Below are 288,358 nucleotides of genomic sequence, written 5' to 3'. Positions count from 1 at the left end.
TCTATAATAATCAGCCTCCAAGACAACCCCCATTGGTCCCATGGGGCAGGCTGTCATAGCAGAAATGACAATGTGTGGTTCTCCAGTGGAATAAAGATCCTAAAAAGTCAGTTTTCACCCATTCTGAGAGAAACCAGCTTCACGTAGTGAGGAGCTTTGAGGAGCCCCATGGAGAGCTCCACATGGCAAGGAAGGAAGGCTACATGCCAGGATCCACCACCAGTTTCCCCCCATGGGAGTGGGCATGCAGAAAGTGAGTCTATGTGTCCCGGACAGGTATTCCCATCACTTGTAAGTGCAGCTTTCAGCTGATCCCCTAAACTTCCGGTTCATGAGACACCCCAAATGCAGGAAGGACTACACAGCCAAGGTCTCCAAGTCCTGACTGATAGAGAATGGGTAAGATAATGGCTGTTCTAATGTTAAGCAATTAAATTTTAGGTGCTTTTGCCATAAATTTTAGAAATAGGGCACTGCTACGGCAAAAATCTGAAATGTGTGTTATTATTTGGACCTTAGGTCCCCAAAAAGGTGCCTCTGCTATCTTTCCTGGCTGTTCTTGTTCAATGGAATGGGGCAAAGATAAGCTGAAAGGACTATTAATATTAAGCAGGAAGAAGCTTTAAAATTCTGCTTCTACACCAGATTTGCAAAGAAGGCTAAAATTATGACATGGCTTCTGTGCAAAAAATCACTCCCAGACCCCTTTCTAGAAAGCCTACTCTAAAGATGAAATTCAGGATGTGTCTGCCAAACTCCTTCACCGAGAACTGCGCCAAGAATAAGCCAACATCTGTGGATTTCAAAGGTGCTGCCTTCCAACTGCCTTTGCTAGCAGCCAGAGGTTGTCCTGGGACAGAACACTCAACCAAAAGCAGCTTATGGGAAGAAAGGGTTCATTTCTAGCTCACCGTCTTGAGGAGAAATTTCATCATGGCATAGAAAAACCTAGCAGAAGCAGACAGCTGGGTGTCACATCTCCAAGCCAGCAGGAAGGAAGAAGAAAGAGTGAGCTAAGTGCAACAAACAGGTCTGGGCTCTTACACCCTAAGGCCCACTTCCAGCAATACACCTCCTCCAGCAAGATTCCACTCTACCTCCCAAAGGCTCCATCAGTTGGTAATTAAATATGAGGCTTAATCACAAACATATGAGAGTATGGGGGGGGGCATTTTACATACAATCCGCTACAGCTCGTGTCTCCCACTTATAAATCCTCAGGTCAGAGAAACTGGACCTTATAAAGAGATGAACTCCTAGCTTCCTAAGATACAGATGATGTGGCTCCAGCAAAATGCCTGCATCATTTCCCATCATCATGTGAAGTAAGGAACTTTTCATTTAGACCTGAAATCCAGAAATTGAGATAATGACTTATCTCTGCTTTCTGTTTCCTTGAGGAATTGACATTCTTAAGTAAATAGTATATTTGCTGACAAAGGTTTACAGATTAGCCATAAAAAAATGTTTTAGGGCTGGAGACATAGCTTACCAGTTAAGGCACTTGCCTGCAGAACCTAACAAATAGGGTTCAATTTCCCAGTGCCCACATAAGCCAGACACACAAGGAGGCACTTGCATCTGGAGTTTGTTTAGAGCAACTGGAGGTCCTGGCACACCTATTTTGTCTCTCTTCTGTCTGTGCTTGCAAATAAATAAGCTTTTTAAAAATGTTTTAAAACAGAAATTCCAAGATGTTATCTTGTTTTGGTTGCCTTTGATAACGGTTTTCTTTTATCAAAGTAATACTGACAAGGAAAAAGAAACACCCTCTTATCCAGAGAACTGGTCTTAGAGATATAAAGAAAATGTTAAGTAAAATGTCAAAATCAAAGTCATTAAGTTCCTGAATAAGATATGCTTAAAGAAATAATGATTATTAAATGTTACAATCCAAAATTCAAATTTTGCTGAAATGATTTTGCTGTTAGTAATGTTTTCAAAATGTCCAATTCTGTTTCCAACAATAAATTTCTTAGGTATTACCATGCTTTTACTAATGCATACCAAATGCCTTACAAAGAACTTTTAACTTTATATGTTTTCTATTAAGTAAGCCTTTATTTTCTTTGCTAAATAACATCTACTTGTACATTTACAAGGTTTCTTAAGTATTCCGTTTTTACCAGTGTTTCTAAAAGTAGCTTACACGGATTTGATGTTTCATCCTTTTACTAACTGAAGCCTCCTAATAACCTATGGTTAAATTACTACTAAATGCTAAGTCCATATGCTTTCCCATTTAGATAATCCTTCATTTATTAGATTAAAAACTTATTTTAATAAATAGAAGTTTAAATTTGTTTATAAAAGTTGAACTATTATTACATTTATTATGCTTTTGTATTTTAATCCTCAAGAATACTGGTTAAGGAGAGAGTTGTTTAACTGTCTCCTGGGAGTGTTTCTCTTGTCACACACTCACACACTCCCAGTTGCCTGGGTGCCTTCGGGGGTACCACAGCTGGCCCCCAGATCAAGAACACAGGAACCCACAGCTGGCTCCTCAACAGGGACATTATGATATGGAAAGGCTGGACTCAGACTCTGGCAGTCATCTCGGCCAGTCTCAGCCATTACCTCCACATGTACTCGACCGGACCCTGGGTGAGTGTCCGAGGAGCTGGGAAGGGCTGATCTAAGGTGTATGCAAGCCCCACCAGCCGCTGCAGTGCACCAAAAAGCAGCAAGAGAGAAGAAAAAAGGGCTGGGGAGATGGCTTTGCAGTTAAGCGCTTGACTGTGAAGCCTAAGGACCTCGGTTCGAGGCTCAATTCCCCAGGACCCACATTAGCCAGATGCACAAGGGGGCACATGCGTCTGGAGTTCGTTTGCAGTGGCTGAAGGCCCTGGCGTGCACATTCTCTCTCTATCTGCCTCTCTCTCTCTCTCTCTCTCTCTCTCTCTCTCTCTGTTGCTCTGAAATAAATAAGCATTAAAAAAAAAGAAAGAAGAAAGAAGGTCACATTTAACTAAAGCCTGTAGTAAACTGAAGTTTTACATAAATAATGCCATACTTTGTTACATGATATCATAAATATAATTACTGGGTTTATTTTCTAGGTCAACTTCAACTTACATAGAGGATTATTGAAAACAACAGCATTCTCTCTGAAATGGTAACTTATAATTTGTCAGGTATTTTAAAATTAAAAGGATGGTAATGTCCTGTTACTTAAAAGGAGGATGCAACTGACCTGACTTCTAAGCCAGCCTGCTTCAAGATAGCAACAAAATTTTCTTTGGTTACTCCTAATAAAATAATTTCCAAGTGTGTTATTTGTATTAATGACATAAAATTGTCTTTAGACTACTTGCTTGTCAATGAGTAATAGGATTAATCAATTTGGTATAGTTTTTCTTAATAGCCTTATGAGAAAGATATTTAATAATGGGGCGAGATGAATTGATTGAAGGAACCAGGAAGGAATTTTTCAATGTTGGGACATAGAATGCTCATTAAAAATGCTTTTTGAGCCAGGCGTGGTGGCGCACGCCTTTAATCCCACCACTTGGGAGGCAGAGGTAGGAGGATCGCTGTGAGTTCAAGGCCACCCTGAGACTCCATAGTGAGTCCCAGGTCAGTCTGGGCTAGAGTGAGACCCTACCTCGAAAAAAAAAAAAAAAAAAAGTCTATGGTGCATAAAATCAATAGCTATCAAGATTAACCAAAATCATTGGTTGTCAAATGGTGTCTTTTCTTTCAAAAAAGATTTATCACGGGCTATATTACAATTTAGCTAGCTGTTTGTGGCTCAAAAATACCAGATTCTGCTCTATTGTATATTAAATAACTGTTTCGATTAATTCCAGTGCTTATAACAAAATTAACTCTTAAGACATATTCTCTACCTTAGGATACAGCCTCATGCTCAAACAATGGTCCTCACCTGAGAAAAATAATATTCAATCTCTGTGGTTGTTTCCAATGTTCTCTGGGTAACTGGTACCCACACAGGTATCTGAACCAAGCAAAGATGCTTTCAAACACAGGTGCTAAGACTTTATACTGTTTTACTTGTCCTTTTCTTACAATTTCTTGGTTTCTGACAATTTCTAAATTAGTTAGTTTGTAAATCAATTGGTACTGTTTTCAAGTCTGATAACAGGTTCTGCCTATATTTATAAATGTTAGATATTTAAAGTATGAGATGTGCCTACTTCCTATACCTCAGATATATGGCTTATGCTGCCACAGTACAACAAAAATTTAAAAGATTGGACAAAATGATTTTAGAAGCTCTTGTGCTATTCTTTAACTAAATGTATTTCAGTAATCAAATGTGCTCAATATGTACATACATCCTGGTTGGTGTAACTTCCTTTCTAAGTGTGTTAATCACCTATGTAGAAGCCAAAGCCAGTTGGAATCATTGGAGCAAAAAGGCCAATATTTTGTCTTGTGCTCACAGGTCATGAGGCCACTAGAGCTGATGAGACACTTCTACACTGGACCCCTGGTAAGATACCTGTCTTCCTGAGCAGGGAGGATATTGAGGCCCAAACATAATTGGTGTACAGTTTGAAACAGGAGAGTCACAATTGAGGAGCAATAAGTCCTCCTGACTTCCCAAAGAAGGGAAAACTACTTGGCCAGCGTGGCCCTGACTCATCCTAATAGACAAAAGCACCAGTAAGCTATGGGGCTACTCCTGGGTCCCTAAAGTCTCTTTGCAGAGCCATTAGTGACCTCCAAAATTAATCCTTAATTAAATTTTGGCTATCTGCATGGTCTTAAACACTCAGAGAGAAATGTATAACCAAAGATTAAAAATACCTTAAATATATGAATGGCCTATTAAGTAATACAACAAGAGCTTTCCAAGAGGGAAAACAAATAAACATTAAGACATCTTTTTGCCATAGTTCTAATTCTATAATAATAAAAAAAGCTATAGATGTCAAAAGGGTTATTTTCAAATCCAGAATATATAAATAAGTTCTGAGACCAAAATATACATTTATACAGCCTTCAATGGCACGCAATAGCTCTCCATTATCAAGGTTAAATGCTGTGTATATGTTCCTGATAACTCTGCTAATATCTCATCTGCTTCACAAGCCATGTTGAATACTACTGTGCCATTTAATGAACAGTTCTGGAAGAAAATCTCAGTCAGCTCATCCTCAGATGGTCCTGAGACAATACAAGCCTGTCTACCTGAATTCACTTGACCTCAAAATGGACCAGTTAGCTGTGTGCTCATGTCTCATTAACTCCTTTTTTTATTCTTTCTCCCCAATGTTCTCTTCCAAGACTATCTTCCTCTACTCTGGGGTCCACTGGAATAGTTCCCCTCTCTTGGAGAGACTCTCTAACTGCCACAAGTCCCCCACTTCTTGTGCCATTCAGCAGGGAATAGTAAATGACTTGATGTCTTCGTCCAAGTCCCCTAAAAGCAGTTACAATGTCTTCTCATGAGAGGGAGAAATAAAGGGGGATAGAATTAGGCTGACTGGACCCCTGCAGGTAAATAGGACAAGAAAAACTTTCTTATCTCTTGCCCATTTCCAAAGAACTGTTTTTCCGTGTGTGCTCTGAGTCCCTGGCTCTGCAAAGGACAGGCCTCGCCCTCTTTGATGCAGGTCAACTTATGTCTCTCTGCCAGTCCAGCTCTCAGCTGAATGCCTGCTCAATATTTCCATAATCATAATCAGGACCAGTTGTGTCAAGACACCTGCTCTCCTTTGCTACAAAAGGAGCAATCACCCCATACATAAATATTTCCTCTCCCACTTATTGTTCCCCAGTCTTGATTGCTTCACAGGTGTATCTCTACAAAAAAATCTACAAACTCCACCTGCGCCAACTGCCTTCACCAACTGAAAGATCTTCACCCCTCTGCTGGTGGGCCTCCGCGTGAAGCTGTCTCTGGGTGCCTCTGGTGACCAACAGCCTCGAATCTCTCCAGAGACAATTGAACTTTCTCATGGGTGTGGTACCTCAAAACCATCTAACCTTAGACTTCACTACTGCTGAACTTGGAGTCATGTATGGTCTTGGGACAAAAAATATTTTGTTAATGAATCAAATGTTATTTAGCTGCTTGACTTCTACAAGCCTAAAGACCCCACCACCTGGTCCTCTAACCCTTTAGTTACTTGGCTTCTCCTTAGCCCACTCCTTACTATAGAAACCCTATTGTTTGTAGCCCCCTGTCTCATCAAATTTCCCAGATAACAAATAACTAATATTGCTAAGGTTGCTATTAACCAGGTTCTCATACACCACCTAACTGTATCTGGAACTATGGTAAATTATAAAGAACTCAGTTGGGATGACACTGCCCCATTATAAAAACAAAGGGGGAGTTGTTGGGCACTTCCATGCACAGGCTGGAGCCTTTAGGAGCGGGGCCTGGACTTCCAGGCATGGCTAAGGACCCCCAGGCTACAGGAGGCCACTCCCTCTCCAAGCCCATCACATCTGAACTTAGTCCTGCTTTGGCCAATTGCCTAGGAAACTCCTCTCAGCCTTCACACAGCCATCTCCCTGAGACCCTAGATCACCTGCCTCTCCACCCTCGCCATTGCCTACATGCTGGAATGTTCCCATATGCTAATTAGGCATCAGAAATGAACTTGGAATGTCCAATCCTCTTGGGACCCTTCCCCCATCCTCAGATGCTTATAAACCCATTTCACTGACAAACTGAGAGAGCTGTTCAACTATCAAAAAAAATAATAATAATAATACTGGTTAAAAAAAATGATGTTGATAGCTTGCTTTACTTACCAAATTAGGGGCTGGAGCGATGGCTTAGCAGTTAAGGTGTTTGCCTGCAAAGCTAAAGGATTCTGGTTCAACTCTCCAGGACCCACACGAGCCAGATGCACAAGGGGCACATGCATCTGGAGTTTGTTTGCAGTGGCTGGAGGCCCTGGTACACCCATTCTCTCTCCCTCCCTCCCTCCCGCTTTCTCAAATAAATAAATAAAATATATTTTTTAAAATAACCAAAATATTTGGCTTCCTTACGACACTACTATTTAGTTCTTCTAAATTGATCTTCTTATAAATTATGTCCTCTCTAATAAGAGATTTTTAAAGCAATTTTAAATTAATAACTAAAATTCTAAATTATACATTTTCCACAATGAGCTACTAGGAGGTGAAGATGAAATCAAAGACTTCTGCCTATAGAGTACTTCCATCAAGTACTTCTAACCAACCCTGTAGTATAGAATTTTAAGGAATGGACCCTCAGATTCTTATTTTCTCTCTTCAAACATATGAGTACACATCCATATGGAATATAGAAATGCGGGGTGACACTGAGCTTCAATTTCATCAACAATTCAGTACTCCAAGTAACTAAACATCGCTAATTCTTATTTCTTTTCTTTTATAAGTCCTTTTACATTTAAATATTTTTAAATTGTCTAAGATATTTAAATTTTCCATTGGTTTATTTTAGGTGGTGAAGATAAAGCTAATGTTGGTTTTAGTTCAGCTACAAATAAGGATGATATCATGTTCCTTCATTAACTGTTTTTGTTATGACTGTTTGCTTATCCAGACTGCTACCACTACCTTACTTGAATCAAGATTTTATATTTAAAAGGATTCGGGCTGGAGAGATGGCTTAGCGGTTAAGCACTTGCCTGTGAAGCCTAAGGACCCCGGTTCGAGGCTCGGTTCCCCAGGTCCCACGTTAGCCAGATGCACAAGGGGGCGCACGCGTCTGGAGTTCGTTTGCAGAGGCTGGAAGCCCTGGCGCGCCCATTCTCTCTCTCCCCCTCTATCTGTCTTTCTCTCTGTGTCTGTCGCTCTCAAATAATAAATAAATAAAAAATGGACAAAAAAAATTTTTTAAAGGATTCAAGTTTCTCTTATTATCCAGTATAATTTGTATAAAAAAATAAGCTCCTACCTTTAAATGTACAAGGGTTTACTTTAAACATCTAAAAGAGCCCCATTCTGGGGTACCACTGTTTTAAAATCCAAATTCTTTGAACAAAAAAATAAATGGACATTTTTTTCTATAAATATTCCAAATATATATTGTTGGCATCTAGCCAGGTAGATTAACGCTGCTTACAAATGTTAAGAGAAAATTAAAGGCTGCCAGAAGCCCTATGGTGCATTCAAACTCTGGCGACTTTAATGTTATTTTATTTATTTTATTTTTTATTTTATTTCTTTATTTTTTATATTTTATTTTATTTTGGTTTTTCAAGGTAGGGGCTCACTCTAGCCCAGGATAGACCAATAGCTCATTGTGAGGAATAACCCAATTATAGCATTGGGATTTATCAGCAAAGCTTATGGCTTTAAGGCAAAGCAGTCTCCACCTCTACAGGGTGCTTCTATGCAACCTATCCCCACATCTTCTCCCTTCCTTATTGTTGCAGTCAGGTTCACATTGCTGGCAGAAATCACATGACAAACAGCAGATTTGGTGGAGGGGGGGGGTATTTTGCCTTACAGACTTGAGGAGATGCTTCACAATGGCAAGGAAAGTTATGGCATGAGCAGAGGGTGGACACCAGCCTCTGGCCAACATAAGGTGGACAATAGTAACACAAGAGTGTGTTAAATACTATCAAGGGGGATCTGGCTTTAATACCCATAAGCCCTCCACCAACGGGAGGCTTTAATTTCCAGTTGCCATAAGCTGGGAACCTAGCATTCAGGACACCTAAGTTTATGGAGGACACCTGAATCAAACCGCCATATTCCACCCCGGATCCCCATAAACTGATAACCATACATGATGTAAAATGCAATTCATTCATCCAACTGTATAAGTCCCCATAGTTTTAAATCAATTTCAATGATGTTCATACATCTCCATAGTCCAAGGTCTTTTAACTGAGCTATAATACCAAACCCCTCCCCAAAGACATAATGACACAGAATAAACACACTGCAAAAGATGGCATTGAGGATAGAAAAAAATATTCAACCAATACAAGGTTTAAATAGGGAAAACATCAAACTCTAGCTCCAAGTCCAACAACTCTAGTCAAAGTGTCAAATCTCCAAGTCCAATAATTCCTATCAGCAACAAGTCTCTGGAGTTCCAGTTCTGCCCCTCCAGCTAGGCTATTCACGGTCCCAGAAAACTTATTGGGGCTAGGGTACTCACAGTCCTAGAAAACTTCATCCTGGGATGGCAGCTTTCCTTAGCAGCCATCTCGTGCTCCTGGCATTGCCACAGGGTCTCCACTGCAATCCACAGTTCATCCTCATGGTTCCATCGGGTCTCCATGCAGGCAAACCTGCTTCACATTGCTCATGGCCATTTCCAAAACACAAGACCACATCACAAAGTCAATGACCCTCTCTTTCCTGAATTTCTTATACTCTACAATACCAGGTAGGGTGTGGATTTGTTAATCCTGGGTGGGGGGATAAAGCAGTCTTTGAAGAACAGAACACTCCTTGAGCATTCAGTCCCCTTCCAAAGAATCTACATCCTTCCTGTTGTCCCAGTGCAGGCCAGCTGACCCAATCTCAAAGGTTGTAATCTCTCAATTTCAGCTGAACAGACAGAAGTTTTGGCCCAAACATTTCTTTCTATGCCATATCCCTCTGCACACATGGGTCTGTTCCTATGCAAAGCAACCCTGCACAAGTTTTTAGAACACAGGCTTAACAGCAAGCCTCTCACACAAACTGCTTCAAGCCCAGTCCGGGCAATGTTCTTTCTCACCCTCATAAGCCAAACCTCACAGTCTGTAGTTCTTATTGCATTCAGGTCTTTCAGCTTTGACCAGAATAGTCCATCAAGCTGTGCTTACAGCACTGCAAGTCATCTCTGAGGCCAAGGTTTCACATCCTTCCACATTCCTCTTCAAAATCAGCTCCAAAAGGCCAAAGCCACTCAGTCAGGTGTCTATCAGCAAATGACACCACTCCTCAGTACCAACATTACTGTTGTAGTCAGGTTCGCATTGCTGGCAGAAATCACACAACCAAGAGCAGCTTTTGGGACAAAGGGATTTCTTTTGGCTTACAGACTCAAGGGGATGCCCCATGATAGCAGGGGAAATGATGGCATGAGCAGAGGGTGGACATCACCCCTGGCCAATATAAGGTCAACAATAGCAACATGAGAGTGTGCCAAACACTACCAAGGGGGAGCTGGCTTTATACCCATAAGCCCACCCCCAGCAATACACTGACTCCAGGAGGCATTAATTCCCAAATCTCCATCAGCTGGGAACCTAGCATTCAGAACAGCTAAATTTATGGGGGACACCTAAATCTAACCACCACACTTATGAAGAGAGTTCTATCTTTTAAGTAGCTAACCAAGAGAAAGGTTTGTATGGTACTGATTTGTGCATGCCATCTTTAGTTTTGTGTATCTTCCCCTCCCCCCTTCCTGACCCTTCCAGCCCTTGTAATCTGTCCTTGTACTTTCCTGTCAAATATTCCCTCTTCTCAGCCCTCCCTAATTCACCTCTCTCCAAGCCTCACTCTAGCTTCCTTGCCAATACTACTGGCTTCCTACAACTTATAGGCAAATCACACTATTCCGTGTTAGGATCCACAGATGACAGAAAACATGCAGCATTTGTCTGAGCATTATGGAACCTAATTTAGTTAATGATTTTTTTCCAAAATAATCTATTTTCTTGAATATGCATTTCATTTTTCCTTACTGCTCAGTAGAATTCCATTGCATATTAACATCGTCATTAGCCATTCATCAGTTGATGGGCATCTGAGCTGATTCCAAATTCTAGCTATTGCGAATAGAGCAACAACAGACATGGCTGAGAAAGCACATCTGTAGTAAAGAGTAGTCGTTGGGGTGTTATGTCCAGGTGTGGTATAGTTGGATCAAACAATAGATCTGGGCTGGAGAGATGGCTTAGTGGTTAAGCGCTTGCCTGTGAAGCCTAAGGACCCCGGTTCGAGGCTCGGTTCCCCAGGTCCCACGTTAGTCAGATGCACAAGGGGGCGCACACGTGTGGAGTTCGTTTGCAGAGGCTGGACGCCCTGGCGCACCCATTCTCTCTCTCTCCCTCTATCTGTCTTTCTCTCTGTGTCTGTCGCTCTCAAATAAATAAATAAATAAAATTAAAAAAAAAAACAATAGATCTGTTTTTAGACTTTTGAGGAACCCCCATACCACTTTCCATAGTGGGTGTACAAGTCTGCACTCCCACCAGCGGTGGATGAGGGCTCCTCTTTCCCCACACCCTCCCAGAATTTGTTGTCTTGATCATAGCCATTCTGACTGGAGTGAGATGAAATCTCAAAGCAGTTTAAATTTGAAATTCCCTGATTACTTATGCTTTTGATATTTTTAGATGTTTATTGTTCATTAGTATTTCTTCCTTTGAGAATGCTCTGTTCAGTTACTGACCCAGTTTTTGAGTCGGTTGATTGAGTTTTTACTACTTAGATGTTTGAGTTATTTGTATATTCTAGACATAAGCTTCTGCCAACTGTATAGCTGGTGAAGATTTTCTTATATTCTGTAGGTTGTCTGTTGACTCTGTTGATGGTTTGCTTAGCTGTACAATAGCTTTTCAGTTTCATGAGATCTCAGTGGTTGAGTTGTGCCTAATTCCCTGGGCTACTGGGGTCTTACTCAGGAAACCTTTCTATGTCTTGGAGTGTTCTATTTTATCTTCCAGTTAGTTCATAGTTTCAGGTCTTATATTGAGGTCCTTTATCCATTTGGAGTTTTTTTTTTAATTTATTTATTTATTTATTTGAGAGCAACAGACACAGAAAGACAGATAGAGGGAGAGAGAGAGAATGGGTGAGCCAGGGCTTCCAGCCTCTGCAAACAAACTCCAGACGCGTGCGCCCCCTTGTGCATCTGGCTAACGTGGGACCTGGGGAACCGAGCCTCGAACCGGGGTCCTTAGGCTTCACAGGCAAGCGCTTAACTGCTAAGCCATCTCTCCATACCCATTTGGAGTTTATTTTTGTGCTGGGTAAAAGAAGAGAGTTTAAACAGACCCCAGAAGTCCCAATCAGGTGATGATGTTATCCTGAGGTTTCCAAGGTGAAGTTTTTATGGGGTAAGCCTCAGAGAAGGGGGAAACAAGAAAGCATGACTATATTTTGCCCATGGGAAGCTCATGAGTCATTGAGGGCCAGAGAGAGGTACTTGACTCTGATGCTCCTAGCCTTTAGTACTAGTACTTTATAAACTCTCCTTCCACAGTGAGAGGGCTAGTCTGTGCTGCAGCAGGGCACTACAGACATCAGAGTGTATAACTTCCCAGGCAAGGTAATAAAAAAAAATTGCAGCTGCCCTCAGCCTGCCTCCAATCAGCCATTTGTAGGGAAACAAGAAGGTCATACCAGTAACCTTCAGTACATCCATGTTGGCTCCTGACAAGGGCTAAAGGACCCCAATCTTCAGTCATGTGAGCTAGACATTTTAAAATTGTTTTCAGCACTTAATTTGAGCGGTTATGTGTCATGCTATATGTAGACTTTAGCATGTCGAACTAGGGCTAGGTCTTCCAAAACCAATAAGCTAATGGAAGATGCTATGCATTTGACAGTGGGCATAAGCCAGGTGTCCAGATCATCTGGCTCAATGACAAGGAAAAGGTAAAGCAAACAGCCCAAAGGTAACATAGGTCAATATTTTCTCCCTTGACTTGGATTACTCAAAGGCATTGACTCATCTGGAAACTCAAGTTCTATTATTCTTTGCTAGACTATAATTCCTACATTTTTGTTACAAGAATGAAATGGGTGAAAACTCTTTAAATTACAAAAGAGAGCCACTAGACTCACCTAAGGCTTATACCAGTTTGAAACAAGTAATTTTTTTTAACTTTTACTTATTCATTTGAGAGAAAGGCAGAGAGAGAGGAAGGGAGAGAATGGACACACTGGGGCCTTCAGCCACTGCAAAAGAACTCCAGATGTATGTGCCACCTTGCGCATCTGCCTTACATGGGTCCTGGGGAATTGAACCCCGGGTCCTTTGGCTTTGCAGGCCAGTGCCTTAACTGGTAAGCCATTTCTCCAGCCCTCAAACAGGTAATTCTAACTTGTTATACAGGATACCATGTCATTCAGGTAAAAAATTTGCATCACCATGCCTTAAGATGTTTGTCAAGGTCAGAACTTCAGCTCACTGATGCCAGTTTACTTATGATAGCAGTTTTAAAAATTGGCTTTAGTCGGGCATGGTGGCATACACCTTTAATCCCAGCACTCGGGAGGCAGAGGTAGGAGAATCACCATGAGTTCAAGGCCACCCTGAGACTACAGAGTTAATTCCAGGTCAGCTGGAACAGAGTGAGATCCTACCTCATAAAACAAACAAAAAAAAAAAATTGGCTTTAATCAAGTTAGCGATGTTTCTCTATGGTCAAGCTTATTTTATTATATTTCTAAATATTTTTGTTCATTTATTTGCAAGGAAAGAGAGAAAATTGACATGGCGGGGCCTCCAGCTGTTGAAAACAAACTCACCGCTCTTGTGCATCTAGCTTTATGTGGGTACTGGGGAAATCAAACCTCGGTCATTAGGCTTTGCAGGCAAGCACCTTAACCACAGAGCAATCTCTCCAGCCCTGTCAAGCTTTTAATTACTGGAGAAACTGGATCTTAAGATTAAGGTTTCTGATTTTTCTATTAGAAGTTTACACTGTAACTTCAAAGATAATTAACCTCCTGCCTTGTTCAGGCTAATTCTTCCAAGTGGTCACCAGTAGGCTTATCATTTCAGTTTTTTGTTTTGTTTTTGATGGTAGGGTCTCGCTTTAGCTCAGGCTGACCTGGAACTCACTATGCAGTCTCAAGCTGGCCTCAAACTCACAGCGATCCTCCTACCTCTGCCTCCCTCCTGTGTGCTGGGATTAAAGGCGTGCGCCACCATGCCAGGCTTTACTTCAGTTTTATAAAAGAAATAACTTAGTCTCAGTCATTGTGACTTTTATTCCTAAAAGAGCTAAAGAGTATCCACCATCAATTCCTGAGTCAAACTGAGTTAACATCAATCAAGTTGTGACACGCGAACCTGTTATGTACAAACAATGGTACCACTTAGACACAAGCTGTTACATATCTTGTACAAGCTTCCTCTATTTTAACAGTCATGAGTGAAACATAAAATTGCTTGATGATAATCAAAGTGTCTCTAATGTACATCCGGTTAATTGCTATAGATAAAGCATAACTTGTCCAGCTATTTTTTTTTCTCCTCATTTAGAGCAAATTTATCAAAGGTTGTATTAAAACAAAACTGTTTTAGTTCATTGATGATCAGGTTCTGCATTACTCTAAGTTACGTATAGTCAAACAGTTCTAGTCAAGATTTTACTTAAGTGTTTACCTCAGGGATGACATCTCAAGCTCATTGCTTAAAAGAAAATTAACTCTCAAGACATACCCCCCGCTCCAGGATATGGCCACATGCTCAGATAATGGCCTTTTACCTGAGACAAAATGGTCTCAAGCTCTACTGTTCTGCTTCCAGCCTTCTCTAGGTGCCTGCTACCCACCCAGGTATACAGACGAACCAAAGATTATTTTCAAAAAGAGATAGCAAGATTTTATGCTGTCCAGTTGCCTGTTTTCTGGCCCGCACAATTTCTAGACATTTGCTTGATCTTTATCAAATCAATTAACTTAGATTTGTTTAAAAAATGGGCTCCAAGACCATTAACATGTTCTTCCTGTAATTACATTTGCTACATATTTAAAGAAAAGACATGTCTGCTTTCTGTGTTCTAGATGTGGCTTGCTATCTAAATCTAAATGCTAAACAGAATGACTTTCCACCCCCATGCCATTCATCAACTAGATCTCTTTTTGCTAATCAAATGTGCTATATAGGCACACTCTTCTTCAAGACTAACATAAATGACTGCCCTTGGGAGTACTTAACAACTGTATGAGACAAACCAAACCCAACTGGAGACACTGGAGTGGAAAGGGCTACCCATATTTTGGTTTCTGCTCCCAGATTAAAAAGGGAAAAGAAAAAAAAAAACACTCCTAGAGTGACCTACAACTCCATTTGTCTTGTTGGTCAGAAAGGATACAGAGAATGGACTCCAAACTCCAAATCACTGTGCCTACAGTGTGCAAGAGGAGAGTCACAATGTAAGACTGCTTCCAAGAAATCCACATTGTCAGCACAGCCTTGACTCATCCATGAAGATGGCACAGTGCTGAGAGTCACTGGGATCCTCCAAGCTCCCTAAAAGTCACTCCTACAGAGCCACTACTGACCTTCAAAAATACAATACATAGTTAAATTCTAACTTCCTACATAGTCTTAAATACCCAGAGTGTAACCAAAATTATTATAACATATGCAAAGATTCCGGTTGGCAGGCTTCCCTATTTGATGCTAAATGTAGACTCTATTTCACTTCATTATATGTTTAAGGCTTATAATACTAAGTTCTTACATTGACTTATGCCTCCTCCCAACTACACAAGATCCTCTTTCACCATCTTGGTGATGACCATAAGATTCATAAGTGTTTTTCCTTTATAAATGTTACCCCAGGTTCAAAGTAAAGGACCTACATACAGATGGTGATGAGACATCAGACTGGTTCATAAGAAATTTTTTAAAAAGCCTCTCCAAATCCATTTTGTTTTATAGAAGGCAGAGATAAAGGAAGAAAACCAAGATCCATTGACAAGACCAGAAGATAGCCAACTGCCCACCATTCGACGTGCCTCCTCTACCAGATCTGCTGGGGCCCCGGACAAATTGCAGAGGAAGTGGTGACATGAATACTGCTCTTACTGCTAGCCTGACAGCCAGCTCCAGGAAGATGGTGACAGACACTGTGATCAATCAAAACCCATCAAAGCAGAAAGCCAGAGACTACAGAGAACTCAACACTAAATCAGACTACCAGCAGGACTGCCGTGGTACAGGGAACATTGCTGAAGAAGGTGCAGAAAGATTGTAAGAGCCACAGAGTGGGTAGGAATACCCTGAGTCGTGCCCCCCCCCCAACTACCTCACAGGGTCTGACTGAGACCTTCATGACTCCACAATGAATACCATAACCCCACCGAGGAGGGCCCCAGGAAAATGGGAGCAGAGGCAAGGGGATAAAAGAGTATAACCTGTTATGATATATATGAAATAATTTTTAAAGCCTCTCCATTGTGGGCTGTTAGATAAACTTCCTCCTGGGAAGTTCTAACCACGATGCTCTACTGCCCTATTCCATTTGAAGAAGTTAGAAGTGGTTGTTGCCCTATTTCCCTAACAGCAGCCCGAGTTTCATCCCAGAAGGGAGGACTGATACAGATTAGGAGTAAGATCGCCCTTTCCTGGTAGGTAACTGAAGGGTTAATGACTCCCCCTGAAAACCAGAGGGAACTAAAGAGTTAATAACTGTCCTTAAGACTAAAAGGCCTTGAAGAATCACAGAGCCATTCAGTCCCAGACAAGCCTGACAACTCCCCTGGCTGATGAACTCCCCTTAGCTCAGAAGATCTTAAAGGAATAGGAGCTATGGGAATTCTCCCTTACACAATTCTTGCTGAAAAGGCCTATTCTGAGCAAGGACACAAATATATTTAGCTACAAGTTCCTTATCTACCTCCCTTGCACCTGCACCTGGTTCAGTCTGTTTTTCTTAGGATCCTCCCTGTAAGCTTGAACCCCAGCCTAGCTCGGTGCTTCAGCCTCCATCCCATGGGAAGTCTTCGGCCACCTGGGCCTCAGGATGAGACTTACTGTAATGCCTGATTCATGTAAGTGGGCCTGAAGCAGTGTGTGAGTCTCTTGACTCTTGGCCCTCCTTGCTGTTTCCCTGGGTGAGGGAGACTTTTCTCCATCGCCCCTCCCGCTGCCCAGTGGCAAGGGGAGACTCTCTTCCGGCTTGGCCTGGGCCTGCTTTGGTTTCCCTCCTCACTGTCCCCAAAATAAATCTCATAATTCATAACTTGCCCTTCTCTGAATCCGTGTTTTCCATTCTTTTCTCTTAAGTTTGTTTTATTTACTCTGTTGCAAACAAAGGGTGAGAGTGAAAAAGAGAGAGGGGGCGGGGGCCTCCTGCCACTGCAATCAAACGCGAGATCCAGGTGCCACCTTGGGCAGCTTGACATTAGGCACTAGAGAACTGAATCTGGGCCTTCAGGCTTTGTGAGCAAGCGCCTGAACTGTTGCGCCGCCAGACCCACCCCGTCAATTCTTTGATAACCCCAACAAGGACCCAAAGTTGGGGCTCACGAGCCTGGATGTCGCCTGCATTTCGTAGGGACATCTGATCCCTCCCAGGACTCCAGCCTCACATCAAGCCCACAGGAGAAGCCACGTCTTCGGTGGGGTCTTAGTGGGGAGAGTAAGCAAGTCAAAGGCAGAGCTGGGCGGGTGCCAGGAGCGCGGTCGACGGGGATTGGGGGGGGGGGGCACTCATGAGCAGAAGGCCAGAGCTGCCAAGTGTCCACCGGGCCTTGACCACAGGCAGGTTGCAGGTGGCCTCAGGCTAGGGTCGTTTTCCACCCGGCGAGGACGTGAGGAAGAAAGCTAGGCTGCCCTGGGTCAGAGTGGAGCTGGCTTCAGCCAAGGCAAAAAAAAAAAAAGAAAAAAAAGAAAAGAAAAGAAAAAAGAAAGAAAAAGTTGTTGGGGAGGGGAGACTGTGGGCCTAGAAGGTATATGCATCTTATGTATTTCCCAGGAAACACGACGAGGGTCCTGCCCCAGAAGCAGCGAGTCGTCGTCCTTCGTGTCGGGTAACTTGGTATAAACAGCCCGTCCAGGCTGCGCCCGCTCACCTGGCGGGCAGGTCGCTCAGGTAAAGATGCCACTTGCATTCCAAACCCTTGTGAGGCAGGAGTGCAGCGGGCTGTAGACAGAAAGCCGGAAGGATCCTTAGATATCATCTAGTCAAATGATTTTCCAACAGGAAAACTTCAGCTTGGCCTCAGTGGTAGATCTCCCGGGCTAAGCCTGGGCAACCCCTACCTCCCCCAGCCCCCAGCCCCCCAACCGCCCACCACCGCCCCTGAGCTTCATTAAGCCCCTACAGAAGATGAAATTGTAAAACAGGAAGCGGAAAAAGCATGAAGATTTTTTAAACAACACTCACAAAGGGATACTAAGCTATTTACTGACAGAATCTAGACCTGGAGAAGGGCCTTGGATTCCCCAGAAACCAGATTTCTAGGTTTGGGCAAAAAAGTCATTTCTACTTTTTAATAAAGACAGAAGCTGCTAAGGCTTTTCGGAATTCTGAACAGAGCCAGCAGAGGGCGCCCTGCACCACTGTTTTATTTTCCCAACTCAACCTGAGTTTAAAATGAGAATCATGTTCACTTGTGAAAATGTTTTGAGTCTCTTCCCTATTAATATGCCATCAGTTTTTCAAATGGTTTATATTCTTATCTCCCTTCTTTCTAATTCAGGAGGAGCCTGGAGCTGGGTCTGAGGGTTAAACTAATAGAAAAACTTGGAGAAAAAGGCCTTCTTGATGCCGATTAGAAAAGACAATTTACTGATTCCAGAGCAAGAGAACAAAAGACCTCAGTTTTAAGAATTTCAGTAGGAAATCTTTAAAATCGACAAGGAACCGAGTACATCACCGTGTGACAGACAGTGAAACTGGGAATATAAACAAGCCAGGGACATGTAATGGTCCTGTCTTTTTTGGAACTGAGCTCACAGAAGTGATGCTAATTCAAGAGTGCTTCCAGGACGACTCAGCAATGACGCTGATAGCTATAGTGGAAATTTTCTGGTGAGAAGCCAGACTGTGGAACATTGGAACGCAAGAGAGGGACTGTGGCAGTCTTTAAACATATGGATGGCATCTGACTTCCTAGCACTTAATCCTGATTTCAGAATGCAAGACTACACTCCCCATAAAAGAATTCCCTGAGTTCTACATCACTGGGATACAACTTCCTGATCAACACTTCTCTTTTCTCCTTGTCCCTCTGTGAGGCACTCATCTCAACACAAACCCAAATCAAAGTGGGGGGTAGGTAGATTTTCCAAGTGATTCTAGAATCCCTTAAGCCTCTGTAGCATTCCCAGGAAGGGTAATGTCCTTGAAATAAGTTTCTCATGCCCTGGGTCTGGTGAGCACATGGCTCTGGAAAGCTGACCATTGCATCTACAACTAAGGATAACGAAGGTCAGATAAAAGGGGCAGGTGCTGTTGACACTGCCTCAGACACTTGGGGCCATCTTGTAGCAATAAATTTACCTCTACCTACCACTCATCCCATGAATTTGAGTGGAAACCACCAAAAATTTGCTTTCATCTGAAGGATGTGGGGCACCAGTGTTTCAACTATGGGGGGGAGGGTTCACAGGCAACCCCCACCACACTGTGACAATTTCATGTCCTCCAACCTCTGGCTTCTCCTGCTGATACGTGGGCAGATGCCCTCATCTAAAACATTTCAAAAAAAAAAGGAAAGCCTCAGGGGCAGAGACTCTGTTCCTTCCCAGCATTATTCTGTCAGAAAGGCAGCCAATAACCATTCTCTCCAACTTCTGCCCTGTTGAAGTAGGGAATCTATTCTCTTCCAGCCAAGTTGCTTATCGTCCCAGATCCCCTTTACCCTAGGCACTCGCCTCATTTCCTGCTTTCTCTGTAACCCCAGCTTTGCCATGCAAGACTCCTTCCCTTTAACATTCACACACACTCTTAATCCCCCCAGGTCCTTGACCACCTAAATATCTCTCCTCTCCCAATATGATACAGGAATTGGGGTGCCTTTGAGAGCATCAGAGCCTTATCTCGGCTCTTAGGTGAGCAGTAATGCAGGAGGCTGAGGTCCCAGAAATTAATGGCTGCACAAAGCTTTCACTTTCCAGCTTCTTGTCTTATGAATTACAACAAATGAAATCCACAAACCAGAGGATAAACTATAGGAAGATGTTTTTTATTATGGAACTTAGGGCTTATACAGATAGAATTTAAGAGAAAGCTTAAGAGAAGGAAGGAATACAGAGCTCCTGCCCACCTGGGCCAGAAGCAGATGTTCCAAGAAAACTGGGAAAGCCCACTCAAGAGACCCAGGTTGAGGGTCTTTTAAGGGAACCTACTTGTTGGGGACTAAACTGACCAGTTTAGTCCTGACTCCAGGTGTTTGGAGTCAGGTTTTCTGATAAAGGTCAATCTTCCTAGGAATCTTAGTCCTCAAAAGGGGGTAATTAGCTCTCCTAGGAAAGGGAAACTCCTTTAGGAGAGAAGACATTTTCAAGAAAAGGCCAGGCCACCTGATATTTCTGACCTCTAGCAAAGTGTAATGACCCAGATTCTCCCCTCTACCGGCTGAAAACATTGCTCACTTTTACTTTCAGGGGCCCCGTTACCCCTCAACTATCTCATGTCCTAGAAGTCTTCCTTTGACCCATCTGTCCATTGGCCCATTTTTCTCAGCTCCGCTCATTTTTCAACCCCTCCAATATGACAGGGTGCCTCTTAAGGGGATCTTTCATTGGGTCCACAGCAACCTGCCCAGTCACCCACATGCCTGCTTCTCTCATTGCTTCTTTTCCCACATTTCAGAATCCTGGAGGACGTGTAGCAGAGCAGTTCCCCTTCAGGCTCCCGTCCCTCATCCTCCTGGGTAAGAGCTCTCTGTTCACCTTGTGACCCCTGTGGTCACCTATACAGTCCTGAGGTCTCCCTATACAGTTCCTACTCTGTCACCCATCTTTAAAACATGGAACTTAATCCAAATTCCACCTCCAACTCACTTCAATTGTCATGCCAGAAGCTTCCTTCAAGGATCCTTCTCCCTTCCACCCTCCCACCCCCACCCCACTACTGTGGCATCAGTTTCCACCTCAGGGCCCCAGATCTGCCCTGAGTTTCTATAGAGGAAGGACTGGCAGCCTATACCTGGGAGTGAGTTATGAGATAGTGACCAAAAAAAAAACCATCTCAGACAGAGTTTGTACTGAGCAACCTCACAGGGTGAACGCCAACTGGAGAAGTGCACAGGTTGGAAGGGAGCTTGTCTTATTAGGGGAAGCACATCTGTTTACCTGCAAGGTTATAGGTAAAAAAGCTCAAATAGCAGGTAACAAGGAACCTAAAGAGAGCACATCTGAGGATTGTTGCTAAAGGGTGATCATCAAAGGAGTCTAAACACAGAAGAAAATTATTGAATGTATCCAGTCTAGGGAAAGAGCATAGAGGAGTCAAGAGTTGCAAATACTACATGTGGTCTTGACAAAGTGAAACCCATTGATAAGGTGGCTGGCATGTCAGCTTCAAAAGATAACATGACAGCAGAGAACACACAAAGGCAGCATATATAAGACCAATGCATCTGCTGCTGGGGATGAGCAACATGCCAGTAAGCCAGGTGCAGAGTGGGTTCAATTTCAGTTTTGAATCCCAACAAGTTCCATGCTTTAAATCAACTCCCCGCTCCACATCACCATGTAGAGTGCCAGTGCCTGAGCAGGCCCAAGAACCGACCACAGCCTGCTTCTCCTCAGCCTGCAGACAGCACCCCCCACCACCACCACTTCTTGCAGTTTAGAACCTGTGACAAGACGCCATTGACGCCAAAGACAGGAACTCATCTTTCACCCCTTCCTTAACTCTTGCCCACCACCCAACCCAACAGGTGCTGAATCCTGCCAATTCTTCCCCTAAATACACTTCAAGTCCACCTCCATCTCCACCCCCTCCATCATAAGCCAAACCAACTACGACTTCTATAACATGATGCTCCTCAAAGTACCCCACTGGCTCCAGCCAGCAGCTGGTCATAAGAACATTGCTGGAAATTCTCGGGTCACTACACAATGTGATTTTGGGCATAGTCCCAGCCTCTGCATAAGGTTTCATGTCCCTTGAGCCATGGAGTAGTCACCTTCTCATTGCCGAGACAAAACACCAGACCAAAAGAAGCATATGGAAGGAAAGGGTTTATTTTGGTTTGCAGGTTCAAGGGGAAGTTTCATCATGGCATGGCATGGCATTGCTGAGAAGACGCTGGGCAGCACATCTGGTCACAGCAGCTGGGAAGTAGCAGCAACAGTGGGCTGGCTTGGGCAAGAGGGGCTTGGGTTATATCACCACAAGGTCCACCCCGACCCAAGCAACACCCACCCCTCCCCCCCATCCAGCAAGGTGCCACCTCCCAAATTGCCACCAGCTGTGGATTGAGTGTGAGGTTTAATCACAAACACATGAGGCTATGGGGACATTTCACAACCAAACTGCTATAAACCATCTTCTCATGCCAGGAATCTGGCCCACCAGACTTCCTGATGCCGGGAGTGGGTTGCCTTGCCTTTGGCGAGTTGGGACTGCACGGGCCCAACTTTGGGAGGTGCGGATGGTGGCATAGCTGTTTATAGAAAGAAACTGCCGGGAGAAAAGGAATCCCAGTGCTCAGCACTGAAGCTGATGTTTTTTAGGGCAGGATTCTGGTGCCAATAAAGGCTTGGGATGCTAGGCAAGGAACTTGAGGCAAGAAGCCCACTCAGGCAAACTGGACCAACCAACTTTTGAAAAGAATGGTGAGCCTCCTTTCAGCAGGTCCCTGCCACACCAAGTGAAAAATACAATAAGAAATAAAAATCACAGGACTTCCGTGTAGCTGAGGCCACTGTCATTCCCGGGCCTTGAAACCGACTAGCCAGGGAAGAGTGTTGAGTGCCATACATCTGGAAACCAGAAAAAGAGGCCATCAGAAGTCTCTGACAGGGACACAGGCCGACGCTTTTTTCCTCAAGGTGCAGTGCAGTTGGTGAACGCTTTATCCGTGCGCCCACTTGCCATTCACAGACAGACAGCTCATGAATCCGCTCAGGAAGCCCCCAATCCCCAAGACCCCAGAAACCACCCTTCTCCCCCGCACAGGTTCATCTCTGGTGTCAGCTGGCGCTGAGAACCGTTTCAGGGTCACCAGGCAGCCTCTGGCCCTCTGTGCAGCTGTGTGCAGAGTGCCTGGGTACTTGCAGAGATTTGGCTTGCACACTGCCCTCCCGACCTCTACCGCCATGCGTCCTTCCCAGACCTCCCCCCCCACACGGGCACCGTGCAATCATGTAATGATTTCTGTGTATGATGAGCCCCAGTGCAGCCAGCCAGGCACAGAACAGCCTAGCACCAGACTCGCCAGCTGCAGCCTTTCTCGTTCCTACGTCTGTGTGGTTCTCCCCAAGGCTGCCTGTCTCTTTGCTAAGCTCTACGCCCCACCTCCTCTTGTAGAAAGCATGATACTTTCTACAGCATCACACTGAGCTTACACTGCTAACATCCGATACACCCCGAATCCAAGGATCAAAGCAGAAGCAATATGATGGGGCAGCACTGGTGCCAGGCCCCAGATGGACCCAGATCTGGCCTCTAGAAGTAGGAGATCTTCTCCAACTAGCCTTGGTCTAATTTTTGTATCTGTAAATGTGAGAAATAGAGTTCTAGGAGTTAAGTGGCATGCTCCTTTGGGGAATGCATGAAATGCTTGCCCAGGGACTCATGGCTAGTCAGCAGTACAGTGGAAGAGAAATCCAAAACAAAGCTTCCTGGCCTTACATACCCCCCCAGTTCATGCGCAGCATAGACGAGCGTACCCACCCACTCGACAGCACTTATTAAGAGCTCGTCATTCAGGATGTCTTCCCTCTCAACTGCATTCAACAACCTAGAAACGGGCATCACCCCCCCCCCTCACGTTTTTCTGTGTGCCAAGCATTTTGGAGAAGGAAGAAAAACAAGACTTGACTATTCATTCGGGTGCTTGAGAATATACAATCCAAACAGAGCCGCGGGCCTCTGGCCCAGGGCTTTGTGAAGCAAGTGCGAGCTTCGCGTCGCTGTGGGTGCCCATGAGGCAGGAAGGCGTGCTGTGCGGACCGGCCCTCCCCTGGCTGAACGTCCATCCCGGATGGCAAACAGTATCAATGCAGGCAAATAAACAAAGAAGAAGAGTGCAGGCGGAGACCACCAGAAGTATGGAGACAGAGAAAGTTCGAGAGGCTAGTGGCTCTGTCTTGTCGGCTGTGTCATCGCTGACCTCTCTCTCCACAGAAAGTAGAGAGTCTGCAAAGACCTGAGAGGGAGGCTTTGGGTGGGGGGGGGTGGGGAAGGGGTCAGTGGGGAGGAACTGAACACATCTCCTGTGCAGAACCAGGGCCAAAGGATCCCGCCATCAGAGAGAGAGAGAGAGAGAGAGAGAGAGAGAGAGAGAGAGGGGGAGGGAGGGAGAGAAGCGGTGTGCTTGGAGTCCCAGAGAGGCACAAGTCAGAACATACATTTCTTCTAAGAGGGCAGAGAGCGTTAGGGAAGGGAACTTCATACAGGTGAGGGGCATCAGCGGATTGCAGCCACAAAGTTAGCAAAAGATAATAATAAAACAAAAGTCAACTCTCTTGCGCGGTGGCAAATGAGTGGGTGATGTCCGTGGACGTTGTGAGGATGGGAAAGAGGGCAGAAGGCAAAGCTGTCAGGGGCAGTGCCTGCTGGACTACTGTGTCTACACTGACCAACTACTGAGGGGTAGATCACAAGAGTGCAGGGTGGGGTGCAGTGGGGTGGGGGGCTGCCACCACAAGGGAAATGGCTACTGGTACAGCTGGCCAGTTCACCTCTGAATGTTTCTGATCACGTATTCATTTAGGACTGGTCTTGGAAGAAAGTCAGTCTTATGATTCCAAAGTCACTTTCTTATTTCGGTGGTAAAGATAACTAGATGGCCCAGACTAGAAGCCAATTTGCAGGAACCCAGGAACAGGAGGCCTGTCCTGACACAGAGACAAGAGCTGGAGCTGTCGGGGACGGGGAGAGGCTGGAGAGGCCAGGGGCGCTGGCAGTGGACTCCCAGCAATGATGCTTGACCCAGTTTTCACTGTCTCCTGTGGATGAAAGAGGTGGGTTAAACAGGTATGCCTGTTTCTCCATCATTCCAGAAACATGAGATTGAACATGAGACAGGAAAATGGATGAGGCTGTTTTGGGGATATAGCCATGACTCCTGTTTAAAAAAAAAAAAAACAAAAAACAAGCAGAGTATTGCATCTTCCCATCACCTCTCCTGATGGTCCTGACTGTCCTTTGAGGTGTGCAGAGGCTGTCATTACTTTCAATTCAGCAACACTGGGAACAGGACAAGCAAGCAAGCCCATCTGGAGCAGAGCCCCCTGCATGGTCACCCGCCTCACCTCCCCCTCACCCCCCAGGGCTGGAAAATTTTGCCAAAAGTTGGGGTGTATTCGCACTTCTCACCGAAGTGAGGAGTACATGACCCTCTTTAAGCTAAGGGAGAAGATGCCTTTAAAACAAAACACAGATATTGCCACCAGATCTAGATTTCAGGAAGTTCTGGGCAGGGAATGGTACCTTTAGGCAGGGCCTCCGCTGCTCCCACTGGCTCCCTTCTGGCCTGTTTTTGCACTAACAATCTCTCTCCCCAGAGTTCCTATTTCTGCAACCACCGGAGACCAATGGCAGCTGTGAGAGTCACAAATGGAAATCTGGCTCTTGCCCTCTGCAGAGCCCTGCCCAGCTGGGCTCTGAAACCTGGACCACACAGAAGAATCTTGAACTCTGTCACTTACCTGTGGTTGCCCCATCAGCTGGGGTGTGGGGGGGGGACCCAGACTATCCTGACATTTCTGTGGATGCCCAAGAGCACTTTGTGACCAGTTCTACCCGGGGGCCTTCCCATCCCACCACAGTCACCACTTATGCCCTTGAAGTCATGAAACCTGCTCTTCAGATTTCCTCCAAAGAGCTGACATGTACAGATGCCCTGAGTGAAACAGGGGGGACCCTGACGAGGATGCCACCTCCACCACAAGCAGAAAAGCTCAACACCACATTGGACGTTCCCTTTGCTCAAAGTCCCTTCTCAATGTTTGCTCTTTAGGAGAACATGACGTTACCTCTTTGTACCTCTGCCTGTCCCTGACACCCCAGCTGGAGGCTTTAAGGGCCTCTTCTCCCTCAAATGCAGAACAACTCAGCCTTCCCATTGTCACACTGTGTCATCTATTCAATCCCTATAATCCTACACGGACAGGAGCCCCTCATTCCACCCTGCCATAGAAAATGGGCTCATGCCATGTATGAATTGAGGCTCTTGGTCTAGGAAGAGAGTCAATTTTATGATTCCAAAGGCACTTTCTTATTTCCCTCAGTGGTAAGGATAACTAGATGTCCCAGACTAGAAGTCAAAGTCCTTTTTTTTTGGTTTCTGATTAAAGAAAGCCATGTCTGAGCTTCATTCTCATCCAAAAGAAACAGCTCTCACTGGGGTCATCGCCTCAAGAAGAACATTCAAAGTTCACAATCAAATCCTCATAGCAGCCGCTGGACCTCAACTCCCTCCAGGAGGGTGTGAAACCATTCCAAAGCTCTTGAAAACCAGGGCTGATGGTCATCAACAGTTGGCAAGAATCTCCATCACTTACCCCATAGGAATACAAACAGGAAGAGATTTTCAAAAATGAGAGGGAGGAAAAAAAGCCAGTATGTTTTGTTTTGCTTTGCTTTTTGCTTTTGCTTTTTTAACCTAGAGGAGAAAGAAGTGACATAGATTTAGGCAAAAGGGAGAGGGGACTGAGTCTTTCCCCCTCATTTCCACTCAGAATCTCAGTGTGGACTGAGTTATACGTCCTTTCAGAAGTTGATGCATGCCGTTGTTTGTCGGTGGCAAGAACACACCAGAACTAACTGGAGAAAGGGTGGACGTGTGGCAGGCAGGTGGAAAAAGAATAGATGTTGTGACCAAGGAGAGCCCCAGTGCCTTTTCTGGCAGGAATTTTCCCGCGTGCTGGAGAGATAAAGCAGAAAGCCAGGGCAGCCTGCCTCTAGGGCAGAACTGCAGGGTAGAGTACCCACCACCTGCCTAACCAGGGCTGGACCCGGACTACACTCTAACAACCCACGACGCCATCTCAATGCTCCTCTTGAATAAGAGTGCACCCAGAACAGATCAAAGGTGAATTTTCAAACCACCTTGTGAATTCCTTGCCTTCTATGAGGCACTTTCTCCTCGTGGTGCTTTTAGTGCTATGCCCTTGTCAGCTTCAGTCTCAGAAAATAAAGAGAAGCCTCAGATTCCCATGTGCCAATGACCAAGGAGGCCAGGCACAGCACTGACTAGCCACTGGACCCTCCCTGGGAGGCCTGGGTCTGCAGCCTCTGTCCACCTGGGCCCCTATTGTTCTGAGTGGCTCCAACCGTGTGACTGGGCATGGAAAGCGCCTGAGTCAAGTTTACAAAGCGTAGGCCTCCAGCCCCTTTCACCTTGCCCGCCAAGGGTTTGTAAACTGCTTCCCGACACCTGGAATCTTGTCTGTGTTGCCCAAGAGAATTCAGCTTGTAAATCTTTCTTTAAAATATTTTTAGTTCTTTTCAAGCACACATAGGGAGAGAGAGAGAATAGGTGTGCCAGGGCCTCTAGCCCCTGAAAACAAACCCCAGATGAGTATACCACTTTTGCATCTGGCTTTACATGGGTACTGGGGAATTGAACCCAGGCCATTAGGCTTTGCAGGGCAAGAATTTTAATTCCTGAGCCATCTCTCCAGCCCAGCTTGTAAATCTTTATAAACATTTCTTCCCTTCATTCCCCCCTTCTAACACAAAGGGTCAAAGTGTCTGAATTGGTTGACTTAGATCAAGATATTAATGACCTATGGACTGGGACACAACTGTCCAGTGGTTTAGAATGGCTGTTTCACTTGCACTCCAGGCCCTGAGGGGCGTAATGCCATTGCTAAGGTCAGATCCATCTCAGTATTCTTATCCAGGAATCCAGGAATCACCACAGATCAGTGTTGGGGCCACTAAATGGATTTTCCAAAATTATCAATGTGAGTATCATATTTCACTTTTATTTATTTTATTTGAGATAGAAAGGGAGAGACTCAGCATACCAGGACACTCTGCTGTTGCAAACTCCAGACGCAGGCACCACTTTGTGCATCTGGCTTATGTGGGTCCTGAGGAATCAAACCTGAAACCTTTGGCTCTGTAGACAAGTGCCTTAACCTCTGAGCCACCTCTCCAACCCTCATATTTCATTTGATGGTTTCTTTAGGAAGACTTTTCCCCTTTGCTTTTTCAGAAGGTGGGCAAAGACATAGACATACTTCACTTCTTAATTGTCATTCAAATGTGAAGAGCCTGACAAGTACATCCTTTGAGGTTAGTTCTCACCAAAGTCCCTTAACTCTGCTTTACCCAGCTCAGGCCCGAGGCACTGTCCCTCCTCCCCGGGCCAGACTTCTAGACACATAGGAAACTATCCTGGGCCTGCTGTGCTTACAGAGCAGAGCTCTGTCAAATGGTCCCTTAAAATGAAAATAATGACTAAAGTCACTGAGCCCGACATCTGTCTTGGAGAATGCCAGCATCCCCTCCAGGCCACTGAGGGAACATGAGGACCAAAATCCACAAGTGTGGCACCCCTCCACCTGCAGGTTTTGCCTCTTGTGGGGGCCTAGAACCATGCTATCTTCTACCAGCAGATCCCACAAGAGGATATATGCCCGTAGGATAGAATTAGCTCTCTCCCACCTAGCCACTTGGTACCTAGCAGAGAATCGTGATGCTACAAATTTCTGGCAGCAAAATATATATATATAAATCTTTCTTTACTGAACACAAATAAGAAATTTAGTAAGTCCACAACATATTTCAAACTTGCTCAAGCAAATATGTGAAGGTATAGTGTCCACATTATTAGTTTCACTTACACACATATGACCTTTGTTGGAAGAATTATGTGTTTTTACAGAAACATGTTCCATCTCATTCAAGCCTCCCCAAGCCCCCAAGAAAGCCATTTATAGTCACATTTATATATAGACATGATGGAAACTATTTATAGAAAGCTGATGGTGTTTTGTCAATAAGGGAAGTGAAGTGAAATGACTATGCTTCTGTCAGGCAGTCATTAACAGGGAGGTTGGAATTTGAACCCAGGACCTCTGACTTAGGAGCCAAGACTTGGGCCTGGATATCTTTGGGTACAAGATGTGACACCAGAGCTATTCTTAAACATGTAAAAGAAAAGCAATAACTCCAGTTGCAAAGATTTCCTTGTTATTTGGGCCATTATGTTTCAGCAAAAATACTTTAGAAAATGACTGAGCCAAGCCAGCCCTTTGAGGCAGCCATGTAGAAGACTGTGGCATTGAATATTCAAGCACATAGCACTGACTTTTTCAACTAAGCATCATCAGGGCCACTGGGGTTGTCATGGGAATGTGAGCTTGGGAAGAGGCAGCATCCCAGTCATTATGAATGGACTGCTTGGTCTTCTTAGTGTCTCTATGGGACCACCCCCACCCATCACACATACCTACACTCATGGGCCTTGCATTTCATGAGAAGGATTCATCACTCTCCCCAGCCCTGGAGTTGGCGCATACCTCTGGCCCAGTCCTTTGAGTGACTCTCTCCACAGCACTAAAATGACAAGTGCAGAAGAGAGTTTGTGACCTTTGTTGACCCAGACAGACCACTGCCCAGAACTTCTGTGAGAATTTTCAGAAAAAAAGGCATCTTTGGGGATCTTGGAAAACCAGCTGTGACATGATGGAAGCTATATTCGTCACCATGCAGGGGGACCTTTCCTGAAAATAAGGCCACAGCAGAAAGACAGTGGCGCTAAGGGTTACACTAAGAGCCTTGATGACATTCAATCTTGTTAAGCTTAAAGCCATGACATACCAAGACTTCTGAATTATCTGATCCAATAAAATCCTGGTTTTTCTTCAACATGTTTGAGTTGGGTTTCTGTTATTTACAACTAAAAATCTTGGCTTACAGCTAGCATTGATGAAAGTCAATATAAACTGTCAACTAGTGAGTGTATTAAGTAATTATGTGGGCATAGTAAGTTTGAGGATTTTGTAGTCATTATTAATGATATTGGTCATTATCAGCCACAACACACAGAAAGACAGACCGTAATGATGAAAGTTATGGGGAATGATTCACCATGCTTTCGGCTGCAAGATGATTGGTCATCCAAACAAAAATTCCACTCCATTGCAGTCATCTTGCGATTTGCAAGAGAAAAGAAAGGAGCAAGGTACAAGTGGAGTCATTCATTCAGTGGAAATGACAGTTGCTACATAGCGGAAAGTTTCAGGTGTCAATAAAAGGAGACTTAAGGAACTGGAAAAGCTCTTTGCCTCAAATCTGCTGGCTTATTCCACTAATAACCAGCTGCTGCAAATATATGAGGTTTTCTCTTGGAACCTAACAGCTTTGACAGAGGAAGCTATAACCAGAGAAATGACAGAACTCATTTGCAAAGCATTTCTTAGGAGTGAGTATGGGTTTCAACAATTGTGGCCTCAGGCCATCCCAGCACCAGAAAATAAACATTTAGTCAGTAAGCCAAAGAGGGGAAGATCACACTATAAAATTGCCTCACATCTATTAGTTAAGGGATGTAAAATTAAATTAGACCCGAAGGGGAATTGGGGGTCATTGATTTCAATTCTAATATTTTTGAGATAATGAGGTCAGGAAATATCCTATTCAAGTATCCTCAAGTAACTGTCCAGTACCATATATTAAGGATGAAATTGGGGCACACTTTAATCTTCCTCATATGCCTGTTGTCTGCTTTTGCTTTTAACTATAGGCCAATCTGCGCATACATTATCTCCTCAGAATCCTTGGAGGCCAGATCTTTCTATGGGCAAAAGGTCTAAGATTCACCTTCAGTTTTGACAGAGCAAAATGCTAACCTATAGTTTATCTGTGAAAGATACCTGTAAGTCTCTGAAGTTAAGTTCAAGTTCCCAATATGTCTAACTGTCCCTCAAGGGTTAGTAACAAAAGTCATTTACCCAGATTGTTTCACACTTCATCATAGTGATAGCCAGCAGAGGCAGCTTGAGATCAGGAAATAAAACTAGAGGGAGGGCTGGAGAGATGGCTTAGCGGTTAAGCGCTTGCCTGTGAAGCCTAAGGACCCCGGTTCGAGGCTCGGTTCCCCAGGTCCCACGTTAGCCAGATGCACAAGGGGGCGCACCCGTCTGGAGTTCATTTGCAGAGGCTGGAAGCCCTGGCGTGCCCATTCTCTCTCTCTCCCTCTATCTGTCTTTCTCTCTGTGTCTGTCGCTCTCAAATAAATAAATAAAAATTAAAAAAAAAAAAAACTAGAGGGACCCTGGCATAATCCCCTGGCATTTACAGATGAGACTATGCAGTTCCTGTTGCAAAGTAATACTGCTGGCTTGTGAAGAAGGAAGAGAGGGGGCATCCAGTGCAGGAAAAAGAAGGCAAATAGGACAGTCCAGAAAGAACTGGATGTTTCCAGAAACTATCTGGCCAGCAGGTAAGAACTTCCGAAAGCCCCAGAAAGCCTGACTTTCTGAGTCTTTGACTTTCTGAGACTCTATGCCTTTTGGAAATATCAAAGCTGCTGACACTTTTCAACAGGACCCTGACACTCAAGTGGGGTCCTGCTCCTGACAGAGGACAGCCTAGGTTGTGAAGGAGAAAAACTCAGAATGGCTCATTCACCACACACCCACCCAGCTGCGGAGGTGACCTGTATTACTTAAAATGGCTGCTACAGACAGGTCCACCAGGTGCATACGCACTAAACCAGAGAAATACTTATCCTTATGATAAAGACTGTAAGTGATGTGATGGGATGCAGGGATCTAGGAAAAACAGGAAGCATACTGTATTCTGAGATCTGGGAAAACCTCCAAGGGAAGTGGGGAAACCCCCTCCCCTCAAGAGGAGGGGGCTGACTGAGGTCTAGCAGCATCCCATAGCTGACAGCAAGGGTGAAGGAAAAGAACTGCCCGGGAGATTAGAGGAGTCTCGACAGAGCACTGCGCCCTGCTGCTTTGTGAAAAGCACCTTGTAATAAGACAACCAAACAAGAAAAGCAGTATAGCTGTGACCCCCTTTGAGAATCCCAAGAGGTGGGAAGGAATCGTCCCTGAACTGTCTACTATTTTCAGACAGGCCACTAGGAAACAAGGGACCCAACCAATGTCAAGTTCAACCCATTTGTCCAGACACGACGCCCCTGCCAAGAACAGCTCTAGAAATGACTAGCCTTCCCACGTGCTCTCCTAGCTTGTTGACAATGGGAGGCTGAGTCTAGTGACAACGTGGCCAACAAACATCTGATTCATGCTCTGAGGACACAGAGCTGCCTGGCCGTGGGAGGCAACAGAAAAATGCAACTTTGTCTTTGGAGACCGGGCCCTTCTTCCCACCCCACCCCACTGCTGAGCCTTTGGCAGGACAGAACTGTTCTCTCCAGCCCTCCGTGTTCTTCACGACTGGATTCGGGGCTGGCCAATGGACAATTTTAAAGCATAAGGTGAGAAGTTTTATCTTTAACACCTGGTAGCTGGTGTGATCTGCCCTGAGCCCCAGCCTGTGGTCTGCAGCACCTGCCAAGTTGTCAGAGCCTGGCAGCCCGGAGTGCAGTAGAACCAGCCTTGTCCAACTGCCTCTCATTCTAACTGCTGCCCATCAACTGCCCACAAGCAACTGCCACCTGTGAGACCTCTGCCCGCACAGCATCACCCCACCACCTCTCCTCCTCTCTGCAGTGTTTCCTGTGGTAACTTCAGGGCTCACTCTAGAGCCAGACTCTCCCATTTTTTTTAAGTTGGTCTAGGAGATGGCTATTATCCTAAGATGTCTTATGTTTTCTCAACACATGAGCCTTTTGAATTCCCCACCACCACTGCCAAGGACATTTGTCCAAAGAAGCTCAGGTTTACCATACCTAGTTCAAAACAAAGGAAGGAAGGAAGGAAGGAAGGAAGGGAGGAAAGGAGGAAGGGAGGAAGGGAGGAAGGGAGGAAGGGAGGAAGGGAGGAAGGAAGGAAGGAAGGAAGGAAGGAAGGAAGGAAGGAAGGAAGGAAGGAAGGAAGGAAGGAGGGAAGGAAGGGAGAATTCCTTGCTTCACAGAACTGCTACAGCTCATGGGACCACCCACCAGATGTCTCAGAGTCTGATCCTGAGTCAGCCCACCCCTTTTACCTCAACACCAAAGTAGTGACATTCAGAATCAAGGTCCAGAAATCTGTCATTTCAAACTTTTCATAGTCAGAATGGGGCTTCTATAGCCAGTGTCCCTGTCCCCACCAAGCACACACAGTCTTCTGGCCTGGGTCCTGCTGTCGGACTATAGGTGATTTCACCTGGACATTATACTCTTTCCTCTCCACAGACAGCTTACTTGAATATGTTACCCACTTTGTCCTCTTTCCTGATCTTCCTCCAACCACTCTTTGCATCTAGGTAGTCCTAGGTTCTCCTATCATGGTTAGTCTCAGATTCATTGCTATACAAGACGCCAGGGAGTGCCTGTTGTCAGAAGTCCTGGATATTTCAGCTTCATCTGAGGATGTGTCTCTGGGGTTACTCAGACCCTCAAGCCCTCTGTTTTAGCACCTGATAGTTCAACGTCTAGCGTACACAATGGGGCTATACAGACACATTTCAACGCTACCCCATCCACAAATCCAAGCTCTGGAGGGGACTGCTAACATTTCTGTGGGACAGACAATGGGAGTCTCAGACTAGAAATAGCCAAGGAGTAGGAAGGGTGAGGAGGAAGCTCTGAAATTTAAAAAACAAGTAAAAGTAGAAAAGACTAAAAGAATAGCCTTCACTACACACACACACACACACACACACACACACACACACACACAGTGGTCTTGGGGGGGTCTTGACTCCCAGATCTCAAGGCCAAAATCACAGCTACAGAACCCTTGGCACTCTTCACGTCTTGTCTGCACTCCTCTGAGCAGCCATTTCATTCTTTTCTCTCTGCAAAGGAACCTCCCTCCCATTGCCTGGCTGCCTCTACCTTCAGCATTTGCATGACGTATGTCCAAAGCCAGCTCAGCAGGGCTGGCATGATGGTTATGACCTCACAGAAATGTCAGCCAGAGCTTCCCACTGTGAGAGAGGCCACCTTCTGAAACAGCCAGCCAAAAGACCGGGCCCAACAGCAGAGCCGGTGTAGACTGTGCAATCTTGTGACGGTTTTAAACAGCTTCCTTGCTCATACTAAACCCTCTCTCTTTCCTGTCTCTGAACTGTTAGGCTCAAGCCCTAACCTCTTTCCACTTCTCTTCTTCCTTCAATTTGGCCTGAAGGGGACCACGATTACAAAAGTCCCTGGAGCGTCTGTCTTGGTCTAGGAAATCAGCTCCCCCTGGCCTCCTCCCTCGTATCTAGCTTGATGCCTGGGACTGGATAGTAGATCGCATGGTGGAGCCAAGCTGTGGCTCGCAGCCCTGGAACCCTCCCAAGCTCTGCTTCATCCTGTTTCCCCCGACAGCACATTCCTGCTGGGCTCCTGAACAGTGGCTCCCATGCTATCTACAGCCACACCCAGCTTCCACACAGAGTACTGCCAAGAACTTTCTTCAGCCATTCCCAACATGTGATGGCAGAAGCTGGAAAGCTTCCAGCGTTCTGTCAAAGCACACTGGGCTCACTGTGTTTCTGATATGGGTGGCCTGGTCTCTGATCTACAGTTAGCCTGGGCCAAGGTGGCAGATTTGGCATTTCTTGTATCTGTGAGAAGTACAGGATGTCTGTCCCCCGTTTCCCCACTTCAGGCCCAGGAAGGCATATATTTCTAAAACTGCAGCCTGCTTGAGATGCTATAATGATGCCTCACACACACATCATAGCTAAACCTGTCAGCTTTGCTCATGACAAGTACTGATCTTAACCTGAGGACACATTCCAGTGGGGACGAAACAATAAAATGGTACAATAGAATGCCCTGTCTGGAAAAAAATCAACTAAGTTTCTATTTGGAGACCTCATCTTCCCCAGATTAGGCAAATTGTTCAACCAGATCCATCCCCAGATTAAGCTGGTAAACCAAGATGTCATGAGAAAGTTTTTCCCTGGGGAGATGCAAACACATGTCTATTCACCCCCAGAGAGGGGCACAGGCAACAAACCAAAGCACAATTGCACCAGAGCCAGTTTGGTGAAACCGGTGCATTCTTTTGGATTATGCGCAGGACAAGGTGAAGAGTCGCTTGCAGGAGCATCAGCTCGGGGAAGCTACCTCTGCGCAGCTCCCAGCACAACCTGCAGGCGGCTCAGTTGGTTGGAGTCTCTTCCCCAGCCCCAAACAGTTGTCTACCCTTTGTATGTTTAGGGAACGGTGTGGCAACTTTCGAAGTTTGGAAAAGTGCTATACAATGCTGTCCAGGGTCTGCCCCTCAGCAGTTATTCACTTGTCTTCTAACCCTGGAGAGTGGCCGAGTGACCTTTTAAGTTTCAGTTCTCCCAGGCGTCTTGACCTCCTGACTCTTCTATCTATCCTCTCTTCAGAAGAGGGAATTCAAAAGAATGTGCTGTATTACACAAGACCTCCAGCAGGTATAGAGAGATAAAAGGCCCTGCTAGCTAGCATTTGCTAATTTCCCTGCTATAAATTCTCCCATTATGAGTCGAGTCTCCAAATACTTACCAATATAATGTCACTAAACAGTGTGTGTGACTAGGGAAACGTGGTGGCATTTTATAAGCACTCACAACCTCTGGGATGCTTGTTCCATTCTCAATCCCCTTCCTTTGGGTGGTGTCCTTACTACTTAGAAGATACAAGTAAGCAGCTTCCAGCATAGGAGCTACTTAACCCTGAGTTCCCCCATCCAAGGGGACTTTCCTCGTGCACAGATGTGAGGCTGCCCAAGTCTGATGAATTGTTGGTGTTTCTGTAACACAGGCTGTCAGTGGGCCCACCCTGATCTCCTCGTCTCTCCCTCCGGTCCTGCTGCTCTGTTGGTTCCCTACTCTGGAAGCAACTAGTTGGGAATTCGAGTCTCTCTGGGGAAGGGAGGTGAGCACGGGCTATGGTGGGTCTCTGAATCCTCCTCTGCTTCGTTAACGTTTTATCTGTGGAGTCTGCTCTTCCTTGGGGATCAGCGTGACTAAAAGATCTCTTGATTGACTCATTCACTTGGCAAGACACTGGGTGGCCCAGAGGCTGAGGGGAAGTAACCACACTTCTCCTTCCACAGAGCTTCCACTGGATCCCACTTCTTTACTGCTAGCCATTGAGCTGTGTCAGAGGACACTTTAGGAAAAGGGTTCCCAAGCAAGGGAAGGACACTTGCAAAGGCCCAGGGGCCAGAAAGGAGCCCAGTGTCTAAGGAACAGAGGGAAACCCCCATGAGTAAGCAACACCTGGGACAAAGGGAAGGGGCAGGAGTCAGAGCTGAAGGCAGAAGCCAAGTAACACAGGACATATAGACAAGACAAGGAGAGATGGCGTTTACTTCAATCACAAAGGGAAAACACTGCAACATAAACAAGTTGATATAACTGTATTTTTTTTAAATATTTTACTTATGAGAGAGAATGCGCATGCCAGGGCCTCTAGCCACTGCATATGAACTCCAGACACATGTGCCCCCCTTGTGCATCTGGCTTATGTGGGTCCTGGGGAATTGAACAAGGGTCCTTAGACTATGTGGGCAAATGCTGTAACCACTAAGCCATTTCCCCAGTCCCCTGTATTTCTTTTTCTTTTTTTTTTTTTAATTACTGAAGCCACTTTGTAGTGGAAGTAGGGAGATTATTTAGGCTTCGTACAAAAACAAAAGTACAAGAAAGTAACAAGTTCAGTGATTTCTAAGGCAATAGAGATGAAAGTACTTAAACACTACATGTAGAAGTGGCAGGCAATGGATGCTGGTCTGATATGGAGCATGAAAATGAGAAGTAAAGGCGGTTGAAGTGTTGGACTTGAGGCACGGACCACCAACTCCTCATATGAGCTGGGGAAAAGAGCGGAAAAGAAACCAACCGTGTGGGGCTGGGGGTGGGGGAGGGTATATTTAAATGAAATAACCGGTAGACATCTAATGAAGATGCCTAGTCATTAATCATAAAATGGTGGAACATCAGAGGAATAGTCAAGGGCCAGATGGAAACCTGAGAGTTATGAACACAGAGATAGGATTTCCATCAAGGACTGAAATGTAAAACACAGCTTTAAGCCACAGAATAGAAGAGAGCTCAAAGTTGAGCTTCGGGACTCATGTCTGCTAAGAAATGAAGTAAAAGCAGTGGAGAACCACCCTGGGAAACAGAAAGGGCAAGCAGAAAAAGAGAAGGTGGTTCAGGAGAAGGCAATCCCAAGGACATGACATGAACAAGTTCTAAGGACGGGATCAGACGTAGTGGCTGAGCTCAAGAAAGCTACAGAAATGCCCGCCAGCCTTGATAGGTGGTTGATACATGTTGATCATGACACAAGCTGCCCGTGGAGATGGCTGGCGGAAGGAAGTTGTAAAGAGGGAAGAATGGGACCAGAATTCCTTCCAGGGAAGATTCAGTAGAAATCAAGGACTTTGTGTTACAAGCAAAGGGAGAATGACAGGGAGGGGTACCCTAAGCAGACGGGAAGAGACTGGCCTTTAATTGAGACACAAGTGCCTGCCACTTGTAAGAAGAAGCCAGGCGATAGAGATGAGAATGGACTGCTGTATTTGTTTGTTATTGTTCCTAATTTCCTGGTAAGGAACCAAACAAGATCATAAACAATACAAAGGCTCTTATGTAAGAAAGGATTTGTAGGCATGGCAAGTTCTTACAGAATTGAGACCCCCAATTCCATCAAGGACAAACATGCTGCAGAAATGCACAGATGACTGGAAGCTGTCCTGGAGAGGCCACAGTCATTCACTGCCAGCAGAAGGGCTGGAGAGATGGCTCAGCGGTTAAGGCACTTGCCTGCAACACCTAATGACCCAGGCTCGATTCCCCAGGACCTACGTAAAACCAAATGCACAAAATGGTACATATATCTGGAGTCTGTTTGCAGCAGCTGGAGGCGCTGGCATGCCTATTCTTTCTGTCTGTCTCTCTTCTCTCTCCCTACACCATACCATGTGAGCTTTATCAACTCCTGGCTAGGATGGATGGTTCCTGCTGGGTAGCACAATAGCTCTCACTCTTTTGCGGATTCAGACTGCATAGGGGGAGGGGTACTGCAATCTAGGAAGGCTCACAGGGAGCAAATCCCAGAAGGCCACCTGAGTCATAGGGGGTTCGTACCTGAAGGGAAGCTTCTTCTTGTGATAAAGGGGGTCTGAGGAACACTAGAGAACATGTCTTTGTGACACCCCTCTTTGTGATGCCGGTGGTGGTAGGCTTCTTAAACATAGAATTGGAACACCTGGCTTGTGCTACTACAAAAAAGCCTTAAATGAAACTGGGCGTGGTGGCGCACACCTTTAATCCCAGCACTCGGTAGGCAGAGGTGGGAGGATTGCCATGAGTTAGAGGCTACCCTGAGACTACTCAGTGAATTCCAGGTTAGCCTGGGGTAGAGTGAGTCCCTACCTCAAAACCAAAATAAAAATTAAAGTAAATAGCCCTAAATGCAATGCCCTGGAATAGCAGAGCTATTGGACAGGAACTAGGTCAAGTCAGGGATGCAGTCCTAGGAAACTGGTAAAGTGCTTGCCCATGCAAGCATGAAGACCTGAGGATGGATGCCCAATGTCTGTGTAAACACTAGCCATGGTAGTGTGGTCCTGTAATCCCAGTGCTGTGGAGGAAGAAAAACAAAGATCCCTGGGAGCTAATGACTTGCGAACCTAACCAAATCAGTTACCTGAATCAGAAGTTCAGTGAGAGAACCTGTCTCAACAAATAAGGTGGATGCCAATCATGGTGGCGCACGCCTTTAATCACAGCACCAGGGAGGCTGAGATAGGAGGATAGTTGTGAGTTCAAGGCCAGCCTGGGACTACAAAGTGAGTTCCAGGTCAGCCTGGGCTACACAGCGAGACCCTACCTTGAAAAACCAAAAATAAATAAGGTGGGCAGCAACTATAGAACATATCCAGTGTCAATCTGTGACCATACAGGCATCTGAGCACACACACACGTGTGCCCACATGCATATGAATATGCATACACGCATGTACACAAACTTGTTCAAAGACTTTTAACCTCTGCTGTCTTCCCCAAGCCCCATCAGAATGAAATATACCTAAAAAGAGAAAAAAATAATGTGGCAGAAAAAGAAACTTTTGCAAGGGAAAAAGCAGGATTGATTTTAATAAAGCAAGTGTGCGAGACCTGGGAAAATCAGAGACACATTCAGTTTCACGTCTTCAGACTCCCAAAGACTCGCAAAGATGTAAGACACCGTGAAAAAATTAAAAATTATTAAAGAAAACCAAGTTTTTAAACAAGGATTTTACCTCCTTTCTCTGTTGGCAAAAGTCTACTGACACAGGACACAGGACTGTGACTAGTTATAGCCACCCATCGTGAGGTCCCTCCCACCTTTAAGAGGAGCTTCCCCTCTTCACATGTCTCAGACTTGGACTTTTAACAGTTTTATTTTTCTCTGTTCCCAAAGAAACCCATTTTTTATAAAACGTTCTGGGTTTAAGCCCAATCAGTATGCTCTCTTTGCTGAAATTCACAACCCAAAGCATAAAATTGTAAGAACTTCCTCAATTCAGGGTTCAGAATTTGGACTTGTGCCCTCTGAACCAGGCTGCATCCTAAATGGAACGAGCTTTCTGGACATTCCCAATGTCTTGCCTTATCTTCCCTGCAACAGTAACACAGCAGGTTTGACAGCAGATCTAAAAATGTACATTGAGGGCTTAAAGAAAAAACTCCGGGGCTAGAGAGATGGCTTTGCAGTTAAAGCGCGTACCTCCAAACCAAAAGGACCCATGTTCAATTCTAAGGACCCTCATAAACCAAATACACAAGGTGGCACATGCATCTGGAGTTCGTTTGCAATGGCTAGAGGCCCTAGCGCACCCATCCTTTCTCTCTCTCTCTCTCTCTCCTTCTCTCTAATAAATATTAAAAAAAAAAAAATTTGAGGGCTGGAGAGATGGCTTAGCGGTTAAGCGCTTGCCTGTGAAGCCTAAGGACCCCGGTTCGAGGCTCGGTTCCCCAGGTCCCACGTTAGCCAGATGCACAAGGGGGCGCACGCGTCTGGAGTTCGTTTGCAGAGGCTGGAGGCCCTGGCGCGCCCATTCTCTCTCTCTCCCTCTATCTGTCTTTCTCTCTGTGTCTGTCGCTCTCAAATAAATAAATAAAAATTTAAAAAAAAAAAAAAACTTGATTTGGAGGGATGGAGATATGACTCAGCAGTTATGGCACTTTCCTACAAAGCCTAATGACCCAAATTCAATTCCTCAGTACCCACATAAAGCCAGGTGCACAAAGGGGTCCCTGCATCTAAAGTTTGTTTGCAATGAGTAGCCCAAGGCCCTGGTGCACCCATTCTTTCTGTCTCCTCTCTCTCTCTCTCTCTCTCTCTCTCTCTCTCTCTCTCTCTCTCTCTCTCTCTCTCTCTCTCTCTCTCTCTCTCTCTCTCTCTCCCTCTCTCCCTCTCTCTCTCTCTCTCTCTCCTTCTACACAAATAAAAAGTTTAAAAAAAAAACTTAGAAAAATGACGTAGACATCTGCTATCTCCTTTCCCACTGCGCATGGCTGCATATCTGCCCCTCACCCTTGAAGGTGGGGCACTGGAGTCACAAACTCAGAGGGTAAATAAGGACGCCTGAACTGAGAGACGGGGCGGCCCGAAGGGGGAGACTGGGGAGTGTGGTCAGAGGAGCATAAAGGTTTTTAGGGCAACGAACTAACTCCTCCGCGTGCCACTAACTACAGTGGAGGGTATGGACCATATGCTTGTCCCAGCTCATGGAATGTACAGTGTCTACAGTGAGCCCTGATGTAAACTCTGTACTCTGAGGCTGTGGCACCTAAAATAGGGAGGTTAACTAAGAGGTTACACGCACTGAATGATGGGACCCTCCGCCTCAGCCCCCGGCCCAGCCATCAGACTTGCTGGAAGAAACCTCAAACTCTGATTCTGGTAACAAAAAATATGGACAAAAGTTTTTCGAGGAAATTTGGTGCGCTAGAAGAACAATCCCCATACTGCTTAGCTAGAGAGGCCCTTCTTGCCAGGGATGCATTGCTTCCCCCGGAAGGAAGACGCTACAGCTGAGCATTATTGCCCGTGTGTTCAGAGCTTCAACAAGCTTAGCCATATCGGATCATTTGTGTGCCAAGACACAGGCTGAAAGATCCATAAAAAGAAACTAGGAACAAATTCAAAAACTAAGAACATTTCAAAAGACTCTAAGAATATTCTCACAGAGCCAAGGAAAAGCATAAACTCACTGGCTGTGAGAATGATTTTATAAATGAAAAGAAGTTGTAGCAAATTAAGGGTTTGACAAAAGATTTATTTCAACCTCACTAGTCGTTAGAGGGACGCAACGAGAAACCATGTCACATCCACTAGAATGGCAATAATCAAAATGACAAGTATCATTGAGAAAACAGAGAAATTGGAACTGGTAGGAATGTCAAATGGTAAGAATAGAGTTTTTTTTTTTTTTTAATTTTTATTTATTTACTTTTTTCAGGGTAGGGCCTGGCTCTCGCCCACGCTGACCTGGAATTCACTATGTAGTCTCAGGATAGCCCCGAACTCACGGCGATCCTCCTACCTCTGCCTCCCCAGTGCTGCTGGGATTAAAGGCGTGCGCCACCTCACCAGGCACAAGTTTAAAAAAAAAAATAACATGAAAAAATGTCCAAGAGAAATAGAAATATATCCACTCAAAAGTTTGCACATAAACATTCCTATAGCAGTATTCACAATAGCCGGGAAGTGAAAACAATGTGTACGCCCATCAACCGCTGAAGAGATGAAGTGCAGCTCTGTAGAACCAGTTACTCCCTCAATATTACTGGGACAAAATGCTCAAGCAGACGCAGCTTAAGGAAGGGGTTTATGTTCAGCTGACAGTTTGAGGGGAAGTCTATCATGGGGAAGAGAGCATGACAGGAGCGGACACCTGCTGTCACTTCTCCATGTCAGCAGGACAGAAACAGCAAGAGTCAGAACATCCAGTGGTGCTTGGACTATTTGGCCTCAAGTCCCACCCCGGTGACACACTTCCTCCAGCACAGCTCCACCTCCTTGAAGTTTCCACAGCTTTCCCAAACAGTGCCAGTTATTGGTGATCAAGTATTCAAACACGTGAGGCTATAGGGACATTCTACATTGAAACCACTGCAGTCTCTAAGCAATGAGATCTTATTTTGCTATCCAGAGGGATGACATACTGCTGCATGCTCTAACACAGATGAACCTTCAAAACTTTCTAAGTGTGGGGCTGGGGAGATGGCTTGGCCAAAGGGTCCAGGTTTGATTCCCCAGGACCCACGTAAAGCCCGATGCACAAGAGGCACATGTGTCTGGAGTTTGCAGCAGCTACAGGCCCTGGTGTGCCCATTCTCTGTGTGTCTGTCTCTCTTCTATCTCTCTCTGCTTACAAATAAATAAATAAAAAGAAACTTGATAAATGAAGGCAAGTGGATCCTGAAAGACCACATAAATCTACGATTCCACTTGTATGAAGCATAGAGACATAAAGTGAACCTGGGTAAATAAGGAGTTAGATAAAAGGCAAACTATATATGCTATATGCTATATGCTATATGCTATATGCTATATGCTATATACTATATACTATATACTATATACTATATACTATATACTATATACTATATACTAATACGTAGGCTTCCTGGTTAGGAAGATAGTTGTGTATGAGGGAACCTGTCCAACACAGTCAGGGCCCTGCGTTAAAGCAAACCTAAGCTGTCTGACATGAAGGTCCTAGGCTAAGGGAGAGGTCGCAGCAGCCTGAACTACTGCTGGTCATATCTCCTGGGGAGCTCCTCCCCCATTCTCAGAGGTTTCAGTGAGCCAGGATCCATTCTTGGGGGTCACAGTGAGCCTGGACCCCAGGACAAAAATCTCAACCCCGAGATCAGCAGGTAGTAAGGCCACCCTCTCTCCAAGCATGGGATACCTGGACATTCAGATGAGATTTAGGCTTTGCCCATAACCCTGTGGCCTTTGACCAGTTGCCTAGGAAAATCCTTACATGGTACCAGCCAGCACCTTTTCACAGCCCATCAGCCTGCCATTGCCTACTTGCTGGAATGTAGGTCCCCATCAGCAAGCAACCTTGTACATCCAATCCGCTTGGGACACTCTTCCCACCCTCAACTGCTTATAAGCCCATTTCCCTGACAAACGGAGAGAGCTGTTCACCGAAACTGTCTCCTGAGAGTCATTCTCAAGTGCTCACCATGGTTGCCTGGGACGCCTTCGGGGGAACCCTGGCCTGACCCAGAGGAGGGACCCAGGGCCCCACAGGAACCGAGGAAACTTACAGCTGTATCTCGGTACTGTGTCTCCTGATAGTCCAGTTGCCCCTTTGCGGTTAAACATCTTCGAAACTGAAACTGTGTTCTCCAATACAATATCAGAAACTAAGACGCCAGGCACTTTTATAATTGCCACATATCACTTCACATATCACTTACATTGTGGTATTGACTCCTTGTGAGCTGTGAGCTTTTCAAGAGACTCATGGGAAGAAATAACCTCAAAGAGAGACCCAGTCTGCCAGGAGTTACCTTCATGTCTATGACACCCTCATAAGTACTCTTAAAAACATAAAACTCCACAATGCAGAGTCCACTGCTGCTACCTTCCCGAGGAGATAACCTGTCCTAAATTTTTTGGATCTAACAGTGGGGGAAAACAATGACCAGAAACACCTCGCCATGTCATATACTATGAAATTTCCCTCGTGCTGATTGATGACCACAAAGGGTTTCTGAGGAGCACTTCGTGACCCTCATCTTTGTGATGTCAGTGATGGAAGGATTCATAGAACTGGAACACCTGCCTTGTGTTACTGCAAAAAGCCTTCAATGCAATGCCCTGGAATATCAGAGCTATTGGGCAGGAATTAGGTCGAGTCAGGGATGGAGTTCTAGAAAGCGGGGCCACAGGGGCTAAGGAGATAGTTCAACTGGTAAAGTTCTCACCTGTGCAAGCATGAAGACCTGAGTTTGGATCCCCAGCATCTGCTTAAACTGTGTCTCCTGGCTAGAACCCTTCTAGAAAACAAGAACCCAGGACAGAGAATCCTTCAACAAGTAACAAATGAATTGTGATTGCCAGAGGGGGAGGGAGGGTTGGTGGGATAGAAATAAGATGACAGCTAAGGGGGAGGGGTTCTTTGGAGAGTGTCAAGAATGCAATTGGAGGGCTGGAGAGATGGCTTAGCGGTTAAGCGCTTGCCTGTGAAGCCTAAGGACCCCGGTTCGCGGCTCGGTTCCCCAGGTCCCATGTTAGCCAGATGCACAAGGAGGCGCACGCGTCTGGAGTTCGTTTGCAGAGGCTGGAAGCCCTGGCGCGCCCATTCTCTCTCTCTCTCTCCCTCTATCTGTCTTTCTCTCTGTGTCTGTCGCTCTCAAATAACTAAATAAAAAAATGAGCAAAAAATTTTAAAAAAAGAATGCAATTGGAAAGTTGCGGTACATGCACAGCTAGTGAGTATCCTAAAAACCCACTGACTCCCCAGTATCCACATAAAGCCAGATGCACAAAGTGGCACATATATCTGGAGTTCATTTACACTGGCAAGAGACCCTGGCATGCCACTCAAAAAGTTTGTTGTTTTAAAAGTTTAGTTGTTTTAAAAACAACTAAATATTGGGCTGGAGGGATGGCTTAGTAGTTAAGGCACTAGCCTGCCAAGTGAAAGGACCCAGGTTCAATTCCCCAGGACCCATGTAAGCCACATGCATGCTTCTGGAGTTCATTTGCAGTGGCTGGAGGCCTCGGAGTACCCTCTCTCTCTCCCTGTCTCTCTCTTGCTTTCCGTGTGTGTGTGTGTGTGTGTGTGTGTGTGTGTGTGTGTGTGTGTCTGCCTCTTTCTCTCACATAAAAACAAAATATTTAAAAATTAAATGTTTGCTTAATTCTTTATAATTTCTAAAGGAGCTAGAAACATACCTCTCAGGTATAGCACTTGCCCAGCATGGTCAAAGTCTTGGGGTTTGATATTTCTTGGGGTTTTGATATATCTAATCTAGAATACTAAATCTAGACGAATTAGCAATTTAAGAATAGTAGGGAGATAATTTTCAGCATGCATGTCTTCAAAACATGTACTTCAAATACACTTAAGTAGTCATGTAGGGAGAATATCTCTCACAAGATAAAGGAGGAAAAACAAGAAAAATTCTTAGCATCCAGAAAGTAAGGGGTGTTATTTACAAGACAGGTGATGCCGTGTGTAATAGTTAATCTGTAGTTCTGTAGTTATCAAGCGACAGGATTTAGAAACAACACAGAAATAAATCTTTGGGCATCTCTGTAAGAGACTGTGTAGATGAGGTTATTTGAGGTGGAAGGATTTGGAATTTGTTTGCAGTGGCAGGAAACCCTGGTGTGCCCACATTCACTCACTGTTTCTCTCTGTGTGTCTCTTAAATAAATAAATATATGTATAATTTGAGGGCTGGAGAAATGGCTTAGTGGTTAAGGCACTTACCTACAATGCCTAAGGATTCATGTTTGACTCTCCAGGCCCCACAAAAGCCAGACACACAAAGCAACACAACCATGCAAGGTTGCACATGCGCACAAGGAGGCACACACACGTGTGCAGTGGCCGGAGGCCCTGGCGTAACACTTACCTCTCCCTGTCTCACTCGCTCTCACTCTCTCGCATTAAAAAAAAAGAGGCCACTCTGTTGGCTTTATGCCACCAAAAAAAAAAAAAGAATCTTGTCACTGCAACAAGGAAATTTAACACACAATGCAATATGGTACTGGTGCACCAAGATATTTACCCAAATGAATTGCAAAATTATGTCCACACAAACGTGCACACCTTCTCAGAAGGCAGAAGCAGGAGGATCGCTGTGAGTTCGAGGCCAGTCTAGGACTACAGAGTGAGTTCCAGATGAGCCTGCACTAGAGTGAGACCCTATCTCATAAAAAAAAAAAGAAAGAAAGAAAAAGAGAGAGAGAGAAGGAAGGAAGGAAGGAAAGAAAGGGTGAATACAGATATTTATAGCAGTTTTAGTCATAACTGCCAAATTTTGGAAGCAAAAAACATGTGTTTCAATTGGCTAACAAACTGAATATCTTTCATTACCAACAAGAAATACACTGTCAAGCCATGAAGAAGACATGGGAGTTAATAATGCTAATTGCTGAGTGAAAGAAGCCCATCTGGAATGGCTGTACACGGTATGATTTCAACTGGATGGCATTCTGGAAAGAGCCAAACTGTGGAGATTATAACAAGATCAGTGGCTTCCAGGGACTGGGGTGTGGTGGGGAGAGCACAGAAATTTTTAGGGCAGTAAACTAACTACTCTGCATGCCACTATAGGGGAGCATACAGACCATATGTTTGTCCCAGCTCATGGAATGTACAACACCAACAGTGAACCCTGATGTAAAGTCTTTACTCTAAAGCATAAATGCCCATGCAGGTAAATCACTTATAACAGGTACAGGAGTGGGGTGGGGTGGGGGGCAAAGAAGAGGCTATAGGTGGAGGAACATGGAGTATTTTTGAGATCTCTATACTTTCCACTCAATTTCTGTACAAAACTAAAAGTATTCTAAAAAAAAAAAAAAAAAAAAAACATGGTCTGTTTTTAAAACTTTAATTCATTCAACCAGTAACATACAACCCTTACCAACATTTCCTAAAAAATCATCAGAATGCCAGGTGTGATGGTGCACGCCTTTAATCCCAGCACTCGGGAGGCAGAGGTAGGAGGATTGCTGTGAGTTCAAGGCCACCCTGAGATTACATAGTGAATTTCAGGTCAGCCTGAGCTAGAGTGAGACCTAACCTTGAAAAACAAAAGAAAAAAAATTAAAAAATTAAAAATCATCAGAATGAATATTAAAAAAATATATGGTGCTGGAGAGATGGCTCAGAGATTGAGGTACTTGCCTGCAAACCCTGTTGACCTGGGTTCAATTCCCCAGCACCCACGTAAAACCAGATGACAAAGTGGATATGCATCTGGAGTTTGCAGTGCCTTGAGGCCCTGTTCACCCATTCTCTTTCTCTTTCTGTCTCTCTCTGCTTGCAAATAAATAAAAATAAATTCTTAGGGCTGGAGATATGGCTCAGCAGTTACGTTCTTGCCTGCAAAGTCAAAGGACCCAGGTTTGATTCCCCAGTACCCACATAAAGCCAGATGCACAAGGTGTGGTGCATGAGTCTGGAGTACATTTACAGTGGCTGAAGGCCCTGGAGTACCCATTTTCTCTCTCTCTACCCCCCCCTTTCAAGTAAATAAATATAAATAAAATATAAACAAAAAATAAATTCTTAAGAAAAAATAATGCATGTCTAAACCGGGCATGGTGGAACATGCCTGTAGTACTAGCTTTTTAGAAATTGAGTCAGGAGGATGACAAGTTATAGCCAAGCCTCGACATAACAAGACCCTGTCTCCAAAAACAGAGGGTGGGGCCTATGATAAAATGTTACGTAGTAATTTAGTGTTTTCAAAAGTTATGTAATAAAAGGGGAATAAAGGTCCAAAAACTAACCCCGAGATGTTGAAATGAGATGAGGTGTGAGAGATGAGATGAGCAGTATTCCCAGTGAGGGGAGAGCCCCAGCTCCATCCACCGAACAGGCTGGTAGAGCAACTCACCCAGACAGAAGAGACCAGCCAACCACAGTCACCTCCAAAGCAGATAATGTAGACAAGATCCATGTGCTCAGCCGCGTTCAGAGGCGACGTTCGCGTCGCTGAAGGGGGGAGGTGCAGGATGTCCAATGTAACTAGCAATGAGAACACAGAGAACGAAGGTAGAGAGAAAGCAGAGCTTTCTTCAGAGGGAGTGCAGCTCTGCACAGAGAGGGAGGATGTGGCCAGATTATACGCAGTGGATCAACTGTGAACAGCATTTATCAAGTCACCATGACACTCAATACTGACCTACACGAAATCTCAGTAAAACTCCACTGGAGTTTCTGAGGGGACCTGAAGAGCGACTATGGAAAGGAAGGGTAAGGACTATTAAGCAGGAGAGAGCAAAGGTGGTAATGAGAGAAATTCCCATCTTGCTTGATGGAAGGCCCACAGTGAGGCCTGAAACTGAACAGCAAGAAGAGAAGTAAATGTTTATATTCTCAAAATATAAATTTAAAAAATTTAAGGCAGGAGCTGGAGAGACGACTCAAGCAGCTAAGCCTAAACATCCAGGCTTGACTCCCTGGTACCCACGAAAAACCAGAAGTACAAAGGGGTGTGTGCGAGCTGGAGGGATGGTTTAGCAATTAAGATGCTTGCCTGCAAAGCCAAAGGACCCAGGTTCAATTCCCCAGGAACCACATAAGCCAGATGCACAAGGTGGCCCATGTGTCTGGAGTTTGTTTGCAGTGGCTGGAAGCCCTGGTGAGCCCATTCTATCTGCCTTTCTGTCTATCTGTATGTTTCTCTCTCTCTCTCTCTCTCTTTCTCTCTCAAAATAAAAAATTTTTTAAATGGGGCACATGTATCTGGAGTTCATATGCAACATCTGGAGGCCCTGGCACACCCATTCTCTGTGTCTCTCCTCTCTCTCTCTCTCTCTCTCTCTCTCCCTCTGTTTGCAAATAAATAAAATTGGGGGGGGGTGGAGCTGGAGAGATGCCTTAGCACTTAAGACACTTGCCTGCAAAGTCTAAGGACCCATGTACAACTCTCCAGATGCCATGTTAGCCAGATGCGCAAAGGTGAGGCACAGGACAAGGCCGCACATGCCCACTAGGTGGCGCAAGCATCTGGTGTATCACTGCAGTGGCTATGACCCTGGCGCACCAATTCTCTCTTCCTCTCAGACCCTCTCCCTCTCTAAAATAAAAAAAAAATTAAATTAAGTTAAAGCAAAGGAAGTTAAAATCTGATGCCTTCTGAGAGTAAGAAATGAGTATGGAGACCCTGTTTTGTGGGGCTTGAGGTTTTGTTTTCGGTAGGCTTATTATTGGGGGAAGGGGATTGGAATAACTTGTGTGTTTCTGAAACAGGTTCTGAAAACGGATGTCAGCAGGGGATTTTGTTTGTTTTGTAGTGCTTGGAATTAAAATCAGGACCTTTCACATTCCAGGCAAGTGCTGTAGCACTGCGTTACACCTTTTAGCCCTTGCATCAGTTGTTTTCAAAAACATTCGAGAAACCTTTCCTTCTAAGTGATGTATCCAACTTTGACCTAATGAAACTGCAAGAAATGAAGTTTCTGAAAACTGATGTGCCAAACATAGCTGATGTCATAGTCGATAACAACAGAGGTTTGCTGAGTGCCTATCATATGCTTAGGCACTGTCAGTGATGAAAATTACTGGCAGGGCTGCAGAGATGGCTTAGCAGTTAAGCGCTTACCTAAGTAGCCTAAGGATCCCGGTTCGAGGCTCGATTCCCCAGGACCCACGTTAGCCAGATTCACAAGGGGGCACATGCGTCTGGAGTTCGTTTGCAGTGGCTGGAGGCCCTGGTGTGCCCATTCTCTCTCTCTCTCTCTCTCTCTCTCTCTCTCTCTCTCTCTCTCTATATATATATATATATATATATATATATATATATATATATATATATATATATATAATCTGCCTCTTTCTCTCTCTGTTGCTCTCAAATAAATAAATCAAAATAATGGCAAAAAATTTTTTTAAAAAGAAAATTACTGGTGAACACACAGGCACGCCTTTCCAAAACACAGGCACACACATCATCCACATGTGGGCAAGATCATCCAGCTGTTCTTTCTGTCGATGCCTGCTACGGACTCACAGCAGAAGCCCAGCATGGATATAAGATACACACTCCCATGTATGGAAGCAGAGACTCAAATATTGTTCCAGGCATGGAGGGATTGCTCAGTGCCTACAAAGCCTAATGACCCATGTTTGATGCCCCAGTACCCACATAAATCTAGATGCAGGAAGTGGTGCATGCACCTGGAGTCTGGTTGCAGTGGCTGATGCACCCATGCTCTCTGCCTGTCTCTCTTCTATCTCTCTCTGCTTGCAAGTAAAGCATGCATCTATGCATGTTCTTTTATGCTGGTGCTTTCATTTCTACATGTCTCATTCTATCCATCCACCCCAACCGGAAGAAGGTTGCCAAACCATGAGGTACTATTTGTGGTCATAAGACATTATTCACAGTAGCTGACTGAGATAGGGAATCAACCTGGGCATCTGTCAATAGATGAACGACTAGGGTGAAAGTGATAGCGTGCACATAATAGAAAATTACATATTCCAATTTGTTTCTGTGATGGTAACATGCAAGTTCTTAAGCATGTGAATTTAGGATGAAAGCCTTAAGTCAGAGAGAGAGAGAGGACAATTCTCATAGCAGAAACCTGTCGGTGGCTGTGAGGCAGTTGGGTTCAAGCCAGTCAGTTTCAACACTGTGACTGGCAACTAGAAACCATGCATTTGCAATCCTCGCAGCACAGAAGGCTTTCTCACTTAGAAAAGTCTTGAGCTGCAGCCTTGGCTCAGCAGTTAAAGGCAAAGTCTGGGGTGTGTTCTGCAGTGGCAGGAGGCCCTGGCACACCTATACTCACTCTCTTTCTCTACTTCTTTGTCTCTCTCTCTCTCTCTCTCTCTCTCTCTCTAAATAAAAATATTTTGTTTAGGGCTGGAGAGATGACTTCATGGTCAAGACTCTTGCATGCAAAGCCAAAGGACCCAGGTTTGATTACCCAGTACCCACATAAGCCAGATTCAAAAAGTGGCACATGCTTCTGGAGTTTGTTTGCACTGGCTAGAGACCCTGGCACATGCCCATTCATTCTCTATCAAGTAAATAAACATTTAAAAAAAATTTTTTGATTTTTTTAAAAAAGAAAAGTTGGAGCTGGACATGGTGACACACACCTTTAATCCCAGCACTTGGGAGGCAGAGATAGGAGGATCATTGGGAGTTCTAGGCCACCCTGAGACTACAGTGAGTTCCAGGTCAGCCTGGGCTAGAATGAGACCCTACCTTGGAAAAAAAAAAAGGTTGGGCTGGAGAAATGGCTTAGCATTTAAGGTACTTGCCTGCAAAGCCCTAAGGACCTGGATTCGCTTCCCCAGAACCCACGTAAGCCAGATGCATAAGGTGGTGCATGAGTCTGAAGCTCATTTGTAGTGGCTAGAGGCCCTGGTACATGCCCATTCATTCTCTCTTTCTTTCTCTCTCTCTCTCATAAATAAAAAAGAGAGAATGGGCGTGCCAGGGCCTCCAGACACTGCAAATGAACTCCAGACACGTGCGCCCCCTTGTGCATCTGGCTAATGTGGGTCCTGGGGAATCGAGCCTCAACCAGGGGTCCTTAGGCTTCACAGGCAAGCGCTTAACCACTAAGCAATCTCTCCAGCTCCTAAAACAAATATTTTTAAAAGAGTAAAGTTCTATTAGTCTGAGGAAATATAACTCAATCAGCAAAGTTCTTGTGCACATTCACCTGGAGTTCGATTGCAATGGCTGGAGGTCCTGGTGCACCAATTCTCTCTCTCTCTCATAAAAAGGGCCTGTCTGTTGGGCTTTCCTTAAAAAAATGTAAAAAAGATATAAACGTATCTGGGGTTGGCAATGTGCACCAGCAGTTCAAGATGACTGTTATAAAATGTATACCCAAAAACAGGTCAGGCATTGTGGCGCCCACCTTTGATCCCATCACTTGGGAAGCAGAGGTAGGAAGATTGCCATGAGTTGGAGGCCACCCTGAGACCCTGAGACTACATAGTGAATTCCAGGTCAGCTTGGGCTAGAGTGAGACCCTACCTCAAAAAATAAACACACACACACACACACACACACACACACACACACACATCCAAAACAGATATGAAAAGAGTCTAAACAAAATTGTAATTCCTGGCTGGAGAGATGGCTTTAGTGATTAAGGCAAAGTCAAAGTACCCTGGTTCAATTCCCCATTACCCATGTAAAGCCAGATGCACAAAGATGTCAATTTGCCTGAAGTTCTTTTGCAATGGTTAGAGGCCCTGGTGTGCCCATTCTCATATTCTCTCTCTCTCTCTCTCTCTCTCTCTCTCTCTCTCTCTCTCTCTTTCTCTCTCTCTCTCTCTCATATACACACACACATAAATAAAATATTAAAAATTACAAATTCCTACTGTGCCTACCCTTGGACGTATGTATCCAATATTTTGAGCCCCTCAGTTACCTGGAAAGAAAAGCACACCTTCCCTAGAGCTTTCTTGGCATCAGAGGAGACACAAATAAGCAAATGTCACACTGTCTGTGGCTTGAATAGATGTCAACAGCATGCAAGAATTCTAAAATTAGTACAATTATACTATACATGTTTTGTTTAAATGTCTCAAAACTGCACGGTGCTTAACAGGGCCCAAGCCCAGCCCACTTGAGTTCCGTAGGGCGACTCGGGTGCTTGTGCCTGAGCTATGGGCGGTGTCTATCTGACTGACCATCCCTGCGGCCCTGGAAGGAGCTCTGCCTGGTGCTTATGCAGCAAATGCGCCCATGCGCAATGAAATTTACAGTCATCCAGAATAGCCATACTTGGCGGTAGGGACGTAGGCCCTGGATGCCGTATTTACGGTAAAGGGAACCAGGCTCGGGGGCTGTATTTACGGTAGAGGGGCGGAGGCTTTTTTTCTGGGACGGAGCTCTAGAAGGCCAGGCTGCCCGGCCAGCTCCCAGCTTCTCAGGTGACCTCAGCGCCAGCGGCCGCTACCGCTGCACCTGCGGACCATGCACCATGGCCCTCGAGCACAGTGAGGGGCAGCGGACCTCCGCCCAGGCTCGCCCCAGCCACACCCGGCGGCCGGTGACTCGGGGTCGGGTCGCAGCCGCCGCGTCCAGCCCCTCGGCGGGGGCCCCGGCCTGAGCTCGCTCGCGGGGGGGGGACCGGTGGTCCCCTGTGCTGCGCGCCCCGATGGGTCTGTGCTACAGTCTGCGGCCGCTGCTCTTCGGGGACTCCGCGGACGGCCCCTGCGCGGCCTCCGAGACGCCGGTGGAGGATGCTCAGCCCGGCGCGGCCCGGGCCCCGGCGGCCCCCGCGGCCCCCGCCGCCCGGCCCCGGCTCTTGGCGGGCGGCGGGCAGATAGTGGCGTGCGCGCGGCCCCGGGCCGAGCCGGCGGGCGAGGGGCGGCGGCGCCCGGAGCTGCTGCGCGCCGAGGAGCGCGAGGCGGCCAAGGAGGCGCGCAAAGTGAGCCGGGGCATCGACCGCATGCTGCGCGAGCAGAAGCGCGACCTGCAGCTGACGCACCGGCTCCTGCTGCTCGGTAGGTCCGCGCGGCCGGCCGGCCGGCCGGAGCGCGGGAAGCACGGCGCCCAGGGGAGGCGGGCCTGCGGCGGGGCCGGGATGCGCGGGGTGCGGGGCGGGGTCGATGTGCTCGGCGGCCGTTGAGGATGCGGGGCGGGGTTGAGGTGCGCGGCTGGAGAATGGGATGCGAGGCCCGGCCGGCAGTGCGTGGCTGGAGCGCGGGGTGCGGGGCGGGGTCGGGATGCTCGGCGGGGTCGGGATGCGGGGCTGGAGGAGAATGGGATGTCGGGCGGGGTCGGGATGCGCGCGCGGCTGGAGCGCGGGGTGCGGGGCGGGGTCGGGTTTGCAGGACCCGGTCCCGGATGAGGGGACGGGGTCGGGATGCTCTGCTGGAGCGCGGGAAGCACCGCGCGCAGGGGCGGCGGGCCAAACTCCACGTAGAAGAATGCCAGGCGTGTCGTCTCGGATGACGCTGGCAACAAAGTGACCCGGTGGCGAGCACCCTCCTGAGTGACGTCGCTGTCCTCCGCTCCACGGCTAGCGCCGGAGGAGGTCGTGTGCTCGAGGCCGACTAATGAATGAGCCTCTCTGGGAGATCTGCCCTGGACCCTCCCTGGTTTCGGGAGCATGGACTCCACGGGGACATCTCACTGCAGCCCTGCCCTCTTTCCTGCCCCACCACTCGGCTGTACAGGAAACGTTTTAAGAACACCAGCCACAGGGGACTTCGAAGCCCTTTTTTTTTTTTTTTTTTGGTCTGACCACAAGCTTTTATTCCAAACGACAGCCTTAGAGCAGAGCTGTTGGCCAGTGTGGGGTGCTGGCCTTTACGGAAAAGCGTCCCCGTCAAGGTGGTATGTGTGGGCGAAGTGGCGCTAGCTTGGTGCCCTGCGGGTATTTGCAGTTCCTCAAAACCCGTCAGCAGCAGACTGGCACCGCGCCAGCCTGGAGAGGCGCTGGCACCGAGCCGCCAGCGTTGGCGCGGCTCGGGTGTCTTCTGAGAGCTTAGTTATAGCTGGGTTGTGAGCGTTCTTACTAAGTAAACCAGAAAACTTGTCTACGGCTGTAGTATGAAGGAGAGGAGAAGTCATGAAACCTCGATACCATTCGCTGCCTTTTTAAAATTTTTAAGAGGGGGGAAAAAAAATGTTTGAATTTGATAAAAAAAAAAAAAAGCAAATTCTCATTCAGGTCCGTGCACTGCTGTGCCTAGGGAAAGGATCTGTGCCATGACCTGAGTAAAAAAGCCGGCTTAGGCAGAGATGGCTTAGAGGGTAAGGCGCTTGCTGGCAAGGCCATAGAACCCAGGTTCGATTCCCCAGCACCCATGTAAGGCCAGATGCACAAGCTGGCACCTGTGTCTGGAGTTCATTTGCAGTGGCTAGAGGCTCTGGTGAATCTATCTGCCTCTTTCTCTCAAACAAACAAACAAACAAATTATTTAATTTAAAAAAAACAGCTTAGGGCTGAGGGGAGATGAGTCAGTGGTTAAAGGCACTTACTTGCAAAACCTTATGATGAAGGTGGATTCTCACATAAAGCCCTATACACAGAGTGAATGCCTTTGGAGTTCCTTGCAGTGACAGGAAGCGAGCCCATCCCCTCTCCCCTTTCTTTCAAATAAAAATAAATAGCTGTGCCCAGCGTGGTGGCGAATCCCAGCACTTGGGAGGCAGAGGTAGGAGGATCACGGTGAGTTTGAGGCCACCCTGAGGCTACTCAGTGAATTCCAGGTCAGCCTGGACTAGAGTGAGACTCTACCTCAAAACAACAGGAAAAAAAAAAAAAAAAAAAAAAGCTGGTCTATACATGAAAGCAACTTTAAAGTCTAGAGAACAAATGCTGGGTTTTAAAGGACTTACACCCACTTTAAGAATGAATAGTAATATAAACCTGGTTGCTGTGTCATGGGGAAATCATTGAATTTTTTTTTTTTTTGAAACAAAGAACAAAATATAAACACAAGAAGAGTCTTGCCTTTTCCTTGGGGATACATTTCAAGATCTCCATGGATAACTGAAATTACAGATAATATCCTAGAGTGTGCTTTTTTCCTATGGATACCTATCTCTGGTAGCTGAAGATGTTAGACACAGTAAGAGACGGACAACAGCCCATAATAGAATTGTTACAGTATACAGCAACAAAAGCTATATGAATAGTCTTGCTCTCCAAAGTGTTTTATGAATTATTTATTTATTTTAGTGTGTGTGTGTGTGAGAGAGAGAGAGAATATAGGAGCACCAGAACCCCTTGCTACTGCATATGAACTCCGGACACATGCTCCACTAAGTGCGTCTAGCTTTATGTGGGTAACTGGGGGGTCAAACCCAGGCCAGTGGGCTTTGCAAGCAAGCACCTTTAACAACTTAGCCATCTCCCCAGCCCTTTCCAAAATCTTACTGTATTCTATTCATGTTGCTTGTGAAGATGTGAGGTGGTAAAGTGTCTAAGAGATGTGATAGAGTGAGGTGAATAGCATAAGAATTATAATGTGGGCTGGAGAGATGGCTTAGCGGTTAAGCGCTTGCCTGTGAAGCCTAAGGACCCCGGTTCGAGGCTCGGTTTCCCAGGTCCCACGTTAGCCAGATGCACAAGGGGGCGCACGCGTCTGGAGTTCATTTTCAGAGGCTGGAGGCCCTGGCGCGCCCATTCTCTCTCTCTCCCCCTCTATCTGTCTTTCTCTCTGTGTCTGTCTCTCTCAAATAAATAAAATAAAATAAAATAAAATAAAAAATTTTTAAAAAAAGAATTATAATGTACCTGTAATACCAGAGTATGTATGTTACCACAAACAGGTCTGAGCCCAGACAAGAATTGAATCTTGAGCTTGAGAGATGGCTCAGGGATTAAAGATGCTTGCTTGCAAAGCCCAATGGCCCAGGTTCTGTGCCCCCGTGCCTATGTAAAAGTCAGATGCATAAAGTAGTGCATGTTTCTGAAGTTCATCTTGCAGGGGCATGCAGCCCTGTCTGCCCATTTGTACTCATTCTCTGTCTCTCCCCTTGCTAATAACTAAAATATTTTTTAATTTTATTTGTTTATTTTTATTTATTTATTTGAGAGTGACAGACAGAGAGAAGGAGAGAGAGAGAGAGAGAGAGAGAGAGAATGGGCACTCCAGGGCTTCCAGCCACTGCAAGCAAACTCCAAATGCATGCGCCCTCTTGTGCATCTGGCTAACGTGGGTCCTGGGGAACCGGGCCTCGAACCACGTTCCTTAGGCTTCACAGGCAAGCGCTTAAGCTTAACCGCTAAGCCATCTCTCCAGCCCAACTAAAATATTTGTAAACAATTTTTACATTATCCTGTATTCAAAGGACAGGTGCTCTGAGAAGGTAGCTGGTTAACATCCTACCTGCCTTAAGGTGGCTCTCCTGCCAGCAGTTGTTAACAGAGAAGAAAACAAAGGAAGACAGAAAGACGATGGTTCCCTGTCAGGTGGTCATCACATCCTGCATTTGTGACCTGCATGCTCCCCTCGTTGTCGCCCCCCCCACTTGTCCCTCATTGTCCTTTCTGGACCTCAGAGCTCACGCACTTGTTGACCACTGGGTCTGGTTATATGTCTGCTGATATCTGCTCCTCATCCAAGCTGCGCATGTGCTGGAGAGTTAGCTCCGAGAGAAAAAAAAAAAAAAAAAACAGGTCACTAACAGAATGTAAATGCAGGTTTCTTTCTAAAGTGCATTAGTCAGGATTCTCTAGAGGAACAGAACCCATAGAAGGAACTGTATTTGGAAGAAATAAAAGGAATTTATTGGATTAGTTTACAGCAGTCCAACAACAGAAGTCTGCAGGCTTGAGAGTTAAGGAGCCTGGAAGGGACTTAGTCCACCTGGCTGGGTGCCTCAGCATCCCAACCCAGTGCTGAAGGCCTGAAGGCTTCCTGCAGAGCCACTGGTCTTCAGTCCATGCTGGAAGGTTGAGGTTCCAATGCCTAGGAAGGATAGCCGAAAAATAAAGATGCACGTGCGAGCCAGGCGCGGTGGCACACGCCTCTAATCCCAGAACTCGGGAAGCAGAGGTAGGAGGCTCACTGTGAGTTCGAGGCCACCCTGAGACTACAAAGTGAATTCCATGTCAGCCTGAGCTACAGTGAGACCCTACCTCAAACCTCCCCCTTAAAAAAAAAAAGAAAGAAAGAAAGAAAGATGCACATGCAGAAGACGCTCACCAGCAAGCAGCACAGGAGCCAGGCAGGAGGAAGGGACCCTTTTCTCCCAGAGCGTCCTTAAATAAAGCCCCCCTCCCAGAGGGCTGCCCACTCTGAGGGATGGGCCCGCTCTGAGAAGAGGAATTTCTCCTTCAGTTAATCCTTCCTGGAAGCCACCTCAGAGACCCAACCAAGAGGAATGTCTGTGGATTCCTAAACTGATCAAGTTGACCTCAGAACTTAACTATTACAAGCTTGAATTACAAAGGTCCCCTAACCCATTCTCCCCATCTCCTGTAACACACCTTAAGGTTTAAACACAAGCACTGTGATACACCTCCAGGTATCAACCCCAGGCAGCTGCTCAGTAACCTGCCAGATACAGTGTGGATACTTTGGACAAAGGGAGAGTTTACCTCCTCAGCAGGAGGGGTCAGCACAGGATTCCCTCACACCAGTCAGAATGACTGGCCATTGAAAACTTACGAATTGTTTATTTCTGAAATTTTTCCACCTGATTATTTTTTAAGTACTGTGGATAACTGAATCTGCAGGCACCAAACTGCAGATACTGAGGGACTACTGGTTGCCTAATACACAGGTTACCTCAAAAGAAGATCAAGGGCTGGAGAGATGGCTTAGCGGTTAAGCACTTGCCTGTGAAGCCTAAGGACCCCGGTTTGAGGTTCAATTCCCCAGGACCCACGTTTAGTCAGATGCACAAGGGGGCGCACGCGTCTGGAGTTCGTTTGCAGTGGCTGGAGGCCCTGGCACCCACGCCTTCCCCCCCCCCCCATGCCTCTTTCTCTCTCTGTTGCTCTCAAATAAATAAAGATAAGCAAAAAATTTTAAAGACCATTATCTCTCATAAGCTAATACAACTTGTATATTAACTCATATCTGGAATCAGACATAGCAAGCAAGAGCTCAAATGTACACAATACATGCACTTTTTTGGAAAGAATTTGACTAGAAAATGCTCCAGCCCAAAAAATGTTGTCACTATCTTTTTTCTTTCTTTCTTTTTTTTTTTTTTTTGATTTTTATTTACTTATTAGAGTCAGAGAGAGAGGGAGAGAGAGAGAATGGGTGTGCCAGGGCTTCCAGCCACTGCAAATGAACTCCAGACATGTGTGCCCCTTGTGCATCTGGCTAACATGGGTCCTGGGGAGTTGGACCTAGGTCCTTTGGCTTTGCAGGTAAGAGCCTTAACCAGAAAGCCATCCCTCCAGCCCATTGTTATTATCTTTATGTGTGCATGTATGTGTGTTTGTATGTGGGAGTCAGGCATGTGTGTGCCATAGTGGTGTGTGTGAGTGTGTGTGTGTGTGTGTGTGTGTGTGTGTGTGTGTGTGTGTGTGTATCAGAGTTCAGCCCTGAGCATCAGTCCTTGCCTTCCACCTTGTTGGTCAGTCTGTGTTGTTCACTGCTGTGGAATGCCTGGCCCATGAGCATCTCCAGACTCATGTGCCCCCTTGTGCATCTGGCTTACGTGGGTCCTGGGGAATCAAGCCTGGGTCCTTTGGCTTGGCAGGCAAATGTCTTAACAGCTAAGCCATCTCCCCAGCCCCATTATTTACCTACTTTTTGATCAAGTTTCTTTATTTGGTTTTCCGAGGTAGGGTTTCGCTCTAGCTCAGGCTGACCTGGAATTCACTATGTAGTATTCACCTCTGCTTCCCAAGTGCTGGGATTAAAGGTGTGTGCCTCGGACATGTCCAGATGACCAGGCTCACTTGCCAATACAACAGTTCCGGGTGTCCCTCTGGCATTGGCCTTCTTGCTGACAGATTCTTAAGGGAGACCTGCAGATGCGGACATATGTGAGGGTGCATGCTTGCTCTTGTAAGAGAGCATCAGCTCCTAAGGAAGAAATTTGCCTCAGACTTGAAGGAGCTGTCCATGGTTCCGTGGCAGACAGAGTCCTCACTGCCGAACTGTTACCAGAAGTCCAAAGAGATTTCTTATGTCCATTGGATCTATGATGTCATTTAACTCCTTAGGCTGTCCTTTATCATGGAAACTTTTCCTTTCTCCTTTAATTATGACAGATAGTTTTGCTGTTGATAATAGTCTTTGTTTGGCAGTTGTGCTCTTTGAGAACTCGAAATACTTCATGTCAAACTCTTCTGGCTTTTAGAGTTTCCAATGGGGCGGGGGGGGGGGGAGAAATCAGCTGTTGTTCTTATGGGCCTTTTATATGTGACAGTCCTTTTTTTACTATGGGAATATTTAGTATGGGCACATCATGTGTAGGTACCATCCTTTCCCTTGTCCTTGCCCCGTTCCACAGGGGCCCTACTCAGTGTGGTTGCTGGCAATCCCCTTGGGGTTTGGGGTAGGCATTGTAGGAGCCACAGTCAGTAGTTGGGGGAAAGCAGTGCCTCTGGGCATGATGTCCCGGCCTGTGGCTCTTGCAACCTTTCCACCCCCTCTTCCACAAAGTTCCCTGAGCCGTGAGGTATGAGTTTTTAAGTCTTCTTCAGTGATGAGCTCTAAGGAGCCTCTTGAACTCTGCTTTGGTAGGTGCTGAGTGTCCTCAGCATGCCTCTCCTTCTCTCTCATGCTGATTGCCTCACCATGGAAGCAGCGCTCTTGCTCATCTCCCCAGTTACTCTGTGCTTTCAGCTGGGCCTTGGCTGAAGTGCGAGGGGTCGTTTATTTCCTTGGTTCATGCTACCTTCTGAAAAAGAAAAACAGATTCTCCAATGAAGAGTGAAGTCATCATAGGTTAAATGGGATAAGCATTATTAATGTAGGGAGATTTTGATGCATGTAACCCCTCTTTTAGCCAAAGACTAGTGGGAGCTTGACATTGGAGAGTATAATCATTGCCTCCATAGGATTAAGTTCCCTAATCAAGATACAGGTTCCTTTCCACTGAGTGGATCTTTTAGCCAATCAGAAAGCTATTGGCTACCAGCCAAGGCTGTGTGCCACTATTTCGCTGGTGTGTACCTCTTGTAAAGGTCTTTGCTTTGATCCCTGGTTGCTCCAACCTCTGTTGGCCACTTTCCCCCAGTAGCTCCTATAGTGCTTTCCATCACGCAGTGGACTAACTGTCTGGGCTCTGACTGTCTTCTGGATTCCATCCAGGTCTGTTTGTGTTCTGTGTCGGCAGCATATGGTGTCTTCAGCAATAGGGTCTTACCATTTACCTCAGGCAGGTAAGCAAGTGATTTGACAGAAGCCTGTCTTGTTTGGGGGATCTTGTAGGTCTCTCTGATCAACAGCTCATTGTGGGTACCAACCGATTTCTGATACTGGGAATTACAGGCCAGAGCCAAATTTTTTTAAGGTTAGGCTTCATCCCACCCTCTCCAGGGCCCTTCTTTTTAGGTGCTCCCCACATACTCCTGTTGAGGATTCAATCTTTTAGTCTGTCTTCAAGGATAAAAGTTTCTATGGCACCAGTTCATTTTGGGTTTAGATTTTTGCCCCACCCACCCCTTCCCCTCCCTGAAAATCCTTCCATCCCTATTGTCTGGACCTCGGATTGCCTGTCAGGTAGGTAAGCAACTCGAGCTAGTCCAGGTTAGGAACCGCAGATTAGTGAGACCATGAGGTACTTTCTGTTATCATGTGAGTTCACTGCGTATGATGTGTTCCAACTCCATGCATTTTTCTACAAATTTCATTGCGTCACCTTTTTTTTCCTTTTTGCTGAGTAGAAGTCCATTGTGTAAATGTACTAGAACTTCATTACCCATTCATCCAATGATGGAGACCTAAGTTGATTCCAGTTCTTAGTTATCATGAATTGAGCAGCTATAAACATGGTTGACAAATATCTCTGTAGTGAAGCGTGAGCATTTAGGGTAAATGTCCAGTAAGGGAATAACTGGGTCTGTTGGTAGATCTATATTCATCATTTTCAAGAATATCCATATTGATTTCCATAGTGGTTGTGCAAGTTTACATTCCTTACAGGAATAAGGTGGAATCGAATACTTATTTTAATTTGCATTTCCCTGATGGTTAGGGATGTTGAACATTTTCTTAAGTGTGGGTTAGCCATTTGCATTTCTTCCTCTGCGAATTCCCCATTTAGTTCTCTGCCCCATTTTTTAGCGGGTTGTTGGATTTTTTTATTCTTTAGTTTCTTGAGTTCTTTATAGATTCTAGATATTAGGCCCCTGTCAGTGATATTGCTGGTGAAAATTTTCTCCCATTCTGTGGATAATATATTGGCTCTGTTTATGGTACGTTTGTCTGTGCAAAATCTTTTTAGTTTAGCCAGGTGTGGTAGCTCACACCTTTAATCCCAGCACTCAGGAGGCAGAGGTAGGAGGATTGCCATGAGTTCAAGGTCACTCTGAGTCTACATAGTGAATTCCAAGTCAGCCTGAACTAGAGTGAGACCCTCCCTTGAAAAACTTTTTTAAAAAAATCTTTTTAGCTTCATGAAATTGGTTGAGTGATTGCTTAATTTCCTGGGCTACTAGAGTTTTGTTCAGGAAGTCTCTCCCCACTCCTGTGTCATGGAGAGTTCCTCCTACTTTGTCTTCTAATAGGAGAAGACATTCAGGTCTTATATTGAAGTCTTTAATCCATTTGGACTTGATTTTTGTGTATGGTGAGATGAGAGGGTCTAGTTTCATTTTCTACATATGGCTACCCAATTTTTCCAGCACTATTTGTTGAAGATGCTGTCTTTTCTCCAGTCTATGTTATTGGCATCTTTGTCAAAGATCAAGTGGCTTCTTACAGGCTTTTGAGATTGGTTGTTTGACTTCTGTGTGGAGAATTCCCCAAAGTATTCTCTGTAGGTTTGGCTTTGTGTTCCAATAATCATAGAGCTGCCTTTTATAATGGAAATTTTCTCTGTCATCATCTATTATGAGGGATACTTTTTCTGGGTACAGAAGTTTGGGTTGGAAGCCATAACTTTTTAGACTATGAAGTGCTCCATTCCAGGCCCTTCTGACTTTCAGGGTTTCCACTGAGAAATCCGAGATCATTCTTATGGATTGCCTTTGTATCTAATGTGTTGTTTCTCTTTTGCTGCTTTTAGCACTCTCTTTGTTTTCGTTGTTTAGTTTTAATGATGATGTGCCTTGGAGAGTTTCTGCTTAGGTCTTGTCTGTTTGGAGTTCTGTTAGCTTCCTGTATCTTGATGGGACTCTCTTTTGAGAGGGTGGAAAGTTTTCTTTGATAATTTTATAGAACAATTTATTCATGCTTTCACTATGAATCTCTTGCCCTTCTGGTGTATCCATGATCCAAATGTTAGGATATTTTAGGGTATCCCACAGTTCCCGCTTATTCTGTTCAGAAGAGTTTTTTAACTTAGACTCCTGAACTGTTTCTTCTGCTTTGTCTTCCAACTCTGAGATTCTGTCCTCCGTATGATTAACTCTGTTCTTGAGGGTTTCTAGAGAGGTTTGCCCTGGTTCAATTCGGTTTGTATTATCTGTTGTCTTTGTCTGCATACTATCCATCTCCTTGTTGAGTTCCAATTTCAGGTCATGGTTTGATTTTCTTGATGCTTCTTGGAGTTCATTCATTAAACTTAACCACCTAGTTATTTTGATCCTCTACATTTTGGCTCACTTTTAATTCATTTAACTGTCTTCTGAAGTCTGTCTAGGTTTTGTCTATTTAGGTCAAGCTTAATCATGACAGTTGTGTGGATTTCATTTATGTGATTGCTAGCCTTTTGTTGATTTGCTACCAGGTCTGCCCTTTGTTTGGTCAGGGTCACATTTCTTGAGTCTTCACTTTTGGGTTCTATTCCTATTGTCATGTCTATGATTTCATTGGAGACTTCCATTGTGGACTAGGCAACCTTGTTGGAGCTCTCTCTATTGTTTCATGTTGTTTCTTTTGCACTGTGGTCTGCCCATCACAGTATGGGAATCTTAATAAGGAGGAAGTAAGAGCTTTCCCTTATAGTGTCTTCAGTAAGTATTCTGTTTTATGTTTAAATACAGCAGGCTAATGATGGCTTTGCATTTTGGGTTGCACAGTTATGGAGGATGTAAGTTCATCACCAGCTCTGGACTGGTACTTACTACCAACCGTGGGACTGGAGGTCTGTGATCCCTTTGACCTGGTGTCAGCTGTGTCTTGCCTGACACTCCAGGACACTGGCGCTTGCCCTTGCTCTCCTACTGAACCCAGATGGGCAGTTATGGAGGACTCACTGGTTTCCCCCCGGCAGATGATTGCCCGATATTCCTGTGCTCTCCTTCTGGGGATGAGGTCACGCCTCAATAATCACTGGGAGTGGGGCAGGCCTTGGAGAGATGGTAGGGGTTGCTAGGTTCCACAGCCCAAGCCAGATCAAGGAGTTGGCTGGTGTCGGGGAAACAAGGGCACTGGCCAAGTGGCACACCCAAGGGTGACTGTAGGCAGCACAGTGTGTGGAAGGTGTGTGGTCAGGAGGAGCAGAAGCAGCCTTTAGGCCAGCCCACCAAGGATGCATGACAGGGGAGTGTAGCAGGAGACAGGAGTGTGGGTTGGGCATGGGCTCAGTCAGTGCAGCCTACAGGAGGAGCCAGATGCGGGCTGGACACATCTCTGGGAGACAGGGAACGTGAGCAGCCTACCAACAGACACAAGGAAGGGTTGTGGATGGTGGAGCCGGTAAGTAGCACAGCAGAGAACCTGGTCAGGGAGACAGGAGCAAGCACAAAAGCTGGGGGGGGGTGAGTGGTTGGGGGGAACTGAGGGTCTAGTAGTCTACCTGGGAGCAGGGGAATCCATAGATTCCCACTGGAGGCCTGCTAAGACTTACTCAAACTGAATGGAGCCCCACAGATCTTGTGTGATATTACCCCAGGAGGTGAAGTGTGGTTAGGAGGATGTCATCTTGACTGGAAGTCCCATGACTTAGTCCTTTCTTGTAGCTTTCAATCAACTTCCTTTGTTTATTGTCCCTTTTCTAATTTTAATTTTTTATTTGTTTATTTGTGAGAAAGAGATGGAGAGAGAGAATGGGCATGCCACAGCCTCTAGCCACTGCAAACAAACTCCAGACATATGGGCCACTTTCTGTACCTGGGTTACATGGGTACTGGGGAATCAAACCTGGATCCTCAGGCTTCATAGGCAAGCACCCTAACTGCTAAGCCATCTCCCCAGCCCCAATTATTGTTTTAACAATAATATGGCATGGAGAGTTTCAGTTTTTTGTCCCAGAAGGCTGCTTCTGGTTGGGTGTTTTGTCACAGCAGTGACACAGTAACCGCTACACACAGCAGGTGTGGGTAAATGTCATCGACATTCATCCAAACCCACTGACTGTCTAGCACCTGGCACTGTGACCGTGGACTCTGACAGTAATGAGACAGAGCAGCTTCATGGACAACCCCAGATGCTTACTCTGGAGGATGGCAATGAGGAGAGGCCATGCATGAATGTGGAGGGTGGCAGATGGGTTCTGCTTCTGCTCAGGAGCTAGGGGGGAAGAGAAGGCACACAGTGGCTAGATTGGGGAGCAGGAGGTGTTCTAAGAGACTCATTGCAAGGCTACAGGCATAAGTCTGTCCCATTAAAAGAGGCCAGGGAAGCAGACCAAGCAGGTAAGGTAGTGTCCTGCTTTTTAGAAGCTGTGGTTTGCAAATAAAAAAAATCTTCATTTAAAGACCTTACTAGGGCTGGGGAGATGCTCAGTGGCTGAAGATGCTTGCTTGCAAAGTCTGCCAGCCAGGGGTTCAGTGCCCCAGTATCCATTCCAAGGATGAAGCATGAAGTAGCACCCATGTCTGGAGTTTGTTTGCAGCAGCAAGAGGCTCTCATGTGCCCATTGCCCCTTCCTTTTCAAGTAAATATTTTTCAAAAAGACCTTTCCAACTTGGGGGTGGAGCAGATCATTCCCAAAACCAAGGCATTAGACTTACCTTGCAGTGTCAACACCTTCATGGAGAAGGGGAGCAGCAAGCACAGGTCCTGGTCCCTTCAGGACACCAAACGGCACCTGTAAGGCTGCCTTGTCTGGGTCTCATTGGGAGACACTGCAATGTTGCTGCCTGTGGAGGGTACCAAGCGTCGTACCCAGTCCATTCAGAGAGGAAGTCAGGGAAGCTCCCTGTCCCGAGTTGGGCAACTGTCTTTGACTGCTCCCCTTTTACATGCTTGACCGGAGAAACACTCCATAGTCTGGGCCCTTGCTAAAATCTCCCACTGATGGAGGATAAAAGAATGCAAACACATCACCAAATCAGATATATATTTTTTTCTAATGGAAGCAGAAGAGACGGAGGAAGATCCACATAGCTGTGCTTTTGTTGATGGTCAATTAGTGTGGTTTTTTTTTTTAATATTTTATTTATTTATTTGAGAGCGACAGAGACAGAGAGAAAGACAGATAGAGGGAGAGAGAGAGAATGGGCGCGCCAGGGCTTCCAGCCTCTGCAAACGAACTCCAGACGCGTGTGCCCCCTTGTGCATCTGGCTAACGTGGGACCTGGGGAACCGAGCCTCAAACCGGGGTCCTTAGGCTTCACAGGCAAGCGCTTAACCGCTAAGCCATCTCTCCAGCCCTAGTGTGGTTTTAAAAGTGAGTCTTCCCATTAGAGAAGTCAAATCCTCCACAAAGAAAGCTTAGGAAGAGGATGTTTTTGGAATAAGAGCAAGGGAGCAATTCTCCCCATCCAATTGTATCAATTACACGGGAAAGCTTACTTCATTCAGTGACTCCCGTATATTACCAACCACAAAGGCCCTGTATGCCAGACACTTCTCATCACCCAAGTTACAGCTGGAGCCCTGGAAAAATTCAGTCATCGAAGACAAACAGAAACCCAAGAGAAAAACAACAATCTAGGCACACATATACCATGAGGTTAAAAAAAAAAAAAAAAAACCATATAGGTCAATAATGTTATTGCAAAGATTCACATAGAAGTCTCTTAAAATACCCTCCTCCCAGGACTCATGTCCTCTAGTGGTGTGGTCACTGGTGGGTTAGCGATTCTCCAGTAAATAAGCTTCCATCCATGATCATGCAAGAGTCCCCCATTTACATCAGTGGGTCAAAAAAAAATTGCGTGATTGGTTCCTGTTTGTTTGGGGCAGGTGTGGTGCAAGTGTTTACGGGGCAGGGAGGTGCTGTGCGCTCAGACCAGAAAGCAGTGAGAACAGAGGACAACCAAAATCTATCAACAAAACAAGAAAAGATAGCTGACTCCCTACAGGAGACAAGCCACCCCTCACACTAAGACCCGCGTGAAACCACAGGGGAACTGGCAAGATGAGACAGACACTGAGGACGCTCAGGACACACCTAAGCAGAAATCCAGAAGCTGCTGAGGGCTCAACACTAAGGCAGATTTAAGGCACACCCACCAAGGCTCAGGGAATTTTGTGGAAGAGGGGGCAGAAACAATGCAGAGCTACAAGGTGGGAGATAATATCCAGAGGCATAGCCCCCTCCCACAATGACTGACTGCTGTGAATACCAGCAATCCCACTAAAGAGGGTCCTCAATAGAGTGGGGGTAGGGAGGAGGAAATGATGCTACCAACACGTGATATGTCCATACAAAGCTACTACTTAATAAAAAAAAATGCATGACATTCCATTACCCTCTTTTTCCTCTCCCTTCAGATCGCTTCCCCTCTTCTTAGGGTTTCCTTTCTACTTTCATGACCTCTATACACTACAATGCACATACACACACCACATATAGACAGACAGACAGACAGACACACACACACACACACACACACACACACACTTTAAATCTGAACTCTGCCTGTGAAAGAAAACATGCAGTGTCTTTGTGTTATTTCATTTCCATCTATTTTCCTGTAAATGTCACGATTTTATCATTCTTAATGGCTGGATAAAATGCTATTGTGTATTAAAGGTGCATGAAAGCGAGATGGAGATCTAACAGGAATAAGGAGTTTTTTAGTGGGAGGGAGGGGAGAGAGGGCCATTGGAGGAGTGAGATCAAATTGCATTATTTACATGTAGGAAAGTGTCAAATATAAAAATCAAAACATAAATCGCCTTTCAAAACTGACTGTGATGGTATACGCCTATAATCCTGGCCACACAAGAGCAAGAACATCACTATTTCAGGGCTTAGCAAGATCCTGTCTCAAAACATATATATAAAGGCGGATATTTAGTGGTAGAGCACTTAAAAGGTTCTAATGATATTGCCTTTCAAGTGTTTTATTACTGAGGGAATACAGGAAGGATAGGAACAATTGCTAAAGTAATGTTGATGCTGGCAAATAAATGAATAATGCTATTATTGATTCTGGTTGCAAACTGTTAGTAGAAGTCGCTCTTAGGGTGCTGTGAGCATGCACTGGCCGCCAGGTTTCCTGTCCAACAAGGAACCACCAGAAGAAGCCACAGCTCTGGGACCCAGTCAGGATTCATGGAAAAATGGCTCAGGAAGACCAAGTGTGTGTGAGCAACATGGAGTGCCATGAAGTGGGAATGAGAACCAAGCTCATCTTCAGCCAACAAAGTGCAACATGGGGCAATATTAGGAACTTTATTTAATGAATCATACCATCACGGTAGAATAGATATACTTTATAAGTAGGCATGGAGGAAAAGATGAAAAGTTGATCTTTTTTTCCCTTATTTTAAGAAATCAATTCATTGTAAAATTCCAGAGTTGTTTGTCCACAAGTTAATAGCAGGCGATACCATTTATTTGCTGCTGTTATAAGAACAAAAATGTGTTTTAAGGTCTAAAGAGATTGCTCAGTGGCTAATGCATTTTCCTGCAAAGTCAAAGGACAAAGGTTCGATTCCTCAGGTCCCATGTACGCCAGATGTACAAGGTGGCACATGCATGTGGAGTTCCTTTGCAGTGACCAGAGGCCCTGGTGCACCTATTCTCTCCCCGCCCCACACCCTCTCTTTCTCTCTCTTTTTCTCTCTCTGTCTCTCTTCCTCCCTCTCTCTCAAATAAATAAATCATATATTTTTTTTAATTTTTTTCTTTTTTTTAATTTTTATTTATTTATTTGAGAGCGACAGACACAGAGAGAAAGACAGATAGAGGGAGAGAGAGAGAGAGAATGGGCGCGCCAGGGCTTCCAGCCTCTGCAAACGAACTCCAGACGCGTGTGCCCCCTTGTGCATCTGGCTAACGTGGGACCTGGGGAACCGAGCCTCGAACCGGGGTCCTTAGGCTTCACAGGCAAGCGCTTAACCGCTAAGCCATCTCTCCAGCCCAGTTTTTTTTAATTTTTGTTTAAGATTTTATTAGTGTGGTTTAGTTTTTGTTTCATAGTTGTCGTGGAGCATGGTTTATACCTTAGGAGCCGGGTGAGGGCAAGGCTGGCTAATCCAGGATGCAGACAGCAGCTACTCATTCCTGGACAGCAGTGACCTTTAGACATCACAGTAGAGTTGCAATTAACTGCTGTGTCACCAGTGGAAAGGAGTCAGTGTGAAGAAAGCCACATGTGGGAATGTGACTTCTGAAGGGTGGCTGCATTTGAAGGCGCTTGTAAGAGCATCTCCTGAGTGTGTGGGGGAGTATCCACTCAAGTGGCGGCAAGAGACGCATAGGTCAGAGTGTGTCAAAAAGCATACACTCACCACCTTGCCCTTCCTCTGCTGGGGAGAGGCAGCTCCCTGGAAGGAGGTGAGCTGCAGAAATCTGTAGACACACAGCTCACCAGCACAGTCAGGAAAGCAGAGCCACAAACCCCAGAGAGCATGCCTGGGCCAGGATCCACAGAGCAGGCAGCGCTGGACAAACCTCATCCTTCCTGGCACCTCCTGGGCCAGTGCCGACCAACCACAAGCCCTTCCTGATAAGGTTGCTTGGGACATGGCCAAAGCCATCATCTCCCCGAAGACAAGAGTGTCTGTCACAAGTCCATCAGCCATTTGGTTTGTGGGACAGTGTGCGCACTGAGGACAGCTACACTGTGCTCTGGGCTACTTTCTGCTGACTTAGTTGACGTTGCTAACACATATGCCTGTCCCAAGTTCTGTCCAAAAAATCTTCCTACACACTAATCATTAGAGGGATGATTAATAATCATCCCTAATCATTAGTAGCTCGAGGTTCTCAGCAGAAGACAAAGGAATGAGCTAAAGCAGCCCAGGCATGTAACAGCACCCCAACCTAGAAGGATGAGCTCTGAGATTTCCCCACAGTTGCCTGATAACACCAAACCCCACATACGCCATGCCTTCCCTGTGCATGCAGATCGATGATGTTTAATCCACATACTAGGCACAGTAAGAGATTAATGAGTAGAGCAGGTACAACAGTATACTGTAATATAAAGCATTTTAAAATTATGAATTGTTGTTTCTGAAATTCTCCATGGAATACTTCAGACCTCAGTTTAACTGTGTGTCATTGAGTGGACAGAAAGTGAACTGATTGTATTTTTAGTTTGTTTCTATTTCATTAATTTCTCCCTTGTTCTTGTTCTTGATTATTTTTCTCCCATCTACTAGTTTTAGACTGGGTTTGTTAGTGTTTTTCCTTAAGGTACATCATTCAGTTATTTGTGATCTTTTTGATGTTTTAAATGTAGGCATTTAGAGCTATGGACTTTACCCTTAGCACAGCCTTCCTTATATCCTGTAGATGTTGGTACACTGTGTTCTCTCACTTTCATTCAGTTCTAGGAATTTAAGTTTCCTTTTTATTTCTTCAGTGACTCATTCATTATTCAAAAGTATGTTGTTTATGGCTGGAGATATGGCTCAGTAGTTAAGGCACCTGCGTACAATAGCTAACGACCTATGTTTGGTTCCCCAGTACCCCTGTAAAGCCAGATGCACAAAGTGGCCCATGTATCTGGAGTTCGTTTGCAGTAGCTAGATGCCCTGGTGTATCCATTCCCCCCCACCTCTTTCTCTGTGTGTGTGTGTGTGTGTGTGTGTGTGTGTGTGTGTGTGTGTGTGTGTGTGACTTTGAAAAATTGAATATCAGGCTGGAGAGACAGTTTAGCAGTTAGAGTACTTGCCTGCAAAGCCAAAGGACCCAGATTCAATTCCCCAGTACCCACATAAGCCTGATGTACAAGGTGGCACAAGTATCTGGAGTTTGTTTGCAGTGGCTAGAGGCCCTGGCACACCCATTCTCTCTCTCTCTCTCTCTCTCTCTCTCTCTCTATCCTTCTCTCTCTCTCTTAAATAAATAAAATATTTTTTAAAAAATAAATAAATAAGATACTTGAGCTGGAGAAATGGCTCATTGGTTAAAGGCACTTGCTTGCAAAGTTTGACAGCCAGGGTTCAATTCTCCAGTACCTATGGAAAGCCAGATGCACTAAATAGAGCATGTATCTGCAGTTTGTTTGCAGTGGCAGGAAGTCTTGATGCACCTATACTCATTCTGTCTGTCTGTCTCTTTCTCTCACTCTCAAATTAATTAAAAATAAAAAGTATATTGTTTAATCTCCAAGAGTTTATATGCTATCCATAATTTCTTTTGTCATTGATGCCATTGTGAAGTAGCATACAAGAAGTGTATTGTTGTATGAGATTATGTTTGTTGTATTTCTTTTGCTGTTGATTTCTAGCTTTGTTGCATTGTAGTCACATAGACTATAATAAATTATTTCAGTCTTATAGTTGTTGAGACTTGCTTTGTTTCCTAATATGTGATCTATTTTGTAGAAAGTTCCATGGGCTGGGCTGGAGAGATGGCTTAGTGATTAAGTGCTTGCCTGTGAAGCCTAAGGACTCCAGTTGAAGGCTCGATTTCCCAGGACCCATGTTAGTCAGATGCACAAGGGGGTGCATGCATCTGGAGTTCGTTTACAGTGGCTGGAGGCCCTGATGCACCCATTCATTCTCTCTCTCTCTCTCTCTCTCTCTCTCTCTCTCTCTCTCTCTCTCTCCCTCTTTCTCTCTTTGTCTGTCATTCTCAAATAAATAAATAAATAAATAAATAAATAAATAAATATAAACCAAAACAAAAGGAAGGAAGGAAGTTAGTTACTTCATTCCATGGGCTGCTGAGAAGAATGTGTATTCTATAGTGTTCTCATAGAATGTTCTGTAAATGTCTGCTAGGTCTGTTTGATCTATGATACCATTGAACTTCACTGTTTCTCTGCTTAATTTTGGTCTAAATGACCTGCCTATTTGTGAGAGTGGTGTATTAAAGTCACCCACTATTGTGATGGTGTTAATCTCTGATTTACATCTAAAAATATTTGTTTTATAAAGTTAGTTGTACCTGTGTACGTTTTGTTATTTTTTTAAATATTTATTTGTCTTTTTGAGAGAGAGAGAGAATGAATAGGCACACTAGAGTCCGTTGCCACTGCAAACATGAACTCCAGCATGCTCTAGTTTCTGTGTCTGGCTTTATGTGGGTACTGGAGAATAGAACCCAGGCCATCAGGCTTTCCAAGCAAGCACCTCTGACCACTTAGCCATCTCTCCAGCCTTTGTATGTTTATGTTTAGAGTTGCAATGTTCTCTTGATGTATTGTTCCCTTAATCAGTAGGAAGCAGCCTTCTCTATCTCTTCTGATTAATCTTAGTTTAAAGTCTATTTTGTCAGATATTAAAATAGCAACACCTGCTTGTTTTCTGGTTCCTTTTGCCTTGAATGTCTTTTTCCATCCTTTTACCTGAAGGTAGTATCTGTCTTCCATGATAAGGTGGGCTTCTTGGGGGCAGCAAAGATATGCATCCTGATTTCTAACCCAATCTGCTAGCCAGTGTCTTTTGTTTGGGGAATTGAGACCATTAATATTTATGGTTATTATTGAAAGGTCTATATTGATTCCTAGTATTTTGCAGTCATATTTTGTGTTTTCTTTGTCCTCCAACGCTTAACAACTATCTTAGCATAACTTTTTCCCCTACAGCTTCTTGGATGTGTTTTTCCTTCTCTTTATTCTGAAATATTCCTTCCAGTATCCTCCAGCTTGGTGATCATAAATTCCTTATGCCTACTTTTATCATGCCGAATTTTCTTTCTCTTTCAATATGACTCACAGTTTTGTGGGATATTTTCATCTGAGTTGGCACTTATGGGGTTACATCATGTCAAGCCCTCTGGCTTTTAAAGCTTCCATTGAAAAGTCAGCTAGTATTCTCATAGGCCTGCCCTCATAGGTGCCCTGGAGTTTCTCTTTTGCAGCTCTCAGTAGTCTTTCTTCTGTACATGTAGTGCTATAACTATAATGTGATGTGGGGAGTTTCTTTTCTGGTCCTGTTAATTTGGTTCTTTATGCCTCTTGTACCTGAATGGGTATCTCTTTCACTAGACTTGAGAAATTCTCTGTTAAAATTGTATGGAAAATATTCTCTCTTCCTTTGACATGGTGTTCTTCCTTGCCCAGGACTCATAGATTTGGTATTTTCATGGTGCCCCAAAGATCTTGCATACTCTGTCCACAGTTTTGTTAGTTTACCATTTTCCTTGACTAAACATATCAATTCCTCTTCCTTGCTGTATTCTTTTCTCCCCTTGAACCATGCTATGGGGAAACTTTTCAATGAGCTGTATATTTCACTTACTGTGTTTTTCATTTCCAGCATCATTTCATTTGTTTTCTTCCAAGTTTCTACATTTTTATTCAATTCCATTTTCATCTGTTTCACTGATGTTGTTATTTCATTTGGCTGATTATTTGTGTTCTCTTGGAACTCTTTCATTTCTTGGCACACGTTTCTCTTCATTCCTTTGAGTTCTTTGTCCTGAATATCCTATAAGTCTCTATCATCAGGGCCCATTCCTCTGGGATTTGTAACATTTTCAAGGGGACATATTATCTTGAGTTTTCATATTAGTTGTTTTTTGAACTGAAATTTTGGATTTGATTGTTGGTTGGACTTATTTTATTTTTAAATTTATATGAACTTTCTTCTTCTGGTGGAGGACGGACCTATAGTTATCTTCTACTATCAGACTAGTGTTTAGGGCACTGGGTTCTATCCCCAGTCCTTCTAGGAGAAGTCTGCCAATCTAAAATAGTGATAGTATATGTTAAAACAATCACCTCTTAAATACTAATTATGTTAGGGGTAAGTGGACATTGAGAGCATTGTATGATGTACTAATATATTACTTGTTGTGGGTCTGTGAAGAGGAATGAAGAAGGAATAAACTCTGCAGAACTTGTAGTAAAATGGATTGATATAGAGAAAGTCAAGGAGGGGCCATGAGTAGAAGATGGAGCTATAGGAGCAAAAGCAAAAAATCAAGGGAAGAAGGGAAAAGTTTCTCTAAAGATAGACTGAAGAGAAAATGGTGAAGTTGTGCTAATAACAGATGTGGAATACTTCCATCTCTCAGGAGACAGAGGCACAGAGCTCCTGCAAATCACAGGACTACGTTCTTCGAGAGAAGAAAATGTACAGGGAAGGAGTAAAGACAAAAAAAGACAACTGAACAACACACACACACACATACACAAAGCAAAATACAGGTATACAAGCATATACCACATGCACGCACACACACACACACACACACACACACACACACACACACTATACAAACACACCAAAAACAATAAACAAAATAATATAAGTTTCATCTAACAAAAAAGCAAAGTGGACACTTCGCACGCACACACAAAGGAAGCAATAGAGAGGGCCAAGCTGGCCTGCTAACATGACAATACGCATTGGAAACAGAATAGGTGTAGTTGAGAGAAAGAGCTGAGTGGAGAGGTAAGATTTGCAAACTGATAGTTGGCTCTAGTCTGGGCTTCCTCAGCTCCTAGAACGGCCACTTCTCCATTGAGGCTTCCTCTCTGGCCTCAGATGAGTAGTTCCGTTGTATCTTTGGAGTCAAACTTTCCCTACTCTGGAGCTAAGTCTCTGGGTGTTGGCAGCTCCTTGACTATTCCTTGCTGGAGAGTTCTCCTCCAGGCTGCTGTGGTTGGAAGTCTCATAATTTCAAATTTCCAAATTTCTCATCTGGTGCTTGCCTGTACTGTCCTGGGGACCTTTCAACTTCAGATTCGTGATTCAAATAGTCCTGGACATGGGCTGGAGAGATGGCTCTGTGAATAAAGGCACTTGCTTGTTTAAAAATGTAACATGCCTGGATTACTGTCTTAGACTACGAGTTCAGTGTTGTCAAATCCAAGTCAATATCATATGCCAAAGGCACGTACATATTCTGAAGGCAAACTGTTTCCTAGAGAGCACTAGAAAGGGACTTGTTTCTCTCTTGGAAGTAAAAAAATAAGGTATTGTGCAGTTAGGTCTGCAACGCTGGTAGAAATCACCCAACCAAGACTAGCTTGTGGGAAAAAAAAAAAAGAGGTTTATTTTGGCTTACAGGCTCAAGGGGAAGCTCTACGATGGTAGGGGCAAACGATGGCATGAGCAGAAGGTGGACATCACCCCCTGGCCAACATAAGGTGGACAATAGCAACAGGAGAGTGTGCCAAACACTGGCAAGGGGAAACTGGCTATAATAGCTATAAGCCTGACCCCAACAATACACTCCCTCCAGGAAGCATTAATTCCCAAATCTCCATCAGCTGGGAACCTAGCATTCAGAACACTTGAGTTTATGGGGAACACCTGAGTCAAACCACCTCATTATGCCCCTGGCCTCCATGAACTGATGACCATACTTTAAAATTCCCCATAGTTTTTATCAATTCCAATGATGATCATACATCCCCATAATCCAAGGTCTTTTAACTGAGCCAAAATACCAAAAAACAACCTCAAAAATAAGCATAGTGGCACAGAATAAACATCCACACTGCAAAAGATGGCTTTGGGCATAGCAAAGAAATATTCAGCCAATACAAGATTTAAAACAACCAGGGCAAACATCAAACTCTGTAGCTTCAAGTCCAACAACTCTAGTCAGTAACAAGTCTCCAAGTTTGATAATTCTAACCAGCAACAAGTCTCTGGTATTCCAATTCCACCCCTCCAGCTAGGCCATTCACAGTCCTGGAAAACTTCATCTGAGGCTGGCAACTCTCCTTGGCAGCCATCTCATGGTTTCAGCATCTCCACTGAGTCTCCACTGCAACCCATGGTTCATCCTCATGGCTTCATCAGTTCTCCATACAGGCATCCAGCAATCCTGCTTTACACTGTCCATGGCCATTTCCAAAACTCAAGACTGTGTTGCAAACTTAGTGGCCCTCCCTTTCCTGTATTTCTTATGCTCCATAATACCAGGTAGGGTACAAATTTGTTAATCCAGGGGGAAATAAAGCAGACTTTGAAGAACAGGACACTCATTGAGCACTCAGGCTCCTTCAAAAGAGTCTGCATTCTTCTTGTTGTCCCAGTTCAGATCAGCTGGCCCAGTCTCAAAGGTTGTAATCTGTCAATTGCAGCCAAACAGGCAGTTTACCCAAAGATTTTTCTTTCTATGCCAACTCCTTCTATTCACAGCACACAAAGCAACCCTGCACAACTTCTCAGGACATGGGCATAAGAGCAAGCTTTTCACACAAACTGCCTCTGGCCCAGTCCAAGTAAAGCTCTTTCTCACCCCCATAAGCCAAAACCTCACAGTCCATAGTTCTTACTGCATGCAGGTCTTTCAACTCTGACCAGAACAGTCCATCAAGCTGTACTTACAGAACTGCAAGGTGTCTGTTAGGCCAAGGCTTCAAATCCTTCCACATTCCTCTTGAAAATCAGCTCCAAAAGGCCAAAGCCACACAGTCAGATGTCTAGCAACAATTCCACCCCTCAGTACCACTTTACTGTTGCAGTCAGGTCTGCATTGCTGGTAGAAATCACCCAACCAAGACTAGCTTGTGGGAAAAAGAGGTTTATTTTAGCTTACAGGCTCAGAGGAAAGCTCCACAATAGCAGAGGAAAATGATAGCATGAGCAGAAGGTGGACATCACCCCCTGGCCAACATAAGGTAGACAATAGCAACAGGAGAGTGTGCCAAACATTGGCAAGGGAAAACTGGCTATAATAGCCATAATAGTATAATACAATATCTAACAATATAATAGCCCCCAACAATACATTCTCTCCATGGGAGTTAATTCCAAAATCTCCACCTAGCATTCAGAACACTTGAGTGTATGGGGGACACCTGAATCACACCACCACTGGTATCCTTCAGTCTCTAAGGGCTTAAGTACGTCAATGTGGTGGTCCAGTAAGCAAATATAGTTACTTAAGAAACAGAAGCCAGACTTCCGGTTAAGATGGCGGCGTAGGTACCACGCCAAAGCAGCCTAGGGGGGAAAAAGACCAAAAAAACTCAGCAGACTACACACTTTTACTAAAAAGTGAGGTGTATAGGAAATTGAGGCGGCAGCGGAGAAGTGGAAGAGTTATAGAGCATCCAGAGCCTGCACAGGCGGGAAGGGCGGCTCCGGCAGCTCGGCCAACCGCCGCAACCGCGGCGCAGCAGAAAACCGCCAGACTCTCGGCTCGAGCCGCAGGAGAAGCCAGGTGCGGAATTTTCCCCTCACACTGCGCTCTCCGCAACTCGGGAAACGTGAGGGGAGAGCGGCAGCGAGCAGCGGAGGAGAAGACCGCGAGGTAGAAGCACACGTGGAGCAGCAAGACAACCAGAGCAGCCAAGGCTCCCTCCCCTCCCCCACCGCCTGAACCCAGCTCCAGCGAACACAGCAGCGGCCCGGGACCGGCCACGCCAACTTGGGCTGACAGCGGGACCCAAGCAGGAGCAGAGTTCGGCAGCAACTTCAGCGGCTCCAAAACCGGTACCAGCAGCCCCAGCAGCAGTGGACCCAGGATCGGCAGCGGCGGCAGATCCCGCAGCAGCGGCTTCGGGGGGAGCAGCGGCGGTGGACACAGCAGCAGCAGCTCCAGCAGCGGTGGTGGCTCCGGTGGTGGCAGCTACGACATCAGCAGAGGCAGCAGCAGCGGCTCAGTTTGACCCATAGGAAAAGCAAGTGCCCAGCTCCAGAAATCAGAACAGCAGCCCGACGACCCAGGCAGCAACTTGACTGAGACCAAAATCACCCAAGGTAACTGGGATTGCACAGGGAAGGGTCTCACTTGGTCACAAGCTGACTTGGATCCCTCAACAAACCAGAAATCTAAACCTCTTTGTTGATAGAGGATCTGGCCATTATAATAACTACTCTTACATACATACTCGGGGCTGTTTTTGATTGAATGTGTACAGTGTTTAGTTAAATTTTAGAATCTACCTGTATTTTATTCCACTCAGCCTGCTTGAATACTCCTATAGCAGGGAAACTCAACCCCTAAGAACATCTTTGTAGATACTCTGAGAGTCTTAAGAGCCACACCTAATACCTTAAGGTCCTACCCTGAAAATATATTACATCAAATCAATTGATACAGCTAAGAATACACAGCTAGCTAGAAAATCCAAGCATTAACTTAATCCAAGATGCAAAAATATATACATTATAACACAAGAAACACTAAAAAGCAAGACGATATAAATCCACCTAAAAGTATTAATGCATCAGAAATGTCCTCCAGTGAGAAAGAGTTAGAGGAAATACCTGAGAAAGAGTTCAAAAGAATAATTATAAATATGTTCAAAGAGGTCAAAGAACACATGAAAATAATCAAAGAAGAAATCAAAGAGGAAATCAAAGGAATCAAAGAAGAGGCAGGACACCAATTTAATGAAATAAAGAAGGCATAACAAGACATAAATAGGGAAATAGAAATAATAAAGAAAAACCAGTCAGAATTACTAGCAATGAAGAACACAGTTAATGAAATAAAAAACTCTGTAGAAAATCTCACCAGTAGGATGGATGAGGGAGAGGACAGAATATCTAAGCTAGAAGACCAGGTGGCAGACCTAATGCAGTCCAACAAAGAGAAAGACAAACTTATAGAAAAGTATGAGTGGGAATTTCAAGATATTCGGGACACTATGAAAAGATCCAATATAAGAATTCAGGGCATAGTAGAAGGAGAAGAACTCCACTCCAGTGGCATAGTAGGCATCTTCAAAAAATCATAGAGGAAAATTTCCCCCAAATTGGGAAAGAGGTGCCAATACAGATACAGGAAGCCTTTAGAACCCCAGCCAGACAAAACCCAGAAAGAACCTCTCCTCGCCACATTATAATCAAACTTCCAAACACACAAACCAAAGAAAAAATATTGAAAGCAGTTAGAGAGAAAAATCAAGTTACCTACAAAAGCAAGCCCATCAGGATTACAGCAGATTATTCAACACAAACTTTTAAAGCCAGAAGGGCTTGGAGTGATATATTCCAAGTTCTGAAAGATAACAACTGTCAACCAAGGTTACTTTATCCTGCAAAGTTATCCATTCAAATAGATGGAGAAATAAAGACATTCCATGACAAAAGCAGGTTAAAGGAGTATTTGAAGACAAAACCAGCTCTACAGAAAATACTTGATAGAATCCTCCATGCTGAACAAAAGGAAAAGCACACATATAAGGAACCTAGAATAAACCAGCTATACTCAAATACCAGTTAACAGAAGAGAGCACAGGTAGAACCAGTAACACACACACACACACACACACACACACAAAAATGGCAAACATAAATACACACCTTTCAATAATATCTCTTAATATCAACGGTCTCAATGCCCCAACGAAAAGACATAGATTTGCAGACTGGGTTAAAAAGCAGGATCCTACAATTTGTTGTCTCCAAGAAACTCACCTTTCTACAAAGGATAGACATTATCTTAGGGTGAAAGGTTGGAAGACGGTGTTTCAAGCAAATGGGCCTAGAAAACAAGCAGGGGTTGCTATCCTAATATCAGACAGGGTAGACTTTAGTCCGACGTTAGTCAAGAAAGATAAGGAAGGTCACTTTATATTGATTAAGGGCACACTCCAACAGGAGGACATTACAATCCTAAACATATATGCACCTAACATGGGGGCTCCCAAATTCGTCAAACAAACACTATTAGAACTAAGGTCACAGATAACACCAAACACAGTGGTGGTGGGTGACTTTAACAACCCACTCTCATCAATTGACAGGTCATCCAGGGAAAGAATAAACAGAGAGGCATCTGGACTAAATGAGGTCATAGAAGGAATGGACCTAACAGATATATACAGGACATTTCATCCAAAGGCTGCAGAATATACATTCTTTTCAGCAGCACATGGAACATTCTCTAAAATAGACCATATATTAGGACACAAAGCAAATCTTAACAAATTCAGGAAAATTGAAATAATTCCTTGCATTCTATCTGACCACAATGGAATTAAACTACAAATCAGTAGCAAGAAAGGCTATAGAGCATACACAAAATCATGGAAACTAAACAATACACTACTTAATGATGAGTGGGTCAATGAAGAAATCAAAAAGGAAATCAAAAAATTTATAGAGTCAAATGATAATGAGAACACAACATACCAAAATCTCTGGGACACAATGAAGGCAGTTCTAAGAGGTAAATTTATAGCCTTAAGTGCCTATATTAAGAAATTAGAAAGGTCGCAAGTAAACGACCTAATGCTTCGCCTTAAAGCCTTGGAAAAAGAAGAACAAGGCAAACCAAAAAGTAGTAGACGGGAAGAAATAATAAAGATTAGGGCAGAAATTAATGAAATAGAAACAAAAAGAACAATCCAAAGAATTAATGAAACAAAGAGTTGGTTCTTTGAAAGGATAAACAAGATTGATAAACCCTTAGCAAATCTGACCAAAAGAAAGAGAGAAGAGACACAAATTAATAAAATCAGAGATGAACAAGGTAACATCACAACAGATTCCAGAGAAATTCAAAAAATTATATAATTATATAATTATATAATTTTATACTATAAAAGCATATACTCCACAAAGTATGAAAATCTAAAAGAAATGGATGATTTCCTTGATCTATATGACCTACCTAAATTAAATCAAAATGAGATTAATCACTTAAATAGAACTATAACAAACATGGAGATCCGAACAGTTATCAATAATCTCCCAACTAAAAAAAGCCCAGGCCCGGATGGATTCACTGCTGAATTTTACCAGACTTTTAAGGAAGAGCTAACACCATTGCTTCTTAAGCTTTTCCAGGAAATAGAAAAAGAAGGAATTCTACCAAACTCTTTCTATGAGGCCAGCATCACCCTGATACCAAAACCAGGCAAAGATAGAACAAAAAAAGAAAATTACAGACCAATCTCCCTCATGAACATAGATGCAAAAATTCTCAACAAAATATTGGCAAACAGAATACAAGAGTATATCAAAAAGATCATTCACCCTGACCAAGTAGGCTTTATCCCAGAGATGCAGGGATGGTTCAACATACGCAAATCTATAAATGTAATACATTACATAAACAGGTTGAAGGACAAAAATCACATGATCATCTCATTAGATGCAGAGAAAGCATTTGACAAAATCCAACATCCCTTCATGATAAAAGTCCTACAGAGACTGGGAATAGAAGGAACATATCTCAATATAATAAAGGCTATTTATGACAAGCCTACAGCCAACATATTACTAAATAGGGAAAAACTGGAAGCTTTTCCACTAAAATCAGGAACAAGACAAGGGTGTCCACTGTCTCCACTTCTATTTAATATAGTTTTGGAAGTCTTAGCCATAGCAATAAGGCAAGAGACACACATAAAAGGGATACAAATTGGAAAGGAAGAAATCAAGTTATCATTATTTGCAGATGACATGATTCTATACATAAAGGACCCTAAAGACTCTACTAGCAAGCTGTTAGAGCTGATCAAAACCTACAGCAATGTAGCAGGATACAAAATAAATACACAGAAATCAGTAGCCTTCATATATGCTAACAACAAACACACAGAGGATGAAATCAGAGAATCACTCCCATTCACAATTGCATCAAAAAAAATAAAATACCTTGGAATAAACCTAACCAAGGAAGTAAAGAACTTATACAATGAGAACTTTAAGACACTCAAGCAAGAAATTGCAGAAGACACTAGAAAGTGGAGAAACATCCCTTGTTCCTGGATTGGAAGAATCAATATCGTGAAAATGGCAATCTTACCTAAAGCAATCTACACACTTAATGCAATCCCTATCAAAATTCCAAAGGCTTTCTTCATGGAAATAGAAAAAACAATCCAAAATTTCATTTGGAATCACAAAAAACCTCGAATATCTAAAATAATACTGAGCAACAAAAAAGAGGCTGGTGGTATCACCATACCTGATTTTAACCTATACTACAGAGCCATAGTAACAAAAACAGCGTGGTACTGGCACAAAAACAGACATGTAGATCAGTGGAACAGAATAGAGGACCCAGATGTAAGCCCAAGTAGCTATAGCCACCTGATATTCGATAAAAATGCCAAAAATACTCATTGGAGAAGAGACAGCCTCTTCAGCAAATGGTGTTGGGAAAACTGGATATATATCTGCAGAAGGATGAAAATAGATTCTTCTCTCTCGCCATGCACAAGAATTAAGTCCAAATGGATTAAAGACCTTAACATCAGACCGGAAACTTTGAAACTGCTAGAGGAAAAAGTAGGGGAAACCCTTCAACATATTGGTCTTGGCAATGATTTTCTGAATACAACCCCAATTGCTCAGGCAATAAAACCACAGATTAACCACTGGGACCTAATGAAATTACAGAGATTTTGCACCGCAAAGGACACAGTGAAAAAAGCAAAGAGGCAACCTACAGAATGGGAAAAAATCTTCGCCAGCTACATATCTGATAGAGGATTAATATCTAGGATATACAAAGAACTCAAAAAGTTAAATAATAAGGAATCAAACAAGCCAATCAAAAAATGGGCTAAGGAGCTAAATAGAGAGTTCTCAAAGGAAGAAATACGAATGGCATATAAGCATCTAAAAAAATGTTCTACGTCACTAGTAATCAGGGAAATGCAGATTAAAACTACATTGAGATTCCATCTCACTCCTGTCAGATTGGCCACCATCATGAAAACAAATGATTATAAATGTTGGCGGGGATGTGGAAAAAAAGGAACCCTTCTGCACTGCTGGTGGGAATGCAATCTGGTCCAGCCATTGTGGAAAACAGTGTGGAGGTTCCTAAAGCAGCTAGAGATTGATCTACCATATGACCCAGCTATAGCGCTCCTAGGCATATATCCAAAGGACTCATCTCATTTCCTTAGAAGTACATGCTCAACCATGTTTATTGCTGCTCAATTTATAATAGCTGGGAAATGGAACCAGCCTAGATGTCCCTCAACAGATGAGTGGATAATGAAGATGTGGTACATTTATACAATGGAGTTCTACTCAGCGGTAAAGAAAAATGAAGTTATGAAATTTGCAGAAAAATGGATGGACCTGGAAAGTATTATACTAAGTCAGGTAACCCAGGCCCAGAAAGCCAAGCGCCACATGTTCTCTCTCATATGTGGATCCTAGCTACAGATAACTGGGCTTTTGCGTGAGAATGAAAATACTTAGTAGCAGAGACCAGTAAGTTGAAAAGGAGACATAAAGGGTGGAGAAAGGAAGGGAGGAGGATACTTAATAGGTTGATATTGTATATATGTAATTACAATGATTGTAATGGGGAGGTAATATGATGGAGAATGGAATTTCAAACGGGAAAGTGTGGGGGTGGGGAGGGAGGGAATTACCATGTGATATATTTTATAATCATGGAAAATGTTAATAAAAAAAAAATTAAACAGCCCAGTGAACTCCTTAAAAAAAAAAAAAAGAAAGAAAGAAAGAAACAGAAGCCAATGGGCTGGAGAGATGGCGTAGCGGTTAAGCGCTTGCCTGTGAAGCCTAAGGACCCCGGTTCGAGGCTCGGTTCCCCAGGTCCCACGTTAGCCAGATGCACAAGGGGGCGCACTCGTCTGGAGTTCGTTTGCAAAGGCTGGAAGCCCTGGCGCGCCCATTCTCTCTCTCTCTCTCCCTCTATCTGTCTTTCTCTCTGTCTCTGTCGCTCTCAAATAAATAAATAAAATTAATAAAAAAAAAGAAACAGAAGCCAAGCCAGGTGTGGTGGCACACGCCTTTAATCCCAGCACTCAGGAGGCAGAAGCAGGAGGATCACCAAGAGTTCGAGGCCACCCTGAGACTACAGAGTGAATTCCAGATCAGCCTGAGCTACAGTGAGACTGTTCCTCACAAAAAAAAGAAAGAAAGAAAAGAAAGAAAGAAAGAAAGAAAGAAAGAATGAAAGAAAGAAAGGAAGGAAGGAAGGAAGGAAGGAAGGAAGGAAGGAAGGAAGGAAGGAAGGAAGGAAGAAAGAAAGAAAGAAAGAAAGAAAGAAAGAAAGAAAGAAAGAAAGAAAGAAAGAAAGCAGGCAAGCAAGCAAGCAACAGAAAAGCCAGGGCTGAAGAGATGGCTCAGTAAATAAGCACTTGTCATACCAGTAGAGGTAGAAACAAGAGAACCCCAGAAGCTTATATACCAGCAAGCTTGGCAAACACAGTGGTAGATATTGACAGGCCCTGCCTCAAACAAGGTGGAAGGTGAGGACTAACACCCAAGGTTGTCCTCTGACCTCCACTTCCTTACCATGGTGCATATGCACCTGCACACAGCACAAATGTTCACACACGTACACACACAAAACAAAAAGAAAACAGAAACATGAGAGCCATTGCAGGGAAGACCTCTGACGGCATGCTTTTATCTGCTGCGTGGTCTTTGCACTGATGGCTTGGTATTTGGCAGCAAACAACTTATTTAATCTCAATTTATAAAATCCTGGAACCAAACCGGCAGGATATGAAGTTAATGGGATGGCAAGCTCATAAATACATTAAACACATTATCCAACAGAGAAACTGGGCATTAGTCTTGAGGGGTGTGGTGCTTTGATTCAGGTGTCCCCCTTAAACCTAGGTGTTCTGAATGCTAGGTTCCCAGCTGATGGAGATTTGGGAATTAACACTTCCTGGAGGCAGTGTATTGTTGGGTCTGGGCTTATGGGTGTTATAGCCAGTGTTTGGCACACTCTCCTGTTGCTGTGGTTCATCTGTTGTTGCCCAGAAGGTTGATGTCCACCCTTTGCTCATACTATCATTTTCCTTTTTCATGATGGAGCTTCCCCTCGAGCCTGTAAGCCAAAACAAACCCTTTATCCCAGAAGCTGCTCTTGGTCAGGTGATTTCTGCCAGCAATACAAACCTGACTGCAACAGTGGTGATAGTACCGAGGAGTGGGATTGCTGCTAGACACCTGACTGTGTGGCTTTGGCCTTCAGGAGTTGATTTTCAAGAGGAATGTGGAAGGATTTGAAGCCTTGGTTTAAGAGACGCCTTGCAATTCTGTAAATACAGCTTGATGGACTATTCTGGTCAGAGTTGAAAGACCTGAATGCAGTAAGAACTATGGACTGTGACATTTGGCTTATGAGGGTGAGAAAGAGCTTTTCCTGGACTGGGCTAGAAGCAGTTTGTGTGAGAGGCTTGCTGTTATGCCTGTGTCCTGAAAACTTGTTCAGCATTGCAGTGCATAGAAACAGACTAGTGTGTGCAGAGGGATATGGCACAGAAATGAAATCTTTGGGCTGCAATTTCTGCCTGTTCAGCTGTAATTATATGAGAGATTACAACCTTTGAGATTGGGCCAGCTGACCTGCACTGGAGCAACAGGAAGAATGTAGACTCTTTTGAAGGAGCCTGAGTGCTCAAGGAGTGTCCTGTTCTTCAAAGTCTGCTTTATTCTCCCCTGGATTAACAAATTGGCACCCTACCTGATATTATGGAGTATATGAAATGCAGGAAAGAGAGGATCGTTGAATTTGCAGCACGGTCTTGTGTTTTGAAAATGGCCGTGGGCAGTGGGCCCATGAGACAGCTGCTAAGGAGAGCTACAGGCCCTGAATGAGGTTTTGCAGGACTGTGAGTAGCATAGCTGGAGGGGTGGAATTGGAACTCCAGAGACTTGTTGCTGCTTAGAGTTATTGGACTTGGAGATTTGACACTGACTAGAGTTGTTAGACTTGGAGCTACAGAGTTTAATGTTTTCCCTGTTTAAACCTTGTATTGATTGAATATTTCTTTGCTAAGTCCAGTGCCATCTTTTGCAGTATAAGTGTTTATTCTGTGTCATTATGGGCTTTGAGGGGAGATTTTTTTGGTATTATGGCTCAGTTAAAAGACCCTGGATTATGGGGATGTTTGAACACCATTAAGATTGATTAAAAACTATGGGGATTTTTAAAGCTGGACTGAATGCATTGTATTTTATATTATGTATGGATATCAGTTTATGGGGGCCAGGGGCAGAATGTTGTAGTTTGATTGGGGTGTTCCCCCATAAACTTAGGTGTTCTGAATGCTGGGTTCCCAGCTGATGGAGATTTGGGAATTAACACTTCCTGGAGGGAGTGTATTTTTGGGGGTGGGCTTATGGGCATTATAGCCAGTTTCCCCTTGCCAGTGTTTGGCACACTCTCCTGTTGCTGTTCTCCACCTATTTTTAGACAGGGGGTGATGTCCACCCTCTACTCATGTCATCATTTTCCCTGCCATCATGGAGTTTCCTCCTCAAGCCTATAAGCCAAAATAAACCTCTTTTTTCCCCACAAGTTGCTCTTGGTTGGGTTATTTCTACCAGCAGTGCGGACCTGACTGCAACAGAGGTCAGAAGAAAAGAAATAACCCCCACCTACACAGGGGTCATTTTCAGGATTTCCACACCCAGCTATGCCACTTGCCGCTCTACCTAACACTGCCCCTCACCAGGTTTGGATTTGAACTTTCCCCCTGGAAGCTTGATACCCAACTGGTGGTGCTATTGAAAAGTGATTAGATCATGAGGGCACTAACTTGATCGGCCAGTTAACTCACTGATAGAAGTCATAGCTGAATGGGTTCCAAGGTAGGAGAGGAAGTAAGTCACCAGTGGTGTGTCTGTGAAGGGTACATCTTGCCGTTGGACCTCTGCTTCAACTCCCGGGTAAGCAGTTTTCTGTCCACCATGGTGTTTTGCCTTGTCACAGACCTAAAAGCAATGGATCCAGTTAGCCATGGACTTTCCTCTTGTTCAGTTGTTTCTCTCAGGGATTTTTGTCACGGTGATGAAAAAGTGACTAATATACTAGTGTCAGTCACATACTCTGTGAACCAGCCAGGAAGCCCCTTTGAGGCCTGTGCTTAATACCGTCAGCTTCACCCAGACTTCCTTTGCCCAGGACCTGTCCTCCATTTTCCTCAGTGTCCAGGTCCACTAGATTTTCAGAAAACCTCTCCTGATCCCCCACTGGAAGCTCTTTTCCTCAAGTCCTTCCTCATTTTATATGTGTTTCCCTTCCCTTACAATACTTAACAATCTTTGTATTATAGATACTCATGTTATTTTAAGATTTATTTTATTATTTATTTTTTTGAGACAGAGGGGAAAGAGAGAGAATGGACACACCAGGGCCTCTAGCCACTGCAAATGAACCCCAGACATATGTGCCGCCATGTGCATATGGTTTACGTGGAACCTGAAGAATAGAACCTGGGTCCTTAGGCTTCACAGGCATGTGCCCTAACTGACAAGCCATCTCTCCAGCCCAAGAGACTCATGTTTTGTTCAAATGAATTATCGGGTTGTATATTCTCTGTGAGTCATGTTCATCTCAATTCATTCCTGTATCTACCACACCACCTAGAAGAGTCTAGTTTAAAGCATATGTGTGTATCTGTGTAGATGTACATTATGATCATTGGCAACACAGAAATAAGAATAACAAGGGAATCCCACTATGCAGTTGAATTTCAACCCAGAATGGCTGCCATATTTTCTTTTTTCTAGTGAAAACATAACTCACAAACAATAAAATTCACCCTTCCAAAATCCTTAATATTCAATGTTTGGTTTTTCCTAAATTAAGAAAACTCTCAAAGTGTGGTAACCACCATCACTAGCTAATTCCATAACTTTTTCACCATTCCATAAAACAGCCTGGTTGTGGGGTGGGGGCTGGGATGATGACTCCACAGTTAAAAGGCACTACCTGCAAAGCCTGTCAGGCCTGGTTCAATTTCCAAGCCATCCATATAAGCTAGACACACATACACACACACACACACACACACACACACACACACACAAAATGGCACAAGTGTCTGGTGTTTGTTTGCATCAGCTAAAGGTCTTGGCACCCCTCCCCCATACGCATGGGAAGGAATGAATGAATGAATAAGTAAGTGAATAAATACAGCCCCATCTCCAGTATGATGACCCTCCACTTCCTAATCCTGCTCCCACCTGCTATAGCCACCAGCATACATTTTCTCTTGTGTATGAATATATCATCCCACTATCAGTAAATGAGGGCTCCCATTTTTACACACGCCAACACTCAGGACTCTTTCTTTAGTTTGCTTTTGTTTTTTACCAAAGTCATCTACTGGGTATGAAATGGAATGCTTTTGATTTGAATTTCCCTAATGACTAATAACTTCAGTATCTTCCTTTGTTAACTGATTATCTGTGTATCACCTATAGACAAATGTCTGCTCAGATCCTATGTTCACATTGCAGCTAAGGCATTTGTCCTTCTGTGGCTGAGTTGTAACAGTTCCTAACATAGTCTAGAAACTAGGGCCTCTTGTGTTTACTTACGTGTTTTTGTTTGTTTGGATTTTTTGTTGTTGTTGAGTTTTTTGTTTGTTTGTTTGTTTCAAGGTAGGGTCTCACTCTAGCCCAGGCCAAACTGGAATTCACTATGTAGTCTCAGGGTGGCCTTGAACTGACCACAATCCTCCTATGTCTGCCTCCCATGTTCTGGGATTAAAGGCATGCACGACCATGCCTAGCTATCTTCTGTTATGATTTCTTTTGGGGGGTGGGGGGTCCTCTTGTTTTTAGACCCACATAATTCTATACTTTATTCCCTGGTCCACATGATATCTGTTTAGTAGGAAATGATGTCAAGTTTTTATTTCTATTTTTAACATTTATTTTGTTTACTTATTAATATTTTATTTATTTATTTGCAAGGGGAGAAAGAAAATGGGAAGCCAGGGCCTCTAACCCCTACAAACATACTCCAGATGAATATGCCACTTTGGCTTTACATGGGTACTGGGGAATCAAACCCAGGTCGTTTGCAGGCAAGCACCTTAGCCCCTGAGCCATCTCCCCACCACTTATTTATTTATGATGGGCAGAGCTTGAGGAGAGAGAATGGGCACACCAGGACCTCTGCACACCCACTGCACACAAACTCCATAAGCATGTGCCACTTTGTGCAACTGACCATACAGAGGTACCAGGCAGAATGGAGAGAAGAACAGAAGAGAACACAAGAGATGCCTGAGGCCACCTATGTAGTTTCAGATAATTTACTGAGCTGTGATGAACTGATCTATAAGGCAGACAGAGGGGAAGGAGGAACTTCACAGCATCCTGCGGATAAGGAGACAGCTGGTGCAGCTCTAACTACATACACTAAGCTTGTTGGAAAGGTCCATGTTCACAAGTGGGTTATCCCTCGTAGCAGCCACCAGGTGGTGCTGTTGCATAGAGAAGCGGGGCTCGGTCCCTTCACAGTCACCCGGACAGAGGCTTTTTGCTCTTTACCAACTGCACGGGGTCTAGCCGGGGCCCACACTGTAACTTGGGGGTAGTTACCCGTCCAAGTTCACGTTCTGTCTGAGGGTGTCACAGGTGCGTATTATTGTGCCAGATACCTACGAAAGTCAACATAAGAGAGGATGTATTTTGGACCCGGTTCAGAGGTTTTGATGTATAAACTGACTACTTTCTGGGCCTGTGGTGAGGCAAGGCACCATGACAGAAGATGTGGTAGAACAGAGTCGCTCACCTCATGGGATCCAAGGGGACAGAGAGATAGAAAGGGTCAGGGACAACATACCCTTCAAGGGCATTTCCTTGGTGAGCTGTTCTCTCTAGCTAGGCTCCACCTCCTGAACTTACCAACACCTCCCAAAATAGTGCCCCAGCTATGTCTTTAAATACAAGTGCCTGGGGAGGACATTTCCTGTTCACACTTTAACAGAGGGCAAACTAGCATCTTTGTGTGAAAGGACATCCTCTTTTCACATCACAAGTTTAAGTGCTCTGTCTGATGAATGCCAGACCAACTGGCCAGGGCTAGACTGCAGGAGCCCAGCTGGTGTGGAGCCTGACCTGGCCGTTCAGCTGTCACTCAACACAGCAGCGGGTTCCCCTTCCCCCATTGGTGTGTTTTTAAAAAAGGAAGGCTGGAGAGATGGCCTAGGGATTGAGGCATTTGCCTGCGAAGCCAAAAGACCTAGGTTCGATTTCCCAGCACCCACTTAAGCCAGATGCACACGGTGGCACATGTGTCTGGATTTTATCCACAGTGGCTGAAAGCCCTTGTGTGCCCATTCTCTGTCGTTCGCTCGCTGTCTGTTTCTCTTTAAATGTCTGCCTCTATCTATCTCTCAAATAAATGAAACTAAATTAAAAAATTTTTAAATACATTAAAAATCAAATCGTTTCTCTAAGATAAAGCAGGAGGAGGAGAAGGGGAGCCAGGTATGGTGGGGTGATGCACTCCTTTGACCCAGAACTTGGGAGGCAGAAGTAGGAAGATCACCGTGGGTTCAAGGCCACTCTGAAACTACATAGTGAATTCCAGGTCAGCCTGGGCTAGAGCAAGACCCTACCTCCATAAAACAAAAATAAGAAGAAGAAGGAGGAGGAGGGAAGAGGAGAGGGGAGGAAGAAAATGATGATGATGATGATGATGATGATGATGGAGGAGGAGGAGAAAATATGTATGTCTACATGGTGTTTCACACTTCTGGATAGTCTAGTCCACTCTCAAAACATCTCTGTTCTTTCTTTTTGGTTTTTCGAGGTAGGGTCTTGCTATAGCCCAGGCTGACCTGGAATTCACTATGCAATCCCAGAGTGGCCTCGCACTCACAGCAATCCTCCTACCTCTGCCTCCTGAGTACTGGGATTAAATGCTTGGCTTAACTGTTTGTTTAAATAACACCATCTTTCCAGAATCTCTAGGGTTTCCTGGTAGAAGTAGGGATTAGGAAAGATAAATGGCTTTTGCTTTGTGCAAACGAGTCAAATCAGAGATCAGGAACTAAATCAGTACAATCACCTTGGGTCTGAACCTGGAACCAGGCAGCATAGCCCAGGGAAAATGAGTTCTGAGAGAAGTTAGCATGGATTGCATCCTGGATGACTTGGGGGCTTTATGGATGGCTGAGGGCCCTCACTATCCCATGGCATGCTCAGCAGGGGAGGCTTAGGTTCAAAGGGAGCACATCTGACCCTGAGTGGAGGCTGTGTGGAGTCCTTCGGTTCACTTGTAAGTGCCATTGGTCTGAAACGCTCCTAGGAGGCAGCCTATGGAAGAGCTCAGTCCTGGAGAAAGACCGGGCATTCGTAGGAACCAGGACTGTGAGAGAAGTGGAAGGACAAGTAGAAAGTCGACCAGGGTCCCGTAGCGAGGACGGGGTCTGCACACGCATACAGATAGCAGAAGGAAGATGTCGCAGATCTTGTCAGCCAAGAAGGGCATGGAGAAAATACCACCCAGGGTGTGGATCAATGGGCATCCAACAGGGTATTAATGATTGATGCCAGTCGTGAGCTCGGCCAAATGGCAAGAGGGGTTATGAGGGACAGACTGTTTCCATGAGAGCTACATGCTGGTTTCTTTAATGGAAAGTAATGCAAGTTCATGTACAAAGCTCAGAAGGACAAGCAGCAGGGGAGCCTTCCCTTTGTGGGTCATAGGAGTTTCTAGGGTGCCCTTCCTACCCTTCTTCTGTCTATATACAAGAATCCACACACATAATGACTGCCTTCAAGAGGGTGATCCAGCCAGCCCTTGGGTGCTCATATTCTGCACCCACAGATTCAACCAACCACAGATCAGAAATATTTAAGTGGAAGATTGCTTCTACACTGAGCATGTGCATTTTTTTATTGTTCTTCCCTGATCTGTGCAGTTTAATAACTACTTGTATGGTGTTTACTTGGTTATGGGTATTATTATCCATGCAGTCACGATTTAGAGTATGCAAAAGGATAGACATATGTTAGAAAGCCGACATGCTATTTAGATAAAGGACTTGAGCATCCATGGGCTTTTGTTCCCATGCAAGTACTTGAACAAATCCCCTGTGGATATGGGGCGGGGCGGGGGGGAGGATGAATGCCTATGATGTCTCACAGTCTCTGTAGCCTGCTTTAGGACTTTACACAACATACCAGTGCATCTCCAATTCTGTTTTCCTCCCACAGAGAGGGAGAATTTATTAAAGATACTTTCATTCTCTATTTTGGAAATAAACTGTTCATTTTACTTTCAACAAGGATGTCAGAGTGGTCTGGAGGAACTGAACCAGCGATTTATCTGATTGACCCAGTACAGGCTGGGTAGCCAAACAGTGGCTGTCTGCGGGCTGGGGAGTCTGAAAACCTGGTAGCTGCTCAGTCCCCAAGCCTCAGCAGTCCGAATCAGATGCTGAAGGCCTGGAGGACTCCTGCAGAGCTGATGGTCTTTGGACCATGTTGGAAGGCTGAGGAAGCTGAGTTCCAATGTCAGCAAAGGATGGAGGCAACAGGGTAGATGACCTCCCCAGCAAGGAGAAAGGACAGTCAAAATCCCCTGTTGCGTTCCCCTCCACACACGCACGCATGCACACACACACACACACACACACGGAACCTCTTTATTTATAGGGTTATACTCATGAAGCCCTGGTTTTCAAAAAAAAGAAAGCTGGAAAAATACTGCCTTGAGACCGCTGTGAACATCTGTGTTGCCACTACAGAAAGGTTTCTGTCTTCTAGAGGGGTATGCCCACCACTGCTGGGGAATCTTAATTTTCTGGTCTTTTCAGCCAGAGTGATACACACCTGTGCCTCCAAGCCCACACAGACCTACATGGACCTTCTCATGACAAGGGTCATGTGCATTTAGAAATCATGAGTTCATACCAATTCTTATGATTCAAACCCATCTCCAGGGTTCTTGGGGGGGCTTGTTTTGGGGGTTGTTTTGTTTTGGCTAATATTTTTTCCTCCTCTCATTCCATATTTTCATATCCCCTCTTCCTCTCAATTCCCAGACCAAACCACTTCAATTGCTTAATCAATGGACATTCCTACATATGTTTTAGAATTTGCCTGAAATAAGACACTCCCTCTTAAATATCAGTCTTCCTAGATTCTTTACTTTTCTTTATTTTTTTAATATTTTTATTTATTTGAGAGGAAGAGGGGAGAGAAAGAGAGAGAGAGAGAGAGAACTGGCATGCCAGGGCCTCTAATTGCTACAAATTCCAGGCACATGCACCACCTTGGACATCTGGCTTACATGGGTACTGGAAAGTCGAGCCTGGGTTCTTAGGCTTCACAGGCAAGCACCTTAACCACTGAGCCATCTATCCAGCCCTCTTTTTATTAAATGCTGTGAATTGAACCCTGGGCCTCATGCTAGGCAAATGTTCAGCCTCTAACCCATACCTATATATAGCTTAAGTTCATCAAATGGAGTATAAAGTATCAAATAGCTCCTGACCAATAACAAATAAGAACCAACTACACAATGCAAACACAGACCAGCATATGTTCTTTCCGCCTCATTCCTTGTCAACAGTCCTGCACACCTAGAATAAGCCACCTCAAGTCTTCAGAGAATCATATGTAGCTGACATTCTGAGAACAAAGTGAGTTTATGTTCTGTTGAATTTCCTGACAGTTTGATACTCTGACATGAGGAATACAGTGACTTTAAACCGTAACTAAACCAATTTCTAAAAGAAACTAGTTGCTAAGGCAACTGTGTCAAGAGATAATTAATTCAGCAGTCATTAAGCACAGCTTACTCTGCCTAATGGGTGGGAAGGGACATAGACTTGCTTGATTTTCCCTTTGAAACCAGTGGAAGAAAATGGTGTGATTTCCCTCTGCCTATAAAGGCTTAGGTTCCAGTTGCTTCTAGAAGTCAGATACTCCTCCTTTGGCAGTCCCTTCTGTCACCTGTAGACCAAACTGTGGGTGATAATGTGCATCTTGTGAGGATCAAATAAAGTGCTAGAAATAAGACACCAATGGGGACGGCTATACAGTTACCTTCTCGTTGCTAGGACAACACACCCCCAGCAGCAGCAGCTTATGGGAGGAAAGGGTTTATTTCAAGCTTGCTGTTTCAAGGGGAAGTTCCATCATGGTGGACAGAGCACTGTGGAGCAGGCAGCTGGGGAGTCACTCTCCACACAAAGCAGGGAGGAAACTGCCTGAGTAAGCCAGCTCTCAACACACAGTACGACTCCACTAACCAACCCCACAGTCCACTCCCCGCAACACACCTCCTCCAGCAAGGCTCCGCAACACACCTCCTCCAGCAAGGCTCCACCGCACAAAGCCTCTACCCACTGGGGACTAACTAAGAAGTTTTATCACGAACACTTGAGGATATGGGGACATTAAAGCAGCACAGTGATCTACGCAGATTTGCATAAATTTCTCCAGGAAGAAAAACAAAACATGGTAATTTTTTACTCACTTTTAGAACTGACCACACATATATCCCTGGGTGCCCTCATGTAATCTAGATAGAATCCACGGAACTCAATTCCAGGTCTATTCCATCTTACCCAACTGTTATGCTACCAGAGGTTAGGGGTAACATTTTGTTCACCCTTGTGATCTAAATTAGTTTCCTAGCAATGCACCAAATCTACTGTGGGATTAAAAAGAACTTTCAGGGGGCTAGAGAGATGGCCTAGCAGTTAAGCACTTGCCTGTGAAGCCTAAGGACCCTGGTTTGAGGCTCGATTCCCCAAGAGCCATGTTAGCCAGATGCACGAGGGGGTGCATGCATCTGGAGTTCGTTTGCAGTGACTGGAGGCCCTGGTGTGCCCATTCTCTCTATCTGCCTCTTTCTCTCTCTGTCTGTCCCTCTCAAATAAATTAAAATAACCTACAAAATAAAGAACAAACTAATTTAAAAGTGTATGCTTTCTAGGGTGGAGAGATGGCTCACTTGGCACAGTGTTTGCTATGCAAGCATGAGGATCTGTGTTCAGATCCCTAGCACCCATGTAAAATGCTGAGCATAGCAACCCCAGCTCTGGGGAGGTGACGGTAGAAGGATCCCCTGGCCTTGCTGGCCCGCTAGTCTAGCCAAATCAGTGAGCTCCAAGTTCAGCAAGAGCATGCACACACATACACACACGCAGTGACCATACATGAGCACATACTATATGCCTTAGGATAAATAATAAAAATGCATAGGGCTTGTGTCTGCCATTCAGTCTCTACACTGTGACCTTCTGGTAAGAAGTTGAAAATACAGTAAATGTGCCTAACAAAAAGGAAGTAAGGGCTGGAGGGATGGCTTAGCCGTTAAGGTGTTTGCCTGCAAAGCCAAAGGACCCAGGTTCGATTCCCCAGGACCCACATTAGCCAGATGCACAAGAGGGTGCACATGTCTGGAGTTCGTTTGCAGAGGCTGGAAGCCCTGGCGCGCCCATTCTCTCTCTCTATCTATCTATCTTTCTCTCTCTCTCTCTCTCTCTCTCTCTCTCCTTTCCTTCTTTCTCTGTCAAGTAAATAAATAAAATAAAATAAAATAAAATGTTTTTTAAAAGGAATTAAAAGCTAGGTGTGTTGGCATATGCCTTTAATCCCAGCACTCGGGAGGCAGAGATAGGAGGATCACTGTGAGCTCAAGGGCAGCCTGAGACTGAATAGAGAGTTCCATGACAGCCTAAACTAGAGTGAGACCCTACCTCAAAAAAAATAAAATAAAAGGAATTAAAGTTGCTCAAAAGTCGGAACAATGGGCCATGGTGGTGAACAACCACAACCCCAGCACTCAAAAGGTTGAGGCAGGAGGACCATGAATTTGAGATCAGCCTGGGGCAGGCAGCAAGTTCCAGACCGGCCATAGCTACAGAATGAGACTTGGTTTTAAGGAAAAGAAAACCAGAAAAACCCTATCCAGATACGGCAAACCTCTGCTGTCACTCCAAAAACGATTTCTCTCTTCCGTCAGTGCCACGCTGAAGGTCCTACTTGGGCATTTGGGTCAAATACTCATAATGTGAAAAGTAGCAGTTTAACCATTGTTAATTACGCAGTTCAGTGACATGGAGCATGCCGTCTGTGGCACAACCATCCTTGCTATCCATCTCTAGAACAAAATGCCACCCTCCCAATCCAAAACTCTGCTGCCATGAAGCCATGACTCCTCTTTTACCTCCCCCTCCCAGTACCTGGCAACCACCACTCTATTTTTCTGCCCTATCTGATGACTCTAGGTAGAATGTAAGTGTGATCATGTGTCACTTATCCTTCGGTGACATCTTCTCTTTATTTCTCATGATATCTTCAAGGTCCATCTGTCTTGTATCAGTGTCAACATTGCTGTCCTTTTTTCCCCATTCACCTGTCACATGAACAGGTTTATGTCATGTCTCATGGCCTTTGTGGCCCCAGCTTGTACTTGGCCAAGCTCTGTGTAGGAGGCCCTCAGGCAATGGCTGCTGGGTATGTGATAGCTCCCTTTTCATAAGGCTGCCTAGTAGAAAAAGTGAGGGCTTTGTAGCTGTTAGCTTCTTGCTGGGACCAAACACCTGACCAAGAGCAGATTATGGGAGGAAAGACTTTACTTCAGGCTTACAGTTTGGAGGTAGGCTTCATCATGGTGGAGAAAAGCATCTGGCTCATAGCATCACACATCCACAGCAAAGAAAGAAGCTGCAAGAGCGAGCTGGCTCTGGACACACAGCAGGCTAGACTCGAAGTCTGCCTCCATTAGCGCACCTCCTGCCGTGGAGACCTGGCAGGAAGCTTAATCACAAACACCTGAGGCTATGGGGATTTTTACATTCAAACCACCACAGATTTCCTCAAGGGGGTCAGGAAATGGATATTGTTAGTATTTTTCTGTGAACATACTCCTGACCAGAAGCAATGTAGGGAATGAAAGGTTTATTTTGGCTTATGATACAAGGGGATGTAGTCGATTGTGACAGGGAAGTCAACTTAGACCGGCTCATCACATTGACAGACAGGAAGAAATGGATGAATAATAAGTGGAGCCCAGTCTATGCAACATCAAGGCCTGACCCCAGCAACCCACTTCATTCAGCAAGGCACCACCTCCTGCAAGATCCACAACCTTCAGAAACAGTGTCACCAGCCGGAGGCTAAGTGTTTGACCACACGAGCCAACGGAGGACATGTTACGTTCAAACTACAACAGGTAGTGAAAGGCCCAAGAATTCAGAAGCCCAGAAATACTATCATGCTCCAAAGGGAGCTTAAGCGGGCCCCTGCATACCTCAAACTCCAGGCTTTACTCTCTGTTGAAAGCAAGTAAAGAATCCCTCTTCTCATTATACCAGAGCCCGCTCCTAATATAAAACTAGGTAAAAAGGGCATGAGATAGCCCTCAAGGATGGGAAATGAGTAATGAAGTAAACCACTTATTTGGTTTCTACAAATAGCCTGCGCCATAAGCCTTAATAGCCCACACTGTTAAGCCTTAGTAGCCCGCACCATAAGCCGTAGCAGCCTGCCTCAGACCACCAAGGTCATAGGAGACTGATACCACACTCTGCTACCCCCACCCAAGGACCTGCACAAATGCTGACCTCCAAGGTCATAAGAGACTGATTGGTCCACAAGGGGCTTGAACAAATTAAACTAATTGGCTTAGAAACTATGGAGTGGCACAAACTGACTGGCTCGCACCCCGCGGGCTCCTGATATTAAAAAAATGATTGGTCTAATGCACAGGCTTTGTTAGAAACCCTATAAAAACTGTCCCGTTCCTGCATTTGGGGCTCTGCAGTCCTCTACCCCTGTGAGGTGTACGACCGTGGGCCCCAGCACGCTTGGAATAAAATCCTCTTGCAGTTTGCATCAAGACCGCTTCTCATGAGTGATTTGGGGTGTCGCCATATCCAGGCAGAGCGTGGGGTCCTCGTTTTGGGGGTCTTACAGTAGGCATTTGTTAAATTAGAACTGAGTGAAGATGATAATGACGGCTCCGTAGCAGACACTGTGAGAATGTGGGTTCATTCAGCCACTCTTAGCACAATCCTATGGGATGGATACGATGATCCTTGCCCATTTGCAGGGATAGAAACTGATAATAACATAGAAGAGAATTTCAAGCCCTGACATTCTTGAATAATAGCCACTAGGCTGAACCCTCCATCAGAGAGGTTAGGTCTTGAGAAAAATTCCCACAGTGGGAATGTGGATTTTTCCCAAGACTCGTCTGGTTCACCCAACTTCTAATAACTGCATTTTCCTTTCTCCCCAGATTGTTCCCAGTAACCCCACTGTTCTTGCCTGTGCTCTTACTTTTACAGTTTTTCCACACGTGGCACATGCACCTTCTCTTCCTTGAAACCACTGATGTTCAACTCACACTGCAGTTCCCCCTCCCCTATGAAGCAGGCCCCCATTCTGTGAACCTTCAAACAGCAGTAGAGTCCCTCTTTCACTGCCCGTCCCCCCGCCCCCAGCACCCCGCCAAACTCAGCTTTCTGCATGACTGGATTAAGGCTGAGCATACCTTGTCCAAGATGCTTGGGGCCAGAAGATTTCCTGATTTCACATCTTTTTGGAGAAGATCTGGCTTTGGGAATCAGATTTGAGGGGGAGGGAAATATATATATATATATACAGAGAGAGAGAGATCTTGAAGATGGTACCCAAGTCTAAATACAAAATTAATTTGAATTTGTGTTTCATGTGCACCTTATGCACGTAGTCGGAAGGTATTTTTCTCTATGCAGTATTTTTAGTGTAACCATGTTTTGAGTGTACCCTTCCACTTGGGGTCAGGTATGGAATTTTCCACTTGGGTATCACTCAACACTGCTAAAAGCTTTAGATTTCAAAGCACTTCAAATTTTGGACTTGTGGATTAGAGATGTTCTGCTTATAACTAGTCTTAAATTCCTAATTGTTCATGAAAACAAGAAATTGGTCTTATTAATTTAGTTAGTCCGAGGTTGTATTTCTTTTTTAATTTTAGGCAGGCTCTCACTCTGCAGCTCAGGCTGTCCTAGAACCCACTATGTAGCCCAGGCTGGCCTGGAATTCACAGCAATCTTCCAGCCTCGGCTTCCCAAGTGCTGGGGTGACAGGCATGAATGAGCTACCACACCTAGCTTGTTCTTTTAGATGGTGACTTATGGAGAATGATAAACGTGTGCTCAATTACATGAGCTCGTATTATGCAAACATGAACTTAGATGTGACTAACCAGCTTCCCTGACAGCCTATGGTCACATGATTTGCTTACATGTAAGAATAACTGTGTGCAGGCAGACACAGTTGTGACTGCTGGGATCAGTTTGGAGTCACGTGTGCACTCATCAGTACAAGATCAGCATCCAGCATTTAAAATACAGAGTATGTCCTTTGCCTTGTGGATCAAAATCAAGTGGCCTTGCAGAATCAGATTCATCTTATAAGAAAAATGTGTTCATGAATAGAATTACTCAAGAACTACAAAGCTCATAGCTTCTAGAATCCTCTCTGAGTGCTGAAGTCAGCTTTTATCATGTTTCTTTTTCAATTATTTTACTAGTGTATGTGAATATGGATGTGTACACGTAGGATGTGCATATGGGTGTGTGCATGTATATGGAGGTGTATATGTGTGCATGTGAATACGGGGGTGTGTATGTGTGTGTATGGTTGTGCTGGCACGTACATGTGGAGATCAGAGTTGTCTGTGCGCCTCCTGTTTTGAGCCAGGACTCCTGCTGCTGCAAATAAGTCGGCCCCACCCCGCCATCCCTGGGAACTCAGATTCGCGTGGCTCTTCCTCCCATGGTTGTACACATGGGGTACACATGCACAGGCCACTTTGCATCCCGCTTTACATGGTTGCTGGCGAATTGAGCCTGGGCTGGCAAGCTTTGCAGGCAAGTGCCTTTAACCATTGATCCATCTCCTCAGCCTTGTAAAGAGACATTTCTTTAAATGTAAATTCTCATTTATGGAAGATATCATTGTAAAATTTTTACATGTTACTTCTGACCTTTAATTAGTAAAAAGGATTATTTTTTAAAGCTGGGTGGACTATGTTTTTAAACTTCACATGAATGTCCAAATGTTTAGTAAGCAACATGTGTTTGAATGTCTGCTGGAGCCCAAAATTTTGCTAGGCTACTTGAGATTTAGTAGCAAAATAAAACCAAGAAGAGATGCTGTGTTTCACGGCTCCACTGTTTTCTCCCCCTGCATCATGGAGCCTTTATTTTACTTCTGGTTTGTAAAATGTATTTCAAATATGACTACGACGCATGCAGTTAGTTTCTCTAACATCCTCCAGTCCTCAGATATGCCTGTATGGACCATCTGCTTCATAGCTTGTATTAGTCAGCCTTCTGTTACAGTAACAAACACCTAGGCTAATCTGCTTATAAAAAGAATATGTGGGGCTCGAAAGATGGCCTAGAGGTTAAGGCACTTGTCTACAAAGCCAAAGGACCCTGGTTCAACTCCCGAGGACCCACATAAGCCAGATGCACAAGGGGACGCATGCAACTGGAGTTTGTTTGCAGTACCTGGAGGCCCTGGCGTTCCCATTCTCCCTCTCTCTCTCTCTCTCTCTCTCTCTCTCTCTCTCTCTCTCTCTCTCTCTCCCTGCTCATTTCTGTATCTCTCTCTCAAATAAATAAAATTAAACATTTTTTTAAAAAAAATAAAGAAAATGTGAGCTGGAGAGATGGCTTAGTGGTTAAGCTGTTTGCCTGCAAAGCCTAAGGTCCCAGGTTCGATTCCCCAGTACCCACATAAGCCAAATGCACAAGGAGGTACATGCATCTGAACTTCATTTGCACTGGCTACAGGCCCTGGCATGACCCTATTCTCTATCTACCTTCTCTCTCTCCCTCTTTCTCCCTCTCTCTCTCTCTCTCTCTCTTTCTCTCTCCTCATACTCTCTATCTTCCTCTTTCTCTCTGTGTCAAAATTTAAAAAGTTTTTTTAATTTTTTTAAAAGAAAATGTTTATTTTGCTGATAGTTGTGATGGTTTCAAGCTATCATTGGCTGACACCATTGATGGCCGGCAAAACACATTTAAAAAAAAAAATTCACCTAATAGCCAAAATACTTAAGGAAATTGTTTGGAGTCCCAGTATCTTTTTCAAAGGCCTACCTTTAGTGACCAAAAGACCTCCCACTAGGCTCCACCTCTTAAAGGTTCCACCACCTCCCAGCAGAGGCAGGGACTGGTGACCAAGCCTTTATTTAACACATGGGCCTCTGGGGGACACTTTTTCAAACCTATCATGGCCTGATCTCGTTTATGGCTTTCAGACCTTTAAAAATATATATATATATTTTTATCTATTTGCAATGAGAGGGAGAGAGAATGTGTGTGCCAGGGCCTGTAGCTGCTGCAAACAAACTGCAGATGCATGTGCCACTTTGTACATCTGGCTTTGCGTGGGTACTGGGTAATCAAACCGGGATCGTTAGGCTTTGCAGGCAGGCGCCTTAACCCCTGTGCCATCTCTACAGCCCCTTTCAGGCTTTTTGAACAGTAAGGCATGGTTTCACTCTGCTGGTGCATTTCCTGTTACGCTTTGTAGAATATCTAACTGTGTTGTCTGGGTGGGTGGTTTGTTCTTAGTGTCTTTGGAGGCCTCCTACTTCATGTCATCATTCAGAAATGAAATGCCTTTTTGTGACAGCGACTATTCAGATGGGGACATTCCAGTCCTGTGCCTGTGGACATGAGTGGAAGTCAGAAACATTTAACATACTTCTCCTGCTGACTTGCTGTGTTACAGTATTGAAGGCTGTCCTTTCTCGATCCTTTGTAGATGGCTCCGTTGAAGGCCACTTCGTGTGACCTTGGTTGTAGGAGTAAAAGGAGACACAGCATTGCAATAAGTTCTAAAATATTTGATCTCAGAGTATGTCCTCCAAAGGAAGCTTGAAGCTACTTCCTTGCTTTTCTATAATCTATTTTTCAAGTCTATTATAACCGGGTCATACAGAAATCTTTTCTGCTAAAATATGAAGGATAATGTATAGAGGCTATTTCTACCAAAACACGAAGTAAGAAAAAATGGAATAAAATACCAGCCACTTGTCCAAATTGGCACGCAGGGACTCGTGTGCACCGGCCCTGCTGGGCCACCGTGTGGGCCGTATGCTCGTTCTCCAGGCCCCGTCACTGCTCTGAGTGAGCGGCTCCTCCCTCACCTTTCACAGATTACTTTCTTCTTCCCCAATAACTTTTTTTAAATTTAATTTATTAGTTTTCTTTTCAGTAAATACAGGCATTTTGGTACCATTATTTAGGCTCATCTGTGATCTACCCCCTCCCATTAGACCCTCCTTGTTAATGAAAATGGGTCATGCATTGTGGAGTTAGCCCCCAGTTATTGGTATGATAAATGTCTCTGCAAATCATGACCCAACATGTGACTCTGACATTCTTTCTGCCCCCTCTTCCGCAAGATTTCCCTGAGCCATGTTGGGTTCATTTTTGGTCTGCTTCAGTGCTGAGGTGTTGGGGGCCTCTGTGGCTGTGGTTCTCTGATTTGGTAGGAGTTGATTTTTCTCTGCGTTGATCTCCTTCCCCTTTGTGCTGGTATCTGGTTCACAGGAAAACATCACCCTTGCTTATTTCGCCAGTTGTCCTTAGTTTCAGTTGGGCCCCTTTTGAGGTATGTTGGGGCAGCTCTCTTCTTAGGATCTGCATCTATCTGGAAAAGAGATATACCAAAAGTCTTAGGTCAGTTTTAGTCTTTAATAACCCCTAAGGTATAAATACAAGAGAAATACGAAATATTAATTTTTTTTCTTTTTCCAGGAGTAAATTTTATTTCATATTGAAAACGTTCATATTGAAAAACATTTGCATTTTCCCATGTTACAGCACAACAATTCGATGGGATATTTCTTGCTATAAATAAGAACTTACTGATTTGTACAACTGAAAAATGTTTATGTTCTTCAAGATAAAGCAAAATGATGTATTAAATTATTTCCATTGTCAGTTAGCACCCACTTATAAAGATGCATTCTTTTCTTAATTTATTAATTTTTTTATTAATTAGTTTTGTACTAATACAGTCAAGTTGGTACCATTGTTAGGCTCATCCGTGACCTACCCCCTCCCCTTGGCCCCTTCTTGTTGAAGTATAAGGGTCATGAAGCATGGAGTTAGCCCAAAGTTATGGGTAGGAGAAATGTTCTGTGCATATCATGACCCAACGTGTGCCTCTGACATTCTTTCTGCCGCCTCTTCCGCAAAATTTCCCTGAGCCATGTTGGGTTCATTTTTGGTCTGCTTCAGTGCTGAGGTGTTGGGGAAATAACTAAATTTTATATATTGATTTTTTTCATTAAAATTTAATATATGTGCTACCTCATGTGATATACCACACTAGTCACTTGTTTTTTTCAGATTTGTTTCATAACTTGGATCTAGGACTGTCATTAATGGAAGCAACTGTCCTACTATTTCATCTGCTTGTGAACTAGATTGTTGTGGGGAATCTCCTCACAACGAGAGATACATTTCCCTCTGCTTTACTGGGCTTCCGTTTCAGCTAACTACAGAACAGGTGCCATTTCTTTCAGTGTTTGCCATCCTCAGTCAGAGGGATTGAATCAAACCAAAACAAAATTGTAAATCATTGTTTAAAATTCACAAAACTAACTCTAAGAGATTTAAATGATGAAAGCGTCAAATGCACTACGATTTGTGAAATACACGATGCCTTGATTGTCAAGTGTGGAAAACATCACTTTGCTTGACCTTTGTCCTTTTGCCCCAAATGTTGTTCCTTTCACATTCCCTTGGACATATCAGACCCTTCCTCACTCTCAGGGGCTCCCATCTTTTCCTGATCCGGCCTGCTTGTGCTTTCTGCTGGTGAAGCTCATGGGGCAAACCCTTAGACCCTGCAGGTGGGCGGTGTTGCCTGGGAAGCCTGATGTTGCCTGGCTGCAGTTGCCTGGCAACTAAAGCTTGCATTGCTGTGGCAGAGAATCAGCTTTCTGAGTTATCTGAGCTACCTCTGCTCAGCTGCTCCAAATGAGACTGCTAATATTCTGGATTCCAATCGAGTGGTTCGAAACACAAATAGGGATTTCCAGACAGGATTAGGAAAAGAACAGACTATTGGATTTAAAAATAAAAAAAAATAAAGGTTGGGGACTAAGAATGCCATTTAGTAGTACAGCATTTACTTGCCTAGCATGCATGAGGCCATGGGTTCCATCCCAAACACCAGAGCAAAAAAATTAAAGATGCCTTGGGATCCTACCTAATAATAGGATGAGACTGAATTTGCATGTTTCATGTTGCATTTGCATGTTGCAAAAGGCGTGGTGGCACATGCCTCTAATCCCAGCACTCAGGAGGCAGAGGTAGGAGGATTGCTGTGAGTTCGAGGCCACCCTGAGAATATATATAGTGAATTCTAGGTCAGCCTGGGCTAGAGCAAGACCATACCTCAGAAAAAAAGAAAGGAAGCAAGCAAGCAAGCAAGCAATGTCTTTTCAGGGCTGGAGAGATGGCTTAGTGGTTAAGGTGCTTGCCTGAGAAGCCTAACGACCCATATTCAACTCTCCAGATCCCACATAAGCTAGACACACAAAGGTAAGGCAACTACAAGGTTGCACACTCCCACTAGGTAGCACATGTCAATTCTCTCTGTGTGTCTATCTCCCTGTCTCTCTCTATGTATTTATAAATAAAATAAGAATAAAAAAGGAAGAAATGCCTCTTCACTTTTCAGGTTTATAGTGCATCTAAACTTATAATTTAGAGCAGTGTGTTGAAGCAAACACTATAGGCAGCATTGTGTAGACGTTGCAGCCAGGCAGTTAACCTTCTCACTCACCACTGTTAGCCCTTGCAACAATGGTGGTGGGGCTGGAGAGATGGCTTAGCAACTAAGGAGCTTGCCTGCAAAGTCTGGTGGCGTGGGTTCAATTCCCTAGTACCCATGCTAAGTCAGATGTACAAAGTGATGTGTGTGTCTGGAATTCATTTGCAGTGGCAAGAGACCCTGATGTGCCCATTCATTCTCTCTCTCTTTCTCTCTCTCTCTCGTTCTCTGACTCTCTCCTTGCAAATAAATAAATAAATAAATAAATATTTACTTTAAAGATGGTGGCACTAGTTCCTATGTTTTAGGATTATTGCAAATACTAAAAATTTTTCCAGGGACAGGATTTAGGCCAGTAACAGTCGTCACTCAATGCACAGAAGGTATTTCCCAATATATGAATTATCATAGCATTATTGACCTAGACCTCTGGCCTTCCTCGGTGTGTGTTTTAGTTATTTTACTCATTGTTGTGACCAAATAAATACCTGACCAAAAGGAATGTAAGGCAAGAAGAGTTTATTTTGACATAAGGTTTGACATGGGGATACTTTCTATGAGGGTGGGAAGGCATGGGAGCAGGCAGTGGGAAGCTGGCTCATCACATTGCGTCCACAGCCAGGAAGCAAAGGACAAACAGGAAGTGAGATAAAACCCCAAGGCTTGCCCCCGGGACCTAATTCCTCCAGCGAGGCTCCACCTCCTAAAAATTCCAAACAGTGCTACTAACTGGGGACCTCGTGTTCCAATGCTCGAGCCATTGGAGGACATTTTGCATTCAAACCATAACAGTGCGGTTTGCTTTTTGTCACTTCTCTTTGTCTAAACCTTCTCACAATCCAAATATAAGTCACCTTTAACCCTAACTGCTAAATCTGAACAAGTGATAATATTTGGCTTAGTGTTTAGAGTGACTGAGTATCAGACTATCTTGACTATATGGTTTCTGGGTTCTAACCTAGTTTTCCATATATGTATGCATGTATGTATATATGTATGTGTGTATGTGTATGTACATGTGTGTGTGTATGTATGTATATATATATATATATATATATATGTATATGTACGTATATATATGTTTTATTTATTTATTTGGGAGTAAGAGGCAGAGAGAGAGAAAGAGAGTGGGAGAGAATGAGTGCACCAGGGCCTCCAGCCACTGCAAACAAACTCCAGAACTCCAGATGCATGAGCCCCCTTGTGCATCTGGCTTACATGGGTCCTGGAGAATCAAACCAGGATCCTTTGGCTTTTCAGGCAAATGCCTTAACCGCTAAGCCAACTCTGCAGTCGTTGCCCCCCTGCGATATATTTTTGTGAGATATATTTTGCTCCCTTCTATTACATTTTTTTAAATTTTTGTTGTTGTTTCTGTATTTGTTTATTAGAGAGAGGAGAGGGAGAATGTGCACACCAGGGCCTCTAGCCACTGCAAGCGAACTCCAAACACATGCACCATCATGTGCATCTGGCTTATGTGGGTTCTGGGGAGTTGAACCTGGGTCCTTAGGCTTCACTGGCAAGTATCTTAACCACTAAGCCATCTCTCCAGCCCCTGTTGTTGGGTTTTTGTCTTACTTTAGCACAGGCTAACCTGGAATTCACTATGTAGTCTCAAGACTAGCCTTGACCACACAGTGATCCTCCTACCTCTGCCTCCAGAGTGCTGGAACTAAAGGCATGCACCACTGTGGTGGTTTGAGTCAGGTGTCCCCCATAAACTTAGGTGTTCTGAATGCTAGCTCCCCAGCTGATGGATATTTGGGAATTAATGCCTCCTGGAGGGAGTGTATTGTTGGGGGCGGGCTTATGGGTTTTATAGCCAGTTTCCCCTTGCCAGTGTTTGGCACACCCTTCTGTTGCTGTGGTCCATCTTATGTTAGCCAGGGGGTGATGTCCACCCTCTGCTCATGCCATCGTTTTCCCCTGCCATCGTGGAGCTTCCCCTCGAGCCTGTAAGCCAAAATAAATCTCTTTTTCCCAGAAGCTGCTTTTGGTTGGGTGATTTCTCACAGCAATGCGGACCAGACTGCAACAACCACCATGCCCAGTTTATTGTAATAATTTATAGGAATCTTGGCATCTAACTGGCCAGAAAGGCAAGATGTGCCTGCAGGTGCGATAGTAGCATGTCTGTTAGAAGGGTACGCAGTTGCTCTCTGGACTGGAGGCCTGCTCTGTGGAAGGGAATCCATGCCTGGCACTGAAAACCTAGTCAAAAGCCTACAGCTGGGAAGGTCACAGGCCCAGGAGTGAGAGAATGGAGCTGCTACTACTGTTTAGCCAAATGGATCTATTGTGCCCATCAAATTGTCCTCTAAATATTTTTATATATGAGCCTAGTTATTAGTGCCACTCTCACTTTGGGATGGAGAAACTTCCCTTTTCAGATGGCAGTAGCTACTGGGAGACTCAAAACTCATCAAAGGGCTGAGGGGTGGCAGTGGAGAGCTCAGCGCTAAACAAGACATCTCTCTCACAACCCGCCAAGGCTTGCGGAACACTGTGGAAGATATGGCTGAAAGAATGGAAGAGTCACAGGATGGAGAGGAGTGCTTTGAAAAGCAGCCTTCGGGACACAGAAACAGCTGTTGCACTCAGGACCTCACAGTGGCCATCTTTACCTGCAGAGGACCCGCGCGACACTGGGCACACCAACATGTCTTTACAGATGGTGGAGGAAGGCCAAAAAGAGACATCGAAATACGTGAGGGACTAGTTGGAAAGAAGGGTTTCAGTGGAAGGGGGATAGAGGAGGGAGAACAAAAGAATGTGAAGGGGGCTGGAGAGATGGCTTAGCCATTAAGGCACTTGCTGGCAAAGCCTAAGGACCCAGGTTCGATTCCCCAGTGCCCATGTAAGATCAGATCCACAAGGTGGCACATATGCTGTGGCTGGAGACCTTGGCATGCCCATTCTCTCTCTACTTCTCTCTATATATCTCTCAAATAAATAAAATATTTTAAAACAAGAAACTACCAATGATAAAAAAGAATATAAAGTGGATGTTATGATCAAAATACACAATGTACATGTATGAAATCTGTCAAAACGTTTTTAAAGATCTCAGATCTTTTACCTTTTCTTTTTTAAAATAAATATAATTGGGGTTAGGGATTTAGCTCAGTGGATGAGCTAAAGGGAACTAAAATAAATATAATTGTATACAAAGAAATCTAGACAATTTTTAAAAAGCAATAAATTCTTGGAGCTGGCGAGATGGCTTTGTGGATAAAGTACTTGCTATACAAGCAGAGAACTGCGTTCAAATCCACAGCTGCCACATAAGCGCCAGGCAAGAATGTCAGCCCATGGGCAATCCCGGTGCTTAGGAGGCAGAGACAAGGGATTTCAAGGGCAATCTGGCTAACTAGGCTAGTTAAATTGGAGAGCTCTGTGTTCACTTGGGAATCCTTGCCTCAATAAATAAAGAGAAGAACAAATGAAGTAGGCATCTGATGTTAGCCTCTGGCCTTCACATACACACGTGTGCAGGCACATGCACACACACAGACACATGAACGCATGGGGGGTGACAGGGAGGGAGAGAGAGATCCTCATAAACTTGCTGGCTCGATACTACCCCATGGGAATCGATGTGTTAGCACACCCGCAGTTGAGGCAACAATACTCAATAGTCCTTCCTCCACCGAAGCAAAACTTTTAACCCAGCTCAAGATGGAACATGACACCATGTTTCTACCTGTGTCAAAAAGAATGAGCTTTTGTTTTTGTTTTTTAGAAAAAGCATTTATTTTTCGACATAGTGCTACACTGTAGAACTATCTTGTGAGCTTAAAGAGTGGTCATGAAGCTATCTACACTTCGATTAATCCTTGCCCTGGGTTTAATGAATTCCTTCGTTCACGTAAATGTCCAGAGGTTATTTCTGACTCAGGCACTGCTCAAGGCACAGGGGTGTCAGGTACAGAGCGGCACTGAGCCCGGCACCCAAGGCACCCACCCTCTCGTTCTGGCAGAGCAGGAAACAAACCACTGCCTGCCATGTGATGAAGCAAGGGAGGGACTTGGGCTCTATGAAAGCATGAGAATGGGTCTACAAGAGAGGTAGAGGGGAGCTAGGCGTTGGCTGAGGGGAGGGACCACAAGTATTCCAAAAGGAGAAGAGTAGCAATGCATCCAGTGGCGTGGACAGGACAGAATACATATTTAGGAAGTGTTCAGCAAGACATAGTAACTTTTGTGTTTGCAGGAAGACAAAGGATAGGGCCGGGAGAGATGGCCTAGCAGTTAAAGGTGCTTGCTTGTAAAGCCTGAAATCCTCATGGCCCCCACTACCCACGTAAAGCCAGATGCACCAAGTGGCACTTGTGTCTGGAGATTGTTTGCAATGGCAAGAGGCCCTGATGCACCAATACATTCTCCCTCTCTCTCTCTCTCTCTCTCTCTCTCTCTCTCTCTCAAATAAATAAATAAAAATATTTTATTTAAAAAAAGAAGACCAAAGGATGGACTCCCATCTCTCTGGTTTGGAAAATCCAAAGAGTAAAGGAAGGGCAGTAGGTTGAAGGTGCAGGACAAGCTCAGTCCCTGGAAACCAGCACCGCTTGAAGGATGGGCACGTGTTTGGGTTGATGATGGATGGTGAGCGGATTGTGAGGATGAGCCAGGCTGGGTCTCTTAGAACTGACAGCAAAGCCCACCTGGCGCCCAGCGAGAAAGGCAGAGCTGGGTCTGAGCTGAGGCCCACCAGCCAGAGGAGGTTAACCAAGCGAAAGGGCCATGTGATCTGGGCCAAAGGCTAGGACCCAAGGAAGGAATCAGAGCTGGCCTCACAGAGGCCAAAGCAGAAAGCCTAGAATTCATCCAGGCGGGGTGATCCTGGAGAGGATAGTCTTCGTTCAGGATAATAGGCCACTAACAGGGTTGAGGGCTGAACAGAAGTCAGGAAAGGTACAACGTGGCGGAACTAAGGAGAAGAGGGTATTTATTATTATAAGTGTCTGCACACTTGTGGGGAAAGGCTTGTGAAACTTGAGGTTGCGGCAAGTGATGACAAGGCAGGCAGAAGGAACCAGGATCAAGAGGACCAGGACCGGGCTGAGTGACCACGTAAAGAAATCCAGCTGCTGTCTGCTGTCAGGGACAGGGACAGGCCATACTGAGAGCAAAGGAAGATGTGCACTTGCAGGAAAAAGTGAAGGCCTGCAGACAGCTCAGCAAGGTTTGGCAGAACTTGGTGCCCAGTGGCCCCAGACACTGTCATCAGCTTGTCGTGGTCTACAGGACGCCTGACCTCCATGGTTCAGTGCCTGAGCCGAAGCCTTGGACCTACTCACCTCGTGCCCAATTCCTGCCCTGCGAACAAACAGCCCCTAACTAATCCAAGGAAAGTGGGCGCCCATCCCCAGTCACAACAAAGGACCAACAGGTGCCGGTTTCCTACCCCTCGTTTGTGTTCTTTTGCCTCTAGATCAAGTTCCAAGGTATAGAATCTTCTAGAAAAAGTATAGTGGAGCTGTTCAAGAACTGCCAAGAAGAAACGGGGGTTGGAGGTACAAAGACAGGCTGGAGAGGTGGCTGGCGTGGGTGAGCTGGAAGAGTCTAGAAGCTGACTGGCGGAGGGGGGCTTTCTCTCCATCGATCCTCCTCCCTGACAGAATATGCACGATCCCGCGCGAGTCCTCGCCCGCCCCGGGGAGCTGGGAGGCGTCGGCGGCGAGGAGCGCGGAGCGCGCGCCCAGACGTACTCCGGGCGGGCGCGGGGTGCCAGAGATTGCGGGGCGGGCGGGCGCGGTGCCCACGCGAGGGGCCAGCGTGTAAGCGCCCCCCATCCCCGTCCCACCTCGGCCGCGAGCGCCTCCTCGGAGACCCGGGGGACCAACTGTCCACTGCCCCAAAGCCAGCGCCCCTTGCCCTCCCCTCTCTCCTTCCCGTGGGACCTGTGTGCCCCGCAGGTGACCACAGGCGCCTGGCGTGGACCCAGTGGCCGCTCTAGGACTCCCCGGGCCGCACTCTGCCACCATCCCGGCGGGGACCCGGCACCGGGCCGACGCGCCGCCCCCTCGGCGTCCCCGCGGGGCGGTACCGCGAGGCGCGCGGAGACTCGGCGAGAGCGCAGCGCCAGGCCGACTGTCTCCGCGCACAGCCCGGCGCCCTCGGCGCGCATCTCCCGGCCCCGGACGCTATTTATCCAGAAAATTTTTTTTTAAAGGACTTTCCTCCGCGCGTGTTACTTTTGGCTGGGAGTGTGCGGTGGGCAGAGGGAGGGAGAGGCCCGTGGCGATCGGAACACCCCGAGCATCTCTCTCCGCAGCGGGCAGGCGAGGAGCCGTCGCGGGAGCCGCACTTCGTCGCCGCTCAGCGCGCTCTCCCTGTCCCTTCGCGCGCTCGCTCGCCCGCTCGCTTCTGCGCGCCTTCCTCCACCCGAGCGCACAGGCATGGGGTGTTTGGGCAACAGCAAGACAACGGAGGACCAGGGCGTCGACGAGAAAGAGCGACGCGAGGCCAACAAAAAGATCGAGAAGCAGTTACAGAAAGAGCGGCTGGCTTACAAAGCCACCCACCGCCTGCTGCTACTGGGTAAGGCCGGAGGGGCGCACAGCCCTGAGAGCGGGCATCACCAGGCCCTGGCCTGGCCGGCCCCGTGTGCGCACCACCCGGAACCCAGACTCCCCCATCGCCGCCGCCTGGGCGAACTCCTGTGGCCAGGGACTGTTGTGTCCCACATAAGGGAAGGAGGACACACTTCTGGTAGCAAAAGACGTGGCACGCTAGGAGGACACAGCTGACCGCATTCTTCCTATTTATTCGCAGGGGCTGGAGAGTCTGGGAAAAGCACTATTGTCAAACAAATGAGGATCCTGCACGTCAACGGATTCAACCCTGAGTAAGGCTTCTCAATTTAGATTTGATTTCCAACTACATGCAAACTGCCATTTCTCTTCCCAGAAGTGCTTTCTCCAAATAGCTCTTTTGTGTATGTTTGTTTGTTTTGGTTTTGGAGGTAGGGTCTCATTCTAGCCCAGGCTGACCTGGAGAATTCACTATGTAGTCTCAGGTTGACCTCGAACACAGGGCTCTTCACCAATCTCTCCTCCCTAGTGCTGGGATTAAAGACGGGTACCACCACACTGGGCTCTAAATGGCTCTTTCGATAACTGAATAGAACCCCAACTTCGAGGAGGTGGCAGATTAGAAATTTGCCAATGAATTTGGACAACCCCTTCTTGGCAGTGTCTAGTTTGAAAAAAAAAAAATAACTTGCTTCACAAAATATGGTGGCTGGGCATGGTGGCACACACCTTTAATCCCAGCACTCAGGAGGCAGAGGTGGAAGGATCACTGTGAGTTCGAGGCCAGCCTGGAACTAGAGCGAGTTCCAGGTCAGCCTAGGCTAGAATGAGGCTATACCTGGAAAAAAAAAATAGAACAAGTATTCATGGGGGTACTGGTCTGTAACGTTCACGTTACTCTCATTGCCTTTGATTCCTCGTCTATATGTGAGGAGAACTGGTACCGAAATCCAAGAATGCTGGAATCTTACACAAAATGGTGTAGTCACTGCATATGACCTATGAACATCCTTCAGTAGAGTTCGCATCACCTCTAGCTCACTCAAAGTGCCTGCTGCGATGTAGATGCCCTATCAATATTTGTAATGCTGCATGGTTTAGGAAATGATGAGGACGACACAGCCCTGTACAGCATCAGGGTAGATGCAGTTTCTTCCCCAGCGTCTTTCATCCATGAACGGGGATCTGCAGCTATAAACATATTCTTTCTCTGCATATTCTTTCTCTACAGTATCGTGGCCTACATCTCTTTCAATTTATAGCTATCAACACACAGATAGGTTGCAGACTACCAGTACAGCCATATTTCTATGCGATAGCCATAGTCATTTTGTAAAGTTTGTGACTTGCATCGTTGCTTAGAGCTATAAACTATGTTTGCGGGCATGAATGAGGGGTGTTTTCATTTCCCAGATAGTAATTTTTCAGATACTGTTTTTCTTTGGGGGGGGCTGGTAGTGACCTCCAGTGAAACCAGTCCACTCAGTGCTATAATGGACACTTAACGTCTTACCCAGTTGACTCTTATCTATCCCTGCAAGGTGGGTTGAACTAATAACAACTTTCTTTCAACACAGGGAAAAGAAGCAAAAAATTCTGGACATCAGGAAAAATGTCAAAGATGCTATTGTGGTAAGGACTTGTTCTAAATGTTTATTCACTAGGAATGTTAAGTGCTCAAACTATGTAGACAGAAATTATATATTTCAGGTTATCAGGCATGGAGCCACTTCAAATTATGTTTCTGTTTGTTTTGTTTTTTTCTTCTTCCTATTTTAGACAATTGTCTCAGCGATGAGCACAATCATACCCCCAGTCCCACTGGCCAACCCTGAAAACCAGTTTCGATCAGATTACATCAAGAGCATAGCCCCTATCACTGACTTTGAATATTCCCAGGTAAGGAAATTCTTACTGAAATATTTTAGATAATGAGAGGCTGCTTATTGAGAACCAGTGATAGTTCTGAAAGTCTGGCTCTTATAACTGCTAACTCTGTGAAAATATGTATGCTTGTTATAAATATTAAAAACAGCAGGGCTGTAAGAAATGCCTTCGTGCATGTATGGGTTGTGGATAATCAGGAAGACAGCGTACCTTTCAGAAGTATTGGCCGTGCTTTTTCCCTGTATGGTTTTTAAGTGCTGTTCCAGACACAAGGGTAGAAATCACACGAGTAGAGAGAGAAGCGCACGCTGTATAATTGCCCCCTTGGGAATAACAGAAAGGGCGGAATTTGGCTTATTCCTAGGCTGCGCCCGTCTGATCACCGAGAGGGAGGATGCGTGCTGTAAGTGACGCGGGCTGCCTCACCGAGCATCACTGCTGTGTCAAAGACTAAGTGAGATCAGTACTAGCTGCTGCTTGTTGATATTTCTTTAAAATAGTGGTTCATAAGTTGAAGAAGCAGGTTTAAAAGAAAAAAAAATTCTCAGAACGTTATGTTTGTGGCAGTGGTCATGTCTTAGTATTCCCGCCTGGCACTGTGGTTTGCAGACACTTTGCATCGTGGCCATCCTCTCTTCCAGTGGCAGCTTGTGCACCAGTCACTGTCACTAGGCCCAGCCCTGCTCTGACTGCCAGGCCTGATGCACCTGCTGTCCCCACCCCCTGGTCACAGAGCTCCACATCCCGCGGGCTGTGTGTCAGGACAGCGGATAATGATAACCGTTCCTAAAGCTTTTAATGGCATCCTTTATGTGATTTTAGCATCCGATAAACATCCCAGCATAGCCAGTGTCACATCTAGAATTTCAGAAGCGTTAACGGTGGCACCCAGGCTAAAAGAAGGGTGGCAGCGCCTGGCACAGGCCACGCTAGCTCTGGGTGGCATCTTCACTTATGGGTGGCTGGGAAAGGGGGAAAGGGGCGGCGTGGCCAGTGAACGGTAGCCGGATGCTTCAGCCACACTGAGAAGACTCCTGGTACTCACTAGAACTGCCGGAGGTTCTCCTTTTGCCTGTGGCTTTTTTTTTTTAAATTTGACTTTTTTGGTTTATTCAAGGTAGGGTCTCACTCTAGCCCAAGCTGGGCTGGAATTCACTGTGTAGTCTCAGGGTGGCCTCAAACTCACGCAACCCTCCTACCACAGACTCCCGAGTGCTGAGATTAAAGGCGTGCGCCGCCATACTCGGCTGTCTGTGACTTTTTGCAACTTGGAGAAATCACCCAAAACTACAGTCTTGGTTGAAATCAGAGTGACTCTCCCATTCAGTCTCTGGTGTGGACATTTATAGGCAAGTATGGGGCTGTCATGTTTGCCAAAAGTCATTATAAAAGATCTCATATATCCTAAATATTTTCCTTTAAAGTTATTTTAGTATGTGGTGAGAAATTCAGATTTATTATTCAGTTCCACTTCTTTTTTTTTTTTCCCTTCTTTGTGACATGCTCACAGGTGATTTATTCCTTCTAAAATTCAGAAGCAATCTAGACTTCTCACATATTACCAGAGGCATCCACTTAACTCGTAAAAGTAGCCCTTGAATTAAATCCTATATATTTTGAATAAAAATGTAAAACATAAGAAATAATTTCCTTTAAGTACATACAATTCCACACCTATCAAGGTTACTTTAAAATGATTATCATGACCCATAACTAGTTCTCCACCAAGTAAGTACAAGAGGGTTTGGCAGCAGCATATTGCAAATGTGATAGCAATGCAGTTTGGAAGCCCAGGCTTTTGGGGGGGGGGGCAGTTGTGCTGGTTTTTTTTTAAGTTCTATCATTATGCTGTTTTACATGTCTGTGCCCCAGGTGAAATGAAAATGTTTTATCTGTAATAAACCTTGACCTATATAAATAAGGAACTTGATGTTAAATACATAGCATTCACTCTGAAAATGCTATTTTTATTCTAATATACACTGCATCTTCAGAGACATTTATTTCATAGTACTTGGAAATATTCAAAAATTATTTTATTTACTTGTATAGTTCTTGGGTGCATACGATTATGACCCTCTCAGAGAATGATATCAAGGCACATCTCTGGCAAATTCTAATGATGTTTGGTGTATTTGGAAATTAACTTTTACTTAAAGGGGTGTGTACTTTATAAACATCATAAGAATGGAGCTAAGTCAAATACTTTAATAGTAAACATGATAGTACTATATCAAGTACTTTTTTTTTTGAGATTGGATCCTTAAGAAAGTCTGTCATTGACCCCAACCAATGACTTGAGGGTCTTGAATTTATTTTCCTATGGGTATAAAATGTTATTTTCTTGCAGTACTGTATATGGAACTAAGTCTTTCACATGCTAGGCCCCAGCAATATAACTTCTGAACAAAATGTGTTCTATCACAGAAAAGTAATTTTTTGGGACTTGGGTGGTGCTTAGGGTGCACAAGCCCTGGGCTGGTTTCCTAGAACAAAAATAATAATTTTGAATTTTAAATTAAGAAGGGAAAGTCAAAAGAATAAATTAAACATAGCTTATGAATTTCCTCTAACTACCACTTTTAAAGCACTCTGCATTGCCTTTCATTTGAACTATCTGAATTCTACAAAATTGCGTTACAACCTAAACAAGGGACGAAAACAGCGCTGGTGCCAGTGAGCTCAGGGTCGCTGTGGAGAGGAGCACGCCAGATATACGGGCCTGTGGGCCAGCGTGTGTGACATGCAAGGGCTTTGGAGAGCAGAGACACTGGGCAGTTGTTTTATCCACGTCACACTGGCTGGGGGTGGAGAACGGATATTGGAGGAGGCAAGAGTTGAAATCAGGCAACCATTTTAGAGTTGACTGAAATAATCCAGATGCAAAATAATGGGCTGATTTGGTGTGGAATGGAGACAATGGAGATACAGAAAAAATGACCTGAGTGGGGATTTATCTGGGTAAAGGAGCCATTCAGATTGTCTGATATTTGGCTGTGGATGTTGAGCCTGAATTTCTGCATAGGTGATAGAAACAGGTTGGAGGGAAGAAGGTTTGAGAATTTTTTATTCCTGAGCACCATAATGAAGGCATCAAATGTAATGTGCTATTTAGTTAAATATGTGGGTCTGGAGCACGGAGGAGAGAAAGCTGAGGGTCTTTGGTGCAAAGGCCACCTAGCAGGTGAGCCATTTCAGGATCAAGGATCATCGCAGAAAAGATGGCAGAAAGCATGAAGGAGCCAAAGGAAAAGTAGGAGTGCTTTGCAGTACTCTCTACCAGACACATAGTGGCCTTGACATTCATGTCCTTACAGTGGTTGGCGTTACCTACACAAGACCTGAATGATAGGAGAGGAGAAAATGATGATGTCACAATTGAAGAGGGACTAGTTGGAAAGATGAAGGGATTCAGTGGGACGGAAGTAAGGGAGAGAGGAAAGGTAGGATGGTGGGAGGGGATTATGATCTTGATATATAGTCTATGTATGGAGGTTGTCAATAAAAATGTTTAAAATAAATCGTATTTTAAAGGAGCCAAGTGGCTGTCTAGGAAAGCGTGGAGGCGCACCAATGAGGCTGGGAAAGGCAGCGCAGCGGTGAGGAGGTCCCGGGAAGAGGCAGGCAGGATGGAAAGAAACCTCCGTGGTGGGGATGCTGGGGGCAAGTGAGGCTAAGTGGACATTAAAGGAATGTGGCTTCGGCAACCTGAAGGTCCTCAGTGACCTTGACAAGGACAAGCCAGTAGGTGTTGAGAAGAAGATGCTGAGAAAACAACACCAGAAGAGTAGGAGAGACCAGAGAGGTTACATTCAGGTGGTAGAATGCAGAAGCCCATGGACTGAAATTATCTGGTAAAGCACAGGGGGAAAATGAAACTATGGAGGAAGGAGTCTGGTTCGTCAAAAAGCAGAATGGAATGGATGGGACAGTGGACATAAAGGGCTCAAACCACTGTTGGACAGCAGGGAGGGCAGAGGGCAAAGGGCAGGTGCAGAAAGCAGGGAGGTGGGCTGGAGAAATGGCTTAGAGGTTAAGCGCTTGCCTGTGAAGCCTAAGGACCCCAGTTCGAGGCTCGGTTCCCCAGGTCCCACGTTAGCCAGATGCACAAGGGGGCACACGCGTCTGGAGTTCGTTTGCAGAGGCTGGAAGCCCTGGCGCGCCCATTCTCTCTCTCTGTCTCTATCTGTCTTTCTCTCTGTGTCTGTCACTCTCAAATAAATAAATAAATAAAATTTAAAAAAAAGAAGAAAGCAGGGAGGTGGGCAGATGCAGAGGGTTTAAAACAAATTGGCAACTTTCAGGAAATTTCCATAAACTGATCCACCTGCTGTTGGTGGTTCATGGTTATAATGAACCATGAGAAGGGTTGAAGTTCTTGCAACCTAGAGCCTAAGTGGTACAAGTGTGCACTCCACAAGCTAAATATGCCACATGTCAGAAGCGAACAATACTCCAGCGGTCCTTACGGCTAACTGATGAGATAATTTGATGCTGGAGCAAATGAAATTTTTAAATATTTTAATTTATTTTCCAGCAGAGAGAGATAAAAGAGACAGACATAATGGATATGCCAGGGCCTCCAGCCACTGCAAATGGACTCCAGACACGTGCACCACTTTGTGCACCTGGCTTTCCGTAGGTCCTGGGGAATCAAACTATGGTCGTAGGGCTTTGCAGGCAAGCGCCTTAACTGCTGAGCCACCTCTCCAGCTCCAAAATGAAAATTTTAATTTCAAAAAAGATAAATGCAAAGGTACTTTATGAAGTATAAATCACAATAGAAAGGAAAAAGTGCTGGCCTTCACTACAAATAATAAATTGAAGTTTCCCAATTATAGTTGTTTTTTTTTTTCTCATGATTCCAAGCAAACTTTAAATCATCTTGACTTGGGACTTGACTTATCCAGGAATCCTTTCTAGTTGGCACCATGTTTTTGACATCAGATTCTGTACAGTATTCAGCACATCTACAAAGAAAGAGACAGAAAACAGTCTTAGCATACAGTTTCAATACAAGGTAGATCAGCTCATTTATTAAATAGGAAAAACGTTATGGTATCTTCCTCCTCCTCCTCAAAAAGTCCCTTCAACATAATTCTAAACTAAATCACTGTTAAAGTGATTTATCTTTTTCAGATGTGGATATTGTACTAATGGTTTTTAAATTGTGGCTTGTTAGATTTTGTTGTTGTTTTCCCAGGTAGGGTCTCACTCTAGTCCAGGATGACCTGGAACTCACTCTGTATTCCCAGGCTGGACTTAAACTCGCAGCAATCCTCCTATCTCTGCCTCCTGAGTGCTGAGATTAAAGGCCTGGACAGCATGTGATGTGTGTGTGTGCTGTGTGCAGATGTGTGTGCAGAGACCAGAGGAAGATGTCCAGTGGCCTCCTTGATCACTCTTCGGCCGAATTTCTCACTGAACCTGAAGCTCCCCATTTTTTTATTAGACTGGCTAGCCTCAGTGACGCACCTGTATCTGCCCCCCCCCCATCACTGGAGTCACAGGCATGTGTGGCTATTCCGGCATTTAATGTGGGATTGAACTCAGGTCCTCATGCTTGCACGGCAAGCGCTCTTACCCATTGAGCCCTCTCCTCGGGCTTTTTTAGATTTTTAAGGGGAAGAGGACGCATGAGGCTGAATAAGAACTCATGATATGCACACCAGTGATCCAGAGTTTGGGAGGCTGAGGCCAAAAGATTGTAAGTTCAAGAGCAGCTTGGGATACCTATCAAGTTCTAGGGCTGCTGAAAAACATGGTAAAACCCTGGTTCAAAAAAGCATAAAAGTTGGGCTGTAGGGATGGCTTAACAGTTAAGGTGTTTGCCTGCAAAGCCAGAGGACCCAGGTTCGATTCCCCAGGACCCACATTAGCCAGATGCACAAGGAGGCACATGTGTCTGGAGTTCGTTTGCTGTGGCTGGAGACCCTGGTGCGCTCATTCTCTCTCTCTCGCTCGCTCTCTCTCTCTCCCTCTCTTTCTCTGTCAAATAAATAAATAAAATACTTTTAAAAAAATAAAAGCTAAAAAAATAAAAAGAAGGGAAAGAGGGAAGGAGAGAGGAAGGGAAGGAGAAAGAGAAGGAGGGAGGGAGGGAGGGAAAACCAAAGCAAAAACAGTCTGACCTGTCAGTGAGTGTTCTGTCATCACCCCCCTGAGCTTTTCTAAATTGACAAGTTCATAATTCTATTACCAACATAAACCCAGGGAGCAGGAGTTACTGTCCCTGCAACCCATTGAGAGTTTCCAGATCAACAGTGCCAGGACTGTTACTGTGATAAGATTTAGGTGCAGGATGACCAGTGGACTGGGCAAGGTCCCAGAAGGCAGACTTCGTCACTTTGCGCCACTGTGGATGGAGAGACATCATCTAGAGCAGGAAGGCTTGAGTGGTGGGGTTTCTCCACTGTGACACAAGAAACCCCTGGGAAAGCAAGGCAGCTGGCGGAGAGAGGGTCCAGATAACAAACTGACAGGAGCTGGGATCATAGGGAACATGTTGAATCTCAGCTGCACCTGCCCGTGTAATTAGTTTGATCTTGATTGTTGAGGCAAGCTCTCTGTGTGTAGCCCAGGCTGGCCTCCTGCTTCCACATCCCCAGGGCTGAGATTACAGGCCTAGGCCACCATCCCAGGCTTAAATTACATTTTTTTTCCCAAGTGCTGGGGCTCACAAATGCTAGGCAAGCACTCTACCACTTAACCACCCCCAGCTCCTATTTTTTTGTTGCTTTTTAAAATTATTTATTTATTTGCAAACAGAGAGGGGAGAGAGAATGGGCACACCAGGGCCTCTAGCCACTGCAAACAAACTCCAGATGCTTGTACCACTTTGTGCATCTGGCTTTATGTGGGTACTGGGGAATTGAACCCAGATCGTTAAGACTTTGCAAGCAAGTGCCTTAATTGCTGAGCCATCTCTCCAGCCTGCTACTGTTTTTGTCTTCTGGATATTTTTTTATCAGTCAGTCTGAGGCCACACTATACACCAGTAATAATGATCTCCACAGGCACCGAAGCTCCATCCCCGTATGCTGTCCCAGCATCCTGTGTGATGGTTTCTGTCCGGGCACCTTGTAATTACTTTTCCTTGTTGGGACAAACCCCTGAAGCAGGCTATGAGAGGAAAAGGGTTATTTCAAGCTTACAGAACCTGGGGGAAGTTCTCTTATGATGAAAGAGGCTGGTTCACTCTCGCATGCACAGCAGTCCAACAGTCAGCAAACATGAACAGCCAGAGTTCACACTGGCCCTGGACACACCTTAGAGTTGGACCAAACAAAAGGTCCACCCCCAGTGACACCACCTTTAGCAGGCTACTGGTGGCTTATGTAAGAATCTGTATTTGATTTATTTTTTTATTTTTATTTATTTATTTATTTTGGTTTTATGAGGTAGGGTCTCACTCTAGGCCAGGCTGACCTGGAAGTCACTCTGTTTTTTGTTTTGTTTTGTTTTGTTTTTCGAGGTAGGGTCTCACTCTGGTCCAGGCTGACCTGGAGTTAACTCTGTCATCTCAGGGTGGCCTTGAACTCATGGCAATCCTCCTACCTCTGCCTCCCAAGTGCTGGGATTAAAGGCATGTGCCACCACGCCGGCTTGGAAGTCACTCTGTAGTCTCAGGCTGGTCTCAAATTCACAGTGATCTTCCTACCTACTTAAGCCAGTGAATTCCAGGTCAGCCTGGGCTAGAGCTAGACCTTACCTCAAAAAAAAAAAAAAAAAAAGACAGGGCTGAGGAGCTGGCTCCGCAGTTAAAGGTGGCTGCTTGCAAACCTGCTGAAGCCAATGTTGATCCCCAGCATCCGCACAAAGCTTGAAGCAATGTAAGAAATGAGCCTGAGGCATTGGGAGGCGGGGCCAGAAGAATCCAAGCTGGAAGGTGAAATGAAAGACCCTGTCTCAAAAGAAGGTAAAAGGAGAATACAGACACTCCAAGCTTGTGCTGGGACCTCCGCATACGTGCCACAGCCCGTGTGCCTCCATACACACATGTGCTTACCTGCATACACAAAGAAACTTTTTCAGAAATATTTAAAAATTAGGGAGCTAGAGAAATGGCTCAGTGCTTACAGGTGCTTGCTTACAAAGCCTGCCAGACCAGGGTCAGTTCTCAAGCCACCCGTAATGACCAATGCAAAAATTGGCACAAGTGTCTGGTATTCATTTGTAGTGCCTGCCCTGGTGTACCCATACACACACACACACACACACACACACACACACACACACACACACAAATAAATAGGTTCTTAAATTTAAAATTAACAAGGGCTGGAGAGATTTTTGTCTGCAAAGCCAGGTTCAGTTCCCCAGTACTCCCATAAAGCCACATGCACAAGGTGGTACACACATCTGGAGTTCATTTGCAGTGGCTAAAAGCCCTGGCACACCCATTCTCTCTCTCCATCTCTTCTCTGTTTCCCTCTGCTTGCAAATAACTAATAAATAACTATATAAATAAATAAGGAATGGCTCTGAAAAGTCATCCCCCCGCCCTCAAAAAAAAAAATGAACAATACCCAGAGGTAGAAACATCTTGAGTTTGAGGCCAGCCTGGGCTACATATCAAGGTCCTGTATCAGAAAGAAAGAAAAAGAGGTCAATCTATCTTAATCTAACACTCATCAGAAGTGGCACCCACCCACGTCTTAGATGCAGGACAACCATATTGACTTCTATAGAGGGTTCTAGAAGGCACGCATTAAAATGAAAACACTTTTGTGTATTGAAGCAGAATATGAGGCCTTAGAGACCTAGATGGTCTGACGGTCCCAGCTTAAGAAAGGAAAACAGAGACAATAAAGAACGCGGGGGTGAAAGGACACTTGGGGAGGTGGGTTCGGTTTCTCTGGCCATCTGCGGAGCCTGAGGTAGTTGGGCAGTACTGAAGATGGCTTCCTAGCTGGCTGTCTTTCAAGTAGTCTGCAAGCAGCAGTCAACAGGGCAATGGCATTGAGGCTCCCCAGCTCTGACCTTGGAGTTGTTACGGGAAGGGATATGTGAACCCTTGCTTCTTTACTAATGGTTCCAGCAGGGGCACTAAGTGTCCGAGGACGCAAAGAGAACAGATGAGCGGTGCCTTGCCTTCGTCTGCAGGGGTGCTGGTATAACAGAGAGGGCACGTTGGAGATCCTCACAGGTGTTGCAGGCATATGAAGGGCACCCCATGCTGACCGAATCTTCCTTCTCTGGTAAGGAGGGATCCTCTCCAGCACGGGATCTCTGCTCCCATGGGGTGCAGAGGCCCAGCGGCAGGAAAGCAGCACCTTTGTGACTGAGGTTCAGCATAGCTGGGATTAACCAACCACACCTGGGAAAGCAGAGCAGGGAGAGACCTTAGGAAAGGCCACACGTGCCAGCTAAGGGGCTGGGCTTCTCTTGAAGCCGTAGATAGCTACTAAGTGGTTTCTATCAGAAGCTGCAATGCCAATTCCCTTTGGAAAGATCGCTGGAATTCAGAAAGCACTCACACTTTAATATCCACGATGGGAAAGACATTCTGCAGGAGGGGTAGGGGTATCTCTGTCTTGGGGCAAAGGGTATTTCTTCTGTCACAAAGCTGTTGCTAGATCTCAGTACTGAGAGACTAAACCTTGTTCCCTTGGTAATTCATATGTAAGTTTTGGGAATGTCCCTTAGCATGTGATCAAGCTCTCTTGCTCTCTGTTCTGTTCTTATCGAAATATTCACATGCTCGTTTTACCACACTAGTAAACTTAAACCACAATAACTACTCAAGAGGGGAAGCTGTTGCTGGGTTCTCTTAGCTCTCCAAACACAGCCATAGTGACCTGAGAGTGTACAGCTCAGTACTAGAACCCTTCAGTATACAGTCAGTTTTAACCCTTGCATGACTGAGGGGGATAAGTTAGGACCCAGGACCTTGTCTAACATAGATCCAGTAGTATATAGTATATAGTATGACAGGCAAAAGAGCATTCTGGTTGTATTCTATGTGGTAAAAAGCATATTGCTGTGTGCTTCTAAAATAAAAGCTGATGTTTACTGTCAACCGGATATGCTAGTGTGCTGAAACTAGCATGTGAACATTTTGATAAGAACTGGGTGTTGGGCTGGGTTGGCTTGGTGGCTTAGGAACTTGTCTGCAAAGCCAAAGGACCCAGATTCAATTTCCCAGGACCCACATAAGCCAGATGCACAAGGTGGCACATGTGTATGAAGTTTGCAGTGGCTGGAGGCACTGGCACACCCATTCTTTCTCTCTCTCTCTCTCTCAAATAAATGAATAATTATTTTTAATTAAAAAAAAAGAACAAGGTAAACCAGGCATGGTGGCACACACCTTTGATACCACTACTCAAGAGGCAGAGGTAGGAGGATTGCCATGAGTTCGAGGCCACCCTGAGACTACATAGTGAATTCCAGGTCAGCCTGGGCTACAGTGAAACCCTACCTCAAGAAAACAAAACAAAACAAAACAAAAGGGGTATTTATGCAGTCTCAAGGACAGCCTAGATTGTCCATCTGCATTACCAAGGGATTCAAGTACCTTTTATAGGCAGACTCCACGTACCTTTCCTAAGTGACCAGCCAGAGCATTGACCTCCAGTCTTCACCAAAATACTAGAAGTTGAACCACACAGCTTTGCTGGAGAATTTGTTGTGCTTAAAGAAAATGTGAGGCAGGGGCTGGGGAGATTACTTATGGGTAAAGTCTGGGCTCAATTCCCCAGTACCCATGTAAAGCCAGATGCACAAAGTCTGTCTGTCTATCTATCTCTCGCTCTTTCTCTCTCTCTCAAATAAATAGACTTTTTTTTTTTTAAAAAATCACACTTGTTCTTAAAAAGAGAGAGAATATATAAGGCAACCATTTTTTAATTCCTTGGATATGATGTCTTTGAAACTTCAAGGTATAGGAAAGTACAATGTTGAACAAGAAAGGTGTTTGTTTGCAAAGCTCACGCCTGGGTTGCATGACCTGGACGCCTGCTGCTGGGTTCCCTGGAGGAGAAGGTTGGGCTCTTTGCAGAAGTGTTGTGGGTCGTGAGAAACACCGTCGCTTTTGCACCTCTTGTCCTTGTCAGCGGTAGCTTTACATAACTGAGAGAAAATATTTGGAACTCCTCAGCTGTTTCTTGGGAAATGGCAGAAGGAGCAGTAAGTAGGCTATTCTTATGCCAGATGCAGCCTTCAGTGAGTCAACACGTGGCATTCGTGAGATGAACACACTCAGGTTTCAGAGTCAGAAGGATGGAGTTGTTCCTTAGAAGGATGTTCACAAACTGACTTTTTAAGAATTGTTTTTGGTTCTGCACAAGAATGTCATCTATGAAGGTGTAGGTTTTTAGCTTCCCCTCGAAATAATCATGTACTTTTTGTACCTTGTCATTTATAATGACATGAGGGTTGAAAAAAATCAACTTTCTCCATGGCATTCTCTCCATATGAAACAATTTCATTTTTAAAATGTTGTTTGTTTGTGTAAGAAATATCTGTTTGGGTGGCAGAAAAATCCAAAGGGTATTTTTTTAAAAGAAGCACAGAACAAAGGGTATTTCCTGGTGCCCACTTCTAACTCCCTACCCAGAAGCAGCCATGTGACCCGAGTTATTGTGGTGGCCAAAGCCACACAGACTTAGAATGCCTAGGGAACCAGCTTCCTATACTTCTGATCTGCCCAGAGGTCAGGCATGTCCACACTGCTCTCCCACTGAGCCACAGCCCCAGCACATAACACAATTTATCTCAAAAGCAAACAAATTGCAATTAATGACAGTATAAAAAGTATCATAAATATTAAAAAATTAAAATATATTTTTAAAGGGCTGGAGGGGTTGATTAGTGGTTAAGGTGCTTGCCTGCAAAGCCAAAGGATGCAGGTTCGATTTCCCAGGACCCATGTAAGCCAGATACATTAGGTGATCCTGAATCTGGAGTTCATTTCCAGTGGCTGGAGGCCCTGACACACCCGTTATCTCTGTCTCTGTTTCTTTCTTTCTCTCTCTCTCTCTTTGTCTCTCTCACTCTCTCTCTCAAATAAGTATATAAATATATATTTTTTTTAATTTTTAAAAAATTGAAAAAGTATCTAGCCTAAATTGTGAAGTAAATATTTTTCAAAGAAAATTTAAAATTGAAGCAGGTTGAAAGGATTCTGTTAGGGGCTGAGACAAACGTTGAGACAATGATTTGGTGGTTAAAGGTACGTGCTCCAAAAACCTGCCACCTGAATTCAATCCGCAGCACTCATGTAAAGCCTGTCACAAAGTGGTACATGTAACAGTAATCCCAGCATCTCAACACACATCAGTGGGAGCCAGAGCCAGGAGAATCCTGAAGCTCTGGGCCGAGCCACAAAAACAACAGGAGAGACCCTGTTTCAGTGGAGGTGGGAGGAGAGGACCAACACCCCAAGTTTGTCCCTGGACCTCTCTGTGTGTGTGCCTGTGCACACTCACATATACATACGTACTACATAGGACATAAATACATGCGTACATACACAAACCCATACACACATTTTTTTATTACTTATTTTGAGAGAGGTAGAATGGACACACCAGGGCCTTCAGCCACTACAAATGAAATCCAGATGTGTGCGCCTCCTTGTGGCACATGGGCAACATCACGTGCTTGCATCACTGCACATCTGGCCATGTGGGACCTGGAAATTCGAACATGAGTTCTTAGGCTTCACAGGCAAGCGCCTTAACCATCAAGCCATCTCTCCTGCCCCACATTTAAAAAAAAAAAAATACCAGAGTACTTGGTTAGGTCAATACAACATGATTTTATCGGGTACCCATTCACTATGGGTGATTTAAAATGTAAGAGCTGCAGGCTACACCACTCAAAAGGAAATCATAGATCAGGTAATTCCAGGCAAGATTCTTGTAGGGCATTTGACCCCGAGGGTCAGAGAGATGCCCTGCTCCCTTAAGACAGCAATGGGCAGTGTTCAGGTGACTTTGTCACCATTTTAGGCCCCGGGCTATGCATTGTTGATTTTATGTGAACTTCCCATTGAACTGCACCTGTCCTGTAGTCTTGGTTTTTGGCTTTCAGACATTCTGTCCTTCCCACATCTATTTCTGTTTCTCAGCCTAGTCTAACATGTCTGCCCTGGAATGAGAACCTGCCTCACCATGCTCCACACTGGCTTTTCTCTGTACCCCTGACGTTGCCCCCTCCTTCCTGCAGACCTGACTTTAACATCCTTCAACATTTGACTTGCCTACTAGCAAACCTAAGGTTTCCAACACTACTATTTGTGTGCTGTACATTTGTCCTTATCCACATGCTGACTTGTCAAAGGTCAGTCTTAACAGCACTGACCACCTAGTAACTACTCAGTTGAGGCTCAGTAATCCAAATGACTGACAAAGGGGCTGGAGAGATGGATCAGCACTTGTCTGTAAAACCTAACAACCCAGGTTTGATTCTCCAGTGCCCATGAAAAGCCAGATACACAATGTGGCTCAGCCTGAAACTCCCTATCCTCATAGACCAAAGGGGAGAAGCTACTGTTTTAAGTCAGGGTCTTACCTCGTGATGGGGAATGGTGACCTCGCCAAGAGATGGAGCCTAGATCTTTGTGTTTCCATCTCGGTTCTGTTTTGCCTTTCTGTCCTCAGTGACCACATTCCTACAATGGCCTTGGTGACACAGTTCCCACCTTCCAAAGTATTAACTTTTCCTCCCATCCACCACCTCTAGCTCAAGTGGGTTCTTTCCCTCATGGCCCAGAACTCTTAAATGCTTTGCTGGTGAGATTTGCACACTCACGTGGGAAGCTTCATCATGTCTGGAGCTGTCACAAAGCTTTTGGTCTGAAGCTACAACCCCTATTAATGTTCTCTGAGTAACTATAGATTTTGAGTTTCTTTTTCTCATGTTACCACTGAATCACAGAATGCCTTACTGCACATTATTTCAGATTATATATTAATGTTTCAAACATCCTACTTCTTCACTGAGTCAAATGTTCCCAGAGTTGAAAGCCTACATTTTCTTGTGTAAGTCATGGTCCCGGGCAAAGCATAGCACAAATGTTTGGATTTAGCACAGTTACTGAGCAGCACCCTATGCCAAATGCCCAACCCTGCAAAGAGGAGACCGTTGCTGCCCTCAATAAATGAAGGCTTAGTGACAATGCGCAGCATGACTAATTATATTGTGAACTTCAAAAATAAAAGGGTAGACACACAAACTAAATGCTACAAATTCTATCAAACAAATCTGCTGTCTAATTAAGGCTATCCTTGCTAATTGGAGGGACTTAAGAGGAGGTTGAATAGTTGCTTTGCTAGTCATTTTTTAAAAATATTTAGTTAGTTATGTGCAAGGGGAGAGAGAGAAGGAAAGAAGGAAAAAGAAAGAAAGAATATGGATGGGCATGCTAGCGTCTCTAGCCACTGCAAACAAACTCCAGCCGCATGTGCCACATTGGCCAGGTTCAGTTCCCTAGTACCCATATAAAGCCAGATGTGCAAAGTGGCACATGCATCTGGAGTTCATTTACAGTGGCTAGATGCCCTGGCATATCCATTCTCATTCTTTATTCTTTCTCTCTCCCTCCCCCCACCCTCTCTGTTTGCAAACAGATTTAAAAAATTTTAAAGTACTTTTTGAAAATCAGGTGAGATGGCACGTACCTTTAATCCTAGCACTCGGGAGGTACAGGTAGGAAGATCACTGTGAGTTCAAGGCCAACTTGAGACTACACAGAGAATTCCAGGTCATCCTGGGCTAGAGTAAAACCCTACCTCAAAAAGGAAAAAAAAAAATTGAACTTTATGGGCTGGGGAGATTGCTTAGCAATTAAGGCACTTGACTGCAAAACCAAAGAACTCAGGTTCAATTCCCCAGGACCCACATAAAGCCAGATGGTGCATCTGGTGCACGTGTCAGGAGTTCGTTTGCAGTGGCTGGTGATTCTCAGTCGCTTTTTTCAAGCCGTTCCTCCTTACTCAAGCTCCTAAACTATGCTTATAAGTTAATATTTCTCAAGGGAACACAGCCAGTTTTACTGTGATGAGGATTAAGTTCAGTTTTTCAAGGTGGCGATGAGACATGTGTCAGAAGAGATGTGTATTGTGAAGCCATGAGAAGCTCGGGCAGGATGTGCAGAGTTTGAATAAATTGTCACAACACATGGTTGCATGAGGAGAGCTCCTGGGCCCCTGTGGAGCAGCCTGGGGACTTTCTCGGGGAAGCAGAGGCAGCCTCCAACAAGCTCAGCAGGGAAACCAGGCAGCAGACAGGGACTGGAAACCAGATACTTCTGAGGGATGACATCTCAGAAACCCCATATGTCACAGAAAGAATCACAGAGTCCAGCACTATAGGAACGTCATGTCACAGAGTGACATTCCTTAAGAGTCATAGCTCTTCCAATATCAGGGTTTTTTTAATAGATTTTGTTTATTTTTATTTATTTATTTGAGAGCGACAGACGGAGAAAGAGGCAGAGAGAGAGAGAGAGAATGGGCACACCAGGGCCTCCAGCCACTGCAAACGAACTCCAGATGCGTGCGCCCCCCTGTGCATCTGGTTTACGTGGGTCCTGGGGAATCCAGCCTCAAACTGGTGTCCTTAGGTTTCACAGACAAGTGCTTAACCACTAAGCCATTTCTCTAGCCCCCCAATGTCAGTTTTTAACTTGCTCAACAGACTTTGACACTGCAGCATGAAATCCCATGGTAAGGGGCTGGGAAGATGGCGCAGCAATTAAAGGCATTTTCTTACAAAGCATGCTGGCCCCAGTTCACTTCCCAAGCCACCCACATAAGCTGGACTCAAAAAAAAAAAAAAAAAAATAAGTAGTGCAAGCCTCTGATGTTTGTTTGCAGCAGCAAGAGGCCCTTACATGAGCACACATGCACAAGAAGGCAGGGGAAGGGAGGGGAGGGGAGGGGAGGGAAGGGGAAGGGAGAGAAGAGGAGAGAAAGGAGGGAAGGAGGGAGGGAGGAGAAAGGGAAAGGAAGAAGGGAAGAAAAAATGGAAGAGATGGAGAGAAACTCCATAGTATGGATGGTATGAATTTAAAACGCAGCACAGAAGATAGAAAAGAATTACAAGAGGGGCTGGAAAGATGACTCAGCAGTTAAAGGCCCTTGCTTGCAAAGCCTGCCAGTTTGGATTTAATTTTCCAGTACCCACATCAAACCAGATGTGCAAAGTGCCACATGTGACTGGAGTTTGTTTGCAATGAAAAGTGGCCCTGCGGTGCCCATATTTATTTCTTTATTTTTAAATTTAATTTATTAGTTTTCTTTTCAGTAAATACAGGCAGTTTGGTACCATTATTTAGGCTCATCTGTGATCTACCCCCTCCCATTAGACCCTCCTTGTTAATGAAAATGGGTCATGCATTGTGGAGTTAGCCCCCAGTTATTGGTATGATAAATGTCTCTGCAAATCATGACCCAACATGTGACTCTGACATTCTTTCCGCCCCCTCTTCCGCAAAATTTCCCTGAGCCATGTTGGGTTCATTTTTGGTCTGCTTCAATGCTGAGGTGTTCGGGGCCTCTGAGGCTCTGTCCATATTTATTCATTCGTTCATTCTCTTTCTTTTTCTCTCTCTCATAAATAACAAAAAGAAAATTATAAGAAATTCAGGAAATGCATGTGCTTATATGTAAAGGATTGCATTAAATTGTCCTGTTGATCTGACAGAGGGTATGCTTGAAACATGTAGCCACTTTTTTTTTTTCAAGGTAGGGTCTCACTCTAGCTCAGGCTGACCTGGAATTCACTCTGAAGTCCCAGGCTGGCCTCGAACTCACAGCAATCCTCCTACCTCAGCCTCCTGAGTGCTGGGATTAAAGGCGTGCGCCACCACGTCCAGCTCATAGACACTTTTTAACCAAATGACTCTTCACACCTTTTGTATATTTGCTTCACCCAGAAATCCAGAAGGTGACATCTTCACAGGTTTTCTGCATGGGTGATTTCTCTGTACCCATCAGTTTGCCCCAGCACGGTCCTCTTCCAGTAGGTCATAGCTGATTTCCCCGGTGCATTGGACCAAGGTTCCGCCATCTCCTACGAGATGTGTCCTTAAACCTTCGCTCTTAACGGGAGGTGAGCTTAGGTTGGCTTGCTGTAAAGGTGAGTGAGGAGCGCCATCAGCGCTGTAAGCTACGTGTGCGGGGTCAGGGTCACCGGTTCAGTTCTCTTGCTGTCACCTTCCTCCATGTGTGACTCCGACTTCATTTGCATAAGTAACATCATTATCTGTTAGATTGGGCCATAAGGAATCGCCAGTATCTGACTACTTTTGAGCTGTATTATGACACTTTGACCTTGTAGATAGCGTCACTGTCACACGTGACTCTCGTTGCCATCCTGTATGTCAGCCCTTTGTCTCTGGACAACAGTCTTGCCATGAGTGACAGGTAATGGATCTATTGGCAGCTCCACCATCATGGGCAGGGTCCTTGCCCTCTTGTGACTTTCTGCTTCACCAGTAAGTCCTCCTCAACCCTCCCTTCCAACCCTGACTCTGCTGGGACTTAACTCCTACCTGTGAGGTAATCAGTGGTAGATGTGCCCCAGACCATCTAGGTGGCCAGCGAAGATGTGCTACATATCTATTCCCCATGTCCTTACTACCATTTTTTTGGTGGCTAAGCACATAGTTCACTTGCTTACCTACGGTTGTAGCAGCTGGAATTTTGTGCAGTCTGTCCAAAGGACACTCTGAAAGCACTGAGAGTCCCCTAGCTTCCAGTAAACGAGATGGCACCTTGAAGTCATCCCCATAGACAGCTTGGTCTTGTTTCTTTTAAAAACTACTTATTTACTTATTTAGAGAGAGGGGACAAGGCATGCCAAGGCATCTAGCCACTGCAAACAAACTCCATTGAATGTGCCACTTTGTGCATCTGGCTTTACCTGGGTACTGGGGAATCAAACCTGGATCGCCCAGGTCGTTAGGCTTTGCAGGTAAGTGCCTTAGTGGCTAAGCCATCTCTCCAGGCCCTTGGTCTTGTTTCTTAAAAATTATTTTAGTTTACCTATTTATGTAGCATTTATTTAAGAAAGAGCGAGAGAGAGAGAGGGAGGGAGGGAGGGAGGTGAGCCAAGGCCTTGCAGTATTATAAACAAACTCCAGCTGCATGTACCACTTTGCGTGCACCTGGGTGCTGGGGAATTGAATTCTGGTTGTTAGACTTTACAAGCAAGCTCCTTTCACTGCTGAGCCATCCGCCCAGCCCTGACTCTTTGTTTTTAAAGAAAGGTAATAAAATAGTACCAAGAGTAATAGCAATTTTACACATGTCATTCTGTTAGAACTTGTATCCGGGCTAGAAAACTGTCCCCGTAGTTAAGTGTACTTCATGCATAAACCTGAGGGTCTAATGGGGCCTGAGACCTCAAGAGGTCATGGAAACCCCTGGTCCTGTAGGGGAGCAGAAACCCCTGAATCAGTTGAGACTCTGGTTCAAAGCAAGTTGGGGCAGAAGAATAATGGAGCAGGATACCCGACATTCCACCTTGCCCAGTATAGGTGAGCACCCCTGCTGCATGCAGGTATATGGGCTGTCACACCACCCACTCACCCCCCCCCACACACACACCTAAAAAATAAAATAAGGTAAAACTTGTATCTGAGTATTTTGATAGCTGTACAGCAGTTACTTACCATCACAGAAGTACAGACTTTGCTGCTTCGGCCTCAGCCTCATTGTGCCTCTGAAAACCCGGTAATTGAACTCCTCTGTTTTCAGTGTTCACAGCTGTAAAAATAGAAGCGCTGCTCATAATGCCTGTCCCATGAAGTTGTTTGGGTAACCAAATGCAGGATGAGCCTAAAGTGCTTAGTATTATCCCTGGCACAGTGTGAACATTTATTAAGTTATGTGCTGCCCAGTCACCCGTTAGCACAATATTTATAATGTCTGTATGCTGCCATTTAAAAAAAAAAAGATTATCTATTTATTTATTTACTTGAGAGAGAGAGAAAGAGGCAGAGAGAGGAGTGGGGTGCACCAGGGCCCCCAGCCACTGCAAACGAACTCCAGACGCATGCTCCCCCTTATGCATCTGGCTTACGTGGGTCCTGGAGATTTGAACTGGGATCCTTTGGCTTTGCAAGCAAATGCCTTGACCACTAAGCCATCTCTCCAGCCCCCATGCTAAGCTCTAGACACTTCACTGAGTGCCTTTGCTTGCAAATTCACTTGCACTAGAAGCTTGCAAAGAGCCTAGCTGCTTCCTTGGAACCTGTGAGGCTCTCTGCCCCTTGGAGAAGCAGGACAGAGCTTCATATCCTGCTGGACTCCTGAGAACAGCGTAGTGGAGGATGCCATGGAGACTGAGTGGTTGCCTGTAACTTTCCCTTCAGACGTCTCCATCAAGTGGTAACCGGAAGCCACACAAGTGCCCAGTGTGGCACACACTTCTGGGCATGGCCCATGAACGAGACTGGTGCTAAATAAAATGTCCCTGTATCGTGCCTTCAGGGACACTTTCCACCTTCTGCAGCTTTTTAAGGTTTGGTGTTGCATAGGGTGTTGCAAAATGCTCTAATCTGCAGCAAATATTTCAGTTGATTAATCCATTTAGTTGACAAATTATAAGAAAATTTGAATTTATTCCTCAGTCTTCATGTGTTCTGGTGATGTCGGTAAATTGGCCTGTAGTAATTACCTTCTCATGTCTAGGACAAAACGTGAGATCACAAGCAGCTTATGGGAGAAAGTATTTATTTTAGACTTGGAAGTTTCATCGTGGCATGACTGGGCATCACATCTTGTCACATCAGCTGGTAGGAAGCAGCAAGAGAGTGAGCTGGCTCTAACAAGAGGGACATGGGCTACAACACCCCAAGGCTGGCCCCAAGCAACACAGCTGTGCCTTCAGCAAGGCTTCACCTTACAAATTGCCATCATCTGTGGATTAGGTATAAGACCGCAGACCCTGCCCACCCACACACTGACACATGGCACCCCAATCCATTGGAAGCTGGTCCAGCCCACAGCACTATCCCTCATTTTGATTTTGCTTTCAGAATTCAGGTTGGTGGACACTGCTGTTTTACTGTAAAACCATAGTGTATGAGTGCAGCCCTTCGTGTGATTGCAGGAGCAGCCTGGGTGAGGGTGGTTCGGGCTCACACATTTGACCCTCCCTTCCTATCCTCGTCTTTTGGAAGACAGCTCCGTGTAGCTGGCAGGCCGTGTGGCCATCCCTCCGTGGCCTGTGTGTGACAGAGTTCCTAATGAGTCCTCCTTGACTAGCAGTAGCCTCTGATCTCGATTCATCCCTCAAAGAATCACTGTGGCAAGTCCCCCACCTTGAATCACCTATTCTAGAGGGAGCTGATTAGAACCCTTTTTTTTCTAGGGATTTATAACCCTGAAGACATGCACTTTGCAGGAGGAAGAGAGTAGAGAAGGAGAGGAGAGGAGAGGGGCTCAGCTGGTTGGTCATCGGGCCCCCGTGCCTCTCCCGTGCACATGCAAGCTTTCATTTATGAGAATATTCTTAGACCACAGGCTTGAGTACGCACTGAGTAATGCTTACCTGTGCCACAGTTACCATTATGAAGTCTTACGTGCACCATCTCACAACATCGCACACGAGTTAACACACACACATACACACACACACACACACACACACACACACACACACACACGCACCATCACAGTCCCTGTGAAATGGATAAGGAAGCTGAGGTAGAGTGATTGCCCTCACATCACAGAGTTTATGCCAGGGGAGCTAGTACCAGAACCTCACCTTTACGCTTTGATGCCGAAAGCTGTACCCATACTCTAGGCTTGTGCCATATTAGAAATGAAGAGGGTCAAAGAGAAGCTTAGTCTTTGATCACTTAACGATAGAGCTCCATGCAGAGACGTGTGTCATGTAGACAGTTCTGAGGACGTGCAAACATCGCAGTGTGAGCTTACATAAATGAGAGGGTGCGGGTCAGTATCGTGTTGGCCTCTGTGTGTAAATACATAATCCAGAGCCATCGCCGATTGTGGTTGCTTGGTAGTTTGAGTGTTCACAAGTACATGGTGCCCTCCGCGTGACGGTCAGTGTGGTTGCTTGGTTGACCAGCTTCACCACGGAGCAGGAGCTGCACATAGTGCTACAGTGTTAAACAGCATCAGTGTACTGGGTGGTAGGAATGGTTCCGGTCTATTGCAATGTTTTGGGGCCACCATCATGCACACATCCACTGTCAGCCAAACTGTCCTTAACACTGCACCATGTAACTGTGCCATAAAAAGGAATGTATGGGGACTGGAGAGATGATTTAGAAATTAAGCGCTTGCCTATGGAGCCTAAGGACCCCAGTTTGAGGCTCAATTCCCCAGTATCCATGTAAGCCAGATGCACAAGGTGGTATATCCATCTGGAGTTCATTTGCTGGAAGCCCTGGTGCTCCCATTCTCCCTCCCCCCTTCTCTCTCTCTCTGTCTCTCTCTCATCCTTCTCTGTCTGTTGCTCTCAAATAAATAAATAAAAATAAACAAACAAAAAAAGCTATGTATGCATAGAACACACACATCAGTCACAAGCGTGCAGCACAGGGCACATCTCCTGGGACGGCAGTGGCTCCACAACACAAATCCAGTAACTGACATCTGTCGTGTAGATCCTATACTTTGAGAAGGGTGAAGTGAAAAATGACACTCCATATTTTTTAAGAAGGGAGGTGTACTCGGCTCAGGGAATTCTGCAGAAGAGGGTGTGGAAAGATTATAAGAGCCACAGGTTGAGATATTCCTAGAGGCATTCCCTAACCCCCCCCCAAAAAAATAAATGACTACTGCTCCTACAACACGTAACCCATAACCCCATGGGGAATACCTGCAACCCCACTGAGGAGCATCCCCAGTGGAAGGGGCACAGGGACAAGGGAAAAGCGAGTACCAACACATGATGTATCCATATAGTTATAATGATAAAAAATTTAAGAAAGAAGGCAAGTGTGGTAGAGAGCTTCAGGTCACTGAGACAAGCTTCCAAACCAGACACAGTTATGGAAGAAGGGATTTATTTGAAGCTTACAGATCCAGGGAATTCCATAATGGCAGAAGAATCTGGCCTGCCTTCACAGATCTAAGGGAGGAGGGGAGGGAGAGAAGCCACAAGCCAAAAGACCCAAAAGACCCACACACAGGCACGCTTCAGGAACTCCAAGCAGAACTCAGTCTTTATAAATCTTTAGATTGGGATTTCAGATTCACTGCCATACTTTAGGGCTGGACCCTAACATCTGCTCAGTGACACCTCCTCCAGCCAGGTAGCTGGAAATCCAAGAAGTTTTAATAAATTCCTAAATCTGTGGGGGTGCATGTATTCAAACTACCACAGCAAGGAGGTATAAAATGCCTCAGAGAGAGGTCTGCTCAAGGTCTCATGGGAGGGTTATTGCTGCAAGAATTAATTCCATAGTTGTGTGGAAATCTCTGGCCTCTCGTCATCCTTGATACCTGCTGATCTTTGTCTTTACCCAGCACTGCTCCCCTTGGTGCCTAAAAAAAAATAATAAAATCAACAGCTTCACTTCCTGGGGTTTCTTTGCTCACTGAGAACTTGAGAGTTTCCCAGTGCAGATCAGGCTCTATGGGCCACCGTCCTCCCTCCCACAGCCAGCAGCCAGGTCACTGTGTGGTCTCTCTAACCTCTTTTTGTAGGTAACAACTAAATTTCAGGTAGATCATTAGGGAAAAGAAAGAAAGAAAGAAAGAAAGAAAGAAAGAAAGAAAGAAGTCAGACAGGGAGGGAGGGAGGGAGGGAGGGAGGAAGGAAGGGAGGAAGGGAGGAAGGGAGGAGGAATTTCATATTTTCAGACACCGAAAAGAAATTTTTGTGAGACACATGTTCATGAGGAGAGAGTTCAAACTTCTCAGAGAATAACACTGATGTATACAGTAAGGGAACATTCCCACAAGGATTTAAAACTTAGAAAGACTACACTCTTCTCTTCTTTCCCTGGGCTTTATCAGAACTTGATAATTATGTTGTAGAAAATTTAGTTTTAGCCTTTATGGATTACAGACAGCAGGATCCCTTTCTACTTACCAAATTTCTCTGTTGTTATGCTGTTCGTCATTATGTATACCAGGATGTTACCTCCCCTTCAATGGAACTGAAAATACCAATAAATTAGGAGTGCACAGACATTGTATCGAGATTTTTTTTTTTTAAAGCTAGAATCATATCCAACCACATGTTGCCCCAGTTAGCCTACTGAGGAGATCTGCTGTGGCCTTGGTGACAGGTGGTCTCAGCAAACAGGTGTCCAGACTGATAGTGCTCAGCGTTGAGAAACAGCAGCCACGTGCTGCCTGTCACAGAGACTGGAGAGCGCAATGTATAAATCCTCCCAGTAACATCTTCTCTTGAGCCAGCCAGTGAGAACACAGTACATTGTGTTAATGAAAAGAGGCTTTGGGCTGCAGAGTCGGCTTAGTGCTTGCTTGCCAAGCCAAAGGACCCGGTTTTGATTCCCCAGGACCCAATCAAACCAGATGCACAAAGTGGCGCATGCATCTCGAATTCATGAGCAGTGGCTGGAGGCCCTGGTGTACCTATTTTGTCTCTTTTTCTTTATCTGCCCCCCCCAAATAAAATAAAAATAAAAATATTAGCCAGGCATGGTGGTGCATGCCTTTAATCCCAGCACTTGGAGAGTGGGGGTAGAGGTAGGAGGATCCCTGTGAGTTCGAGGCCACCCTGAGACTACATAGTGAATTCCAGGTCAGCCTGGGCTAGAGCAAGACACTACCACCTTGAAAAACCAAAAGAAAAAGAGAAAAGAAGTTTTGAGCATTAAGGATTACAAAGTTTAAAAAAATCTCCTTGTGCCCACCATTGAATTGGCACTTTTAAAATGCTTTCCTTGGGGCTGGGGAGATGGCTCAGTGGCCAGAGGCCCTTGCTTGCAAATCCTGCTGGCCCAAGTTCAATTCCCCAGCCAGCCACATAAAGCTGGACAGGCATGTGTTTGCAGAGGCAGAAGACCTTAGTGTGCATGTGCATGCACGGAGACATATACACACTAATAAATAAAAGTGTTTTTTTTTTTAATTTGTTTTCCTGATAGGTTCTGAGGCATGTGCTATTCAGGGTCCTGAAACAGAAAGATTATGAGTTTGAGACCCAGGAGTTTGAGCCCAGCCTACCCAGAAGAGCGGCACGTAGCACTCATCACTGCCTGAGGCTTTGACTATGAGCTCAGTCAGTGCAGGTGGGGGTGAAGGTTGCAGCTAGGCTGGCGGTGGGTTCAGACAGGGACACCCAGAATCTGGTTCTGGCGTCTGTGCTCTTCCCTCACTGGGCTGCCCCTTAGATCACAAATCTATACCTTCCTATTAGCTTGTCTCTTATGCCTAAAGTCCCTCAGCCTAGTTCTCTTCCCACAGCTATGGTGCGGCCTGGAAGCTGGTGCTATTCAAATAGGGAGCCTCCAGACTTCCCCAGTGTATACACAGTGAATGGGGTGGAGGCAGGACAGCTGTTTAATCACTTGCCTTAAGGATTGAAAAGGATTTCTTTGGACACCCCCCCCCCATGGTGTCCACCCTTGGGAGAGGTAATCATAGTTGTCGATCCAAATATACTTCAATTTTCTGGAATCCCTGAACCATGATTCAGTCTATAGATAAGATCACATGTGTATGTTAAGTACCATTTATTTATATCTAAAGATGGAAACACTTGTGTGTCTATGTTGTTCTCTGTACTTCTACTTTTAGTGTCTCAAAAATGGTGTCAGGCTGGAGAGATGGCTCAGCGGTTAAGGTACTTGCCTGTGAAGCCTAAGGATGCAGGTTCAATTCCCCAGTACCCAAGTAAGCCAGATGCACATGGTGGCACATGCATCTGGAGTTCGTTTGCAGTGGCTAGAGAGCCTGATGCACTCTTGCTCTCGCTCTCTCTCTCTCTCTCTCTCTCTCTCTCTCTCTCTCTCGTTCTCTCTGTCTCTCTCTCTCAAGTAAATAGATAGTAGGGCAGAGGAGCACTCATCAGTGGGACCATGAGCTGAGTGCATCTCGTCACTCCTTCCCCCCCATCCCTGGGAAGGTCTGAGACTAGAGCCACCACCCGCCAGGGCTCCCCTTGATCCTGGGAAGGAGATTTCCTAGAGAGCAGCACTCTGTGCGAGGGCAGACTTGGCAGGAGAAGCCGGCGCACCTAGGCTGTCCTGCGGATGCCTCCCTAGCCAGAGCTTGAAACAGACTCACGGCCAGCTAAGCAAGTTCAAATAAATAAATTAAAATTAAATATTTTTTTAATGGTGCCAAATGAGGGGTGGGGATATGGCTCAGAGTTTAAAGGCACTTGCTTGCAAAGCCTACTAGCCCGGGTTCTGTACCCTGGCCACCCATGTAAAGTTGGCCACAAAAAGTGGCAAAAGGCATTGCATTGCATCATTTACAGCAGCAAGAGACCCTGGTACACCCATACATGCACATGTGCAAAAGGAAATGGTGCCACATACAGACTGGGCATCCCCCAGATCCTCACTGGATCTTGGCGAAACATCCATAGACACTGCATGAGGCTGCCAAGAAAAACACTTTGGGAGAGGCCTTGGTTTTTCCTCCCCTCTCCATGTGTTAGCCACAAAACCTTGGGAATTGTCACTCACTTAATATCTGGGGCTTTAATTTCATGCTCTATAAAAGCGAATTCTACGCCAGGCATGGTGGCATACACCTGTTATCACAACACTTGAGAAGCTGAGGCAGAAGGATTGCCAGAAGTTTGAGGCAAGATGGTCTCCAAAACGTCTGCCAGCTCTGAGAACCATACAGCGGGAATATTAATGAGCACTTGAATAGAAACAATACCTGTGGGTTGGAGAGATGCTTAATGGTTAAAGGCACTTGCTTGCAAAGTAATATATCCCAATAGGAAGAGTTGGAAGGAGACACAAAATACAGAAGTAAAGAAAGGGCCAGCTCTTCCTACTCTGATAGTAGAATCATTGTGGGGGTGGGGAGGTGGTGAAAAAAATCCACTGTAATTTAAAAGAAATGTTGAAAATGGTGTTGCAAAATAGCAGACAGGGCTGGAGATACTGCTCAATGGTTAAGCCATTTGCTTGCAAACCTTTCAGCCTTGGTTCAATTCCCTGGTATCCATATATAGCAAGATGCACAAAGTGACACATGCATCTGGAGTTTGTTTGCAGTGGCAGGAGGCCCTGGCACACCCGTACTCACATTCTCTGTCCCCTCTCTTAAATAAATAAATAAATAAATATATTTAATTTTTTTCACTGTTTTCTATCCCTTCTTTAGAAAAAAAAAAAGGTTTGTTTCGTTTTGTTTTTTAAAAAAAGGCTGGAGAGATGGCTTAGCGCTTAGGGTACTTGCCTGCAAAGCCTAAGAACTCATGTTCAAGTCTCCAAGTCCCATGTAGCCAGACGCACAGTGAAACAAGCATGCAATGTTCCACAATCTCACAGGGGGTGCATGCGTCAGGAGTTCATTTGCAGCAGGCAGAAGATCCTGGCATGCCCGTTCTCTCTTCGCCTCTTTCTCTAGTAATAATAAGCAGGCGACAGATTACAAGCAGTGGTCACAATGAAAGCAGCTTCCTTATATACCAATGCTCTCCTAACAGTTTATCGTTACACCTAAATGTTCCATTCTTATATTTCTTCCTATATTATAACTCATAGCCGCACACTACATATGGATGGTGATACTGATGGTTAAAATAGGAGAGAGTAATTTGCTTGATGACCTACTATGAGATTGAAGGATAGACTTTCTTATAAACAAGGGCTTGCTGACAGGCACCTCTGTGGCAGGGCTCAGACTTCCCAGTCCAGCTGCTGAAAGGGGGAAATCACCTGGAAAAATAGTAAGATGCTCTTCTTATTGTGGTGTTTTGAGCTTTATCCTTGACTGTTCTGCTAACAGTCAGATCTTAGAGTCACTCAGTACCTGAGAGCAAAATTGCAGACAGATGGGAACAGAATTGTGGAAGTTACTAGGTTATTCACAGGAACAATGTGGATTTCCTGAGTTCTGTATGCTGCTGGTCCCATGGAAACTGGGCTATCACAGCAACTAAAGCATAGCCCCTCCCCTGCTTTCCCTTGAATGCTCTTGCAGCCTCGTCCATTTCCTTGCATCATATTATCAAACTGTTGTTGGTATAGTCATTTTAGAAAATAGCTTGGAAAACAACAACCTAGGTAGTGGTTTTTTCCACCCGAGAAGAGCTCCCCAGGTTACTGAGTAGTGAAAGGTGCCCTTAATGACGTACTGTTGTTGGGACATGAATCAAGACTTGTCTATACCTTGTCACAGCCTTGAGCTTTATACATTTATTCTGTCATTGGATCTCCAATGGCACATCTTCCATTTCTCTGACATAGTATAGGACTATCTCCTATACAGATTTCTATTTTTCTTAACTTATTTTTATGTGTTGTGACCCTAAAATTATTCTGCAGGAACTTGAAATCAGTCCCGGAAACAGGAATTGTTTTGCATAGTGAAACCATACTGTCTTGCATGGGAAATTATCCTGTGAACTGTTTTTTTTAATATTTTATTTATTTATTTGTTTATTTGAGAGAGAGAGAAAGAGGCAGATAGAGAGAGAGAATGGGTGAAACAGGGCCTCCAGCCACTGCAGATGAACTCCAGACACACATGCCACTTTGTGCATCTGGCTTTCCATGGGTACTGGGGCACTGAACCCAGCCTGTCAGGCTTGGCAAACAGGCGCCTTTAACTGCTGAGCCATCTCATCAACCCCTGTGTACTGTTTTTATAAACTTCATTCCTGATATTTCTCAGAGAAAATATCTGACATTTTCATTACCCCTGTTACATTTTTAAAAGATAGGTTTGGGACTTGATGCAAAAAGTGGCACATGCATCTGAAGTTCATGTGCAGCAGCAAGAAGCTAGTACACCCATACCCCACCTCCCCCTCCCTCCCTCCCTCCCTCCCTCCCTCCCTCCCTCCCTCTCTCTCTCTCTTTCTCTCTCTCTATCTATCTATCTCCCCCCATAAATAACAAAATAAAAATATATTGTTAAAAGATAGACTTTTGTTAAATTTAAAGCATACCAACTCTGAGCTTTAAATATTTTAAGGTCTTCAAAAAACATGTATAGTTTTGTAATGAGAATCTTTTTGATTCTTTAAATAAAAAAAAATTAGCCATCATTTGAAGGAGTCTCTTTCAGAACTAATCCAGTTGGCTCCAAGGGAGCGTGGTACAGTAGGATAAGCCCAAGGCTGGAGAGAATTGAGTCAGTCCTCAGTTAGTTAGGTCCAGTCCCTTAGCCAACCTGCTTGGGAGGTTTCAATCGTTACTTTTAAAAAATGTATACATTTGAGCTGGGTGTGGTGGTACACACCTTTAATCTCAGCACTTGGGAGGGAGGCAGAGGTAGGAGGATCACCGTGAGTTCGAGGCCACCCTGAGACTCCATAGTGAATTCCAGGTCAGTCTGGGCCAGAGTGAGACCCTACCTCGAAAAAAAAAAAAAAAAAAAACTATACATTTGGGCTGGAGAGATGGCTTAGCAGTTAAGGAATTTGCCTGCAATGTCTAAGTACCCAGGTTTGATTACCCAGGATCCACATAAGCCAGATGCACAAGGTGATGCATGTACCTAGAGATTGTTTGCAGTGGCTGGAGGCCCTGATATACCCATGCTCTGTCTCTCGATCACTTGCACTCATCCTTCTCTCTCAAATAAACAAATTAAATCTTTAAAAAGTATACATTAATCCAGGTGCAGTGGTGCACTCAGAAGGCAGAAAGGTAGGAGGATTGCTATGAGTTTGAGGCCAGCCTGGGACTACAGAGTGGACTAGAGTGAGACCCTGCCTTGAAAAAAAGAAAAAGAAGTAAATAATGTGTGTGTGTGTGTGTGTGTGTGTGTGTGTGTGTGTGTGTGTACCATGGGATCTCTTGTCCTGGTATATAAATGCCTATTGTGTGCGCTGCTTTTTGGGTCTGTCTTTACATGAGTGCCTGGGGAATTGAACCCCAGATGGAAGGCTTTGCCAGCAAGTACCTTTTACCACTGAGCCATCTCTCCAGCCTCAAGTTCCCTTCTTTAAAAGAGGGGGGGTGATGTGAACACCAACCCCCAAGAAGCTGTACTGAGTAATGAGTTAGGTTGCATGCATTTAAAGACTCATCAAAGTTTAAACACATGGACTATGTATTGTTGATACTGCTGTTGGCCAAGTTCAAATACTAAGATCAGAAAGGGTCTTGAGTGATGATGGAAATTAGCCACACCACAGGGATGACTTTGATAGGCACATTTCTGACAGCTCTACCTGCGACACACTTGCAATGTAAGATGATTGGTAACAGACCACCCGCCTGCTACCCTGCCAGGTGTCTTTGCTTTTTGGCTAAGAGCCTTTGACTACAGCAAGCCCAAACTTGGATTGATAAAACCTCACTATACACCTTAAAACAGGAAGGAGTTCTGCATCTCATAATAGATACATAGATTGAATTGTGATAGCATTTCTCCTCTCATATGCTCCACACCTTCAAAAATCTATTATTAAGACAGTGCTACATCAAGAGTGGAAAAAATACAGCATTTTCCAGAAAATTAAGCATCATACTACTTCACAAAAAGAGAGAGAGAAGCAGTTGTAGACAGTTCCTTGGCTAATTGAATAGTTCCTTTTTTTAAGTCATTTTATATAAGGAACAAATTAGCACGTTACTGAGTTCTTCTAAGATAAGCATCTTTTGTGAGAATTATAAACTACACTGGAATTTAATCATCATTTATAATACGAAGGCGCTGCTCTGGTAGGAAACACAGAAGGTGGGGCTGGAGAGATTGCTCAATGGTTATGTGCTTGCCTGCAAAGCCTAACAACCCAGGTTTGATTCCTCAATACCCATGTAAAGTCAGATGCACCGGGAGGCGCATACATCTCCAGTTTGTTTGCCGTGGCTAGAGGCCCTGGTGCGCCCATTCTCTCTGTCTCTCTTTTCTCTATCTCTCTTGGCTTACAAATTTTTTTTCTTTTTCTTTTTCTGTTTTGGTTTTTTGAGGTAGGGTCTCACTCTAGACCAGGCTGACCTGGAACTCACTCTGTATTCTCAGGATGGCCTTGAACCCACAGTGATCCTCCTACCTCTGCTTCCCAAGTGCTGGGATTAAAGGTGTGTGTCACCACGCCCAGCAAAAATATTAAAAAAAAAAAACCCACAGAAACAAAGAGCCAGGCATGGTAGCACATACCTTTTTAATCTCAGCACTTGGGAGGGAGAAGCAGGAGGATCACCATGAGTTCGAGGCTACCCTGAGAATACAGAATGAGTTCTAGGTCAGCCTGGGCTAGAGTGAAACCCTACCTTGACAAATCAAAACAAAATAAAATAAGAAAGGAAGTTCTGAATTACACTGGACAATCACCATAGCACCAAATCTTTATTTACTTCACCTTGGGAGAAAAACTTAGGAAATGGTGCCACTAGAGGGGATGGACTTCCAAAATAAATTTAAACAAAGATTATGGTGAGGAACGCATCACAGGGAACATGTTCTAGAATATTCACAATGGGACCACTGATAAGGGAAACAACAGAAATGACCTAAATGCCTACTAAACAGTACAGTGGATGCATGATGTTTGGAATGTTCAGTTATGAAATAAAATATCCATAAAAGTGAACAAATTATACTCATACATGTCAGTACAAAGGATCTCAGTGGGCTCCTGTGTGTGTGTGTGTGTGTGTGTGTGTGTGTGTGTGTGTGTGTGTGTGTGTGTTTTACAGTGTTGGAGACCAAACCCAGCATTTTGTGCATCCTAAGCAAAGGCTGTACCACAAGCTTTTTTCTAATTTACTGACGTATATTTTTTTCTTTCTATCATGTCTTCTTTTAAAAGAAAATTATGCAGTTAATGATGAAAGGGGTGATACGAAAGTTTGTGGGTCTCTTGTACACTAATACACCCATAATTTGGGGTGTTCCCAGATCCTTATTCTGTGAATTCAAAGAATGAAATCCATGGACCCAGAGGATAAGGTTCCGCAAGATTTTATTACACTTTAAAGCTTTAAGAGGGGGAAGAGAAGGAGGCCTTAAGCCTAGAACCCAAGAGGAGGAAGCAACGTGGGGCTCCTGTCCAGAGAGACAAGAGAGGGTGTGAGAAGCCCACCTCGGGACTTGGATCTGGGTTTTTTATGGGGAGTGGTTATGTGAGGAAGGCCAAGTTTACAGGTTGTTTTTGGTTTCGCTTTGTTTTGTTTTTCTGAGCCCCATGGATCGGTGGCTGGTTTAGCCAGTTTTACCCCTGATGTCAGGAGTCTGGAGTCAGCAATTTGGGAATTCCCTAGAAAAGGAGGGAAAAGCCCTAATGGGGCAGAGAGGAAGAAGGAGCAGATCCTTCTGATGTTTCTGACCACCAATAAAGTGTAATGACCGACATTTTCCCCTACAAGCCCAAGGACAATCCATGCGCCTAGGCAGCAGAAGGCTATGCACTTTAGGGGTCTATCACCCCTAAGCTACCTACTGTATTTCTGTCTTCTGTCAGGAGTATGTGAACATACTGTGCAATAAAAATCACGATTCTCTGGAAGTATATTTGGGATTTGTAATCTTTTTGTGATAGATGACAGTGCTTTAAAGATTGCTACCACCAACTTAGCAAGGTTATTACCTCCACAAAGCTAGAATCTGAGTACATAGAAGACACGGCAGAAGATCCATCACCTCAGCCAGCACTCCGGAGGTGGAGACAGGAGGATTGTGAGTTCAAAGCCAGCCTGGGCTACCCTGTCTCCAAACAAAATAATTTAAACCAACGTTTGCAGAAGGTACTTGCTGTCATCCTCCGTATTCCCTGACTGTCATCCTTGCAGTGCATCACATTCTAACAGAGACTATGCTGAGGGGCTTTGCTGGCCGCCTCCCAGCCCACAGAGGTGGGGCGCAGGAAGAAAGCGTGCCGAGCTGGACCACTGACCTCAGAAAAGCCCTCCTGTACTTCTGAGACAGGCCTGGTGACAGCGCCTGTCTTCCAGAGTGGCTGTGAGACTGAAATGTGAAATGTGGAGTTTATCCATTGTAAGTGCTCTGTATTCAGAAGAAAATATTCAAGGCAAACTTCGATATATCTGTTTGCAAGGCTGAGACAGGCAGCTCATGTCAGTGGCTGTAGTCAGACCATTTTACGCATTCCCCTGCCCCAGGCATGGCCAAATAAACACAGAAAACAGAAATGCTGAAACGCAAATGCAGATTACATCTGTAATTTTACATTTTCCTGCAGCCACGTTTTTATGTGTGTGCGTGTGTGTGTGCAGCTATATGTGGAGTATTAAGAGTAGAGTCAGAGAGCCGGGCATGGTGGCGCACGCCTTTAATCCCAGCACTCGGGAGGCAGAGGTAGGAGGATCACCATGAGTTTGAGGCCACCCTGAGACTCCATAGTGAATTCCAGGTCAGCCTGGGCTAGAGTGAGACCCTACCTCGAAAAACCAAAAAAAATAAATAAAAAAGGAGTAGAGTCAGAGGGCAATCTCAGGTGTTGTTCTTCAGGAATGCCATTCATATTGTTTTTGAGACAGTCTCCTGTTGTCCTGGAGCTTGCCAATTAGGCTAGCCTGGCTCGCCAGCAAGCCCAAGTACCCGCCCATGTTTGCCTCCCCAGCCCAGGAATCACAAGTGCATGCCACCCCACTTAGCTTTTTTGCATGGGTTCTGGGAATCTAACTCAAGTCTTCATGCTTGCCAGAAAAGCACATTACTGACAGAGCTATCTCCCTAGCCCCTTAACAGCCACATTTTTTTTTTTTTTTTTTTTTTTTTGGTTTTTCGAGGTAGGGTGTCACCCTGGTCCAGGCTGACCTGGAATTAACTCTGTCATCTCAGGGTGGCCTTGAACTCAGGGCAATCCTCCTACCTCTGCCTCCCGAGTGCTGGGATTAAAGGCATGCGCCACCATGCCCAGCTCAACAGCCACATTTTTAAAGTTTCAAAAAAAAATAATTTAAGCATAATATTTAAGGGCTGGAGGGATAGCTTAGTGGTTAAGGCACTTGCCTGCAAAGCCAAAGGACCCAGGTTTGATTCCCCAGGACCCCCATAAGCCAGATGCACAAAGTGGCGCATGCATCTGGAGTTAGTTTGCAGTGGCTAGAGGTGCTGGTGTGCCCATTTTCTCTCTCCTACTCTTTCTCTTTTTCTCTCTCTGGCTCTGTCTCTTTCAAATAAATAAATTAATTGATTTAAAAATATATATTTAGGGCTGGAGAGATGGCTTAGCGGTTAAGCACTTGCCTGTGAAGCCTAAGGACTTCGGTTCGAGGCTCGATTCCCCAGGACCCACGTTAGCCAGATGCACAAGAGGGCGCACGTGTCTGGAGTTCATTTGCAGTGGCTGGAGGCCCTGGCACGCCCATTCTCTCTCTCTCTCTCTCTCTCTCTCTCTCTCTCTCCCCCTCTTTCTCCTCTGTTGCTCTCAAATAAATAAATAAAAATAACAACAAAAAAATTTTAAATATATATATATATATATATATATATATATAAAAGTATACATTTATTTAACAAAATATGTCCAAACTCTTATGTTAATATATAACTTTTTAAATATTTTTATTTATTTATTTGACAGAGGAAGGAGAAAGAGAGAATGGGTGTGCCAGGGCCTCCAGTCACTGCAAACAAACTCCAAATACATGCACCCCCTTGTGCATCTGGCTAATGTGGGTCCTGGGGAATCAAACCTGGGTCCTTTGGCTTTGCAGGCAAACGCCTTAACAGCTAAGCCATCCCTCCAGCCCAATATATAGCTTTTTTTAATTACTAATGAGATGTTTTATACTTTTTATCATAACCTTTGAACATCATATATTTTACATGCTTAGCACATCTGAATCGATATTTCAAATGTGCAAGACTTACCTGATGCTAATCTACAAAATTAGGACAAGTCCAAACCAGAGGACATGGAGGAAGGCTACACCCTCCATACACTTGTGTTCACAGATACAAAATATTTGCAAAAAAAAAAAAAATGTGTACTCTTTTCTGTATCATTAGTCCCTGAACAATACAGTAACCTAGCTCTTTATATAACATTTACATTGTACTCGGTGTTAAAAGTAAGGTGGAGGGGACTTAACATATACTGAGGAATATGTGTAGATGCTGTGTGTCTATATGTCACATTATGTAAGGGATTTGAACATCACCAAGATTTGGTAGTTTTAAGGAGTCCTAGAACCATTTCTCCCAACACAGTAGTGGGGAGAAGGGTTGACTACAATGATTTCTATTTATTTATTTAAGAGACAGAGGCAGAGAGAGAAAGAATGATCATGCCAGGGGCTCCAGCCACTACAGACAAACTCCAGGTGCATGCGCCACCTTGTCCATCTGGCTTACATGGGTCCTAGGGACTCCAAACTGGGTCCTTTGGTTTTGCAGGCAAGTGCCTTAACCACTAAGCAATCTCTCTAGCCCATGACTTAAAAAAAAAAAAAATTTTATTTTATGACAGGGAGAGAGAGAACTGGCATGCCAGGACCTCTAGCCACTACACTCAAACTCCAGACGTGTACACCGCCTTGGGTACATGTGCGACCTTTGCTTATGCATCACCTTGCGTATCTGGCTTACGTGGGTTCTGGGGAGCTGAGCCTGTGTTTTAAGGCTTTGCAGACAAGCACCTTAACTGTTAAACCATCTCTCCAGTCCCTACAATGATTTCTTTATTGGCACCAGTTTTTGTTACGTGAGAACATGCAGAGCAGCTGGCTTCTTCAGCCCTCAGCGGTCTCTGCTTTCTTGAAAGGCTTCCTCATGCCCACAAGGTCTGGCAAGCCTGGGGGTGAGCAGAGGGTGGTGTCAGCTGAGCACGGGGCACTGCTTGGTGCTCGGCAGCTTTCCCTCCCCCAGTGGGAACCAGGCACACTTGTCTTTGGTCTCCCTTTGCTGATAGAAATCTCTTGCTCTCAGGGGTGCCTGTGCCACATTTTCCTGTGTCCTGGTTAGTAAGTGAAGTGTCCACGTGAGTGGGCATGACCCCTAACCCAACCGGCTATTTCTAAGTCTCCAGTGTCAATCAACCGGGCTTCAGCACACATGACCCTTTTCCATACGTCTGGTCTGGCTGCTCATGTTACCCTCAGCCACGGCGCCTGTTCCCTGTGGGCAGCAATCATAACCTTCATGGCATCGCTGTACTTTTCAAAGCCTGATGCTGGGCTTTTTAAATGCTTAGTTTGGGTTTCGTTGGGACTGGGAGGCCGTGTCCAGTATTGGGGAACAAACCCAGGGCCTGGCACCAGCCCCAGTACTGGATGCCTGAGCCACACTCCCCGTGCTTGAGGAAATCCTTGTCTTTTCCTCAAAAAGAGCCACGTGAGCACACATGCTGCCCAGGCAGAAGTAGATTGTGTGATTTTTGTTCTTTTTGTTTGCGCTTATGCATGCACTTTTCAGGACACTTAGTAATTCATTCCAAATACAAATTAACATTTTATTTCTCAGCCAAGAAATCGGCGCTGTGTGTGTTAGCTGGCGTTTAAAAGCACTGTATTATGAATCAGAGCAGGAGAGATGAAGAAAGATTCTTTTCTACCCTGGTAGAACTTGGGGGTGGCATGGGGGGCAAAAAAAAAAAAACCAGAAAACTGGGGCCCAACTTTGTGCCTTACAAGAACCTGTTTTGCATTGGCCTATTGAATTACAAGATCGCCATACAGGCCTGATTGTACCGTACTCAAGGGAACCGTAAGGAAATACATGATTCACCCTGTGCAAAGAACTGTAGTTTAGAAAATGGGAATAAACGATAGGAATTACCCAGGCACTACTATTTAAAACTGGGAACACATAGGTGTTCAAAAAAAGTTCTACATAAGAGGATTGCTGTGAGTTTGAGGACACACTGAGACTACATAGTGAATTCCAGGTCAGCCTTGACTAGAGCGAGACCCTACCTCAAAAAAAAAAAAAAAAAAAAAAAAAGTTATACATAATGTAACATTTTCAGTTTTTCCAAAGTCTGGAATCACTAACTGATGCTTATTGTCATTCCCATATTGTGTCCCCTATAGCCATTAGAAATGAGCCCCTGCCTCCCCCAATCCAACAGTCCTCCAAGTAGTTTTGGGGAACAAACCTAGGGCCTTGCGCCCTGGGTTTTCTAATAAGGTTTCACCCTAGTGGAATTTGGCAATGAGTCTCAGAAGTTGAAAATCCCGAGAGGGTATGAAAACGTTAAGATAGGTGGGTCTCAAGTTTGCATTGGTTCCCATGAAGTCATATTTAGGGAAACCCCACAAATGTGGGGTACATATATATAGGGAACATGAAAGTAAGGAATGCTCTAATAAGAGAGTGCACCCAGAAGCCCACAATGAATAAAGCAATGGCAGGTACCCACAGGTTGTCTGCCCATGCAGGTTGGTTTCAGGGACTCCCTACACAAACCAAAATCTGGCGAGGCTCGACTCCTTTCCTGTACACATCCTTCTGCATACCTTCATTATGCCTAGGCGACTTGTAGTAAATCATATGATGCAATGTGATGTGGGTAATTATAGTAGCTAGTTGTTTAGGGAATAATGATCCCCCCCCCCGCCAAAAAAAAAAAGACTCTACATGGTTAGTACAGAGATCATTTCTTCTGAATATTTCTGACCCCCTGTAGGTTGCATCCAAGGATGCAGACCCCACAGATACAAAGGTGGTACCATATAAATGTCAGAGATCTGTAACAAAGAGGAGGAGTCCGAACCCAGGGCAGTGACTGGACTGGCCAGCGCTGGTCCAGAGAGAGCTGTTCTCCCAGCCCAGGCCCAGAGCCTTCCTGCTACCATCTTCTGAGAGCCACAGGCCCTGGAGAACATCCCATCTAAACTTTACAAGGGTTTTTGATTTTTTTTCTTTCCCTTGCATTCACTTAAATGCCTTAGGTTAAAGGACGCAGTGCCAAGGAAACACAGGGCTTTTGTTTTCCAATGTGCCTTTCCTAAAGTGGGCACCATTGGTACACAAGAGGGCAGAGTACTGTTTTGAGCGGAAGGCTACTTTTACTCTGTCTCTTGCAAGATACCAAGCTTGGTGTGGCTCTGAAAGAGTTAAGCACAAGTTCCCAGCTTTGCTGGTGTCAAGCTGTTATTGAAGGTCTTTAAAGACTCCCGCCCACTCCCGCCCACTCTCTTGGCAAGTGAAAGACATTTGAATTCTTTTCACAAGGGAGGAAATTATTAAAATGAAAGAAAATGACTGTTCCCTGTTCTAAAAGGGAGACAGAGGGAAAGGGGGGGCTGGCCCTCCTTTATTCTTCCTTACCTGTGAAGGCTATTATAAGAGGCAGGTGAGGAATTCTGACTGTAGAACCATCAGGAGAAGTTATCCCTCTGCCAGTGTGAGCTTATCATTTGGGATTCTGCCCCCCAATGTGCCTTCTAACAAGGGAACCCTCGTGTCCCAGGTCGCGTACACATGATCAATAGGATTAGGTTCTTACAGAGCAACTTTCCTCAAAGATCCCAAAGTTACTAGAATTCAGGCAAGAATATAAGGTAGAGATAGTTTACTTTTCCTTTTGAACAGTAGGTTTTCACTGAAAATGGATCGGTTCTGGGGGACTGAGGTCAGATCTGAGTGAGAAGTAATATGTGCAATGATTTCTTTCTTTTCTTTTTTTCGAGGTAGGGTCTCTCTCTAGCCCAGGCTGATCTGGAGTTCACTACTGCAGCCTCAGAGTGGCCTCACACTCATGGTGATCCCCATGTCTCTGCCTCCCAAGAGCTGGGATTAAAGGCATGCGCCACCAAACCCAGCTATAATTTTTTTTTTCATGTAGCAAAAGAAGTGTCATGGGATAGTTTTTCACAAATTTCCATTTAAATCTTTTCACATTTTAGAAACTCACTTCTTCCTGTCTCTGTTAATTCAATTCACCATTATACATCATTCCAAATTATTTCAAATTTTGATTCAACATATACCCATTGCACACAGCACTGCTCAGGGCCTTGGAGCAAGGACAAGGGAGGCGCTGGGCTAAGGGGCCCATCAAGAAAAGTTTTTAAATTAACCCATGTCTGGGACTTCTGGCCTAACTTAGGAAGATAAGACCAATATGATGAAAAGATAAAGATAAAAAGATCATGGGCTCGGGAGATGACCTAGTGGTTAAAGGCACTTCTTACAAAGCCTGTCAGCTTGGGTTCGATCCCTAGTACCTATGTAAAGCCAGATGCACAAAATGGCACATATATCTGGAATTTGTTTACAGCAGCAAGAGGCCCTGGTGCGGCCCGTACTCTCACTCTTTCTCCTCTTCAGATAAATAAAAATACTTTTAAAACAGATCAAAGGGCTTAACTGAGTCCTAGTTTAAAATTCTGTATTTGAGGCTGGAGAGATGGCTTAGTGGTTAAGGTACTTGCCTGCAAAGCCTAAGGACCTAGGTTCGATTCCCCAGAACCCAGGAAAGCCAGAGGCACATGGTGGCAACATGTGTCTGGAGTTCCTTTGCAGTGACTTGAGGCCCTGGTGTGCTCTCTCTCTTTCTCTTTCTCTCTCTAAAAAAAAAAAAAAAAAAAAAGTCTGTGTTTGTGATAGACAAATACAGAGGACAGCAAGGATTTGGTAGTGGGACAAGTCTATTCTCTACACATTCTGAGGCAACGTGCTTTGCATCCCATTATGATGTTAAGATGCTAAAATTTGGTCTCTGCTAATAGCACAGCCCTTTTATGGTGACAGCTATTGGGCATGAAAGGGACAATATGATTGTCATCAGTAAGGGTTTGAACAATATTCCACATTGATAGCATTATCATAATGCTGTCACTTAGTGACTTTCTGAAACATTGACGTTACAGTATAGCCAGAGAACATTGTTAATGGCATATGTAATCAAATAATGATGCTTTCCTTGGATCTGAGGTCTGCCTGCCTCCATGCACTCACCTCCAGGAGGTTCCGTGTGTCTTTGTGGAATATATTGCTGATAGGATCAGAGGTAGCCTACCCTGGACCAGCTAGCTTTGCTGACTTTGCCATTTTCCAGTTTTTGTTCACCAACGGCCCCCTTTTCCTTTCCTGCAATCTCCAGTAAAATTCTGGGACCATTAACATAACCGAGCTCAGCTAGGATATAGGTATTATTCCCAAACCTGCTGTGCTTTGAAGTCACCTGGGACATTCTTTTTTTTTTTTTAATTTTTTTTTGTTTATTTTTATTTATTTCTTTGAAAGCGACAGAGAGAAGGAGGCAGAGAGAGAGAGAGAGAGAGAGAGAGAGAGAATGGGCATGCCAGGGCTTCCAGCCACTGCAAACGAACTCCAGATGTGTGTGCCCCCTTGTGCATCTGGCTAACGTGGGTCCTGGGGAATCGAGCCTCGAACCGGGGTCCTTAGGCTTCACAGGCAAGCGCTTAACCACTAAGCCATCTCTCCAGCCCACCTGGGACATTCTTAACGCCCATCCTACGAGATTTTGACTCAAGAATTCCTGGGTGAAAGTTTGGGGAATTTATTTCATAATCTCCTCAAAGGTTTCTAAGGCACCATCAGGCTTGGCATTAATGCCAACACACACTGTGAGTCTCTGCATTAGACAAAGTTAGGTCATAGTTATATCTTTTAAAAATATTTTTATTTATTTATTCATTTGAGAGAGAGAGAGAGAGGGTGGGTGCTCCAGGGCCTCTAGCCATTGCAAACAAACTCCAGATGTATGCACCAGCTTGTGCGCCAGGCTTATGTGGATCCTAGGGAATCGAATCTGTCCATTGGCTTTGCAGGCAAGTGCTTTAACCACTGAACTATTTCTCCAGCCCCATAGTTATATCTTATGGTGAACTGTTGCCACTTCTTGGCTCCACGATGAGTGATGAGCAATGCAGACTCCCTGGTGTGACAGTGGACCTCTCCCTGCCTGCACTGTAGCTAGAGTTCACAGTCATGCTGAACACTGTACTTTTTACAGCACTATCTATTTATTTTGTTTTTTCGAGGTAGGGTCTCACTCTAGCCCAGGTTAACCTAGAATTCACTATGTAGTCTCAGGGTAGCCTCAAACTCCCAGTGACCCTCTTACCTCTGCCTCCTAAGTGCTGGGATTAAAGGTGTGCACCACCATACCTGGCCTAACCTTTTATTTATTTATTTATTTATTTTATTTACTTGAAAGAGAGAGAAAGAAATAGATAGAGCAAGAACAGGCATGCCAGGGCCTTCAGGCACTGCAAATGAACTCCAGACTTTTGTGCTACGTTGTGCATCTGGCTTACGTGGGTCCTGGGGAATTGAACCTGGGTCCTTTGGCTTTTCAGGCAAGCACCTTAACTGCTAAGCCATCTCTCCAGCCTTTACAGTGCCTTTTGTGCTTAACAATTCAGAGCACATCTTGATTGTTTACAAGGTATTCAAAAAGTGTGGCATGATGATGCACACCTTTAATTCCAGCACTCAGGAGGATGGGGTGGGGCAATCACTATGATTTGAGGCCAGCCTGGGCTACAGAGTGAGTTCCAGGTGAGCTTGGGCTAGAGTGAGACCTTATCTCAAAAAAAAAAAAAAAAAAAAAAACAAGGTATTCAGGGGCTGGGGTGATGGCTCATTGAGTAAAATGCTTGTGATATAATTGTGAGGACCTGCATGCCTATAATCCCCCACACTAGGGGGATGGAGACAAGAGACGCCATGGGGCTTGATGGTTGTCTGGTGTAGCCTAATCTGTGAGCTCTGGGTTCAATGTGACACACTGTCTCAAGAAATAAGAGAGGAAAACACTCAATGCCAACCTGCAACCTCCACATACAAACACACACACTTACACACATTATTTGTGCCCACACATATACAAACACATACACACATGCCAAAAAGAGGTGTTGTTGATAATTTTGCTTGCAAACAGAATGTGTATGAGGAAATATATGCATTGGTTGAAAGCAGGGCTTTGCACCACAAATATCTCCCCTGGACGCACCTTAGTTTTCCCATCTGTCCCCAGCTCTTACTGGTCCTGCCCCTGGCGCTAGCAATAACCATGAGCTTCACCCCCAAGTCACGCCAGCTCCTGCCACCTCTGCAGAGACATGGGAGCACTGAGACACAAATTGCTTTGACTTGCCAGCAGGCTGGCCAAGGCTACCAACACCCAAAATAATGGAGTCTGGGGCTAGAGAGATGGCTTAATGGTTAAGGCACTTTTCTGTGAAACCTAAGGACCCAGGTTCAATTCCCCAGTACCCAAGTAAGCCAGATGCACAAGGTGGCACCTATGTGTAGAGTTTGTTTATAGTGGCTGGAGGCCCTACAGCACCCATTCTCTCTCTCCCTCTCCAACAAATAAATGAAAATCTTAAAAAAAAAAAAAAAAGGTTAAATAGGTTTTAAGGACTGGGGATATGGCTCCGTGGATAAAGCGCTTGTAGCTAAACTGCCCACATTCAATCGCTTCATTTACAAACCCGGGAGCCTTCTGTAATCCTAGCATGCTGTCGCTGACAGTGAGCTAGTAGGTAGGTAGAGGCGGGACAATTTCCTGGGAGCTCATGATGAGTCCAGCAAAGGATAGCAGAGCAAGAAACCCTGCCTAAATATGAGGAGGACAGGTGAGAACCGACCCAAAGCTGTCCTCAGACCTCCACACCTGTGGCTGTGGTGTGAGCCATCCACATTCACACACACAGTCACACACACATACAAAGAAATACTTCACAAATTCAAAAATGGATTTAAGAAAAAAAAAAAAACTATTTACTTTCTGAGCACAGAGAAAGAATGAGTGTGCCAGGGCCTCTGGCTGCTGTAAACAAACTCCAGATACATGCGCCACTTTATGTATCTTGCCTTCTGTGGATACTGGTGAACTGAACCCAGCTCATCAGGCTTTTCAAGCAAGCACTTTAACTGCTGAGCCATCTCTCCAGCCCTAAAAGTGGGTTTCAAGCCAGATCTATAATCTCAGCCCCCTCAGGAGACTGAGGCAAGAGAACCCCAAGTTCAAGGCCTGCCTGTATACCATAGTGAGATGCTATCTCAAAATAAAAACCAAAACAACAGTTAAGGATATAGCTCAGCAGCAGAGCACTTGCCTAGCATATGGGAGGCCTTGGGTTCAATCCTCAGTCACACACGCACGTGCGCACGCACACATACGGGTTTTAAACTGCCACCACACAGACTCAGTGATTGGCTTCTGTCTTGTCAGTATTGTTTGAATATGATCTACAGGTATGCCTTAAGCATTTTCCCCAACTTCTTAGTCATGGGGATGACCGCAAGTACATGAAACATCAGTCTGTAGCAACTTACAGTGGGGAAAGTCCAGACATCCCATGGACCAAATGATAAAATTATGTATTTTGTGCAATATATACATATACACATACACATACATACAAAGCCCTTAAGGTTGTTCTCTTTTTAGACTCCTTAATCATTAGTTCTCCCTTTAAATTGACATCTAATTCCATAATTTGTAAATGATCTTAGATTAACTCAGTTTCACATGCTATTGGCACAAATAATGCTCCCATGACTTTCAGAGGAAGGCTATGGGGAGAGAATGTATATACCCCGGAGCTAGAAACAGGCCCTGTCACTAATGCCACTATAAGACATGACCCCACAATACATTCCTTCAACTGTGTTTCGGAGAAGATGTCTCGGATCCAAGCAACTTTTGTTTGAAGTAGAAGAAATCCAAATATGCTGACTTGTAACATGTGACAACTTGAAGCAGGATTCATTGATGAGGAAAATGAGGATGGTCTAGGAAACGAAAAGGATTCAGGAAAGGGGCTCTTTTCAGAATAATGAGAGGTCAGGTGTGTTTACAGTAAGACTACAGCAGGAGGATGGCGTTAATGGTTGGGAGCTCAGTTGCCAAGCCATTCTTCCCCTGTTAAATTGCCAGTCATGTCCTAGTATACACATGGCCAAAATTGGTTGGATCCCTGTGTTTGGCCCCAAACTTCACTGGGACCTCACACCCCTGTGTAGGGACAGACACATTCTCCTGGGCATTTCTTTTTCAGCTCATCACCATTTCCCCCTGGCTTGGAACACTGGCATCACCAAGTCCTTGGGGATGTGTTGTTTATGATAGCGCAACATTCACACTAGAAGAAAGTATATTTTACATATAGATTCCTCAAAGTTTTTCACTTGTATCTCTTATTTTTGAGTGGCATATTTTTACCTCTTATTTAAATTCAGCAATTCTTACCACTCCAAAGGAGTCAGAATATGCTTGCTGTGGAGACGTATCTGTTGATATGCTTGATTTTTGCTTCTGATGCCTCCTTTGACACATATGGCAAAAGCTGTGACTTTCTCTAAGAAGATTTCAATACTTACTTAAAAAAAATAAAACTACCAGTCAAACTTTTTTTTTTTAATTTATTTATTTGAGAGCAACAGACACAGAGAGAAAGACAGATAGAGGGAGAGAGAGAGAGAATGGGTGCGCCAGGGCTTCCAGCCTCTGCAAACGAACTCCAGACGCGTGCGCCCCCTTGTGCATCTGGCTAACGTGGGTCCTGGGGAACCGAGCCTCGAACCGGGGTCCTTAGGCTTCACAGGCAAGCGCTTAACCGCTAAGCCATCTCTGCAGCCCCCAGTCAAACTTATTAACTGAGCCCAAATACCAGGATTTGGTGAAAAAGTGCTATTAGTGCCCAACGCTATTTCCTCTAGTGACAGTGAAAGAAAACCCAAATGATATGTCCTCTCACATGGAGGTGACCATGGCCGAGTGGGGGCTGTGTGGGTTCTTGTACCTGTGCTAGGTCCTCATGAAGGCTCCCATGTGATAGGAAAACCTGAGGAGACCTGCTGGTTACCTCTTTCTTTCCCTGCCTGTTTGTATATGTTGCCAGTTACAGGAGCAGGAACCGCAGTGTACTTTTCTGTAGCCACAGCAGAGCAGGCTCCCGGCTGGGCCTTGGAGACGCCCAGGCCCATGGCTGAGGTCAAAGGAGCCATGAGGGACACTATTTGCCCTCTAAACAGGTTGATTATCAAGAGATCATACTTGTTTGTTGGAAACAAATGAGATGGTTTCTCTCCTGGGTGTTTTTCTCAGTAAAATATGGTAAATGCTTTCAGAAAACATATATCAACTAAATAAGTTACTAAACCAGATGTGGTGGTACACACCTTTAATCCAGCATTCAGGAGGCAGAGGTAGGAGGATCGCTGTGAGTTCAAGGCCACTCAGAGACTACGTAGTGAATTCCAGGTCAGCCTGGTCTAGAGCAAGACCCTACCTTGAAAAATAAAACAAATAAAAGTACGTAGAAGTCTAGGGCTTCCCACTTACCTCTGCCCTTGTGGCTCTCTGGGACAAGTTTCTCCTGCCCAGAGAAGCCAGTCTGTTCAAAGGCTAGTAACAGTTTTATATAACTTAGCAATTTTTGTTTGTTTGTTTTTCATTTCCTGCTTGTTCTTTGAGGTCAAGCCATCTCCTTTGGAGACACTTGGCTAGACTTAAAGTGAATGATGAATGATCTCCTCCCCTCCCCAAAGTCCTTCAGTGTAGCTTCCTTTGGACTTATGAATGATACTGTTATGGGGCCCACTGTCGCACAAGTAAGAACATTGACTCACGGAATGTGAAGCAAAGTTTTTTTGGGTAAAAAAGAAAAGAAAAAGAAGGTCTGCTATACCAAGACAACGCCCAGAGGGAATCTCAAGAGGGCAGCCATAAACTGTTCAGGGTCAGCTTTTATTGGAAATAACCACATGATGTTAGAAAAAACACAGGATGGGAGTCAAACCCTAAATCACAATCTACATGTGACAGTTACAGCCATAAAAGTTAAAAAAAAAAAAGGAACTTGTAAACAGATATGTTGGTCAGTTACAGGAAGCACCACCTGGGGGGTACAAGGTAGACCTGTGACCAGGGGTACGTCTTATCTTTTTTTTTTTTTTTTTTCCTGAGGTAAGGTCTCACTTTAGTTCATGCTGACCTGGAATTCACTATGTAGTCTCAGGATGGCCTCAAACTCATGCTGATCCTCCTATCTCTACCTCCCAAGTGCAGGGATTAAAGGCATGCGCCACCATGCCCAGCTTAAGGAGTCCCTCTTAATTTAAGGAGTTTGCTCAACAATACAGGCCCCAGGAAATGCTATATTCATCCCAGCAGAGCCTCTTGTTTGCCTGCCATTAGCAGAGACTCCTATTTGTCTACCATCAATAGAGCCTCCTGAATTCTATATTTCTCTAGGCTAGGTATAAAGAAATGTAGAGAAATAAAACATTTTGCTCTCTTTACAATACCATAGCTTAGGTTGTCCTGTGGATATATACCTCTTGCTACTTTGTATCATTTCCTAATTATTTGATATATATTAGCATGGACTCCCTATGAAAGTGCTAAGTTATTGAAAACACAATTGTAACTTCTCCTTGTGCTGCATCTCCCTAGCACCTGGCCTTGTGGGGGACACGTATTTGGCAAAGCACAAATTCCTTAAAGACAAGAGCTCCTCCAGGGGTGAAGCTCTATAAATACTTGCTGAATGATTGACCAGTTGTAGGCACTTAGGTAATATTTGAGCATTGATAAAAAGTTTTGAAAAAGTCTTTTGTCTAAAATGTTTTGACAAATTGCCATCCCAGTGGCATAATGATAGAATTTACCATGAGATTCTTCATATTCTGTTTGTAGAAAGGGAGGCATTAGCCAGGCATGGTGGTGAATACCTTTAATCCCAGCACTTGAGAGGCACAGGTAGGAAATTCATTGTAAACTCAAGGCCAGCCTGGGACTACAGAGTGAGTTCTAGGTAGGCCTGGGCTAGCATGAGACCATACATTAAAAAACATAGGCCTAAGCCAGGTATGGTGGTGCATGCCTTTAATCCTAACATTCGGGAAGCAGAGGTAAGAGGATCACCATGAGTTCAGGGCCACTCTGAGACTACATAGTGAATTCCAGGTCAGCCTGAGCTAGAGTGAGACCCTTCCTCAAAAAACCAAAAAATAAAAATAAAAATAGACCTGTAGAAATGGCTTAGAAGTTAAGATGCTTGCCTGCAAAGCCAAGAGACCCAGGTCCAATTCCCCAGGAGCCACATAAGCAAGATAAACAAAGTGGCACATGCATCTGGAGTTCATTTACAGCAGCTAGAGGCCCTAGTGTGCCCATTCTCTCTCTCTCTCTCTCTCTCTCTCTCTCTCTCTCTCTCTCTCTCTCTCTCTCTCTCTTTCATTTTGTCTGCCTGTTTCTTTCTCTCTCAAATAAATAAAAATAAAATATTTTAAAAATAAAAAGAACTATAAAACTTCTTGATTAAAATTAGGTATGTTTATGGACTTGTGTAATGTGTATCATTTCCATCTAAAATGTATGTATATTTGAGAAATAACCTAGTTTGAACCAACTCGAAATTCTGTGTATAACATCACACCATACATGTTCAAAGTGGATTAATTACCTAAATATAAGAGCTAAAACTATGAAACTCCTAGAGGAAAACATAGGGAAAAATCCTCATAATATTAGATTTGACAGTGATTCTTTGGAAGCAATACCTAAAGGCTTGAGCAACAAAGACAAGAACAAATCAATCAGGTTTTGTTAGAATTAAAAACTTTTGTGCCTAAGTGACATCACAGAAGCAAAAGGACAGACCACAGAATGAAAGAAATACTTACAAATTAGATATATATTATGAAGTCTGATATTCAGAATATACAAGGAACACTTTCAGTTCGATAACAAAAAGAAAACTTGATTTAAGAAAGGGCAAAGAGGCCTAGAGAGATGGCTTAGCAGTTAGGCACTTTCTGCAAAGCCTAAGGACCCATATTCAACTCCCCAGATCCCACATAAGCCAGACACACAAGGTGATGCAAATGCACAAGGTGGCACATGCCTCTGGAATTAAGTGGCTCAAGGCTCTGGCATGCCAACTGTGTCTCTCTCTCTCTCTCTTAAAATACCTATTTTAAAAAAGAAAATTAAAAAAAGGTACAAAGGGCCAAAATAGTTATTCTACAAACAAGATGTACAACCAGCCAATAAGTTTATGAAAAAGAATCTCAACACCATCAACTTATTGGGAAAATGCAAATTGAAACCCCACAGAGATATAACTTCATAGGATTTTTACAACAAAAACAACCCACAACAGAGGGTAGTAATTGCTGGCAAGGATATGGAGAAACTGGAATGTTCACACACCACCAGAGGGGTGTAAGTGGTGTGTCTGCTGTGTAAAATTAGTTCCTTATTTCTCAAAAAGTTATATGTGTGTGTGTGTGTGTGTGTGTGTGTATTTAAATAGTAAATATATACACATATGTTCATATATATTTATATATACTCACATACACACAAAGTCATTGAAGAATGAAGCAAGTGTCTAAACATTAATGTTGGCAGTAACCCTATTCACAATAGCTAAAGTGTGTAAATAATGCAAATATCCATCAAAAGATGAGTGAATAAATATAATGTGAAAAATATATGTATATATATGACTATCATTTAGTCATAACAAAGACTAAAGCACTCCTACATACCACAACATGGATATATTGTGTTATTCTATCTCTATGAAATGTCCAGATTGGGCAAATCCATGGAAACAGAAACCAAATTGGTGATTGCATGTGATGGAGGAAAGAGAGCACTTGGAGAGGGGGCACAGGTTTTCTGTTGGACTAATGAAATTGAATGAAAGAGAGATGGTAATTACACAACACTATAAATCTGCCAGTGACACTGAGTTGCATGCTTTAAGATGGTTAAGTTTATGTCTTTAAAAAAATAATTTACTTTATTTATTTGAGAGAGAGAGAGATAGAGGCAGAGAGAGAAAGAGAGAGAATGAGTGTGCTAGGGCCTTCAGCTGCTGCAAACGAACTCCAAATGCATGCACCACCTTGTGCATCTGGCTTACGTGGGTCCTGGGAAATTGAACCTGGGTCCTTTGGCTTTGCAGGCAAGTGCCTTACCTGCTAAGCCATCTCTCCAGTCCAAGTTTATGTCTTTCTAATTTTATCTCAATTCAATAGATGGAAACACAGCTGCTCACAGGCCCTGGTAAGAGCAATGCTGAGAGGGTTTGTGCACAGATAATACCTTTATGCTGTTTCCCAGGAACACTCCTGACTTTGGTCAGTAGAGGTCTAAATGAACGAGACATGTACTTCTGCCTCTTTGCCCTGCTGTCAGCCAAGGCAACCCTGCATCAGTTCAGGCCAATGATGAGCTAAAATGAAAACAAGGAGGACAAGGGCAGCTGAGGGATTCAGCTCTCTCCCAGCTCTCTGGCCATGAGACTCCAGTTGGCCTGAAAGGAAATCATCTAGGCTGCAGGCTAGGGGATTTCTCATGATTTCTTTTGCATGTGGAGCCTGGGTGACCTCTCTTCCCCTGACCCCAAAGGGTTGATGCCATCCTGTGGAGTAGAATCAAGTCTCCCAAGGTGGTATATTTTGGACACTGCAACTTTGGAAGGGTCCAAAGGACACGGGGCTCCTCCATGGGAGGCTGAGCAGAACCTGTGGAGCAGGTATGGGTGGGTGGAAAACAGTGGAAGGTTTCTCAGGAGGATCTTCCCAGCCAGGAACCCACCAGTTGGCCCTCAGTTCTGCCCAGTAGTAGTATCCTCCTGGTATGACCTGAATTCTTGACATAGAATTTTTCCTGAAGCTGTAACTAAAACACCTACATACTCATTTCTTCTGAAACCTGAATGAAATTGACCATAGGGGTGGGGGACCTGAAAAGACCCTTTATGAAAGTGGTAGGAAGGCTGGAGAGATGGCATAGTCATTAAGACATTTGCCTGTGAAGCCAAACAACCCAGGTTCTATTCCCTAGAACCCACATAAACCAGATGCACAAGGTGGCACATGCATCTGGAGTACATTTACAGTGGCTGAATACCCTGGCATACCTATTCTCTCTCTGTCTCCCTCTGTCTTTAATCTGCCTTTTTCTATCTCTCAGAAATAATATTTTTTTAAAAAATTTAAAAGAAAGAATTTTTATTTTTTATTGACAACTTCCATGATTGTAAACAACATCCCATGGTAATTCTCCCCCTCCCCACTTTCCCCTTTGAAACTCTATTCTCCATCATATCCCCTCTCCCTCTCAATCAGTCTCTCTTTCATTTTGATGTCATGATCTTTTCCTTCTATTTTGATGGTCTTGTGTAGGTAGTGTCAGGCACTGTGAAGCCATGGATATCCAGGTCATTTTGTGTCTGGAGGAGCATGTTGTAAGGAGTCCTACCTTTCCTTTGGCTTTTTCATTCTTTCTGCAATGGACCCTGAGCCTTGGAAGGTGTGATAGAGATATTGCAGTGCTGAGCACTCCTCTGTCACTTCTCAACACCATGGTGCCTTCTGAGTCATCCCAAGGTCACTGCCATCTGAAAAGAGAATGTTCTCTAACCAAAAATGAGAGAGTAGCATTAATATATGGGTATGAACATTAAGAGAAGTGCTTACTGGTCAGTTTGATGAGCATAGTATATACATTTAGCCAGACAAAAGAAGACGTTACACCCCTAGGGCTATGACTACCCCTGTTGTAGGTTTTCAGTATCAAGGATGTATTCCCTTCCATGGAGCAGGGTCTCTAGTCCAATTAGAGGGTGGTTGGTTTCCCCCATAACAATTGTGCCACTATTGATTCATTTGGCCTGGCTGGCCAAATATAAGGCTTGCAGTGTCCACTGTTAAATATCTTCACTGGTGATGTCTCTCTCTCCCACTGAACTGCACGCAGTGTGCCTTTTTCCAGCTTTCTGTCAGCTGGTCTACATGGAGGAGGTTATTAGCTCAGCTCCAGTAGGATTTCTCAGTGACCTTGATGCCCAAATATGTGGAGTCTAAAGCAATAGGGTCTTACCATCTATTCCTGGTGGGAAACCAAGGGCCTCAGCAATGGCCTTTAATGTTTTGGGGGCATTAGGGACCTCCCTGGCCAACAACTCACTGGAAGGTAACCCATCCCTGGCACTGAAAATTTTCTAGTTAAAATCTATGGTTCCTAAGTGTTCCATTGCCCAAAAATGTTGGTTTCTGTATGACTTATTTATATCCTCTTATTTTTTTTTAAAAAAAGAAAATGGCAGGAGAGACACACTGTGGCCCAAATAATGCTTATAACCATAAGTGGGGATTTCATCAGAAAGCTGGTGGAAAGTGCCAACAACAGAAGACTGAACTACATCTACATGGAAAGGGGGCTTTACGAAGGAATAGTCAGTCATTTGAGCCCTGTGGGACAGGCTGGTCCAGGTAGAAGGATAGCAGCAGTGTGCAGGTTCTAAAATGGGGAAGCAGGGCTCAGCTTCTACAAACCTCCCTAGCAAAGCATTCTCAATTCAAAATACATATGCATGCATAAACAAGCATCTAACAGTATCTGTTCCTGTCATCATGAAAGATCACTCTCAGATTTTTGTTTGTTGAGACCAACTAAAGTTATTTGTAAACACTGCAGGTTTTTTAACTACTATTCATTGATAAGCTATAGGTTTAAGGATAGTGACAGAAAAAAAACACATGTAATGAAAGTCTTTGTAATTAAAAAAATGTGTGTATGCCATGCTGGAGAGATTGCTTAGCATTTAAAGCATTTGCCTGCAAAGCCTAAGGACCCATGTTCAGCTCTCCAGATCCCACTAAGCCACACACACAAAGGTGAGGCAAGCAAAAGGCTGCACATGCCTGCTAGGTGGCATAAGCGTCTGGAGTTCAATTGCAATGGCTGAGAACCTGGACCACCAATTCTCTCTCTCTCTCTCTCTCCCTCTCTCTCTCTCTCTCTCTCTCTCTCTCTCTCAAAAAAAGAAAATGTATGCCATAGTAAGAGAATATACCTGCAACTCTTTTAGACACATATTTACTTGAAACCCAATACTGTCTGGGACCTTGGCCATCATGTTTGAGCCCTTGGACGTCCCTCAGAGCTGCAGGGTGGCAGCCTCAGCTGCTACTGGTCTGGCCCTTGTCTGCTCCTGACACTTCACATGGCCTCTTCCTGACTCCTCATCTTCCTCCAAGGAGAATAGCTTTTCCAAGGAGAAACGGCCTCCATGGGAGTTATAGGACATCCATCATATATCAGCCCACCATTAACAAAAATATCTTATGTGGCATATGACCAGACTTGATTACTTCAGATTCTTTTCACTAGCTCTTTTGGAAAGTGTTATCAAAGAAATAGTTTCCCGTTGAGTTAGGAAATAAACTTGAGGTTGGGGATGTAAATTGCAGTGGTTGAGCCCCTGCCTAACATGCATGAAGCCCTGCTTTCATTTTAAGCATCACAAGAGAAAAATGAATCTTCCAGAATCTGGTGTGTGTGTGTGTGTGTGTGTGTGTGTTGTTTTGTTTTTCAAAAAACAGGCCCACAGGGAGGCACAAACTCAAAGTTCACCCTTTGGGGGCTGACAGGATATCAGTGGTCTTGTGTCTTCTCAGATATTTGGGAAGAGAGGGAAGACTTGTTTCCTCACCCAGGGCTGCTGTGAGCTCTGTCACTTAAATGAGTGAACTGAGTTTCTTTTTCACAAACATAACATATTCTGGCAAACACTTGCCTGTAACAAAGATCGATGAGCAAACACAATCTTCTATAGCTAACATGGCAGGCACTCCCAAAATGTTCATAATCTTGTCAAGTGTTATATCCTGTAAATCACTAACAATCCTTTGCAGGGGACAGTGCATGTCCCAAAGTGCTTGCTGGCCTTCCCTTGAACAAACTAGGCATAGGTTCCAGTTTGTGATGGCAAATTACACAAAAGAATATAGAATTTCCCAAAACAGGATCTTCACCCTATCTAGCTGATTTTCTATTCCGTGTAATTACTGTTTAACTGTTCTCCAATCTTCTTTAATCTTTATAATAAAGACAAATATTTGGGCTGGGTAATGTTGCTCAGTAGTAGAGAATTTGATTAACAGGTTTAAAGCCTTGAGTAAACTCCTCACCTCCAGTTCCTCAAAGATGCAAAAAAAAAAAAAAAAAGTATATATACATATATATGTGATATATATATTTATCTGACATTGGCACATGCAGAATTCTGTTACATGTTGAATGCCTTGGTGGACATGAGAAACCTTTTCTCTTATTTAGCAATACATTATCATAAAGTAGAATGCTTACAGCCAAAAATGGACTCATAATTATGTGCCAGGCACTTAAGTTGCTTTAGCTATTTCAAATGAATTTACCTTCCTAACAACATCTTTGGAAATTAAGCCTCAAACTAATGAGTCCCAAGATCCCAAGTACAGTCCCCCAGCCATAGAAGCCATCTGCTCCCCTGAGGTGGCTTCTAAGAGCAATACTAGCCTGGAAGCACTGTAACCCACGCCAGCCTAAACTCACCCTGCAGCTCTGGTTGGCTTCCTACTTGCAATCTTCCTGCCTCAGCTTCCCGAGTGCTGGGATTCCAAGCATGCTGTGCCATAAACATAGGTGCTCTCTCATTTCGGCCATGAGAAATGAAGCCATTGTTTGGCTGTGTGCAGTGGCATGATGGTCTGCTAAGGTCACTGCCATCCCCTGGCAAGCTGCAGCCTCTTGTATTAGCAGATAATCCACATGTACTTGTTACTATTTTCCATACAGTTTTAAAAAAATCAGTTCAATTTCCAGTACCACGAAAAAAGAACAAAGTAAAAGAATGGTTTTTTCTATTTGTTTTTAATTTATTTATTTATTTATTTGAGAGAGAGAGACCAAATAAGGATGCCAAGGCCTCTAGGCACTGCTAAATAAACTACTGAAACATGTACTACCATATGCATCTGGCTAATGTAGGTACTGGGGAATTGAACCTGGGTCCTTAGGCTTCATAGGTGAGTGCCTTAATCACTAAGCCATCTCTCCAGCCCCTCCCCCCAAAATGTTTTAAGTACTGCTTTGGAGCTACCCTATGATTGTGCACACCTATAATCCTAAGATTCAGGAGACTAAGGTAGGCTGACGGTGACTTCAAGGCCAGCTTGGACTGCCCTGCAAAACCCTGTCTCAGGCTGAGCATGGTGGCACACGCCTTGAGCCCCAGCACTCGGGAGGCTGCGGTAGAGGATCATTGTGAGTTCCAGGCTAGCCTGAGACTACATAATAAATTCCAGGTCAGCCTAGGCTAAAGTGAGATCCTCAAGAAAAACCAAAACAAAACAAAAAACCTTGTCTCAGGAAGAAAAAAAAAAAGCCCATGTTTTGTTTTTAATTTTCTGTAGGGTCTGGAAGAGGCTTTATGTCCAGAGTGGCCCCTTTTTCCCTGTCCTAGGCAAGTTGTGTCTGTTGTTCTGCGTGGTCCTTTATCCTTCTCTCTGCCACTTTGCCTCTCTCCTGTCTTTCCCTATTTATCTGAAATAATCTTTCCTCCCTCTGTGTGCCCCAATTTCCTTCCTATCCTGAGATCAAAATGTAATTATCAGCTGTCATCTTTATTATTTACTTTGTTAAATTGAATCTAATATCCTATGTTCTGATGTCTCCCCTGTGGAGCAACAGCCTTCAACAAAAATGACAAATGTGGGGCTGGAGAGATTGCTTAGCAGCTAAGCATTTACCTGTGAAGCCTAAGAACCCATGTTCAACTCCCCAGATCCCACATAAGCCAGACACACAAGAGGATGCATGCACAAGGTCACGAATGTGCACAGGGGGCGCACGCGTCTGGAGTTCAATTGCAGTGGCTAGAAGCCCTGGAGCACCAATTCTCTCTCTCTCTCTCTCTCTTGCTCTCTGTCAAACAAACCAAAAAAAGGACAAATATGTATGTGGACAGCTGCATCTACACAGTCATCACCGTGTATTTTCAAGGGAATGGTTCCCAACCCCTAGGATTATGAAAATCTACAAGTGTTCAAATTTCTTACATAAAATAGGATGGTATTTGCTCATAATCTATGCACATCTTTTCATGCACTTCCAAGCATCTCTAGATGACTTAACATGACAAATACAATGCAAATTTTATATAAATAATGATATATTATACTGTTTAAGAAATCATGGCAGGGCTGGAGAGATGGCTTAGTGGTTAAGCGCTTGCCTGTGAAGCCTAAGGACCCCAGTTCGAGGCTCGGTTCCCCAGGTCCCACGTTAGCCAGATGCACAAGGGGGCGCACGCGTCTGGAGTTCGTTTGCAGAGGCTGGAAGCCCTGGCGCGCCCATTCTATCTCTCTCCCTCTATCTGTCTTTCTCTCTGTGTCTGTCGCTCTCAAATAAATAAAATAAAAAATGAACAAAAAAAATTAAAAAAAAAAAAGAAATCATGACAAAACTCTACATGTGTGCTGTAAACATAACCATCCATTTTTTAATTAAAATAAAAACTTTGTTAAGCATTTATATAATCTTCCCCCACTACCTACCTTAATTCCCTCCCCTTATCCCCCTCCACTGAGCCCCTCTTCCTTCCCTCTGTTTCTCCTGTTTTTGCCTTCCTCCATCCTCTGCAGCAGTCTGTTGTTAGTGGGCCCAATATTCTGCAGGTCTTGTTCAGGTAAGTTCAGCAGCTATGAGGTCATGACTACAGTGACCACTGCGTGTCTCGAAGACAGTGTTCCGAAGCACTCCTCCACATCCTTTGCCTCTTAATATTCTTTCCTCATCCACCTGTAGTCCCAGAGCCACTGGAGGATGTGACAGAGATGTCTCATTTAGTGGTGGACACTCAACTGTCACTTTTTCTCAGCACTTGAAGAGTTTTGAGTCTCCCCACCAGTTCACCACCCCACCTAAAAAGAGAAACTTCTATAATCAGAAGTGAGAACCGCACTAATATATGGGCAAAAACAGTATTTAGGGGGCAGTTTGGTAGGAACAACATATCCATGTAGCCAGTCATCAGTAGTAGACCCCCACCCAGGGCTTATGATCTTCCCACCCAGAGAGTTTTTTGTTTTGTTTTGTTTTTAATTTTTATTTATTTATTTGAGAGAGCGAGAGAAAAAAACACGCAGACAGAGAGATTGAGAATGGACACGCCAGGGCCTCCAGCCACTGCAGATGAACTCCAGACACATGCGCCACCTTGTGCATCTGGCTTACCTGGGTCCTGGGGAATCAAACCAGGGTCCTTTGGCTTGGCAGGCAAATGCCTTAACTGCTAAGCCATCTCTCCAGCCCCCATAGGTGTTTGATTTTTTTAAGTAGCTTTTCAGTGTCAGGCATGAGTTCCCTTCAGTGGATAGGGCCTCAGATCTAATCTGAGAGCTGTTGATAACCACCCATTTTTTTTAACTTTTTAAATATTTTATTTATTTATTTATTTTTAAGCAAGGAGAGACAGAGAGAAGAGAGAGAGAATGGGCATGCCAGGGCATCTAGCCACTATAGATGAAATCCAGATGCATGTGCCACTTTCTACAATTGGCATTACATGAGTTCTAGGGAATCAAACCCTGGTCATTAGGTTTTGCAGGCAAACTCCTTAACTGCTGAGTATCTCTCCAGCCCACAACCATCCATTTCTAATAATGTTTTCTTAGGGCTGGAGACATTGCTCAGTGGTTAAAGCTCTTTCCTGTGAAGTCTAACGACTCATGTTCGACTCTCCAGGTTCCATCTAAGCCAAATACAAGGTCACACCTATATACAAATGGCATGTGCATCTGGCATTTGATTGCAGTGGCTGGAGGCTCTGGTACTCCAATTTTCTCTCTCCCATAAAAAAAAAAAAAAATCCTCATAGAATTTGCCTGACTCTGTGGATATATAATTATATATGTGAAATATATTATATATGTTCCATATGTCCATACATTATTTCAAACATACATGTGATAGAAAAATGAAAGCTAAATAGATAAGTTCCTGGATAGGTAGATGTGATAAAACAGAAAGAGAGAGAAAAACAAAAGGTGTCTAACCAGCCTTGCAATGAGGCCAGTTACCCCAGAGTCTTCTAAGGCTCCTGTTACAGAGTGCATGTTAATGTAACTTTGGAGAATAACCAAACATAGGCATGACATGTCATCATATTACTGGACATAATTAAGACACATACAAGCACAAAAATATGATAGATACTCTGGGGAGGTGTGTGAGTGCCAAGAGGCAAGCTGCTACTGTATCAAAACATCACTGAGGGCTGGAGAGATGGCTTAGCGGTTAAGCGCTTGCCTGTGAAGCCTAAGGACCCCGGTTCGAGGCTCGGTTCCCCAGGTCCCACGTTAGCCAGATGCACAAGGGGGCGCACGCGTCTGGAGTTTGTTTGCAGAGGCTGGAAGCCCTGGCGCGCCCATTCTCTCTCTCTCCCTCTATCTGTCTTTCTCTCTGTGTCTGTCGCTCTCAAATAAATAAATAAATAAATAAAAATTTAAAAAAAAAATCACTGAGAGACGTAAATCCTACTGGAAGGTAACAAAAGGAAAGAGGCCACCTACCCAGAAAAATTCTCAGGCTGTGGGCCCAGGTTGAGTTTGTCATTCTCCAGACCACATAGCCAGGAGCGAGTCCCCCAAGGCACACAGAGAACTGGGCCACCAGAAGTCAACACGTGTCTCTGCTCCTGCCACTGCTGAGACCAGGAAGGTGGGTGTCCTATGTGGGAAGGTGACAGGTCTTCTCCGGGCTTGCCTCTCATGGAACACGCAGGTCTTCACGCTGACTGCTCAGTTTCACCAGTTCCACAAATCACAGTTCTCTAAGGACAGCTACACTCTTGGACTCTAGAAAAGTCGCTTCTAAATTATCCACAGAGTTGAACCAGGATAAACATGCTTGTAAATATATATTTTAAAGCCCACTTGTAAACCCAAGCCAAGTTCCCAGCCATTCACAGTTTCTAACAATTAATTTATATGAATTTTTTGTCTATTTTTATTTATGTATTTGAGAGCGACAGAGAGAAGGAGGCAGAGAGAGAGAGAGAGAATGGGCACTCCAGGACTTTCAGCCAGTACAAATGAACTCCAGATGTGTGCACCCTCTTGTGCATCTGGCTAACATTGGTCCTGGGGAATCAAGCCTCGAACCGGGGTCCTTAGGCTTCACAGGCAAGCTCTTAACCACTAAGCCATCTCTCCAGCCTTATATGAATTTTCACCTTAGCTAGCACAGACATTTGTATGAAGGTGAAAGTGTACACTCAGTACCAGAGAGCAAGAGAAGACACCTTCTGGTTAAGTTTATTCATCTACTCACTCAGGAGACAGATTTCCTCAGCTTTGTATGTGTCAAGGATGAAGTTAAGTGTTGGATGCTTACTGGTCAAGAAATGAGCCAGAAAGATCCTTGTGACTGGAGTCTGCCATGTACCAGAGAGATAGGGAGAAGTAGTGCATAGAGAATGAAGTTCAGAGATTTTTAGGAACTGATGACTTCTGGAGAGAAGAGATTCAGTGGACCACAGAATGCGGGTACAGTTGGGAATGCCATATGAAAGAGGATTGTTCCAGTCTCTTATTACTGGTACAAAACACCAGACGAGCTGTGCATGGTAGGCACACCTTTAATCTCAGCACTTGGGAGACAGGAGGATTGCTGTGAGTTCAAGGTCAGCCTGAGACTACATAGTGAATTCCAGGTCAGCCGTGGTTGCAGTGAGACCCTACCTTGAAAAAAGGAAGAAAGAAATTGTATGAGCGCACAATCTAATGCTATTTGCCAATATAAAGGCCAAAGTTCTGATATGCATGGTAACCTGGGTAGGCCTTAAAGACATTATGCTGTGTGAAAGAAGCCAGGCTCAAAAGGTTACATGAGGGACGCTTCCGCGTGTGAGAAATGTCCAGACCCCAAACATGCACACCGGTGGTTCCCAGAAGCCGGGGTCAGGGGCCGAATGAAGAGACTGCCAATGGGCACAGTTTCTTTAAGGGATGATGAAAATGTTCTCAGATAACTGTGATGCCAACTCTAGGGCAGTAGCAGTTACCTTCTTGATTATGGGATAAGACATCTAACCCAAAGCAGCCAATTGAAGGAAAGGGTTTATTTTGGTTTACAGTCTTGTGGGGAGGGGAGTTTCATCATGGCTGAACATGAGGTTGGCTCACATCTTCTTCACATATCCGGGTGGAAGTCGTTCACATCCTCCAGCAAGGCTTCACCAGCTGGGAATTGAGCATAAGGCTTTATTGCAAACACAGGAGGTTACAAGGGGCACTTTACATCCAAACTGTTCCAAGTACCATTCTAAAAAAAAAAAAAACATTTAATTATATATATATATATACATATGTATATGTATATATATATAATATATTAATTATATATTATAATATATATTAATTATAATATATATTAATTACATATATATATATCTTACAAATCATTATGAAGAGCATGCAAGACATTTGGCTTTTCTAAACGGAATACTTCCTTCCCATATGTGAGTTGTCTATTACTAGACTCACAGCTTCTGGATTACAGAGGAATTACAAAGGAGCTGGGGATCGCTTTATAAGGTCGCGTATATGTAGAATCCTGAATCCTCTGATGCCTCCAGTGCATAGCAAGGTGTGGCATTTCCAAAACTCTTACTTTTCTGGTTTCTCAAAAACTTCATGGCTACACTTCCCCCACAGAAGCCCAGCATGCTTTATTCACTCCCACTAAGAAAGTCGTCTGACAGTTCTAGGGTGCATATGCGTGTAGTTGTCCATTGATATGAAATGACTGTGGGCGTGCACTCACGTTGTCAATCCTGGTCTCCTCTTACCCCTCCGCTTGGTCCCCTGGTCCTTCCCGTTTGGTTAGCTGGCGGGTGTGGGCTGATGGCCACTGTGGGGGTGAGTGTGGTTGGAGTGATTCCAGACCCCATCACCACCCCTGAAAACCAGTAGAGCCTGAAGAGTGAAGGGTTTGTTCCCATGGATGTTGCTAGAATCCTCCTGCTCAGAGCTGCCACACAACCCTTAAGGGGCACCTCGGAGCTGCCACACACACTCGTTGCTGATTCTGCTCCCTCCCTTTTGCTTTCTCTGGCAAGTTTTTTGGTGCACTCTGTCATTCCTCACTCCCTCTCCAGCTGTCAGTGTTCAAGTCCGGACATGAATTTTTTTGTTGTTCTTTTGTTTTTGAGGTAGAGTCTCACTCTGCTCCAGGCTGGCCTGGAATTCACCATGGAGTCTCAGGGTGGCCTCGAACTCACGGGCGATCCTCCTACCTCTGCCTATGAATTTTAATTTGAGATCTTTCCCAAAATGCCAGAGGCCCCCTGACACCCAGGAACCTGCATGATGTGGTCACCATGAATGGTTAGAATCCCCTTGTCTATCCTTTGTACTGTGGCCATGCTCGTGACACGCACCTGCCTTTCTCACATTGAGAACCCCGGGCCTCTCTCTTCTAACCCAGCACCTCACGTGCTCTTTAGTTGTATCTGGAATCCAGATCTCACACTGGGCGGCCGCCCCTTCCCCATGTGCCTCCTCTGTGCCCATCTCGCTAAATCTATAAGGCCTTGCCCAGCACCACCAAAGGACCCTCATGGAACTGCTCAGTCTCCTTTCTTCACGACACCTGGGCCTGCATCTTTGAGCCGTGTACTATACACTGCTCAGTCCTGGATATAATGTCACCTCTGCCCAGAAATACTGTACACTGCAACCTCTGCGTTACATCTCTTGAGACAAAAGTGACAACTAGGCCTTAGTAATCAGAGCCAAGAACCCACCCATGGGTATGGGGAGATGGCTCCGTGGTTAAAGGTACTCATCTGCAAAGCTTGTCCACCCAGGTTTGATTCCCCAGAACCCACATCAAGCTAGACTCAAAGAGGCACATATGACTATCATTCATTTGCAACAGAAGGAGACCCTGGTATACACACACACACACACACACACACACACACACACACACACATATAAATAATTTAAAAAAAAAAAACACCTAACTGGACATCAAAATAAAAGAGAGACTGATTGAGAGGTGGAGGGAATATGATAGAGAGTGAAGATCCAAAGGGGAAAGTAGAGGGAGAGAGGGAATTACCATGGGATATTGTTTACAATTATGGAAGTTGTCAATTTGAAAAAAAAAAAAAAAACAGAGGCTGGAGACATGGCTTAGTGGTTAAGCGCTTGCCTGTGAAGCCTAAGGATCCTGGTTCGAGGCTCAATTTCCCAGTACCCGCAAAAGCCAGATGCACAAGGGGGTGCATGTGTTCGTTTGCAGTGTCTGGAGGTCCTGATGCTCCCATTCTCTCCCTCCCTCCCTCCCTCCCTCCCCCTCTCTCTCTCTCTCTCTCTCTCTCTCTCTCTCTCTCTCTCTCTCTCTCTCTCTCTGCCTCCTTCTCTCTCTGCCACTCTCAAATAAATAAAAATAAAAACAAACCCTAGCTGGGTTTGAATGCAAGTATTCAGATAAAAAAAGTCAATGTGCAGCGACTGTAGCATGTTGTACACTTAGGAAAAAATAGATCCCAGATTCTGTAGTCCTTGTCAGTAGGAATATGGCAGACCCACCTCTAGACATTACCTTTAAATTGGACCTTATTCCCCCGAAGAAGGAATCTCCTTTCCCCATGCTGTCCCCCAGCACATAGACAGAGAAGCTTCAGGGTGACTCAGAAAACCAGGAGCAAGAATAATACCTTCAAATGTTACGTAATTCAAACTTGATGTTGTGAGGAGAGCTTTTGATAGGTACCGGCACATTGTCTGAGAGTGAAGACTAAAGTCGTGACTCTCAGTCTCTTTCCCTAATGAAAATACCTAATTACTTTATTTCTGGTCCCACACAAATAAGTTTCCCTTGTGAGTCTCTTTAGTGTGCTGTGACTGCACAATTTTCTCAGAGAATGAGGATTTTACAGAGTATCTTAGGATTGTTAGGAGTGGGAGTGTTGTGAAAAGTTTCAAAAGCTAAAAAACTTATTTTGTGGAGAAAAGGTAGTTAAGGAAAATTACGTGTTCCCATCACTACAGGGCAGATTTATTTTATTTAGTTCTCCGCTATGGGTCATGGATCTGGTGATTAACTACAGTTATTAGGGGAAACTGTAATTTGGAAGTAAGGGATAGAATCTTAAAGTATCTTTTATTAACTTTTATTTTTATTTATTTGAGAGAGAGAGAGAGGCAAAGAGAGGGAGAGAGAGAATGGACACGCCAGGGCTACTGCAGATGAATTCCAGACCCATGCACCCCTTGTGCATCTGGCTTATGTAGGTCCTGGGGAATTGAACCAAAGTCCTTTTGGCTTTACAGGCAGATGCCTTAACCACTAAGTCATCTTTCCAGCCCTAAAGTATCTTTTAGAAAAGTGTAAGAGCAGGGGCTGGAGAAGCGACTTAGTGGTTAAAAGTACTTGTTTACAAGGTCTGATGGCCTGGGTTCAGTTCCCCAGCACTCATATAAAGCTAGATTTACAAAGTAGCACCTACTTCTGGAGTTCATTTACAGCAGCAGAAGGTCCTGGTGTGCCCACTCCCAATCTCCCACCCAAGACCTTGAAAATAAAAATGTTTCTAAAAAGTGTAAGAGCATGGGGTTGGAGAGATTGCTTAGTGGTTAAGGCACATGCCTATGAAGTCTAAGAATCCAGGTTCGATTCCCCAGTACCCACATAAACCAGATGCACATGGTGGCATATGCATCTGAAGTTCGTTTGCTAGAGACCCTAATGTGTCCACTCTCCCTCTCTATCTGACTCCTCCCTCTCTTTCTCTCTTAAATAAATAAATAAAATACTCAAATAAATATTTTTTAAGTGTAAGAACAACCCAGACTGTGAGCTGGCCATGGTGATTATTATTGTCCCTTGGCTCAGTCCTCCTATGCCTTGGATCTGCTTGAAATTCTCCTGCCTCAGAACAGAAATGTCTTAAAAGTTATTAAAAATAGTAGGTAAAAATAGCAAGTTTGCAAAAACAAGATCTAGGGCTGGAGAGATTGCTTAGTGGTTAAGGCACTTGCCTGCAAAGCCTAAGAACCCAGGTTCAATTCCCCAGTACCCACATGAGCCAGATGCACAAAGCGGTGCATGCATCTGGAGTTCCTTTGCACTGTCTAGAGGCTCTGACACGCTCATTCTCCCTCTCTCTCTCTTTCTATCTGCCTCTTTCTGACTCTCAAATAAAAATATTTTTAAAAAACAAGATCTATGGGGGGGAGAGGGAGGGAATTACCATGGGATTTTTTTTTATAATCATGGAAAATGCTAATAAAAATTTAAAAAAAAAAACAAGATCTAACAAGAGACCAATTGTATTTCTATGTACTAGCCAAGAAAACATCTAAAAATGAAAAAAAAATTAAATGCATTAAAAATAATATCTAAGGGGCTGGAAGCCTAAGGATCCTGGTTTGAGGCTCAATTCCCACATAAGCCAGGTGCACAAGGTGGTGCATGCTTCTAGAGTTCATTTGTAGTGCCTGGAGGCCCTGGTGTACCCATTCTCTCTCTCTGCCTCTTTCTCTCTCTGTCTGTTGCTCTCAAAGAAACAAATAATAATAATAATAATAATATCCAAGCCAGACATGGTGGTGCATGCCTTTAATCCCAGCACTCAAGAAGCAGAGGTAGGAGGAGGCCATGAATTAGAGGCCACCCTGAGACTACATAGTGAATTCCACATATATATATCCAAAAAGTTTACATAGGAAGACTTTTAATGAAAAATGCAAAAGATCTATCAGTTGAAAGCCATAAAATACTATGGCAAGAATTTAAATGATGAGTAAATAAATAGCGATACTATGTTCATGCATTAGAAGACCCGTGATTGGGCTGGGGAGATGACTCAGCCGTAAACGTGTTTGCTTCATAAGCTCGAGAACCTGACTTCGATCTGCAGCATGCAGGTAAAAAGCCATGCATGACAGTCCGTGCCTGTAACCCCAGCACTGAAAGGAGTGGGCACAGAGGATTGCTGCAGCTCCTTGGTCAGCCAGTTGAACTGCAAAACAGAAAGCCCCAGGTGGTGAGAGACTCCATCTCAAGGAAGTAAGGTGGAAGAGCAGGAGAGGAGGCCAGGGACTGACCCCTCCTCTGGGCTCTGCATGCATGTGCATGGAGGCACTCACATTTGCATATGCCCCACCCACACAGACTCGTGATGAAGGTGGAAACTCTCCCCAGAGGGACCTAGGGATTCAGTGCAACAGCAGCCAAAAATACCAACAAGCTAATTCTAAAATGTTGGGGCTGGAAAGATGGCTTAGCAGCTAAGGCATTTGCCTGCAAAGCCAAAGGACCTCGGTTCGATTCCTCAGTGCCCATGTAAGCCAGAGGCACAAGATGGCACATGTGTCTGGAGTTCATTGGCAGTGGCTAAAGGCCCTGGTGCACCCATCCTGTGTGTGTGTGGTTGTGTGTGTGTGTGTGTGTGTGTGTGTGTGTGTGTGTCTGCCTACTTCCCTCTCTCACTCTCTCAAATAAGTTAAATTTTTTAATTCTAAAATTTTATGTAAAAAATTTTTAAAAGAACAGAGAGAATAGCCCAAACCCACAGGCCCTGTGTCCAACTCCAGAGCCAATAAAAAGAGAGGAAAAAAACTACCTAGATTTAAGATTACTAGAAAGCCACAATCACACACGAGACAGTCTGGTGTGGACATTAAAATGATGGCGGCCACAGGTCAGTGGGATAGACTGAAAACGGTGAAGTCCATAGATCAATAGGGCAGAATTGAGGCCCAGAAACAGATCCAGGAGTTTAGACAAAGGGGTCAAAGCAATTCAACTGAGAAAGGATAAGCTTTTCTCCAAATATGCTGAGAGGGCAGATTTTCTATGGTAAGAAAAATACAAATAAAAACAAAAGCAAGGGGCTGGAGAGATGGCTTAGTGGTTAAGGCACTTGCTTGCTAATCCTAAAGACCCAAATTCGATTTTCCAGGACCCACGTAAGCCAGATGCACAATGTGGCGCATGTATCTGGAGTTTGGTTTGCAGTGGCTGGAGGCCCCGGTGCACCCATTATCTCCCTCTCCCTCCCTCCTCCCCCCTCTCTCTCATATAAATAAAAATAAAATAAAAAGCAAATATTGACCCTTCCCTCATGCCATACCCCAAAATTAACTCACCTAGATCAAGATGTAAACTATAAGAGCTAATACTATAAAACTTAGAAAAAAACATGGAAGATGATTTTTTTTTAATTTCAGTTATCCATAGACTTCTTTGATAGGTCAAACACACACACACACAAAAACCCGAGTTCTTAAAAGAAAATAAAAGTTGGTCAATTCAACATCATCAAAAATTTAAAACATTTTTCATCCATAAGAGAAGACATTAGCAAACTGTGTAGCTATGAAGTGATTTGAATCCAGATAATATTTTACTTAGTTAGTTTGTTTATTTGTTTTTCAAGGTAGAGTCCTGCTCTAGCCCAGGCTAACCTGGAATTCACTATGTAGTCTCAGGCTGACCTCAAACCTGTGGCAATCCTCCTACCTCTGTCTTCCAAGTGCTGGGACTAAAGGCGTGCGCCACCACGTCCAGATGATGGGTTTTCAATCTTTCACTCTTGTTAAAAAAGTAAATACATAAACTAATCCTAGTGCCTTGCACCTACTTACAAATGTTGAGTGTACTGGGGAGATGGCCCAGTCATTAAAGGCACTGGCTTGCAAAGCCTGCCAGCTCAGGTGCAGTTCCCCAGCACCCACATAGAGCCAGATGCACAAAGTGGCACATGCATCTGGAGTTCATTTGCAGTGGCAAGAGGGCCTAGAACATTCATACTTTATCTCTGCTTACAAATAAATAAAAATGTTTTTGAAGTAAAAAAATAAATAAATAGGGCTGGAGGAGATGGCTTAGTGGTTAAGCACTTACCTGTGAAGCATAAGGACCCAGTTCGAGGCTCAACTCCCCAGGACCCACGTTAGCCAGATGCGCAAGGGGGCACACGCGTCTGGAGTTCGTTTGCAGTGGCTGGAAGCCCTGGCACGCCCATTCTCTCTGTGTGTCTCTCTCTCTGCCTCTTTCTCGCTCTGCCGCTCTCAAATAAATAAATAAATAAATAAACAATTTTTTTAAAATTAAATAAATAAACTAAGGGGCTGAGCAAATGGCATAGTTGTTAAAGGCACTTGCTTGCAAAGCCCGCTGGCCCAGGTACAATTCCCCAGCCACCTACATAAAACCTAACAGGCACTCCCTTGCAGCAACAAGAGATCCTGACATGCCCACACATCCACACAAATACATAAGTTCAATTAAATAAAACTCAGTTATCAGAAAGCAGTCCATTTTTCAGTGGACAAGGTGTTTGAACAGACATTCAAAAGAAGACATGTGAGAAGGCAGAATTGGTAATACATAACTGTAATCCCAGCACTTGGGAGGTTGAAACAAGAAAAGTGTGAGTTTGAGGCAAGCGTAGCAAATTCCAGGTCAGCCTGAGCCATATTGTCAGTTTGCCCTCGCTGTTTCCTGTGGCTCAAGGGAGTTCCATGAATCAGAGCACAGGAAGCTAGGTGGACTCAGAGCATGCCTTTAGTCCAGGTTTGACCATTTTCTAATCAAGTAAATGTGAGAAATGTGATGTCTACCCTCTTCTCATTTTATCATCTAAAACCCAGGAACTGAATCACACCCCCCTCCACCCCGGAGAGTTGTTAGACACAGAAGAGACCTGGCACCCAAGACCCTTAGAAGACTCTTGCCTGGACCATAATGGGCAGCAGTGAGGGTGGGGCCTGACCTCATTTTCTTCTGTGTCATTGTCGGCCTGCTAGGCGTACTTCGTGCTAGAGAGGGTGTTGGCTAAGCCGACGTTGCTCGGTGGGTTAATCGGTGGGTTTAGTCTCAGGGTAGAAGGAATTCTCACATAGTTTCTGAAAGCTGTTCTGAAATAGGATTTTTCCGTACTCATGGATTCTATACCTAAGAACTCAACCAATCATGAATCATAAATATTAAAGGAGGCTAGGCTGGGGAGATGGCTCGGAGGCACTTGTTGCATAGCCTGCTGGCCAGGGTTCGGTCCCCCAGTATCCATGTAAAGCCAGGGGCACACAATGAGGCATGCATCTGGAGTTCATTCGCAGTGGCTGGAGGCCCTGGTGTGCTCATTCTCATTTATATTCATATTCCCTCTCTCCCCTTGAAAATAAATAAATACTTTTAAAAAAATACTAGAGGAGCTGGGCGTGGTAGTGCACAACTTTAATTCCAGCACTTGGGAGACAGAGGTAAGAGGATCGCTGAGAGTTGGAGGCCACCCTGAGACTACATAGTGAATTCCAGGTCAGCCTGGACCAGAGTGAGAACCTACCTCGGGGGAGAAAAAAAAATACTAGAGGAAAAACCAACTGTACTGAATATATAGTCTTTCTTCTTATCTTTATCCCCCTCCAACAATACAGTATAGCAACTGTTTACATAGCATTTAGCATCGTTTTGTTATAAGACATCTAGGCCAGGCGTGGTGGCGCATGCCTTTAATCCCAGCACTTGGGAGGCAGAGGTAGGTGAATCACCACCATGAGTTCGAGGCCACCCTGATATTACATAATTCCAGGTCAGGTTGGGCTAGAGGGAAACCCTACCTCATAAAAAAGAGAGAGAGAGAGAGAGAGAGAGAGGGAGAGAGAGAGACATCTAGAAGTGGACTACAGATGTGACTCATTCAGCAGTGTTTGGCAAGCATGCATGAACCCCTGGGTTCGATCCCCAGCACTGCATAAAGTGAATGTTGTGGCACAAGCCTGTAACCCCAGGACTTGGGAGGTGGAGGCAGGATCAGAAGTTCAAGGGCATCCTCAGCTACATAGCAAATTCAAGGCCGGGCCTAAGCTACATGAAACCATGTCTCAAAAGGGAAGAAATGGGGTGCTGGGAAAATCGTTCAGCAGTTAGGGGCACTTGCTTCCAGCACAGCTTCAATTCTTTAGTATCCATGTAAAGCCAGATGTGCAAGGTGGCACGCATGCATCTAGAGTTTGTTTTCAGCAGCTGGAGGCCCATGCTTTCTCTCTGTGTGTGTCTCTTTCTCATTCTCCTTCTCCTCTCAAATTTTAATTTTTTAAATAAGGAAGGGAGGGAGGGAGAGAAAAAGTCACGCGGTCAGTAAGATTGAAAAGACAGGTAATATGTAAGAAGCAGGTGTAATCTACAGGAGTAGTGATGGCAGTAACAGGAATGTTTTCTGTAAGTCATTCTAGAACGAATATTGTGCGATGACCATCAAATGCAGCATCCTCGCTACTCAGTGACAAGTCCCACAGTGCAGGGCTGTTGAAGAATGCTGCCACAGGAGAGAAACACAGACACGCGCCTGCGGCGTGAGCCCTGGAGCTCAAGGACCAGGCATTATTACATGACCTGCGTCTCAATAAATGGGAAAGACGCCGGGCGTGGTGGCGCACGCCTTTAATCCCAGCACTCGGGAGGCAGAGGTAGGAGAATAGCCGTGAGTTCAAGGCCACCCTGAGACTACAGAGTTAATTCCAGGTCAGCCTGGACCAGAGTGAGACCCTACCTCGAAAAACAAAACAAACAAACAAAAAAAATAAATAAATGGGAAAGACGTATTTGATTTTTTATTTCAAAGTGGAAGGTGTATTCCAAGCGTGAATAATCAAACAGCGATTTGTACTTAGAAATTATGCAAGAAATGGGATTTGTATGCTTGTTGTTGTCATTTGTTTATTTCCATTTTAAAGCCATTATGAAGATTTTATAACAAAAAAGAAAAGTTAAAGGCCAGGCGTAATGGCACACGCCTTTAATCCTAGCACTTAGGAAGGAGAGGTAGGAGGATTGCTGTGTGTTCAAGGCCAGCCTAGAACTACAGAGTTCCGCATCAGCTGGGGCTAGAGTGAAAAAAACAGCAATCAAACTTAATATTCTGAGAATGGTAAGTGTCGAGTATGCTCGTAATATAAAGGTAATGGGAGGCAGCATTGTCAGAAGAACGGGTTATGAGTATGATGGGGAGTGGTTAAGAATATAGCTTTTGCTTTCAATTTTACTTTTAAATTTTGATTTAAAGCTCACATTTATGCTTTTAAAATTTTAGAGCCTTGGGGCTAGAGAGATGGCTTAGCCATTAAGGCACTTGCCTGCAAAGCCTAAGAACCCAAATTCAATTCCCCAGTACCCATGTAAAGTCAGATGCACAAGGGGGCACATCTCTATCGACTTCTTTCTCTCTCTCATTCTTGTCTGTCTCTCAAATAAGTAAATAAAACATTTTAAAACAGCCAGGAGTGGTGGCGCACGCCTTTAATCCCAATACTCAGGAGGCAGAGGTAGGAGGATCCCTGTGAATTCAAGGCCACCCTGAGACTACATAGTGAATTCCGGGTCAGTCTGGGCTAGAGAGAGACCCTACCTCGAAGAAAAGAAAAATAAATAAATAAAACAATTTAAAGCCTTGTTTGTCTTTAAAAAAAAAAAGGTTTAAATTTTATATAATGCAACTCAAATCTCTTTTTCAAAAAGTAAAAATGGCCATGTGTTGCAATTGCTAAATAAATCTCAAGTCAATTCTCAGTTATATAGAAAAGAATAAGCATATTGGGTTGGGAAGATGGGTAAGTCTATCAGGCAAGCCACACAGGCATGAGGAGTTGAGTTCGTGCTTCTCAGCCCAGTGCTGGGGGCCAGAGATAAGAGGGTCTCTAGGGCTTGCTGAACTGCTTGTCGAGCCAAAGCAGGGAGCTCCAGGTTCAATGAGAGAACCTGTCTCAAAAAGTAGGGGGCTGGAGAGATGGCTTAGCGGTTAAGTGCTTGCCTATGAAGCCTAAGGACCCCGGTTCAAGGCTCGGTTCCCCAGGTCCCACGTTAGCCAGATGCACAAGGGGGCGCACGCATCTGGAGTTCGTTTGCAGAGGCTAGAAGCCCTGGCGCGCCCATTCTCTCTCTCTCCCTCTATCTGTCTTTCTCTCTGTGTCTGTCACTCTCAAATAAATAAATAAATAAATTTTTAAAAAATTTAAAAAAAAAAAGTAGGGTAGCGAGTGATTGAAGCAGACAGCTGACATCAACCTCTGGCCTTCGCACACATGCAGACGTGTGCGCACACATTCCTACATACTCATGCAAAAACGAAAAAGAAATGTCACATAACCACATTTCTTTTCATGCTATCCATTCTGATGCCCAAAAAAGGCTACATTTCACTGCAAATACCCTTTTCTTTTCAGACACAAACATATGCATGCAACACTGAAATTATTTTCATTTAGTATTATTCATCTTAGTTACTAATGGCAGCAACACTAAATTTGTTCTTCACAGGAACTTCCCAGTTATTTTAGAAAAATGTGTGAGAATTATAGGGAAGGGAAAAACTTTTTCCTTTATCCTCATATGTGAAGTGACTGGAGACTACGAATTAAACTGACAAGCAAATTAACAGAAGAAAAGGTATATAAATTTTATTCACCATGTAGTGGTGTTCTCTCACTGTAGCCCAGGAATTCACTCTGTAGCCCCAGACTCCTTCAAACTCACAGTGATCCTCCTACCTCTGCCTCCTGAGTGCTGGGATTAAAGGTGTGTGCCACCACACTTGACTTTTGTTGTTGTCATTGTTGTAATGTTAACTTTATGTGTACAGAGGCATCACACAAAAGAAATGAAATTGGACTGGAGGGATGGATTAGTGGTTAAGGCATTTGCCTGCAAAGCCAAAGGACATAGGTTTCATTCCTCAGGACCCACGTTAGCCAGATGCACAAGGTGGTACACGCGTCTGGAGTTAGTTTGCAGTGGCTGGAGGCCCTGGTGTGCCCATTCTCTCTCTCTCCCTCTCCCTCCTTCTCTCTCTCCCTCCCTCCCTCCCTCTCCCTCCCCCCCCTCTTTCTCTGTCAAATAAATAAAAATAAAATATTTTTTAAAAAGAAATGAAATTCCAGAAGCAGCAGTTGGAGCCAAGGGCTTACATACCATCTTAATAAAGGACAAAAAAATTGTGATGTGCCCAGGAAATCTATGGGGAAAACTGATGAATAATGTGCTGTTTCAGTAGGTTTGTTTGTACTAACTCAGGTTGGTGCCAGATTTCTGTCTCTGGTGATAAGAGTCACTTTCTCACCCTGGCTCAGGAAAGGAGTGTGGGATAAATTCTACCCTTCTTTTTTTTTTTAATTTTTTTTTTTTTATTTGAGAGAGACAGACACAGAGAGAAAGACAGATAGAGGAAGAGATAGAGAATGGGCGCGCCAGGGCTTCCAGCCTCTGCAAACGAACTCCAGACGCGTGCGCCCCCTTGTGCATCTGGCTAACGTGGGACCTGGGGAAGCGAGCCTCGAACTGGGGTCCTTAGGCTTCACAGGCAAGCGCTTAACCGCTAAGCCATCTCTCCAGCCCGATTCTACCCTTCTTTGAGGCAAAAAGAGGGATGGCAGAGAGTGCTCGTACCTACTGTTCCTCAACTGCCTTCAGCTCAAAATAGCTTACACCAACCTCCATAGTCTGACCCATCCTGACCTAGTCTGGCTCCAGACAGATGTTCAGTTAGAGCTCAATATGCTGCACTGGCTGACATCTCATGACTTCACAGACTCTTTGCATCCATTTGTCTGTATATTCTAGGCTTGGATGGTACTATGGGCTTTTTTTTTTTTTCTTGATCATTTCATACATGTATAGAATGTATCTTGATCATATTCTCCTATGATTTTAAGTCTTCTAGAAATAATATTGAAATAAAACGATAGAGCATCAGAGATTTGCTTCAAAATAACAAAGCCAGAGTAAAGAGGGATAGAATGTCAAAGAAAGAAAACTGTGCTCATGGATGTAAACAGTGATCAGTGGGCACCTGAGGGTTTATTCTCTCTGATAAGCCTGCGGTTTTCTCTAGTAAAACACTGAAGAGAGCACAGTGGAGCAGCCCTGGACTAGAATGTGCAAGGCCCTGGGATTCGTCCCCAGCACAAAGAAAGAAAGGAAAAAGAGAGAGGAAGAAAGGAAAGGAGGCAGTGACCCTAGAATTTTCTATGAAGCGTTTTAGGACCCCTTGAAAAATAATCTGATGGAAAAGCCAGACATGGTGTCACACACATTTAATCCCAGCATTTGGGAGGTCGGGGTAGGGGGGTGGCCATGAGTTCAAAGCTAGCCTGGTCTACAGAGTTTCAGGTCACCCTGGGGTTAGAGTGAGACCCTAATTTGAAAATAATAATAATAGGGCTGGAGAGATGGCTTAGCGGTTAAGCGTTTGCCTGTGAAGCCTAAGGACCCCGGTTCGAGGCTCGGTTCCCCAGGTCCCACGTTAGCCAGATGCACAAGGGGGCGCACGCGTCTGGAGTTCGTTTGCAGAGGCTGGAAGCCCTGGCGCGCCCATTCTCTCTCTCTCCCTCTATCTGTCTTTCTCTCTGTGTCTGTCACTCTCAAATAAATAAATAAATAATTTTAAAAAAATAATAACAACAACAACCTGATGAATACATGACCAAATTGTAATATATTTATATATTGCAGTTCCCAATAATAAACAAATAATGCAATGAACCCTCAAAAAAATGAGACCTGTGCATGCTTAGGGACAGTCACATTGGAATATGATTGAAGGACAAAAGGAACCTTGGTAATAAACCAGAAGGGACTCAGCAAGCAAAGAGCAAGCGAGTGGAGTCCTGCGGAGCTAGCCTGTTCTGCCCAGCACCTGTGCTCACAAACGAGCAAGCTAAAGCTGGAAGACTGCTCTTGACTTTGTCCTGAAGCATCTATTTAAAAATGATTCCCCAACACCAAGAAAAATCAAATAAAAACCACCGTGCCCACAATTCCTATTTCACCATTGCTGTCTACAAACACTCCAGAGGGCATGTCTCTAGGTTTTCAGTTTGAGGCCTGCTCTGTGACAGTCCCTCAAAACCTTCAGCTCAGACCTGGAGCCACCTTCTCCCCTGTGAAGTAACTCCAGGTCCCCCCCCCCTCCCCCCCCAGGAGATCTCCCTCCACAGAAAGAGAAAAAGGCTTATTCCAGGGTGGAGCGAGCTGGAACTTAGAATTTTGCAAGTGCATTTTGAGTTGGAGGATGGAAATTCCTGGGCTAAACTGAGAACCCTGCAGTCTGTGGTGTTGGCTTAACAAGATACTGGATCTCTTATATTGGTTTTATCCTATTAGGACTGGATTTTCTGAAGTGAATTACATTAGTAATGTTTCAAAAAATTCTGATTAAAAAAATGAGAGAAGCCTGGCATGGTGGTGCACTCGGGAGGCAGAGGTAGGAAGATCGCCGTGAGTTCAAGGCCACCCTGAGACTACATAGTGAATTCCAGGGTAGCTTGGGTCAGAGTGAGACCCTACCTCGAAAAACCAAAACACAAATGAGAGAAGAAATGGGTTGGAGAGATAGCTTGGCAGTTAAGGTGCTTGCAGGCAAAGCCTAATAACCCAACCTGAGTTCAACTTCCCAGTATCCATGTAAAGCCAGATGCACAAAGTGGTGTATGTGTCTGGAGTTCATTTGCAGTGGCTGGAGGACCTGGCACACCCATTCGCTCCCTCTCCCTCCCTCCCTCCCCGCACCTCTCCTTGAAAATAAATAAAATATTAAAAATGAGAAAAAACACATTATTATATATAAGAAAGGGTGATAGGCTGGGTGTTGGGGTACATGCCTGTAATTTCAGAGATGGAATTAGAGAGATGGCGGCAAGAGGATCAAGGGATTTCAAAAGCATGTTGGACCATAAAGTTCAGACCATGTTTCACAAACAACAAAATGGAACAGAGAGTGCAGGACTGGACAGGATTGTGCAAGATGGGAAGGACAAAGACAGGGAGAGAGAGCAGAGAGGGAAGAAGGAAGGAAAAGAAAGGGGGAAGAGGGAATGAGAATGGTAGGCAATGCATAGTGGATGTAAAAACACAGGTTTTGTGGAGGAAGATGGGTCCCCTGACATCAGCTGTATGCCCTCCAGTGAATCACTGTCCCTGAGCATCGGTGAGCAGTCACCTCTTCAACATTGTGAGAAATAAAGGCGACTTGTGCGTGCTGAAGTATTGTTCACAGTATCTCCAACAAAATAAGAATGGCAGGGAATTCTTAGGTTATTAAGGTCCTTCCTGTGACATATAGGAAATTAGGACCATGTGTTGAGAGAAGCCATTGGGAAGGAGACGAGAAACAGTGACTGGGGCCTAGAATGAAGGCTTGGGCTGCTTGACCAAGGTGAGATGTGGGGTGGGCATGGAGATGTTTGCACAAGACAGAGCCAAGGTGAATCCTGCAAGATTCCTGAACACTGGCGTCTCCGCCAGGGCTGCACCATCATCAGCCTCCCCTGGTCCAGGCTGTGGCTCTCAGCTGCTTATTGGCCAGGAGGGTGGTACAGGACTGGGCAGAGCAGGGCATGCTCAGGGAGGCCAGCGCTTCACCAGGCTCCCAGGGCCTTTGCTGGCAACAGTTCTATCCCCTGTTGGATCTCCAACCCCACCCATTAGTTCATGCTCAGCTTAGGGTCGCGTCAGTGGCTGGCTGCTGTCACCACCACCCGTGGTTTGAATCCTCCAGTAATGTGCATCTGTTGCCTTTATTTCTGTTCCTGCCCCTCAGCTCTGTTGCCTTTCCCGAATCCAAGAAACCAGATAAAGGGACCACTGCCCTTCACCCTCATGAACCAGGTTTGGCTTGAGTCTCGCTAGGCACTTGTTTTTAAAACTACCCTCATGAATGATTCTTCTGTAGACTCTTATAAAATATACCTTGGAGGCTGGAGAGATTGCTTAGTGGTTAAGCGCTTGCCTATGAAGCCTAGGGACCCCAGTTCGAGGCTGGATTCCCCAGGACCCACATTAGCCAGATGCACAAGGGGCACACACATCTGGAGTTCCTTTGCAGTGGATAGAGGCCCTGGCGTGCCCGTTCTCTATCTATCTATCTGCTTCTTTCTCTCTCTGTCTGTCGCTCTCAAATAAATAAATGAAAATAAAGTAAAATGTACCTTGGTATCTATGGTTCCTATGTTCAAATCCAGCCAACTTTACTTTTTAATTATTTCTACTTGCAAGCAGAGAAAGAAAGAAAATCGGCATGCAGGGCTTCTTGCCACTGCAAATGAGTTGCACATGCATGAGAACTTTGTGCACCCGTCTTTACATGGATAGTGGGAAATTGAACCTGGGCTGGCAGGCTTTGCAAGCAAGCACCTTTAACCGTGGGGCCATCTCCCAACCCCCACATCTATTTTTACATTAAGTCTGTCATGTGGAGAGAAATCCAGTGTCCCAGAGCTAGTGACATGTAGAACTCCGTCAACATAATGCAGGGATGTTGGATTGCTTTTAGGATGATCTTGATAACAACTAGTGGAAGCAAGTGTGTGTGTGTGTGTGTGTGTGTGTGTGTGTGCGCGCGCGTGCGTGTAAGGAATTGTTTGTTTCTTTAATGATGACTTAGACTCCCTTACTGGACTGATGGCAAAATCAGAGGAATGTTCCACAAGAAACACGCATCTAGGGACAGACTAATTGAGGGGCTAGGGTAGTAGAGATGGTCTCTTCTTGGATTTGTCGATGGTGGTCATAGACAGTGTCCTAACACTGTTTCTGATACAAATTATACAATTAGATTTACCAAAAGGTCATAATGCTCAACTCAGGGGGTCTCACTTCTAGTCACCTTCCCAGGATTTTGTCCTCTTTTTTAAAAATTGTTTGATAGCGCTATGGAGTCACGCCCAAGCTTGACGCGTACTAGGCTCATGAGCTGCATTTCCAGGAGAGGTATAGCCCAAACTTCGCTCAGGCTCACGGTCCTCCAGCCTCAACCTCTTCAGCATGTGCTTCCAGCCAGCGCCACCACAGCCAGCCCTGATTTTTGTGTTCATCATTTTGCCTTTTCATATTTCAGAGCTCCTCCTCAGATAGTAGAGGGCCTCTTACCTCGTGGGTCCACTTCCGTATGGGATTGTGAATGGCTAACAACCTGGAATGACCCTGTGTTTGCTCCAGAGAATCTAGGCTGGTGCTTGAAAAAATACGTCATCAGAGGCGTGGAATGTTCATTCCTGGCCTCTTTCTGAGCTGATCTCGGGAGGACCAGCATGCCACGTGAGGGGGGTCTGAGGGCTCCCACAGTGCTTCGTGAACATTCTCACAACTGCTTTTGTATTCAGCAGCTAGTGTGTCCACGTGTCTCCACAGCATTATTAATTCAATTCGAACAATTTTTGAAATACCAGCTTATAAACCTACCTTTTATTTGAGATAATGAAAGCTCTTTCCAGGCCTGGAGCAATGGTTCAGAGGTTAAAGGCACTTGCTGGCAAAGTATGAAAGCCCAGGTTCAGCACCCCAGCACCCTCCTAAAGCCAGTTGCAAAAGGTGACACACAAGCATCTGTCATTCGTTGGCAGTGGCAAGAGACCCTGGCATGCCCACACACATGCACAAATAAAAAATAAATAAATTTTGAAGTTCTTTCCACATGTCCTGCCATAATGGGTGAAATCATACCTCTTAGGTGAACCAAAATTCACAGTTCATATTTTTAGTTAGTTTTAGATGCAAAAAAAAATATGTCATGGCAAATTATTTTTCACAGAGTCAGGCATGGTAGCACAAGCTTGTAATGTCAGCACCAAGAAGTCTGAGGCTGGAGGATCCTGACTCTGAAGATAGCCTGAGCTGTATAGAAAGTTGCAGGCCAGCTTTGTTTACCTTTTCTGAGGGAAGAAAAAAAAAAAAAAAAAAAAAAACTTTTGTCACTAAAAAATGTCATCTTGAAGTTATGGTGGCACATGCCTATAATTCCAAGACTTGGCAGGCAGAAGCAAGAGGATCAGGAATATAAGGCCCATCTGGGCTACATAGTGAGTCCCTGTCTTAAATAAATAAACAGTGCTTCTTTATGTGTCCGACGAGCCAAATTTAATCCTTATGCTTAACTGTGTCTATCCTGATCATGGCTCAAGTAGAAAAGGAAAAGATGAGAGTGAGTGTGGTGGCGCATGCCTTCAATCCCAGCACTGGAGAAGCAGAGGTGAGAGGATCGCCATGAGTTCAAGACCAGATACATAGTGAATTACAGGTCAGCCTGGGCTAGAGTGAGACCCTACCTCGGGGGGTGGGGGGGAGGGAGGGAGAAAGAAAGGAAAGGAAAAGAAAGTGAAAACAAAATAGCTGCCAAGGCAGAACTTAGAATAATCATGTTTTTCCATTGCTCCCATGGCTGTTCTACTTGTTAAGTTACTGTACATTGGTAACCTTAAAGTTGTATCCTCAGCTGTGTTCATGGTTAGTGACTGGCATTCACTTTTGGCTTTCACATTTCATACATGTGAACCGTGTAGTAGGAAGAATACTTGCAAACTGAGCAGCAAAGGCTTTCACCCCTCTGAATCCACCACCTCCATTTTGCTACGTCCTTCGACACGAAGAGGATTTGTTCCCTACCTGCAATTGCTCCTTTGCTTTTCCTCTTTTTACTTTTACTGCTGTGAAAGATTATAACGTGTGTGTTCTCTTGTTTCTCTTTCACTCTGTAGGAGTTCTTTGATCATGTGAAGAAGCTTTGGGACGACGAGGGGGTGAAGGCATGCTTTGAGAGATCCAATGAGTACCAGCTCATCGACTGCGCGCAATAGTAAGTTGTCCCTGAGTGGCTAACAGGCCTCTCTGGGACATAATTGCAATAATGGCTGTGTTTCTTCCCAGTAGTTCTGAAATCTCTTAATGTAGGGAACAGTGGTTAACTTGTTGTTTTATTATTATTATATGCTTGTGTGTGTGTGTGTGCGCGTGTGCACATGTGTGCAGCCAGGGTTTCTCGGCAGTGCAAACAAATGCCAGTCTGGCTTTACATGGGTGGCTGGGCAATTGAACACAGGCAGGCAGGTTTTACAAACAAGTGCCCTTAACTTCTGAGCAGTATCTCCAGCCCCATGGTTAACGTTTGACTACAAAATTAACTTTCTGAATGAGATATGTTTAGTAAATGAAACTGAAAATCCAATAAGAAGCAGGATTTCATAGAATTGAAAAGGTCACTCGTTTTTTAAATTTTTATTTATTTATTTATTTGACACAGAAAGAGGGAGAGAGAGAATTGGCATGCCACAGCCTCCAGCCACTGCAAATGAACTTCAGATGCATGTGCCCCCTTGTGCATCTGGCTAACGTGGGTCCTGGGGAATCGAACCTAGGACCTTTGGCTTTGCAGGCAAGCGCCTTAACCGCTAAGCCATTCCCTCCAGCCCAAGGGTCACTCATTTTATCTGGACTGTTGTTTTCAATTCTTCAATTTTTCTGTCTACATAGGCACATTTTTTAATTATAATGTACATAAATATTCATTACTATATTTTAATTTTGAAGCAAGGGCTTCTACATTAATTTTTTTAATATAAACACTTGTGACCAAAGGCAACCTCCTAAAGCATGTGGTCATTCTTACATTCATTCAAGTATGTGGCAGAAGAATCATGAGTTTGTAACCAACCTGAGTTATATAGAGTGTCTGTCTCAAAAACAGTTTCTACTACTAAATTACATGTTAGGGCAGAAAGTGGACACGACTGGTAATTCCACGCGGCTCGTGACTGTATTGAAGTCCATACGCATTTGTATTGGAAGTTGACATGCCACGTGTACTTTGTCATCCTGTGCTTGTATTGCTTGAACAAAAACTAGCCTTGGAGACCTCACTGGAGCTACTTTCAGTCACAGTAGAAATTTCTTTTTTTTTTTTTTAACAAAAACAGAATTAGCTAACTTATTCTTGTATCAGCATGGTGAAGAATAATGATTTAACTTCAAATGGGATATGGAAGCTAATCTTTTTTAAGAAAAAAGTAGGAGGAGAGATTGCTCAATGGTTAAGCCCACTTCCTGTGTAGTCATGAAGGCCTGAAAGGGCCTAAGGCTGCCCAAGTCAAATCTCCAGGTGCCACATAAACCAGCTGGCCATGGTCACGTGTGCCTAAAGCCCCAAGCCTGCCAGGAAGCAGAGCCCAAGAATCTTCACCCAGTACTACACCCCACTGAGGCGAGCTGATGGGGCTCTACAAGGGCACATACGCATATACACGCTACACACACCACATGACCACTCCACACACACGTGCACGTGCACACACGGGAAAAAGTAAAAATAAATAGATAAAAAATAGTAGGAGTTTAGCAGCAGGCAAGTTGGGATTCAGACAGCAGTTCTGTCCTACCTGCTGCTTGAAGCTTTGGGCAGATTTTTCAGTGGAGAAAACAACAGCACCCAGTCCCATAAAGTTATTACAGAACAAATAAGGAGCTATCCAAACCCTCAGCATAGTGTCTGGTACATAGTAAGCAGTTTCTAACTAGTATGTAACTGAAACTGTGAGGCCCGGAGAGGTGAACAAAGGGTCTCGGGTTCACTTTCCCAGTAACAGACAAGACCACAGGGAAAACGTTGTGATTTCTTTCGCTTCTGTCCTTTAAAATTAAGTGGGGCTGGAGAGATGGCTTAGCGGTTAAGGTACTTGCCTGCAAAGCCAAAAGACCTTAGTTCAATTCCCCAGTACCCACGTAAGCCAAATGCACAAGGTGGCACATGCATCTGCAGTTCGTTTGCAGTGGCTGGAAGCTCTTGGCACGCCCATATTCTCTCTCTCTCTCTCTCTCTCTCTCTCTCTCTCTCTATCTACCTATCTCTCTATCTTTATCTCCCCCCCCCCCTGCCTCTTTCCCTCTCTCAAATAAGTAAATAAAAAATAAAAATAAAATTACAGGGAGCCATAACTAAGAACTGTCTTATGAAAGAGGCTTCAGGCCTAAGGCTAAGACTTCCCTTACGGGCTTCTTAAGAATAAAGTCCCTGTCTTGGTTCCTTAACCCCAGACCTGGCCAAGTCACAAGAACTGTCCACGTGGAGACGTGTGATCCTGACTCTTTATAACTTCCCAGCTTCGCTACTTAACGATCTGAAGTCACATGGGAACTGCCTTGCCCCTTGTCTCTGGAAAACTTTTTCTCTTCTCTGCTCACATTCTGGGATTGAGGGAGGAGGGGGCTCAGAAACAAGTAATATTTCAGTCAATTTGTTAGACCAATATAAGACTGCCAAAATATTTAAGTTGCCAAGTAAATGCTAGAAAAATATCAGCGGCAGTCATCTTCTGTCACTGTCGTGTAAAAGAAAGGATATGGGGCTGGAGAGATGGCCTAGCGGCTAAGCGCTTGCCTGTGAAGCCTAAGGACCCCGGTTCGAGGCTCGGTTCCCCAGGACCCACATTAGCCAAATGCACAAGGGGGCGCATGTGTCTGGAGTTCGTTTGCAGTGGCTGGAGGCCCTGGCGCGCCCGTTCTCTCTCTCTCTCTCTCTCTCTCTCTCTCTCTCCCTCTTTCTCTCTCTCTCTGTCACTCTTAAATAAATAAAAATGAACAAAAAAATTTCAAAAAAAAGAAAGGATATGCACACATCCTGTCAGCAGAGGGATGGGACCATGTTCCTATGTTACTTGTCCAACTCACTAGACAGGAAATGTGTGCTGTTCATCTCCGTGTTGCCGGCTCCAGGGGCACATTCTTGTGAGAAAGTGCTTGGTGAATAGAGTAATGATAGCTAATGGCAGGGACACTTAGAAATGGGTCATTGGGCAGTTTCATTGCTGTGTGGACGTGCTTACAAAGACCTGGCTAGTATCACCCCTAGACACGTGGGCTACGTGGTAGATAGACACAGATACAGGTGTGGAACAGCTCCTAGGACCCTGATATGTGACTAAATCAACTATTAAGAAATGCTGCAGTCAGGAGGCACAGCAGAGCTGAGGAGATGGCTCGGTAGATAGCGGGCTTGCTGAGCAACTCTGAGTGCCTGAGTGTGGATCCCCACACCCCGCGTAAAATCCAGGAGCTGTGGCCAACTTTTGTGATCCCAGTACACCTACGGCCAGAAGGGTTGGAGACAGGAGAATTTCCGAGGGGCTTGCAAACAGAGAGGTGAGCAATCAGAGGCCCTGCCTTAAAAAACAAAGTGGAAGACAGGACCCAATATTTGGTATACACATTAAAATAAAATTTTAAAAGTTAAGTGATAATAAAATAGATAAAAATTTTAAAAATGAAATAGATAAAAATAGGGTAGATATGTGAAGCTACTACTGTTAAAGCATGATATATTATTTTTTTGTTTTTTATGGGGTATTTTTGTTTCTTTGTTTGTTTGTTTGTTTGGGTTTTTCAAGGTAGGGTTTCAGGCTGATCTGGAATTCACTATGTAGTCTCAGGGTGGCCTCGAACTCACGGCGATCCTCCTACCTCTGCCTCCCGAGTGCTGGGATTAAAGGCGTGGGCCACCACACCCAGCGATATATTGTTTTATAGTCGACTCTCCTTTCAATAAGTAGAACAAACGCACTCTAACAATTTAAAAAAAAAAAAAAACCTAGTTTTGGGATGATTCAGCATTTATGTGCATTTCCTGCACAAGCATGAGAGGGTCTGAGGTGGCCAGAGGCTGCCTGAATTCATATCTCCAGATCTTATGTAAAATAATTAGGCACGGCCATATATGCCTGTAACTCTAGTCCTGCAGGGGAGCAGAGATCCAAGAGCTGGCAGAGCCCCACAAGCTCTGGAATCACAAAATAAAGCAGGATACTCAGGCTCAAAACTAAGACCAGCTGAAAGAGTGATGGAAGGGGACACCCGCTGCTCCATTCCAGCTACCACAGGCAGGAGATCCCCACCACAAGGATATATGGGGCTCCACAAGGGAACATACACATGCATATACCACACACACATACACACACAAAGAAAAAGTCTAGTGTAAGCCGGACACGGTGGTGCACACCTTTAATCCCAGCTCTTGGAAGGCAGAGGTAGGAGGATGCCGGGAGTTCAAGGCCACCCTGAGACTACATAGTGAGTTCCAGGTCAGCTTGAGCTAGAGTGAGACCCTACCTCAAAAAAAAGAAAAGTCTAGTATATACATATGTGGATAATGCTGCCATATTCTGCTGCTAGCTCAATGTAGCCTTTGGTCTACAGTTGTGTTAGCTTCTGTGTGCCTTCCTGGTTGGCCCTGGATAGACCCCTTCAAGGGGATTGTTTTGACCATAGAACCCCTTCAAGAAGCATTCTCAGACTCAGGCTCTCTTCAAATTAATTTGCATTTTCACAAATGAAGCCTTTGATTGGTGGTGATGCCTTGCCCTTGGGGTACCTTTCCTGCTATGCCAGTGGGTAGAATGCCAGGTTTCTTCTTAATTGCACTAATCTCTTTAGCAGCTGCACTCTAACCTGCCTTGTCTGCATAAACTCTCTCCTTTTGTCACCAAATAACACATTTTTTCATATATTTATTCTCTGCTCAACTTATCATAAACCTCCTGGATCAGAGTAGTGAGCAGTAATCAAGACACAACCTGGATGCTATCCTGTCTTGAGATTTCCTCCACCCAACAAATTAGTCCATTTCTTTTTGTGGTGACCAGAATGTGGAATGTCCCTTATAGCAGACAGCTTTACATAGCTGAGACTAACATCCCAAACCACACACAGTTTATGGGGGGAAGGAGTTTATTTCAAGCTTACAGATCCAAGGGAAGTTCCATCAATGGCAGTAGTTATGTTTCCCATATATACAAGTAGAGAGAATAAAAAAAAAAAAAAAAACAAAACAAAACAGCACCTCCACCCCCAAATAAAGCAGCAAGCATGAACCCAACTCTCTGCCTACCTTTGGGCTGGAATTCAGATCCACCCCCAGTGACAACTTAGGTCTGAACTCCAGGGTCCACCTCCCAGTGACACCTCCTCCACCAGGCAACTAGAGATCCAAGTTCCGAGTTTAACACCTGAGTCAATGGGGGAGAGGTATACATTCAGATTACCACTCCCCTATAGCCTCGTGTGTCTGAATGCTTAATGCTCAGCTTCTGGCCCTGTTTAGGAAACTTGTGAAGCCTTTAGGAGGTAGAGCGTGGCTGGAGGAAGTGTGACATGGGAGCATGCTTTGGGGTATTATATCCCAGCCCCACTTGCTGGATTCAGCTCTCTCTTGCTACTTCCTTCCTGCCAATGCGAAGATGTTATGCCAGGCTGTCTGCTCCTGCCATGCTTCCCCTTGAAACTGTAAGCCAGAAATAAACCCTTTGCTTCCATAAGCTGTATCTCATCAGGTGTTTTGTCCCAGCAACAGAAAAGTAACTGCTACACTTTTTAACTTAGCCTCATTCAGAATGGTTTTCAAAACATGACCAGAATGCATCCAGATCCTTCACCAAAATGTAGCATGAACTGCCTCTAGCCCAGGTTTTCTTCTGAAACCTTATGAACAGGGCCTCCGCTGTCCTCTTTTGACATCCTGGTCTTCCAAACTTCCAACTAAATGGCTCATTAAGTTATGATTACAGCATCCTAGGGAATTTCTAGCCCAAAGTTCTAAATTCTTACACATTTCTCCCACAAACTTAGTTCCAAAGTCCTATAAACCACATGGTCAGATTTATCACAGTAACAGCCTCACCTCACAGTACAAAACTTGCTATCTGGCAAGAATAAAATAAAAACCAAACTAGCTGGGCATGGTAACACACGCCTTTAATCAACAGCACTTGGGAGGCACAGGTAGGAGGATTGCCATGTATTCAAGGCCACCCTGAAACTACATAGTGAATTCCAGGACAGCTTGAGCTAGAGAAATCCTACCTCAAAAACCGGAAAAAAGAAAAGAGAAAAAAAAAAAAAACGCCAAACTAGTTATTTTTCTCATTGCTATGACAAAATACTGGACAAAAGCAACTTCAGGGGAAGAAGGGCTTATTTTGGATCGTAGTTTGCGGGTACAGTCCAAAATGGCGAGAAAATCCTGGCAGACCTGAGGCATCTGGTCGCATTGCATGTGTAGTCCAAAAGCAGAGAAAGATGAATGCTGGTGTACTGCTCACTTCCTCTTTCTTTTCAGTCTTGAGCCACAGCCCAAGGAATGGTGCCACCCACAGTTAGGGTATCTCTTCCCATCTCAGTTATCTCAGTCTAGAAAGTCCCTCATAGAGGTTTGTCTCTTAGGTGATTTTAGATCCTGTCAGGTAGTCAGAATTAATCATCACATCCACTGAGGCTCAGCCCATGTTCCTACACTGTCCAGTTTTAGGGTTGGTAATCCTCTCACCTTGAAATCTCTCTCTGGAAACATCCCCTCAGACACACCCAGAAGCTTGCTTTGCCAATCTCCTAGGTGATTCTAAATACAGTCAAGTTGACAATGAAGATGGATTTTTTTCTGGAATTAGCTAGTGGTGATGGTTTGCACTACCTTGTGAATATACTACCAAGTTGCATCCTTCAAAATGGTGATGTGTATGTTACATAACTTTACATACATACTTTGTGAATTATATTTCAATTTTAAAGAGAAAGAAAATAGGAGGAAGGAGGGATGCAAAGCAGGAAAATCGTCAGGTGCATGGTAATTGGGTTGGCTCTGGGTAGTCTTCGCGAAGACTCCAATGGAATTAGAACTACCACCTGTTCCTTAAACCCTTGATGAACTGGGGGTTCTATCCCCAATGACAGACTGAAGTCTGCATGTACATTTGTGAGGTCTGTGTCTTCATACTCTGCTGATTAACAGTGTGTGTCCCTGTGGTACCCTGCAAGCTAGAAAAATGAGTGTATTCAAAGGGACCTCCAAAATACGAAGCACAGGTGGTGTAAACACCGGAAGGCTGCTGAGATCTGTGCTAGGCTGTTAGACATACATGGAGCAAACACTTCCTCAGGCTCCATTAAGACCAGGTGGGATTTCCCTGAAGCTGTCTGGAGGCCAGTTTTGAGTCTGAGGCACCTTGGGGGAAGACCCATGGTTCTTGCCTCTAGGCATCTCCTGTTCCTCTTCCCATCTCCTGCACATTTCCCTCTATTCTATAGTCTGCAGACCAGACTCCAGGTGGAGTGGGGAGATAGGCAGTGCTGGGCCCCTGCCACCATATATCTAGCTTTTGCCCTCCTGCTGGCCCTCTGGGCAGTCACCAGGCCCACTTGATCCAATCACCAGCGTCTTCTTTATCCCTGAAAAGAACAGTAGTAAGGCAAGGTCACTGACTGCTGCTACATCCAACCCCAGGACTGACGTACTTGGACGAGAGTGGAAATCATTTCAGCAAGTTTGAAATCCCTCCTTTTGGTGAAAATGAGTGTCTTCACAGCATCGAGCAAACTGGGCGAATTACGGAGATTGTATCTGATACCAACTTTCACACTTCCTGCTGTGAAAATTAAAACACGATGTCTGCTGAATTAGCCCCCCAAATGCATTTCCTCTAAGGCCGAATAATAAGTGGTTATGTAACCATGGAAACAGCTATTTTAGTAGAAAGAAAATTGGATCTTTAGGATGGCTCTATAAAATCAGACTTTGCTTGATGAGCAGAGGTGCATGTGCTTTGTGCCAATGCATAAGCTCATTTGGGAGTACAACCATTTCAACAACTGGCCTGCATAACATAACATGCTCTCAGAATATCCCAGAAAAAAAAAAAACGAAAAGAAACGAGCAATGGGAAATAGTCAAGTGATTTTTCTGCTATACAGCCCTAGCTCAGTCATCATGTCGAAAGTTCTTTTTTTAATATTTTGTTCTTATTTATTTATTTGAGTGAGAGGGAAAGCTGCAGAGAGAGAGAGCGAATGGGCGCACCAGGGCCTCTACCACTGCAGATGAACCCCAGACGCACGCACCACCTTGTGCATCTGGCTTACATGGGCACTGGGGGATCAAACCTGGATCCTTGGGCTTCTCGGGTAAGCACCTTAACTGCTGAGCCATCTCTCTAGCCTTGTCAGAACTTTCCATAACTATGTTCATCATCTCTAGCACTGACTTCAAATACCAAGGTTTTCAGACAATCTGGAAATTATTAGTACCTGTGTCATTGCATCTTCAAAGGGGGTGTTTTGTAGGTTTCATTAAAATATAAGAAACTGGGCTGGAGAGATGGCTCAGCAGTTAAGGCACTTGCTTACAAAGCCTAAGGATCTGGGTTTAATTCCCCAGTATCCCTGTAAAGCCAGATGTACAAGGTGGCACATATATCTGGAGTTCATTTGCAGTGGCTAGAGATCCCGGTGTGTCCATTCTCTTCCCCTATCTGCCTTTTTCTGTCTCTCAAATAAATAAATGAGTAAATAAAAATATTGCTAAGGGCTGGAGAGATGGCTTAGCAGTTAAGGCACTTGCCTGCAAAGCCTAAGGACTCATGTTCGACTCTCCAGATTCCATGTAAGTCAGACATACAGTGGCACAACTGCACAAGATTGCACATGTGCACAAGGGGGCATGTGCATCTGGAATTCAATTGCAAATGGCTGGAGGCCCTGGTGCACAAATCTTTCTCCCCCTCGTGCGCTCTCTCCCTCTCTCTCCTCTCTCTCTCTCTCTCTCTCTCTCTCTCTCTCTCTCTCTCTCACACACACACACACACACACACACACACACACATTTTTAAAATGTTGGTCCATTGGGCTTACTTCAAAAACAAATTTTAAGAAACTAACATGAAAGATATATATTGCTGTATATCACTGAATGTATTAAATACATAACCACCACCAAGACACACAAAACACAGTCTTCTTATCTATCATTTTCGCCTTTGTTTCTAGGCAAATTTATTCCCAGATTTGCTTTCTAGATCTGAAAAAGTGGAACTGTCCCTACTCACGGCCAGTGGGGTTATTTTTTACCTTTTTAAATTCTGCCTTTTTACTGTGAAAAGTAAATGCAATGACAGAGAAGCTGCAGGTGGGCAGACATGTTGGCATAGTGGTGAGAAAGCTGCAGGTGGGCAGACATCTTGGCATAGTGGTGAGGAAGCTGCAGGTGGGCAGACATCTTGGCATGTGTCCTTAGCATCTCTCCCTCGGGTTCCTCATCTTTCCACCCTTGTTTCGAAATCACTGCCCTGAAGCATCTGAGAGAAGGTTCAGAGCAGTCTTACCACTGTTTTAGTGTAGGGAGTGTGTTAATATATCTCAGATCAGTGATTCCCTTGAGTGGAGAATTTCAGTGGATTCTCATTTGCAGTTCCATAATGACCCACACCTTACCAAGGCTCCACTTCCCAAAGGCGTCACCAACTAAGGGCCAAGTATGAGGCCCATTCACATGAGACTATGGGAGACGTTGTACATTCAAACCAGGACATTCACCTTTGTCATCTAGCATCTCGCAGGGCCAGGGTGCATCCAGTACTCACAGAATGCTTGCTGGAATTTTAACCGGAAATAATCCCTCATGACCTCTCAGCTAGAAATTTGAAATCCTTGGAAATTTGATATCTCCACTATATGTGCACTTCCCGGTGGCCCCTCAATGGGCTCCAAGAACCAGGCTCCCAGCACATGGCTTCACAACTAGTACCGGTTTTCAGAGTGCTTAGCAGTAGAGCCAAATACAAGTGACACAGGCCCAAAGCAAGGGAGATGATTTATTAGAACAAATAGTTCAAACCAATATATTTTAAAGTTTAGGTGAGATGTTCTCATTTATAATATTTGACTATAAGTAAACCAGTAGATCTCTATGGCCATTTTGATGGAAATAAATTTGAAATTCAGTGGTGAGAGACTTGAGTCTTAGTTTCTAAGTTCAATATCCTGCTGAGGAAGGGACTATATAGAAATTTTCTGGCATGTGACCCATGAGGGCTTGCAAAGCGTAGCAAAAAATATTTTTTGTTTGCCTTGTAATCACAACAGACACTTTAAAATTACGCAGAAATGTGCCGGGCGTGGTGGCACACGCCTTTAATCCCAGCACTCAGGAGGTAGAGGTAGGAGGATCACCATGAGTTCGAGGCCACCCTGAGACTCTGTAGTGAATTCCAGGCCAGCCTGGGCTAGAGTGAAATCCTACCTTGAAAAACTAAAAAAAATAAATAAAAAATTATGCAGAAACGTGAGAAGGAAAATATTTCCTCTCATGTCAACTTCCTAACAGTTGCCAACAACCCTTCACAGCCCTTAACAAAAATGTGCAATCTGACAATATGCTCTACAGTACTGAGTCACCTGCAGCCTTGTGAGGACATAACATCTGTCCTGCAAGGAGAGTTCGGGCCACTACTGGCCTCCAAGTCATCAAGCATTAGATGGGACAGGTTGTATATCTGTTCCTTATGGGGACTGCCATCCTCCACGGAAACTTCATTCATTTACAATGTTACGAAATACCCGCTATGTGCCAGGCCTGGTTCAATCTGGGTAGTGGTGAAACAGTAATCCTGCATGCGCAGTGAGCATTGGAGTGCTACTGCATCCATAACAAAGAGTTCAGAAAACTCAGATTTATTTATTCGTGTTATTTAGTTGTACAAAGGAATAGAAGGGATGCAGAGATGGCTTAACAGTTAAGGCACTTGCCTGCAAAGCATAAGGACCCAGGTTCGATTCCCCAGTACCCGCATAAGATAGATGCACATGGTGGCGCATGCATTTGGAGTTCATTTGCAGTGGCTAGAGGCCCTGGCATGCCCATTCTCTCTCTGTCACTCTCTCTCTAGTTAGCAAATAAAAATTTTAAAGGAATGGAGTGCCAACATGTGCTCATATCAATGTGTTGTTGATGCAGGACTTGGGGATTCAGGAAGTGACCCCAAGTTTATAAACCCCAATTTTGGTTCCTGTTCTTTGTTTTTTTTTTTTCTAAGTAGAAACTTTGTTTGGACACATCATGTGTTGATACCACCATTTCCCTCCTCCCTGTCCCCATTCTGCTGAGGGCCCTCCTCAGTGGAATTGCTGGTATTCCTCCAGGGTTGTGGGTTATGAGATGTGAGAGCAGCAGTCAGTCTTTTGGCATGGGTTTGGGGGCAGTGCCTCTGGACATTCCCTCCAGCCCTGTGGCTCTTACAGTCTTTCCGCTCTTTGTACCGCAAAGTTCTCTGAGCTGCGGTAGATATGTTTCAAGTCTACTGTAGGGTTGAGCTCTCAGCGGCTTCTGGGTTTCTGCTTTGGTGTGTTTTGAGTGTTCTCACTGTGTGTCTCCAGCACCCTGGCGCAAGATGTCCAGCTTGCTGTTGAAGCCACACTCTTGCTCATCTCGCCCTTTCCTCTGTGATATGACTTGGGCCGGGCTTGGGTGTGTCGTGGTTTATCTTCTAGGTCCTTACAGCCTTTGCTGGACATGCGCAGGGTCCAAGCAGCCCCACGCCGAGCAGCAGGGGTGCCAGGAGCTGGAGAACTCTCCTGCTTATTTTTATTTTTATTTGAAAGAGAAAGAGGAACAGAAAGAGGCAGACAGAGAGAGAATGGGTGTGCCACGGCCTTCCGCAGCTGCAAATGAACTCCAGAAGCATGCGCCACCTTGTGCATTGGCTTACATGGGTCCTGGGGAATCGATCCAGGGTCCTTTGGCTTTGCTAGTTCCTTAGCTGCTAAGCCATCCCTCCAGCACTCCTGTTCTATTTTTAACAAAATAAAATTATAAAAATGAACTCAAGAAGGATAAATTATGAATTGTTAAGTTTATTTAGGGAGAAATAACCAAACATGGGTTTTATTTAAAGGAGATTGGGAAAGTGTGGGGGTGGGGAGGGAGGGAATTACCATGGGATATATTTTATAATCATGGAAAATGTTAATAAAAATTTTTAAAAAAAAAGATTGCTCGGTGCGGTGGAGAGAGATGATTGTTCTTACTGCACGAGAAAGGACCATGAGCTCAAAAAAATTTAAAAAAGTAAAAATAAAAATAAATAAAGGAGATTGGGATCTAGGAAGAAGGCCAGAGCATAGTCATAAACACCTGGTGTATTAGTCAGGGTTCTTTAGAGGAACAGAACAGATAGAATGAATTGTATTAAAAGGGAATTTATTGGACTAGTTTACGACAGTCCAACAACAGCAGATTACAAGCCTGAGGGTCAAGGAACCCAGGAACTGCGCAGTCCACGAGGCTGGATGCCTCAGCAGTCCCAATCCGGCACTGAAGGCCTGGAGGCTTCCTGGAGAGGCTGCTCTTCAGTCCACGCTGCTCTTCAGTCCACGCTGGAAAGCAGCAAGCAGCTCCAGCAGCCAGGTGGGAGGGGAGCAGAACACCTTTCTCTCTTCCCAGAGCTTCTTTTGATAAAGCCTCCCCTCCAAGAGGAGAGGGGCTGCCCACTCTGGGGGAAGGGCTCACCCTGGGGAAAGGATTCCTCCTTTAGTTAATCTTTCCTGGAAGCAACCTCAGAGATCCACTTATGAGGAATGTCTGTGGATTCCTAAACAGATCAAGCTGACCCAAACTTAACCATCGCCCCTGGGAAGTAGGAAACATGCTCTCATGGGGAAAACACTGCATAGTTCATCATTCAAGAAAAATTGAGGCTTTTTAAGGAAAGACTGGAGTAGAGCCACAAGCCCATAGAGGTTAGAATTGAGGAGCTTGTGGAGGGAGATTTAGAAGGACCACCCATTGCATTCACCCTGCATTTCCCCGTGGAAGAAAGTTAAAAGAGCAAATAGTGCTGACTTAAGGAAGAATCGCAGAGAGAAAATATCAAAGCAGAAACTAAGACATCCAGATGAGAAATCAGAAGAAGGAAAGATAGTCACATCCACAGTTACCCTAAGTCTAGAGAAGTTACAGGGCTCACAGGCCTAGAGTTAGCGAAAGCTGCCACGAAGCAAATCTAGAATGTAAGGGGAATCTGCACGTGGTAGATTCAGAGACCAGAGGAAAATCATACGTGCAATTAAAGGGTGAAGCTACCCCAAGGTATGAAACAGAGGCAAACAGAATTATTCAGACCAAGAAACAATATTATGTTCTCCCCTACCCCGCCTGGGTAGGGGCAGACTCACACGTATCCAAGCAGCACAGGAAGACGAGAAATAACACCGAGAGAGCAAGGTGGAGGAGAGATGGACAGTGTACTCTTTCTTCAGATTCAGATATACAAGGGTCTGTAGATTTGGAGGGCAAACCCCAGGGCTAGCCCACCTGGGCCATCTATCTAGGTAGCCCGCTAGACTGTGGGCGGCAGGGGGCGCTGTAAATCAGTCTCAATCAGACACGAGTTCCCTTTCTGCCAAGAGTGCCATTCTTGTGCCAGGGCAAGGTGGTGTTGGGGTGGCATCTCCCGGTTCTCTCTGCACCTCAGTTTCTAGCTGAAACTACCTAAAAGAAGCTAGCTTTCCTCCTGTTCTCCTGCAGTGTTATCGTGTTGAGCACCATGTGGAGAACAACTCCATACCCATTGAAAACAGTTACTATAAATTGCCTACCAATCTCTTTTAGAGATTTGAAGACATAGCTTCAACATGAAAACGATGTTTTGAATCTACATTTTTGCTTTTCTATTTCCTTCCTTTCTCTCAAGTGGATTAAAAAAAAGGAATAAAGCAAACACAGGAAAACCTAAGACTTCATAGATGGTGTGCTGTTCTCTCAGCAGCCTGATTTGTTCTGCTGCTGCACTCAGGACGCCGATCAAACATAGCCTGATATTATAGGATGAGGGACTCTGCCATCCAGCAGTGCCTGGGAGGACGTGAAACCAATACGCAACACACAAAGTATAATTTAATGGAGGGTCAGGCAAACTGGCTAGTCTCAGGCAGTCAAAGCTATTGGGAATCAGAGCTTAAGACAGATCACAAGTTCGCACTGTTTGGATCATGAGTTATTTATCTCTGGAGAAGTTGATGAGTTCCTCGTTTTCCAGGAGCTCCACCCAAGGGGCACAGTTTGCCATGTCCCCTAGGCTTAGCCTATGCAGAGATTAACCTGTTGCCAATTAGCTTGATACCCACGGGGGAGGAGTGTTTTAACTTCTGCTGAGAAGTCTGGTACTACTTTTGTTGTGTGTGTGTGTGTGTGTTTTATTTATTTTATTGACAGTTTTCATTCTTACAGACAATAAACCATAATTCCCTCCCCTCTCCCATTTTCCCCTACACAAACCCACACTCCATCATATCCTCTCCCTCTCTCCATTAGTGCCTCTTTTATTTCGATGTCATCATCTTTGCCTCCTATCATGAGGGTCTTGCGAAGGTAGTGCCAGATACTGCAAGGTCATGGATATCTTGGCCATTTTTTGTCTGGATGATTTGAATGGAATTTCTGTCTTGTTTGTTTCCTTTATAATAATTAGAAAAGTCCCAAAATAAGCTAGAGGGATGTCTTAGCGGTTAAGGCATTTGCCTATGAAGCCTAAGGACCCAGGTTTGATTCCCCAGTACTCATGTAAGCCAGATGCACAAGGAGCACACACATCTGGAGTTTGTTTGCAGCAGCTGGATGCCCTGGCATGCCCATTATCTGCCTCTTTGTTTCTTTCTGTCTCAAAATGGATAAATAAATAATCTTTCTTTGTTTTACTCTGAGGTAGTGTCTCGCTCTAGTCCTGGCTGACCTATGTACTATGTGCCCTCAGGGTGGCCTCAAACTCACAATGATCCTCTTATTTCTGCCGCCTCTAGTGCTGGGATTAAAGGCATGCAGTACCATGCCCAGCTAGATAATTTTTTAAAAAAGAAAAAGAAAAGTCCTAAAACTAGGCTCACTCAAATGGTCAGAAATGTCTAAATTAATTTATTGACATGCTCAAGTTAAAAACCCAACAGACTAGCCAGGAGTGGTGGCACACGCTTTTAATCCCAGCATCCCTGAATATGGGAGGTACAGGTAGGAGAATCACCATGAGTTCAAGGCCTCCCTGAGACCATACAGTGAATTCCAGGTCAGCTTGGGCTACAGCAAGATCCTGCCTTGAAAAAAAAAAAAATCCTAATAGGCTAATCAGAACTGGGAATGCCAAGTTCTTCCTTCCTTCGTTCTTTTTGTCTTGAGCCAACCTTTTGATTATAGCTATCCTGGCTGAAGGTATGGTTCAATAGTAAAGATACTTGCCTGGCATTCATGAAGACCTGGATTTGTTCTGCAACACAGAAATAATAAATTAGGGGCTGGAGAGAGGGCTTAGCCTACAATGCCTACAAACCTGGGTTCAGTCCCCTAGTACCCACATAAAACCATATTCACAAGGCGGTGCATGAAAGTGGCACATGTCTCTGTAGTTCATTTGCAGTGGCTAGAGGCCTTGGTGCACCCGTTCTCTTGTTCTCTCTCTCCTTGCAAATAAATAAATAAAGTACTTTTAAAATAAATAATTTGGGCTGGAGAGATGGCTTAGCGGTTAAGCGCTTGCCTGTGAAGCCTAAGGACCACGGTTCGAGGCTTGGTTCCCCAGGTCCCACGTTAGCCAGATGCACAAGGGGGTGCACACGTCTGGAGTTTGTTTGCAAAGGCTGGAAGCCCTGGCATGCCCATTCTCTCTCTCTCCCTCTATCTGTCTTTCTCTCTGTGTCTGTTGCTCTCAAATAAATAAATAAAAAATTTAAAAAATAAAATAAATAATTTAAAATAATATAAAAATTGAATATAAAGGGCTGGAGAGATGGCTTATCAGTTAAGGCACTTGCCTGTGAAGACTAAGGACTCAGATTCAATTCCCCAGTACCACATAAGCCAGATACACAAGGTAACACATGCATCTGTAGTTTGTTTGCAGTGGCTAGAGACCCTGGCATACCCATTCATTCTCTCTCTCTCTCCTCTCTCTCTCTCTCTCTCTCCCTCTCTCTCTTCCTCTCCCTCCCTCCCTCCCTCCCCCCCTTTCTCTCTCTCTTTCTCTCTCTCTCTCTCTCATAAATAAATACAGTATCTTTTTTAAAAAAATGATTCAAAGTTTACATTGAGGGCTGGGTGGGGGGGGATGGCTTAGTGGTTAAGTCGCTTGCCTGCAAAGCCAAAGAACCCAGGTTCAATTCCCAAAAAGAACCCATGTAAGCCAGATGCACAAGGCAGGGCATGCATCTGGAGTTCGTTTTCAGTGACTGGAGGCCCTGGCATGCCCATTATCTTCCTCCCTCCCTCTCTCACTCTCTCTCTCAAATAAATGACTAAATATTTTTAGATTTTTAAAAAAACAACTCTAAAAGAAAGTTTACATTGAAAGAAAAAGCTGTGAACAAATTGATTTCTAAACAATGATCTTTGCGCTGACATGACTACTGGCTTTGCTTTGTTTGAATACATCAAGACTGAGGGCTGGGGAGAGGACTCAGCAGGTCCAGGCACTTGTTTGCGATGACTGCCAGCCCAGGTTTGATTTCTCAGCGCCCACTAAAACCAGATGCACAAAGTGGTGTATGTGTCTGGAGTTTTTCTCTCTTTCTCTCTCACTCTTTATAAGTAAATAAAAGTATTTTAAAAAATAAAAAAAGAAGGTCTGGAGAGAACAGCTGGCTTAGTGGTTAAGGCACTTCCCTGTGAAGCCTAAGGACACATGTTCGCCCTTTAGGTCCCATGTAAGCCAGACCCACAGGTGACACAAGCGTGCAAGGCCACAAATGTGCACAAGCTGGCGCACGCATCTGGAGTTCAATTGCAACAGCTGGAGGCCCTGAAGTGCAATTTTTTCTCTTTCTTCCCCCCCATAAAAAAATTACAAAAGCAGACCAGGCATGGTGGCATACGCCTTTAATCCCAGCACTCGGGAGGCAGAGGTAAGAGGATTGCTATGAGTTCGAGGCCACCCTGAGACTTCATAGTGAATTCCAGGTCAGCCTGGACTAGAGTGAGACCGTACCTTGAAAAACCAATACACACACACACACACACACACACACACACACACACACACATATATATGTATGTATGTATGTATAGAATAAAAGAGAATAAGGTGGATTGATGAATGAATAGGTGAATAAGTGTGACCTCTGAATTTTCATGTATTTTTTCCATTTTTGACATTTTCATACATGTATGTAATGTATTTTGATTTTATTCCTCCCCAATTACCCTCTCTCACCCTCTCATCCTCTTTTAGTACCCTTCTTCTTTCCCATCAATCCCCATCTTTCATGCTTCTTTCTAACTTATTTAGTTAAATTAGGGTTTCTTGCATGATCATGAGTGGAAAGTCATTTACTACGGGATGGGCAATTTACCAGTGGCTATACCACTGATGAGCCTGATTCCTCTTCTCCCAGAAACTTTTATCAGCCATTAGCTACTCTGGGAGGTAGGGTAAAAGTAAGCAAAATAGTTTCACGTGGGTTTGTATCCCAGCTACTCGGGGCTGAATGCAGAAGGATCTTTTAAGCTCCAGAGTTCAAGACTGGGCTGGAGAGATGGCTTAGCAGTTAAGCACTTGCCTGTGAAGCCTAAAGACCCCGGTTGTAGGCTCGATTCCCCAGTACCCACGTAAGCCAGATGCACAAGGGGCACGTGCATCTGGAGTTTATTTGCAGTGGCTGGAAGCCCTGATGCCCCCATATTCATTCTCTCTCTCTCACTCTCTCTCCCTTTCTCTCTCTCTCTCTCCCCCTCTTTCTGTCTCTGTCTGTTGCTCTCAAGTAAATAAATAAATAGAGAGTTCAAGACCAACCTGAACAACACAGGGCTAACTAGTCTCAACAAACAGTAGAAAAATGATATGGTATGATCTAGATAGCTGTTATATAAATATTCACTATAAATGTACATCAAATTGGTTTAATGTTGGCGGTTTTCATAACGAAATGTAGAGAGAAGTATCCTGCACTACATGTAGTCAGAAGTCCACTAAAAAATAAGTTAGCGACAGTACAGGCTAATAAAGTAGTGGTGCTCTTCACATTACAGTACAGTTTGACTGTATGTAGCTAGCTCAGTAGTGAAGTGTTTGCCTAGCATGTGCAGGGCCCTGGGTTCGATCCCCAGCGCGCGCGCACACACACACACACACACACACACACACACACACACACACACCCTGCACGTGGGACAGTTACATGTGTAAGATTGTTATCATTATTTTAAAATATTTTCTTTTTAATTATGATTTATTTGTTTATTTGCAAGCAGAGAAAGAGAGAAAAAGAGGGCGGGCATGCCAGGGCATCTAGCCACTGCAAACAAACTCCAGACGCATACATCACTTTGGACATCTGGCTTCACGTGGGTACTGGGGAATGACTCAGGTCGTCGTTGATTTACCAGAAAACGCTTTAACCATTAAGCTAGATATCTCTCCTGCCCTTAAAATAGCTTCTAAATTCTTTGATTTTCAAAGTAACTCGGGCAACTAAGTACCATTAACTGTTAAGCCCGTACATAGTTTTAGAACCATGTCAAGCTGTTTCCTGGGTCTCTTCAGGTGCAGATGAGCTGATTATTACTGAAGCTCACCAGGTGGGGGCACTATTCTAGGCGCGCTACATGAGTCAGCACAGTAATCCTCCTTCTAGGACAGTTTTCAGAGAAGGAAATAGTCACATAGATTTACTTAAAACCGTGTAAGGACCTGGGTTTAATCCCTAGAACCCACGTAAAAAGGCCAGATGCTTATGTTTATAATCTCAGCCCTGGGGAGGCAGAGAGACAGATGGATCCCGAGAGCTCAATGGGCACCCAGTCTAGCCAATGAGAGACTGTGTATAAAAAAAAAAAAAAAGTGGAGCTGGAGGGAGGCTTAGCAGTTAAGATACTTGCCTGCAAAGCCAAAGAACCCATGTTTGATTCCCCAGGACCCACATAAGCCAGATGCACAATGTGGCACATGCATCTGGAGTTTGTTTGTAGTGGCTGGAGGCCCTGGGTCGGCTGTCTGTCTGTCTCTCTCTTTCTCTCTTTCTGTGTGTGTCTCAAATAAATAAATAAAAGTGCTCAGCATAGTGACACACGTGTCTATTGTTGTTGTTATTATTATTATTATTATTATTATTATTATTTATGTAGACCCTTTGTATGGACACATCATGTGTTGGTACCACCATTTCCCTCCTCCCTTTCCCACTCCACCGAGGGCCCTCCTTAGTGGGACTTCTGATAACCCATGGGGTTGTGGGTCATGAGTTGTGAGAGCAGCAGCCAGTCATGGGGTGGGGGGAAATGCCTCTGGATATGCCCTCCCACCCTGGGTCTCTTACATTATTTCTGGCCCCTCTTCCACAAAATTCCCTGAGCCTTGGGGGGTGTGCTTTAAGTATACTTTAGTGTTAAGCCCTCAGCAGCTCCTGGATTTCAGCTTAGGTGGGTTTTGAGTATCCTTAATGTCTATTTCCATCAGCCTTGCACAGGTTTCAGGCTCGCTGTGGAAGCAGCGCTCTTGCTCATCTCATGGATTCCCCTGTGGTTTCTCCTGGGCGCGAGCTTGCTATGCTAGGGGTGGCTCATCTCCTACCAGGGAATTAGCTATCTATTCTTGTCTTGTTGATAGATTTTTGTTGTTCTTGGTTTTCGCTGCCTTCTGAAAAAGAAAAACAGATTTGCCAATAGAGAATGAGATCAGGATAGGTTAAAGGGGATAAGCATTGTCAATTTAGAAAGCTTTTGGTGGGTGTAGCCTCACTTTTTGCCAAAAACTAGTGGGAGATTCTTGTTGGAGTCCATAATCTTAGTCTCCATAGACTTGGTTCCCAGTTCCAGCTACGGTCTCCTTTCCACTGAGCAGATCTCTTAGCCAGGTAGAGAGCCATAGGTTACCCACCTAGGCTGAGCGCCACTATTGCACAGGTATATACATCTTGTCAGGCTGATTGCTTTTGTATGACAGTGTCCCCTCCTTGCCCAGTTGTTGCCCATTTTCCCCCAGCAGCTCATGTGCTTTTCAGCACTTTTTAAGCACTAACCATCTGGGAACTGGCTTTCTTCCATATTCAGTGGGATCTCTTGATGTTCTGCATCAATAGCATGTGGTGTCTTTAGCAATAGATTGCCTCAGGCAGGTAATCTACTGCTTTGACAGAGCCTGTCTTGTGTTGGAGACCTTGTAGGTCTCACCAATCAACCGCTCAATGCGGGGTATAAACAACCACAGCACTCAAGAGGCTGAGGTGGGAAGATCACTGTGAGTTCGAGGCCAACCTGAGACTACAGAGTGCCTTCCATGTCATCCTGGGATATAAGACACTACCTCAAAAAATAAAAACTAAAACCAGACATGGTGGCACATGCCTTTAATCCCAGCCCTTGAGAGGCAGAGGTAGGAAGATCGCCAGGAATTTGTGGCCACCCTGAGACTACACAGTGAATTCCTGGTCAGCCTGGGCTAGAGTGGGACTCTACCTTGAAAAACCAATAAATAAATACTAAAACGGTGGTGGGCACATTCCTGAGAAATAACACTAACCCAGTGTTGCCCTCTGGCCTCCATGCACATGCATACACACACACACACACACACACACACACACACACCTGCATGCCCAAGAGCATGCACATTCTCACACACACAAATGTAGTATTATGCATTATTTCTGGGAAGAAGAAATAAAAGATTCCTGGGCTGGAGAGATGGCTTAGCAGTTAAGGTGCTTGCCTGCAAAGCCTAAGGACCCAGGTTAGATTCCCCAGTACCCACATAAGCCAGATGCACAATGTGGAACATGCATCTGGAGTTTGTTGGCAGTGGCTGGAGGCCCTGGTGTGACCATTCTCTCTCTGTCTCTCTGTCTCTCTCTCTCTAGATATATGTGTATAGGTGTGTGTGTGTGTGTGTGTGTGTGTGTGTGTGTGTGTGTTCCTCATTCATTCTCCCTCTCTCTCTCTCTCTCTTTCTCTTTCAAATAAATTTTAAAAAATGTTTTTGGCTTTTCATGGTAGGATCTCACTCTAGCTAGCCCAAGCTGACCTGGAATTCACTCTGTATTCTCAGGGTGGCCTCAGACTCATGGCGATCCTCCTACCTCTGCCTCCTGAGTGCTGATTCAAAGTGTGTGCCACCACACCTTGCTAAAATATTTTTTTAATTCCTAATATGGCTACCTCTGGCAGGCAGTAACTGTAACAGCTGTGACTTTCTGCTAAGATACATGCAGTGACTAAATATATCTTCTAAGATCGACAAGACTTCAGAGATCATTTGGCCAAAAAAGGAAATTTTCTATTATCCTCAATGGAACATGTTTGCTCACTGTGAGGTGAGCGTTGAGTCTAAGGTCAGGTTCTCAATCCACTTTTTCCTCTGAAATCTGGTATGATCTGTCCTTGTATATTCTCAGACCATTGGTTCCATTGCTCCCATAGATACCAATATCCATGCATGCACATGACCCTTATATTAAATGACAAAGGATTTATGTAGAACCTATGCATGTTGTACTGTATACTTCAACCATCATTAGGATACTTAAAATGTTTAATGCAATGTAAGTGTGAGGTAGGTTGGATTGTTTTATGAATAAAGGTATAGGTGAAGCCTACGTGTTCACTACAGATTCCATTTTTTTAATTTTTTTTTAAATTTTATTTATAGCCTGGACCAGAGTGAGACCCTACCTCAAAAAACAAAACAAACAAAAAAAATTTATTTATATATGTGTGTGTGTGCTCTAGTATCATTTGCCATCACAAATGACTACCACATGGTTGCGCCACTTTTTGTGTCTGGCTTTACACGTGTGGCTAGGAAACTGAACTCAGGTTGGCAGGCTTTGCAAACAAATACCTTTAATCACTGAACCATGTCCACATCCCCACATTTTTTAAAGTATTTGTGTATCTGTATGTATGTGTGGACGTGTATGGGATGTGTAGATGTGTGCGTGTGCACGTGCATGGGCAAGCACATCCACAGCACACATGTGGATGCCTGAGGACAACTTCAGAGTGTCTCTCTTCTCCCTGCACCCTGCTTGAGACAGGGTCTCCCTTGTTGTTATGAGCCACTTTGCACCTGGCTTTGTATTGGTGATGTACAGTTGAACTCTGACTGGCAGGCTTACATGCACCTCTAACCACTGAACCTCCTACCCATCCCTGTTTCTTTTGTTTTTCGAGATAGGATCTCACTCTAGCCCAGGCTGATCTGGAGTTCTCTATGTAGTCTCAGGCTGGCTTCAAACTTGTAGCAGTCCTCCTACCTCTGCCTCCCAAATCATGGGATTAAAGGCATGTGCCACCACTCCTGGCTTCTTTTGTTATATTTATTTATGTATTTATTTATGAGAGAGGGGGGCAGATAGAGAAAATGGGCACACCAGGGCTCCAGCCACTGCAAACAAACTCCAGATGCCTGCGCCACCTTGTACATCTGGCTTATGTGGGTCCTTAGTCTTCTCAGGCAAGTGCCTTAACCACTAAGCCATCTCTCCAACCCTCTTGTTTATTTTTTTTTATTAAATATTTTCACTGCACAGTTGGCTCAACCACAGATGCAGAGCTCATGGATATGTGTTGGGTCCCTGGGGCATTCCCTCTTAGATGGCTTTGTCCCTCTAGACATACATTTCTAGACATTTCTTCACCCTGTGTTGACTGCATGTTTATCATAGTTAACATTAGTCCTTGTTAGGCTCTGGGAATGTGAGTTGATGATAGGAAATGAAACTATGACAGATACACAGTCCGGGGCAGCTACTGAACGGAGGAAGCTTCACAAAGGTTCCAGTGAACCAGATCCAGGTTGAACCATTTTTGTCCTTGCTTCCTTCCTTTGTTCATATAACTGCATTGAAGAATTTGCAGATCTGTGTTAGTGGCACTGAAACTCAGAAAACTTTTACATTTTTTCTAATTTCTCCTGAAAATAGGCTATGACTTAATTACTATTTAATGTTGCTTTCCATGTGGTAATATGGGTTAAAGTTTTTTGGGGGGAGGTGCATTTTTGTTCTCTGGGCTTTGAACACGCTAGGCAAGCACTGTGTCATGCAGCTCGGCCCCCGCCCCCGGGGCGTGCTCCGTTAGAGCAGCTGCATCGTGTCGTTCCAAGAAGAGAAATGCTAGCCACACTGTCTGACTTGCCAAGGTCATCGGGAACGCTTGGCCAGTAACCCTACACCTTCATTGAGGAGACCCTTTCATAGGAAGCTCTGGTGGAAAACAAAAATTCCTCTGCCTAATGAAATACTATAAATTCATCAGGATTACCAATTACCTCTCTGTCTCCCATACTGTCCATCTAGCCTAGAGCTCAACAACTGTTTATGGCATGCAGGCGTGGACTGGAAGACTCCAGCCCATTTCTACCAAATATCCACAGAAGACAGGCTATTATACTTTAGTTTCGAAATCTCCTTCCTAATGGTGTAGATCAAGTCATATCAAAATTAGCACTTTCTTCTAAAGACAGCTATATTTGACCTCTTTTAGTCCACAGTGTTAACTGTCTCAGGGGGAAGTAAATGGAGTAATTGTGCATTATAAAAGTATACATGGGCGTGGTGGTGCATGCCTTTAGTCCCAGCACTCAGAAGGCACAGGTAGGAGGATTGCCATGAGTTCGAGGCCACTCTGAGACTACAGAGTGATTTCCAGATCAGCCTGAGCTAGAGTGAGAAAAAAAAAAAAGTATACAAGTCTGGGCTGAAGAGATTTCTCAGTGGTTAAGGCACTTGCCTACAAAGCCTAATGGCCTTCCCCAGTGCCCACATAGAACTGGATGCACAAGGTGGCACATGCATATGGAGGGCCTCAGTTTACCCATTCTCATTCTCTGTCATTCTCTCATTTCTCTCTCTCTCTCTCTCTCTCTCCTTGCAAATAAATAAATTTTATTTTTAAGTATACAAGTCTAGCCAGGTATGGTGGCATATGCATTTAATACCAGCACTCAAGAGGCTGAGGAAGGAAGATCACCATGAGTTCAAAGCCAGCCTGGGAGAGAATGGGATTCTGCCTCAAAAATAAATAAATATAGCCAGGTGTGGTGGCAGCGCCTTTGATTCCAGCACTCAGGAGGCAGAGGTAGGAGGATCACCATAAGTTTGAGGCCAGCCTGTGGCTAAAAAGTGAATTCTAGGTCATTCTGGGCTAGAGTGAAACCCTACCTTGAAAAACCTAAATAAATAAACAAAAGTGGTAAGAAATATCCTGCTTTGGTCACAGGTACACTACATTCTAACTAGAGCCATTGCAAACAAATCACTTCAAGCCGGACATGGAGGCACCAACTTGTATTCCCAAAATTTGGGAGGTAAAGGCAGGAGGACCACTGAAGGTCTGAGGCCAGCCTGAGCAACATGACAAGACCTTATCTCAGTTTGCAGATAAGTATATAAATAAATAAATTCTAATTGATCTCAGGTTTAAAAAAAAATCATAAGTGCTGGAGAGATGGTTCAGCTAAAGGTGCTTGCTTACAAAGCCTTACAGCCAAGTTTGATTCCCCAGGACCCATGTGCCAGATGCACCCCCTTGTGCACCTGGCTTACGTGGGTCCTGGGGAATCAAACCTGGGTCCTTTGGCTTTGCAGGCAGCTGCCTTACCTGCTAAGCCATCTCTCCACCCTCAACATCATTCTTCATTGCAAGAAATCCTGAGAACAAATCTGAAAAGTCACCTCATGCGTCACCCAAGGGCAAAATAATCATCATTTTCCTCAGGTTCCAGAAGAAATCCTGGCCTGAGGCTGGAAAGATCACTTAGCAGTGAAGAGCACTTTCTGTGCAACATGAGGGCCTGGGGAAGGCTGTGTGCGTTCCATCCTCAGGACCCACAGAAATATGCCAAGTGCAACAATTGTTGCAAAAGGGGCTGGAGTGATGGCTCAGTGGTTAAGGCATTTGCCTAAAAAGCCTAAGGACCCAGGTTCAATTCCCCAGGACCCACATAAGCCAGATGTACAAAGTGGTCCATGCATCTGGAGTTCATACACACTCTCTCTACCCGTATTGACCTATCTCTCTGCTTGTAAATAAACATTTTTAAATTGATACAAGCATCTGATGTTCCTTCCCATAAAAGACTTTGGTGTGCCCATACACACACACACACACACACACACACACACGCACACGCACATGCGTAAATAATTCCTTTTAATTTTTCAGAGTTTGTATAGGAAGAAAGTCTATACATATTTATCTCTTCTAATATTGTACTAGGCAAGAATCTGTAGAGGAATAGAACCAGTAGAATGACTATGTGTTATAAAGGGGATCTACTAGCCGGGCGTGGTGGCGCATGCCTTTAATCCCAGCACGCGGGAGGCAGAGGTAGGAGGATCACTGTGAGATAGAGGCCACCCTGAGACTCCATAGTGAATTCCAGGTCGGCCTGGGCCAGAGTGAGACCCTACCTCAAAAAACAAAACACACACAAAAATAAATAAATATGTGAAAATAAAAGGGATCTACTGGATTAGATCCCAGGATATGGAGCGGGCAGTCCAGGAATAGCTGTCTGCATGCAGGCTAGAGGATTGGAGAACCCATGGCTGCTCAGTCCGTGAGGCAGTCCCAGTCTGGCACTGAAGGCCTGGATGATTCCTGGAGAGCCGCTGGTCTTCAGTCCACACTAGAAGGCTGATGATGCGGGGCCTACAAAGGATGGCGACGGGGTAGAGGCATGTCCTGCGCATGCCAGGCAAGCAGTCTACCACTGAGCTCCCTTGGTCCCTTTACTGTTTCTTAAAATGTTTATTTAGTTATTTGGTTAAAAAGAGAGGAGAAGGAAAGAGAACGAATGGAATCACCAGGGCCTCCTGCCACTGCAAATGATCTCCAGCACCACTTTGTGCATCTGGCTTTACACGAGCACTGGGAAATTGAACCTGGGCCAGCAGGCTTTGCAAGCAAATGCCTTTAACCTCTGAGCCCTTTCTTTACAACATTTATTTTGTGTGTGGTTTTTTTTTTTTTTTCAAGGTAGGATTTTGCTCTAGTCCAGGCTGACCTGGAACTCACTATGTACTCTCAGGGTGGCTTCAAACTCAGCAATTTTCCTACCTCCGCTTCCCAAGTGCTGAGATTAAAGGTGTGTGCCACGAAGCCCAATTTATTTTTGCCATTTTTTAAAATATATTTTATTGATTTACTTGAGAGAGAAAGAGGTAGAATGTGTGTGTTTGTGCGTGTGTGTGTGTGTGTGTGTGAGAGAGAGAGAGAGAGAGAGAGAGAGAATGGGCACTCCAGGGCCTCCATCCACTGCAAACGAACTCCAGACACATGTACCCCTTGTGTACAGTCTTAACACAGACCCAAGGATGGCAAGCACCCTGAGACTAGTTTGAGGCAGGAACAAACAAAACATCTTCAGGATCCACTCCCAAGACTCTGGCTCACATGACCAGATGGATGGAGGTACATTGCTATGTGGAGAGGACCTGGGGGAAAGGACAGAGTTCAATCCCTTTGAGGAGGTACCAGATGGTCTTGCACCACAAATTACCTAGTGCCAAAAAGCCAGCTGAGCCTTGGGTTCAGAATAAAACCTTGTTCCAGAAATAGGGTGTATAAAAGTCATAAGCTGTAGAGCCAGGTGAGCCATGATGACGGCTGAGGCATCTTTGGGAGGGAGAAGAGTCAGGACTCAGGGCTGCTACGGTCTCAGCTCAGGGAGAGAGATCAGCTGCCGGCCTTCTCTTCCTTGTGCCAGGCTGCTCTGTCTGTGGAAATCTGGTTCCTGGGCTCTACCCACACTCTGCACATCATCCTGCCCAGGGTGGGGCCCAGCCATACTGCACTGGGTGCAGCTCTTTTTAGCAACAGCACTGCAGCTTTCACCACCCTTGCCATCCCTCAGCCTTCTCGAGGGGACAACTGCTTAGACAGCCTTTGCCCGGCTGAGTAGTGATCCTTCTTGTGTTGTTGTTGTTTGTTTGATGTCATTTCTGAGACAGAATCTCACGATGTAGCCAAAGCTGGCATCAGTGTTCTTCTGCCTCAGACTCCAGAGTGCTAGGATTACAGGCATGTGCCACTGCCTGCTTAAGAGATTTCCTTTATTCTTTTTTTTTGAAAAAATGTTTTTATTTATTTATTTGAGTCAGGGAGAAAGAGGCAGATAAGAATGAGTATGGGCTTGCCAGGGCTTCCTGCCCCTGCAAATGAACTCCAGATGTATGTGCTACTTTGTGCATCTGGCTGGCTCTACATGGGTACTGGAGAATTGAATCCAGTCCATCAAGCATTGCAAGCAAGCACCTTTGACTGCTGAGCCATCTCTTTAGCCCCCTCCTTTATTCTTTTTTGGGGGGGTGTTCAAAGTAGGGCTTGCTAACCTGGAATTTACTATGTAGTCTCAGGGTGGCCTCGAACTCATAGTGATCCTCCTACCTCTGCCTCCCAGTGCTGGGTTTAAAGGCCTCTCCATTATTCTTATTACCTGTATTAATTTATTACTGGTCCCCAGTGTATCCCTGGAATCTGATGTGTAACACTCACCAGATGTGTGGTCTCTTAGCTCTGTGTTTGTTTCCTTACCTGCAAACTTACGATATTAATAGCATCAATCACATAGGTTTTGTGAGGATGAAATGTTTATTTAGGGGAAGTGCTAAACATTGTTTGGTGCTCAAGTGTTTATTTAAATAATAGTTATCATTATCTCCATCTATCAGAGTTTTCATGATTATACTCCAAATCATCTCACCTCATTAGAATTTATTATGAAGAAAGCTATAGAGCTGAGATGCAGCTCATTGTAGAGCTCCTTTCTACCATGCATGAAGCCCTTAGCTTATTGCTCAGAACCATGAAATAAAAAAGGAAAAAGGGAAGGGAAGGGAAAGAGAAAGAGAAAGAGAAAGAGAAAGAGAAAGAGAAAGAGAAAGAGAAAGAGAAAGAGAAAGAGAAAGAGAAAGAGAGGAAACATGGTAAGGGGGGAGGAAGGTTAACTGTGCAGTCAAAATCTTCACTGCTCTATAACCCTGCACCCTCTGTGCAAGGGAGAGGACTTTGCAGAGGGCAGCAGCAGCCCTAGCAGGGGCCTGGGAAGGCTTAGGGGCTGACAGGATCTCAGTGGATGCAGGCACTGGATGCACAGATGGAGAAGCTTGGCGAATTGTCCTTCATCTTGGTCAGATGACACACACATCATGAGCAATTTCCATGCACAGGGAAGCAACACCCACCACACAGAGGAGAACAGCCTTTGTGCTCGGTTTTGGAACAAGAGAATGATGTGGTCAGAGCTGTGTGAAGTCATGAACAGGTTCACAAAAGCAGTGTCCGCATAGGAGTGTGTGTAAGGCACAGGCATTCCAGCTATCACGGGAAGCACAGAGAGACATCAGCCTCTGGATTCAAATGACTTCTAAGCAGAATTCACTATTCAGTATCATCTGCAAGCTCATTAGGGAGAAGGCTTTTTTGCTTGTTTTGTATTGCATTGTTTTTACAAGGAGCTCTTGCTACTGCAAATGAACACCCTTGGGGATTTACATGGGTGGCTGGGGAATTGAACCCCAGCCAGCAGCCTTTGCAATCAAGTGCCTTTAACCACTGATCCATCTCTCCCCAACCCCAGTCTGGGCCTTCTTACATTTTGTTATTGCTGCATGGGAGGGATATTTCTTAAGGAAAGTTACAGCACACGTCGCTGCCGTTAGAAAGCCTCCATTTATTTTTAAAGGGTGTAATGCAGTGTCAACTTTGATATATGCCAGCGTGTGTGGGTCCCTGCGCCTCATCATTCTCTGCCTGCATAATGTAAAATGACAGTTTAACCTGTCAAGCTTAAATGCGAGGGAAGCTCCTCGGATATTTATAAGACATCAGAAAAATAGAATCATGTCAGAAAAAGATGGGTCTTTTTATTCCCAAGACAAAGGACGGTTTTTGGAAGGCAATTGCCAGCAGCTCACCGGTAAGCCACGACATTAATTTGGCGATACCATGGGATGAACTTGGTGGGGCCATGGTTTGGAAGGTCTTTTTCATTCGTGGGCACAAAAGGCGTCATAGAAATCTAGCGCAAATTGTTGCAAAGACCCACAGGTCACTGATATATATATATTTTAAATCGGTGGCTTCAGTTTCAATTGGGAAAAATGGAAGTTTCCCTTTGCACACGCATAAAGAAAGCTTTCGTCGGCTGACCCACTTATATTTTGCTGCATTTTAGCATTTCCCGGTTACCCTCATGTACCCCGCCAAGTTTGGTGCGTAGATATATTTTTACGGGAAGGTCTGGACATATCCCATCTATGTCAGTATATGCACTCCTAAGAAACTGCCTGGAGGAACACTAGTTTTGTTAATTTATTAATAAATTTGTTAATAATATATAAATAATAAATAATTTGTTAATTTATTAAATGTGGTGGCTCAAGCCTTTAACCCCAGCACTCAGGAGGCAGAGGTAGGAGGATCGCCGTGAGTTCAAGGCCTACCTGAGAATACAGAGTGAATTCCATGTCAGCCTGGGCTACAGTAAGACCCTACCTTGGAAAACCAAAACCAAAAGATTGCTTTTTAAGAAAAATTGGGTGAGACCGTGGCGAAATCGAGCACCAGGTTTGGTCAGCCTAGGCAGCGTCCGGGGCGAAACACCTGTCGGCTTCCCAAGGTGATCCAGCCTCAGCCCCGCCCCCTAGTGGGCGGTCCCCGGAGCTGTCCGTCATTCGTCGGGCCCCGCCCTCCCCCAGCGGCCTCCTTCCGCGGGGCCCCGCCCCCGGCGCCAGGTTTGACGTCACCGCCTGCGCCGCGCGCCGTAGAAAACAGGAAGTGGGATCAAAACAAAGGAGCGGCGGTCGGGAGTGGACCTTCTCCTGCCGGGTGTCCCCGCTGCTCCGTGCTCGTCCTGGCCCTGGCCGGCTGATCCTCCCCCGCCCCTCCCCGACCATGTCCAACATGGAGAAACACCTGTTCAACCTAAAATTCGCGGCCAAGGAACTGGGCCGGAGCGCCAAAAAATGCGACAAGGAAGAAAAGGCGGAGAAGGCCAAAATCAAAAAGGCCATCCAGAAGGGCAACATGGAAGTGGCGAGGATACACGCGGAAAATGCCATCCGCCAGAAGAACCAGGCGGTGAATTTCCTGAGGATGAGCGCCCGGGTGGACGCGGTGGCTGCCAGAGTCCAGACGGCCGTAACGATGGGCAAAGTGACCAAGTCCATGGCCGGTGTGGTGAAGTCGATGGACGCCACGTTGAAGACCATGAATCTCGAGAAGATCTCTGCTCTGATGGACAAGTTCGAGCACCAGTTTGAGACGCTGGACGTCCAGACGCAGCAAATGGAGGACACTATGAGCAGCACGACGACGCTGACCACTCCCCAGAACCAAGTGGATATGCTGCTCCAGGAGATGGCAGACGAGGCGGGCCTCGACCTCAACATGGAGCTGCCGCAGGGCCAGACCGGCTCCGTGGGCACCAGCGTGGCCTCGGCCGAGCAGGACGAACTGTCCCAGAGACTGGCTCGCCTTCGGGATCAAGTCTGATGGCGGAGCCACTCCGAGGTTTACTTTTGAGATAACTATACCCCCAAAACCTTGCCAGAATGCCGAAAACGCCCTTTTTTCTGCCTTTGGCTTTACAGCCCTCTCCAGATACGCTATAAAAATTCCAGTCTTTCTCCGCTCTTAACTGGATTTTCAAGTTCTGGATAGCTTGTGATGATGTGTATTTTTCTAGCTACATTTGTAACAGAACTAGTAAATTTTCTCTATATGGATCTTGAAAGTTTGGGGCAGCACTGACTGTAGTCTTCATGTATATTCAATTATATACTCAGAATTCTCCGATTGAAGTTTATTTATTTTAGTGTGGTTGATGGTACACAGAATGAAAGGTGGTACGGTAAAAATTAAGGACGAATGATTAATTTGGTTACAAAGCTATAAACTTTTCTTCGACTTATTCAGTGCACAGTTCTCTTGTTGTCTGGTTTTCTCATCAAAGACTGATTGACTATTAATTTGTTCTCATAATTTATGCCAAAATTACCTTAGAAGATTTTTGCATAATACCCTCTAACATTCTGTAAGTTCTTGTAATAATGGAGTCAAGTGTAATTGGGGAAAGTACCACCTAACTAAGTTGATTAGGGGAACTTAAATTTGTTTATTTTTTTTATTTACTAAGTAGTTTTAACATGATTTGGGTTTACCACGTGACCATTTCTGATTATTTTCTAATGAAAGTCAACACTTTTAATTAGACTTCCGGTAAAGTATGCTGATTAGCTGGGCGGTCCAATTACACATCCAACCTAACATTGCCAAAGAACTGTTGACTCATCTGGGTAAACTTGGGACGTTCATAGGTTTTGTTTCGATTTTAACAAAAAAAAGAAAATAAAATTAGAACTGCAATTTAAGTTCTAATTACTTGTATGCACTGTTTTCTTTTATAATAACAACTCTTTGGAGGACGCAAAAAGTGTAAGTTGGAATGTTTGTGGCCATGAAAAGCTAAATATACATTCAGCCAGCTAGGATGAAGGCATGAGTTAGGATTAGGAGGAAGGAGATAGGCTGGAGGCTAGCCGAACTACATAATCCATCCTCCTGGGTATGATAGTATACAGTGTCTGGCTCAAGCAAGGTGAAAGCCGCCACTTTCTCCTAGCCTCAGCCTTCAGTTGCTTAGGAAATATAGTGACTTATGTCCAATACTGCCAGGTTGGTTTTGTCTCCCACCCTTCACCAGTAGTTTTCTCCATAAGAGAATTCCAGTGTTTCCAAAAATTACAGTGCCCTCTTTAAAGGGCTTTGGCTTGTGAGGTACTTTGTGGTGTGCATGAGTGTTCATAGGGGAGAAAAGAACAAGTGTGCACAGATGAGTGCTGCCCTCAGGGCTTAGACTTTTAAAAGGTACTGTTCACAAGTGTGCACCGAGGGACACCTGGCCCAGCATCTTCTCTGGAGGCCCTACAGTTTGCAGGGGCAGCCATATGCGAACACAGCATGGGTCTAACCCCTCTTAATCTGGAAAGACTTGGTGAATTACAATTAAAAGAACAGCTCAGTGATAATTCTTAGTAAATCAAATACCCTCTTATTGCAGATAGCCCATCCCAGTATATTTTGTGAGATTGCACAGTGCTGTATATGACTAAACTTTCTTAAAATATGTTTATTTCATACTATGTGAATGTACATTTTTATGGATTACAAATATTTTCAAAAGCAATACAGGCCCAGGAATTACTTCCTCACTTTTGCACTCAATGCAGTTTTGAAATGTCAATGACAAAAATTTGTTAAATAATTTTTTTAATTTCATGTTTGGATCTCAGTAGTAAATACTTAGCACCATGAGTTGGAGCCCCAGCAGCACAAAAAAAAGAAAAGAAAAGAAAAAAGGAAACAAAATGATTTAAAATATATTTAAGAGGGCTGGAGAGGTGGCTTAGCGGTTAAGCACTAGCCTGTGAAGCCTAAGGACCTAGGATCGAGGCTTGATTCCCCAGGACCCACGTTAGCAATGCTCAAGGGGGCGCACGTATCTGGAGTTCGTTTGCAGTGGCTGGAAGTCCTGGCATGCCCATTCTCTCTCCCTCTCTCTATTTGCCTCTTTCTCTATATGTCCCTCTCAAATAAATAAAAAAATATATTTTTTTAATATTTTTTTGTTCATTTTTTATTTATTTGAGAGTGATAGACACAGGTAGAAAGACAGATAGAGGGAGAAAGAGAGGATGGGCGCGTCAGGGCTTCCAGCCACTGCAAACGAACTCCAGACGCGTGCGCCCCCTTGTGCATCTGGCTAACATGGGACCTGGGGAACCGAGCCTCGAACCGGGGTCCTTAGGCTTCATAGGCAAGCGCTTAACCACTAAGCCATCTCTCCAGCCCAATAAAAATATATTTAAGTAAAGAAAACTCAGGCAGGGAAGATGGCTCAGTTAAAGGCACTTGCTTGCAAAGCCTGATGGCCCAGTTCAATTCTCCAGTACCCACAGAAAGCCAGATTCACAAAGGGGCACATGCACCCACACACTCAAACACACATGCATATTTCTCTCCCTTTCACTCTCACTCTCTCTTGCAAATAAATAGAATTCAAAACCAAAAAAAAAGGTAGGTTTGAGTCAGAGAGCATGCTACTTTCCCACACTTACCCTAGATCCTGCCATCTAAATTTCGTTCTGGTTAGCATGTCATTTTCTTCCATATTTCTAGGGCCCTTGCCTGTTACTTTATGGTGATAACTTCATTGACACAAGGCTCCCTAAACCAAAGTCAGATAATAATCTAGAAAGGATCCAACTCAACTATATCATGGAAGTAGTATCTTATGCCACTGTCGGTAGTTTTATTTACTTACTTGCCTTTGAATACACAAGTTCACCAGGCATGTTGGTGCCTACTTCTTCTAGCACATAGGAGGCTGAGGCAAGAGAATCCTAAGTTTGAGGTAGCCTGGGCTGCATAGCAAGACCCTGTCTCAAAAAAAAATCTAAGCTGGGTTTAGAATTAATGGAGAAAATATAAAAACTTTCCTCTTCTCTTAGTTTAACGTGTGTGTGGATGTGCATATGGAAACCAGAGAACAATCTTGAGCGTTATCCTCAGGTATACCACCCACCTCTTTTTAGGCAGAGTCTCCTGGCACAGAACTCACCAATTAGGCGAGACTAGCTGGCCAGCCACCGAGCTCCAGGGAACCACCTGCCTCAACCTCCCAACATGGATTACAGGCACACATCAGCCCATCTAGCATTATGTGGGTACTGGGTAACTCAGGTCCTCATGCTTGCAAGAGAAGCTCTTTACTGACTGAGCTATATCACTAGCCCTATTGTAGTTTATTTTAGTGCCGGAACCCAGGCTGCAATTGGAGAATTTTCTAACTAAATCTGTTATTCCTGCTATCTTTGACTTAGAAAAAAAAAAAAAAAAACCTAAGATAAGCACTAGTTTGTTCTGATGGCCTTATTGATTATGTCCTATGAAAAAAGCCAGATAACAAGTGGGAGCAATGCCCAACACCCCCACTGGGTGTATCTACTAGAACCCACAGCTCAAGACCTTGGAACTATGAGGAAAACCTACACCAGCGGACACTAAGCAAACTGATGAATGGGCCTCTCTAATTTTTTATTTAATCAACTGCCAGGAATTAGTAAGCTGACTAGTTTCCCTAAGTTTCATTTTTACAAGATTGTCAGACTCCCCAGGGAGCAGAATAAGACATGGTCTGTCTTGGTCTAGATTGCAGGGCCTGATGTGGCATTTGCCTATTAGGCTCCTGGCAGCGTCTCTGGGAGATTCATGACTTGCCTGGTGCTCACTTGGTGATGCCCAGAATTCTGATGCCCAGACAGGTAAGGCTGGCACAGTGAACATGGCCCAGAACCTTGGTGTGAATACCAGGAATGTCACATCTTTGCCCTTCATTGCATTTGTCCAAATTAAAATGTTTGCTGCACTATGGGGTCTGCATGTACACTCTCTCTTAGCTGAATAGTGTCAGGGCAAACAGTCCATCAGTGTTGGCTCAGAATGACAAAGATTTAGACCAAAATATATCAGTCACTGGCAATGCAGGCTTCTTAATTTAAAAAAAAAAAAATTAAGTGCTCTGCCCTTAAATGTCATTTAGTACAGTTAGGTAGACAGAATATAACAGGAAAAGAAAAATGGACAGTGAAAAAAAAAACTTAAAATGAACACAGGATTCCTATAGATCGGTGTAATTGATACACACCTGCAGTCCCAGCTACTCAGTAGATTGCGGTAGCAAGGATCACCTGAGTCCAGAGTTCTACATAGCATTTTTAAAAATATTTTTATTTATTTTTAAGCAGCAACAGAGAGAGAAAACAGACTGAGAGAATGGGCTTGCCAGGGCCTCCAGCCACTGCACACAAACTCCGGATGATTGTGCCCCTTTGTGCACCTGGCTTTATGTGGGTACTGGGGAATCGAACCAGGGGTCATTAGGCTTTGCAAGCAAGCGCCTTAACCACCGAGCAATTTCTCCAGACCAATTCCAAGAATCCTAGGTTGGTGCAGGCAACATAGCAAGAGGTCACCTCAAAAATAAGTAATTGTGGGCTGTCATTAAGGTGCTTGCCTGCGAAGCCTAAGGACCCAGGTTCAGTTCCCCAATACCCACATAAAGCCAGATGCACAAGGTGACATATGCATCAGGAGTTCATTTGTGACTGGAGGCCCTGGTGTGTGCACGTGCGCGCGCGTGCTCTCTCTCTCTCTCTCTCTCTCTCTCAAATAAATAATAAAATACTTCAAAAAAAAAAAAAAAAAGGTAAATTTGGCCAGGTGTGGTGATGCATGCCTTTAATCCCAGGACTCAGGAGGCAGTGATAGAAGGATTGCTGTGAGTTCAAGGCCAACCTGGGATTACAGACTAAGTTCCAGGTCAGCCTGAGCATGAGTGAGACCCTACCTCAGAAAAAGAAAAAAGAAGTAATTGTGCAGTTTACACATTCACACTTTATATGTACTTTATGATTTAACATTTAAGAAGGGACAGTATAAGGTAGTGTATGTGCTAACCAGATCATGACACAGTAAGTTCCAGAAGAAAGGAATGGCTGTGTTCAAAACAGGTGAGGTTGGCGTCATGAAGCAAACAGGATTTAAACTCAGGTTTGGGGCTAGGGCAAACAGCTCTGTATTAAAGATGCTTGCTTATAAAGCCTGCCAGCATGGGTTCAAGTCCCCAGCACTCAATGTAAAGCCACACATAAAGTGGCACCTGTGTGTGGGGTTCGTTTGCGGTGGCAAGAGACCCTGTCCTGCCTATACCCACACACATAAATAAACACAAGTTTCAGAGGAAAACAACTGAAGGTGTGTGATATAGAATGCAGAGTGAAAAAGAGACTGGGCAGATTACCAAGGGCTGACGGTCAGATGAAAAGCACAGAGCTACGTGCTAAGGAAAGTAACAAGGGCAGGACTCACCGCGCAGTGACTGTCCAGGCAGAAAACTCGAGCACGGAGCAGTGCTAGCCCAGGCTGAGAGGCGAGCCCACAGTGCTTATAGTCAGTTACTATGGATCAAACAACCTGGGGGGGGGGGTCTCCTTCAACTGCACATCTTGACCAAGTAGGTCTGCAGACAATGTGGGTGCTGCACACCTAAGGACCCTCCTTTAAGGACCCTGAACCTTAGCCCTGGCTGTACATTAGAACTGCCTGGTACTTTCTCACCACGTGAATAATAATGTTCTATCTTTTAAAAATGTTTTTAATGGCTTGGGTTTTTTGGGGAGAGGGATGTGAAACAAACACTCTACCGCTAAGCTGTGTCCCCAATTTCTTTTTATTTATTTATTTATTTTACTTTTTATTGGAGACAGGACTCACTAAATTGGCAGGCTAGCCTTGAACTATATAGCCCAGGCAGGCCTTGAACCTGAACTTAGAATTCTGCCACAGCCTCCCCAGTAGTTGATGATTGTAGATTTACTTCACCAGGCCAAGCTCAAAACTTCTTTATAGTGTCTACAGTACAAGTGTTTATCTTGTTACGATTGCAACTTTCTACTGTTTTACAGCTCAATAGGTAGTGTTTGCAAGGAGCATTCTTAAATGTATTTGATTTTTCTGTTTAGCTTGTATCATCTTGTTTAAGGAGACAGTGTGATAACCCTTTAAAATATAGCAGTTTGTAAGCTGGAGGGATGGCTTAGCAGTTAAGGTACTTGCCTGAAAAGCCAAAGGACCTCAGTTTGATTCCCCAGGACTCAGATTAGCCAGATGCACAAGGTGGTACATCCATCTGGAGTTTGTTTGCAGTGGCTGGAAGCCCTGACGTGTCCATTCTCCACCCCTCTCTCCCTCCCTCCCTCCCTCTCTCTCTCTCTCTCTCTCTCTCTCTCTCTCTCTCTCTCTCTCCCTCTTTCAAATAAATAAATAAAAATAAAATATTTTAAAATATAGCAGTTTGCAAAATTATGTATAAATCTAAAAGACCCTTTGATTTTTTTATATTTTTTCAAATATTTTATTTGTTTGCAAGGAGAGAGAGAGAGAATGGGTGTGCCAGGGCCTCTAGCCACTTCAAACATCCTCCAGATGTATGTGCCACCTCATTCATCTGTCTTTATGTGGATACTAGGGAATCGAATCTGGGTCGTTACGCTTTGCAAGCAAGTGCCTTAACTGCTGAGCCATCCCTCCAGCCCTAGAAGACCCTTTTAAAACTCGTGTCTCCAGTAATCAGAATTCCCATCTTGAAGAAGCATCTCTCCAACATGCTTGGAATTAGGCCAAGTTTGGTAGCTAGAAGGAACTTTGAATTACCCTACTGGAAGAGAGTGGGGAAAGACCGACACACTTTTGCCATTGGCATCTCAGAGTCACGCAACTTTCAGAAACTTCAGCAAGGATCCCACCACTTCCCTCCCACTGCTTCCTGTGGAAGGCAGTCTTTAATTACACCCCTCACGAACCTCATTTGTACTTTTCCTTAACCATATTTCACTCTGCCTACTTCTCGGGGTTATCACTCTCTGAATAAATTCACCCACCCACCTCTACCCTGTGTATATCCGATTTTAAATGGGTAGTTTCCTGAACTAACTCTCTAACAATAGCCAGCAGCTCCATACTTCATTCTCAGCTCCTTCCAGACATTCTTGTCAGGGCCTGTGCTTGTTGCCTGTCTGAGTTGGAAGAGGAGAAAGAGGGAACGTGTGTTCCTACTAGTGTGTGCATGTTTCCTGAGGGCCAGGCCCTGCATGAGTGCCGTGGACCCCCACCATAGCCCCCAGAACTAGAGCTGTTCTCTGGGTGTTGCACTTTTGGTTTTAGAGACAAAAACTAGCCGGGCGTGGTGGCGCACGCCTTTAATCACAGCACTCGGGAGGCAGAGGTAGGAGGATCGCCGAGAGTTCGAGGCCACCCTGAGACTACAGAGTGAATTCCAGGTCAACCTGGGCCAGAGTGAGACCCTACCTCAAAAAAAAATAAAAAATAAAAAATAACATGTCATGAAGGAAATGTGAAGTGCCAGGCAAAGGGACCTGGAGAGCCAGGCTACGTGGAGATAGCTGGTGCAGTCTGAGACAGGCTTCCACCCCTGGGGCAGAAGGAAGAGGCAGCCTGGGGTTTCTGCAGAGGAAGAGTTTGAGAGACGGCATCCTAATGGCTCACGTGCCACACACCACACAGTTCCAGCCATCCCGCCCGGGAACCGACTCCTTCCTTCCCAGTGTAAGGTTGCGGGACTCTTATGCTGATAGCTCTTCCCAGGTGTGCACCAAGGAACTCTTCAGATGCACACTCTTTCTCACCCATGCACACTCACGATTATCCTTCCACACACTCACACAGTTGCTCACTTCCCTACACACACATCAGTCATCACAAATACAGCACTCACACTCTTAACTTGTAACCAGTCACACACAAACACAGTTTTTGTTCTTTTTAGGAACTTGTTGCCCTATGGAAACATCAGTCGCTTTCCTTTATATATATATATAATTTTTACTTGAGAGAGAAAGGTGGGGAGAGAAAGAGAGAGAGAGAATGGCGCACCAGGGTCTCCAGCCACTGAAAACGAACTCCAGACATGCGTCCCCTTGTGCATCTGGCTAATGTAGGTCCTGGGGAATCAAATCAGGGTCCTTTGGCTTTGCAGGCAAACGCCTTAACCACTAAGCCATCCCTCCAGCCCTCGCTTTCCATTTTCAATACATTACAACTCCTTCTGGCACCAGCTTGGCCTTGGAAGGGAGGCTTCAGGCCCCTGCCCAGTTTCTGAGGGGCGGCCACCCCAACTCTCTAGGACTGAGGAAGGGGGAGGGAAGGAAGAAAGGGGAGGGGAGGAAAGCAAAGCAGAACAGAATGCAAGCCTTTGCCCACCTTAAGACAAATACAGGTCGGGAAGAAAACCTGGCCTCACTAATTGCTTCTGTGAATGTCCCATCAGTCATAGCCCAGCACCAGAGTCAGGCAACCAGAGAACAGGTCTGACCACACGCTGGTTTTCTTTACAGCTTCCTGGAAAGAATCGACAGTGTCAGTCTGGTTGACTACACGCCTACGGACCAGGTATGTGAACGTAAAAACGCCACAGCCACCACTGGAAGCTTCTGAAACTGACTGCCAAGACCATTCAGTGGTGATTTTAAAATAGATTCAGAAAATGTCCCCAGAATCACTTGTTGCTTGCCCCTCTATGTCAGGCATGCCCCTAGACACTGAGTCCTTACTCCCCATGGAAGAGCTCCGTGCCTAGCAGAGCTCTAACTCGTCAGTGTGACAAGTTCACATGCAGCCTAGGAATGTGGGATTCCCATGACTCCTAGAGCTGTCAGTGGGAGTGAAAGTCAGGCCTTTATTCTCACCCCTTTTTGTACACTGTACCCAGACCAAAGCCCCATACATACCACAGGACACTCTCCAGGTATGCTCCAAAATGTCTTCCTTACAGTGACCAAAGGGAAGGAGAGAAAGAGATCTGGGAAACACTGGGAAAAGCTCAATTGGGGATCCCCTAGAACTTTCAGACCTGGTGAACCCTCCACAAAGCTAGAAAGGTTTCCACTCAAGCCAGCTCTCCTAATTCCCAAGTATCTGCATACTTTGGAACCCTGGGCCTCTGGTTACCTGAAAGCCATACCCCCTCTTGCCTCTTGTGGAGGTTTGAGGTTCTCTTTCTCCCCTATAGTCTCGCTGGGGCCAGCCTCAAAGGGTTAAAGTGATCTTACTGTGCAATCTGGGCTGCCTAGCCTTAAGTGAACCATGCAAGGCTATCCTGCACACTAAAATGGCAGAACCATCTCTCATTCTCCAGAATGATTGCCAAATAGCCACTTCATTAATATCCTAATGGACCTGGCAGTATAAAAGACAAAGAGGGGGGGAAATGTTGACATCAGCCCAATATACCAGAGATGTTAGCTTCTAAAAAGTTTTGAGGGCTGGAGAGATAGCTCAGCAGTTAAGGTGCTTGCCTGTGAAGCCTAAGGACCTCCTCACGTTTGACTCTCCAGATCCCACGTAAGCCAGACGGAAGGTGATGCAAGTGCTGAAGGTCACACATGCACACTAGGTGGCACATACATCTGGAGATCGATTACAGTGGCTGGAGACAGTTCTCTCACTCTCTCACATAAAAAACAAGACCAGGGGCTGCAGGGATGGCTTAGTGGTTAAGGTATTTGCCTGCAAAGCCAAAGGACCCAGATTTAATTCCCCAGGACCCACATAAGCCAGATGCACAAGGTGGCACATGATTCTGGAGTTTGAGGCAGTGAAGTCCCTGAAGCACCCATTCTGTTTCTTTCTCTCTGTCTCTCTCTCATAAATAAGAAAATAAAATATATTTTTAAGGGCAGTCTGTTGGGCATGGCTTAAAAAAAAAGGTTTTGAGAAATCCAGTCATGGTGGCGCATACCTTTAATCCTAGTACTTGGGAGTCTGAGGTAGGAGGATTGCTGTGAGTTGGAGGTCAGCCTAAGACTTCATAGTGAATTTCAGGTCAGCCTCTGACCCAACCTCGAAAATCAAAAACAACAACAACAACAAAAAAAAGTTTTGAGAAGATGAAAGTATAGTTACTGAATTTGCAAGGACCAAGCCCATGTATTAATTGTGGGATTTTCTTTTTCTGGGGGATACAAACGTTCATCTGAGTTTTTAGTTTGTAGATAATTATTTTTTATAATAAATGTTTTTTCAGTGATCACAGTTAGGCCAGGGCTGGGTTTTCTTTTCTTTTCTTGCCCCTAGGACCTCCTCAGGTGCCGAGTACTGACATCAGGAATCTTTGAGACGCGGTTCCAAGTAGATAAAGTGAACTTCCAGTGAGTGTACACTGTTAACAGTTTGTCCTGTGGCGGGGATGGTGGCAAGAATGGGCTCTTCAGGGCCGTGGGGCTGGAGAGGTTCTGACTCAGAATGCACGTCCCTCTACCCTTTGGGTCAGGGCTAGTTGTGTGAAGTTTGAACTCCAACAAGAGGTCCAATGTTGTTTTTCACTACTGGCTTTCAAGCAGACCTGAGATATCTTAACATTATTACACTCCTAATTGTAGCTTTCATTGGTCCTGGCAGGAGCTTAAGAACTGAAAATAGCAGCCTTGTAATCTCCAGTGGGGTCTTCCCGGTGGTCCCCACACAAACTCCACAGAATGAACTTACCTCCCACCACCTCTTGAAAAATTGCTATCTTCTTGATAAAAAGTTAATTCTCCCTTGGGCTCGGGAGCTAGTTCAGCACTTAAAGGCACTTGCTTGCAAAGCCTCATGGCCCAAGTTCTATTCGCCAGTGCCCATGGGAAGCCAGGTGCAAAAGAAATGGTGTATGTGTCTGGAGTTTTTCACAGTAGCAGAAAGCCCTGCCATGCCCATTACCCCCTCCCCCACCTCACATACACACATACACACATACATACATACATACATACATACATACATACAATTTTTAGAGTTCATTTTCCCTCAGAGCCTTTTTGCTCCTTTCAGCTCCAAAGGCCATCACCCTATCCCCACTTGCATCCCACCAGACCATGGCAGCAGATGCCCACTGGTCTCCCCTCCTCTAGTTTACCCATCCCAAGCCATCCCACTACTTTCAAGAAATGAAACCTCAAAGTGGAGTTCAGGTCCTGTTTTCCCTCCTGTGAAAAAGATTTGAGAGCTCATAACTGTCTCTCTGCTCCCTGAAAACCAAACCTTCCCACATGTGACCCCAGCCCTCCCCAATGTGCTTCTCCCCTCTCCCTGCCAACTGCCACACCAGATAAGACTATGTTTGTGTCTCCAAAGTTCACATGACCCTCCTACGTCCTGAGCTCACATACCTATCAAATCTGTGATGTCCTGGAATGTCTCCAGTGTTAGCAGTTGATGACTGATGGCCTTATCTCTGTCTCTCATTACCCTCAGCATGTTTGACTCCACACAGCAAAGCAATGGTGGGGTTCCTTACCAATGGTGAGGTCCCTTAGACAGGGAGTGAGTTAATGTGTTGTTAAGTGTCCTGAGACTCCCACAACACTCCCCCGTGCTCCGATGATGGGCGCTACTTCAGTAACTTGGAAGAACCCAGCATGGGCCGCCATCAGGATGCGCAGGCTGGAAAAGAGCCAGCGAGGCCTACTGTTGAGACCTGCCCTGTGACTACGAAGCCAGCCTGATGGGCAGTGCTGCCCTCTGGCCGGGGGGAATTATTATAACCACAGAGTTTTGCACCACACTAGGGTTTGTTTAAAAACATCCTGCTCCTTGGAATTTATATGTTTTTCTCAAGCCCCTTCCTACCGCTGTATGTTCTAGCACCTGGGCAGAGGTCCCCTGGTGGAGAGGGGTGTGGATGTAGTAGGAAGAAGAAACGCCTCACACTTCCCCAGGGAAGGCGAGATGGAGTCCTGAGCGCTAGAACGGAACATCAGCAGGCTTTGCCCCAGACAGACTAGATGTGGTGTAAACCAGAAACTGTCACATCTGTCGGGCACTCACGGTGGGGCCCTAGACAACAAGCTGGCTGCTCTCTGCCTTATCACTGACTCCCGCAAGCATCCTGTAGGATGACTGAGGAAGGACTGAGGCTGGCAGAGGCTGCCTAAGCGTTAGCCCAAGATCATCTGGGACTGATGGAACACCGTGAGCAGTAAAGCTTTCCAGCAACAAAGGATACATGCGAAAACAAGTGTCCCCTGTTCTCCCGGATCCCCTGAATAATTGTCTTTCCGCTATTCTTTCACAGCATGTTTGATGTTGGCGGCCAGAGGGATGAGAGAAGAAAATGGATCCAGTGCTTTAATGGTGATTCCACACTCTAGAGACATGGGGCTGGATGCCAACTGACTCCCACTACTGTGTCCAGCTGTTCCTAGTATAACTGTAACCGGAAAGTCTGGCACATTGTATATAATCATGCCCTTCCCTTACATATGCATCTCATATGCACTCCAGATTTACAACTGTCTTGAGTTGGCCCCCTTTTCATGTGCAGCGACACCCATCTATGCACGTGTCCTACAGTCAGGTCTTCCTTATAATCCCTGAGTGAGTGTGTGGAACCTGAGTAGTTACTGGGTATGTACTTGACCCTAATCCCAAAGCAGCTGACATTGTGCAGCCAAGGTACTTCCCTTTTCTCTTCTCCCGCTCTAAGATGTCACTGCCATCATTTACGTCGCGGCCTGCAGTAGCTACAACATGGTGATCCGGGAAGATAACAACACCAACAGGCTGAGAGAATCACTGGACCTTTTCGAAAGCATCTGGAACAACAGGTTATAAAAATGATATTCAGGGGCTGGGAAGATGGCTGTGGGCAAGAGCACTTGCTGCTCAAGCATGAGATCCTGAGTTCCAATTCCTGACACTTACATAAAAAGCCAGACATAGAGGATGGCTCAGCGATTAAGGCATCTGCCTGTGAAGCCTAAAGACCCATGTTCAACTCTCCAGATCCCACAGTAGCCAGATGCACAAAGGTGAAGCAAGTGCAAGGTCACACATGCCCACTAGGTGGCACACACATTTAGAGTTCAATTTCAGTGGCTGAGGCACTGGCGCATCAATTCTGTATCCCTCCCCCCCCCCTCTCTCTCTCTTTCTGTCTCTCTATCTCGCTCTCTCTAAAAATAAATATTTTTTAAGACAGACATGGGCTGGGGAAATGGCTCAGTGATTAAAGGCACTTGCTTGCAGAGCCTACCAGCCCAGGTTTGATTCCCCAGTATCCAAGCATGAGCTCATTCTCATTCTCTCTCTCCCCTATGCAAATAATTAAAAAAAAAAGAAAACGTCAGGCATAGTCACACATGCCTCTAACCCCAGTGCTGGTGGGGAAGGATGGCCAGAAACAGGAGGATCACTGAGACTCTGGTCAGACAGTCTACCCAAAAAGCAGAGAGCTCCAGGTTCAATGACAGACTGTCTTGGGTGGAGGGAGCAGTAGAGAACACGTGATATCTTCCTGTGGCTTCTGCACATGCATGCATAGGACAGGCACACCTGCATGCACATTCTCACAAGAATGCTAAGCTCAGACTTCCCACTGAATCACAGATCTTTTGTTAAAAATATATTCATGGTGCGCAGCTTTCATCTCAGCCCTGGGGAGGCAGAGGTAGGAAGATGGCTATGAATTTGAAGCTAGCCTGGGGCTACAAAGTGAGTTCCACGTCAGCCACAGCTAGAATGAGACCATACCTCAAAAAATAAAAAAAAGTACATTCATAATACTGCATATCTTGTGTTAAAATGCCCAGTTCAGTAGGGGAACAGAGACTGGAAAGTTGCCTGAGCGTGCACACCCACGTGCATGTGTACACATACACACACACACTCCAGCAAGCTCTGCCTCAAGTAAGAACAGGTGGAGGAACCAGGTGTTGCATCACTTGGGAGGCAGAGGTAGGAGGATCACTGTGCATTTGAGGCCAACCTGGAACTACAGAGTGAGTTCCAGGTCAGCCTGGGCTAAAGTGATAGAATGAGACCTTGCCTTGAAAAAAAGAAAGTAAAGGCCTGACATGGTGGCGCACACCTTTAATCACAGCACTTGGAAGGCAGAGGTAGGTGGATCGTCATGAGTTCGAGGCCACACTGAGACTACATAGTGACTTTCAGGTCAGCCTGGACTAGAGTGAGACCCTACCTCAAAAAAAAAAAAAAAAAAAGAAAGAAAGTAAAAATTATAGGTGAAAGAGCAATGGGGCAGGACATCATTCCAACCACCACAGGTGAGCACAACACATACACATGCATACAACACACACACCACATGTACACACATAAGCAAAAAGAAAGAAGGAAGGTAGGGAGGGAAGAGGGGAAAAAGGAGAAAAAGAGAAAGAAGAAATAATGGTGGATGATAGAAAATATGATAGATAGGTAGATAGATAGAATGATAAAAGCAAGACAAAAAAAAATTAAATCTGGGTGTGGTGGTGAATGCCTGTAATCCCAGCACTCAGGAGGTTGAAGCAATAAGATCACCACAAGTGCAAGGCCAGCCTGGGCTACATAGTGAAGTTCTATGCCAGCCTCGCATAAAAAGTAAGATCCTTGGACTGGAGAGATGGCTTAGTGGTTAAGGCACTTACCTGCAAAGCCTAAGGACCCAAGTTCAACTCTCCAGATCCTACATAAGTCAGACACACAGGTGATACAAGCGTACAAGGTCGCACATGCGCACAAGGTGACACACACGTCTGAAGTTCAATTGAAGTGGCTGGAGGCCCTGGCATGCCAATTTTCTCTCTCACATTCTCTCTTTCTTGCATGCTTATAAGAAAGAAAGAGAGAGAGAGAAAGAGAGAAAGGTAAGAGTAAGATCCTGGCCAGACTTGGTGGCTCATATCTTTAATCCTAACACTTAGGAAGCTGAAGTAGGAGGATTTCTGGGAGTTGGAGGCCCTTTGGGGGCTACAGAATGAGTTCCAGACCAGCCTGGGTTAGAATGAGACCCTTCCTCTTAAAAAACAATAAAAAAGCAAAATCCTATCCTCCCCAGCAAAAAAAGAAGCAGCTTAAAAGAAGAAGAGCAAAAAGAAGGAGGAAGGAGAAGTGATAGATAGATGGTAGATAGAGAGATGGATGGATGATAACGACTGTATCAGGAGTCAGTGGCAGAGCACTTATCCAGCATACACAAGGCCCCTAATACTGAAAAGACAAATCATGATCTTATCTTTGTATGTATTAGAATAGAAAAAAAAAGTCTTGACATAAATCTATAAAAATCTAATAGTAATTATTTCTTTGCATAATTGCATTTGATTATTTTTATATTTTTTCTATAATTTAAAATAATACATTATTATGACTATATCATCTACAAAGTTTATATTACTGAAAGCAATAGCCAAACTAATTCCACTTGAGGGTAAAATGGGTTGCATTTACAATATGTGGTAAGATTCCTGTGGACTGATGACCCATTGGGCCTCATAGAATTTCTGAGAGCTTCGTTTGCACAGCTAAGCTCCTTCTAGCCCAGTCTCAGCCTTGTTTCTTGAAGCAGAGGGAACAGTGTTTCTCATACCTCACCACCTCTGTTCCCAAGCCACCTCCCTTAAGCTTGTCCTGTAACATGTTGTGAGTCTAGTTCTGATTAATGCCCTGCTCCCCACGTGCTCAGGGATGGGGCAGAGGAAAGACCCTCGCAAGCTGCTAATTAAACCCCACGTGATTGCCTAGTGAGTTATTGGGCACTCTGCTGTGAGCACTTTAACTTCTGTCACGGTGAGCTTTCTGAATCACATCACAGAACTCCAGGTGCATACATGACATGAGCAGACCTCTGCTTTGGTACCAGTACCTCTATATCCCCAGTAAAAGTCAAGTACTGAACTGCTAAATTAACTACCAATGCTTGCCTTTGGTCATGCATAGAATGGGAATAATGATGACAAATCCTGTATGTTTTGGGAAAATGGAAATCCTTCCCTCACCCCACCACCACCTTTTTTAAATTGTATTTTTGAGAAAGAGGCAGAGAGAGAATGGGCGTGCGAGAGCCTTTCAGCCGCTGTGAACAAATTCCAGATACGTGTGCCCCCTTGTGGCACATGTAAGACATGGCACACATGCATCACTTTGCGTCTGGCTTACATGGGACCTGGAGATTCAAACATGAGTTCTTAGGCTTCACAGGCAAGTGCCTTAACCACTAAGCAATCTCTCCAGCCCCACCACCACCCTTCCTACTTGTTTTTTTTTTTTTTTTCGGGAGGGGGGTGAATTCAGCCTCATGCTTGACAAGCACCCTGCCACTAAGCTATCTCCATTTGAGCTCTGTGTTTCCCCTTTTAACACCTGCAATAGTAGAGGTGCTTTCACCATATGAGTCTGTATGAACTTCATGTGCTCCTTGCTCCTCTCTAGGTGGCTACGGACCATTTCTATCATCTTGTTCTTGAACAAACAGGACATGCTGGCAGAAAAAGTCTTGGCGGGGAAATCAAAAATCGAAGACTATTTCCCAGAGTATGCAAATTATACTGTTCCCGAAGATGGTAAGATGTGTAAACACGGATCTCAGGCATGATAGAGGACTTGCAGCTGCTTTTCCAGTAGTCCTATAATGTGGCTGATGAATCTGAGAAATCCCTCAATTGAAATCATGCTCTGTCTGTGGTCCATTCTAAAGAGCAAGAGAACTGAGTGAATAGCCCTTATCCAAAACTCCTGGAACCAGAAGTGTTCTGGCTTTCAGAATTTAACAAATGTTTTGGATATTTTCACATCTAGAGGATGTGACCCAAGTTTAAACACAAAATTCATTGATTTTGGACATGAACCTTCTACACACAGTGTTCCTGGGGTTTGACTCATAATAGCAGGTAGGTATGGAGCTTCCCACTTGTGGCATCACAGTAGAAATGAAAAATAAAAATAAAAAAGAAGAAGAAATGAGTCGAGCAAGCTGAGCATGGTGGTGCACACTTTGAATCCCGGTACTGAGGAGACAGTGGTAGGAGGATCACTATGAGTTAGAAGCTAGCCTGAGACTACAGTGTATTCCAGGTCAGCCAGGGCTAGAGTAAGACCCTACCTCAAAAAAGGGGGGGAGCTGGAGGGATGGCTTAGCAATTAAGGCATTTGCCTGCAAAGCCAAAGGACCTTGGTTCTATTCCCCAGGACCCATGTAAGCCAGATGCCCAAGGGGGTGCATGCATCTGGAGTTCATTTGCAGTGGCTGGAGCCCTGGCACACCCATTCTCTCTCTCCCTGTCTTTCTCCCTCTTTCTCTCTGTCAAATAAATAAAAATAAGATATTTTTAAAAAGAAGGAGGAGGAGAAAAGAGGAAAAAAGGAGTCTAGCATTGAGAATGACCACATAATCAGAAGTATATTGGCAAGGAAATGTTTACTTCTGCAGAAGGGTGCATAGCTTTTTAAAGAGTTTCTGCCAGCAAATAAAAAGCAAGGGTCAGCCAGGTGTGGTGGCATATGCCTTTAATCCCAGCACTTGGGAGGCAGAGGTAGGAGGATCACCATCAGTTCGAGGCCACCCTGAGACTACATAGTGAATTCCAGGCCAGCCTGGGCTAGAGTGAGACGCTACCTTGAAAAACAAGAAAAAAAGAAAAAAAAAACAAGGGTCTACTTGTGTTTTACATTTCCGAACAGAAGCAGAGTCCTAGGTGTTGCTGTGAGTCAGATTTTGGCCTCACAGTCTCATGCAATTGGCTAAAATGTAAAAACATGGTTTCTCAGAAGGACAGTTTGGGGACCTTTTACCATGTGTAGAAATAGAAGCTGTACCCCCAAGGGTTCCCTTTGGTGACTATCTTGGTTTCCAGCATGGCTGACTCGTGAAGGGGGCTTCCCTAAGAATGGTGTCCTTCCAGAATTGGGTTTCTCTATCTTTTTTAAACCTTTGACAGAAAAGACAGCACATCTCACTACTTTTCACAATGCCAGTACACAAAAGGTTAGCAAATTTGGAAGCGTTTGGATTTTTAGATTTTCATATGAGGGACAATTCAAATGTCCTATTGAGGTTTAGAGTTTGATTTTTCTGTGAAAACTGTAACATGAGGAGAATCTGGGGGTGTGAATAATTTCTTTTTTTTTTTTTTTAGTATTTTTTTTATTTATTTGAGAGAGAGAGGAAGAGGCAGAGAGAAAGAGAGAATGGATGTGCCAGGACTTCCAGCCACTGCAAACAAACTCCAGACATATGTGCCCCTTGTGCATCTGGCTTACATGGGTCCTGGGGAATTGAACCTGAGTCCTTAGGCTTCACAAGCAAACACCTTAACCACTAAGCCATTTCCCCAGCCCTGTGGAGTGTAAATAATTTGTTTACTTTAGTACCAACTGAGCATTTTGTGATTAGATACCTCACTTGACCCGTGCCCACTAACCCTAGGTTGGAACTTTCTGTTATTTTTCCCACGGGGACAGAGGTGACATAAGGAAATCAAGATCCCATAGGCACCATGAAGGTGCCATGAAGACCCCACAGTGTCTATGCTCCAGGTCAGCACCAGCTCTGGCTGCAGGCCCTTGTTGAGGTCAGAACCTACCCAGAGCTCACTGAGGTTCAGCACCATCTTTTTATTTTTTTTTTTTGTTCATTTTTTATTTATTTATTTGAGAGTGACAGACACAGAGAGAAAGACAGATAGAGGGAGAGAGAGAGAGAATGGGCGCGCCAGGGCCTCCAGCCACTGCAAACGAACTCCAGACGCGTGCGCCCCCTTCTGCATCTGGCTAACGTGGGACCTGGGGAACCGAGCCTCGAACCGGGGTTCTTAGACTTCACAGGCAAGCGCTTAACCGCTAAGCCATCTCTCCAGCCCCAGCACCATCTTTGATGTGACTTTACAGCCTGGCCAGGCACTGTAGGCCAAGTTTAGGGGCTGGTGCTTCAGGAAAACTACTCAATCCTGGCTATAGCTCTTCCCGGGGGGCTGTCTTTCCCCTCCCCCTGAGCTGCTTCCTGTCCCTGGCCTTTCCCAAGTCCAGGCAATAGCTGCGTCCTATGGAGTCACCTCTGAACATTGCCCTCTCCAGCCTCTTTCTTCTTTCCCCATTCCAGGTCTCAGTCATGGCTTTATTCCCCTCATCTCGGCGACTGCCATAGCCTAGTCTCCCTGGATATAAATACTGACCTTTTCAGAACATTCTCTAAACTTGTCACAGCCATTGTTATGAAACACTGCTAGACCCTGCTTGCTTTGCTCTGCATAAGGGGCCCAGCCTCAGCAGCTGACCTGCTCTGCCCAGCCACTGTTCTACCTGAGGGGAGCTAGGATCCAGCTACCGGGCCTAGTGGCTAATGCTCACCTGTAACGTGTCAAATCCGGTCTCTCCCTGGCATGGGTGGCAACTGTTGGCAGCCTGGACTTACCATTTAACTTGGTAGTTCCCAGTCCTGACCTGCTCTGCAAGAACAGCAACAAAGTAGGGGTCCATGCATTAGCATGGATGGGGCGTACAACAATTATGCAAAGGGAAAAACTCCAAGCCAAGGAGCCCACAGGCTGCATGTGTGTGTGTGTGTAGTCTAGAAAATAAAGAAGAGTCCATAGTGCCAAGAGCCCATTTGCTTGCTTAGGAATGGGAAGGAGGGGCCGCAGAGAGAGATGGTAACACCTTTGGAGGTGCTGAATACATGGTCATTTTGATAGCTCATTATTTTAATCACAATGTTGATGAACAAAGGAACGTCAAAATGTATCAAATTGCACATTTTATTTTTTTTTATGAGGGGAAAAAGAGAATGGGCACACCAGGGCCTCTTGTCACTGCCAACGAATTCCAGATCGTGTATGCAATCTTGTGCATCTGGCTTTATGTGGGTACTGGGGAATCAAACCTAGGCTGGTAAGCTTTATATAGGTAGGTAGGTAGGTAGGTAGGTAGGTAGGTAGGTAGGTAGGTAAGTAGATAGATAGATAGATAGATAGAGAGAGAGAGAGAGAGAGAGAGAGAGATAGAGAGATGATAGATAGATTCAAGGTAGGGTTTCACTCTAGCCCAGGCTAACCTGGAATTCACTATTGTAGTCTCAGAGTGACTTCAAACTCATGGCAATCCTCCTACCTCTGCCTCCCGAGTGCTGGGATTAAAAGTGTGTGCCACCATGCCCAGCACACATTTTAAATATGTCCAGTTTAGTGTCTGTAAGTCATCCCTGAAGAAAGCCAGTATCCAGTTCCTGCAGGCAAATGAACCAAGCATCTTTAAAGGTGGGGACTTCATCACCTGTTAGGGTTTCAGCACTGGACCTGAGATGCAGATGGTCTGCCACAGTGGCCTTTCTAGGGTCCAAGGCCTAAGTCGGTTTAGGAACAGGAAGGGAGTCTTCCTAAGAGTAAGGCTGGGGTTGAAGAATGGCCTAGGGGTCAAGCCACTTCCCTGCGAAGCCTAAGGACCCATGTTTGACACTCCACGTCCCACAAGCCAGATGCACAATGTGATGTAAGGACACAAGGTCACACATGTGCACATGTGTCTGGAGTTTAGTTTCAGTGGCTGAGGTCCTGGTGCACTAATTCCCTCTCTTTTGCATAAAGAAGGCCAGGCTGGAGAGATGGCTTAACAGTTAAGGCACTTGCCTGCAAAGCCTAAGGACCCATGTTCAACTCTGCAGATCCCATGTTAGCCAGATGCCAAAGGTGAGGCTAGTGCAAGGTCGTACATGCCCACTAGGTGGAGCAAGCATCTGGAGTTTGATTGCAGTGGCTGTGGCCCTAGCATGCCAGTTCTCTCTCTCTCTTTCTCTCTCTCTCACACACACATAAAAAAGACTAGTCTGGGGCTGGAGAGATGTCTTAGCAGTTAAGCACTTGCCTGTGAAGCCCAAGGACCCCGGTTCAAGGCTCCATTCCCCAGGACCCATGTTAGCCAGATGCACAAGGGGTTGCACACGTCTGGAATTCGTTGGCAGTGGCTGGAAGCCCTGGCGCGCCCATTCTCTCTCTCTCTCTTCCTCCCTCCTTCCTTCTCTCTGTTGCTCTCAAGTCGATAAATAAAAATTAAAAAAAAAAATTTTAAAGACCATTCTGTTGGGCTTCCCTCAAAAAAAATAAAAAATAAAAATAAAAGAATAAAGCTGATGGAGGTTGAGAATGCATCCAGACAGCACAACCAGGCACTGACTGAGGAGGCTGCTATCTTCCTCTCCTCCACAGCTCTGCAGGCGAAGCTGGGGAGGAGGGGCTCAGCTCATCAGCACTCAGTGAGATGCTTGCTTGCTTGCTTTGTTTGAGCAGAAATTACCTGCCCCTAGCCTGACCATCTGGATTGCTGATTTTTTTTTTTATATAAAATACAAAAGTAGGGCTGGAGAGATGGCTTAGCGGTTAAGCGCTTGCCTGTGAAGCCTAAGGACCCCAGTTCAAGGCTCGGTTCCCCAGGTCCCACGTTAGCCAGATGCACGAGGGGGCGCACACGTCTGGAGTTCGTTTACAGAGGCTGGAAGCCCTGGCGCGCCCATTCTCTCTCTCCCTCTATCTGTCTTTCTCTCTGTGTCTGTCGCTCTCAAATAAATAAATAAAAAATATTAAAAAAAAAATACAAAAGTATCCCAGAGGCTGGGAAGTTCAAGAATAAGGTATCAGCACCTTCACTGCTAAGCCATCTCTCCAGCCCCCATGAGCTTGCTTTTTTTTTTTCAAATATTTTTTGTTCATTTTTTATTTATTTATTTGAGAGTGACACAGAGAGAAAGACAGATAGAGGGAGACAGAGAGAATGGGTGCGCCAGGGCTTCCAGCCACTGCAAACGAACTCCAGATGCGTGTGCCCCCTTGTGGGACCTAGGGAACCAAGACTCGAACTGGGGTCCTTAGGCTTCACAGGCAAGCGCTTAACCACTAAGCTATCTCTCCAGCCCATGAGCTTGCTTTTTAACAGAAGTCCCTTATCTTGCTATGGTCCCAGAAAGTTTTATGGTCCACCAAGGTCAGTGTTCCGAGGCCAGTGGTTCATTAACCCTTCAAGGAGAATGCACACATTCAGACCACAGCATGATGAAAGAAATGGTTTGTCAGAGGTTTAAGCATTGAGATGATTTGGGAGAAGGGAATAAAAATTATGTTTCACTTTTACCTTATCTTGCACATATTTTAATGCTGCAAAAAACACAGCAGCCCAACTTTATGTTTCCTTCTGCATTTTGTATGCTTGCTACACACCAGTTAAATAAAATGTTATTTTTAATTTCAACAGCAACACCAGATGCAGGAGAGGATCCCAAAGTTACCAGAGCCAAGTTCTTTATCCGAGATCTGTTTTTGGTAAGCAATATTGTTAACCTTTTTTTTTTTTTTTTTTTCGTTTTCCCCTTTACAATTACATTGTTCTCTACAGTTTGCAAACTACTCTCTCATGATCTCATTGACTATTTCCCAAAGTCATGAGCCAGGATAGGGGAACTTTTATTTCCTGCTTAAACACATGAGATTCAGAGAGATTAGATTTCTTACCCAAAGTCCCCAGAGGAACAGCATTCAACAGGACTAGACTTTGCTTTTTTGTACCTTCCATTTAGCAGCCAGCCCCTTCTGCAATCTCAAGTATAAGCATTTGAACTTCAGTGGGTGTTTCATCCACGTTCTTGCTCAGATTCTGACATTCCCTTTATTTTGTCGATGCAGAAGACACAGTTGTCACCTCAAAGGGGATAAGAGATAGCTTATTCTGGAGTCAAATATGAATGATCATGGCCTGGGAACACAGATTTAGGTTACCTCAATTTCATGTTCCAACATGTTAATAATTTCATGATGGTTTTATAGTTACAGAACAAAAGAAAGATATAAATCCAGGCATTTTTCAAATACATTGGTTGTCCATCAGGTAGGTGGGCTACAGCAAGGGGAAAGGTCTCCACCATAGGCTTCAGATGTCATCGGATGACATTTTTAGCCCTTGGGTTGGTGGAAACTGTGGGTCTGTAAGTACATTCCAAAAGGATCACACCTGATCAACTGTTAGTCACGTGGATTTTAGATATTAGACACAGAGGTGGGCAATAAATGGCTACTAAGGGGCTAAAGGTAGTCCGAAGTAATTTGGCTCTGATCCTGCAACCTTCTTGTGATCCTAGGAGTTCTGTCAGTCCACTCAACCTCATTCCAAGTAGATGCAGCAGCTGCACTTCTCTGGGAACTTTAGTTTACAATTTTTAACTTTTATTTTGAAATTGTTTCAAACTTGTATCATATTTGAAATAATCATGTTAATACCTCCTTTAAACTTTTCACCTAAAGTGAGCAGTTGGAAAATTGTCACATTGACTATGTATTTTTTTTTCAGTACCTTATCCATGATAGGCAAGTGCTATACCACTGAGCTATAGCCCAACATTTGGGGGGGGGGTTGTTTTGGTTTGTTTTTGAGACAGGATCTCACTGTGTATATCAGGCTGACCTCTAACATATAATCCTCCTGCCTCTGCCTCCTGTGTGCTTGGATTACAGATATGTACCAGTACACTTGGCATATTTTTAAAATTTTGTTTATTTACTTATTTTTGAGAGAGAGGGAGAGAATGGAAACATCAGGGTCACTGCAGATGAACTCCAGATGTATCTGGCCTACATGGGTTCTGAGAAGTTGAATCTGGGTCCTCAGGCTTCACAGACAAGCACCCCCAACTACCAAGCCATTTCTCCAGCCCCTGGCACTTCTTTTTTCACTTTTCAATTTTTTTGTTTTGTTTTTCGAGGTAGGGTCTCACTCTGGTCCAGGCTGACCTGGAATTAACTCTGTCATCTCAGGGTGGCCTTGAACTCATGGCGATCCTCCTACCTCTGCCTCCCGAGTGCTGGGATTAAAGGTGTGCACCACCACGCACGGCTTTTTTTCACTTTTAAAAAATATTTTTTTATTTATTTGAGAAAGAGGGAGAGGAAGGCATAGAGAGAGGGAGAAAAAGAGGGAAAGAGGGAGGGAGAAAGGGCACACCAGGGCCTCCAACCACTGCAAACAAACTCCAAACACATGTGCCACCTTGTACATCTGGCTTACATGGGTACTTGGAAATCAAATCTGGGTCCTTAGGCTTCATAGGCAAGTGTCTTAACCATTAAGCCATCTCTCTAACCATATATATATATATATGTGTGTGTGTGTGTGTGTGTGTGTGTGTGTGTGTGTGTGTATGTATGTGTATGTGTGTGTGTGTGTGTATATATATATATAATTTCTATTTTTACTTTTGAAGAGCCTACCATATGTCATTGGCTATGAGGTTTTTACTTTTCATTTTGTCTTATTTATTTGGAAAGGCAGACAGAGAGAATGGGTGCTCCAGGGACTTCAGCCACTGCAGACAAACTCCAGACACATGTGCCACCTTGCACATCTGGCTTACATGGGTACTTGGAAATCAAATCTGGGTCCTTAGGCTTTGCAGGCAAGTGTCTTAGCCACTAAGCCATCTCTCCAACCCTTTTTTTTTTTTTTTTTTTTTTTTTTTTTTTTTTTTACTTTTGAGGAGCCTACCATGTGTTATTGGCTATGAGGTTTTTATTTTTCATTTTATTTATTTGAGAAAGGCAGATAGAGAGAGGATGGGTTCTCCAGGGCCTTCAGCCACTGCAAGCAAACTCCAGACGTGTGCACCACCTTGTGCATGTGGCTTATGTGGGTTCTGGGGAATAGAACCTGGGTCCTTTGACTTTGCAGGCAAGAGCCTTAACTGCTAAGCCATCTCTGCAGCCCTTGTTTGTTTCTGAGGCTGTCAAAAACCTCATATAGTCATCCTGAGGAGCTGAGGGTTCAGATTCCACCTCCAAGTTTGGGGGCTCAATGCAGCCATAGCTCTCCCCTCGCTGTCCCACAGGGACATAGATGGATGATGTTTATTCCAGCATCTCCCACAGTTGACAGCAAGGAACAACCACCCCTGCCCCCGCACACCCTCCAACCTTCCACTGCCAGCCAGGGGTTACCTGTGTGGAGAAGGCACCTCCCTCTCTGAACCCCTCACAAGACACAGATATTGAAAGAAATTCACTAGGTGTGTTGGCACAGGCACAGGGCAGTGAAGGGTGAGAAACAAGACCCTGACTCAAAATCAATAAAGAGACGGCTTAGGGGGTTAAGGTGCTTGCCTGTGAAGCCTAAGGACTCATGTTTGATTCTCCAGGTCCCATGTAAGCCAGATGCACAAATGATGCAAGTGTGCAAGTTTACACATGCGCACAAGGGGGCACATGCGTCTGGAGTTCAACTGCAGTGGCTAGAGGCCCTGGTGTGCCAATTCTCTCTCTCTCTCTCTCTCTCTCTCTCTCTTTCTCTCTCTCTCTCTCTCATTACAAAAAAAAGGCCAGTCTGTTGGGCTTGTCTCAAAAAAAAAAAAAAATCAGTAAATTTAATTAAAACAATCAAAAATCAGCACCTCAGCCAGGCATGGTGGCGCACGCCTTTAATCCCAGCACTCGGGAAGCAGAGGTAGGAGGATCGCCGTGAGTTCAAGGCCACCCTGCGACTACATAGTGAATTCCAGGTCAGCCTGAGCTAGTGAGACTCTACCTCAAGGAAAAAAAAAAAAATCAGCACCTCAGCTGGGTGTGGAAGCACACACCTTTAATCCCAGCACTGAGGAGGGGAACTGAGGAAGGATTGCCATGAGTTCAAGGCCAGCATGGGGCTATAAAGTTAGTTTCTGGTCAGCCTGGGCTAGAGTGAGACCCTGCCTCAAAACAAACCAAAAAAAAAAAAAAAACAAAACAGTGTTTCAATGGCACCTGCTGGCGTCTACTGAATTGACAGGGCAAATAGAGAATGTTTCTGTCATCAAAGCAATTTCTGTCTGCCACAGACATGCAGTGACCCCATTTCTGGAAACTCTTAGGCTGCCTTTTCTTCTCCCAGGCCTGTGCTGTCCCACTTTAGTACTGAGCCCCTGTGGCATGAGAATTCCGGTCGCTGGTATGTGCCATCTAGACAGGTCCTGTCACTAGGCGCTCCTGTGTAAGGCCAGCAATCAGCCTACAGCCTCGTCTAGTCCTCACGGGAGGCATTCCCTGAGCTCTCCTTGCGCTTGGGTGCAGAGGGGCGCTGTCCCTCATCACCGCGTTCTCTTGCAGAGGATCAGCACAGCCACTGGCGACGGCAAACACTACTGTTACCCTCACTTCACCTGCGCCGTGGACACGGAGAACATCCGCAGGGTGTTCAACGACTGCCGCGACATCATCCAGAGGATGCATCTCAAACAGTACGAACTCTTGTGAGGGCCGTCGGTCCCTCCTCCTCGCCACCTGCCTCTTCTCCCTCCCGGCCATCCCATGAGGCAGAGCATCCCTGGCGTGCGTGTTTGTCCACCCCAAGCCATGGTAGGACATAGTGTCTGGTGTCATCAGGCTACCATCTGTCCTGTCCTAGGTATGCCTATGTAACCACCAAGCTCTGGCTACCTCTGTCCCCCGCCTCCCCCCCCCCCAGGTTTGGTTCTGTAGTTCTTATTTTCACGGAACACAACAGCCTCCCAACCCCACCAATCTGTATCACTGCAAAGCCACCAACACTCACTTGGGTGACACTGCAGTCAAATCTGCCTAGGTGGGGACCCATTTTCTATTTTTAATCGGTGATTAATTGATTGATTGGTTCGTCAAAGATGACTTGGTAAATTTGGGGAAATGCTTCGTTTCAAGTTATCAAGCATGTGCAGACTGAACATATGGTCACAGGGTCACACACTGTGGCCTTTTGGTTTTCCCTTTATGAAACTACAGGATGACAGGTGGCTGCCCCTTCTAACCTGAATTGGCCCAAAGCTTAGAGTAGATAGATCCCAAAGCAGCAACTGAGCAAGAGGAATCCATTTCTTCAGCCGCGCCTACAGTGGCTGTAAGCCTCAGGCATTTGGATTAGAACCCTCCTTGGAGCCTTTTCCATTTAGGCAGAACACCTGTCCCATTCACCACTGCAAAATGTGTCCTGTGTGCGAACGACCCTCCATCCCTCTTGCTTGTGATACCTGGGTGTACAGAGTCTTCTCTCGCCTTCTTTCTGTTGTTGGTTTATTAGACCTGGACACACCACAAAATGCAATCTCCTTTTGTATGACTACTAACGAAAACTCTTAAGAGTTCTGTGCCTTGGTTGTGGCCATACCTGTGTGGAAATGCGTTCTGACTGGGAAGCTTGCCTTCCACACGGCATGCTGCTTACTCCAAAATAGGGAGATCAGCTGTACTTGTTCAATTTTCATCAGGTTGGTACTTTATGGAAAACTCCTTGATTTTAGAATCATCCATACTTGACCAGCAGTGTCATCCCAATACCACAGCGGTGGCAGCCATGGGCTTTTGCTACCCTGACCTGCAGCTGCACACACAGGGACAACTCAGTTCCAAGGCACAAACTGCAATCTATTCTTTCAGGGAGCCAGGGTTGGCATTTTTTTTTTCTCCTCCCCAGGCAAAATGTTTACTGCTCATCTGCTCATTAAAAAGGCTCCTTCGGATTCTGTAGGCAGGAGCAGGCCAACCATCCCTGAGTCGAGGCTCTGGAAACAAGTTCCTTCATACAGAAACACACACTGCAAAGTCGTGTCAATGCTTGTGACTGGCCAAGGACAGTAAGGATGGCATCTCTGTTAGTCTTTCGAAGGTGAAATATTACAAAACCTATTTACTTTCTTACTTATTTATTGCAAGGCTACCAATGAGCCCAGGGCCTTGTGCGTGCTAGGCAAACACACTACTGCTAAGCCACACCCCCAGCCCCACAAAGCCTTTATCTGAAATATAAAGACAAAAAAAAAAAAAAAAAAATCTATGCCTAATTTCCCACATGTGCAAGATTTACACATGCAGATTCAAAAGTTAGGATACACCAGAAGGACTAATACAATAGAATGTGCTTTGATATTCTATCCACACCAAAAGCTTGAGGGATAGTTCTCTTACATGGAAAGTAAGCTCTAAAGATGGCTCAAGTTAAATTTTCAGCAATATAAATGGGGAGAAGTGATGGACAGCCTGTATTACTTCATCAACTTCCTTTCAGTCTTTGTTTCTAAGTCTCCTCTACAAATCAGCACTGAATAATTGCTTCATAAGCTCATCCTGACTTAGATGTCACATCCAATTAATTGATAGCAACTGGTAGACAGTACAGCAGAGGCACTCCTTAGCTCGCCATTGCTGTCTTTCCGTGGGTCATTCAAACTTGCCATTGAGCTCAGGACATAGCTGTTGGTAGAGCCTAGCATGAACAAGGCTCTGAGCTCGGTCTCCAGCACCACATAAACTGAATGTTGATGGTGCACGCCTAATTCCAACCCTAGGGAGGTGGAGGCAGGAAGATGGTTAAGATCATCCTCATCTAGATAGTGAGTTTGAAAAGTAGCTTGAGCTATGTGATACCCTGTCTAAAAAGACAAACAACAACAACAACAAAAAAAACAAAAAACTGGTAGTTGAACCTATACATAAAATGAAAATGATTTTCACTCCCTCTTGGACTCTCAAAGTAAAACAAGAGAAAACTAAAGAAGCCAGGTGTGGTGGCACATGCCTTTAATCCCAGCACTCAGGAGCCAGAGGTAGGAGGATTGCCATGAGTTTGAGGTCACCCTGAGACTCCATAGTGAATTCCACGTCAGCTTGGGCTAGAGCGAGACCCTACCCCAAGAAACTCAAAAAATAAAACTAAAGAGATACACTTCCTTACACACACACAGAAGTAAAGTTTTATGTTCTTGTATGCATTATTACTCAATAATAATTCTCTAAAATGCTTTTGAAGAAGCTGGGTAGGTGCTGGGGGTATAAGTCAGTGGCAGAGCACATGCTTAGGAATATATAAGGCCCTGGGTTCAATCAAAATAAAATAAACAGTAAAAGTTAAGACTAAAAACAAAAGCCAGAGCCAGGCGTGGTGGTGCACACCTTTAATCCCAGATCTCGGGAGGCAGAGGTAGGAGGATCGCTGTGAGTTTGAGGCCACCCTGAGACTCCATAGTGAATTCCAGGTCAGCCTGGGCTAGTGTGAGACCCTACCTTGAAAAAAAAACATAGCCAGATTCTTAAGGAAAAAATATGCTTTATCTCACTAAAATCATTACACCATTTATTTTTAAAGACAAAAAGCCCTATCCATTTTTTTTTTCAGTTTTAGTCATTAACAGGCACTAAATTCAGATGTTACAATGGGGTCTCCTGGAGAGAAAAGTCACTTATCTAAAGATCTGATTCCATTAGCACAGAAACACAAAAGTCTATTTAAAGGAAAAAAAAAGGTGATGTTCCTGAAAACTGAGTCTATACTTTTTTCTACATGTACAGCTTCATAATACAAAGGAATTTTAGAGCCACTTCATAAAAGGACAGAGCAAACCCAAGTTTTGTGTGCACACATAGCCTCACGTGTACACCAGGGGGCTCCCAGGTCCCTCCCGGGAAGCAAGGGCCGTGTGTTGTGCATGCAAGTGACGGTGTCCACAGCATTTACGTACTGTACAGACGCAACCTTTAATTATACATACATTTGATAAAAAAGGAAAGCAGATTTGTTGTAGAGTACACGTTCCATTTTTATAGCATGAGAACAGTACAGTCAACTATTTATCCTGCCCTTACTGACACTGACCGTCTAGAATCTTTGTGATGTAAAGACAGACATCTGTCCTCCTTCACGTGACCGACTGCCGGGAGGCCCGTCTTTGGCTTTGCTATTTACCACCGTGTGCAGCAGCTGCCTGTTCGTCAGCTCGTCCTGCACGTTCTGAACAGGTTCCAAGGAAAGGGGAGACCAGACGCTCAAAGTGCGCTAAGGTGAGGACCATGAGGAGCCCGGCTGCCCCGCAGTATGTGGCCAGTACGGTGTCCTCACAAGGGAGGTAGCACTTAGACAGGGCATAATCTCTGGACGTCAGGCTGCCCTGGGGAAAAGAGGGAGAAGGTATGCAGCATGAGTCCCAGGACAGCTGTGCAACTCAGAGCCAAGGGAGGTGACCTGCAGGGTTCCCTCAGGTGTGATGGGGAGGGAAGAATCCTCACCCAAAACCAAGTCACCATTTAACACACAGGTAAAAGGAAGGCTTGGGGAGCGGGTCTGGGATGCTGATCCCCCATGAAAACGTGTCCCTCACATAGCAGGCAGCCCAAGGGAGTATCCAGAGAGGCACATGGAGAGTCGGGGATACAAGAGTACTTTCCTGCCATTTGATACCGAAGCAAGGAATGTCACCCAAGGATACCCCTATGTCCCCATGTAACGGTGGAATCATATGAGCGAACCTGGTCGCTTACTTTGAACTTGAAAACACAGGGACCCCCTTACCCTTTTGTGAAATAGGGCAAAACATAAACACTGGGTCCAGGAACCCATGATTAAAAGGAAGGTGCTAAAACATCAGGGAGTCAGGATTCATTGAGTCAACACCTTTCCACCAACCTGCAAATGCTGTAGCGCTATCTGCTGGGGCAAAGGGGGGGGGGGGGGATGACTGGATATGCTAATGAGCGTGTAACAGCCCTGGGACAGCGCCCTCTGCCGGCAGGATGAAAGCCTGGCCGCTGCTCCTCCCCTCCGGGGAGCCCACCCCAAGGTCAAGTTCTTATTTGTTCCCAGGCGGGTGATTGGAGACAGGCAGTCGGTCCGATTTAGTGCGCCGAGAGAGCAATCGGTTTTCTGGTTTTTGTACATTTTTACTGACTGCAGCAACTAAATAGTTGATGACTGTGTTAATTTCAATACTTAGGAAAGCTTTCGGACAGAAATAAACTTGTACGTTACCATGATGAAGCTGGGGTTGTTTCTGTTCCTCCAACTGAAGGACGGCACGCTGAGCTCGGGGGTCCTTCCCGCGTGGAGCACCTCGCAGGCGCTGTGCGTGTGACCGCTCAGGACCAGGCGGGGCCGCAGCCACCACAGCAGCTAGGGGCCAAGGACAGGCAGGCGGACAGTGAGCGCTTAGGCCTGACCCCTGCAGGCCCCTGGCTGGCCTCTGTCACTCATTCTGCTGTCTAAATGCGAACCTTACTACTGTAGGAGTGGATTGTTTCCCCCTAAACTTTTTCTTTTTCTTTTGTTCACAGTAAACCTCTTAGGCTCTTACCCATCCTATCACAGAGTGTCATTTATTATATCTTATTGTTTTTATAAATATATTCCATGAGGGGCTGCAGAGGTAGCTCAGTGGTTAAAGGTGCTTGCTTGCCAAGCCTACAGGCCTCATTTCCCAGTACCTACAGTTTGTTTGCAGTGACAAGAGGCTCTGGCACACCCAGTTTCTCTCAAATAAATGAAAAAAATATATATATATACCAATATATTTCATGAACATAGTTATATTTGAAGTATTTATTTCTAACTCTAAATGCTACATATTAGATTGGTTTTTCTTAACTATGCATAATTAAGAAAGTACATTTTAAACTAGAACCCTAGAAATTGGACTTTGTAAGTGTCATTTACACTTCCCCGTTCATTTAAGTTGATGAAAACACTTGGAATGGGGAAGAACATGTGAGAGCATTGCTGACTGGGAATCAGGAAATCATAAAAGAGCTACTGAAAAAGAAAACAAGGGAGAATGACTTAAATGGAAATCCGAGATGGTACCCAAGCCCTCTCCACCCTGCAGCTGGCCATCTTCAAGACCCGGTGTGTCCCTGATGTGCAGCTTTGGAAATGTAAGTAAGGGAGAGTGACATTGGCATCATCACACACGGTACCTTTAGGGAGGCCTCCCGAGAAAGCACGTCGTATCTCTCCTTGAACGGGATAGTCCTTTCCTCCAGAGGGGCTGCATCGTCCCCTGAGCAGTTGGCATCACTGGTCCTATACAGTGGGTAGTGCTGTCCAGGATTTAAAGAGGTGTCGGATGGGACTTTCAGGTGGCCTGTCCCCATCAATGCCACTCCCTCCCCTTGCTCACCTGCAGCAACACTGGGGCGGATGCGGGGAGCCGCTGCCCACCTCCACACTGGCTGGAGCCCGGCACCTGCCGTTCAGAAGTCAGCCTGTTAACCCAGCAAGTGTGCTATTCACCCATGGGAGGTGGGGCGGGCGAGCTGGGTGACGGACAGCGCGTGCTGCGGCCAGAGCAGAAGGCCTGTGCTGTTTGAACAGTCTCATACCTCTCGGGAGCAATTCAGTCGACGTGAAATCTCCATGAGGCCGGCTTCGGCTTCTGAGCAGATGTTACAACCGTCCCCTTCCATGGCGACACTGTTGACCATCACAAAGCTGGGGCAAACAGGAGCAGGCAGAAAGTCAGGCCACTGGGGCTGATCGTCATGCCCAGGAAGTAGCATTCCGCATCCGTAATACGAAGAAACAAGCCCAGAGCCGCCTAAGTTCTAATAAACTAACTGTTTTATGAGTTGATGCGAACAAAACAAAAAAAGAGCATGACAGGAGCTGGGTCCAAGATTGGAGAAAGGATTTCTAACTCTAAACTTGGAGGAAATCCCACAACAGAAGCCTGAGAGAAAGATGCACCCGGGCCTGGCATCCAATCAGAAACATGTCCTTGGTCAAGTTACTGAGTTTCTCTGTCTACCTGTGCAAGGGAGGATAGGACCAGGAAGCCCACACCATCAGCTTCTGAGGAGTGAATGGAACACCACCACAGGTGCTTGGAACAAAATATGGATGCTGTCCTCACTCCATGCAGTGCATCTAGGGGACTCATGGGACAAACTGTCCTCACTCCATGCAGGGCATCTAGGGGACTCATGGGACAAACTGTCCTCACTCCACGCAGTGCATCTAGGGGACTCATGGGACAAACTGTCCTCACTCCAAGCAGTGCATCTAGGGGACTCATGGGACAAACTGTCCTCACTCCACGCAGTGCATCTAGGGGACTCATGGGACAAACTGTCCTCACTCCACGCAGTGCATCTAGGGGACTCATGGGACAAACTGTCCTCACTCCAAGCAGTCGACCCAGGAGCTCATGGGACAAACACACATTCTGCACATAACTCTGGAAACAGCCTTTGAGAAGTGATACAAATACATTTTGATCAAACAGAAAGGTGCCTTTAAGTAAAAAATTTTAAGGTGCCTTTAAACTATATGTGCACATGTCCATAGCTCTAGCTTCTTGGGAGCTCAGGAGTTCAAGACTCACATGGGCAATGGAACAAGAAGACCCTATCTCTAAAACAAAATCAAAAAGTGTCACAAAGGCCACCTTTACAAAGTAGAGTGATATAGCAACTGGGGACGTGACAGGCAGACACATGCCCACAGTGGCTACAGTGTCACAGACTGACCGGTTCACTGAGAGTTGGTTTCAAATGTCCCATCAACTCCCACAGTGACCCCAAGTACAGTGAGGGAGGGACCATTGCCCAAGATGCTGAGTCACACAGTGCATGGGACTGACCCAAGTGTGGCAGTCGCCTCCGAAAAATGAAGTGTTTGGGCTGATGGCATAGCTCTGTAGTTGTATGTGTTTAGTGGACACAAAGTCCTGGGGTCCATCCCCAGCACCATATTGAAGGTGAGGGGGGTGGAAAAGAAGAAAAAGTGAAAATATTCTGAGGAAGGACTCAACAGGAATTCACAAATCGTACTTACTTAACTCCTTTCAAAGAAAACAGCATTTTAGAGTCGAACACTTTCTCAAATCGTTTCACTCTGTATTTGCTCATCCTATATCCAAATGTAAAAAAGAAGCATTTTTCAGAACAAGCCATCCTACAACTATGGAATTACAATGAACATGAAAAATCACTTTCACGAACTGGCATCATTATAAGTTAAAGGCTTCATCTGACCCCAGGTAATTAAGGTTCAAATCTCAGCTCCACTACTTAGCATGAAGCCTAAGGCAAGTTACTTAGCTTTCTGGGACAACAGTATCCTTACTGGAACAATGAGAGAAGTAACAGAACCACGGTTAAGTAACTGAGATAATATATAGAAGTAAAGTACTTCTCTACAGCCACACCACCCTGCCATATCCAATCTTGTCTGATCTCAGAAGCGAGGCAGGGTTGGTTCTGGCTAGTACTTGGATGGGAGAAGTAAATTGTAAATTAAAGTACTTAAAATGAACTAGCACATAAGGATTACAGCACCATATAAAAGTGAGCCATTAAAATGTAAGTGAGCCAGATGTGGTTGATTGCTCATGAGTTTGAGGCCAACCTGAGACTACATAGTGAATTCCAGGTCAGCCTGGGCTAGAGTGAGACCCCCTACTAAAGAAAAAAGACAGAAAGAAAGAGAGTGAAAGAGAGAGAGAGAGAGAGAAGGGAGGAAAGGGAAGGAGGGAGAAAGGGAGGGAGGAAGGAAGGAAGGATGGATGGATGGACAAAGGGACGGAGGGACAGACAGGGAAACAAAAACAGCAGTTGGGGAGATGGCTAATAAGACTGGCCACACAGCATAAGGGCCTGAGTTTGATCCCCAGAACCCATGGAAAATGATGAGTGTGGGGATTAGGAAGACGGCTCAGCAGTTAAGGGTGCTTGCTTGCAAAGCCTGCATGGCCCCAGGGTTCAATCCCCCAGACACCTACATAAAGCCAGACAAGCATTTGTTTGCAGCAGCAGGAGATCCTGACACGTGCACATGTGCGCATCACACACACACATTTGCAAATTCATTTTTTAAAAAAAAGCTGAGCTAGGTGTGGTGGCACACCCTTTAGTCCCAGCATTTGGGGAGGCTGAGTTTGAGGCCAGCCTGGGGCTACAGAGTGAGTTTCACGTCAGGCTAGGAAAGAATGAGACCCTACCTCAGGATGGGGGCCGTGGGGGTGGGGTGGAAGGGGGAAGCTGAGCCTGGTCCTACACACCTGTAACCCAAATCCTGTGAGGAGCAGAGACAGGGGAATGTGAGGCTCACTTGCAGCCAGTCTGACCAAAATCAGCAGCTCCAGGTTTAGCAACTGGAGTCTCAAGGGAACACACCCAGCAGGAAGGCACCCAACATTCTCCTCTAGGCTCCTCAATGCCCACAAGGCACACATATCTGCACACACACGTGTGCAGATACATACACACAGGCAAATAAATATACTTCAAGCTCAATATACCCCGAGGACACATACAATTCATTCACGCCACAGACCTCTGTTGAGGGTTAACATGAACCACAATGTTTGAATCCCGTAAGGAGTTTCCATTCCAGACTTCCATCTCTGCAGGAAAACAGCTTTCCTTGGGAATGCACAAGTAAGGTCTTCCCCTGGACACCGGCAGCTTAGGATGCTGCTGGTGTAACATGGAGGTGGGGTGCTCCGGGGCACTACTCACTGATAGTGGAAGCCGATGTCATGGTTACCAACGATCACCTTCAGCTGCACATGGCTGGGGTGTCTGAACATCCTCTGAAAGCGCTGCACATCATCTGCCCACGCCTGAGGGGAACGAGATGTGCTGCGGGGAACCGCAGACCCTCCTCCCCGTGGCTGACACAGGTTCCTATTTAGACTACAAGTCACTCCCCAGGCCAAGCCAGCGTTTCAATTCTACAAACTGCTTCCTACCCCAAGCCAACTTCTATCGATGGGAAACGCAGCCCAGGGCTGGAACCTGAGGAGCTCTCCCCACTCAGACACCTCATTCCGGGAAGGTGACGTCTTGATTCATGCCACAGAAAAGAATTTCAGTAAGAGCCAGTACGAAGCAGTGGTGTTGGTAAAGTAGAGATGAGAGAAAGTTAACCTTTTAGATTTAAGAGCTAGCATTAAACGAATGTTGAAGGTTAGAATAACATAAAGACAGAATAATAAGCCAGGTGTGGTGACACACGCCTTTAATCCCAGCACTGGAGAGGCAGAGGTAGGGGGATCACTGTGAGTTCAAGGCCACCCTGAGATTACACAGTGAATTCCAGGTCAGTCTGAGCTACAGTGAGACCTTACCTCAAAAAATAAATAAATAAATAAATAAAACAAAATAACAAATTTGGAAAAATCTTGAAGGCGGTTAAAGTTAGAGGCCAAGTGCAGCTCAGTGGTAGAGCACTTGCCCAGCTTAACCCCCTAGTCCATCAAGAAAAATAAAAAGAATATGAAGTTCAATTTCCATTTCAACATGTCTCCTATGATTCTGGTGACAAGTGAAAGAACACCCATCTTGCCTGCTTCTCCTTTCCCCAGGAGGTTCATCCATACACTCTCTAGACAGATCAATATAAGACTAGCCAACCGGGCTGGAGAGATGGCTTAGCGGTTAAGCGCTTGCCTATGAAGACTGAGGACCCCGGTTCGAGGCTCGGTTCCCCAGGACCCACGTTAGCCTGATGCACAAGGGGGCACAAGCGTCTGCAGTTTGTTTGCAGAGGCTGGAGGCCCTGGCGCGCCCATTCTCTCTATCTGCCTCTTTCTCTCTCTGTCTGTCACTCTCAAATAAATAAATAAAATTAAACAAAAATTTAAAAAATAAAATAAAAGACTAGCCAACTAACATAAGGTTTACCCCGGGTACGAATCCTACCTAAGGATCTTCAGGTTAAGACTGTACCTAAGGGAGGCAGAGGTCAGGGCCTTGCACACGCTAAACACCCTGTACCGTGGAGCTACACGCCTGCCCTAGGCCTACACATTTCTAATCAGTACCAAGCAAAACTCCCAGCTCAAGCCAGTACAGCTCCACAGACCTATGGCGAGTCCCAGAGGGAGAACGAGGGTGTGTGATCCCAAATCCTACCTGGGCAGAGCTCCACTTCCCTTCATCAAAGATGTCCCCCAGAATGAAGACGACTTCCGGCTGCAGCGACCACAGAGCTGTTTGAAAGGCTCGTTCCATTTGCCACTCCCTTGAGGACAACAGGAGAAATGAATGCAGCGGCCGGTTTCCTGGGTGGAGCTACCGTGCCTTCTGATCCTCCACCTTGCATGACCCTTGTAGCCCCGCTTTCCAGCCCTTGGCTGTGGAAGGACCAATGACTCTGTATCAAATTAAATGTGGGAAAGAGAGTCAGTCAGCCCTCCTATACCCTCAAATGCTGAGGTTCTGTGTGGTGTCCATCTGGGCATTAAACTGCACCCTAAACCCATCAGTCCATCAAGAGAACCCCAGGAATTTGAGATAATTAAATGCAGTTTCCGGGGCTGGAGAGATGGCTTCGTGGTTAAGGCACTTGCCTGCAAAACCAAAGGACCCAGGTTCAATTCCCAGTACCCATGTGTCAGACACACAAGGTGGCACATACATCTAGAATTTGCAGCGGCTAGAGGCACTGCCATGCCCATATTCACTCATTCATTCATTCTCTGTCTCTCTTTCCCTTCTTCCCTCTTTTTCTCACTCTCTTAAATAAATAAATTTTTTAAACTTTCTTTTTTAAATGCAGTTTCCAGTGATGGCCAATTCAAACTGATTTTGCAACATACTCAAAAGATGGCATGTAGCTTGTTTCTTTTTATTCTTTTTTTTCTAAAAATTATTTATTGATTAATTGATTGGAGAGAATGGTAGGGAAAAAGAATAGGCACACCAGGGCCTCCAGCCACTGCAAACGACTCCAGTTGCATGTGCTAGCTTGTGCATTTGGCTTACAGGTGTCCTGGGGAAATCAAACCTGGATCTTTAGCCTTCACAGGCAAGCATTTTAACAGCTAAACCACCTCCAGGCCCTGTTTCTTTTTATTCTTTTTGTGATATAACAGGTAGAAACCAGAGCTTTATGAATGCTAGAAGAAAGCTCTGCCAGTGAGTGACAGCCCAGGTTTATTTCTTTCAGGGTTTTGTTTGCTTGTTTAGTTTTGCTTTTTGTTTTTTGAGGCAGGATCTCATTCTAAGGCTAATCCGGAACTCACTCTGTAGCCCAGCTAACTTTAAACTCAATCTTCCTCCTCAGCCTCCCAAATGCTAAGACTAAAGGCGTGTGCCACCAAGGTTCCACTTCTTTTTTGTTTGTTTGTTTATTTGGTTATGCTTTTGGTTTTTTGAGGTAGGGTCTCGCTCAAGCCCAGGCTGACCTGGAATTCACTATGTAGTCTCAGGGTGGCCTCGAGCTCACAGTGATCCTCCTACTTCGGCCTCCCAAGTGCTGGGATTAAAGGAGTGCACCACTATGCCCAGCAAGGTTCCACTTCTTACGAGGACCACTACTTCCGAGTTAAGGGGAGACAATGGAAGAAAGAGACCAGCCAGTGTCAAACAGCATATCCAGTAGAATTCAGACACATTAAGTGATCACCCTGAAGATGAGTTTACAAGCCAACAAAAAAGGCTCCAAGCTATGCAATCTGACAGACACTAAGTTAAAAAGCATACCTCCATTTATTGAGGGATGCAGCCTTGAGAACATGTCTACTCTGACTTCCAGTGTCTTCCTTCGTAAAGGAAGAGCGTGTGGTGAGGCGCTCTTGTTACCCCAGCACCCAAAAGGCACGGCCAAGGCCAGGCTGGGCTACACAGAAAGACCCTATCTTCAAAATCATTCATTCCAAGTAAACACCCACTTCCTTAGGACATGACAGTTGCAGGATTAAGTCACACAATGTCTGTACAGTGACCAGACATGTAGCAAGTATCCAAACCTCTCCATGACCCTCAGCCCACCCCCTCTCCTCTCTAACCAGCTCCAGCCCATGTCATTTTCCTGAGGACCCCAAACTTTCCCTCCTCCTTGGGGCATACTTGGGATACTTTTCCTCCAATGGGGAATGTTATGTCCTGGTGTGTAGGAACAAAGGAAAGTGGCTTTAATCAGCAGGTCTTCCAGGCACTAAATAATCATTCCTTAAAGGTCTGTCAGTCCAGGAGAAGGGGGGTCAACACCACAGCTGAAGAGGAAAGGTGCTAGGAAGATCTCAGCATTAAAGGTGACTTACAAAGACTGCCAGCTTTGGGTTCAATTCCCAAGCCACTCAAGGAAGCAGGATGCAAAAAGAGGTTCAGGCATCTACAATTTGTAGCAGTAAGAGGTCCTGGTACACACATACAAATAAATTAAAAACAATTTTTTAACAAAGCACTCCCCACGATGACTGGCTGCTACTCTCACTGCACATAACTCCAACCCCAGGGTGAAAACCAGCAATCTCGCTGAAAAGGGCCCTCAGTGGAAAGGGGGAAGGAAGGAGGGAAATGATGGCACCAACACATGATGTGTCCATAGTGTTGGGCCTTGAGAGGCCCGGATGTGAGCCTAGCTAAGTTTGGCGACCTGTCTCTGGCAAGCTAGGACTCAGCAGGGCACCAAATAACCTCTGGCCTGCCACTTCCACGTAGAAAGTTAGAGTTCCCACGCGTGCGCGTGCTTAGCACCAGTCATCTCAAAAGTCACGGCATGCTCATGGCCCTTATGCCTTATCCCCTCCCGAGATCCCCGCCTTCGTCCTCACCACTATATAAACAGCTGCCTGTTACAATAAAGCGAGTTCCTGCTTTGATGAGACTCTCGGCTCGGTGGTGTGTTCCTGGCCGTGGACACTCACCCTCCTCCTCAACCCTGTGGGAGGAACCAGCGGGTCTGGTCCTTCGTCCGCAGTACCTGCTGGGGGAGCCCAGCACATACAAAATTTCTACTTAATTTAAAAAGGGGGGTGCTGATGTAGCAGGATACAAAATAAATACACAGAAATCAGTAGCCTTCATATATGCTAACAACAAACACACAGAGGATGAAATCAGAGAATCACTCCCATTCACAATTGCATCAAAAAAAATAAAGTACCTTGGAATAAACCTAACCAAGGAAGTAAAGAATCTATACAATGAGAACTTTAAAACACTCAAGCGAGAAATTGCAGAAGACACTAGAAAGTGGAGAAACATCCCTTGTTCCTGGATTGGAAGAATCAATATTGTGAAAATGGCAATCTTACCTAAAGCAATCTACACATTTAATGCAATCCCTATCAAAATTCCAAAGGCTTTCTTCATGGAAATAGAAAAAACAATCCAAAAATTCATTTGGAATCACAAAAAGCCTCGAATATCTAAAATAATACTAAGCAACAAAAAAGAGGCTGGTGGTATCACCATACCTGATTTTAACCTATACTACAGAGCCATAGTAACAAAAACAGCATGGTACTGGCACAAAAACAGACATGTAGATCAGTGGAACAGAATAGAGGACCCAGATGTAAGCCCAAGTAGCTATAGCCACCTGATATTTGATAAAAATGCCAAAAATACTCATTGGAGAAGAGACAGCCTCTTCAGCAAATGGTGTTTTGAAAACTGGATATATATCTGCAGAAGGATGAAAATAGATTCTTCTCTCTCGCCATGCACAAGAATTAAGTCCAAATGGATTAAAGACCTTAACATCAGACCGGAAACTCTGAAACTGCTAGAGGAAAAAGTAGGGGAAACCCTTCAACATATTGGTCTTGGCAAAGACTTTCTGAATACAACCCCAATTGCTCAGGCAATAAAACCACAGATTTACCACTGGGACCTAATGATATTACAAAGATTTTGCACTGCAAAGGACACAGTGAAAAAAGCAAAGAGGCAACCTACAGAATGGGAAAAAATCTTCGCCAGCTATATATCTGATAAAAGATTAATATCTAGGATATACAAAGAACTCAAAAAGTTAAATAAGGAATCAGCACATGCATCTGGAATTTGTTTTCAGTGGCTGGAGGCCCTGGCACGTCCATTCTGTGTGTCTTTCTCTTCTCTCGTTCTCTCTTACCCTCTGTCTGTCTTTCTCCTTGCAAATAAAGAAATAAAAATATTAAAAAAAAAAAAAGTTAAATAAGGAATCAAACAAGCCAATCAAAAAATGGGCTATGGAGCTAAATAGAGAGTTCTCAAAGGAAGAAATACAAAGGCATATAAGCATCTAAAAAAATGTTCTACATCACTAGTCATCAGGGAAATGCAGATTAAAACTACATTGAGATTCCATCTCACTCCTGTCAGATTGGCCACCATCATGAAAACAAATGATCATAAATATTGGCGGGGATGTGGAAAAAAAGGAACCCTTCTGCACTGCTGGTGGGAATGCAATCTGGTCCAGCCATTGTGGAAAACAGTGTGGAGGTTCCTAAAACAGCTAGAGATTGATCTACCATATGACCCAGCTATAGCACTCCTAGGCATATATCCAAAGGATTCATCTCATTTCCTTAGAAGTACATGCTCAATCATGTTTATTGCTGCTCAATTTATAATAGCTGGGAAATGGAACCAGCCTAGATGTCCCACAACAGATGAGTGGATAATGAAGATGTGGCACATTTATACAATGGAGTTTTACTCAGCGTAAAGAAAAATGAAGTTATGAAATTTGCAGAAAAATGGATGGACCTGGAAAGTATTATACTAAGTGAGGTAACCCAGGCCCAGAAAGCCAAGCGCCACATGTTCTCTCTCATATGTGGATCCTAGCTACAGATGATTGGGCTTCTGCGTGAGAATGAAAATACTTAGTAGCAGAGGCCAGTAAGTTAAAAAGGAGACATAAAGGGTAGAGAAAGGAAGGGAGGAAGATACTTAATAGGTTGATATTGTATATATGTAATTACAATGATTGTAATGGGGAGGTAATATGATGGAGAATGGAATTTCAAATGGGAAAGTGTGGGGGTGGGGAGGGAGGGAATTACCATGGGATATATTTTATAATCATGGAAAAGGTTAATAAAAATTTAAAAAAAGGGGGGGTGCTGGAAATATGGCTTAGCAGTTAAGGCACTTACCTGCAAAGCCAAAGGACCCAGGTTCAATTCTCTAGGAGCCACATAAGCCAGATACACAAGGTGACACATGTCTGGAGTTCATCTGCAGTGGCTTGAGGCCCTGGTGCGCTATATTTTTTCCCTCTCTCTCTCTCTCTCTCTCTCAAATAAATAAGAAAATATTTTTTTTAAGTGTGGTGTGTACATGTTTAATCCTAGCATTCAGGAGGCTGGGGTAGGAACATTGCCATGAATCTGAAGCCAGCCTGGGCTATAGACTGAGTTCCAGATAAGCCTGGGCTAGAGTGAAAAATAAATAAATACATGGGGAACTCCCCAGAGGGGCTGGACCTTGGTATCAGCCTAAGTCCCAGACAAAGCCTAGGAACTGAAGTTTCTCTCTGGCCTAATCTAGCTCATGCCTCCATTAGCCAAAACTCTCCATAGAAAGACCTGGAAACCCCTCCATCACTTCTTCTTCCCTCTTTCACCCACCCTGGGGACATCACACACTCTGCCCCTCAGCCAGTCAGGTGCACCCACATGTGAGGATTCTGAGGATACTGCCTCTTCAAGGAATACCCATGCTCTGGGCCACACCAAAGCTGTGCTCAGAATAGGACAGTCACAGCAGGACCTGCAACATCCCTCTGAAGGCTCATACATTATAGCCTTGGTTTCCAACTGAAATTGTGTGTGGGCAAGGAGTGGTTGGATCCTCAGGGCTCAAACCTCATCAATACATTAAGTCCTTGGTGGATGCATAATGTCATGTCACTGCTGAGAGATGGGACTTAGATGGAGGGAAGTCACTGGGGACCTGCCGTGGAAAGACATGCCCTGTCCCTGGTCTCCTTCCTGTGTCTGTCTCTGCTTCCTGTCCATGATGAGGTGAGCAGCTCTGTACCACCATGCCCTTCCACCAAGATGCCCACCTAACTTGAGACGGCCCAGAAGCAACAGAGCACAGAACTGATGGACTAAACCCTCCGCAACCGTGAGCCAAAATAAACCTTTTCTCCCTTTAAGCTGCTTATGTTGGGTATTGCACTACATTGATGGAAAGCTGACAAGGGGTTCTGACGCATGTCTGCCAGTGGAAAAACAGATGTTTTATGCTGAGGCAGGTCATAGTTGGAGAAGCAAGATCTGACCCCTCCTCATGGATACAGCCACACTCCCTCTGCTGCTCAGCAGAGTCAAAAAAAAAAAAAAAAAAAAACCAACGGGCTCAAAGCAGCCAAGGTGAGAGGAGCCATCAACTCAGACTGCCAGCTTCTCCCTGCCCTGGGACCATGTGCCAGGTGATGTGTGGCTGTCTTCACACAGCTGTGAGGTTTCTTGTCCTAAGCCAATTAATTATTAGGAGGCAGGGGCTCAGTAACTTGTCCAAACTCTTAAAACTAGCCAACAGCTGAGTGTGGCAGGGCATATCTTTTTTTTTGTTTTAATCTTTTTTGGTAGGGCACATCTTTAATCCCAGCACTAGAGAGGCAGAAAGGTAGGAGGATTACCATGAGTTCAAGACCACCCAGGTCAGTCTGAGCTAGAGTAAGACCCTACCTCAACAACAACAACAACAAAAAAACTAGTTACCAGCTCATAACACTCCAAAATACCATGGCCCTGAGTATAATACAAGTTTAGCAAATACTAGGAGCACTCAAAAGCTCCCAGATGTGTTTTGAGAGGAATAAGTAGCAGAAACATGAAGCCATACATCTGACCTGTGCAGAGAGAGGGCCATCCTTTCTGCCCACAGAGTTCCAAAAGGATTCCTAACTGCCCCTTACCTCCGTAATTTGTCCAGCCAGTGACCTTGTATCTCCCCAAGCAAGTGGGTGTCAGCCAAAAACATGGCTTTCAGTACAGGCTCCTTTTGATGGCCATGGGCTGGCATCTTAACCTCAGGCCAGTGGCACCGAAAAATCACTAAGTAATAGATTAAATATTCACAAAACAGAAGCACAGAAAAGACAACAACTGTAAGTTTCAACAGCAACGAACTCTTCCTCTTCAACGGATGTAAAGTATGTCTTCTCAGGCCCCATCTGACTAGAGCCATTGCTCCTGTAGTTGTCAACAGAAGAGTCCAGTCCATCTAGAACCCAGCACGAGAAAACGTGGAACCCTGAGGAGGGTGGGAATGGGTCTGTGTCTGAGTCCTGTGCCTGCAGGGAAAAGGAAAAGAGGTGGGTTACATTCCTGATTATTGCCAGCACTGTTGACTTCTCTCTGTTAACATCTAAGGCATGGTGGGGCACATTGCAATTCAGCTATTCAGGATACTAAGGCAGCAGAAGTAATATCAGTTCAAGGCCAGCCTGAGCAATACGGCAAGATTCTGTCTCCAAACAAAGCAAAAACTGCCTGGCATGGTGGCACATGCTTTTAACCTCAGCACTTAAAGAGGCTGAGGTAGGAGGATTGCTTTGAGTTTAAGGCCACGCTGAGACTACATAGTGAATTCCAGGTCAGCCTGGGCTAGAGTGAGACCCTACCTTGAAAAATGAGATGAAGGGAGGGAAGGAGGAAGGGAAGGAGGGAGGAAGGAAGGAAGCAAAAACTAATGAGCTCCAGAATCCTATCTAAATCCTCAAATAACTGGACTCTGAAGTCCCTACACATGCATGTTCTAGAAGGATGCTATTTGAATGATTCTCCCACTAAGATGATAAAGTTTTCTTTTTTTATGAGAGATACACACAGAGAGGGAGAGAAAGCATGCACACACGAGAGAGAGAGGGGGGAGTGAGGGAGGGAGAGGGCATGCAAGGGAACTCCAGACACATGTGCCACCTTGTACATCTGGCTTACGTGGGATCTGGGGAGTTGAACATGGGTCCTTAGGCATGCCATAACAGCTAAGCCACCTCTCCAGCCTTTTTTGTTGTTGTTATTGTTTTCCTAATACTCCAGAAAATCATCCAGAGGAAATCTATCAAAAGGATATGTAAAGCTGGGTGTGGTGGCACATATCTGTAATCCCAGGGCTCAGGGAGGCAGAGGTAAGTGGATCACTGTAAGTTCAAGGCCATCCTGAGACTACGTAGGGAATTCCAGGTCAGCCTAAACTAGAAAGTGAGATCCTCAAAAAGCAGAAGGAAAAGGAAAAAAAAAGAAATGGTGTGTAGTAGCTAGGCTTAGTAGTGCATGCCTACAATCATAGAAGTTGAGAGGCTGAGGCAGGAGGACTACGGTCTAGTCCAGCTGAGCAATATACTGAGACCTTATTTCATGAAACAAAAATAAATAAATAAATAAAAGGAGACAGAGTAGGGTATGTTGACAAGCATTATGTAAGCATAAGCTGACTCTCCGAAAGATTCAACACCCCCCACCCCATAACTCTGTCATTTAAACATCATCGGGTTCGGGGGAGGGCTAGGGAAATGGCTCACCAGTTAGAGGCGCTTACTTGCAAGGAAGATCAGCCAGAGTTTGACTTCCCACCACCCAGTAAAGCCAGACGCAAAGTGGGGTATATATGTGCTGTCAGGCGGGGCCATGCTCAGAACAAAGACCCCACAGGGCGGCCATGCCCTCCGACACCCCCAGAGCCACCTTCCCGACCACGATGGGGGGGGGGCAGCAGTGTCAAGACGCCCCCTCGGCTCCCTCCCTCCCTTAAAACAGTTACATCCCTCAGCTCGCTCCCAGTGCGAGTAATGGCCACACAGGGGAACAGACCGGCTCCCAGCTAACAGGGCATCTCCCTCTGCCAAGGCCCTTCCAAAGGCCTCCATCTTCGGTCCCGGGTGCGACTTCCGTGGCCTCGCATCCTCACCCGAGAGCGGTGCCGATAAACCTGAACGAGCTTTGCTGATGGGGTCTGATCTGGTTCTTCGCCCAGCTGTGGACCCCACGCGATCGGTCGCCTTCTGAGATCAGGGTAAGTTGCCTGCTTTTTAGCCTCCGCCTTCCGCGCCCGAAGTCGCAGCAGCACCAGGACAAGCCCTTCTGATTTCCCAGCTGCCAGGCAGCCAGGTATCTTAAGGCATCGGGAGCCCCCACACACACACACACTTAGGATTACCCACCCTCTCACTGTTTGGGCCCAGGCCATTTTGGGGGACACCTCACTCTGGTCTCTGTCCCCCACCCCTGATTAGAACCTCTGGCCTCAGCTTTAAAATGGGTAACTGCGAAGCAAAACTCGACCCTTCATCGCCTCTGGGCTGTCTGTTACAAAACTTATCCAAATTGTTTTGGTTTGTTTTGCTTTGTTTTGTTTTTCAAGATAGGGCCTCACTGTAGCCCAGGCTGACCTGGAATTCACTATGGAGTCTCAGGTTGACCTCAAACTCATGGCGATCCTCCCACCTCTGCCTCCCAAGTGCTGGGATTAAAAGTGTGCACCACCACGCCTGGCCTAATCAAAAACCATCAAGCCTAGATGCCTGATTTTTTTGCTCTCACAAAGGTTGACCTTTTTATGAGCTTGACAACCAGTTGTGCTGGCTTCCGGTGAGTACTCTAGATTTCAATGTCCTCCGTGATTTGGAGGATTTTTAAAAAATATTTCTTGTTCATTTTTATTTATTTATTTGAGAGTGACAGAGAGAGAGAAGCAAATAGAGACAGAGAATAGGCACACCAGGGTCTCCAGCCACTGCAAACAGAACTCCAGACGCGTGCGCCCCCTTGTGCATCTGGCTAACGTGGGACCTGGGGAATTGAGCCTCGAACCTGGGTCCTTAGGCTTCACAGGCAAGCGCTTAACCGCTACGCCATCTCTCCAGCCCAATTGAGAGAATTTTTGTCTCAGCACCTGCAAATGGTCTGAGCTCCCTTATGTTCAGGCCTTTTGAGAACTATGCTCCCGTCCTTCTCTCTGTAGCCAATGTTCCATGGCTCAGGTTCTCTTAGCCAGAATAGACAAGCCAATAAACCAATCAAAACCACAAGACTCAAATCCCAAACCCCAGTCTTCAGCACTAACTGAACTACTGGAACACTTGCCCCCCAAACCACGCGGCCCTCCCAGCAATCCGCAGCCTCCTCCTCGCTCTCCCTCTCCTGCCACACCCGCCCCTCCTTCCCTCTTCCCCTCCTCCTGCTCTGGTTCCTCCTTCCCTATCTCCCACTTCTACCTCACCCAGCCCAGGGTAAAGCTCCAGTTATGAGGTAAGTCCATCACCTTCCTGGTGGACATGCATGAGGGGCACCTTTTCTGTTTTGCTTGCCCACTTGAGCCCCACCATCCCTTCATCCATCTCTGTTACAGGAGTTAATGGGGTTCCCCCCTTCCCACCAAAGACCCTACCTCTCCCCTGCTCATTGGCCAGATGCTTTTCTTCACATTCTTTTTTAGTCATGCCTGACTGCCCAGTATCCCTATCAGGCCAAGACATACTTAGCTACTTTGGGGCCACATTCTCACTAGCTCCCTATGCACCCCCCCGCGAAATGTATCTCCTTCTTCCTTTAACAGTGTCTCAAACCTCCACTCCCGACTGCCTATTCCTTTCCTCCTAGACCCAGTTGATGCGGGTGTGGGATATCCCCACTCCCATAACTGCTATACATCATGAATATGTCCTTATCCGTCTCAAGGACCCTTCCTCCTTCCCTTCACGACCTCAGTTTCCCATTTCCAAAACATTCTGCTGAGGACTCAAACCTATCGTCACCTATCTCATGTCACAAGGCCTTCTACACCTACCAACTCGCCCTTAACACTCCCACCCCCCCCCACGCCAGCCCTCTGGCCCTTATCACTTGGTACAAGACCTCCGATTAATCAATGAGGCAGTTGTCCCTGTTCACCCGGTAGTAGCTGACCCTTATACCCTCCAGTCTCATATCCCACCCACCACCACCCACTTCACAGTCTTCGACCTCAAAGATGCGTTCTTGGGCTGGAGAGTCGGCTTAGCGGTTAAGCGCTTGCCTGTGAAGCCTAAGGACCCTGGTTCGAGGCTCGGTTCCCCAGGTCCCACGTTAGCCAGATGCACAAGGGGGCGCACGCGTCTGGAGTTCGTTTGCAGAGGCTGGAAGCCCTGGCGCGCCCATTCTCTCTCTCTCCCTCTATCTGTCTTTCTCTCTGTGTCTGTCGCTCTCAAATAAATAAATAAATAATTTAAAAAAAAAAAAAGATGCGTTCTTTACAGCCCCCTCCACCCTGACTCATACTTCCCTTTTGCTTTCACTTGGGAAGATCCCAACACCCGTTCCTCCAGGCAGCTTACATGGACGGTCCTCCCCCAAGGCTTCTGGGACAGTCCCCACTTTTTATTGGCCAAGCCTTGGCCAGGGACCTCTCCACGTGTAGCCTTGAATCTAGCACTGTCCTGCAGCTGAAAGGCCCAAGAATTCAGAAGCTCAGAAATACTATCACACTCCAAAGGGAGCTTAGGCGGGCCCCCTGCATACCTCAAACTCCAGGCTTTACTCTCTGTTAGAAGCAAGTGAAGAATCCCTCTTCTCATTATATCAGAGCCCGCTCCTAATATAAAACTAGGTAAAAAGGGCATGAGATAGCCCTCAAGGATGGGAAATGAATAATAAAGTAAACCACTTATTTGGTTTCTGTAAATAGCCTGCACCATAAGCCTTAATAGCCCACACTGTAAGCCTTAGTAGCTCGCACCATAAGCTGTAGCAGCCTGCCTCAGACCACCAAGGTCATAGGAGGCTGATACCAGACTCTGCTACCCCCACCTAAGGAATTGCACAAGTGCTGACCTCCAAGGTCACAGGAGACTGATACCACACTCTGCTACCCCCACCTAAGGACCTGCGCAAATGCTGACCTCCAAGGTCCCAAGAGAATGATTGGTCCATGAGGGGCTTGAACAAAGTAAACTAATTGGCTTAGAAACTGTGGGGTGGCACAAACTGACTGGCTAACACCCTGCAGGGGCTCCTGATATTAAAAAATGATTGGTCTAATGCACAGGCTTTGTTAGAAACCCTATAAAAACTGCCCCGTTCCTGCATTCGGGGCTCTGCAGTCCTCTACCCCTGTGCGGTGTACGACTGTGGGCCCCAGCGCGCTTGGAATAAAATCCTCTTGCAGTTTGCATCAAGACCGCTTCTCGTGAGTGATTTGGGGTGTCACCATATCCGGGCAGGGACCCCCTGCTGGGGTTTTTCCTTCACAGCATGTAGATGACCTTGTACTCTGCAACCCATCCCCCCCTTTGTCCCAACAATCCTTGGCCTCCTTGGTTCTAAGGGCTACAGGATGTCTCCTTCAAAGCTCAACTTTGTTTTCCTACCATAAAATACCTGGGATTCCGGCTCTGAAAGGCCTTAACAGTTGATAGAATCCAAGCTCTCCTGTGACCTCCAGCCTCCAGAGAACACAGATCAAGCCGGGCGTGGTGGCACACGCCTTTAATGCCAGCACTTGGGAGGCAGAGGTAGGAGGATCGCCGTGAGTTCAAGGCCACCCCGAGACTACATAGTGAATTCTAAGTCAGCCTGGGACAGAGTGAGACCTTACCTCGAAAACCAAACAAATAAATTAAAAAACAGAGAACGCAGATCAAATCCTCTTTTTCCTTGGCCTCATGGGATTTTTTCTCACCACTGGATTCCTAATTTCACTGTCACAGCTAAACCGCTATATCGGGCAGCAAAAGAGACCCCTACGGGGCCCCTTTACCGCCCTGCTGCAGTCCATCACCATTTCTCATTGTTACGCGATGCTCTCTTGACAGCCGTGGCTCTGGCTCTCCCAGACCCCTCCTAACCATACCACCTCTTTACAGACGAAAGATCAAGAATGGCCAGGTGTCCTCAACAAGCCTACTGGAACCACACCCCGGGCAGCGCTTTCTTGTCTAAACACTTAGATTCCACAGCGTGTGGATGGCAGCCCCGCCTATGGGCCCTGGTGGCTGCGGCACAGCCGACTCGAGAGGCCCTCAAGGTCACATTGCCCACACCCATCACTGTCTCCTCATCTCCTGGGAAACAATCCTCTCCGTATCCCTGGGACTCTTACAAAACTACACATCTCTAAACTCCCATGACATGTTTTAATTGTTATGCACTCCAAGGGCCTGCCTTTGTCCCTCTTCCATTGACAACCAACGTCACCCCTATAGATAGTTGCCCAAGACATCCCCTTTCTTCCTCACTGTTCATAGCCCCATACCTCAATATCTCTGAGTGCTGGGCTCCAGCAGGGATACAACGGCCCCCCTGCCACACAAATCCATAACCTTGCCTTGGACTTGTCCCTGCCCCCAGGGACATTGTTCCTCTGCAACTCACTACTCTACCACTGCGCCTCCCCTCACGGCAAAGTCCCATGCGTCCATCAGCAAGCGCTGACTGACCTGCATGGAGGGCTCACCGATGCAGTGGAGACCACCGCAATGGCCACACCATCCCTACAGCGCCAGCTGTCGTCGCTGGCACGGGTAACTCTACAAACCAGGAGGGCTCTGGACCTACTAACCGCAGAAAAGGGCGGAATGCGGCTGCTATACAACCGGGCCTGGTGGAGACCCGAGTAAAAACACTCCAGACGCTGGGCGGAGACCTCAGGTGCCGCTTCAGTAGCCGGGCATCCTCCCCAAGCTGGTGGCCATCCACGCCTTCACCCTGGCTCACCCCACTTATGAACCCAATAATAGTGATTTGTCTTTTTCTTCTGATAGCCCCTTTCCCCCTCTGCTTCCTCCAGGAGCGCATCGGGGAAGTTTCCAGGGTGGCCGTCAACCAAATGCCCCTACGCTCACAGTTCCCTTGAACACGGACCTGTCAACTTCCGACTCTCCCACGTTGTCCCCGGCCAGCTTGAAGTAGCCAGGACTTGAGTTGGCACCCATGTACACACAAAGGTCAGAATGTTAGGCGGGGCCATGCTCAGAACAAAGACCCAACATGGTGGCTATGCCCTCCAACACCCCCATCCCCCACCTTCCACTGTATGATCTGGGCCAGCAGTGTCAAGACTCCCCCCTCTGCTCCCTCCCTTCCTTAAAACAGTTACACTCCTCAGCTTGCTCCCCTGTGCTAGCTGCGGCCAAATAGGGAAACAGACCAGCTCCCAGCTAACACGTCATCTCCCCCTCCTCCCCCCCGGCCCCCCGCCCTTCAAAAGGCCTCCATCTCAGGTCCCAAGTGCGACTTCCCTGGCCTCGCATCTAGACCAGAGAAACTCGCCCGAGCTGCACCAATACACCTGAACTAGCTTTGTTGATCTGGTCCGATCTGGTTCTTCGTGTCGGTCAAACCTGTCATGTGCCCATACATACATACATACATACATATATACACATACATACATACATACATACATACACACACATAAAAATCAACATGTTCATAGGCCTCCTGTGATGTTACTTGTCTTTGGTGTAAATTCATCAATTCTCAACTCTTCTTTTCCACAAACATCAATATTCACAGAAAAGATGTTTCACAGATCCAAGCCATCCGTTTCACCCTCGATCAGCACTCAGGAACTAACAGAGCCATGTTCCATAAATGTGAACATTGAGTACTGCCACCACATTATACGTTTTCACAAAAATGGGGTTTCTCCTGCAAATTAGCCTTAAATTCCATCTATCCTTTTATTTGACAAGTTATCCACAGTGGCTTCTCTGAGGGAAGCTTAAAAGAGTCCATGGATTCATCCTGACCCTTAGGTGAATTTTGCATCCTATGAAGGAAACACATTTTTGAACATATTTTGAAGATGCCCCAAGATGTGCTACGGCAGACAGCATTCTACTTCACATGCTCAAGATGAGAGTCTAAGATGAGCAACAGCCTGCAAGCTCTGAGCCCAGAAAGGCTGCTGGACTGGAGAGATGCTCAGTGGCTAAGGGAACTTGCTTACAAAACCCTGCCGGCCTAGGTTCAATTTTCCAGCACATAAAGATGAACACAAAAACTAGCGCATGGCATTCATTTGTAGCAGCAATAAGCCCTAGGGGGTGTGTGTGTGTGCTGTGTGTATACACATATGCAAATAATTTTAAGTGGGTGCTGACATCTGGTGGGGGAGGGGTCATAGACCACAGTGACCAGAGACCCCTCCCCCAAGCGAACTGATGGAGAACAGAAAGCCTTTCTTGGGGAGCGGACTGTCCAGCATGAATTTAGGAGCAGCCTATGGTTCACGGGCATAGCACCACGAACAATCTGATCTCATTGCTATAGACTCTAATGCCATCTCTGTGGCTTTCCCAGTTCAAAACTATTCACACCCACAACAGAGAGATGAAGAATAAAGTCCAGCCCCTATTAAAGTGTATGGTTCACTTACGGTGGTGTTATACAATAAACCATAATGAAAATATGGAAAATGTTGAAAACCTTACCTAAAGAAAAATAAAGAACAGGGAACATGCACTTGGAACCTTTATCCAAAGTTGAGAATTTAACCACAGAATTGGGAATGCCTGGGGAAACTGATATAGAGGAGTTAATTATCCTACAGTTCAAATGGGCCACTGACTGACTATTGGTAGGTTGTACTATTTCTTACTTCTACCTCTGGCTGTTAAGAAGAAAATAGAATAATAAGAGGGTGGAATGGGTAGCTGTGATGGTTAACCTTGATTGTCAACTTGACTGGATCAGGCATCAACTAAGAATCAGACTTCTGGGTTAGTCTGTGACAGCATTTCTAGGAAGAACTAACCGAGGGAGGAAGGCTCTCCCCCAGAGTGAGCAGCTCAGATAAAAAGAAGTTTGGAGCCGATGTGGTAGCACATGCCTTTAATCCCAGCACTTGGGAGGCAGAGGTAGGTGGATCGCCGTGAGTTCGAGGCCACCCGGAGACTACATAGTGAGTTCCAGGTCAGCCTGGACTAGAGTGAGACCCTACATCGAAAAAAAAAAAAAGGTTTGGGGCTGGAGAGATGGCTTAGTGGTTAAGGCATTTGCCTGTGAAGTCTAAGGACCCACATTTAACTCTCCAGATCCCACATAAGCCAGACGCACAAAGGTGAGGCAAGCGCAAGGTAGCACATGCCCACTAAGTGATGCAAGTATCTGGAGTTTGACTGAAGGCCCTGGCACACCAATTCTCTCTCTCTAAAATAAAAATAAATAAATAACTTTTAAAAAAGAGAGATTTGACTACTTTTTTTTTTAAGCACTTACCTTTGTCCCTTGCTGGGAAGTACATCTACCCTGATGCTGCCTGTGGTAGTTTGGCCCCCAATATATTCAGTGTTTTATTACTTTGTAGTTTGCATCTGGGCCACCTGGCTGGAGGCAGTTTCACTGGGCGGATCTTAAGATGTGGTGGTGGGTTTGAGATTTCAATCTAAAGATATGCTAAGTGTGCTGTGCTTTCCTGCTTTTGGCTTTTCACTTCTGCTTCCTCTCTCTCTCTCTCTCTCTCTCTCTCTCTCTCTGCTTGGTCCTGTGAAGGCAAGCCAGCTTCTTCTGCCATTATGGAACTTCCCCTGCATCTGTAAGCTTCCATAAATATCCCTTCCTCCATAACTGTGCCTGGTCTGGACGTTCATCTCAGTGAACCTAAGCTACAACTGCCGTCCTCCACTGACATAGGATCGCAGCCTCTGCAGCCTTTCAATGTGGGCTGAAGACCAGCGGTGATGAAAAATTGCTTGGGGAAAAAAAAAAAAAAAAAAGATTATAAAATGAAGCGTACATATTTGTATTAAGAGACCCGACTCTGATCCGCTTCCTGTTTTTCCCACGCGTCAGCAGAGGGCCACAGAGAAGTTGTTACTGTCGCAGCTGCTCCTCCTTCTGCTGGGAGCTGCTAGGAGGATGGAGAGAAAGGAAACTGAAAGAGACGCTTCCTGGCTTTCACAGTCTACTATTAAGCAGTCCATCCTGGAGGTAACGACTCTGGGCTTCCTGCACCTGTTCACATAATTCCTTCCCAGATTTACAAGCTTGTTTTTTGTTTGTTTGGGTTTGGTTTTGCCCATGGTTCCAAGGTCACGTAGTTCTATAAAGCTGTCTACAAAAAATCTAGCAACCCACACTCAGGGGCCAGAGGTATTTTTGAAGCATAAGCTTCCCTTCAGCCCACTGGCATAATAATAATTTTTTTTCAAGGTAGGGTCTCACTCTAGTCCAGGCTGACCCCGAATTCACTGTGCACTCTTAGGGTGGCCTCAAACTCAGCGATCCTCCTACCTTGAACTACCCAACCCATATCATATAATATAACAAATCTTCTTTGTAATATAAACTCATTCTATCAGTTCTTTTTTAATTTTTTTTTTTTTTTTTTGGTTTTTTGTTTTTTTCAAGGCTCACTCTAACCCGGCTGACCTGGACCTCACTCAGCCCAAGGCTGGCCTCAATCTCACAGAGATCTCCCTACCTCTGCCTCCTCAGTGCTGGGATTAAATGTGTGCGCCACCACACCCACCTGACCTTTTATTTTAATATTTATATATTTAAGAAACAGAAAGAGCACCAGGGCATCGTGGCACTGCAAATGAACTCCAAATACATGTGCTACTTTGTGCCTCTGGCTTTACATGGGTACTGGGGAATCACAGCCCAGTCTGTCAGGCTTTGAAAGCAAGTGCCTTTAACCACTGAACCATCTCCCCAGCCCTTATTCCGTTAGTTCTGTGCTTCTAGAGATCCCTAATAAACACAGTCACCCTCAGGACTTCCTCATTCCTCTTTTTTAGTTTTTTTTTTTTTTTTTTTTTTTTTTGGTTTGTTTGCTTGCTTGGTGGTAGGGATTAAACAACCATCTCCTTCACTTGCTGGGTAATATGCACCCTGTCTACTTAAAAAGATTAGAACATGCTAGATGTTAAGCATGTCCTGTCCCCAAAGAAGATGTAAGGAAGCCTTGCATATAGTGTGGAATCAAATGTTCCTACTGGGCGCTTCCTCAGAGAACCTACAATGTCATTCTACCAGGTCCCGGCGCTCAGGGCATATATTCTTCACTAACAATGTCCTCCACACCTCGGCTTTTCTCCACGGTCAAATCGAAAGTGCCAAGGTAGGGCTGGAGAGATGGCTTAGCGGTTAAGCGCTTGCCTGTGAAGCCTAAGAACCCCGGTTCGAGGCTCGGTTCCCCAAGTCCCACGTTAGCCAGATGCACAAGGGGGCGCACGCGTCTGCAGTTCGTTTGCAGAGGCTGGAAGCCCTGGCGCGCCCATTCTCTCTCTCTCCCTCTATCTGTCTTTCTCTCTGTCTGTCACTCTCAAATAAATAAATAAAAAATGAACAAAAAATATTTTAAAAAATATTAAAAAAAAAGAAAGTGCCAAGGTACCAATCACTACATGCTTTTGCTCCCAACTGAGGACACCTCGAAGTGTGAAAAAGGACACTAGGAATATAAGAAACGAGGCCACCATATACACCAGGGCTGGCCCAGACAGCGGGATGTGTGGCCACCCTGCACCCAGCTCTGTCCAGTAATGCTAGTGCTACTGAGTGGGTACTGGCGAGGAGAGAGCCGCCACAGGGATCTGACACCGAAACCAGTACCTATGAGGCCTGGCTGGAAATTTCCACCTGGCTGACACCCAGAAGAAAGAGAAAAGTAATGGACCTATTTAAAATGTCGGGAGATGGCTTAGTGATTAAGGCGCTTGCCTGTGAAACCCAAGGACAAAAGTTCAATTCCCCAGAACCCATGTAAGCCAGATGCACATGGTAGGGCATGCATCTGGAGCTTGTTTGCAGTGGCTGGAGATCCTGGCATGCCCATTCTCTTATCTGTCGCTTTCTCTCTCGTAAATAAATAAATAAATGCCAAGAGAAAAAATGTCAAGAAGTCTATAATTCAGCTTTGAGAAATGAAGAAATTCAAACATCTATAGTGGTTTGAACGTAAACTGTCTGCCACAGCCTCATGCACTTGTGACTAAGCCTCACCCCTAGCTGGTGGAATTTCCGGAAGTGGAGCCACACTGGCGAAGGGGCCAACCTGGACGTTTATTAAGCCGCTCACTCCCTAGTAATATTTGAGCCAGCTTCCTGCTCCTGGTACACTTTCCCTTCCATGATGAAACTTCCCCATGAAGCCGCAAGCTAAAAATAAAGCCTTTCCTTCTGTAAGCTGCTGGTGGTTGGGTGTTTTGTCCCAGCAACACAAAGGTACCTGCTGAAACATCCTCCATCACCCCCCCCCCGCCCCAGGGAACAAGAGAAAGCAGGAGGGGCCCAAGAAAAAATGAAGCTCTTTCTCAAGAGACCCAATGTCCTTGGTTTTAATTAAGTCAAACATAATAAAGCCAAGCATTTGATCTTACTTAATATCTCATTTTCTTTCAAGGGGCCTCAAATCTCCTAAATTCCTAAGGGCTAAGCCCAAAACAGCAGCTGCAATATACCAAAGCCTCCCTTCCTGAAACCATGGAGGTCAGCAGGAAGAAACCTTGCCCTTCTTGGGTTGGGCTTGGCTTTCCTCCAGAGGCAAACCCTGGCTACTCTATAGGCTCCAGGTTGCCTGTTTCCCTGAGGAGAAATACCGGAATGGCAACTTGGCAATTAAGTGCTCTCCCACACCCACTTTCTTTCACAAGAGAACCTTGTTTGAGCAATTATGATTAGGTGGTGCAAGGAACTATGGGTGTGAGAAGGCTGTGGTGGGAGGTGTGGGGACGCAAAGGAGCAAGCCTCCAGCTTCCCTGAACCAAAACCAGGAAGGCAAAGGGCTCAGAGACAACCCAGCTGTTCCCACAAGCCCACTCTGCAAGACCCACTCACGCCACTGCCCCTCAACGAGGGCCACACTGCAAATGAGCAAAGGTGATTAGAACGCCGGCCTGCTTTCAAAAGTCTACTGTCTTCTTTGACCACAAAGAAATCAAAATGCCCAAGTCAGAGCCACTCAACCAAAGAAGGTCTTAGACTCAGAAAAGAGGGAAGGGAAAGAAGAGAGGCCCCTGAATTCTGCACGAATCAGCTTTCGGTATAATGTCATCATATAAAGAAAGAAACATTTGGGGCTGGAGAAATAGCTTAGCAATTAAGGCGCTTGCCTGCAAAGCCAAAGGACCCCATTTCAATCACCCAAGACCCAGGCAAGCCAGATGCACAAAGTGGCGTGTGCATCTGGAGTTTGTTTGCACTGGCTGGAGGCCCTGCTGTGCTCATTCTCTCTTTCTCCCCCCCCCCCCCGCCACCATCTCTCTCTCTTTAATAAATAAATAAAAATAAAAATATTTTTAAAAAGAAAGGAACGTTCATTAATATCCACAGTGGAAGAATTTTTAACAAAGCTAGAAGAGACTCATTAGTGGTTTGTGAGATCAGTTTGGTGGTTTGTGACCAGAAATTTTTTTGGGGGGAGTGGGTGGGCAGTGTTCAAGGTAGGGTCTCATTTTAACCCAAGCTGACCTAGAACTCACTCTGTAGTCCCAGGCTGGCCTCACCCAGCTCAGAATTTTTTTTTTAATTTATTTTGAGAGACAAAGAGACACTGGGCGTGCCAGGGCCTTCAGATTCTGCAAATGAACTCCAGACATGTGCACCCCTTTTATGCATGTGCAACATTGCACACTTGCGTCACTGCATCTGGTTTATGTGGGACCTAAAGAATTGAACAGGAGTTCTCTAGGCTTCACAGGCAAGCATCTTAACCGCTAAGCCGTCTCTCCAGCCCAGAATTTTTAAACAATGAAATAGAATAAAACAGGAAGTACTAACTTGTTCTCTTCATGGTAAAATTAAAGTCATGAAACTTTGTTTCCATTTGAACACACTTGTATCTTTGTTTATTGATCATGATATAAAATGTATGTCTCCCTGCCTTAGATTGTCAACCCCGTAAGCACCCGGCCTTATCGTCACATCCCCTACGTCTAGCACGTGGCATGCACACAGTAAATGCTCAGTAAAACCTGATTTACTGGCTTCTATTTAGTCTCATTCCTCGCCCCACCCCAAAAAACAATGCCAGACTCACTGCTTAAAAGTAAATAATGGGCATGGTGACCTCTCAGGCCAGCCTGAGACTGCACAGGAAATTTCAGGTCAGCCTGAGCCAGAGCAAGACCCTACCTCAAAAGGGGAGGGGGTTGGCTGGAGAGACGGCTTAGCAGTTAAGGTGCTTGCCTGTGAAGCCTAAGGACTCATGTTCAACTCTCCAGGTCCCACATAAGCTACTAGATGCACAGTGACACAAGTGCACAAAGTCACACGTGTGCCCAAGGGGGCACACAGTCTGGCATTCCATTGTAGTGGCTAGAGAACCTGGCATGCCAATTCTCCCATTATTTCTCTCTCTCATTTGCACATTAAAAAAAAAAAAACAGTCCATTGTGCTTGCCTCACCAAAAATAAAAAAATTTAATTAAAAAATATTTTTAAATAAAAAAAAAGTGGCTAGAGGTCCTGGTACATTGTCTCCTCTCTCTCATTTAAAAAAAAGTGTTTTTTTAAATATTTTATTTAGTTACTTATTTATTTGAGGGAGAGAAACAGGCAGATAGAGAATGGGTGTGGTGGTGCATACCTTTAATCCCAGCACTCAGGAAGCAGAGGTAGGAAGATTGCTGTGTTCAAGGCCACCCTGAGATTACATAGTGAATTCCAGGTCAGCCTGGGCTACAGTGAGACCCTACCTCAAAAAAGAGAGAGAATGGGTGTGCCAGGGCCCCTAGCCACTGCAAATGAGCTCCAGACACATGAACCGTCTTGTGCATCTGGCTTACGTGAGTATTGGGGAGTCGAACCTGGGTCCTTAGGCTTCACACAAGCACCACAACCACTAAGCCATCTCTCCAGCCCTAAAAATGGTCTTAAAAAGACATGCAACACACAGTCTCTAAAGCATACTACATAAGTACTACCCCGTCAAAAAAAAAAATTTTGAGGAGCCCTGCTGCCCCAGGGAATCAATGAGGCACCTCACCTTTAAAGGATGCTCCCATAGACTGAGTCTGGTATCAAGGCTCCAAGTAGGCATCAGCTTCCCAAAATCAGAGCTCACTCCTCTGTTGCTGAGTCATCTTTATTTGAGTGAACTATCCACATGTAACCTGATGGTGAAAGCAAAACGAAAGCCAAGAAGATAAATGAAAAATGGCGGCTGTGGAGAGGGTTCAGCAGTTACAAGTGCTTGCAAAGCCTGCCAGCCAGGTTCAACTCCCCAACCACCTACCCAGGTAAATCAGATGGTGTTCATTTGCAGTAGCAAGAAATCCTAGTGTGCCTATATACATACATAAATAATTTCTTTTTTTGAAAAATGATTGACATTATGTTGCCCAAGAACCAGTGTTTCTAGGGCTGGGGGTGCAATTCACTACAAATACTTTTGCAGAGCATGACTTCTGCAGTCCCTGACACTACTTACACAAGACCTTCATAACAGGAGGAAAAGGGAACATCAAAATTAAAAGGACTAATTGAAAGGGGGAGATTTGATGGAGGGTGGATTTGAGAGAGGGAGAGTGGGAATGAGGGAGGGAATTGTCATGGTTTATTTTCTATAAATATGGAAGCTGTCAACAAAGTGATTTTTTTTAAATTCCTTTTGCACAACGCCCTGAGTTTGATGCCCAGCTCCACAAGTCTTCTAAGTTGTAATATAAAATATTTATTTATAGCAGGGCGTGGTGGCACACGCCTTTAATCCCAGCACTCGGGAGGTAGAGGCAGGAGAATTGCCATGAGTTCGAGGCCACCCTAAGACTACATAGTGAATTCCAGGTCAGCCTGAACTGGAACGAGACCCTACCTCCAAAAAAAAAAAAAATTGTATAAAACATAAGGACATTATCTATACTGCCCAACCTGTAAGAAGAGCTACAACCCATAATTATAAACAAAATAATATGATTGACCAATTTTCAACATCTAAGCTATCTTTAAATACCTAAATCCTCCCCAAATATCATGAAAATAGAATTTACGTGCACTTTTTAACCTGTCCATTAAGTCAAACACATTACCATCATGTCATCCATCCCTACTTGCACACGAAAATCTACATCTTAAGCGGTAATTTGAAATGATAAAACTTTTTCGGCCTGCAAGTAAGTCATAATCAAATACATCTTTCATAATTTCCAGAAAGCTGTTTCTGCAAATGAACCAGGAGCTTCCCCTTTGCAATGGTTAAGAAACAGCCATTAACCTTGACGCTTTAAAGCTGCAACGCGGCCCAAGAGCCCTTATACAAATCGCGCTTTTCCGGGGTGCTCCCGCACCCTTCAACGCGGAGGGAAGCCAAGGTCCCCCATCACGTCCCTCCCGGTCCCGCCACCGGCCCCTGGGCCTGGTGACTGTGGCCCGGTGAGGGGGACCCGGACTGGCAGCGGGGGTCCCAGAGCTCCCCCAGAACCGGGCGCCGGCTTCCCGCGACCGCAGCGGTGCTCGGGCGACCGTGTCACCTCGGCAACCGTCTCCTCGGCCGCCAGAGCCCAACGGGAGCCCCCACCCCACCCCAGCCCCAGCCTCGAGCTCCGGGAGCGGCGCCCGGCCCACCTGGCCTCGGCGCCTGCGTTCTGGAACGCGGGCCGCGAGCCGGCGCGCCCCTCGCCCGGAGCGCGGCAGGAGCATCCAGGCCGCCGCGCCCAGGATGCGCGGGGACGGGGAGCGCGGAGCGGAGCCCGGGCCCGCGGGGGAGCGTCGTGCCCGGGGAACGGCGGCCCGGGAGCCCGCCCGGTCCCGCTGCAAGCCGGAAGCGGCCCGACCCGGCCGCCCCGAGCCCTTCCGGCCGCCCTGCGCGCGGGCCCCGCTTCCTTCCCCGGCAAACGTCCCAGCCCGAGCGCCGCGGCGCCGCGTCCTTGGCCCTGGGGCCCGGCGACGCCAGGGGCTCGGGGGAGGCGAAGGCGAGACCAGGGACGGGTGGGCGAGGGTGTGTGCCCTTGAGTCAGGGTCGGTAGTATTGCAGGATAACCAAGATGCTCAACTTTGTGAAGTGCCCTCACATCCAGTGTTTCCACCCAATAATCCTCAGAATGAGCCTGAAAATCAGCAGTAGGAATCATTAACGCAGATCTCAAGAAGTGAGTAAGTGCCCATAGTAACCTTTCTACAAATGATCATTATTGGGGCCGGAGAGGTGGCTTAGCGGTTAAGCGCTTGCCTGTGAAGCATAAGGACCCCCGTTCGAGGCTCGATTCTCCAGGACCCACATTAGCCAGATGCACAAGGGGGTGCACGCGCCTCCAGTTGGTTTGCAGTGGCTGGAAGCCCTGGTGTGCCCATCCTCTCTCTATATATCTGCCTCTTTCTCTCTCTCTCTCTCTCTCTGCCACTCTTAAATAAATAATAAAATAAATGTTTTAAATTATTATTATAATTATTATTATTATTATTATTATTATTATTATTATTATTACAAATCTGAGTGTGGCTTAAATTGAGTATGACAAATCTGAAAAATGCCCGGTATGTGTTACATTAGCTGGTAAATTAATGTGGTCTTTTCAACTAAGTCCAAGTGAGCAACTCCAACCCTCCCCTCTACAGAAAACAGCACAACCAATTCTTGATCCCTATGGATGTAAGGCCATAGAGATGGATAAAGGCTCCCATTGTGGGCTAGTGGAGAGGCGCTGAAATGGATGGTTGGGGGAAATTCCTTATTAAGATTATGCAAGATGGCCAAAGGAAATTCTTGACTTTTATAACCTTTGGGTCAGGGGAAAAGGCCTCGTCACAGGGTGGATGTGACTCAGGTTGATCGTGTCAGGGGCTAGGGGAAGGCACAGGTTGTTTTACAACATCATGAGTCAGAACATTATCTGGTCCTGCTGTTCCTCCAGGCGGCCAGCTTTCAGCTTTTCAGAAGGAACTGCAGAGGGGTGTGGCTACTTGTCTATAGAAATAACATCTGTCCTCTTAAAGGAACAGTGTGTATGATCTAACTATTCATAGTATCATCGCCTCTAAAGCATTCTTGCAAGCAAAAGAAAGTAAAAGAAGGAGAGCTGAGCATGGTGGCACAAGCCTTTACTCTCAGCTCTTGGGAGGCAGAGGTAGGAGGATCACCATGAGCTTGAGGCCACTCAGAGACTATACAGTGAATTCCAGGAGAGGCTGGGCTAGAGCAAGATACTGCCTCAAAAAAAAAAAAAAGTAAAGGAAGGAAAGAAGAGGGGAGGAGGGAGAGACCAAACCCAGTCAAGTCGATAGCTCAACTTACAAACTTAAAAAATGAAAGAGCCGCCTTGGTTTCCCACCAGGAATAGATGGTAAGACCCTATTGCTGAAGACTCCACATACTTGGGCTGCAAGGCCACTGAGAAATCCTGCTGGAACTGAGCTGATAACCTCCTCCATGTAGACCAGCTGACAAAAAGCTGGAAGAAGCCATTCTGCATGCAGTTCAATGGGAGAGGGAGAAATCACCAGTGAAGATACTCAATAGTGGGCACTGCAAGCCTTATATTTGGCCAGTCAGGCCAAATGAGCCAACGGGTGCAATAGTGGCACGTCTATCATAGTGGAAACCAACTGCCCTCATATTGGACTGGAGGCCCACTCCATGGGAGGGAATATATCCCTGGTACTGAAAACTTAAAATAGGGGAAGTCAAGAGCCCTAGGTATGTCTGCCACTGTCTGGCTAAATGTATATACTATGCTCACCAAACTGCCCAGTAAGCACTTCTCTTAATGCTCATACCCATATATTAATGCTACTTTCACTTTTGGTAGAGAATCTTCTCTTTTCAGATGTCAATGACCTTGGGATGACTCAGAAGGCATCATGGGGCTGGAAAGAAGTGACAGAGGAGTGCTCAACACTGCAGTATCTCTATCACACCTTCCAAGGCTCAGGGTCCATTGCGGAAGGGGTGGTAGAAAGAATGTGAGAGCCAAAGGAAGGGAAGAACTCCTTCCAACGTGCTCCTCCCAGACACAAAATGGCCTGGATATCCATGACCTCACAGCGCGACCATCATAATAGGAGGAAAAGATGATGACATCAAAATAAAAGAAAGACTTGGCCTCACATTCCATGAGTCAGTGGTCTTACTTGTGCGACACCAGGCCCCACAATATAGTAATGCTACTCTTACTTTTGTTTAGAACAGCTTCTCTTCAGATGGTGGTGACCACAGGGGCACTCAGAACTCACCAACGTGCTCAAAAGAAATGACAGTGGAATGTGATACACCTCTATCACATCCTCCAAGGCTCAGGGGCCGTTGTGGGTGAAATGGCAGAAAGAACATTGTGGCCGTTTGAATAGGTGGCCCCCAATATATTCAGTGTTTGATTAGTTTGTAGTTTGGATCTGCAGCCACCTGGCTGGAGGAGGTGTCACTGGGCAGATCTTAGGGTCCAGCCCTAAGGTGTGGTGGTGGATTTGAAATTCCAATGTAAAGATATGCAAAGTGCCTAGTTCTATGTGGAGTTCCTGAAGTGTGCTGTGTGCCTTTGGGCCTTTTAGGCTTGTGCTTCTCTCTTTCTCTCTACTTGGGCCTGTGAAGGTAGGCCAGCTTCCTCCGCCATTATGGAACTTCCCCTGGATCTGTAAACTTCAATAAGTCCCTTCCTCCATAGCTGTGCCTGGTCTGGAAGTTCATCTTAGCAAACCTGAAGCTGTCTGCTACAAAAATGTTAAGAGCCAAAGGAAAAGGACGGATGCTTTGCAATACTGTCTTCCAGACATAAAGTGGTCTTGAAATTCATGCCCTCGCAGTGGCTGATGTTACCTGCATAAGACCTGTTTAATAGTAGGGGGAAAAATAATAACAAAGAAGAGAGAGGCCAGGTGTGGTGGTGCACACCTTTAATCCCAGCACTCTGGAAGCAGAAGTAGAAATCGCCATGAGTTCAAGAGGCCAATTTAAGCCTGGGCTACAGTGAGACCCTGCCTAAAGAAAGAAAGAAAAGGAATTGGCCATACCACCAGGAAGCCATCAGCCAAATACTGAATGTAATAGATTCTATAGATATAATGACTCAGTTTCTTTATTCAAGCATAAATGTCAAACCAAATCCCAGCACTGGGAGGCAGAGGTAGGAGGATCGCCATGAGTTCGAGGTCACCCTGAGACTCCATAGTGAATTCCAGGTCAGCCTGGGCCAGAGTGAGACCCTACCTGGAAAAACAAACAAACAAAAAAGTCAAACCGGTTTCTGTGGAGGCTTTCGGTTCAGATGGCGGCATAGGTACCACGCCAAAGCAGCCTGGGGGGGGGGGGGGAAGATCAAAAAAACTCAGCAAAATACACACTTTTACGAAAAAGGGAGGTGTATAGGAAATTGAAGCAGCAGCGGAGAAGTAGGAGAGATCTAGAGCATCAGAGCCTCCACAGACGGGAAAAGCGGCTGCGACAGCTCCGCCAACCTCTGCGGCGGCGGCGGCGCAAAGAAAGCCGCCAAGCTCGGCTCGAGCCGCAGGACAAGCCAGGTGCGGGATTTTCCCCTCACACCGCGCTCACCGCAACTCGGGAAACGTGAGGGGAGAGCGGCAGCGAGCAACGGAGGGAGGAGCAGACCGCGAGGTAGAAGATCAGGTGGAACAGCGAGAGAACCAGAGCAGCTGCGGCTCCCTCCCCTCCCCCACCGCCTGAGCCCAGCTCCAGCGAACAGAGCAGCGGCCCGGGACCCGGACACACCAACCTGACCCAAGCAGGAGCAGAGTTCGGCAGCAACATCAGTGGCTCCAGCACCAGTAACAGCGGCCCAAGCAGCACAAGACCGAGGAGCGGCAGAAGCTTCAGCTGCTGAGAGACCCAGTGGGGGAGCTGATCTGCAGGGCCACACTTGCCAGGCTCGGTTTGCCCCGCAGGAAAAGTCAGTGCCCAGCTCCAGAAATCACAACAGCAGCCCAACGACCCAGGCAGCAACTTGACTGAGACCAAACTCATCCAAGGTAACTGGGCTTGCACCAGGGAAGGGTCTCATTTGGTCACAAGCTGACATGGATTCTTCAACAGACCAGAAATCTTAACCTCTATGTTGATAGAGGATCTGGTTGTTATAATAACTACTCTGGCATACATACTCGGGGCTGTTTTTGACTGAATGGGTACAGTGTTTAGTTAACTTTTAGAATCTACCTGTATTTTATTCCACTCAGCCTACTTGAATACTCCTATAGCAGGGAAACTCAACCCCTAGGAGCACCTTTGTAGATACTCTCAGAGTCTTAAGAGCCACATCTAACACCTCAACCTCCTACCCTGAAAATATATAACATCAAACCAATTGATACAGCTAAGAATACCCAGATAGCTAGAAAATCCAAGCATTAACTTAATCCAAGATGCAAAAATATATACATTAAAACACAAGAAACACTAAAAAGCAAGACGATATAAATCCACCTAAAAGTATTAATGCATCAGAAATGACCTCCAGTGAGAACGAGTTAGAGGAAATGCCTGAGAAAGATTTCAAAAGAATGATTGTAAATATGCTCAAAGAAGTCAGAGAACAAATCAAAGGAGTCAAAGAGGAACTTAAAGAGGAAATTAAAGGAATCAAAGAAGATGCAGGACACCAATTTCATGAAATAAAGAAGGCAATACAAGACATAAATAAGGAAATAGAAATAATAAAGAAAAACCAGTCAGAATTACTAGCAATGAAGAACACAGTTAATGAAATAAAAACTCTGTAGAAAATCTCACCAGTAGAATGGATGAAGGAGAGGACAGAATATCTAAGCTAGAAGACCAGGTGGCAGATCTAATACAGGCCAACAAAGAGAAAGACAAACTTATAGAAAAGTATGAGTGGGAATTTCAAGATATTAGGGACACTATGAAAAGATCAAATATTAGAATTCAGGGCATAGTAGAAGGAGAAGAAGTCCACTCCAAAGGCATAGTAGGTGTCTTCAACAAAATCACAGAAGAAAATTTTCCCCAAATTGGGAAAGAAGTGCCAATACAGATACAGGAAGCCTTTAGAACCCCAGCCAGACAAAACATGGAAAGAACCTCTCCTCGCCATATTATAATCAAACTTCCAAATACACACACCAAAGAAAAAATATTGAAAGCAGTTAGAGAGAAAAATCAAGTTACCTACAAAAGTAAGCCCATCAGAATTACAGCAGATTATTCAACACAAACTTTTAAAGCCAGAAGGGCTTGGAGTGATATATTCCAAGTTCTGAAAGATAACAACTGTCAACCAAGGTTACTTTATCCTGCAAAGTTATCCATTCAAATAGACGGAGAAATAAGGACATTCCACGACAAAAGCAGGTTAAAGGAGTATTTGAAGACAAAACCAGCTCTACAGAAAATGCTTGATAGAATCCTCCACGCTGAAGAAAACGAAAAGCACACATATAAGGAACCTAGAAAAAACAAGCAATACTCAAATACTTGTTAAAAGAGCACAGGTAGAACCGGAACCACAAAAAAAAAAAAAAGGCAAATATAAATACACACCTTTCAATAATATCTCTTAATATCAATGGCCTCAATGCCCCAACAAAAAGACATAGGTTTGCAGACTGGGTTAAAAAGCAGGATCCTACAATTTGTTGTATCCAAGAAACTCACCTTTCTACAAAGGATAGACATTATCTTAGGGTGAAAGGTTGGAAGATGGTGTTTCAAGCAAATGGGCCTAGAAAAAAAGCAGGGATTACTATCCTAATATCTGACAAGGTAGACTTCAGTCCAACGTTAGTCAAGAAAGATAAGGAAGGTCATTTTATATTGATTAAGGGTACACTCCAACAGGAGGACATTACAATCCTAAACATATATGCACCTAACATGGGGGCTCCCAAATTCGTCAAACAAACACTATTAGAACTAAGGTCACAGATAACACCAAACACAGTGGTAGTGGGTGACTTTAACACCCCACTCTCACCAATTGACAGATCATCCCGGGAAAAAATAAACAGAGAGGCATCTGGACTAAATGAGGTCATAGAAGGAATGGACTTAACGGATATATACAGGACATTTCATCCAAAGGCTGCAGAATATACATTCTTTTCAGCAGCACATGGAACATTCTCTAAAATAGACCATATATTAGGACACAAAGCAAATCTTAACAAATTCAGGAAAATTGAAATAATTCCTTGCATTCTATCTGACCACAATGGAATTAAACTACAAATCAGTAGCAAGAAAGGCTATAGAGCATACACAAAATCATGGAAACTAAACAATACAATACTAAATGATGAATGGGTCAATGAAGAAATCAAAAAGGAAATAAAAATTTAAAGAGTCAAATGACAATGAGAACAACATACCAAAATCTCTGGGACACAATGAAGGCAGTTCTAAGAGGTAAATTTATAGCCTTAAGTGCCTATATTAAGAAATTAGAAAGGTCACAAGTAAACGACCTAATGCTTCGCCTTAAAGCCTTGGAAAAAGAAGAACAGGCAAACCAAAAGTCAGTAGATGGGAAGAAATAATAAAGATTAGGGCAGAAATTAATGAGATAGAAACAAAAAGAACAATCCAAAGAATTAATGAAATAAAGAGTTGGTTCTTTGAAAGGATAAACAAGATTGATAAACCCTTAGCAAATCTGACCAAAAGAAAGAGAGAAGAGACACAAATTAATAAAATCAGAGATGAACAAGGTAACATCACAACAGATTCCAGAGAAATTCAAAAAATCATAGGGACATACTATAAAAGCATATACTCCACAAAGTATGAAAATCTGAAAGAAATGGATGATTTCCTTGATCTACATGACCTACCTAAATTAAATAAAAATGAGATTAATCACTTAAGTAGACCTATAACAAACATGGAGATCCGAACAGTTATCAATAATCTCCCAACTAAAAAAAGCCCAGGCCCGGATGGATTCACTGCTGAATTTTACCAGACTTTTAAGGAAGAGCTAACACCATTGCTTCTTAAGCGTTTCCAGGAAATAGAAAAAGAAGGAATTCTACCAAACTCCTTCTATGAGGCCAGCATCACCCTGATACCAAAACCAGGCAAAGATAGAACAAAAAAAGAAAATTACAGACCAATCTCCCTCATGAACATAGATGCAAAAATTCTCAACAAAATATTGGCAAACAGAATACAAGAGTATATCAAAAAGATCATTCACCCTGACCAAGTAGGCTTTATCCCAGAGATGCAGAGATGGTTCAACATACGCAAATCTATAAATGTAATACATTACATAAACGGGTTGAAAGACAAAAATCACATGATCATCTCATTAGACACAGAGAAAGCATTTGACAAAATCCAACATCCCTTCATGATGAAAGTCCTACAGAGGCTGGGAATAGAAGGAACATATCTCAATATAATAAAGGCTATTTATGACAAGCCTACAGCCAACATATTACTAAATGGGGAAAAACTGGAAGCTTTTCCACTAAAATCAGGAACAAGACAAGGGTGTCCACTGTCCCCACTTTTATTTAATATAGTTTTGGAAGTCTTAGCCATAGCAATAAGGCAAGAGACACACATAAAAGGGATACAAATTGGAAAGGAAGAAATCAAGTTATCATTATTTGCAGATGACATGATTCTATACATAAAGGACCCTAAAGACTCTACTAGCAAGCTGTTAGAGCTGATCAAAACCTACAGCAATGTAGCAGGATACAAAATAAATACCCAGAAATCTGTAGCTTTCATATATGCTAACAACAAACACACAGAGGATGAAATCAGAGAATCACTCTCATTCACAATTGCATCAAAAAAAATAAAGTACCTTGGAATAAACCTAACCAAGGAAGTAAAGAATCTCTACAATGAGAACTTTAAAACTCTCAAGCGAGAAATTGCAGAAGACACTAGAAAGTGGAGAAACATCCCTTGTTCCTGGATTGGAAGAATCAATATTGTGAAAATGGCAATCTTACCTAAAGCAATCTACACATTTAATGCAATCCCTATCAAAATTCCAAAGGCTTTCTTCATGGAAATAGAAAAAACAATCCAAAAATTCATTTGGAATCACAAAAAACCTCGAATATCTAAAATAATACTGAGCAACAAAAAAGAGGCTGGTGGTATCACCATACCTGATTTTAACCTATACTACAGAGCCATAGTAACAAAAACAGCGTGGTACTGGCACAAAAACAGACATGTAGATCAGTGGAACAGAATAGAGGACCCAGATGTAAGCCCAAGTAGCTATAGCCACCTGATATTCGATAAAAATGCCAAAAAGACTCATTGGAGAAGAGACAGCCTCTTCAGCAAATGGTGTTGGGAAAACTGGATATATATCTGCAGAAGGATGAAAATAGATTCTTCTCTCTCGCCATGCACAAGAATTAAGTCCAAATGGATTAAAGACCTTAACAACAGACCGGAAACTCTGAAACTGCTAGAGGAAAAAGTACGAGAAACCCTTCAACATATTGGTCTTGGCAAAAACTTTGAATACAACCCCAATTGCTCAGGCAATAAAACCACAGATTAACCACTGGGACCTAATGAAATTACAAAGATTTTGCACCACAAAGGACACAGTGAAAAAAGCAAAGAGGCAACCTACAGAATGGGAAAAAATCTTCGCCAGCTATATATCTGATAGAGGATTAATATCTAGGATATACAAAGAACTCAAAAAGTTAACTAATAAGGAATCAAACAAGCCAATCAAAAAATGGGCTTTGGAGCTAAATAGAGAGTTCTCAAAGGAAGAAATACGAATGGCATATAAGCATCTAAAAAAATGTTCTACGTCACTAGTCATCAGGGAAATGCAGATTAAAACGACATTGAGATTCCATCTCACTCCTGTCAGATTGGCCACCATCATGAAAACAAATGATCATAAATGTTGGCGGGGATGTGGAAGAAAAGGAACCTTTCTGCACTGCTGGTGGGAATGCAATCTGGTCCAGCCATTGTGGAAAACAGTGTGGAGGTTCCTAAAACAGCTAGAGATTGATCTACCATATAACCCAGCTATAGC

At 44.9% G+C, this 288,358-nt stretch overlaps 3 protein-coding genes across 5 annotated transcripts; 2 read left to right on the top strand and 1 right to left on the bottom strand.

Moving 5' to 3' along the window:
- Window positions 1-52,671: 52,671 nt before the first annotated feature.
- Window positions 52,672-246,860, top strand: Gnal (G protein subunit alpha L). Of its 2 annotated transcripts, none has more exons than XM_045144469.1 (12): window positions 52,672-53,035; window positions 110,567-110,639; window positions 111,903-111,957; window positions 112,105-112,224; window positions 188,541-188,638; window positions 227,605-227,659; window positions 229,343-229,416; window positions 231,321-231,379; window positions 231,732-231,852; window positions 235,457-235,587; window positions 241,259-241,326; window positions 245,128-246,860. In XM_045144469.1, exons 1-12 carry the CDS (start codon window positions 52,687-52,689, stop codon window positions 245,272-245,274), a joined length of 1,350 nt encoding a protein of 449 aa, XP_045000404.1. In that variant the 5' UTR covers window positions 52,672-52,686; the 3' UTR covers window positions 245,275-246,860. The 2 variants fall into 2 exon arrangements, with proteins under 2 accessions (XP_045000404.1, XP_045000406.1); XM_045144471.1 differs by lacking the exon at window positions 52,672-53,035 and adding an exon at window positions 110,164-110,332.
- On the top strand, window positions 218,391-220,009 carry Chmp1b (charged multivesicular body protein 1B). Its single transcript, XM_004656833.2, has one exon. The coding sequence runs from the start codon at window positions 218,525-218,527 to the stop codon at window positions 219,122-219,124; it is 600 nt and encodes a 199-aa protein (XP_004656890.1). The 5' UTR covers window positions 218,391-218,524; the 3' UTR covers window positions 219,125-220,009.
- A 1,218-nt stretch (window positions 246,861-248,078) lies between the features above and the next one.
- On the bottom strand, window positions 248,079-279,057 carry Mppe1 (metallophosphoesterase 1). Of its 2 annotated transcripts, none has more exons than XM_045144473.1 (11): window positions 278,982-279,057; window positions 277,405-277,531; window positions 262,409-262,786; window positions 255,673-255,781; window positions 254,275-254,378; window positions 252,590-252,664; window positions 251,137-251,245; window positions 250,935-251,000; window positions 250,732-250,854; window positions 249,791-249,931; window positions 248,079-248,933 (listed from the first exon to the last, which is right to left on the bottom strand). In XM_045144473.1, the coding sequence occupies exons 3-11, from the start codon at window positions 262,714-262,716 to the stop codon at window positions 248,724-248,726; spliced, it is 1,245 nt and encodes a 414-aa protein (XP_045000408.1). In that variant the 5' UTR covers window positions 262,717-262,786; window positions 277,405-277,531; window positions 278,982-279,057; the 3' UTR covers window positions 248,079-248,723. The 2 variants fall into 2 exon arrangements, with proteins under 2 accessions (XP_045000408.1, XP_045000407.1); XM_045144472.1 differs by lacking the exon at window positions 278,982-279,057 and adding an exon at window positions 278,632-278,764.
- Window positions 279,058-288,358: the final 9,301 nt, after the last annotated feature.

The sequence above is a fragment of the Jaculus jaculus genome, chromosome 2, assembly GCF_020740685.1.
Source record: "Jaculus jaculus isolate mJacJac1 chromosome 2, mJacJac1.mat.Y.cur, whole genome shotgun sequence".
Lineage (NCBI taxonomy): Eukaryota > Metazoa > Chordata > Mammalia > Rodentia > Dipodidae > Jaculus > Jaculus jaculus.
The sequence above is the reverse complement of the archived record's forward strand: the minus strand, read 5'-3'. Positions and strand labels throughout refer to the sequence as shown.

What these genes read in the sequence shown, in the direction of transcription:
- Gnal (XM_045144469.1), top strand. Translation starts at nt 52,687, where the DNA reads ATGGGTCTGTGCTACAGTCTGCGGCCGCTGCTCTTCGGGGACTCCGCG. An exon ending in CTCATCGACTGCGCGCAATA is followed by an intron (nt 188,639 to 227,604) that starts GTAAGTTGTCCC and finishes TTTTCTTTACAG; the next exon opens with CTTCCTGGAAAGAATCGACA. An exon ending in ACTACACGCCTACGGACCAG is followed by an intron (nt 227,660 to 229,342) that starts GTATGTGAACGT and finishes TCTTGCCCCTAG; the next exon opens with GACCTCCTCAGGTGCCGAGT.
- Mppe1 (XM_045144473.1), bottom strand. Translation starts at nt 262,716, where the DNA reads ATGGACTGGACTCTTCTGTTGACAACTACAGGAGCAATGGCTCTAGTC. An exon ending in GGAAGTGGAGCTCTGCCCAG is followed by an intron (nt 254,379 to 255,672) that starts GTAGGATTTGGG and finishes CGTTCCCCTCAG; the next exon opens with GCGTGGGCAGATGATGTGCA. An exon ending in CTCGGGAGGCCTCCCTAAAG is followed by an intron (nt 249,932 to 250,731) that starts GTACCGTGTGTG and finishes CTTGGCCCCTAG; the next exon opens with CTGCTGTGGTGGCTGCGGCC.
- Chmp1b (XM_004656833.2), top strand. Translation starts at nt 218,525, where the DNA reads ATGTCCAACATGGAGAAACACCTGTTCAACCTAAAATTCGCGGCCAAG.